At 45.8% G+C, this 280,230-nt stretch overlaps 5 protein-coding genes, 1 non-coding gene and 1 pseudogene across 18 annotated transcripts; 5 read left to right on the top strand and 2 right to left on the bottom strand.

The window, feature by feature from the left end:
* Nucleotides 1–1,328: 1,328 nt before the first annotated feature.
* Sh2b3 (SH2B adaptor protein 3) lies at nucleotides 1,329–24,008 on the top strand. Of its 2 annotated transcripts, none has more exons than XM_038346541.1 (8): nucleotides 1,329–1,615; nucleotides 11,245–11,928; nucleotides 22,149–22,250; nucleotides 22,332–22,423; nucleotides 22,500–22,594; nucleotides 22,674–22,888; nucleotides 22,966–23,137; nucleotides 23,251–24,008. In XM_038346541.1, exons 2-8 carry the CDS (start codon nucleotides 11,272–11,274, stop codon nucleotides 23,571–23,573), a joined length of 1,656 nt encoding a protein of 551 aa, XP_038202469.1. In that variant the 5' UTR covers nucleotides 1,329–1,615; nucleotides 11,245–11,271; the 3' UTR covers nucleotides 23,574–24,008. The 2 variants fall into 2 exon arrangements, with proteins under 2 accessions (XP_038202469.1, XP_038202470.1); XM_038346542.1 differs by lacking the exon at nucleotides 1,329–1,615 and adding an exon at nucleotides 1,644–1,741.
* A 2,333-nt stretch (nucleotides 24,009–26,341) lies between these two features.
* Atxn2 (ataxin 2) lies at nucleotides 26,342–120,194 on the bottom strand. Of its 8 annotated transcripts, XM_042055917.1 has the most exons (26): nucleotides 119,566–119,850; nucleotides 90,253–90,289; nucleotides 87,685–87,744; nucleotides 87,153–87,224; nucleotides 86,500–86,650; nucleotides 71,567–71,691; nucleotides 67,256–67,347; nucleotides 66,444–66,641; nucleotides 65,090–65,268; nucleotides 63,065–63,274; nucleotides 60,519–60,698; nucleotides 58,837–59,034; nucleotides 58,394–58,501; nucleotides 57,973–58,043; nucleotides 54,012–54,316; nucleotides 52,174–52,237; nucleotides 51,076–51,228; nucleotides 50,674–50,734; nucleotides 40,725–40,909; nucleotides 39,410–39,542; nucleotides 35,787–35,840; nucleotides 30,558–30,703; nucleotides 29,634–29,861; nucleotides 28,859–28,930; nucleotides 27,761–27,929; nucleotides 26,342–26,953 (listed from the first exon to the last, which is right to left on the bottom strand). In XM_042055917.1, the coding sequence occupies exons 1-26, from the start codon at nucleotides 119,748–119,750 to the stop codon at nucleotides 26,925–26,927; spliced, it is 3,465 nt and encodes a 1,154-aa protein (XP_041911851.1). In that variant the 5' UTR covers nucleotides 119,751–119,850; the 3' UTR covers nucleotides 26,342–26,924. The 8 variants fall into 8 exon arrangements, with proteins under 8 accessions (XP_041911851.1, XP_038202461.1, XP_038202468.1 ...); XM_038346533.1 differs by lacking the exon at nucleotides 28,859–28,930 and having other exon boundaries at nucleotides 50,668–50,734; nucleotides 119,566–120,194; XM_038346540.1 differs by lacking the exon at nucleotides 28,859–28,930 and having other exon boundaries at nucleotides 119,566–119,977.
* LOC119825829 lies at nucleotides 78,677–78,800 on the top strand. Its single transcript, XR_005287295.1, has one exon. It is a non-coding gene; the product is annotated as a small nucleolar RNA SNORA18 (small nucleolar RNA).
* Nucleotides 120,195–125,779: 5,585 nt separating the features above from the next.
* On the top strand, nucleotides 125,780–126,422 carry LOC119824326 (annotated as a pseudogene).
* Nucleotides 126,423–152,901: 26,479 nt separating this feature from the next.
* LOC119824916 (BRCA1 associated protein) lies at nucleotides 152,902–185,650 on the bottom strand. Of its 2 annotated transcripts, none has more exons than XM_038345501.1 (12): nucleotides 185,361–185,650; nucleotides 183,906–184,067; nucleotides 182,610–182,805; nucleotides 180,576–180,765; nucleotides 173,506–173,619; nucleotides 171,614–171,762; nucleotides 165,670–165,745; nucleotides 164,778–164,916; nucleotides 164,469–164,578; nucleotides 161,751–161,840; nucleotides 157,462–157,565; nucleotides 152,902–154,934 (listed from the first exon to the last, which is right to left on the bottom strand). In XM_038345501.1, exons 1-12 carry the CDS (start codon nucleotides 185,440–185,442, stop codon nucleotides 154,577–154,579), a joined length of 1,770 nt encoding a protein of 589 aa, XP_038201429.1. In that variant the 5' UTR covers nucleotides 185,443–185,650; the 3' UTR covers nucleotides 152,902–154,576. The 2 variants fall into 2 exon arrangements, with proteins under 2 accessions (XP_038201429.1, XP_038201428.1); XM_038345500.1 differs by having other exon boundaries at nucleotides 183,906–184,093; nucleotides 185,361–185,496.
* Nucleotides 185,651–185,697: 47 nt separating this feature from the next.
* Nucleotides 185,698–226,943, top strand: Acad10 (acyl-CoA dehydrogenase family member 10). Of its 4 annotated transcripts, none has more exons than XM_038345496.1 (22): nucleotides 185,698–185,897; nucleotides 190,467–190,652; nucleotides 193,896–194,044; nucleotides 195,010–195,204; nucleotides 201,445–201,603; nucleotides 202,543–202,702; nucleotides 203,997–204,138; nucleotides 207,068–207,136; nucleotides 210,108–210,289; nucleotides 212,035–212,185; nucleotides 214,534–214,679; nucleotides 215,725–215,898; nucleotides 216,727–217,130; nucleotides 218,078–218,218; nucleotides 218,576–218,713; nucleotides 218,810–218,900; nucleotides 221,841–221,999; nucleotides 223,184–223,356; nucleotides 225,323–225,466; nucleotides 225,870–225,947; nucleotides 226,349–226,515; nucleotides 226,758–226,943. In XM_038345496.1, exons 2-22 carry the CDS (start codon nucleotides 190,481–190,483, stop codon nucleotides 226,786–226,788), a joined length of 3,225 nt encoding a protein of 1,074 aa, XP_038201424.1. In that variant the 5' UTR covers nucleotides 185,698–185,897; nucleotides 190,467–190,480; the 3' UTR covers nucleotides 226,789–226,943. The 4 variants fall into 4 exon arrangements, with proteins under 4 accessions (XP_038201424.1, XP_038201425.1, XP_038201427.1 ...); XM_038345497.1 differs by having other exon boundaries at nucleotides 226,717–226,943; XM_038345499.1 differs by having other exon boundaries at nucleotides 226,349–226,541.
* A 7,892-nt stretch (nucleotides 226,944–234,835) lies between these two features.
* Aldh2 (aldehyde dehydrogenase 2 family member) lies at nucleotides 234,836–256,864 on the top strand. Its single transcript, XM_038344812.2, has 13 exons — nucleotides 234,836–235,075; nucleotides 245,270–245,374; nucleotides 246,108–246,248; nucleotides 247,172–247,251; nucleotides 248,586–248,697; nucleotides 249,117–249,245; nucleotides 249,641–249,754; nucleotides 251,713–251,815; nucleotides 252,176–252,360; nucleotides 252,841–253,005; nucleotides 254,430–254,587; nucleotides 255,661–255,775; nucleotides 256,586–256,864. Exons 1-13 carry the CDS (start codon nucleotides 234,956–234,958, stop codon nucleotides 256,616–256,618), a joined length of 1,560 nt encoding a protein of 519 aa, XP_038200740.1. The 5' UTR covers nucleotides 234,836–234,955; the 3' UTR covers nucleotides 256,619–256,864.
* Nucleotides 256,865–280,230: the final 23,366 nt, after the last annotated feature.

Here is a 280,230-nt window from a genome sequence, read left to right as displayed (position 1 = left end):
TCTCCGAGTTCAAAGACAGCCACCCCACATCCACAACAGGGCTGTCACCGGTGCTGTCTCCTAACCAGCATGCCGCCTCCGCGAGGACATCAATTGGTGTCCATAAACACCTTACACAGTGCGTATCACATAGTGGGCATCGCCTTCGCATGTTTTTGTGGCTTTTTCCAAACCATTCTGCCCCCCGCTCCCACCCCCTACTCGCTGCCCTCCGACTGTAGTGGAAATCCCCACCTGTGGGGGAGTCCCTTCCTGGGGCTCCAATGGCAGGCCTGGGGACTGAAGCCCGGTTAAGGTTAAACTGCTCCAAGGCGGTAACTCAGTCCTTCCAGTCCCCCAGTGGGTTGGGGACACGTGTTATTTCCATTTCATAGATGAAGAAACTGAGCTGCAGAGGCCAAGCACTTGGTCCCAGGCAGCAAGGGGGAGGTAGTGGGCTCTAGGGAGCCAGTGGCTCGTGGGAGCCTGTCGTCTGGGAAGGCTTGCAGTGGCCCCTCCAAACTGGGGGCGTGGGCGGTCTGTTTCCTGTTGGGGGAAGGGAAGGGGACAGGCATTCCTCTTGAGCCTCCCTCCCTAGTGTCGCGGGGAAGACTGGCGTGCAGTGACTCCACTTCAGAACAGGGGCACCCCACTGTCAGCCGCACCCCCATGAGGAGATAGAGAAAAGGTAAAGGGCTGAGGGGCGCGCAGACGTGGAAACCCAAAGGGCTCCACTGCCTGGGGTGAGGAGTTCTTAGAGAAAGCTGCATCAAGTTAAAGAGCGGTCGGGCGGCCAGGTGGAAAATAGCCTACTCGGCCCGTTCCGGGACTAGGCCGACCTTAGCCGGGGAGCGGGAGGAACCCGAATCGATGGCGCGGCCGAGGCAGGTCGGTTCCGAGCCGCCGATAGTGGGCCCAGTGCTGGGCTGGGCCCCCTTCCCCGGAGGTGATGAAAGCCGCGGTCGCAGTTCTTAGACGCGGCCGGGCGAACACAGATAAGGCCGGGCTTGAGGAGTCCGCAGGGGCGCGCCCCCACGAGGTCCAGAAGGTCGGGCGGCCACGCCCCACGGTGCACAGGCCCCGCCCACCCCTTCCAGGGCCCCGCCCCGTTGAAGCACGAGGCGATTGGCTGGCGCGAGAGAGGTGGGGTCAAACACACTCCTCCCTTTGGCGATTCCCTTTCCTTTAGGGGGCGCCACGCGACTTGGGGGTTGGGAGCGCGCCTTGGGGGAGGGAACCGGAGGCGGCTGCTCGGGAGGGCGGGGCCGGGATAGGCTCCGCCCCCAGAGTAGTGGCTGGCGGTAGGAGGGGCGTGGCTCCGCCCCCAAGCCGCCCTCCGCAGCCGCGCGCTGCTCGCGGCCGGTTCCTCTTTACATAACGGCGCGGGGCGGCATGGGCTCGGGCCGTCGTCTCCTCCCAGCCGCCCGCCCGCCTAGACTGTCACGGGCCACGGGGTCCACAGGGGCGACAGCAGCAGTGTCCCGGGGGCGTCCCGGGGCCGCGTCTCTCCGCTGCTGTCAGGCGCTGGCGGCGGAAATGAGGCGCTGGCCGTTTTCCGAGCCGGGGTTTCCTGCCTGAGCGCCGAGAGGCCGTGCGACGCCATGGGCCGGCCGGGCCCCGACCCGCAGCTTGCGCGGTAAGCGCGGCACGCCGAGCGCTTTGGAGGAACCGGGCGACTGCCCGCGTCCCGCTTCTGTTTTCTGGCGTTTCCTCATTCTGTTTCTCTTCCTCAATCCCAGACCGCAGTGATGTGGGCGCGGAGGTCAGTTCTTGCAGCTGGGGCCTCCAGAGAGGGGCCTGGCGGGGCGCCGCGGGAGGAACCGAGAGCCGCCCCGGGGACACAGCGTGCTTGGTCCCTGGCGGGGGTGGGGTGGTGTGGACACGTGTGTCACTGACCTGACAGGCGGAGCAAAAACGGCCTTGGTGATCTACAGGGGTGGCATACGGATGCCTCAAGGCGAAAGCAGTCAGAGGTCGTGGCGAGGCAGGCCCATGACATGACAGGGCCCACCGGGGAAGTTGCAAGCGTTTTACATGCTTAGGACACTTTCTGAGCCTTCTCTGGGAGGGGCCTCCGTCTGGGCCGACGGGTGAATACATTCTGGAACTTGTGCAGTCCCTGTGAGCCACGGGGGCGGCCAGCTGGGAAAGGGCTGGCCCGAAGCAGCAGCAGCAGCTGTGGTCTGGGGCCCTCAAGGGCTGGGCAGTGGCAGAGGAAGAAACAGAGGGTCCTAGAAAGCAGAACTTCTTCCTCCTCTGCTTTGTAAGCTACAGCCTGTTTCCCCGTTAAGTGAGTAATAAGAGATTTGCGGTGCAGTTTTAATGAGGACTTGGTGTGTGGAAGGCACCTGCGCCTGGCTTGGCAGGAGATCTCAATTACAGACTGTTTCACACTGCCCTGTTTTATGGACCCCTCTATGGGACCTTCCTTAGCTCTCCTGAGCACTGGCTGCTCTGGTGTTTCCGAAATCTTTGGGCAGGGAACTCTGAAGGACCTGGGCAGAGTCAGATGACAGCCCCTTTCTGGTCAGGTTTCTTCAGTTGAACCTACTTGTGATGACCACCAGAGCACAGAATGGCTGGAGTCATGACAAGGGTGTTATCTGTTTTGTTGAGGTCATTTCTGCTCCTGTTCCTTCCTGACTCTGTGGCACCCAAGTCTGTTACCCAGTGCCTGATCTTTCCTGTTCAAGAGACAACCTTCTTAGACAAGTGAGGTGCATTGAGCAGCTGGACTGTGCAGTCAGCTTGTGTATCTCAGGGTCTCTCATCCAGCTGGGCCATTCCCAGGTTTCTTCCTCCTCTGGGCTGGAGCTGGAGGTACTTTGGTACCCTTTCTGGCTTCCAGGGTGCTGCCTCTCTAGCATGAGTGATTGATAGAGAACTCTGGTGACCTCACAGGGAACTAACTGCCTCCAACCTGGACTTAAAAACTTTACAGGGCAGGCCTTTGGGGTCTAGCCTACCTCTTAGTCTAGTTGGCTTCTGAATCTCCCATTGCTGTGACTCTTTGGGTGGTCACTTAACCTCTCTGAGGCAATGAAGTCATCAGGAGTGGGAAGGGTTTTAACTGCTGTGGAGTCTGGCACACACAGAGATGGAGCAGATGGTATTGTTGGAATGAGAGGCCTTTCTTTGGAGCAGCACACATGAAGAGACTCAGGCCTTAAACAAGGTACCTGACATCCCTTGAGGCCTGCCCACTGTGGACCAAGTCGCTGCCCCCCTAGGGTGATTGTGTGCCATGTAGGAGCCTTTCAAGGGGAAGGCATTTGAACTAGGTTGGCTGTAGTCATGCTGGCTCTGAGGTATTGGGCTTGTGTTTTACCATCTCTGAGCTCTGAAGTGGGGGTGCTGAAGGATAGAGTTGTTCTGAAATCGGCATGAGGTTAGTGCTCAATACGTTCAAGCTACTGCTATTAATCCGGGATAGGGTGGCTGGCACTTAATTGCCAGGCTTCCTGGGAAAATGGTCCCTAGGGCCCCTGGTGTTGAGCATCTCTGGTTGGGCGGGGCAGGGCAGGAAGCAGCTTCCATCTGGAGTGTCTGGAGGGGTTGTTCGCTCCTGCCAGGCCTGTTTCCAGCCACCACCCTCCCCAAGGAAACTGAGGCTGGCAGGCTGCCTAGAGGAAATGACTCAGTGGGGGTCACTGGCTGAGTCATGCCTAATTGGACCCAGGAGTCTGCACCCCAGCTCCCAACTTCCGGGGGCTTGAGGTCCCTCAGGGACTGGGTAGGTCTCAGGCCTGGCTGCATGTCCTTGGCCACTGTTCAGCACCACCTGCTTGAGCCCCACGATTTAGACAACCAGTGTCCCTTGGTCAGTATTTTCGGGTCCCACTGACCACCACTAGGCTGTCTAGCCCAGTGTCCCTCTTCTCACTGGGACAAGAAACAGGTCCCTAAGGGACCTGATGGCCTGCCTGCCCCACCCTGGCCAGCCGGAAACCCAGCAGCTGAGCAGATGGCTGAAAGATTTTTTCCTCCCACACAACCCTGTCAAGGGTCAGCAGGGGGGCCAGTTCTCGGTCTTCCTTGTGAGCCAGTTCTGGAGTCCCTTGGGGCTTGTCCGGATGTGCCCCCCAGCCGCTGTGGGGGTGCAGCTTGGTCCCCAGGGAAGCCTCGAGGAAGGAAGTGTGTGCCCTGCTTGTGGGGCTGACTCACGGCAGCTGATTGGGGGTGGGGCTAGACTTTGGGGTGAGGGCTCAGTGTGGCCTCTTGATGTAGGAGGTAGACCTACCTTTCAGACCCCCCACTGGTGGCATCTCCATAGAGTCCTAAGGACTCATCTGGGTGGGAAGGGGTACACAAGGGCCAGAGGTCAGTGCATTCTCCTTAAAGCCCTAGACAGTTCAGGGGAGGCTCTCTCTGATAGCAGGGTACATCTTTTGCCACCACCTCTGCCACTGCCCGCTCTGAGGTTGGTGAAGGAAACCCTGTCTGGTAAAGAGAGGTACACTTCTTTTGGGGGGGGCTAGTCCCTTGCTCTCCCCACCTCTTGGAGCCTACTTGGGGTAGTGGCTGTCTGGAGTGTCAAGTTGCCAGGGGCGGGGTGCAAATGGGAGTTAGGGTATGTGCACTGGGTCTTTTCAGCTCTGCAGCATAGAGTCAGTTTGGAGGCCTCCTTGGAGGAGGCCACCTTTAGAGGGTGGTATGGGGCTTCCTGTCCCAGCATCTAGGGGTGAGGCAGTCACAACTCTTGGGTACATACACACTGAGCAGCTCTCCCTGGCCTGGCAGGTGGAGTGCTCCAGGTGTCCTCTGCACCCATGAAATGGGAGTGGTAGCCAAGCTGAGAGGCTGCTGAGCCATCTTATCAGTCATGGGCTGGGTGGTCCCAGAGTCTTGTCCAGCAACCTTCCATCTCGCTGACTGGACAGGCCCTCTGTATCCTTGGGGTGTCTGTTCCTGAGTAGGAGCACCAGCCTGGCTGCAGCTCCTAGGGATCAGCACTTCCTGGCTGGGCTGCCTGTGGCTGTCTGGGATCAATGAGGGTGTTGAGATGCCACCTTGCTGACTGCAGGGAGCTAGCTGCCCTCTTGTTCACCATGGAAACTGGGGATGGAGGAACTATCTCCCTAGGACACAGCTCTTCTCGTCACTGTGGCTGAGTCCAGGTATCTTGTCTGTGGAGAAGGGTAGGAGAGGAGAGCCATACTTACAGAGCCCATCATCCTGAGGCTGAGCTCTGCTCCTTCCTTCTCCCAGCTTCTCCATCCTGACCCAGGGTTGTCACAGTTGAGCAGCTGTGTTTCATCTCTTCGCACATGGAAAGTGTTCAGTTAGTCACTGGAGGGGATCATCTTCCTGCTGCCTTGCCCCCCTGCCATCCAGCCTGGAGTCACCTTGGCCTGGGACAGCCTGTGTCCCACAGTCATGCTACCCATGCTGCCTGACCCAGAACTGGGTTCCTCCTGAGGCTTGGGCTTTGCAAGTGGGTGGCCTGACTCACCTCCACTGCTCTTCTCAGTGTCAGGGACAAGCAACAGTTATTTTCTCCACCCTGTGCCCACCTACCACAGTTTTATTTTAAGAGCACCACTGGCAGGTACCTGTTAACACCTGCCTTCCTGTCCTGCTGCCTCTGGGTAGGGTGGGGTGGAGGTAGCCCCAAGGGCTGTGGGAGTAGAGCCCCAGGGGGTGCTCTTTTCCCCCTAGGGGTGTTCTCAGTGTCCCATGTTGTAGCTGGGGTGGATAGGATGTGACCTGAGACTGGAGTACCAGCTTGCCTTGCCCAATTGCAGAGGCACTTGGGGCATTTGAGTGGGCCATGGGCATGGCAGGAACACCTCAGCCTAGTAGAGATGAATGGTACACAGTATTCCTGGCTCCAGCCTGTGCTTGTGAGCAGGCCGGAGGGGTCTATCCCCTCTAGATGATTGTGGGACCTGGAGCAAGCCCACCTCCAGTGCCTTAACCTGGGCCTAAGGACAGGACACCCAGCTAATGAAGATTCAGGGAGCCTAGAGTAGAAGCCATACATTTTAATGCAAGTGGATATACTTTCTTTGTACACTGTGACTATTTCTAAACAGTTGGTAGGTTTGGGTAGTGATATAGATATGAATAATTTGCATTGGTATGGATTTTGCTTTATTAATACAAATTTAAGGTTATTTTTGTTATATGTATATGTATTTCTGATCTTGATTAAGGTATTGTATTGTGTAGTTCATTTAAAAAAAATCTAATGTATAATTAGGAAATATAGGTTGTTAATGGATAATCATGAATAATAGTCAAGCTTGTAGTCATGTTAGATATTCTAGATATATAGAGATATATTTCAGTTAGATAGGCATTCTTCATATCTTTGAAAGACTACAGAATATGGCATTTAAAATATTTTAATAACTTAGGGTTTTTCATGACAATGAGACATGTCTGCTCCTGGTAGCACCAATCTATTTCAAGAGGAAGATGGGCATCGAAGAGGCTCCTTATGGAGTTGGTTAGCTATTTGGGCAAGAAACTGCTCTTGCCTGGACTGTTGCATAAACTGGACACAAAGAACCCACACAGAGAGGACTGCTGAACTTGCCTAAAGGTGAGATGATCCTTCGGGGTTCCTGCTTCATAAAAGAGTCTGCGAGACATTCTATAGGACACAAAAAAAGTGACTAAACTGTTTTTAAAATTTCCTGCTTCATGGAAATGTCTGCTGGATACTATGAGCCTGAAGGCCGAAGATGGATGCCCCAACTGTATAGACAAACTTTGGGTGACTGTCCAGGCAGTGAGATGTCGCTGTCATTTCTAGAGTTTTGGAAATTACTTACTTCTTGTTTACTTAGGTAATATTATATCCTTCTGGAGTCTTTGATGGAGTTGAAGAATAGTTATAGTTTTCCTTTGTTATGATAAAAGATAAAGTAGATATAAATTTTGTAACTGTGATTCTTGCTTGATAACTGTTTTTGTTATATGTAATTTTACTATGGTAAAGTGAAAGCCTGCCTTTTTGTTTAAACAGAAAAGGGGAAATGGTGTAGGAGGTCCTTCTGTATTTGTGTTTCTTTCATTGGTTATTAAAGAAACTGCCTTGGCCTAGTTGATAGGGAAGAACTCAGGTAGGCGGGGAAGACAGAACAGAATGCTGGGAAGAACAGAGTCAGGCAGACGCCATGGTTCTGCCTGAGACAGACGCTGGTTAGACTCATGCGGGTAAGCCACAGTCAAGTGGTGATACACGTTAATGGAGATGGGTTAAACTGTATGTGAGAGTCAGCCAATAAGAGGCTAGAAATAATAGGCCAGGCAGTAATTTAATTAATACAATTTCTGTGTGGTTATTTTGGGGGCTAAGCTAGCCGGGTGGCAGGACACAGCCAGCCTGCTCCTCCTCCTACAGGGTAGTGGCAGGGCTGCTGGTCACTTTCCACTTGAGCAGAGCTGAAATAGTCCTTTACATTTCCACTCCATGGGATGAGGGAAGCACGTTAGTTCTTGAGGCGTATTTGGGCTCTTTGGAGTTTCCTCTGTGAGTGCTGTACTGGTCATCCTGTGGTTTCAATCCTGCACCCTAGGGATTCTGTGATGCCTAGACTTTATCTTTGACCACCAAAGTGGTCAGATCAGTGTTTAAAGGTGTTGGGTGCATAGCCCAGTGTCACCTTTGTGAGGGGGCATTGGAGTGAGCGTACAGCTGGACCTGGCTAGCAAGAAGTGTGGAAGGTTCCGCCAGGGTTTGGCTCTGTAGTTGTCCTTCTAGATCCTAATATACACAGAGTGAATAGGCACAAGTTCCAGATGAAGGGGCAGGTATGGACAGAGTCTTGGGTACCCGGAAGGTAGGTTAGGCAATATAATGGTTAGTGGGTGATGCTGGTCACTAGGCATCTGTGTACCTGTGTTTATCCTTAGACTGGGGTGTAGCTCAGTTGGTAGTGCCACTTTACATAGCATGTGGGAAGCCTGGGTTCCATCCCTAGGACCACAGGAACTTAGTATATTCTTGTAAACCCAGTTCTCAGAAGGTAGAGGCAGGAGAAGGCCAGCCTGAGCTACATGAGGCCATAAAGAAAGAATTCTTTATTCATGGCAGGCCTGCAGGAGGATGATATACACAAATCCAGTTTGGGCTGCATACTAGGATTTAAGTTTTTGTATGTTTCATCAAACTCCTGCTGTGGTAGGAAGTGGAGGAAAGCAGGTGTGCCCTGATCCCAGGGCCATAGTCTGGATGGCCACTGACAAATCCCCATTGCTGAAGACAGATTCAGGACTTGGTACTACTCCTCTTGTGGTGTTATGAAAACAGACAGGCCTAGGGAATTGATGCAAGACTGCAGCCCAGTGGCCCTTGGAGTCTGCGGATGGGGCCAGAGCTATGATGTGTACACTCAGCTTGTGGGTCATCCAGGCTATGAAGGCTGCGACTGCCTCTCCTGTGTCAAGGCCTGGTGTGCGGGGTGGGGGGGGGAGGGAATAGCACTGATCAAGGCTCGGATCCCCCAGGCAACAGGTGCTCCCTATGAGGAGGTAGGCAGAGTGAGATGGGCTTGGTCAGATGTGGTCTATTTCTTTATTCCTCCTGGCCTTTACTGCTTACTATGTGCAAAGCACCTACTGTGTGCTAAGAACCTTATGGCATGGTGTGCAGAGTATACCCCAGTGAGTGCACAGGCCTCTGCACTGGAGCTGAAGTGTTCTGTTAGGTGCTGGAATTGGCTGGCCACCCTTGCTTGTCTGTTCTGGGTCTTGCAGTACACAGGCCACAGCGGTAGGGACAGTAGAAAGAGCCCCATTTCTGGGCCTAGCTGTTCCCTCTAGTCCTGGCAAACATTATTTATTTATCTATTTTGGTTTTTTGAGACTTTTTTTCTGTTTGTTTGTTTTTTCTGTTTTTTTTTTCTTTCTTTCTTTCTTTTTTTTTTTTTTTGAGACAGGGTTTCTCAGTGAAACAGTTCAGTCCTGGCTGTTCTGGAACTCACTCTGTAGACCAGGCTGGCATTGAACGCACAGAGATCCAACTGCCTCTGCCTCCCAAATGCTGAGATTAAAGGCGTGTACCACCACTGCCCAGCTGGCAAACATTTTTAAAAATGATTTACTAATTTTATTTTATACACATTGGTGTTTTGCCTGCATTTATGTCTGTATGTGGGTGTCACATCACTTTGAGCTGATTACAGACAGTTGTGAGCTGCCACGTAGGTGCTGGGAATTGAAGCCAGGTCCTCTGGAAGAGTAGTCAGTGCTCTTTCTGCTAGGCCATCTCTCCAGCTTTCTAACAAACATTTAATGAGCTTGAAATTGGGGTTCAGAGTGATGCAGTCTGGTGTCAGTGGCCACAGCCAGTGCCTGGTCCTCTTTGCATTGAGCTCTGGGGAAACAGGTTGGTTTGTTGTTTGGAGACAGGTCTAATGAAACCCAGGATGGCCTGGAGTTCACTGTTCAGCCAAGGATAATCTTGAACTCTTTTTGTTGTTGTTGTTGTTGTTGTTGTTGTGCTTTTTTTGTTTTGTTTTTTTGAGACAGGGATTCTCTGTAGCTTTGGAGCCTGTTCTTGAACTAGCTTTGTAGACCAGGCTGGTCTCACAGAGATCCGCCTTCCTCTGCCTCCCGAGTGCTGGGATTAAAGACATGTGCCACCACCGCTGGGCTGATCTTGAACTCTTGATCTTCCCTGGCTGGGATTACAGGCACATGCCACCACACCAGCTAAGGTTTAAATATCTTGTCTGTTCCCTGGTGTATTCTGGGGGCTGACTGCAGTGCCAGGTACACAGTAGGCCCTCAGTATAATAATGTGGAATGACTGAGGGGTGATGAATGATGGAGGTGGGTCTTGTAAACAGTTCCTTGCAGCTCGCCTATGACAGACAAGCTGGGTGTTCACTCAGGCTGTGCTTCAGGGATGCGCCTGTGCCTGGCTCCTCCATGCTAATCTTGTTCAGGCACCAAGGACAGTACAGTGGTGATCCACTTGGACATCTTGTCTTGCACCTGTGTCTGTCTGAATCCCGCATCAGGCCTAGAGAAGCCTACATTGCTGAGTCTGGCCAGTACAGGCTGCATTTCATCTTTAGTGTGGCCATCACCACGCTTGCTGCAGCATTTAAATGAGGACAGCAGCCAACCACACTGAACTTTCCAGATTCTAGGCCATTCTTAACTTAGTCTTTGTAATACTCTGAGGATGACTTCCCCTTTGACCGGGGAAGCCGAGGTGGAGAATAACTTGAGGTCACTCAGGATCAGATATAACTAGTAAAAGATGGGACTGGATTTTATTTATTTTTTATTTTTTTTTATTATTATTATTTTTTTTTTTTTTTGGTTTTTTCGAGACAGGGTTTCTCTGCAGCTTTTTAGAGCCTGTCCTGGAACTAGCTCTTGTAGACCAGGCTGGTCTCGAACTCACAGAGATCCGTCTGCCTCTGCCTCCCGAGTGCTGGGATTAAAGGCGTGCGCCACCACCGCCCGGCGGGACTGGATTTTAGATGCAAGATTGAATCCATGTTCATGCTTTCTAGAGATGGGTAGTAATTAGCTAACACGGTTACTTCATCTGGACTCCAAACCTGCCCCCACAGTCTGCTATTTCAGGATAGACCCGCTGGCTAGCCTTTCTTGACCACCATTAAATGTGTTACTGTGCCTGTAAAAACTAGCTGGAGAGAGACATGTGAGCCTTGATTTGTGTACTGCGTAAATAGGGTCATGTGGGGTGGACTGTTAGGTTTGATTTTGGGGTGACCTTGGGGCTATAGGACAGGCCCAGTGCCCTAGCCTACCCCCAGCTTTGCCTGTTTAGTCAGGGTTGCCAGCAACAGCAGGGAGCTGTGGTCAGGGCTTTACTTTGAAAACCTTTAGCTGTGGGAAGGGGTCTGAAATTACTCTTGTCAAATTGCCCCCTAAAAAAGTTGTATTGCTTCACAGAACCCACCAGAGGTAATGAAGTGCCTGGGTTTTAGTTTTTAGCAGCCCTGGGTGTCACTGGTCAGTTTTTACTTTGGGTGTGCTGTAGTAGCTTGTTTTCTGGTGGGCAGTTCCACTCCCCATGATCAACCAAGGCTTAAAAATACTAAATGGAAAATTCCGGAAAACCCCACGCCAAGCTCTGCGTGGTGCTGAGCTCTTGGAGCCCCTCTGGAGGAGGCAGCTCTTCCCTAGTGAATCTCGCCTAACCTACTGTCTCCACTTTGTATGCACCGCCCGCCTGCCCGCCTTCTGGTTTGCCGGTTTCCACGTGCGGGGTTCCCTGGGTGGCCACGGGGGCGGGACGTTCCCTGGCTCACTGCCCTCTGTCCTGTTTTGCAGCTCGGCCGTTCCGCCTCGCTCTCCGCCATGAACGGGCCCACCGTGCAGCCGCCCCGCACGTCCTCGGCACCCGCGTCGCCCGCGTCCCCGCGCGGCTGGAGCGACTTCTGCGAGCGGCACGCAGCGGCGGCGGCGCGGGAGCTGGCCCGCCAGTACTGGCTGTTCGCGCGCGCGCATCCACAGCCGCTGCGCGCCGACCTGGTGTCGCTGCAGTTCGCCGAGATTTTCCAGCGCCACTTCTGCCGCGAGGTACGCGAGGGCCTCGCGGGTCCACCGGGCCGCGACTACCGCGCCACTGCCCCGCATCACCGCGCCGCGCTGCCCAAGGCACGCAGCTCCGAGGATCTGGGCCCGCGACCCTCCTGCGCCCTGCAGCACCTGCGCCGCGGCCTGCGCCAGCTATTCCGCCGTCGCTCTGCTGGGGAGCTGCCAGGGCCTGCCAACGACACCAATGATACCGATAACGACAACTATGCCACCAGCAGGCCAGGACCATCCCGCAAGCTGCTACCCTGGAACCTACGGGAGCCAGCAGCGGAGGCGCTCAAGGAGGCGGCGCTGCGTTACAGCCTGGCGGATGAGGCGGCCATGGACAGCGGTGCACGCTGGCAGCGGGGTCGCCTGGTGCTGCGGGCCCCGGGTCCAGGCCATGGCTGCCTGTTGCAGCTCTTCGACCCGCCCAAGGTGAGCGCCCTGCACTGTATGCCCATAGTTTGGCAGGCCTCTGTGACCCCGACTTATCCAGGGCAGTGAGTCAGCGACCATGGAGAGTTAAAGGCCGCCTTGGGCTCTGTTCACTCTGTCGATGAGTTAGAGCAGACACTGACATAGGAGCTTTTAGGAAGTCCTTTTAGGCTGAACGGTACTCCTGCTGTGTCCACCTGTTGTCTCTTTTCTGAGAAGTTTGTTCTGTCTTGGCTGGTGGCCTCGGCTTTACTCTTACTCTGCCGGCAGGCAGGCAAGGCCCAGGGTAGCCATCTCTTCTGCGTGGGTGAGACCTGGCTGTCTGCCTTGATTTCCTCTCTGTTCTGTGATCCCATTCAGCATGACAGCCTGGCTGTAGGGTGACAGTGATATGAGCCCAACCCCGAGGCATTGATGGTCATGTGGTGCAGACCAGTGGTCACTGGACAGATACTTATTAGCACCTACTGTATGCTAGGCACACATTAGGGACTGGGAAGCTGCCCTTCTAATGGGAGCTGTGGAAGGAGTGAGCAGGTCCCTAGTGAGCATACACTTGGCATTGTGGCACAGGAAAGGCAGTCGAGTCTGCTAGGGTGTTGAAGGACCTTGAAAGACAGTCTTCCCTACCAATGACTGTCTGTGGTGCTGCTCTGAAGCTCTGAGTTCCATGTGTGCCTCCTAGTGACCAGAAGGACCTGCATTTCCCCACCCTCTGCCTTCTCTCTCCAGTGCGGAGTCTGGTTTTGTTTTTGAGATAGGGTCTTATCTGAAATAGCTATGTAGAGGATGATCTTGAAGTATGAGCCTCTTGTCAAATCCTGTCTCCTGGATGCTGGGATTATAGGCATGCCCACCAGGTCTATTCTGTGTGGTGCTAGGGACTGAACCTGGGCGTTGTGCGTGGTCAGCAGCAGGACTCTACTCATTAAGCTACGGTCTCAGCCCCTATGTATTTACTTATTTTTTAAGATTCACTCTTTTGAGTCCATTGGGGTTTGCCTATATGTATGAGGACGTCAGATCCCCTGGAACTGTAGTTACAGACAGTTGTAAACGGCTATGTGGGTGCTGGGAATTGAATCCTGGTCCTTTAGAAGAGCAACCAGAGGTGCTGAGCCACCTCTCCAGTCCCCTATAGTGTTAAACTTTTGTGTTCTTTTCAGTGCAAGCACTAGCCCATAACTGGTTTAGCGATCACCTGTTGTTGAGTGGTTTGGTGGTTTCTACCTCAGTGCCTTCCCCGCCCCCTATCCCGTCCCACCCCCGTGGAGAAAAGGTCTTGCTGAGATCCTCTTGCATCAGCCTCCCAAGTGCTGGGACTACAAATATATGCTCCTATGCTTAACTTTTTTTTTGGATTTTTCTGAATAATGTCGTAGTGACATTTGGATATAAGTTTCTGCAGGGCATGTGTTTTTGTTTCTGTTGGTTGTATTCCTGGAAATATTGCTGCCAACACCATGGCTTTTTCCAAGTGGCTGTGCCAGTTGGTGTCTCTAGTGGTGGTAACTGAGGGACTCCTGCCTTTACAGCCTCACTTACTCTTGAACCTGGTCAGTTCCAATGGATATGTCCTGGTGTCTCAGGACCATTAGTGTCTCATGCTTACTGTGATTTATTCTTTTGTGAAGAGCCTGTTTCTTTCTTTCTTTAAAATTTTGTCCTTTGTGTGTCTGCATCTGTATGTTTGGGTATGCATGTGTGCATGTATGCATGCATGTGGAGGGCAGAGAATGACCTTGGGTGTCTTTGTTCTCCACCTTATTTTTAAAGACAAGATGTTTGGACCTGGAGCTCATCAATTCTGCTAGCCCACCTGGCCAGGGAGCCCCAGGGATCTGTCTGTCTCTTCCCTGTGCTGGGCTGTGCCCAGCTATTTCCAGGATTGTTGGGAGTTCTTGTGTTTGTGGGTCATGCTTTTTCAGCTGAGCCATTCCCTTTCTTAGGACTTCCCAGGCTTCAGTGTGGAATGGCACTCTTCTGCTGCAGATGGCAGTCACAGAGTGAGGACTGCCTCTTTACCAACACACGTTCTCACCTTTCATGTTGATTCAGTCACTGTAATTTAGCCTGTGCAGGGATGGGAGTGTCGAGGTCAGAGAATAACTGGCAGGAGTCAGTTCTCCCCTTCCACCACCTGGGTCTCAGGGAATGGCTTAGTGGCAAGCACCTTCCTTTACTTGCTGAGTCATTTTGACAGATTATTATTACTATTATTATTACTATTATTATTACTATTATTATTATTATTATTATTTTGGTTTTTCGAGACAGGGTTTCCCTGTAGTTTCTAGAGCCTGTCCTGGAACTAGCTCTTGTAGACCAGGCTGGCCTCAAACTCAGAGATCCGCCTGCCTCTGCCTCCCAAGTGTTGGGATTAAGACAGATTATTTTTTTGAGACACCATCTCCCTATGTAGCTGAGGTTGGCTTTCAACTCTTCAATCTCCTGCCAAGCGTCCTAAGTGCTGGAATTACAGGTGTGTAACACCACACTGTTGTTTTTTGTTTTTTTGTTTTTTTGAGACAGGGTTTCTCTGTGGCTTTGGAGCCTGTCCTGGAACTAGCTCTTGTAGACCAGGCTGGCCTCGAACTCACAGAGAACCGCCTACCTCTGCCTCCCGAGTGCTGGGATTAAAGGTGTGCGCCACCACCGCCCGGCTACCACCACACTGTTTAAGAAGCTCCTCATTTCATTGCTTTCTGTATTCTGCTGAAGAAATCTTGACCCACCCCAGGCTTTGTGGGCACTTTGTCTTTATTCCTGGAACTTTGCTGGAGGTCTTCACAATATGGCCATGGGCATCTGGGCTGAGTTTGTATATGGGACTGAGGCGGGCTACCACACTCTGCCAGTGGATATGCGGCTGTGTGCTGGGGAGACTCTTTCCTGTTTGTCCAAGGCCACATGATGCTGAAGCGCCCATCTGTAGGAATGTGTTTCTGGAAGTCTTCTGTCCTGCTGGCTAATATTCTGGCTTATGCCAACACCACTGTTTAATTTGCCAAAGTTTCCTTGCCTTTTCCCCCTCACCCTAGACAGGGCCTCACTCGGTGGCCTGGGTAGATCTGGAAATCATCATATAGCACAGGCTGGCCTTCAAATGAAGGCAGTTTTCCTTCTCTAGCCCCCTAAGTGACTCTTGTGAATCTGGAGGGAAACCTGCTGACTGGCAGCAGGGGACAGCTGGCTAAAGGCCCCAAGGTGGAAGGTGTGGAGCATATTTAAAGGAAGAGTTGGGAAAGCTGCCAGGTTGGGTGCCTGTGCTCCTAACAAGCACATGGTGAGTGAACACTTCTTATTCATAAGGAAGCCTGGAAGGAGAAAAAGCCTAGGTCTACTGTAATCTCTGTCGATGGGAAGTGAAGGTATTAGATCAAGGTCAGTCTTAGTTACATATCAAAATGGGATTAGCCTGGGACTCAACAGCAGACAGAAACCTAAGGCTGGGCGTGATGGACATCCCCTCCCAAATTATCCCAGTACTCTGGAAGCTGGGGCAGGAGGATTGCCTGTCCAAGTTAAGCCTAGGATACAAAGTAAGCCCATCTAAAAAAATAGAATCAGGCCGGGCGGTGGTGTTGCACGCCTTTAATCCCAGCACTCGGGAGGCAGAAGCAGGCGGATCTCTGTGAGTTCGAGACCAGCCTGGTCTACAAGAGCTAGTTCCAGGACAGGCTCCAAAGCCACAGAGAAACCCTGTCTCGAAAAACCAAAAAAAAAAAAATAGAATCAGACATCTTGAGACTGTGACATAGGAGGGTCCCTGTAGCTGGTCTTACCTGTGTGGTCTAGTATAGACCAGAGGACATCACTGGCTGAGTGGCCTCTGTGCAGTCTTAGGGCAGTGGCCGGGGATGATGTGTGGGTGTGGTAGACAGTCATATTTCAACAGTGCCCCAGCTGGAGGTGCCATTGCGGTACCATAGGGAGCCCCAGCCTTTGCACCCCGAAGGGGCTGCTGGTCCCTACCGCTTGCCCAGTTGGTAGGGGTGGTTTCCAGGCCCGGTGACTTCCATGGCACCTGTGTTGTCCCTCTTAGCCCCTTAGAGCAACAGGTTAGACCAGGCTCAGTCTCACTTTGAGACTGAAGGTCTAGTGTCACCACTCCCTGTGGCTTCTGTGGTGTCAGGAACAGGAGTGACTTCAGAGTTTGCCCTGGTCGAGCCTGCATGAGCTGTTGCTTAGAGAGGTTTCACAGCTGGTGGTGGAGTGAGGTTGGAGTACTGTAGGAAGGGAACGGGTGTAAGATATCCAATGCCAGGGGTCTCTTAAGTGTGGCTGTGTGGCCCGAAACAGGTGCTTCAGAAGAAGCTAGAGTGGTGATGAGCAGGAGAGCCATGCACTTGCTGGGCACAAGGACAGGAGGCTAAGAGGCCTGAGGAGCCCAGGGCATACAGGGACCTTGCCTCCCTTCCTCCCTGCTGTGTGGGAAAGAGGAAGCAGAAAGAAAGGGCTGGCCACTGCCGGCCTGGCGGTTTCCTCTGGGCTGGGGAGGAGGTGGCTGGGAGGTGGCAGGAAGCTCTATTCTGTACCCACCAGCTCTGCCGGGTTCCAGGCTCTGTGGTCCCACAGCCCCACCCCCACCTCCGCCCAGCCATGGGAAAGGAAGGCACTTGACCCTCGAAAGACAGGCCTGGCTTTGGACCTTTCCAGCTGCTGTCCCTGCTGCAGTGACTTTCCCTGTGACAAGCACTATAGCTGACTCAGCCATGGAGTCCTCCCAAAATCCCTTTGGGGGGCCCATCATGACGTCAACTCTCATAGAAGAAGATTGGTCCAAGTCTAGAGCTGGAGGAGGCAGAAATGGGGTATTGTGTGTGCATATGGCAGGGGACATTAGGGTTGGGATTGTGTTTGAACCCCTAAATGTGCAGATGGCTTCCACTGCCACCACCTTCATGGAAGTTGGCCCTGTTGCTTTGTGGAAAGCCATCAAGGAGTCAGAGCTATGGGCTCAGTGTTGGGGCCATGGCTAAAGGCAGTGTGATGGGCACTGGGGAAAGGGCGCATCTGAGCGCATATTTTGGCTTATGTCTTTGGGGTATAGCTCTGGGCTGACTTTCTGATTCTCAGTTTTCCTGTATGGTAGACAGAGTGCACCATCTTGAGGTGCAGAAAAGACTCCTTGCATGAAAAATTCCAGGCCCCAGAACTGGGCTTCCCAGGTGCCCTCCCCAGTTAGTAACCTAATGGCCGCTACGCTGGAGAAATCCCCAGCCCACTGCTTTGTGAATGGAAAAGGAAGCAAAAGCTCCAGAAGGGCTCCAGCATGGCCTCGTGGGCAGAGGGACTTCTAGTCCTCCTCCTCTCTAAGGCTGGGATGAGTGGACAGAGACCCTCCTGGAAGAGACAGGACCCCTGACCCTGGCACCAACACAGACACAGCAAAACTCTTGCCTCTAGGCAGTTGTCTGGAAGGGGTCACATGGTCTCAGAATGCTACCACCATTTAGGAACTGACAAGGATTGTCCAAAGAGACCAAATCACAGATGGATTCCCCCGTCCCTGACATCTCAGTAAATGGCTTTAATCTGTGTCTCCACCTGGCTTCTCTCCTACTCTCCAGTGTGCCAGGCCCTGAAGCTGGCAGCTGGAGGCTTCCAGTATAGGGGACTTTAGCCCATGTGGTCCAGTGTCCATCACAAAGTGTCAGTATGGCAGGCATGTTCCAGCCCTGCATCACTTGGCACCCAGTTCAGACACCTGCGATGTCTCCCCAGTGCAGTTGATTCTGCACTGAGCATTGCATTATCTGAGTGTCTCCTTGGATGGAGTTACCAGAGAGGGCAGTCTTGGACCCATCTCCTCACCCCAGGGTTCAGGGTCCATTGGAAAATGATCTGGCTACCAAGACATTCACTAGTTCAGAGTGGTGTGGCCATCACTACCCTCTCCTAGAATATTAGCGAAAGGACTCAAGCTGGAGATAGCCTTTGTATATCTGCATTGTATCCCTTAGGTTTCCAAGTTACATCCATAATCTTGTTCCTTTTAATGGCCAAGTAATAAATATTCCCTTGTATGGTTTCCCCACCCCCAAATCATGAGTAAATGGAAATTAGGCTGTTTCTACTTGGGGAGTTTTGGCAAATAATGCTTTGAACATTTGTTCGATGTGTCTAGTAGATTGTTCACGCCACATTTAGCATTCTGATGAGCTGCAAAATTAAAATATAATGTGGCATCACAGACAGGCATCCTCACTGCCTGGTCACCCCACATCTCTATTTTAGCTGCAGCTGTCGGGGCCTGAACCAGACTGGACTTGCTTCTATAGCTAGCTAAGGGTGTCTCCCCCATGCTCAGTGACCATTCCAGTGTTTGCTGTATCCTTTACCCAGCAGCACCAGCACTATGCGCCACCTTGTCACCTCCTCCCCACTTTACACTATGTATCTCAAGCTAGCCTGGAACTTGTAATCATTTTGTCCCAGCTTATGGCTTTTATTATGTGTCTGTGCACATGTATGCTCTGGTGCCTGTAGGGATCAGAAAAAGGTGTTGGAGCCTTTGGTGCTGGAAGTGGTTGTAGGCCATCAGGTAGGTGCCACAAACTGGACTTGGGTACTATAGACGAGCACAAAGTAGTTATTTATTTATTTATTTTTATTTTATGTGTATTGGTGTTTGACCTGTATATATGTCTTTGTGGAGCTGGAGTTACAGTTGTGAGCTGCCTTGTAGATGTTGGGAATTGAACCCAGGTCCTTTGGGAGAGCAGCCATTGTGCTATCTCTAACTTCAATATAAAGTGCTCTTAACTGCAGAGCTGTCTCTTTAAGTCTCCAGCCTGTTTTTTGGTTATCTATTTTTTTTTTCCAAGACAGGGCTTCTCTGTGTAGACCAGGCTGGCCTCCAACACAGAGCCTGCCTCTGCTTTCTAAGTCCTGGGGTTAAAAAGGTGTGCACCATCGTGTCCAGCTGCCTTTCTCTCTTTGCAGAGTTTTATTCCTATCCCATAAAATTTTCCTGCTTAAAGTGAACAATGCATTGTGGGTTTTTTTTTTTTAGCATATTTACACAATTGTACAACTGTCTAATTGCAGAATATCTCACTTGAGAGGACTGGGCCTCTTTAGCAGTCTATTCCCTATAGGCTGTCTGCTCTGTGGATTCTGTTTTCCCTGTTTTTTTGGTCATTTCATTGGAGCTTGGGCCTGATGATGCATGCTGGGCAAGGATCTGTCACTGAGCTACACCCCAAACCTTCCCAGTGTTTTAGGTAGGTCTCAGCAGGCCATGACTTTGTTCCGATGTCCCTGGTTTTTGTGGTGCTGGGAACTGAACTAGGGCTTTGTGCATGTGCATGTGTAGCCAGCCGAGCTACACGCTAAACCTGTATCATGTCTGTGTTGCTGGTTTATGTGTCCTTTATATGTCATGGCTTTGGTCCTGTCACATGTCAGCTCTCTGGCATGAGGTTCTTTAGGTCTCAGGGTTATTACTTCCTGTCCAGCCTTAATTTTTACCCCACAAAGGTTTCTTCTGAGGACTCCAACATCCACCTTGCCTTGACAGGCAGAGTTCTGGGCCTCCCTTATGCTTATGAAGCATGCCTGTGGATTCCCTATGCTGGAAGCAGTTTCCTGAGGGGCTCTTTTTAATAGGGGGATTCTCCCCACCACATACAAATATAGCCTTACATGATATCAAGGTGTGTGTGTGGGGGGGTCACTCTAGAACTTTCTTGCTCCTTGGTCCCACTGGGTCTTTCCCTTCCACCATGCAATACTCATCCCATGACTTAAAAGTTTTGTTGTATTGCTAGCCTGCAAGCCCATCCCTTGGAAGCACTGTGCTGGGCAGCCTGTGTTCCAGTGCTGAGACTGTCCTCTCTAGCCATAGCTGCTCTGGCTATTGTGTGACCATTGCTTTTTGGCCTCTGGGGCCACTCTGGACCATGCTGCCCACCCAGGGACTGCAGAGCTTTTGCAAAGGGGCCTTGAAACCCTGGGGGGAAAAAGGCTAGCAGGGCCATTCTAGGCCTGACTGGCAGGTGCCCTGAATCTGGAATTTGCAGACTTTCTTACTTGACCCTAAGTAGCCTAGAATGGGAATAAAGTCCAAGAAAGAGGACAGAGTCAAGAAGATGAGTGGGTTCAACAGTCTGCTGCTGGACTTGTCAGAGTCCCTCTTTAGACTGACTTCTTGTCTGCTTGGCTCCCAGATGTCTCTGTAATCCGACTGGAATCTGTTTTGGAACAAAGTGAGGTATTTGTGTTTTTGTTTAGAAAAACAAGGCTTCCTATTATCTGGAGGTTAGCCTGTCTCCCTAGTGCAATACCTGATGCAGGCTGGTGTTTTGATAGGACCGTCCCAACACTGGAGTGGGTGCTTCCCATCACACCAGGCTCTAGGATGGCATTGGGGGTAGAAGGCAGTCACGAATGGCAGGACTCAGTTGGCCCAAAGCCTTCTTAGCTCTCTCCTCCTGTCCTCAGGTCACAGGGTGGTAGGAGCCAGGCTCTAAACTGGGTGGCTGCAGTGAGGCTGTGTCCTGTTATGACATTGGGGAGGTTCATTAGGCACTGTTTTGGAGGAAGGCTATTGTCATGGTCCCCCTGGCTCCCCTTTCCCTCAGGCTTCTACCCGTGTAGAAGTTCATGGCTGTTTTCTGAGGATTTCAAGGCAGCCACAGTCTCCTTTCTTGGGTAGGTGTGGCTTCCCTGGGCTATGTGCCTTCAGGGCCCCAAGGGGAAGCAACAGTCTGCTGAAGATACTGTTGGGCAGAAAGATCCTTGCTGTCCCTTTGACACATGTGGCTTTAAGAGTGGCCAGGAATCAGTTCAAGGACCCAAGAGGAGGCTAGTGAGTCAGCCTCTCATTTCCCAGCAGGCTGAAGGGGCAGTGGCTGGAGGCAGGACTCCTGACCTCTGGCAGCCAGGCAACTGCAGTGTGTCATGGCCCACGCAGAGCTGACTGCCATCCTGGAAACATCTCAGGCCTTTTCTCCCTCCATCAGACCTACATTAGCGGTCAGGAATAGTTTGGAAAGGGCAGCTCCCATTGCTTGGGGATGTAGAGTAAGGGGCAGAGCAAAGTAGAAGGCTAAGATTCACTGTGGAAATGCAATCATCAGATTTGACTGAGTTCTTGGCTTGGAAGTAGACGGTATGGAATGTAATAGTTGGTGCCACTCTACTTCCACTGAGAAATCTCAGTGGGCCTGGCCACTCCAGTCTCACCCACAGCTATTCCGAGAGCTCGGTCTGGGGAGAGCTGCTTATTGGGCAGGCTTGACCAGTGAAGCACATTGGTAAGGAAGACTCAAAGGCCTCCAAATGGCTTTTGGCTAGAGACTCACACCACCACTGTCCCCTTGTAGTCCAACCAGATGGGCCAAAGGCTAGTACTTGTGTACCCTGTCCCTGGCCTAGTACAGGCTCAGACACCCCACCCAGCAGGTAACTCACAACAGGCACTGATCCTATTAAAGCTTGCACCGGGAATTGGGAAGAACCCCAAGTCTGGTCAGCAGACAGCAATTGTGGACAGGAGTAGGACTCATGTCTTCCCCATTTGGCCCATTTCCAGCAGCTCCCCATCACTCCTGTAACAGGCAGGTGACCAAGCTGATGGCACTGGGGTGAACTTTGTTTTAAACTGGGGCAGAGAAAGAAGCAGAGTAAAAACCCAGGCTCTGATATTCTTGACCTGGTACTCTCTCCTGTCCTGGGACAAAAGCCATAAAGGGAGGGGAAGAGGCCTGTCAAGTCCTCTGTCCTTCCTTCTTCTCTGGCTCTCCCAGTAGCTTATCTTAGCTTCTGCTGGAAGCTGGTCCTCAGCCATCTCAACGAGTAAGAACAATCTTATCAACAGAGGAAATAAGAACTAGAGGGCAGGCAAGGGAAGGGCTTCCCTCCTAGAAACAACTAACTGGTCTGGGTCCTAAGGTATCCTGGTTCTGAGCTTTGCCCTGGAAACTGGTGTCTGTGCTGCCAGACAAACACATTAAGGTGGCATCTCCCAGGCATGTCGTGCAGCCAATTGCATTGACTCCTGCAACTGACTGTTCTGGGCTAGGCTGAATCTACTGGGCAGTAGGGTAGGGGAGGACAGGAGCTTCCTGATTGGAGAGAGCTAAGCTGCAGAAGGGTGTTCTGTGCCTCCTCCTTCTAGTAGTGAGAGAGAGACTGCAGACAACAACTTGAGAGGCCTAAGGTAGGGGAAAGCCTCCATGGGTTAACCCTGAGTGACCCCTTTGTTTTCTTAGAGCTCAAAGCCCAAGCTCCAAGAGGCCTGCTCCAGGATCCGGGAGGTCCGGCCATGTACACGCCTAGAGATGCCTGACAACCTCTATACCTTTGTGCTGAAGGTGAGTGCTGGGGCTATGTATGGCTCCCTGGGAGATGCTACTCTCTCCCCAGATGCAGAACTGTATGCTGCCTCTCTGCAGGTGCAGGACCAGACAGACATCATCTTCGAGGTGGGAGATGAACAGCAGCTGAACTCATGGCTAGCAGAGCTCAGAACTAGCACAGGCCAAGGGTGAGGCCTGCCCCTGCCCAGCCTAGCTATGATCCTCCCTGCTGGCTCCCTCCTCACCCAGCCTCTTCCCCTACAGGTCAGAGTGCACGAACACAGAGTTACCCCTTTCCTTCGTGGCAGAGCCTGGTCCAGCCAGCTCTCCAAGGGGAAGCACAGACTCCCTGGACCAAGGTATGTGCCAGACCCTTGGCCTCAGTTGTCTTGGATATGTGGCCTCCCCCACACGTTACCACCACCATCTTTCCGCTAGGTGCTTCACCTGGAGCAGTGTTGGACCCAGCCTGCCAGAAAACAGATCACTTCCTGTCCTGCTACCCCTGGTTCCATGGCCCTATCTCCAGGGTGAAGGCTGCACAGCTGGTTCAGCTGCAGGGCCCTGATGCCCATGGTGTGTTCCTGGTGCGGCAGAGTGAGTCCCGGAGAGGGGAGTATGTGCTCACATTCAACTTACAGGGCAGAGCCAAGGTAGGGTGAGGAACTGGTGGGCTGGGATGGGAGGAATGCAGCCTGGGCCGCAGGCTGACCTCCACCTCTTTTCATAGCACCTCCGCCTGGTGCTCACAGAACGTGGACAGTGCCGTGTGCAGCACCTGCACTTTCCCTCGGTGGTGGACATGCTCCGTCACTTCCAACGGTCCCCCATCCCACTTGAGTGTGGAGCAGCTTGTGATGTCCGGCTCTCCGGCTATGTGGTAGTTGTCTCCCAAGCACCAGGTAGGAACCCCAAAGTTTTTGTCAAGGGGTGGTATCACAGAAGTACACAAAGCTTGTCTGGTGCATTTTCTTCACTCATCTCATTTCGAGACTCACCCATATCACCTCTCCAGGTTCCTCCAACACGGTCCTCTTCCCTTTCTCCCTTCCTCACTGGGACTCGGAGCTGGGTCTTTCCCACCTCAACTCTTCTGGCATCCCCCCAAGCCTTGGCGCAGAGGCTCTACCCGGCCGAGTGACACCCCCAGAGCAAATCTTCCACTTGGTGCCTTCTCCTGAGGAACTGGCCAACAGTCTGCGGCACCTGGAACTGGAGCCTGTGAGCAGTGCCCGGGACTCAGACTATGGGATGGACTCCTCTTCACGGAGCCACCTTCGGGCCATTGACAACCAGTACACCCCTCTCTCACAGCTGTGCAGGGACACAAACTTGTGAATGTAACCATCGTCCTCTTCTCCAGAGAGCTACAGGCTGCCAGCTCAGATGTGTTCTCTGCCAGGCTGCCGCAGGCCTTCTGTCAGCCACAGCTAGCCCCTGGCTTTCTCCCACTGTTTACACATGTAGTTCTTGTGCACAGGTGCCACTAGCTGATACCCTAGGCCCAGAGCTGGCAGTGGAAACTGGTAGTCAGAGCTTATGACAGACTTCCTACCAAGTAGGCTCACTGGGAAGCACAAAACACTAACAAAGTCCTGTCTCTTTCCCCATAGCTTCAGTTCCACAGCTGATGGATGCTTCTTAATCCCGCTTCTACTCTTAGCTTTAGACAGAAGCTCTGCCAGAGGGACAGGCTTAAAAGTCAAAAATGATTTTAAACGTTTTACCTCAGATTACTTTTTTTTTTTTTTTAAAGGATTCAGGTTTCCATATGAAATCACAGCTCACTGCCCTGCCCTGCCCTGCCCTACTAGGACCCGTGCTATTGTGAAGTCAGGGGCAGCTAAGCACACCTGCTCCACCCATCCAAGCTAAGCCAGCATGCTAGTGTCCTTGTCTGCTCCTCCTCAGGACGGTTGCCTGCTACAGGGTAGCCACTGTCCTCCTTAATGTAGAGAATGAAGTGTGTCACCCTTTCAGGGAAATCCAGGCAGCTTGCAGAGAGAGGAGGGTGGCAAGGGACATTCTACCCCAGTGCCTTATGCATAAAAAACAGGACTCTGGTTTACAGCAGCTTTACAGAGGATGGGATGAACAGGTGGGGGAGAGACAAGCACAAATGAAAGCCTCCTATCTAGGCCTGTGTTGTGAACCCAAATTATAGCTTTCCCCCGACCTCCCCAACAAGTATCTAATGGCTTATTGAGTATGGCTCCATCCTGAGTCAAACAGGAAGCTGGCACCATGAAGAAATTCCTATAACCGCTCACAGTAAGTGTCTGTCCCAGGTGGCAGCAGGATCACTGGCAGAAGACTATGCTCCTGCACACACAATCTCTTCATCGAGATTTACAGGGCCTAGAGTGGGCTGTTCCTGAGCACAAAGATGCCAGGGAGTGCAGCCTTTAGGCTCACAGCTGTGGCTTTCGGGGATCACACTTAATTCCTGGACATGTTTGTCAGAGGCAAACATGCTGATACCCTTCTCATCTGGTTACCCTCTGTACTGTGCAAGCTTGTGTGGCTCTTAGTGGATGGGGGAAGCAGCCGACTGTGCTTTACCTTGGAACACGCCCCCACTGTGTTCACAGAACAAGGCACATCCCACGTAGGTGCAGATGTGTGTTTTGTCTTTAAAGAACTAGCTTTCCATTTTCCACAAAAAGTATGAACCAAAGATATAAGCAATATTCAGTCACTGGTCCAGACTCCTCTCTCAACTGTATAGAAGGAGGGGGCAGCTGCCTCTGCCCCTCCAACTTCAACCAGGGGCACCCATTTCTGCTGTTAGACACACAGCTCTCAGTAGAGGAGAGGTCGGCCATACACTGTAAACCAGCACCTCAGCCCCACAGCACTGGGACTCACCCACTGTGGACAGCTTCCTTTCAAAAGATATATGTTATGACAAAGTCGTCTCATGGCCAACACCTTTTGTTTCTGCTAGAGTGGGTCCAGTTGGCTGAAGGGGAACAGGTGGCTTAGTGAGGCCCCAGGCCAGATACCTGTGTCATTACCAGGCACTATTCCCACCCCCAGTAGCCCTGACAGACCACCATGGGCACTGTGAGCTGGCCCCATAGAGATATAAGTGTAGCTCAACAGCCCCTACACCATTACTTCTTCTGATTACGACTCCACACTAACAGCCATCAGCACCAAAGAATTAGGTCAGCTAACCTGCCTTGAATTTAGACCAGCAGTCCATATATGGCTTTAACTCTTCTGCCTTTGATCATTTCTGGATCATAGGAAAAAGGAATAGTGATCATTACAATTTTGGGCCAGACAACACTATTTTTACCTAAGTTTCTTAATCTAAAAGAAGGCTTCATTTTTTCCCTGAGGGCTCTTGTTCAAATGTTACCTTAGTACAAACATCGAGTGATAGACTGTCATCCACTGCCTCCTAATGAAGATGCATTGAACAGCCAATGTGTGGCTGGAATAAGCATTGTGATGACAGGAAGACAGGATTTCATCTTCTATCATAGGCAGAAGGTATTTGGCAAATCTTTGTTTTATGTACTGTATGAGTAACTTATTCTTGAATAATGCAAATTTTGCTACAGTGTACAAATTGCTATATGTGAATTAAAAAGGTTTTCAGAATTACGACCATGATCTCTGCAACACCAATTCCCTCTCCACTTCCCTTTCCCTTTGAGCAGACAGCTTTGTTCTCCTGGCTGTGTGTTCTTTGGACCCCTCCCACCCCAGCTGCACTAGGGAAGGAACCAGGACTCTGTGCTACTAGCAAGAGCACAGCCACAAAGGACACACCTCCAGACCGGTGAAGAAATATCTCCTGCCCCCTGCCGGTAACACAGGTTTGGTTCCGTAGATAGGAAAAAGGAAGCTTACAGATCTGCTGGCAGATAATGGATTTTTTTCTGAAGGTTCCCACCTCTGGCCAGCCTTCCTCCTGCTGAAGCCAACCACTAATCCACCTAAGGGAAATCTCAGTCTTGACTTTTTCTAGATACCTTGAGTCAGAACAAAGGTGAAGAAGAAAAGTTATTGGAGACTCGATCAGCACACCCAGCCAGGTCTACTCCAGGGCTGCCCCCCACCAGAAGTCACCACAAACACACACTAACTGGGTATCAGTTTTTAAAACTTTTTTTATTTTTTATTTTTTTTTAGTTTTTATTTTATATTATCTACAAAGTAAAAGTTTTCCCTTAACTTAAAAGTTGAACCACTGTAGACAGTGATTGCCTCATCAAACTTGATTTATAAATAATAATCCGTCAGTTTGGCGGTAAGAATTTACTGAACTTCGGTCAAGTTTAGTAAAAGGGCGTTCCAAGTCTTGATTTTTTTTTTTTTTAAAGCGGTAATAGCAGCAAGAATCACTCTTGTTACTTCTTTTGCTAGCTGATGTATTCATGACTCTCAAGGGCCATTAAAAAATAAATAACTTCCAGTTTCAGCAAGCAGAGCTGGGTACTTGCAGGACCCTGCAACAGCACATGGAATTATGGAACAGCCACAGTCCCTACATGCCTCTACTCGGTCCAAAACATCCTCCACTGCAAGTGAACTGTTAGCATTCCTATCGGATGTTAAATCAGTGTATCTTTTTAAAAAACAAAATAAATGAAGTTCTAGTTTTCTGTGCTTCCAGTTGGCAGAAGCAGTAGAAGGGAGGAAGGAATTTGGCCTTTCGGTTCCTCCAGGGCAGCCTTACAACTGCTGTTGGTGGTGGGCTTGTACTGTAAAAAAGAAAAGTGGCTATTTAAACAGAACACAGGCACCACTGCCCACCAGCCTAGCAGCATATGACTGCCAACTGTTCTTGTGCTAGCTTGAGTAAGACTGGAGGTTTGATGCTGGCGTCCCCCTCCCCCCAGCTGCAGCCATGGTGGGATTGGGGAGGGAAGGGGGGTGAGGAGAAACAAACCAGTCAGACGTAAAAACCACTTCAGATACAAGTCCTGGACTTGCTGCTTGTGGGGCAGGAGCACGGGCCTTCACACCCCCTCCCACTAATGCTAGCCAAGCACCAATACTTTCCAAGTCACAGGGGCGACAGGTGTTGCTACAGCAGCCATCCAGTACAAGACATCATAGGTGTCCTGTGTCCTGGGCACAGGTTGGCTAAAGCTACACTCAAACCAGTCCGCACACAGCTCATCAGTGTTCTCCAAGCTACAATCAAACTCGGCCATGGGCATAAACCCCCCACGTCAGCCTATAGGGACTCAGGAAGGAACACACTTGCCCTGTCCAGTCTGTCATACATAACCAGGAAGGCCAACTGAGTCCTCGGCATGCATCAGCTACCCAGAATGAGGCTGCTGCTTTTCAAGCCAACCCTGATACCAGCAGAACACACACAGACTCAGCTCCGGAGGCCCTAAGACCTGATGCTCCCTGACCATCACAATCCCTCCTGAGCACACTTGGACGGGCCTTGCTAGTCAGGTTTGGAGCCTGAAGCACTGGTCCTGCCTGCCATTCGACCTGTGCGAGCAGAATGCTCGGGGTGCCCCGGCGGCCCCTGCACACACACGCCTCACCTGAAGGGTGCGTCATATAGGGGAAATGCGCTGTTGTCGAGACTGGAATGGGCTGTAGTGCACTTTGAGCGAGGGCGGCCTGGGGACCGCCGGGTGGCTGTGTCGTCATTAGCATCATTGGCGCATGGGCAGTTGGATGAGAAGGAACCATTCCTGACTGTACATGAGCCTGAAACAGAGAGCTCTTTTACGCATACAGGCAACATCTCCGTCTTAAACAACAAGTCAACTGTTCCTTTCATTGGACTGGGACTCAAAGAAAGGGCAAGATGGAGTCCTTGAGGCAGATCCTGTAGGGTTGGGATAGGGAAATCGGCCACAGCCTCCTAGTCCCCAGTATCAAGGTCTTCACCAAGAGCAAGCCTCTACTGGGGCAGGAGGGGCACTTTCTTAACTTGCTATGGCACAGGGCCAAAGAAAGACATCAATGCCCTTTTCATGTCAGAAAGCAACTGACAAGGAAGGGCCTGTGAGGAGACTGCCTCCCCAGCACCCTTAGCAGCTTCCTGACTCTCTCCTCTTCCGCCCTCCCCCAGTTGTTATGGGTTCCCCAGAAATAGGGTGAAGCAGCACTCAGGCCCCTTACTATAAAAGCTTAACTGATGGAGCAAAGTTAATGGCTCCAATGAGATGACAGTGATCTGAGTTTAGTTAGCCTGGTGCTTTGTACCAAGTGGCAATGACTTTGTTAGAAAAGTGATGTTGGCTGACCGGTTGGTGAGCTCAACCTTGGTTCTGCAGGGAGTGGGCAGAGCAGGAAGAGGCTGCTTCCTGCCTCCCATCCTGTGCATTGCTCTAGACCATCACCCCGGCAAAGCACTGGTTCACACCTTCAAACAGGCCCATGGCTCTCTGCTTTTCCTATGTTAGCCTCTTACTCTTTCTACTCGAACAGACAAGCGAGGTTTGGAGTGAGTCCATCTTACACGTAAATTCACAGCCTCTGCTAGACACTTACAGGACCCTGACTCTCTTAATCTCACTCCACCAAAACACACTGGCCAAACTGACTCCCCTCCCCACTGTCACCAGCCAATCAACAGGAGCATTTCCTACCACACACCCTTAGCTCTAGGGGAAGGACACCTAGTAACAAACTAGCCTTCTGCAAGAGACCCACCAACTGCACAGCATCTCTAGCTCACACCTTGCCAAAGCCTCAGTGGCGCACTGTGACAGGAAATGGAGTCATTCAGTAACCCTAAGTGAGACCTGCCTCAGGGAGCTGCAATCAAAGTAGCAGAGACACCTGATGCAGCCACCTCGCACTAAGAGTCATAGAGGCATCCCCTGGCCCTGGGCTGCCCTGGAGCTTCAGTTATACTACACCACAGACCAAGGCCAAGCGCTCATGAAGCACAACACAGAATTGCAGCAGATAAGAGGGTAACCAGGCAAACAACTGAGACACGTCTCGGAATTCATGTGACTAACATTCAAGCTAACAGGCCCAGTGCAGTCACCTCAGAGAGCTGAGAACCATTAAAGGCTGCCTGCCATCCCTGCCAAGCTCCCGTGTGTGTGTGTGTGTGTGTGTAGAGGTGTCTGTATGTGTACACATATACACATAGTGGTTAAGCTAGAAAGACATAGCAAAGCAGACACAGAAAGGAAAGGACTGGGGTGCATTCCAGACTCAGTTTTAAGGTCTCAGCTGGGAAATGCTAAGTCACAATTTCACTGATCCCATCACAAAACCATAGCAACATTCACTGAGGGCCAGAAGATCACGTACTAAGCAGGAAGGGGAGACAAGCAGATGGCACCACACACAGGGTTTCCTGGCTTGGGGAGCATCTGGCTCCTTGCTGCTTATCTGACAACCACCATACCCTACGTGGCCTTCACAGAAACTTGGCTAGTGCTGGTTTACCTGAGGTACGTGAGCCATGTGGGGAGGGGTGGTATATGCCGGCTGAACATGAGAAGGATGGATGGTGAAGACTGTTTGTTGTGCTGCTGGGAAACTGCTCTGTGGAGACTGTGTATTAGAGGCAGGTGTCATGGAAGGTGGGGTTGGTGCCAGCCCAGCATGGTAAATGGCTGACTGCTGCTGTGGACTGGCCAGATGAAGAGCTTGGGCGGCCTGGTGCTGATGGTGCTGCAAAGCAACAGGAAACTTCTTTATTAAGAACCCATTAGGATTAGAGCTTCATACATTGAAAGCAGATTAGCCCCACCCCCACCCCAGCCATGCCCAGGGAGGTGCAAGAGAAGAGCGAGGGCATCTCCTGTCCAGATGGCCTTTTCTGGGTTCTCAAGCCCAAGTCTCAGCCTGGCAGTTACAGGTCCAAACAGGTAGAGGTGGAGCAACTGACAAGATTATCAGACCATTAACTGTCCCACTAGCAAATGTGACTAAAACCAAAAGGTAGTTGGGCAGAGGCTGAGTTCAAGATCAGCCTGGTCTACAAGAGCTAGTTCCAGGACAGGCTCCAAAAGGTACAGAGTTCTAGCAGAACTGTAACACAGAGAAATTCTATCTCACACCCCCCCCCCCCCCCCCGCCGCCCCCAAAAAGCCAAACAGGAAGGCAGCATTATTGAGTGACTTCAGGAATAAAATTCCAGACAGAATTTTAAGACTTAACAAAGAACTTTAAGCTTTTCCACACTCCTGTTTCTGGTATTTACCCTTAGGGTATGGCTTACTTGACATTTTCAAGGCCTCCCCTGTAACCACAATTGCATGCAGCTACACAAGGATAGTTGCCTTTAACATCCTGATCAGATAAGAGACTTTTAGGTAGCAGGGACAAGGAAGCAGCCGTGCATACACAGGTCACATCTCTCCTTACCTGAACAGGACTGGGTGCAGGATGACTTCCACCATGCTGGCTTTGTTGCTGTCCAGTGGGAGTGGCCGAAGGCTGAGGGTGGGGCGTATGTGGATGCAGGGTGGCACTAGGATGTGCATACTGCTGAGCAAGGGAGCCCGTGGAAACTGAGGCAAAAGGAATGTGTACAATTGATACATACTGATGACCAATGCTAGCCCCCTATGCCTCACTGAATGTTTTCAAGACCACTACAATCTAACCTATGCCACCGGCACTCTGCAGCCATTTATAACAGGCACAGCCTGGAAAATAGGTTTAAGGGCCCTGTTTAACAAGGCTAGCATTTAACTCATATTACAGCTCTGCATATTACATCAACACCGAGTTAATTTGAATTTACTCAAAATAGTACATTTCTCTTGAAGGTAGAAACAATTTCAAAAATCACTCTGGCTAACACAAAGACAGATGCTGCCTCTCAATGCCATCATCTGGCTACCCTCACCATGCTACTGCCCTATGCTCTCAGTGCCCACATCGGTGAAGCTAGGGACAAGGACAAAGTCATTGCCATCTCAGTCCAGCATCCATTACACTCCTGCTTCCTACTGACCAGCTCTTAATAAACCCTGCAGATAAAACTGCCACCCCATTCTGTTTGCTAGAATATTTATTAAAGGAAACATGATGAGCCTATTAAAACGTGATCACAAAGACCAAGACCAAAAGGCAGCTCTTTATCCATCTAGTACAGGCCCACCTTGGTACCAAACAAGATCAAGTACCATGCCTTTCGTAACAGTAGGCTGAGCATGAAAAGCCTGGGAAAGCCTCACTGCTCACTGCTTCTGGACAGCTCCTGGGTTCAAATCTGAACAGTGAGCAGAAGATGGATGGGGTGCTCTGAAGGCATAGGTCTACCAGCATCAGACCTTAGCCCTCCAAACCATGCTGTCAGTCACACCATGTTCATGGTCTTCAGATAATATGTCAGCAAACACGGAGTGTGGCAGAGAAGCAAAAACAGTGTCAGCAAAGCTGCTAACAATGGCCAGCATGGAGTACTCTACTCTGGCTGTGTACCACCTCTGTGATATAGAGGGTTATGGATAATAAACAGTACTGAGATGTGTGACAGTACTACTCTATTCCCAACAATATGGTCTTGAATGACAAATGCATCTTAGAGGGCAAAGCAGAATGCCAGAGCTGGGATGACCGCTACATCAAACCACCAAGGTCACAGCTGTCACCAATGTTCCTTAGTATCCAGGTGAGACTGATAGAGGTGGTTTTGTTTAGACCCCAGTCAAGCTTCCCAGACTGTAAGAGCCAACAGACATGGTAACAAGAAAACCATGGCACCCTAATCTCAAGTGTTTTCAACGTGATGGTTTTCTGTAAAGCAGGAAGTCTTCGTTTTCTAACTCACTAGATTGTTAAAAGCCACCTATAACCAGGACGGTACTTAAAACTACTTTTCTTCTTGTAGCCCAGGCAGCTGGATGATGAGGACTGATCCATATACATTAAAACCCCATCCACTGTATATTGTTTCCTTTGTAGCAATGCTAAATCTAACCAAGGGAAAGAAATCCTCAAATCTATTTATGGGGAGTTTCATAAAGATAGTTGGTATAGAAGCTCAAGAATTCTGAAATTTAATTAGCCATTAGTTCCTAAGTATTCAGAACACAAAAAGGGAAAGGGAAAGGTGTGAAGACACAGCTCAAGGCAGAGCTTTGCCCAGAAGGTCCTGAATTCCAGCTCTAGAACAGAAAGGAAAACAACAAATAACTCTGAAGGAGCAAAATGCTGCACTACCTTCACAGTGATGGTGTCCATCAAGTCTCAAAACTAAATCTGTCAAGTGGAAAAATGTAAAAGTCTTGATACTGCCATTTGGAAAGAGAATTAATTTTTATTTCTTTTTCTTTCATACCTCACAATGGCCTGGAACCCATCATCTCCTGACTGCATCAAACCGTACATCTCAGCCAGGACGAAATAACTTTATTACCAACTCACGTTATGTTGAGGATTGAAGCCAGAGCATCCTGCATACTAAGTGCACAGTCTAACACGGAGTTAACACCCTTAGCCACATTCGTAGAAGTTAGTAATTAATTAGAAAGAGGGTCTAATGAAGCTGGAACTCTCATTATGTAGCTCCGGAAGACCTTGAACTTCTAGGAGACCCTCTCGCTCAGCTTCTCATATGATAGGGTTATGATTTTATTACCACATCCAGTTTTTATTTTTATATACAAGATAGGTCTTGCTACATTGTCTGGATAGTCCCAAACTCTTAGGCTCAACTAAACCTCCTGCTTTAGTTTCTTGAATAGGCTAAACATACACCATGCCCAACTTTAACTATGCACTTATACTATTCTTAAAATTATTACTACTGGTGTGAGGTGAGAGTGAAGGAATGTGGCAGGTTCTCTACCTTTATGTGGATTATGGAGCTTGAACTCCAGTTGCCAGGCTTGCATGCACTTTTTTTTTTTTTAAGCCACGGAGCCATCTTTCTGGCCCTATATATACATCTTTTAAAAAGATTTATTTTTATTGTATGCATGTATTTTGCCTGTATGCAAGTTAGTCTGTGTAACACATGTGTGCAGTGCCCACAGAGACCAGAAGAGAGCATTGGATCTCCTGGAACTATAGTTACAGATTGTTGTGAGGGGCCATGTGGGTGCTGGGAACCAAACCTGGGTCCTTAGTTGTTTTTTTTTTTTTTTTTTTTTTTTTTAAGTGGCTGAAGAGACAGCTGTGGGTACTGGGAACCGAACTCATATTTTTTGTTGTGAGCCTAGCCTTTACCGGCTGAGCCATCTCTCCAGCCAGGGTCCTTAGTTCTTAACACTAAGCTGTATCTCCAGGCCCACAATTATGCATTTTAACAAAGTATCTCTGTAGTGTGAGTTTTCTAATTTGGACAATCTGCATGCATAGCTGCAATGCTGTGAGGAACCCACATGGGCTTTGTTTATAAAAACTCCAAACTGGCTGGGCAGTGGTGGTGCACGCCTTTAATCACAGCACTCGGGAGGCAGAGACAGGCGGATCTCTGAGTTTGAGGCCAGCCTGGTCTACAAGAGCTAGTTCCAGGACAGGCTCCAAAGCCACAGAGAAACCCTGTCTTGAAAGGAAAAAAAAAAGAAACTCCCAAAACAAACAAACAAAAAAACCCAACAAAAACCCTCCAAACTGAAACAGAGCTCCCCTTCCTCCTAAACACCAAGTAACAAATCCTTAGAAGTAAAAGCCAGAGCTGGGAACAAGCAACACCTTTAGAAGGAAAACTAGAAATGTTTTCATCTGCTTATTTTCTGACTCAGTCTAAAACAAGCACCTTCCAAAGTAATTTTTTCCCCTTCTATACAAAGTGAGAAACTGGGGAAACAGGAACCTCATACAGGCACTCCACACTAACAGCAAAGTTAAGAGCAATACAAAGTAAGGAGAGGGGAATTATAAAAATACGGGAAAAATAGTTAAAAGGGCACAGATGGGTGCAAGAAGCAGAATACGGTAAACAAGAGCAGAATTCGAGGAGGGTGAAGAACAGGGGTTTCAGCTAAGGGAAGGATTAAATGGTTTCTGCTATACCAAGTTAATTTAACTACCTGGGAAGTTAAAAAGACTGAATCCTCTTAGAAGTTCTGAAATGGCTATCACCAGCTAGCTCACTACTTACAAGGCTTGAGCAGCCTCATGAGAGCTGGGTGAGATGAGGACGAAGTGTTTCTTGACGTAAGTATTTAAAATTCTAAACATGCCATTAGTCAAAATTTTTTAGCATTAATCACATTCCAAAACCAGTCTCCTAAATTAAGATGTTAAGAGAAGCAAGTTCAGTCCATAGGGCTACATGTTTAACCTGTGAACAGATTCTGTCATTTTGACCTTGGATGCACAAGTCATTGGTGATCACCAGCACTGGAAAACAACACTGAGAACAAGTAGAGCGCGATCCTCCAACTTCAACACTAGTTCCGAAAAGGGGATAAGAGACAACTAACTAAACCAAGGCAAAATGGAAGTGGAATAGGTGTAGAACGCTGTGGCGCCTAAAATCCCCACTAACAGCAGCTGGTTTTAGTGCTGACTCCTTTCAGGAGGAAGTTATGCTCAGGCTGTTAGTGCTAAGGGATGATCATTAAGGCTCTCTCAGCCATTTACAGGAAAACGGCTGCAACAGAGATAGCAGGATGGTGAGGGTAACTGCATGTGAGACCTCAAACTGTGTCCTTAAAGCCCTCCTCACGGTACAGTCAAGACTACTTTCCCAAGAGCATAAAGGACTCCATTTGTTAACTTATCCCAGGCACCAAAAACATGGCAGCTAATTTTGGATACCAAGGCTTGTACAATTAATGAAAATTTAAGGTCAAAATATTTCCAAAACCCAGTACCTGATTAGTAGTCATTCCAAAATAACTCAGAATTTAGTCCTTAGTATAACAAGTTAAATCTCAGCGTTCTCTAGAACTCAGGTTTCATATGAAGTGACACCAGCAGCATACATTTCTCAAGGGCCTCTACTACCAAAGTCCATGATCTGCTTTATTTTAAAACACTGCCCCCAAAATAAGGAAAATCCATTTACCAAGTTTATGTATGAAATAAGGAGGTCTAGACCTCATACTGTTGGCTTTGAGGCCTGAGCTTCCAGAGGCCTTCTCATGCTGAAGGAAGTTCTAGACACCCCTACCATATCTGCTCCAAGCACTCTAAGCCTCTAGGCATGCAAAGAGGGACAAGACAGACCTGTCTCTCCCAAGTACCTCATCCACCCTTTGCTATGGGAACCCCAGTGAGGACACTTCTCGGTCATGCCAGGACACTACAAAATTAGTGCTTAAAGCTTTAAACTAGGCTTGTGGCTTGGTATAAGATAGTATTAGTTGTTCAAAAAGTTTCCCTGAATGAGGTGTTTCCCGCACAGTTACATTCTTACTTTGTAAACCTTATTATGATGGGTCAGTTCATCTGTCAAACTCTAAATTATACAAAAACAGCCACAATTCTTTTGGTTTTTATACTAGGGAATGAATTCAGGGTCTAGCGCATGCTAGGGCAAGTATTCTACCACTGGATCACATCCCCAGCCATGACATGCATACTTTGATTCTGTCTAGCAGAAGGAAAATATTCTCCAACAAGTTAGCTATTTAACATGTATCCCTTAGTGTTTACTGTGTAATTAAAATTAGTATAAAAAACCCAACTCACTGGCAAAGTAGAAAGAAGGGCTTGTCTCCTTGTTGTATGGTAATTTGGGACATGCTGAATTTGGGAAATAGAAAGGTAAATTAGCCTCTTGAGGTGTGCATTCCTGATGTTCTGGAAAGGCCGACATATTCAGTGATCTTTTGTATTCACGCACGGTTCATTTTGACAGGGGGTGACCAGCACTGTAAATAAGCATTGCTGCAGAGATTTACAAGCGAACAGGACTGAACCGGAAGGCTTTCCTTCTGTACTGAGGGAGCAAGTCCACACGCTGACTTGCTTAAATAAAAAGAATAAGATTATTATCTGATATAGAACCATTAACTGATTAAAAAAAAAAGACGAACATGGCATCCATCAAACAGCCTTGATAATGCAATATTTAAGCAAATTCATAATACACAATTTTCTACAGCAACACAAATGTCATCACAGGCCCCTGGTAGTGAATCTCAAGGTTCATGATATAAAAATATAAACACAAGTATTACACCATTTATTATTAAAATGTGCCTGTATAAAAAGGGCATAATTAAAGCACCTGAGAGAATGCACTCCAACATTAACAACTGGTTGTCAGGCAGACAGATTATGAGAAACTTTATTTGTTTAATATACTTAATTTTTTTTTTTTTTTTTTTTTTTTTTTTTTTTTGGTTTTTCGAGACAGGGTTTCTCTGTGGCTTTGGAGCCTGTCCTGGAACTAGCTCTTGTAGACCAGGCTGGTCTCGAACTCACAGAGATCCAACTGCCTCTGCCTCCCGAGTGCTGGGATTAAAGGCGTGCGCCACCGCCGCCCAGCTTTAAAATTTATCTGCATTAAACCACACGTCAAAAGTATTTAGCTTGGTGTAGCTGTGCACACCTCTAATCTCAGCACTTGGAAGGCAGCCTGGTCTACATAGCAAGTTCCAGGCTAGCCAGGGCTACATAAAAGACGGTCTATTTGGTGAAGTGGAGGTGGACAGAGGAAGAGCACATTCAGTGTTTCTGGCTGCCTTTGCACTGTTTCTGAAAATGAACCCATTGCTGAAATACCAACTCAGATGAGCAGGAGCCTGAATGTGAGGAGGTCAGAAATTAAAGTCACTTCTTAAGAGGCAGAGGCAGCAAGGTGAGGTGTTAACACAAGTCCTTTCTTAAAAAGAGTACAACGTTAGCTGGGTGAGGGTGGCACACGCCTTTAATCTCAGCATTCAGGAAGCAGACAGGTGGATGGATCTCTTGAGTTTGAGACCAGCCTGGTCTACAAAGTGAGTATCAGGATAGGCTTCAAAATTACACAGAGAAACTCTGTGTCGAGAAACCAGAGTACAAGGTCACACATGATGTAATCTCCTAATCATACAGGTCCTTGACTTGACTACACCAGTAACCACCAACGAAAAGAAGATGTGAGATTAGCATCAACAACTGGGGCAAAGCACCACAACATCACAATCTTGAGTTAGCCAGAAGTCAACCTAATTCAAGTATTTGATTTCTTGAGTTATATAAAATACATACTTTTCAAAAGAAATAAACATGAAATTAGCATTCCCATACAGCAGTTTTCAAACAGTATTTTGGCATAACTGACCAGAGGAAGCGCCAAACTAACTGAAATTACTGGCAAGGTATTGACAAACTTGTATGAACAGATTAAAAAATGACTTCTTATTGCCCAAAAGAAGAAAAAATAAAAGAGAGAAAAAAAACCCAAACAATTAATTACCTAGTGTGCTTTTTAGGAGCTGCATGATAAAGGCAAATCCAGATGAGCAGTCCCACCCGCCTACAAGCAGGCAGCTTCTGCAGCCCCACACTGGCTGCCACAATGGCTGTTCCCAAAATGGAAACTTCAGCTCAAGAGTTTCCTCTTAATCTAATGGGGGCATGCCAGAAAAAAGGAGGGCCTCTTCTGAATCTGTGGTAACCACAATTGTCCACAATCTAATCAGCTTGTCAATCAAGCCTTTAACAAGCTGGAAAATTGCAGGAAAGCATGCCAGCTGCAGGAATGCCAGCAGGAGGATCACCAGAACCTTTCCATACAAGGGCTGATATAGTCCCAGGGATCACACACTGAACACACACGGAAGGATATATCATGATGAAACAGAAACCAGGCCAGCGTGTCACTTTATAAATCAAATAACCAGGGGGCTTTTAAGACAGGGTATTCTATGCCACCCAGGGACTCTGAACTTCTAATCCCTTTTTTCCTGGTGTCCACAGGACTGAGATTTACATGTTCACCATGCCAGGAAAACAGATGGACTTCTTTCTTGAAAGCACAGCAATTACCCTATCTGTTATTCTACAACACCTAGTGCATGATAGAATAATAATTGAAAACCTGTAATTATTTTGAACAAGCAGACTTTAGACTTTTATAAAGGCAAATGTTTTCCATAGCATATATCTTAACTACTAATGAACCCTGGTGGCAGGAGTGCAATAGCTCCAATGCATGCTTGGGATTACAAATACAGGGACAGCACTCAGGCTGCCCAACCCTAGTCTTAATCAGCCACCATAACGTTACAGCCACCAAGAAAGATAGAACCTATAAACCTAACAGTCCTGTATATGCTTTGTTAAGGCATCAAAACTAAAAAGACTAGAAACACAATGTCTGTATGCTCCACGCATTCATAATTATATTCCTGTAAGGTACACTTCTCAACTGTATAAATAAGCGATACTCATCTAATACTCAAAAACACTGAAATGTCACTATGAAACTAATTATGTGCTAAGTTTGTTATAGTGTCATCTAAAGCTAGAGTATTCAAGGTGTATCGTAAGAAGCATGCAAGCATATTGTAAGGTGGTCTGACGACTATGTGATGATGTGGAAGTAGGAATGACAGCACATCCTTTCCTGCTGGTAGGGTACGTGGAATGACCAGAGTAGAAAGGAAGGCAACTCTCTTCTACAAAGATATTCTCTATTACATTATTACCCCCTCCCCCGCCCCTTTTCTGGAACAGAGTCTCACTATGTAGCCCTGGCTGTTCTGGAACTCACTCTGTGGACCAGGATGGCCTCAAATTCAGAGAATTTGCCTGCCTCTGCCTTGTGTTAGGTGCTGGGATTAAAGGCGTGTGCCACCATACTCTTGGCTCACGTCATTTAAAAAAAAAAAAGATTTATTTACTTATTATATATAGTGTTCTGCCTGCATGTATGCCTGCTGGGCCAGAAGAGGGCACTAAATCTCATTACAGATGGTTTTGAGCCACCACATGGGTGCTGGGAATTGAACACAGGACCTCTGGAAGAGCAGCCAATGTTCTTAATCACTAAGCCATCTCTCTAGCCTGGCTCATGTCATTTTTTAATGAAGGAGAAACATGTCAAGACAGAGAAATTGCAGGTACAAAGTAGAAATAGACTGCTGATACCTATGAGTCATTTGTTTTTAAGACTCTCAATGCCACAGTCAGGTTACTTTTCCTTCTTGTTTCTGAGGTAGGGTCTATGTTGCCCAGGCTTGTCTCCACCCTCCACTCCAGTAGGGAGGATACAGAATCACAGCACCATATCTATCTCGGGGTATTCCTAAACAGAGAATCTTTACAGAGCTTCAAAACAAATACAGTCATACACACACAAAAGACAATAAAATGTTTCCTACCATACATGGCATGCGTCTGCTCATGGGCCCCGAACTGAGTTGCCGAGGAAGATACTAAACCAGGCTGTGCATGTGCTGGTGGTGCCATCATTCTGGCATTACCCTGTATGACAGGGCTGTACACATGAGGATGCTGTGTTTAGACAAAAAAAGGAAGAAAAGAACATTATACCAAAATGAACCATGTGGATTTTTAGTTAATATTCTTTTTCTAAAGATTCATTTTGTGTTGGTGTGTGTGTGTGCGCGCGCACACATTCTTGTCTGTCTTGGTGCTTGAAGAGGCCAGAATAAGGCTTCAGATCCCCTAGACCTGGAGTTCCAGGAGGCTGTGAACTGCCATGTGGGAACAAACCTGGGTCCTCTCAAGAGCAGAAAGCGCTCCTCACAACTGAGCCATAACTCCAGCACAGTTCCAATGCCTATGTTTATGGTTTCCAGAAACACTTCAGAGTTCTAAAGTCTTCTCTGGATGCTTCCTTTTGAAATTCTTCTTTAAAAATTTATGATTTATTTTATGTATGTGCCTATTTATCTGTTTGTGCAGGTGCCCATGGAGACCAAAAGAGGGTGTCAGGGCTCTGAAATATTCACAGGTGATTGTGAGCCAACCAGAAATGGCTGTTGGACACGGAACCCTTTGTCTTCTCCAAGAGCAGCACAAGCCATCTCCCCACCCAGTATCCAGTACACCAGGCATGATGTGGTTCACATATGTGCATGGCATGCAAAACAATCACACATAAAATAAAAAAATAAAATATAAATATAGAAAAAGTTATCATAATTCTTTTTTGTTGTTTGTTTATTTTTTTAAGAGACAGGGTTTCTCTGTAGCTTTTGGAGCCTGTCCTGGAACTAGCTCTTGTAGACCAGGCTGGCCTCAAACTTACAGAGATTCACCTGCTTCTGCCTCCCGAGTGCAGGGATTAAAGGCGTGAGCCACCACTGCCTGGCAAGTTATTATAATTCTTTTTTCCCTTTTTTTTAAAGATTTATTTTATTATATATACAATGTTCTGCCTGCATGTGTCCCTGCAGGCCAGAAGTTGGCACCAGATTTTATTACAGGTGGTTGTGAGCCACCACGTGGTTGCTGGGAATTGAACCTAGGACCTCTGGAAGAACAATCAGTGCTCTTAACCGCTGAACCATCTCTCCAACCCAAGTTATTATAATTCTAACTTGCAGAGATACATATTTAAAAGCCCCCAACTCCTTAACTATCTGATATTATAACCACATAAATACATGTAGAGTTGAAATGAGAAGTTTTTCTAAGAAGTTAAAATGAGAGAGGCCCTTTGGGCCTTACCTGAGACTGATAATGCGGCACATGCTGAACTAGAGGCTGACTGGGAAACTGCTGAGGGCTGTAGGCAACGTACTGAGTGGAGTAAGCGGGCGGGGTGGCTACAATGGGTGGGCCTGCTGCTGAGGCAGGATGCATCATGGTGCTTTGATGATGCTGGTCTTGTCGCTGTTGGGGCATATTTGGTACTGCAGGGAAGAAAAAGAAACACATTACTAGGAAATGAAACCTCCTCAGCACTCAGTATGCACTTGTGTGGTCTACAAGGCTCTGTGTGATTTGACTTTGATCCTGCCTCTTAAAAGCCATCTCACACAGCACCCATCCATCCTCTCGCTACTCTAGACTATTACCCTAGTCTTAGTCTCAGCAATGTGACCCCCCCTTCAGAGTTTAGCTGGTCAAGTGATCTTCCTCTCACCTGGCTTTCATCTCTAACATAAGACAAACTATCAAGATCGGGGAGGGAAGGAACCACAGGGAGTGTCTGATACTCCATATTTTATCGTGGTTTTAAGAGGGGCACAGAAGGTTCATTTCAGAAGAAAAACAATGACAAAACTAGCCAATACAAATCCTAAGCCTACCAGTCATTTCTTTCTTCATTTTCTATCCTGTTTTATTCTGTCAGAGCCACAATGCTTAGGACCTCGGGAATGCTAAACAAGGGCCCCACCATTGAGCTACACCCCAGAGCAGCCCTCCTTGTTTCACCCAACACCATACACCACCAAATATTAGTAGCAGATTTCTAATAATATCTCTTTCCCTCAACGTGTCTTCCATATTCCTACAGTGGTTCCCTTTCCAGATTAATGTCAGATAAGAGATGGGAACACCTTCAATCCAACACCCAGGAAGAGGCAAGAGGATCTCCTTGTAGTGCTCACAAACCCCCACTGCACCACTTGTGCCTTTCTTCCCACAAATGCCTACTGGCTGCACTGTCACATCTGTTTCTGACATCATGAGGAACTGTGTGCCTTATGAGGGGTATGTCACCAAGAACATATAACATGGCATATCTCCAAGTCAACAAAATTGAAGCAACTCTGTCTATGTAGTTCTTATTTTAAATATTTTAAAAGGCTGGCTGAACATTTAACGACTACTGATATTTATTTTCTCTATTTAGAAAGTATACTTGAAAACAGAACAAAGCAATATAACAAAATTTTCCCCAACATAATACTGACAGTACCCATGTTAAAGGTGCTTAAGTACTGCTTAGCTAATGGGATGCTTGTTAGCAGGCACAGTCTATCCTCAGTGCCACACAAACCAGCAGAGGTGGCACACACCCATACGGTGGTACAAGAAAGGTAGAGAGGCAAGAAGAGCATAAATTCAAGGCCCTCAACTTCTGAGGCTGGTTTGGGATACAGAACCCCTGCAAAATAAATACATTTAAAGAAAGACAAAAGGAAGGAAGGAAGGGAGGGAGGGAGGGAGGGAGGGAGGGAGGGAAAGAAAGAGAAAGAAAGAAAGAAAGAAAGAAAGAAAGAAAGAAAGAAAGAAAGAAAGAAAGAAAAACAGGAAAGCAGGCAGGCAGGCAGGCAAAAACCAGAGCTAGTCATGCATACCCGACCCCCACAAAAGATGTTTTATTTACTTGGCTGTGGTGGTTTCTACAAAATTGAATGTATATGTATCTTAGGTTATACTTTACATGAACCACACTTAACATTATTTCATATGTCAGTGGCTCTTAATTAGGAGCAACTTTGTCCAACAGAGACCATGTGGCAGTACCTGGAGACATTTTTAGTTATCACAATCAAGCTAAGGGAAGTGCTACTACTAGGGTCTAGTGATAACCAACAGGCACCCCCAGAACACAAGGGATTTCTCCCCACTGCAGAAAAGAATACCAGTCACAAATGGCAATGGTGCCGAGGGTGAAGAAAGTCTACTTTAAGCCTGACATGGTGGTGCAGGCATGAAGTTCAGAACCTGAGTCCAGGAGACAAGATCAGTAATTCAATGCCACACAGCTACAAAGAGAATGGGAGGCCAGAGACTTGATGACTTTGTCTTATAACAGAGGTATATGAGCCAGGCGGTGGTGGCGCACGGCTTTAACCCTAGCACTCGGGAGGCAGAGGCAGGCGGATCTCTGTGAGTTCGAGGCCAGCCTGGTCTACAAGAGCTAGTTCCAGGACAGGATCCAAAGCTACAGAGAAACCCTGTCTCGAACCCCTCCCTCAAAAAAAAAAAAAAAAAAAAACAAAAAACCCAGAGGTATACGCATACGTCTGTGATCTAATTTATGGTAATTCTGATTGACATGTTTTCAAATACAAATCCACCAGTCTCATAGGATGCATAAAAGGTAAATGCAATTCATGGCAAGGGGAAATTGAGGTGGTTTTATGGAAAGATTCCACTGCCGTGCAAGAAAAAATTATCTTCTGTATGGTCTGTGGAACTTTACAAGCCAGCACTTGACTTTGTATATTTGAAAGACATTAGAAATACCTTTGTCCAGCACCTCAGTTTGTTCAGTAGCAGCACAGCAGTGTATACAGTAACCACACAGGCAGAGCCAGATGCATTTGCAGGACTTTCTAAGTTATGGCTTAGAAGATACAAACTCGGATATTTCCACAATAATTTAGGAGGCAGAAACTGAGGAAATGCATGAGATCCTTCAGTTCTACACAGAACAAGTTTACATTTATTTATCTATTTATCAATTTATTTATTTATTTTTGGTAAGGAGTTTACTTAATGGGTATTGGGAAGGGTATAAAGGTAAGGGATTATGGGGGGCAGAGAAAAAGAGGAAAGAGGACGGGGAAGGGAGAGGCAGAGGCTGCCTCTTCAGAAGAATGGACAGGGAGAGCAGAACAAGTTTGTTCTTAGATTTTCAACTCCACAAAGGGAGACAATCTCCTCTATGTTAATTTCTTTCTTTCCTTCCTTTCTTTCTTGGGAGGTAGGGTTCAAGACAGGGTTTCTCTGTAGGTTTGGAACCTGTCCTGGAACTCACTCTGTAGTCTAGGCTGTCCTCAAACTCACAGAGATCCGCCTGCCTCTGCCTCCCGAGTGCTGGGATCCTCCGGAGTGCTGGGATGCTCCTTTAGGTTAATTTCTAATTTAACTGAGAGTCTAGTAAAAAAATATTAGTTGGAGGGGCTGGAGGGATGGCTCAGTGGTTAAGAGCATTGCCTTAACCTGATTTCAATTCCCAGCAACCACACATGGTGGCTCACAACCATCTATAATGAAGTCTGGTGCCCTCTTCTGGCCTGCAGACATATACACAGACAGTATTGTATACATAATAAATATTTAAAAAAAATATTAGTTGGAGCCGGGCAGTGGTGGCACATGCCTTTAATCCCAGCACTCAGGAGGATCTCTGAGTTCTAGAACAGTTTGGGCTACTGAGTGAGTTCCAGGGCAGGCTCCAAAGCTCCAGAGAAACCCTGTCTTGAAATACATCCCCCCCCCAAAAAAAGTTAGTATAAAATTCCTTAAGTTGATGATGCCCAAAGCATACAACACACTATTATTTTTCTTATCTTTGGAGACAGCTTACAAAGGACACCGTCGAGTGTCTGTACTTTTTCAGTTCATGTAAGCTCTACTTCAGGATAATCCATAAATCTAATCAACTTCAGTTAGAAATTCAAGATGGATGATAGAAGTATCAGTAACTCACAAGCCCTAGTGAATGGCTGGATCTGGGACTACAGTACAGTCATCAAATGGCAGCTACAAAACACAAGGAAGGAGCTATAAGATGCATATGGTATGGAAAAAAAAAAATGAGGGGGGTAGATACAGAGTCTCGCGTAGCTCAAGATGACCTTGAGTTTCTGATCCTTCTGCCTCAGCTTCCCAAGTGTTGGAATTAAAGGTGTGTGCCATAAACAAACAGCTAATGCTCATCACAATGAGAGGTGACATGACGCATTTTCACTGAAAGAACATACTCATTCACAACACAGCACGGACTGGGGGTGGGAGGGCTTAGAGTCTGTGACTACAGCAATTTGAGAGGCTGAGGAAGGGTGACTGTGATAGTTCCATGCTTCCTGGAACTCTAACGGCAGAATTTTAAAAATGCGACTAACAAAAGACAAAAAGAAATAAACATAAGGCAAAAAGGCAAAAGCAGCCAGGTGGGAGGCAGAGGCAGGCAGATCTCTGTGAGTTCAAGGCCAACCTAGTCTACAAGAGCTCGTTTCAGGACAGACTCCAAAAGCTCCAGAGTAACCCTGTCTTGGGAAAAAAAAAAAAAAAAAAAGGCAGAAGCAGTAATAACAGCTATGACCAGGAGCAGGGGAGACGACTCAGATTTAGCAGCATGCTGTTTGTTTCCACACAGTAACAACATGGCAGCTCAGTCACCTAAAACACAGTTCCAGAAGGTCCAACACTCTCTTCAGTCCTTGGTGTACATACATATGAACAGGGAAACAAATACATGAAAATGAATTTTTAAAAAGTAAAATAAATAAATGGGGGTGGGAGAGATGGAAAAGTCTATTGTTAAGAGTGCTTGCTATGAGACTATCTAAAAATCAAAACAGAATTAAAAGTAGTGCACAACTTTAAAATCTCTCCATTCAAGGCCAGTGTAGCTTACAGAGTGAGTTCCAAGATAGCCAAGGCTACATAGAGAAACACTGTCTCTGGAGGAAAAAAGAAAAAATAAAAATAAAAATCCTCCAGCTCCATGGAATCTGACACCCTTTTTTGACCTCTTCAAGCAACTGTGAGCATGCACCCACCCATCCTACAAAATTTTGGGATCTGAAGAAATGGCTTAGAAGTTAAAGAGTTTTACTGCTCTTTTGAAATGACCCAAGTTCAGTCCAGTCCTCAGCACCCATGTTGGGCAGCTTATTATGAATGGGCAAAAAAAACAACCCAAAACCAAAAGCCCCTAAAGCAAAAACATCCGAGTAATCCCCATGCCTCGTATAATTTCATTACAGAGAAAATCTATACTGGGCATAGTGCTGACCAAATATAATTCTAGGACTTGGAAAGTAGAGACAAAAGGAACGTTAAGTTCAAAGTCATCTTAAACTTCAACGTTTGTTCAAAGCCAGTGTGACTTCATGAGACTATCTCAAAAATTAAAAGGAAGTGTGTAGGAAAGTGGCTCAGTCTATAAAATACCTGTTGTACAAACATTAGGACCTGATATCAGATCTACAGCACCATGGAAAAGGCTGTCTATAATCCTAGAAATGGAGCCAGGAGAATCTTTCGGGCTTGCTGGCTAGCCAGTGTAGCCAAATCAAGAGTTCTAGATTAAATTAGAGACTGTCTCAAAAATATGGTAGTCATACACTTTGATTACATAACAAAGAAATCAAGTTCTGATTTAGCAAGATGTTTCCTCCCTTGTAGTTAGTGTGGAAGTTTGATTGAGAATGGTCCCATATGCTCATGTACTTAGATGTTTGGTCCAGTTGGTATTCAGTTTGGGAAGAATTGGGAGGTAAGTCCTTATTGGAGAGATCTCACTGTTGGTGGACTTTGAGGGTTCAAAAGCCCAGTCTCAGAGAGAGTCAGTCAGTCAGTCTTAGTCTCTCTCTCTCTCCCCCTTCCTCCTTCCCTCCCTCCCTCTCTCTGCGGCAGCCTACATAAAGGACCTGGATGAAGGAAGTTTTTGCTTTCTGCCTGCTTGCCATCACTCTTGATAGCAAATTTTATCTGTCCTCTAGTTGAGGCATTCTCTGCCTAGTGTAAGAATCTACTTCTGGATTCCAACAGACTGAAGATCAGCTGCTCCAGGAGTCCTCTGGGGCTGCAAAGCCATCTGGTCTTGGGGATTAAACAACTAGCCTTTTCTTGGGAGACAGCCTTGTTGGACTACCTGGACCGTAGTCTATAAGCCACTCTAATAAATCCCTCTGTGTGTGTGTGTGTGTCCTTTGCACACACAGCAAAGCTAGTCAACAGTTAGTGTCAGTGGTCAAAATAAAATATAAAATAATAAACATGTGGATGTAGGCAGACAAGCACTTATTGTTACACTAGATAAACATTTAATATCTTTTAGCACTCAAAATCTCACTTAAGAAACTAAGAGGGGAGTAATGAGATGGCTCAGAGGGAAAAGCACTTGCTGTACCAAGTATGCAGGGCTTAGTGAACACTTAAGTTCACATAATTGGATGGAAAGCACAGGTATCTGGAATTACATCTAGCACAGCAGAAAAAAAAAAAAAAAGAAGATGCCCTGCCAAACCAGGTTTGACCTTTATTAACGCATGTCGCATGTGCGTGTACACGTATGTACACACACACACACACACACACACACGCCTCAGTAAACATTTTAAAGTGGTGGCTGGAGAGCTGGTTCAGTGGTTATGAGAATGGTTACCCTTCCAGAGGACCTGGGTTAGATTCCCAGCACCCACATGACAGCTCACAACTATCTTAACTCCAGTCCCAAGAGGATCTGATGCCTTCTTCTGGCCTCTGCAGGTACTACATACATATAAGCACATACATATGAGCACTGAGATACACATGTAGACAAACACTCATACACATAAAATAAAAACAAAGAATAAAAATTTAAAAGTACAAGGTTATTCTTAATTGGAAACATCAATATTAATTCCTTTTTGGGGGGGAGGGGTGTATTTTTTTGAGACAGGGCTTCTCTGGGCATCCCTGGTTCTCTAGGAATTCACTCTGTGGACCAGACCTGCCTGTCTCTTCCTCCCAAAGTGCTGGAATTAAAGGTGTGCACCACCACTGCCTAGTTTCAGTATTTCCCAGTTTTATTCACTAAAAAGAGCAACAGGCAGTGACTTACTAGTGAACATACCTAATGACTAGGAATCAGACCTGCTGAGTGATGGTGGCATGCGCCTTAAATCCCAGCTGTCTGGAGGCAGAGGAAGGCGGATCTCTGTGAGTTGGAGGACAGCCTGATCTACAGAGTGAGTTCCAGGAAGGCCAGGGCTAAATCGTGAGACCCTGTCTTAGAAAAAAAGATAAACAAAAAACAAAACCACAACAAAAAGAATCAGGGTTTCCAGGAGAAAGGCACAGGCAGGCTCAGCCAGAGCTCCGTGAATTTCAGCTGCTGGGAGGTGATTTGAGCATTTTAACCCTATAATGGGTTGCACTGGCTGAAGGTTCCCTCAGTCAAAGATGGGACAAGAACAAAAAAGTAACTTGATGGAGGAGGGTCATTTGTCTATGTGTTACTCTCATTGGTAAATTTTAATAAAGAAAACTTCTTGGCCTGATAGGTCAGAACATAGGTAGGTGGGGAAGACAGAAGAGAATGCTGGGAGGAAGAAGGCAAGGACGCAGACGCCATGACTCTCCTCTCCGAGATGGACGCAGGTTAGGATCTTTCCTGGCAAGCCACCACCTCATGGTGCTACACAGATTACTAAATATTGGTTAAAGCAAGATGTGAGAATTAGCCAATAAGAGGCTGAAACTAATGGGCCAGGTGGTGTTTAAATGAACACAGTTTCTGTGTTGTTATTTCTGGGGACAAAAAGCAGGCCCGCCGCTCCTTCTACAGTAACTGATATAAATATCCATGTTTTCACAGATTTTTTTGTTTCTGTTTTTTTGAGACAAGGTTTCTCTGTGTAACAACAGCCTTGACTGTTCTGGAACTCACTCTCTAGTTTAGGCTGACCTTGAACCCATAGAGATCCACCTGCCTCTGCCTCCAGAGTGCTGGGATTAAAGGTGTGCGCCATCACTGCATGGTAGCAGAATATTTTAAAATGAAAAACAAAAACAGAAAAAGAACAGCTAGTTCAATAATAGGACTGACAAAGGTGAATGAGTTACATGCTCCTAGAGAAACAGCAGTGAAGCTGGGGGCACAGTGGGAGCAGAACTGAGTGTCCAATTCTTTTTTTTTTTTTTTTTTTGAGAACCAGGGGGAAAAGTTTTTCTGCATCGCTGTATCAAATATCTGAGGCTAAAGACTTTACTGTCCAGGTTTGCAGAGAATGACTCCATCTAATAAGGAACAAGAATCCATATGCATTCAGAAGCCCCTATTTTGCACAATACCGATGGCTTCCTGGGAACTGGTTCTTACTTTGCAATCCAAGGTCGTGCTGCAAACTACTGTATAGAAACTGCCCGCAGGTCAGAGCACTGGCATTTCTGCTAAGCTGCTCTCTCCTACATGCTTCAGATACACACTGAACCTTGAGAGCTAAGACTAGACTGAGTGATGTAAAGGACCAATCCACAGCTAATTAGAACAAGTGGGAATGCTTACAATGAGATGGGGTAGAGGGGATGGGGGGCTGGGTGTCAGACACTGACATGAAACATCTGGTTCCTCCCTAAGGAAAGCACTGATTTTGCCAGTGACAAGAGAACTGGCACACTAAATTACTAGCAGTTTCAAATAAAAGCAGCAACAAGAAAAGGGCAGGGAACTACAGAGATATAACATGCAGTAACCTGATGATATTATGATCCATTTCCAAAACAAGTTAGCTGTACAAGTGCATGCCTGACTCAACAAGGACCAGCTGAATTACATATGTTAACAGGGAGCTATTATTTACAAATACATAACTTAAGGAAAGACAAGGTGGTGCCCTGGCTGCTTAAGGAAGTTGAATAAGCTTTAGAGTGCACAACACCTGAGTGATGGAGTGTCATGATGATGGCATTTACTTTTAATCTTCAGCAACAACAACAACAAACTACATGTGTTTATGACAAAATCCTGTTACCCACAGGAACTGAACGAAGGATAATACTAGTCCCTAATGACTCCCACCTCCCTCCATGACAACTCCTGTTCACCTCTGTCATCTTAACTTGGCTTCCTGGGCTATTCTGAAATTCAAGATCTTGCCTCAGCCCTGTGAGTGCCACATGTAACATCATGATACCACAAACAAAATAATCCACACACAGTAATAATCCACAAACAAAATAATCTCTTCTAAAACTTCAATTTATACTTCGGGTTGAAATTTTTATAATTCTTTGGGAAAAATACCAAACAGGCTCATCATTTCGGAGCCTCTGATGCTCATACAGAGGATCAGGGTTCAGTTCCTAGTGTGCAAATGGCAGTTCACAACTGTCTGTGACAACAGTTCTAGGAGTTCCATTGCCCTCCCTGGCTTCCTTGCACCCATACAGCACAAGTACAAACACACAGTCAAAACATTCATATCATTTTGATGCGCATGAGTGTTTTGCCTGCATGTTTATCTGTATACTTTGTGTATACCTGGTATGCATGGAAGCCAGAAGAGGGCATTAGATCCCTTGAGATCTAATTACAGATAGTTTGTGAGGCAACATGTCAGTGCTGAGTATCAAACATGAGTTCACTGCAAGAGCAACAAGCAAGCACTCTTAACCAATGATTCAACTCTCCAGGCCTCAAAATACATCTTAAAAAAAAAAAAAAAAAAAAAAAAGGATAGGTATGGTAGTGCATACCTTTAATCCTAACACTTGGGAGGCAGGGGGATTAATATGTGTCCAAGATACTGTGGCCAAACCTGATGACCCAAGTTTGATCCTCAGAACCCATAGGGTGGAATTCCTCCAGGGTTCTTTTGACAGACAGACAGACACAGACACACACACACATATTTTGCACATGATTATTATCAAATTACTGCTCATCAAGACCTGAATGCTCATGTTGGCCACCAAAAGTGAACACACACCCTATGAGTTTCAGGCAGAAACTCAGAGAAGGCAACTATTAGCCAGGCAATGATGGCATAGGCCTTTAATCCCAGCACTTGGGAGGCAAAGGCAGCACATCTCTGTGAGTCTGAGGCCAGGCTGGTCTATATAAAGCTACCAGGACAGGAGAGTAAGGGCAGAGAAAACCTGTCTCAAACCACCCCCCACCCCCGAAAAAAAGAAGCCAACTATTCTTTGCACACTGGTGCTTAATACATGCAGCATGCAGACTACAAGCAAACACAGGCAGGGTTATTCTCACCTTTACCTGCTCTATATGTCTTGGCTTGGTTCACTGGCATAGGTGTCATAGGTATTGGGTATAAAGGCTTGAAGGGATTAAAAACACAGCATTAGATTCATATGATAACAATGTATTTTATCACTGTCTTTTAATGTGATCTTGCCTGTATTTTCCTGATTCCTTATGAGTTATCCAAAATTAAAATAATACAACTAAAAAGAGTAATTCTAGTCTAATAGTAAATGCAAGCCATTTTTCTGTAAATTAATCCTAAGACTCAGATTCACATGCTAATGATACACTAAATTCCTACCCACCCCCTCTGTAGCCCTATCTGTCAACAGGTGTCCACTTAGTGCAGATCTAGGATACTCATGTGAAACACAAACTATGGTGACCTAGCAAATTCTAACCTGTGGGACTTACCTGCACGCCTGGGCTCACTGGGACCGGATACATCATATTTGGTGCAAAACAAACAGGCTGTGTATACACTGGAGCTGGCTGCTGATGACCCACCATTGATGGGCTCGGCTGTGCTTGTGGCCGAGGCGACGTTGGGGTAGTAGAAGGTTTTGGCTACCAAAACAGAAATAAAATTCAACTATTTCACAGTGAAAAGTAACTAGGAATGCAATCTTTAGAACAATTTCCCCAGTCTTTCTATTGATTTGTTTCTAACCAGTACGTTTTATTCAAAAGACAAAACAAAACAACTGGAGTCTAGCATGTAAGAAGTTGATTCAATATCCGGGGGTAAAAAAAGGAAAAACTTAGGCCGCAGACATGGCTCAGTAGTAGAGGACTGGCATAAGCATAGGCGTGGTATATTCCCCAGAAACATCACCATCACTATCAACTATCTGTCTCTCTCCCACCCCCCCCCCAAATCTCTATATAAAGAGTGTGTGTACATGAGACAAATTTTTATTTTCATTCTTTGAGACAGAGTTTCTCTGTATAACTCTGGCTGTTCTGGGATTCATTCTTTAGGCCAGACTGGACTTGAACTCAGATATTCACCCACACCTCTCCTTCCCAAATGCTGGAATTAATGGTGTGCGCTGCTATCATGGCTCGCTACACCACACACACACACACACACACACACACACACACACACGGGGGAGGGTAATTTTACAAGGAACCAGAAAAGGTCTATCCATTTTTTAGTCTTCTTTTCATTTTTGTGCTTTTGGACAGGACCTCACTGCGTGGCCCACACTAGCCACACTCATGATCCTTCAGCTCCAGTCTCCTGACAGCTGGGATTGGCAGGCATGCTTTACCACACCTCCCTAAGAAAACAGTGGAACAAAAGGCATCTTTGAGTCTGGCAGCCTCACTCATCATCAACCTTACATTCTCAGCTGGTCTTTACATTCACCATTCTAATGGCTGTACAACAGAGTGACAACCCACAAGGAAAACAATTTGTCTTTGGTATCCCACAGCTGGATTAAATGGGAGCACAAGAGAAAATCCATGTCTGATCACAATGAAATACAAATGGCCATAACTTACCTGAGAAAAAGAACGCGGGTTGAATTCTTTTGCATTGGGATTCAATGTTGATTTCCTAACTTGCCTAAATGAGGAAAGAGAAAAACAGCCAGTGAAACCTGCATGGAATCCATGTTTTCTTCAACTCTACCACACTGGTCAGGTTTCCCAGGATTGCTGATGTAGTTAAGATAAAGGACTCTGTACAGTGCTGTGGGTCTCCCTCACTGATACTCATCTGCTCTTCAGTCTGACAGACACTAATGGAACAAGAACGAACAATCAACGAAACCACACCCTCAAAGGCAATCAGGAACTTCAACTGCAAAAACAGTAACCCCATAGAAAACATCCTTTAAAAAGGTGTCTAACGGGGCTACTCTTCCACAGGACTGGGGTTCAATCCACCCCTTTGTAACTACAATTCCAGAACATCTGACACCATCTTCTGGCCTCTGAAGACACTGTGTGCATGTAGTGTTCAGATGGACAGACATGCAAGCAAAACACTCACACACAAAAAATAAAAACCCAATGCTTAATACATGAATCCACAGCATTTCTAACTCCTGTTTTTAAAGATAGGGCTTTCAATGAAGCCCAGGTTGGACTCAAACTTGGGACCCACTGCCTCAGCATCCCAACTGCTGTGCTAACAAAGCCTGTGCCACCATGTGCACAACATCAATAACTTTTAATTATGTCGAGATTTTTGTTTGTTTTTGTGAGACAGGTTTCTCTGTAGCTTTGGAGCCTGTTCTGGAATTTCTTCTGTAGATCAAGCTAGCCTCAAACTCACAGAGATCCCTGTCTCTACCTTCTGAGTGCTGGGATTAAAGGTATGCACCACCACTGCCCCGCAAAGGATTTCTTTTTCTTTTTGCTTTTCAAGACAGAGTTTCTCAGGGGCTGGAGAGATGGCTCAGAGGTTAAGAGCACTGGCTGCTCTTCCAGAGGTCCTGAGTTCAATTCCCAGCAACCACATGGTGGCTCACAACCATCTATAGTGAGATCTGGTGCCCTCTCTTCTGGTATGTAGGTAGAATACTGTATGTATACATACATACATACATCTTTTTTTAAAAAAAAAAAAAAAAAAAAAAAAAAAACAGGGTTTCTTTGTGTAACAGTTCCAGGTATCCTGGAACAGCTCTGTAGACCATGGTGGCCTTGAACTCACAGAAATCTGATACCTCTGCCTCCCCACCGCCATGGGACTAAAGGAGTATGCAACCACCGCCCAACTTGTGTCAGTATTTTTTAATTACACACCTTGGGAAAAGCCATTGCTCTAATAATTTATTTTAACTGCATATCAAACATGAACAGTTAATCAACAACCTGGCATTCTAAAAGTTCAAATACAATTAGGCTGTTCGCTATCCAGAACACAAAAGCCCACTAGGTCTATTAAATTGCTTTAATATGCCAGATGCATAAAATTAAGTTTTATTAAGAAATGTATACTAAATAAACATTTGTTTCTGACAGAAAATGCCTTGCAAGCATGCATACCAGTGCTGTACTTCCTTTCTCACCTAGGGCAGCAAACAGTTCTTTGTAGACAGCAGAGTTAGGTACAACTAGAGTCCCAAAATAGAGCTTTCCAACTTTAACTTTGAATTTCCATGTCTCTACAGAAGTAGCTTTTCTCACCCCACACAGCTGGTTGCAAATTAGAATGCTAAGAATGTTAAGAATTCAATGACGAGATTCAGTGAGGATTTACTAAACTAGCTCTTAGTAACAGCTACTCTGAAAGTTCTCTGTCAGTGTGCAGACAACTGTAAGTGGAAGGAGAAATCTCTTAAGTCAAGATTTACTTGGAGAGAGGATGTGCTAAATCCCAGGTTACTTACTCAGTTGCGTCTTTTTTCTCTTCTCGGTCATCTTTCTCTTGTTTGCAGGCTGGACTAGAAGTCTGCACCCCTTGGGATGTGACCTCAGGCCCCCTCTTATGCTCTGTGTTACTAAGTACAGAAGGGGAGATGCTAGGGCTGTTGGTCTTGCTGCTGCCACTGGTACAGTTGCTGCTGCTGTTGTCAATGAAAGCATCCTTAGCACTTGCTTCAATTTTGTCTTTGATCAAATCTCGTGACTTTTCTCCCTCTCTATTTTTGCTTAGAAGTTGATCCATAGATTCAGATGTAGAACTTGGCTGTAACTAAATAAAAGAATTTATTTTCTGTGAGTATAAAAAGCAGTATCTGAAGAGAATGAAATGCTTTGAATAAGGCTTTTTGTTCTTATTTTCAGAAGATGGCCTTTTGGTTTTTGAGACCAGGTCTCTCTACATAGCCCTAGTTGTTCTGGAACTCACTCTGTAGATCAGGCTTGCTCCATAATCAATGAGATCTGCCTTCCTCTGCCTCCTGCGTATTGGAAGTAAAGGCCACCAAGCCTGGTTCAGAATACAGCTTTTTAAAAGCATCAATAACAGAATGATATATAACACAACTTTAGCAGCCAGAACTTAAAACTTAAGAGTTAATTATGAGCTGGGCTGAGCAAAACCTTTTGTTTGATTTTGTTTGTTTTTTGAGACAGAGTTTCTCTGTAGCTTTGGAGCCTGTCCTTGAACTAGCTCTTACAGACCAGACTGGCCTTGAATTCACAGAAATCTGCCTGCCTCTGCCTGCCTAGGGCTGGTATTAAAGGTGTGCACCACCACTGCCCCTCAGTGATATAGCACTCAGGAAGCAGAGGCAGGTTTGGGAATTCTAGGCTTACACAGTGAGTTCTTGGTCTACATAGTAAACTCCAGGACAGCAGGGCTATGTAGAGAGAACATATCCCAACCCTCCACACATATTAGCTGAGTACGGTGGCTCATGCGTATAATTTCACAACTTGGGAGACAGGGGTAGGCAGATCTCTGAATTTGAGGTCCGCCTGGTGTATAGAGCGAGATCCAGGACAGTCAGGGTTATTCTGAGAAAACCATGTCTTTAAAAACAAACAAAAAGATTAATTTACAGCCGGGCGGTGGTGGCGCACGCCTTTAATCCCAGCACTCGGGAGGCAGGGGCAGGCGGATCTCTGTGAGTTCGAGACCAGCCTGGTCTACAAGAGCTAGCTCCAGCACAGGCTCTAAAGCTGCAGAGAAACCCTGTCAAAAAAAGATTAATTTACTTATTTAATGTATGGGGAGTTGTCAGAGGATAACTTCTAGAAGTCAGTTCCCTCCTCCCATCATGTGGCTTCTAGAAATTGAACTGAGATCACCAGCCTTGGTGGAAGGTTCCTTCATTCCCTAAGCCTACTCTAAAGTTTTAAAGTTCGGTCAAGGATACGAACAGCAATGTAAACAAGAAAAACATAACAAAACAAAACAAAAACCAAAAAGGAGGATAGTCAACATCATTAGTCATAAAAGCTCTGCATATCAAAACTACAGTGAGACACTACTCCATATCCATAGATAACATGTACCACAGTCAAAAACATGAACTCCAGCACCTTAAAGAGGAGAAACGGCTGCCCCGCACATGGCCAGGTAACACACACCTGTGATACTGGCACTAGGAAGGCTGAGGCAGGAGATTGAGTATTTGGGGGAGTTGGTTCCTGTCTCAAAACCAAACCCAAAATAAAAATAAAAAGGATTTGCTGGCTGCTGCTAATGGAGTGTACAATAGTGACCATGCAACTGCCATGGTAAAATGACTGGTAGCTCTACTCACTACCACAGGACAGAGTTCTCAATCCTAGACAAATGACAACATATGTTCATAAGAAACCATACTTCCATGTTCACAGTAGCGTTTCTCATCCTTGTAAGAAAGTGCACATATGCACAGCCACTGAGCATATTCATAACAAAACAAAGCAGTGCTGTATATGCCAACATGCATTGTGTGTGTCTCAAACAACCAAATCATTAAATAGACTAATAAAACGGGCTGTTCTCAAAAGATTTAATACAAATGTTCAAGATCACTAGCTATGAAAGAAATCTGAATTAAAACCCCATTGAGGAAGTTAAGAGAGACAGATGAGTGGTTAAAAGTATGAAGTCGTCCTGAAGAGGACCCAGTTTAGTTGCATGCTGCACACAACACCTGTGACTTCAGTACTGAGGGATCTAAAGCCTCTGACCTCCCCAGTTACACACAATTAAATTAAATTTAAAGAAAAAGATTTTTGTTTGTTGAGAGTCTCAATATGCAGTTCTAGTTGTTCTGAATCTCACTTTTAGACCAGGATAGCCTCAAATTCAGAGATCTGCCTCAGAATGCTGAGATTAAGACATGTGCCACTAGGTCCAGCTAAAAACAAAACAAAACAACATGAAAATTTAAATACACACACCCTATGTTAACCCAGTCAGAATGGCAGAAACAAACAGCAAATGCTGGTGAGGTTGTGGGAAAAGAAGAACCCTTACACTATGCTGGTGGGAATATAAACTAGTCCAATCTCCAAGACTGAAATATAGTGGGGCTGGAGGGCTGGCTCAGTGGTTAAGAGCATCTCTGAATTTGAGGCCATCCTAGTCTAAAAGTGAGATTCAGGACACCCAGAGCTGTATGGACCTCAGAACCCATACCAGGCAGCTCTCAACCAGCTCTAGAAGATTATCACACTCATGGACTTTAGGAGCACCTGCATTCGTGAGTTCCAGCACACAGACAGATACACATACACAATTAAAAATAATAAACACCAACTGTATAGAACTGTCAAAGGCTAAAGGTTACGTTTTAAATGTAACTTGGTTTCTATAAGTTTTGTGTGGAAGAATGAAAAATTCACGAAAGGCTCTGGATACACCAGGAAAACTTGACTTAGGGTAAGAAGGAATTACTTTATAGGAAGACTCTCGCCATTGGGGCTGGGTGTGGAGCACAGTGGTTACAGCCCTAGGTTCAATTCTCAGCACCAGCAATATGAATGAACAAGTGAATGAATTTTACACAATTATTATAATTGTTCACAAAGTAGATCTGAACTAGCTCAGACTACTAGTGAGATGGCTCAGTGGTTAACAATGCTTACTGCTCTTTCACAGGATCCACGTTCAACTACCAACACCCACATCAGGCATCTCACCACCACCTTAACCCGAGTTCCAAGTGAGGACAACCTCTTCTGGCCTCATAGGACTCCTGACTTACTCACCCACAGACAGACAGACAGAAAGACAGACACTTGCTCTCTGTCTTTCTCTTAAAATAAATCTGGCGGAGCCGGGCGATGGTGGCACACGCCTTTAATCCCAGCACTCGGGAGGCAGAAGCAAGCCTGTGAGTTCGAGGCCAGCCTGGTCTACAAGAGCTAGTTCCAGGACAGGCTCCAAAGCCACACAGAGAAAAAAAAATCCAGTGGGCTGGAAAAATACATTAGCAGTTGAGAGTTCAGTTCCCAGCACCTAGCAGCTATATGATGGCTTATGGTCACCTGCAACTCTATTTCCAGGCAATCTGTTGCTTATTCTGGTCTCCAAGGACAATAAAAATGTTCATGGCCCACATACATAATGCAAAATTCATATGCATAAAAATTTTTACAAGCCGGGCGGTGGTGGTGCACGCCTTTAATCCCAGCACTCGGGAGGCAGAGGCAGGCAGATCTCTGTGAGTTCGAAACCAGCCTGGTCTACAAGAGCTAGCTCCACGACAGGCTCTAAAGCTGCAGAGAAACCCTGTCTCAAAAAACCAAAAAAAAAAAAAAAAATTTACTAAAAAGTTTGATTTTCTGCACATGTGACTTAATGCTGTGTGTGTGTGTGTGTGTTAAAACTGTATTTTGTGAACTGGTCATATAAAAATTACTATTTTCTTTTTTTAATTCTAACCAATCAGTTGATAGGGAACTTACCCTAAAATCATTCTTAAACTTCTTTAAATCATCAATCTGTTTTCTATGTTCAGAAACAACCGGTGACATACCTGTAAAACCAAAACCTGTTAGATTCCAATTTACTTCTGACCTTAAACTTAAAATTCTGTTAGTATGGGATATCAGAAATGAGTAGAGGCTAGAAGTGGTGATACACTCCTTTAATGCCTTTAATCCCATGTCAGGTAAGGGAGATAAATAAATGAGAACAGCTCTATCAGCTGAAGACTAATGGATATTTCAAATACCCATTCCGCTTGGTATCTATTAGCAATATATTTATATATATTATATATAAACAAATTTTAAAAGAAGGGCACTCAGTATGGAGTATGAAATAAGTTAGATAAACACTATTCTATCTTTGTGATTACGCCTAAAAAATTTAACAAACTCTAACCTTTGTTTTCAACTTTTGAAAAGCTAGGTGATGTTTCATTTGCTTTAATAGTTTCCTTATTCCCTGCAGGAGAGTTCTGCCTCTGATCCTGAAGCCTGGACTCTTTAGCTAGAAAACAAGTTAAAAAAGAAAACATCATCAGACAGACGTTAGGGAAATATCATGAGAAAACACCAAATACTTCCAATTTTCTGGTTTGGGAAAAAATAGTTTCATTTAAACAAAGGGTTTTCCCTGTTAGTCATCACACCAAAACTCGGTAAGCATGTTCATACAATAGGCATGTCACACCAGAGCAAGTCAGAACCTCTGATATCAGACATTAAATAATATACATGGGACAGTAATATCATAGATAGCATCTTGCTTCCAAAAAACACCACTGTATGTTCAGAAGCTCTTGATCATACGGTGTTAGAATAGGAAAGACCTTCGTTTCGTACCCTCAATAGATGGGGTCAGAGCTCTGTTGGATGCAGGGCTGGCAGGAGTAGGAGATGCAGCTGGAACAGGCATGGAAACTGCTTCAGTAGGGATGATACCAGCTTGGGGAGAAGCAAGCACAGGCCCACTGGGAGTGTTTCCAATACTGTTCTGCCTGGGAGACCTGGGTCTGTGAGTTTTTGGAGATAACCTTGGAACTAAAAGCAAAGAGATATTCATTAAATTCTCAGACATCACTAATATCTAAGTACAACTGTGGTTTTTTCCTCCTAATTAAAGTTTCAAGTACTTTGAGCAAAGCTCAACACCAGAGTTCAGTGGCAAGCCAAATTACACCAAGGGAAAAATTCATAGTACTAAGTTACTTGTTAACATCAACACAGGAAGTAAAATCCCTTTGGTAGATACTGCCCAGACTATATACTTTTTCCTGCAACATCAAGATCCAGTGCCAGTGCTGAGGGAAATGAGGACACAAAGCCTAAAAGGGTATCTAACACAGAAAGAACGAACGACTTTAAAGTTCAGACTCAAGGGCTTAATGAAAATGGCTCAGTTTGTATTACTTTAGTGACTTCTTTGTGAAGTCACAAGCATCACAGAAGTGTTCACTACTCTAACATGATTCTTAGTGTATCCCTTGCAGCTCTCACTCCTCTCTTACTTCAAATTAGGTTGATACTCTCAAACTCAATTCCAGACCATCCAATTAATGCCAAAGGAGTAGAGCAGCCCAAGATTTTTCTCTCACCTACTATTTTCTTTTCAGTTAAGGTCAAGGGAAACAGCACAAAAGAATTTATAGGGCAATTACTACGACTGCACACTATACAAGGGTATAGAAAAACAAAAACAAAAACAAAAACAAAACCTACAAAAAACCCACAAAAAAAAAAAAAAAACAAAAAAAAAAATTCAGACACTTAACAGTACTGGGCTTTTGTTTAATCTTAAAACCCTCCTTCTGGCAAAGGTCTATGGGCTAATTAAGAAAAGGACAAAGAAGCCGGGCGGTGGTGGCGCACGCCTTTAATCCCAGCACTCGGGAGGCAGAGGCAGGCGGATCTCTGTGAGTTCGAGGCCAGCCTGGTCTACAAGAGCTAGTTCCAGGACAGGCTCTAAAAAAGCTTCAGAGAAACCCTGTCTCGAAAAACCAAAAAAAAAAAAAAAAAAGAAAAAAAGAAAAAAAGAAAAAAAAGAAAAGGACAAAGAGAAGAGCAGGCACAGGCTCTAGCTCTGCAGTCCTGGGAGAAAACACTATGGACTGATCAACACCAGTAGAAGCAGTCTGGGCCTAACTACATCTGCTGCTCAAATGACCCTGATCATTACAGCTACTGACAGTCAGCCTCTTCTCAGGCTACTCATAAAAGATGAACTTCCTGCTGTGTAGACTAGTCCCTGAAGATCACCAGGTGAGTATCTGCTTATTCCACATGCAGATGCCATGGAAACACGCTGAAAATTGCATACAGGAACAGAGCTGCAGAATGATGGGACAGTTCCTTCAACTAGTGTCATAACATCTGTGATATTTTATAACCAGCAACTCCTACTTATGCCACCATATTTAATGTGACTCTGTACTTCCTTTCCAATCTTCCGCTCAGCTCTACTGTACATAGACTATAATGACAGAACTCATCACTGTCACGTATCATATTGACAGTGTCATACCTACCCCCACTGACAACTGACGACCATGTTCCCCCTGCAGGACTGGTCCTTGCCACTGGAGCAGTTGCTTCACTTGGGGGATTGTGGGATACAAACTCTAGGCCGCTAGACATGGAGCCTCTCCCAGCAGAGACTCTGTGATTCCGAGGGTGCCGCTGTGCCTTTGGAGACATCCTTGGAGGGCCTGAGGAAGACACGATGGACATCGTGTAAGTCCTGCAGTGTTCGCCTTACTGCTTTTTTGCTAAATACAGACATACTCTTACTTCCCTAACAGATTTTCATTGTTTAAAAAAATGAATATATGAAATAAACCACAAAGTTCTGATTTTTGGCCACACTAAAAATTATTTTGTGGGATGTCAATTATCTAAGTACATTTTATTTCCCCCTTTTAAGGGTTATTTTTACTTTTTACTATGTTGAATATGTGTCTATGTGAGGGTATGTGTACACTGAGTTCAGGTGTTGAGCCACCTGACAAGGGTGCTGGGAACTGAACTTAGGGTCTCTGAAAAAGCAGAAGCTCTCTAACAGCTGACCCATCTTTCCAGACTTATTTCCCTTTATTTTTAAAGCAAGGGGGAGATAAAGTTGATTGGTGGGATAAATCAAACAATACACTTTGTATATAAAAATAAGTTATAATAAAGTTTTAATAGAAATTACAGCTGTATGGTAAGATATTCTTACTTTACCTTTCTACATGATTTTACTACATCCAAAATGAGACAAAAAATTGATTTTACAGTGTTAGGGACCCCATCCTTGTTAGGCCAGCATTCTATCTGAGTTCTTTAGGGCCCTGGGGTGGCGGTGGTTTTAAAAACAGAAACCTCAGTTCTCTTATCCCTCTTTTGTCATGATTAAGTTTACAAATCGTGGCTGCCATGTGAGACCTGAAGAAGGACATCTAACAGAAATCTGCACTGTGTGAACTATTGAGAAACTATCACGGATTCTGCCAGTCATCAGGGACGGTTGTATCTACAGCCATCAGCGGTGTAGTACTAAGCCATTGAGTAAAAACACAAGCCCAGGACGACCTTTCTCATAGCCTTAAGTGCAGTTAACACATAGTCAGACACGATCTCTGAGAAAATGCTAATTAATGCCAGGACTTTATTTTTTAAACTTTATTGCTATTTTATATGCATGGTATGGAAGGGGGCTTGTATTGCCATGGTGTGTGTAAAAAGTCAACTTTGTGGAATCAGTTCTCTCTTTCCATCTTTACATGAGTTCCAGAGACCAAATTTAGGTCATCAGGCTTTCATGGCAAGGACTTTAGCCAGAGCCTCCTCACCAGTCTACTGTTAGGGCTTTCAACTGGAGGTACCAGCACCCCAGAACAATGTAGAGCATTCTTTGTGGGCAATCCAGAAGTAGCCCTCCCATCTGACTACAATGTGCTGCTCAAGGTTCACTTGGACTCGTATTCTCATGAAATAAATTGAACACCTTTACCCCAGTGGTCTGCAGTAGAGCTCTATGAAATTTGTCTTTGCAACATTACAATCTTCAGTCATAAAGATCCATTCTGCCTGGGTGAATATAGTTTACTCTAAGCTGTTTCTTCAGGAAACTTTATCAGTCTTAATCAGCTATATTTATCATGACTTTGCCAAGACAATCTGATTAAAACATTAACAGAAATATTTTGAACAAAGGACATTTAGAAGAAAGGATTTTTTTTAACTTATGAACTGCATTAAAACAGAATGCTACCTTTTTGGGGCAGGATAAGGGGGTGGCTGGGACAGGATATCACCATATATATATAGTCCTGACTGGCTCAGAACTAATTAAAAGCCAAACTGGCAAATCTCTTGCCTATGTCCCAGGCACTGGGATTACAGGCATGTGCCACCATTCAAAGTATATGAATTCAGCATCAAATACAAATAATTTTGACAAGAGCAAAGAAGACAAAAAAAAGTCTCAAATTTATACCTGTCTTTTAATTGATAAATTTTAAAGCCCCCCCCCCCCAGATTAAAGTAGCCTTTCACATAGTGATAGTATAAAGACTAATTTAAAAACAAATATTCAATTAAATTTACAGTTCCTCAGGCACCCTAAAAACTACTGTTACCTGAGGGTAGACATGCAAAGAAACTATAAGGGATATCAAGGATCACAAAGGACCCAAAAATAGCTCTCCTGCCTTTGGCCAACAGGAAGGTTCACTGGCACCATGGCCAAGGAACTGGAATGTGGCAGGGTTCTATCCACCCACGCCCAGAAGCAGCAAGTGGATCACAGCCTCTGTTCATCACTGTTACTGTCTGGGGCTGTGATCTTCTGGGCTGCAAAGGGGCATCATTTACAGACAGGTCAGACATCGTCTTTACAGAGCTTTACACACAGCACGTATCAAGGTTTACCCTACTGAACAAAAGGTTAATAGAAATAGTTTTAAAAAACTAAAGTTAAAACACAGAAATTACAGGTTAATAAATAATGAAGAGGAAACTATTTTGTAATCATAAACTCACGAAGGAGTTAAACAAAGACAAACAAAAACATGAACAAATCGTGGTATTGTACCTTCTGAAGACATGCGTTTAGGCACAGTAGAGACAGGAGCTGGAGAACCATGAGCAGAGGGGTGAGACGGGGGTCTGGATGGCCTCGAGGGGGGCCTGGAGGGCGGCCTTGTAGGGGTGGCTGCCCGAGGTGGAAGAGAGTTGGGACCTGACTGGTAGCGAGAAGGTGGGCGAGAGGAAGGAGATGGGCAAGGCGATGGCCAGGGAACACCTGACAGAACAAATGATATGAAGGAAAGTATAAAAACTAAAGAAAAAAATGAGGGAAAAAGTAAACAGAAAAAAAAAGTAAAATGACAAAAATGATTTCTTGTACATTTTAACCCTTTGAGGACAGTCATTTGATTTGTGATAAGTTTTAGCATAACTTAACTGACACAAATTCACATTTTACTTTAACCTCCTTAAAATTAAGTCTGTTTAAATGAATCCACGTTCCCAAAGGGTTAATTAGGATCTACACATACTACTGAAGAAGACAGTTAAGACTCTGCCTAGTAGCCCCACTTCTTCAGCCACTGTCAGCCATCACTTGTGTAGAGAATGTCACACACACAGATAATTTCCCCCAATAAACACAATAACTCCTGCTCAGGAAGGCCACCTGCTTTACTGGTTTTAGCTCTGAACAATAAAAAGAAATAGCAGCTACTGAATCTAATGTAAAAGGCCGTTTTCTTTTGTTGACCTGTGATTTTCTAAGTTCTACATTTGAACCTAAGTGTCAGTTTCAAAGCTTATTAACCAAGTCCCATTTAGGTAGAAATAAAACTTTCTGCTGTTTTCTAGAATGCTGGAGTAACAGCACTGGGTACTTTTGTAAAACAAATCTTATTCCAACACACTAAAAAGGGCTCCATGTATTTACAGCCTGCTATACCAATGCAAAGAACTGCAAACTGCAGGGCACAGGCCAGGCACTGTGTGGTCCTTTCACTGGTGCTTAGCTCCAGGGGGCTCTACACACTTGTGTATCACACATTTTTCAGCCCCCTTCAAATTTTTAACTTGAAAAAAATCTGTTCATAAACAACTGAAAATCTTTACTTGGTAAGCAAAGAAATTTCCACCATTACTAGGTAGAGAAAATACTCAAGAGGATTTACTTGGAGGGGAATTCTGGAGATAAAATTAGAAAGTTATCGTGCCTTGAAAACACACTTCTGAAATTCCTCTCCTCCCTTCCTTTCTTTACGATGAGGTCACACATGACCCAGACTGGCCTCAAACTCCCGCTGTAGCCTAGACTGGCCTGACTGCTCATCCCTCTGCCTCAGGTGTGAGCCTCCTCATCCAGCTTGCACGATTCTAACTTTCAACACCTGAAACCGGCTGTACATTCTTTTCCCCGAGTAACCACACATTACTGCTGTCAATTACCATATTTCCATATAATTCATCTCTGCTACTCAGTCTGCCAGATGTCTATTAACACCTATAATCTTTACTCACCTGACAGAAGACACTACAGAAAGTGCCTTCCTACTAAAGGTCCAAACTGCTGCACTCTAACACCTTCCCTCAGAAACCAAAGGTTCTGTGCTTTATTTTCCCCAATTCTCTCATGATTTTATTCATGTGACTCTTGCTCATGTCTGATATTATAAACTACCCTAAGTTCTCCCTTGAAGTAAACAGAATGGTAATCCATCACAGTTAATAAAAATGAATCTGCATTTACTAGGATATCTTCCACGTGAACTATGCCTACAGTTTTATTAACCACAGTTTTTAAAATTGAGAACCTCCTCAAGAGCTTCTAATTTGTACGTGGAGTGTTTTTAGACCAAATGAGTATGAGAGAGATGCAACAGCTCAGGACCGTGTTGTCCCTCTAAATGTGCCAAAGACACATATGATGTTATACTATCTGATAGCCACAAAACAAAACTAAGTTGTACATTAATACTATTCCACAAAATCTAATTACGGCATGCACACTCCTATCCACTATGTAAACTCTTAAAATATTTAGTTATCTCTATATTTGATCAATAATATTAACAAATCTGGTCAAAATACTTGCCTCCATTAACTACTCTTTGGTCTGAACCAGAGTTCGGGTTGAAATCTGAAGTATGAGAAGCAGCTCTTGATGGCATGGAGCCTGGTCCAGGTTGGCCCATCCGTGGTGAGCTCTGTCTCCCGCTTCCCCAGGATATGACTTCTCTGTTTCTTTGTCCGGGAGGAATATATTTATTTTCCCTGGAAATTAGAGACCCTATAAGTCATTTATGCTAAAAAGTATGGGGTTAACAAAATACACTTAAGTTCCAAAGCTACAGAGAAACCCTGTCTTTAAAAACCAAAAAAGAAACAAAACAAAACAAAAAATACACTTACAGGTACATTAGGGAGAGGAGCTGCCACCACACTGCCTCGTGGCTCTGGGTTGCCTCCCGCCAGCAGCTTAACAAGCTGTGCTAACTTTCACCTCCCTGACACTCCATGATGATTAGAAAAGTCACAAACCTCAGCTGTGAAACCTTGAAGACAGGATGCAGCTTGTGTTTTACCCATAATGTGGCAGATGTTCAACAACATGTTTATGAATAAATGAGAGACACACAAGCCCCGCAAATGCACAAAACCACGGAGTCATCATTTCTCCAAGTTTACTTCATACTGTTTCTAGCTCACGTGCTCTCAGAACGACCATCAGAAAAGCTGAATTTCCAAGTAAGGCTCAAGCCTCCCTAGTTTCCAGCCTTCTCACAGTCAGTCAGTCTAGCAGCTAACCACTTTCTCTTAGCTGTACACTGTCACACAGAAAGGGCTCTCTGACTCAGCGTGTTTTTTCCTCACTGTTACCTACAAGTCACTCTTCAAATATGGCATACAAGTACTTCTGCCACTTGTACCATGGCATCCAAAATACTGTCCCTGGGTTCTTAGCTTCCACCTGAAGAGGCCAGACTCTCTTACAGGCTCATGTTTCTGTAGAGGTGAAAAATAAATTCTCACACTGCAAGTGGCAAACAGACCCCATTATCTTATCAAAAATGTCACCTCCTGTTGAGGCTCTTGAACTACACAGGAATTCTAGTGCATTCCCACTCCAGATGTCCCTAGTACTCTGAAAAGACTTTTACCCTGCAAACCAGAGTGCAGTGCCACCAAGTCATTGGGTCCCTCTGACCCTTGTTTTAAGGAGTTCGAATATAAGAGGCTGGGTCCTCTTATATTTGACACTTGACTCCAGAGAGCTGCATCCCCAAAAATAATATCAAGATGACCATGACCTTTTCTCTAAAAGAATCTTACGCCAAACCCATCAGCATTTTCTACCTAAGCTTCATGAAAGAGGAAACAGTTGGACTACATCTTCTCACAGTCCGTGAATGTGTCTAAAACACTGCATTGAGGTTTTCTTTAAATACCTAGTGCTTGTGCCATGCCCCTCGCGCTCACTGCAGTTTCTCTGGACCGCTGTGTATTTTTCTTCCTCGCTTCTGTCATCATTCTCAAGGGCCACACGAGCTTTGTACTGAGCACTGGATTCGATTTCCTCTGCTAACTGGTTTGCCCTTGCCTCCCGTTTTAGAAACTCTTCTGAGTTATCCCTTTCTAAGGGAACCCTAAACACAAAGAAAAGAAGACAAGAGTGATAGTTTCAATGTCATACTTCTGTTATGGATCACATACAACTATTAAGAAAGTTTAGAGAATGGGGTTACCAGAGACATTGTCAAAGTAAGGGGACTTGTTATCATAAATCAAAATATGCATTTTTAATTACATAGAACATTTACTATTTCAAGAAATAGTTCGTGCAAACCTTATCCCTATAAATTTAACTTTTTTATAAATTAAAAAGACAAAATGTATTTTGACCAGAAAACAAAAAAACTTATCCCTTGTTTTAATGTGAGTTTGTCAGTCTAAATAGTTAACAAAAACAAATGTCACATTATTTACTTATTCATTCATTTGGTTTTCTGGGGACAGGGTTTCTCTGTGTAGCCTTGGTCAAGCTGGAACTCACTCTGTAGACCAGGATGGCCTCGAACTCTGAGATCCGCCTGCCTTTCTCCTGAGTGCTGGGACTAAAGGTGTGTGCCACCAGCAACAGCTTTTTTTTGTTTTTGTTTTGATGTGTAATGTAAAATAAAACAGAAACATTTATTCAATAATCTAATTTAAGCCAATGAAGACAAATTAGCTAGAATAAAAGAGAACTTTGTGAACTTACGTATATGAAGATAAACTGCTATCGTATGTGGACACTACACCGTAATTCTCTTCATTATATCGAAACATATCATTGGGATCCCATCCATTAGACTAGAAGGAAAATGAAGATCATTTTTCAAAATGTAACTTTTTAATTCAGCTACAACCAATTTTTGCAAAAACATATAACGAACTGTACTGGCTGGACCTGGAACCCCACCCCTTTCTTCCACAAACACCAAACTTGCCTTTAGAAATCTTTTAAAGAAAGCTAGACATAGCTCATACCAGCCACATCAGCTCTTAGAAGACTGGACAGGAGGGTGTTGAGTTCAAGAACAGCCTGGGCTACAGTGAAAAAAAAAAAAAAGAAAAAAGGCCCTATTTCAAAAAACAAAAGCAAACAACTCTTTAGAAAAACTCTTCTTACACTGATTGTCCTCATAGATTAGTAGGTGATTACATAGATATCTGAGAGGATATGAGAAAAACTTAGAACATCAGCCACGGCTATGAATCCAGAGCCTCTGAGTCAAAGTTCTCCCCTTCAGTTGTGCTAACAGCCTTTCCTATAACTTCCATCGCTAAACTGGGTCTTAGAAGAACAAGAGGTGCACTGTGATAGCCAAAGCATGTGGGAAAGAAAAAGCAGCCAAAATCTTTCCTACTGGATTTCCATGCCAGAACAATACCGTGCCCTTCCACTGTCCCTTCCCCTAGACAGGTAAGGAAGGGTAGCATAAAGCAATGGGAAGGCAAATGGGATAATGCCATCTGTGAAGGAAACTGCCACTCTCAAAACATGGGCTGCATTCTTCAACCTGGAAGAACTGGGCAAATACAGAAGAATCTCCAGAGACAAGTATCAAAACATGACTTGCCACACACTTTTCCCATGTCCAATTATCCTTTGAAATCCTGATAGGCTAAAGCTGGAGAGGTGGCTCTGTGGTCAAGAACACACATTACATTCCCAGAGGATGTGGTGAAGGACGACAGCTAACTCCCACAAGCTGTCTTTAGGACTCCACATGCACGCCATGGTACACATGTGTATTCTCTCTCTTTCTCTCTCTCTCTCTCTCTCTCTCTCTCTCTCTCTCTCTCTCTCTCTCTCTCTCTCTCTCTCTCTCACTGGAAGACTATGACTTCTATAATCTCAATGATATACCATACTAAATAGAAAAATATCCACCAAAACTAAGTATCTTCAAATTTCAAGGCAACTATTAGAATTTCTCAGGCTTAAGACAAAGGTTTTAAGATTAAGAGCTCTTACTGCTAAGCTAGGTGTGGTGGTAGAAGCCTTTAATCCTAGCACTCAGGAGGTAGAGGTAGATGGATCTGATTACAAGAGCCAAGTTTACAGAGCAAGTCAGTGCTGCAGAGAGAAACTTAGTCTAAAACAAACAAAAAACCCTAAGAACTAAGAAACTTTGTCTAAAGAAAAGTAGTATGTATTGCTGGTGGGAATGCAAGGTGGTACAACCCCTTTGGATGTCAGTGTGGCAATTTCTCAGAAAATTAGGAAACAACCTTCCTCAAGACCCTGTAATACCACTTTTGGTTATATATCCAAAGGATGCTCAATCGTGCCACAAGGACATGTGCTCAACTATGTTCACAGCAGCTTTGTTTGTCATAGCCAGAACCTGGAAACAACCTAAATGCCCCTTGACCAAAGAATGGATAAGGAAAATGGAAAATGTGGTACATTTATACAATGGAGTACTACACAGCAGAAAAAAATGACGACAGCTTGAATTTTGCAGGCAAATGGATGGAGCTAGAAAACATTATTTTGAGTGAGGTAACCCAGACACAGAAAGACAATTATCACATGTACTTACTCATAGGTGGTTTTTAAACATAAAGCAAAGAAAGCCATCCTACCAACCACAATCCCACAGAACTTAGACAACAATGCAGACACTAAGAGAGACTTACATAGATCTAATCTACATGGGAATTAGAAAGTAGAAAAAGACAAGATCTGAGTAAACTGGGAGCAAGGGGACCTTGGGGGAAGGTTGAAGGGGGAAGAGGAGAGGCAGGGAGGGGAGCAGAGAAAAATGTAGAGCTCAATAAACACCTATAAAAATGTATTTAAAAAAAAAAAAGAAAATCATCTTGTCAAGACTGGCAGAAGCCAGTTATCTACTGATAACTATGACATTTAATCAGAATAAATTCTTTGGTTAATCCTTACAGAAAAAAAAATAATAAAATAAACCGTAATAACAAAAGAGATCCAGTACTCATGCAGAGGAATGAGGTTGGATTTGCAGCACCCGCATGGCAGCTCTCAACACCCTACAATTCCAGCTCCAGGGAATCTGATGACCTCTTCTAGTCTTTATGTGTACATGAACTCATTTACACACACAAAATACGTATTTTTAAAATTTCAATACAGTATTGCTACTCTGAAACTTAATTTTTCTGTTAATAAGTATATTAGGTATCTTTCCCATTTGAATACTAATTTTTGGGAGTAATGCATTTCTATTAAGAAATTCATGATTTCATAATGGGTACCTACTAACAGAAATAATAAAAATAGCCTGAAACATAATTATTTGCATGTATTTATAGATATATTAGGATCAAGGCAAATCTTCTATTTTTAATTTATATATTTTCTTTTTCTTAAAAAAACAGGGTCTCACAGTGTAGCCCAAGCAGGCCTTGAACTTACAGAATCCAACTGCCTCTGCCTCCTAAGTGTTGAGACCACCACAATCATCTAAGTGAATTCTTAGTAGTAGTAGTAGTGATAGAATAAACCACAGTTATATTTTAAATTTTGATAAAGTGTTACTCTCTCCACAAAACCTCAAGAAACTTATCCCCTTAACAGAGTAAAAAAGTGTACCAGCTTCCCATCACAAAAGGCAGTGATACACATTTGAGAACCATTATATTAAGTTTAGGTGAATCTTGAAAGTTTGAAGATTAACCATGATAGCCATCTGGGGCAGTTTTGTTCTATTAGCCAGCTGAGCTCTTAGAGGAGAAGATATTATTTACTACATTACGATGCCTTAGATGGTAAATTCAGGTTCTCTGTTCATAATACAAGGTTCTTTGCTCCCTTAACCTTATTCATGGCTCAGATTAACATTAAATGTAGAGATGGCTCAGTGTTTATAAGTATGATGACTGTTCATCCAGAGGACCCAGGTTCAATCCCCAGCATCCACATGGAAACTCACGATTATCTGTAACTCCAATTCTAGGGGATCTGATACCCTCTTCTGGCCTCAAAGGCGTATGTGCACAGATATACATGCAATACACCCATACACCTAAAATAAAATAAAATTGAAAAAGTTCTATGTTCTATCATAACGCCTAGATGACATGTAGATGGCATGTCAGAAGAAAACATAAAACAATACAAGATGAACGCACATTTCAGAAACAAGTTTCTGTAGAGAACGATACTAATTTAAATTAAAAGAATTTAGGCAATGCTTTAATTTTAATGTAACATAATTATTTATCTTTTGTGGTTGCTATTTTTCCACCCTAAGGCAGGACCTCAATGGCTAGCTCTGGCTAGCCTCAAACATGCCATGTAGACAGATAAACTTGTCTGTCTCTACCTCCTCGGATTAAAGAAGGTAACAGTACAACTAGCTGACTTATTTTTTGTTTGTTTGTTTTTGTGAGCTCAGGCTACCGTCAAACTTTCTCTGTAGTGGAAGCTGATCCTAACCCTCCTAACCCTTCTATCTCTACCTCCTGAGTGCTGACACCACAGATGCCACACCCAACCTAAAATTTTATTTTAATAACTTTCTTTTTCTCAGACAAAAAGGCGAACTTGACTTCATCTCTAGAAAAGTCAACACACAGTTAAACACTACCTGCCTTAGGCTTATATTATAGGCATTCAAAAGAAAACAGGCTGTCATCTCTTAACTTCTAGTTTCCAGTAGTAAATTGCTTATCACTATTTTATCAAAAAGAAGTAATTTTATGAGTGCCGAGCTCTCAAGTCAAGAAGAAATGCCTTTCAAAGCTGGGCAGTGGTGATACACGCCTTTAATCCCAGCACTCGGGAGGCAAAGGCAGGCGGATCTCTGTGAGCGTGAGGTCAACCTGGTCCACAGAGTGAGTTCCAGGACAGGCTACAAAGCTATAGCAAAACACTGTCTTGCAAAACAAAAGACAAAACAAACAAACAAAAAAACCCCAAAAAACAAGAAGACAAAAGAAATGCTTTTTTATTCTTATTGTTTGTTCTTCATGTGCTCCCTAGGACACAGACCAGTTGATAGTTGGGGTCTACCAAGCACGCTGGGCCGTCACAGATGGCACTCACCACATCATTCTCCAGAGCTTCCAGCTCCTCACTAGCCGTGAGCTCCCCTGCATCCCAGGGCTCCAGGTCCCTCTCCTTGTGCTCGCCATTCACTTTGGCACTGACAGCAGAGTCGGTAAAAGCATCTGTAAAGATGACAACAGACAGGCAATACTAAGATAAAGACCAGTAATCATGAGAAAATTACTTTCTGCTATTAAATAACTAACAATAATCCAGTCAACAACAGCACAGGTGACTAGTTAAAGCTTTTCCTCTCATCACTTCATGTTGTGAAGCACTGAGTGCATTCCAGCTAGCAGTGGGCTCAAGTTCTCTTTCACGGAATAGATCCGCAATTAAGACACATCTTTGACAGCAAATTGGGAGTGTGGGGGACAGGGTGGAGGGTGGAATGGAAGAAGGGAGGAAGGAAAGGGAGCGGAGGAAAAATATATAGCTTACCAGGCAGTGGCGGGCAGGCCTTTAATCCCAATACTGGGACAGCAGAGGCAGGCAGATCACTGTGAGTTTGAGGCCAGCCTGGTCTACAAGAGCTAGTTCCAGGATAGGCACCAAAGCTACAGAGAAACTTTGTCTCAACCCCCACTCCCCCCTAAAAAAAACCCCATATTCTCAATAAAGACAATTTTAAAAAAGACACGCTTTTGAAGTATTTAAAACCAAATACTATTAGTTCTTTTTCGTTTCTGTGGTTTTTTGTTTTGTTTTAGACAGTGTCTTACTGTGTAGTCCTAGATGGACCAGGCTGTCCTTGAACTTGTAACACTTTTCTGCCTGAACCAATACAGTGCAGGGATGACAAGCAAGTGCCGTCATGTGTGATTAGACATAATGGTTTTAACTTTGTAAGTTTAGGTCTCTGTGCAGGGTCCATAGCAAACTTATCTTCTGATAATACATGTGGTAAGTTAAACCACTCTGAGTGACCCTTCCCTTTCCAATACAGTCCCCTAAATACCACCTTAAGAAGCGCAATTTCTGCAGTACTGCCTGTCTCCAGCAGGCTCACCACTCCTTCTAGTATCCCTGAGCATGGCTTATAAATTTGTGATACCACCATGCTTAGCTAATCTTACTGCTTAGGAAAAGAAATGCTCTACAGGCGGAAGTTAAAAGAGCTAAACAGCATTAGGATTGCTCTGCAGATAAAGGTGCACACTTAAATGTTCACACTCACACATCTAACACAGGAATGTTTCTGACCTGCTCCGCCAGGAGCTTCCAAACTCTTTTGCCCTGACCCTGATGACAAGTTGCTACAAAGAGCAGGACAAGAAAACACCATTAAGGTCTAGAGTAGTTCCACAAAGGAAGACTATTCCAGGGGTTTGATCTGGCACTGCTCTGGTGTAGTATCCCGAAATGTCAAGGAACTGCCAAAGTAAGACACGTGAACAAGAAATTTTAGGGAGAGCATTGCAAGGCTAACTAGCCCTAACCTATTCTCTTCCCAAATGAGGGGTATGAACATGGATGTGCACCACACACACTAGGCAAAAAGCTGCCTACCTCACCAGCAGATATCTCTGCTGCTATTATAAGGGGCAAGAATGCACACAGGGAGCCTTAGAACAGCAGAAGACTGGGGCTGAACTCTGGATAAAGCTTTTAGCAGAGAACAAGAAAGGGATCATCTTCAACACCCATCTTCATCTAGAAGCCATAAATAGCCTCAAATAGCTAGTTTCATTACTTCCTGATAGCTCTATCAGCTGTTGACAAACGTTAGTTTATGAAGCTGAAAAGCTCTGCATTGCAGAGGACCTGGCCTCAGCTACCCACCCCCACAACCACTTGTAACTGCAGCTCCAGAAGATCTGAGACCCTCTTCTGGACTCTGAGGGCACTTGCCCTCAGTTGAATACAGTCACACACCCCAACCAAAATAATCTACTTGGCCAGGCGTAGTGATACAAGTCTTTAGCTCCAGCACTTGGAAGGCAGGGTTAAATGAATCTCTCTAAGTTTGAGGTCATCCTGGTCTACAGAGCAAGTTCCAGGACAGTCTAGAGAAAGTCTGTCTTAAAAAAACAAAACAAAACTATAAAACAGAGAAAAACAATAAAAAATTAATTTACTCATGTATACTTTCAGGAAGAAGAGAGATTCCAACAAAATAGCAAATAGTTAGGATCCTGAGATTCCTTTAACTAAAAGGAACTGAAAATGCAAAAGCAGACTACAGGATACTTAGAACAGGTCATATTCATCTCCAAGCAAAGCTGCAACATTGTTCATAAGCAAAGTCCTGTTAACACGTCAACCACTAATTTTTCAAAAACACATGTTTAAATGTGCTCAGATACAAACTCACAGCTGGGAGCTGTGCCCCAACATTGGGAGACTGGGGTAAGAGGTTCACTGCTGTACAGTACATACATTAAGAACCTGCATGGAGGAGAAAAAAAATGCCACAGGAAAGACACAGAGGGAGAGAAAGAGACAGAGAAAAGGAGAGGGATATGTGATTAAAGTTTAGAAGACTGTCCCAGAGCCAGAATTATACTTTTTTTGGGGGGGGGGGGGGCGCAGAACCTTGCTAAATATACAGCCTATAACTCTAAGATTACCAACCCTCATCCTCAGGGAATATAGACAGATTTGTGCCACAGGTGGCCTAATTGATCTTTCCTTTTATGGGGGAGGTATGTGAAAACTTAAAACTTTAGAAGATTCAGGAATGAGGCCAGGCGGTGGTGGCACTCGCCTTTAATCCCAGTACTTGGGAGGCAGAGGCAGGCAGATATCTGTGAGTTCGAGACCAGCCTGGTCTACAAGAGATAGTTCCAGGGCAGGCTCCAAAAGATACAGACACCCTGTCTCAAAAAACAAAACAAAACAAAAAACAAAACAAAACAAAACAAAAAAAAGACTTAGGAATGAACCAAAAGCTCCACTCCAAGTACCACTGGGGTGGGGGTGGGGGGAAGTCAGTCACAAAACCAACCCATAGACATGTGTGTCCCAATCCTGAGCAGCATCACACAGAAGCCTACTCAGAAACAGCACAGAGTGAGCAGGCCTGTGGAGGTTCCCAGAACCAGACTCCCACTGCTATTCATGGATGCGGGCTGTACTAAAAGGGCATTTTTGCCTGGCCTGTTTCACGTTCACTACTGCATACTATAAAAAGAATGAGTGAGTATTCACACACTGTAACTTAGCAGTATGCTTTTATTTCGAGGCAAAAATGAGAGCAAGAGGGGGCTGGAGAGATGGCTCAGAGGTAAAGAGCACTGGCTGCTCTTCCAGAGGTCCTGAGTTCAATTCCCAGCAACTGCTCACAACCATCTGTAATAACATCTGGTGTTCTCTTCTGGGCTGCAGTATACATGCAGGAAGAACCCTGTATACATAATAAATAAAAGTCTTAAAAAAATGAGAGCAAGAAAAACACAAAAGACCACAAGGAATGGCACTCCATCATAAAGCAAGCAGCTTTCTAAAGCCAGTTTGAAGAAAGGCTTCAGTCCCTAGTACCAGACTTCAGGACAACATACTCTCATGATCTAAAGGGAAGCAAGAACTGAGTGCTCTGTTCCACACTCTGAGCAACAGTCAGCACGGCAGAGTGAACGGTCCCACCTGTACAATCAATGCACAGTGTTTCTTTCATGGCAGTTTCAACTTTAAAAGCATCACTGCTGGTGCCCAGAAATCCCAGTCACATTCTAGTCACAAGGCAGAACAAGTCCCTGCCATGATTGAAAGTCTATCAATTTTCTATTGTGGTTTACAGCAAGACCTAAGTGTTATAAAAGCAAGACGCAGTATCACAGTCAGTGACAGACACATGGTAGCTAGTTCTGAGCAAGTTAAGGAAACAGAAAGTAAAAGGAATGTTATTAGACAAGGAAAAAAGAGTTATTTCTGTGTCCCACCCACTGCCTTATAAACACACAACTCATAAAGGCCTCCATACTAGAGGGAGGGAAGGTCTACATTTAATCCCCATTTTCATGTATTGCCCACAAACAAGTATCTGTGGGTTAGATCACTGATGCCACCTGGTGGTGGTCGGAAGGAAACCTTTTTCTTCTGCCCCATTTATATTCTGGTCCTCAAACTCAAGTGAACTCTATCTTGGAGAAAATGTTCAACTTCACCAGACTTTCTGGCTCATACAAGTAACTTAGTCAGCATGAAATACATTGTGAGTTTCAAGCTGCCTCAAAGAAGGGGAGGAAATAAAACAAAGTTGTCAAACTTGTTCAAGAAGTTTTCTTTTATTGTTTTCTTATTATAAAATTGAGACTTGGCACTAAATGGCTAAAGCAGAGATAGTCCTCTGCACTCATGCTTGTCATGGACATAATAAATGTTTTAAAATTGTGAAACTTAAATGTTTTTACAGACCTGTTCAAACACTTACTGATGCTATTGGGGGCCATACTTATCTCTTGTATTTTAACTTTTATTCATGCAATGTATATGAAAGATAAAATGCATATGTGGCAGTCAGAGGACAAATTGTGTAGACTCTCTCCTATCACAGCATGATTCCTGGGAACTGAGCTCTGGTCCTGCTTGGTGGCAGGCGTCTTTATCCCCTGAGTCAGACCTAAAGAAAATTTTTTTGAAGGCACAGCCAGAATAGTAGTCAAGTAAAATTTTAGTATTATATTACAAGAAAATAAAAATTTAAATTTACAGAAACTACAAAATAGCGTAAGATGCAATTAAATGACAGAATGCTGGCCTTCATCTGCTTCCCAGCACCACAAAAATGAAACTATAGGGCCAATGAGAGGGCTCAGTAGGATGAAGAGTTTTCTGTGCACGGCCGACAGCCTGAGTTCAACCTCCAGAGAACATGTAGCAGTGGGAGGAGAAACCCCAAGAACTTGGCCCCTGACCTTCAACATGTGTGTACCACCCATTCACCTTCCATGAAATTAAAAAAAAATCTAATCCTGAGCCGGGCGGTGGTGGCGCACGCCTTTAATCCCAGCACTCAGGAGGCAGAGGCAGGCGGATCTCTGGAAGTTCGAGACCAGCCTGGTCTACAAGAGCTAGCTCCAGGACAGGCTCTAAAGCTGCAGAGAAACCCTGTCTCGAAAAACCAAAAAAAAAAAAAAAAAAAAAAACTAATCCTGCCCCTTTGCTGACCATCTCCTAGAGGTAGAGGAAGCTGTACTTCAAGCCCATCTTTATAGAATTTACTGCATCAAGTTCTATGTAGAATCAAAATAGGCTATTTTGTTCTCACAACAGGAACTCATTCTGTACAGCCCAGAACAAGTTGGAACTCAGTATGTGACCTAAACTAAGCTATAATGTATGGTAATCCTCCTGCCTCGGCATACCTAATGCTGAAAGTACAAGCATGTGCCACCATGACAGGTCAATTAGAAACAAGCTCTAAGCAGAGGGCTGCACCTGAAGGAGAGACAGCTGAACACAACAGACAGGAACTGGGGCAGAATGCATACCTGTTACGCACAAGATCCAGGTTTCAAACCCCTGCACCACAAATACACAAATGACCCTACTTTCTTGTTTTAAAATACTGAAGCACACTGGGCACAGTGGAACAATGCCTGCAATCCCCAGGATACAGTGGGTGAGGACAGGAGGAACAGAAATTAAAAGTCATGCTCAGATACATAAAAAACCCAAGGCAGCCTGTTAAGACCTTTCCCCCCAAAAAGCGAATACATACAAATAAATAACTCCAGCTGCAGGGGATCCCACATCTGTGGCCTACGTGGGTATCCATGCTCAAGTGCACACACCGGACCCATATATGTAATTAAAAATAAAGCAGGATGATGGTGGTGCATGCCTTTGATCCTAGCATTCTGGAGATAGAGACAGGGGAATCTCTGAGTTTGAGGCCAGCCTGGTCTACAGAGCAAGTTCCAGGACAGCCAAGGTTACACAGAGAAACCCTGTCTCAAATAACCAAAATAATAAATTAATTAAAATGTCTTAAAAATAAAAGACAAAAACAACCAAGAAAAGAAATGTAAGATGGCTGTGATCTGAGCTGATAGCCCTGCATCAACTGCTACGCAAGATGAAGGGTAATGTTCTGAGTAAAGAAAGAATTACATGCGCTGAGCTCACTTTCCAAAACTAAAACTTTGGTGTTTGTTTTTAGTGTATTAAGAGGCAGGAGAGATGGCTTAGCAATTAAAATCACTGGCTGTTCTTGGAGAGATATGGGCTTGATTCCCAGTACTCTCACAACCCTCTCTAACTCTGGTTCTAGGGGATCTAAACACCCTCTTCTGGCCTCTACGGGTACTAGTCACGTACATGGTGAAGATACAGACATACAGGCAATCACATGTCCACATAAAATAAAAAAATAAGTAAGGTCCATTCAAATGATTAGAAATGATCTGCTACCACAAAAAAAAAAACTTAAATGTCATGCTACAGAAAAAAATTCATTTTTAAATTTCTTATACTGTACAGAACCGAATGATAAACAAAATATTTGTCTGCAACAAAACCTTATAAAAATAAATAACCACTTTGGTTTGGTTCTGAGCTTTAAGACATCTCTTAAGAGGAATGAATATTTGTCTCTAAGGCATTAAGGCCCTAAAGAGGGCCACAACTAATCCATTTTTATGTACAAAATTTCTAAACTCCAGAAAACTATTAAGCCACAGGAAAACTGGCTCTGCCCCTAGCAGACCACTGCTTCTCCAACCATCTCTTCAGGTGCCCCAGGAGACGAGAGAAAGAGCTGTTAAGGGCTTCAAGTAACCCCCATTCTCTTCAGCACACAGAAACTACATTCACTGCAATCCAACAGAGATTGATCTCACTGAAGTAGGAGCAAACTGCTCTATCTAATAATAAAATGTCCGCTGAAGAGCTACTAGTGCAAGCATTCAAACAGACCAGTGAGAGCAAGAAAGCTGAGGAGTGTAAATGGAAGATTTGAGTTTGATCTTGAAAGTATGTCTATCATTCTAAGGCATACATGGGCTTTTTGTAGAAAGCAAACCCAAGGAGAAGACAGATCAGATAAACTGAAGGTCCTCAGTGCTGCAGGGTAACAGGAGTGAAGGGCCTCAAAGAACACATTATGGAATCTTTACCAGGCATCGTAGCCACATCTATAATCTAAACTCAAAAAATGGAAGTTCATTTGAGGTCTATCCCGATGGGGCTTCCCCAGTAGCCACACATTGTTGGAAACGCCTCATATAGTAACTTGTGGTTGCTTGACTCACAAGGCTGCTAAAAAGAAAAAAAGAAAAAGAAAAAAAATGGAAGGTCACCTCATGTTTGAGTCTAGTCTAGGCTACAGAGTAAGTTCTTTATTTCTTTTTTTAAAAATTTATTTATTAATTATGTATACAGGGTTCTTCCTGCGTGTATCCCTGCAAGCCAGCAGAGGACCCTAGATCTTATTACAGATGGTTGTGAACCACCATACGGTTGCTGGGAATTGAACTCAGGAAGATCAATTAGTGCTCTTAACCTCTGAGCCATCTCTCCAGCCTCTACAGAGTGAGTTCTAATCATAAAAATGAGCCAATTAACTAAAAATTGTGATGATGTCAGGTGAGCAGTGGTAGTACAAGTCTTTAGTCCCAGCTCTCGGGAAGGCAGAAGCAGGTGGATCTCTGTGAGTTCAAGGCCAGCCTGGTCTACAGTGAGTTCCAGGACAGCCAGGACTATGCAGAGAAACTGTTATCTTGAAAAACCAAAATAAATAATTTGGATTGGTATGTATAATGAAAAAAAAGATTGTTTTCTTTTTTTAAATAAGTCATTAAAAAACAAAAACAAAACAAAACAAACCCAGGTTCAATTCCCAGCACCCACATGGCAGCTTACAACTGTCTGTGACTCCAGTTACAGGAGAATTTAACACAAATGCACATAAAATACAGTTAAAAAAAAAAAAAAAAGATGACCAAGATGGTGGTCCACACATAACAGGCTGAGTTCAATACCTAGAGCCCACAATGAGGAGGAACCAATTCCAAAAAGTTGCCCTCTTAACTCTACGGAGGGGAGAAGTGGGCTTAGTCATTCCAAACATAAAGCCAGAGAGAAGAGAATCAAATTTGTAGGAGGAATAAGTGGTAGCTGTAGTTACTCCAAAGCTAATTGCTCACAGATTCAACGCAATGTCCATCAAACACCCAGCAAAATCTTCAAAGACCTTGAAAGAACTGTACTCAACTTCATATGGAAAAGCAAAAAACCCAGGATAGCCAAAACAACCCTGTACAATAAAGGAACTTCTGGAGGGGGCTGGAGAGATGGCTCAGCGGTTAAGGGCCTTGCCTGCTCTTCCCAGGTTCAGTTCCCAGCAACTACATGGTGTCTCATGGCCATCTGTGATGAGGTCTGGTGCCCTCTTCTGGCCTTCAGGCATACACACAGACAGAATATTGTATACATAATAAATAAATAAATAATTTTTTAAAAGAAAAGGAACTTCTGGAGGCATCACAATCCCTGACTTCAAACTCTACTACAGAAACTGAAAACTCTACAGTACTGAAAACAGCCTGGTACTGGCATAAGAACAGACAGGAGGACCAATGGAATCCAATAGAAGACCCGGATATCAATCCACACATCTTTGAAGACCTAATTTTTGACAAAGAAGCAAAAAATAGCAAATGGAAAAAAGAAAGCATATTTAACAAATGGTGCTGGCACAACTGGATATCAACATGTAGAAGAATGAAAATAGACCCATATCTATCACCATGCACAAAACTCAAGTCCAAATGGATCAAAGACCTCAACATAAAGCCAGCCACACTGAACCTTATAGAAGAGAAAGCAGGAAGTATACTTGAACACATTGGCACAGGGGACCACTTCCTAAATAGAACCCCAGCATCACAGACACCAAGAGAAACAATTAATAAATGGGACCTCCTGAAACGGAAAAGCTTCTGTAAAGCAAAGGACTTGGTCAACAAGACAAAACGACAGCCTACAGAATGGGAAAAGATCTTCACTAACCCACATCAGACAGAGGTCTAATCTCCAAAATATACAAAGAACCCAAGAAATTAGACTCGGGAGGCAGAGGCAGGCGGATCTCTGAGTTCGAGGCCAGCCTGGTCTACAAGAGCTAGCTCCAGGACAGGCTCTAGAAACTACAGGGAAACCCTGTCTCGAAAAACCAAAAAAAAAAAGTTTTATGAGTCAGACAGTGGTGACACACGCCTTAATTCCAGCACTCAGGAAGCAGAGGCAGGTGCATCTCTGTTGAGTTCAAGTTCAGTCAGGTTTACAAAGCAAGTTCCAGGACAGCCAAACTGTTACACAGAGAAACCCTGTCTCAAAAACCCATGTGTGTATGCATGTTTTGCCTGTATGTATGTCTGTGAATGGTTGGTCCTAGCGTGAAGAGAAGAGGGCATCACATCTCCTAGAAGTGACAGGCTGTTGTAAGCCCTCATGTGGAGTGCTCTTAACCACCAAGCTATTCTTAGTCCCGTCTGTTGTTTTGTCTGTTATTTGTTTTGTTGGATTTTTTTTTTTTTTTTGGTTTTTCGAGACAGGGTTTCTCTGCAGCTTTTCTTTTTTTAGAGCCTGTCCTGGAACTAGCTCTTGTAGACCAGGCTGGCCTCGAACTCAGAGATCCGCCTGCCTCTTCCTCCCGAGTGCTGGGACTAAAGGCGTGCGCTGCCACCACCTGGCCTTGTTTTGTTTTTCAAGAAAGGGTTTCTCTGTGTAATAGCCCTAGCTGTCCTGGAACTGATATTGCAAACCAAGCTGGCCTCAAATTCAGAGATCTGTCTGCCTCTGCCTGTGAGTGCTGGGATTAAGAAGTGTGTACCACCATTGCCCAGCTCCTTCTGTTGTTTTTTTGTTGAGACAAGATCTTCCTGATCTTGAACTCTGGGCAATCTCCTGCCTCCACATCCCAAGACCTTGAATAACAAGTGTGTCACCACGCCCACTAACTACCTAGGGGTCTGACAGCTGAGAAGACAATCTCCAAGAAAAAAACTCATCTTCTATCTTCAGGAAGCATTATTACCACCACTTACTGGTCCTTCACTTCTGTTGATCCCTAGACAGCCCTTCACCCATCTATCCTTTCAAGGTCTAGAATATCAGTACATCAGCAAAGACTATGAGATAATGCTAACCCTAAAACAGAAAGAGCACTGTGAGGCAAAGAAAGAAGGCAGGAACCCCGAGACTCTCAGAACTTAGCATTCCTTAGCACTAGAAGCTTGTAGGTCTTTCTGGATAGACTTCACATGCCCAGAACCAGAAGCAGGGTAGGCTTTTGGTTTGTTTGTTTTAGATTTTTATTTTATGTGTATGGGTATTTTGCCTGCATGTTTATACATCATGTGAGTGCGGTGCCCAAGCAGGTCAGATGAAGGCACTGGGTCTCCCAGAAATGGTGTTACAGATGGTTGTGAGCCGCCATTTAGGTGTTAGGTATCAAAACCAGGTCCTCTGGAAGAACAGTCAGTGTTTTTTCTTTCTTTCTTTCTTTCTTTCTTTCTTTCTTTCTTTCTTTCTTTCTTTCTTTCTTTCTTTCTTTCTTTTTTTAATGTGCATTAGTGCTTTGCCTGCATGAGGGTGTCGGGTACTCTGGAACTGGAGTTACAGTCATCTTTTTAAAATTATTATTATTATTAACTTATATATATATTAGTGTTTGGCCTGTATGTGTGTCTGTGTGAGGGTGTTAGATCCCCTGGAACTTGAGTTACAGACAGTTGTGAGCTGCCATTGTGCTGGGATTCGAACCCAGATCCTCTGGAAAAACAGTCAGTGTTCTTAACTGCTGAGCCATCTCTACAGCCCAAGCTGATTATTAGTAAATTAGAATATAAAGGAAGGTGGAAAGAATGCTTGGAAACTTGTCCTTAAGTGTCTAACTACAACTCAGTGTCAACAAGCACTGGTTAAATTCTATCTTCTTTTACTTCAGGAAACTAAAAAGCCAAGTAAATCTCTAACACAAACCATTCGTTATTAATGTAGCACTAATTACCTTAATTTATTTGATTAATGAAACATTAGTAACTGAAATTCCTGCACAGGTACCTCTATCCAAAGCCACAGAGAGACAGCAGCTTCTACCAGTATCTGATATATGTATGTACATACAAGCACACACATAGAACCTGGCTGGAGAGCTCGGGAGAAGGCTCAGTCGGAGTACTTGCCATGCAAGCATACAGATGGAAATTCAATCCCTAGCAGCCACACAAAAGCTGAGCATGGCTGTGTGTTTATAATCCCAGCACTGGGGAGGCAGAGATGGGTAGTTCACTCAAGTTTGCTGGCTGACCGGTCTAGCTTTATCCTGAGTCCTAGCAAAACACCTTGTCTCAAAAACAAAGTGGATGACTCCGGAAAAACAAAGTTAACCTGGCTCCATGTGCCACAAAAACAATCAGGAAATCCTGAAAACAGGCAGAGCCTATCTATAGTACGCAAAGACCCCACACTCATTCCTAGCACTGAAAACCACACTGCATACAAGTATATGATTAACTAAACCAACAGGGACATTTTTTGGTGGGGGGAGGAGAGGAAGAGCGGGGGTTGTCAAGACAGGGTTTCTCTGTAGCTCTGGCAGTCTTGGAATTTGCTCAGTAGACCAGGCTGGCCTCGAACTCAGATCTGCCTGTCCTGGCCTTCTCTCACCATACCTAGCTTTCCAGTGTAGCCTTTTTAAAAAAAAAAAAAAAATGTAAGATTTATTTATTATGTATACAGTGCTCTGTCTACAGACCAAAAGAGGGCACCATATTTCATTATAAATATTTGTGGAGTCACCATGTGGCTGCTGGGTATTGAACTCAGGACGTCTGGAATAGCAGCAAGAACTCTTAACCTCTGAGTCATCTGTCCAGTCCTCCACTGTGTTCTTGAAATTATTTCAGTACTCAATGTCTTCATGCGGAAAATTAAACCATTAATACTAGGTAAAACAGGAACCCTTCCCCTCACACATATACTCAATGTTTGAAAGCTGTTGCTGTAATCTGTATTTTCTTGGTATGTTAGAGAATCTAAACCACCTGAGAAATGAAGACATAATGTAGTAATAAAATAAAACCACTGATCGCAAAAAACTATCTCCAAAGTAATATTTACTTATTTCCATCTATATTTGGGAAATGCCAATTCACTATTTAAACTCTAAACAAACAAACAAACAAACAAACAAACACAATAGCATGTTCCAGGTTGTTGACTCATAATCCCAGACCCACAAAACAAAACAAAAGCAAAGAGCCAGTCACACTCTGCAGTAGTTTGAATAGGAATGATCCCCACAGGCTCACGTATTTGAATGCCTGGCCCATAGGGAGTGGCACTACTAAGAAGTGTGACCTTTAATGCCAGCAAGCACAGGTGGATTTCTGTCAGTTCAAAGCGAGTTCCAGGACAGCCAGGACTGTTACACAAAGAAACCCTGTCAGGAAAAGCCCCCAACCCACCCCCAAAAAAGAAGTGTGACCTTGTTGAAGTAGGTGTGGCCTTGTTGGAGGAAGTGTGTCACAGTACACATGTGAGCACTGAGGTCTCATATGAGAGGCATGTTGACACAGTTTCCATCTGCTGCCTGTGGATCAAGATGTAGAACTCCCAGCTCCTTCTCCAGCACTATGTCTGCCTATATGCCACCATGTATGGCCATGATAATATTGGACTAATAAACCTCTGAACTGTAAGCCACCACAATTAAATGTTTTCCTCTTTAAGAGTTTCCACGGTCATAGTGTTTCTTTTCTTTTCTTTTTCATTTTTCAAGACAGGGCTTCTCTGTAGCTTTGGGGCCTTATCCTGGACCCAGATCTTGTAGATCAGGCTGGTCTCGAACTCACAGAAATTCACCTGCCTTGGCCTCCCACGTGCTGGGATTAAAGGCGTGCATTAACACCGCCCAGCCATTTTGTTTCTTCACAGCAATAGAAACGCTAAGAACACTCCATTTTAAAAGGTTGAGATAAAAGGATCATACCCAGGCCGGGCAGTGGTGCTGCATGCCTTTAATCCCAGCACTTGGGGAGTAGAGGAATGAAACTTTATCAGGGGAAGAGGCAGGTACATCTCTGGGATTTCATGACCAGCCTGGTCTACATAGTGAGTTCCAAGACAGCCAGGGCTACACAGTGAGACCCTGTGGGGATGGGGGTGGGGTGAGGAGACAACAACTAAGCAAACAACAAAACAAACATCAGAACTTCAGAGTTAGGATGGGGCTCAGTAGTAGGGTTTGCCTACCAAATGTAAGGTCATAGGGCCTGGTTGGGTATAGCAACGATTACATGTTCACCTTGCATCCAGTGTCCTTAGTTCACAGCACTTCCCAAATAAACATATTGCAAACACAAAAGAACAACCAGTGACTGCTGTTTCTGTTACAGCCAACGCTCTTCTCAGAGTGCTGTGTTTTGATTTTTCCCCTTTGTCTTTTGACCAAGGTTAGTTTTCAAATTTAAAATCATTAAATTTTTCAAAAGTATAAATACAAATTATTTGGTAATCCAAAGTATAAGTAAAATTGACTCTAAAAGCAGCAACAAAGAAAGCATTTGTCTCCTTCATGGGTAACTGAAGGCGCTTTGAAGATTACAAATCAAAGTCCCTATGGCTGCTGGCCTCTGCAGCAGAAAAGATGATGAGTAAAGGGAGAACTATGTTGAGAAAGGCTGTAACTTCCTGTGTCAAGTATCAGAAACAGCTGTTAGCACCAAGTGAAGCATAAAAATCAAATTATAGTTAGTAACAATCTACCATTCAAGAATTTTTGAATTGGGACTGGAGAGGTGGCTCAGAGGTTAAGAGCACTCTGGCTGCTCTTCCAGAGGTACTGAGTTCAATTCCCAGCAACCACATGGTGGCTCACAACCATCTGTAATGAGATCTGGTGCCCTCTTCTGGCCTGCAGGCATACATGCAGACAGAACATTGTATACATAATAAAAAAATAAATCTTTAAAAAAAAATTTTTTGAATTGCAAAGGTCCTTTCCCAATGCTAGTAAGTGCCTACAAAGAAGAAGGGCCAGCTGGAAGGTGGTAGCGCACACCTTTAATTCCAGCACTCAGGAGGCAGAAGCAGACAGATCTCTGTGAGTTCAAGGCCAGCAAGTTAGCAAGTTACAGGACAGCCAGGACTATTTCACAGAGAAACCCTGTTGAAAAGAAAAGAGAAGAGAAGAGAAGAGAAGAGAAGAGAAGAGAAGAGAAGAGAAGAGAAGAGAAGAGAAGAGAAGAGAAGAGAAGAGAAGAGAAGAGGAGAAAGAAAAGAAAGAAGAAAAGAAAAGAAAAGAAAAGAAAAGAAAAGAAAAGAAAAGAAAAGAGAAGAACAAACAAACAAACAAAACAAAACAAAAACACAAGATGATGGGCCAGTTCCCACGCGCCCCTTTTCAAAAAACACTTGCTACAATCTATCACCTTCTTCTGATCTCTGAGATACCAGGTATGCACATGGTATACATGAATACATTCAGGCAAAACATCCACTAAATAAATCTAAAAGCTAAAAAATGTATACTACAATTACTTATGCTTCTAAAAGCACCATTTTCTTTTTAAGTTTTAAATATTTTCCAACAAAAATGCATTAAAACTCTCATTTTCTGAATTAAAAAAAAAAATCCTAGCACTCAGGAGGAAGAGGCAGACAGATCTCTGAGTTTACCAGTCAGATTTACAGAGCAAATTCCAGGACAGCTAGGGCTACAAAGAGGAAGAGAAAAAAGAAAAAGAAAAAAGAATTCAATTATGTTACCCTATTTTAAAAAGAACATCTCATTCCCTGGCCTGAAGGCAAAGACCTACAACCTCAGCACTGGGAAAGCAAAAGTAGGAGGAGCAAGAGGACAAGGTCAGTCTGAGCCACAAAGCAAGATCCTGTCTCAAGGGAAGGAAAAGCAAGACTGTGTAATTGCTGGAGTGAATCTACTACACCAGGAGGGCTAGGGTGACTTGGAAACCAAAGCCTACCTCTTCGTGCATAATTGGAGTCTGTATCTTTAAATTGTACTACAACGAAGTCTGAGCATTTGAACAATATACTCTCCATTATTTCTTCACGTTTTGGCCCCGAACTGGATTCTGTACTTTTCTCATGTGCAGCATCAAGTACCAAATCACACTAAATAAAAAAAAAAATTAATAAACATTAAAAACATTATTAAATAATATTTACCGGAATATTTAGCTCATCAAAGCAAAAGTAAGCATCATGAGAAAACCTGACCATCATGCCCTGTTTAGAAATGTAATCTGTCATGTACCCAAATTCTAGAAATCCTCAGTACTAAAAGCTGTTCTTGTTATAGTGTATCTGAAGTACACTAGTGTTAACAGAGAGAAGTAACTCAGCACACACCTCTGGTAGCTGACAAAGCTGAAAATGGTTGCACATTATCAACACATACAGTATTTTCAGATATACAAATCAGTTATTAAATAATAAGAATTTGTTACGAGAGAGAAAAATTCAAGTGGTTTTTAAAACTGGATAGATTGGGTGGTGAGCCGGAAAACACCATCTCATGAGCTCAACTGCCAGATAGATCCACAGCAAGCTCAGATCTATTACCCTCTCAGGAAGTAGCATGACCATACAAAGATGACCAAATAGTAAAAATTACCTTAGGACTGTATGTTTTAAAAACTCCTTCATATACACCTCCATTTTTCACTTGTACTTCACATTTCGATCCCTAGAAAACACAATTTTTTTTTAAAAATAGTGTGCTACCTCACTATCAGAGAGAAGTGTTTTCATTTCACTTTATATTAAGACCTCAATCAGTATTGGATATTGACAAGCAATGATAAAGTTTCAACACATTAACATTACACTGAATTCTCTATATGGTACAGAACTAGCAACTCCAAAATATGAACTGAATACTAAAGCTACATATTTTTCTGTTCACACTACCATCAGATAACAAAATATTATACAAAAGAGAATCAGCTATAAACACTATCATACACACAGCAGGGTTAGCAAGAATATTTTTACCGAGTTATAATAATTGAAAATTATTCTAATATATTTTTAAAATCATCTTCATTAAATATGACCTAAAAATATTGAGACTTGCTCTCTACATTTTAACTCTATGAAATATTCCACCCCAAAGGAGCTTATCCCCAATAATATGGTTAACTTACAACCACTGATGTAAGTATATGAACCATCCTCACGTTTGCATAAATTCCATCAAAAGAAATCTGGAAAGTTTGAAAAATAAACACAATTACCAGCTGGTATTTGTACTTGTCTGTATTGTAAAGCTATCACGTTTCTAGCTGTAAGATGTGTGGATTATAATAAATTAAGGAAGAATTGGTTACAATCATATTTTATTTCCTTAGAGAACAGAAATTAAGAGTTTTAAACAATGAAATCAAACAACTATTCTAACTAATAATTAATATGACATAAAACAAAAACAGCAGACATTCACCTGCAAGCATTGAGAAAATAAAAACCTCTGGAGAAGACAAACCAGTAGGGGACAGAATTTGTACAGCTGCCACGGAGGGAAATGTCATGTTGTCTTGAGTGCAGCATTGGCTGCAGAATTATAAAAACTCTAGTCACATCCAGGAATGCTTGCATGCACCTTTAATCCCAGCATTCTGGAGGCAGAGGCAGATGGATCTTTGTGAATTTTAGGCCATCCTGATCTACACAGTGAATTTTAAGGCTAGCCAGGCTCTATATTAAGACCTTGTCTCAAAAATACACACACACACACAAGGGGCTGGAGAGATGGCTCAGAGGTTAAGAGCACTGGCTGCTCTTCCTGAGTTCAATTCCCAGCAACCAAATGGTGGTTCACAACCATCTATAATGGGATCTGGTGCCCTCTTCTGACAGAACACTGTATAACTAGTAAAGAACACTGTATACTAGTAAAATCTTAAAAAAAAAAAAAAAAAAAGAGGGGGGCAACATCATTTAAAAAAATACACAAATAAAAAAACTCAGACAGGGACTGGTGAGATGGTTCAGTAGGTAAAGACACAATGAGTCTGACGTCCTAAATTCAATCCCCACAAAGTGGCCCTCCGACTACCACACCTACATCAAGGTTCACCCACTATCCCCACACTAAAAAAATATACACTACAAAAGAATCAACTGTCAGCTTGACTAGAGAGTAGCTGGATGGAAGAGTGCTTGTCTAGTACATTAAAGAGCCTACGCTCCAATTCCAGCACCAAGGGCAACTGGGTAGTGAGGAAAGACCTCACAATCTATGTCCTAAAAGGGGTACAGTACATCTTAATAAAGTAGGAGTGCTGAGCAGAACACATTGCACCACCAGCTTCTCTCAGCATGTTTGAATCAGGGCAACAGAACTATTCCTGGCAGAAACTACACAATGGTGTGTTCTCCTGACTCTCAGGAAGATAATCTGACCAATAAAGATTATATTTGAAAACTCAGTGGTGCTGGATATGGTGATGCACACCTTTAACTCTAGGAATTGGGAGGCAGAGACAGGTGAATCTCTGTGAGTTCGAGGCCAGCCTGGTCTACAGTGAGTTCCAGGTTAGACAGGACTGTCACACAGAAAAACCCTACCCCCCCCCCCACACACACAAAAAAAAAAACGGTAGTAGTGGCACACACCTTTAATCCCAGCATTTGGGAGGCAGAGGCAGGCACATCTCAGTGAGTTGGAGGCCAGCCTGGTCTACAAAGAGAGTTCCAGAACAGAGAAACCTGTCTTGAAAAAAAAAAGGTGGGGAGGGTAAAGGAAACAAAACCCTTCAGTGGCCACCAGATCGCCGTGCGTTTAAAACTAGCCTGGTTAGCCCGGCGGCGGTTACACATGCTTTTAGTCCCTGCACTCGGGAGGCAGAGGCAGGCAGATCTCTGTGAGTTCAAGGCCAGCCTGGTCTACAGTGAGTTCCAGGTCAGACAGGACTGTTACACAGAAAAACCCTATCTTGTAACCCTAGTTACAAGAGCTAATTCCAGGACAGGCACAAAAGCTACAGAGAAACCTCGTCTCAAAAAACAAAGAAACGGGCTGGAGAGATGGCTCAGTGGTTAAGAGCAGTGCCTGCTCTTCCAAAGGTCCTGAGTTCAATTCCCGGCAACCACATGGTGGCTCAAAACCATCTGCAACGAGGTCTGGTGCCCTCTTCTGGCCTGCAGACATACACACAGACAGAATATTGTATACTAAATAAATAAATATTTAAAAAAAAAAAAACAAAGAAACAAAAACCCAAAAAACTAGCCTGGTCTATATAAGTTCCAGACCAGCCAAGGCTACACAGTAGATCCTGTCTCAAGAAACACCAATCAGTGGCAGTTTGTCATATGGAACTTTATGGTCTTTGTGCTCATTTTAACTTCACTGATAGAAAGTTGGAAAATGTTAGATCAGAAGGTGTTTCCCAAGTGAGAAAAATGAAAGGAGTTTAAACAGACAGCACATTAATTCAAACAAAAAGCCCAAAAAACTTTACAAACTCTGGTCCTAAAACATCAGAACACTTAACTTGGTATCAGTATTATACACATCACAAACACTATTAACAGAAAATTGTACATTTCATAGTGTCCTCACTGAGAAGCAATATAGAATCAATAACTTTGTATTAAACTGGTACATCTGTAGCAAAATTTAAGAGATTTTATTCTTAAGCTTTATTACTGGAGCTATGGTTAGAAATCACACTTTATATATTTTTATAAATAACAGGGAAGTTACTCACCGTAGGCTGAGGCAGTCCTTTGCTACTGTTCCGACCTCTGTAAAGATTAAATATGTTTTTATTAAATTTAAAAGACTACAAATTTTTAAATTTAAACTATAATCTTATAATTTAAACTATAATTCTACTCAAATACAGGCCAAGCTGTCCGTGGAAGGAGCCATCTAACCCTCAGTGACAAGAAATCTAAGTGGCTATGTGTTGTGCTACCTACCAGGCCAGGAACAGATCACCACAGACAGGGAAGAAAGACAAGACTGGTGTTTTATCAAAACAAATGGATGAATTAGAATAGTGGTGCTCAGCTGGAGAGATGGCTCAGTGGTTAAGAGTACTAACTGCTCTCCCAGGGGTCCAGAGTACAATTCCCAGCAGCTACTTGGTGGCTCACAACCATCTGAAATGAGATTTGGTGCCCTCTTCTGGCCTACAGGCACACATGCAGACAGAACACAGTATACATAATAAGTAAATATCTTTAAGAAAAAAGAAGATGGGGCTGGAGAGATGGCTCAGAGGTTAAGAGCACTGGCTGCTCTTCCAGAGGTCCTGAGTTCAATTCCCAGCAACCACATGGTGGCTCACAACCATCTGTACTGAGATCTGGCGCCCTCCTCTGGCGTGCAGGCATACACCGAGGCAGAGTGTTGTATACATAATAAATAAATCTTATTAAAAAAAAAAAAAGAAAAAAGAAGATCCATTTTGTGCTGGGCGGTGGTGGCATACGCTTTTAATCCCAGGACTCAGGAGGCAGAAGCAGGCGAGTCTCTGTGAGATCGAGACCAGCCTGGTCTACAAGACCTAGTTCCAGGACAGGCTCCAAAACCACAGAGAAACCCGGTCTCGAAAAACCAAAGAAAAAAAAAGTGGCGCTCACCTTAATACCAGAAACAGGGAGGCAGAGACAGGCAGATTGAAGGATAGAAGGATAGCCTGGTCTACACTGTGAGTTTCAGGGAAGCCAGGGCTACTAGGTGAGACCATCGCTAAAACAAACAAACGAACAAACAAACAAACAAAACCCAAAATGTATGAAAGAAGAATAAAGAAGCCTAACTGTGTGTGGTGGTGCACGCCTGTATCCTGTATCCCACACTTCAGAGACTGAGGCAATGACATGCTGTGGGGCTTGAGGTCAGCCAGGGCTACAAATTAAGACCTCATCTCCCCACCCCAAACAAGTACACTGAAAGAAAAAATTGACATTAAACACAAAGCAATAGCATTCTTTTTTTAAAAAAATATTTATTTATTTATTTATTTATTTATTTATTTATTTATTTATTATGTATACAATATTCTGTCTCTGTGTATGCCTGCAGGCCAGAAGAGGGCACCAGATCTCATTACAGATGGTTGTGAGCCACCATGTGGTTGCTGGGAATTGAACTCAGGACCTTTGGAAGAGCAGGCAATGCTCTTAACCTCTGAGCCATCTCTCCAGCCCAGCAATAGCATTCTTAAATGCAAGGTATGATGGCACAATTGTAATCAACATATTTGACTTGATACCCCAATTATCTCTCATTTTTCCCTGTCTCTAAAAAGTAATATGCCTATAACTGTAGAAAAGTTATTTAAAAATAAGTTAAAACAGGGCTTTTCAGAAAGCTCAGCAGGTAAAAGCACTTGCTACCAAGCCTAATAACCTGAATTCAATCCCCAGAACCCACACATGACCAGAGAGAACCAACTCCTGTTAACTGTCCTCTGATCACACATGTGTGCTGTGACCAACACACATACAGAGTAAATAAATGTTTAAGCACTAAATAATTATGACAGAATTGGCACCGTGATATGGCAGACTTGAGGCAGTAGGATCTTGATTTTTAGGCTAGCCTGGGCTACACTGTCAAAATCAGGAATTGTCCAACAAGTGCTTTTCTTTGCCAACCCTTGGAAAAGATACAGTACACAAAACTCAGGTACCAGGTTGGGAATAGAGCTCAATGGTAGAAAAGGCTTGCTTAATGTGCCTTGAGCCCTAAATTCAGTTTCCAGCACTGTAGAAACAAACAAAACCTACACAAGCCCTGACTATCAAATGGTGCTTTGTAATATGGACTATTTTCAAGTGAACTGAATCATAATAAACAGTACCATGGTTCCTTTGTACTCTGGGATTGATCCAAGACCCCATAAGAACCAAAATTCAAGAATGTTCAATCCCTTAAACGGTACCTGCATGACTCACATACCTTGTTTATTATTTTAAATATCCAGTCAAATGTAAATGCCATATAAATATGATTATACTATTTAGAGGCTGGCTGTACAGTATAAAGACTAAGTCCTCACAGTAACAAGAAATACTGTATCTCTGTTCCACAAAGTGGAGTCCTATTTTAGCATTGTTGGTGGATGAGTGCCTGCCTATATGTCTGTGCACTCTGTGCATGCCTAGGGTTCATGGGGGCTAGAGGAGGGCATTGGAACTGGAGTTACAAAAAATTATAAGCAGCCATGTGGGTGCTAGGAAACAAACCCAAGTCCTCTGCAAGAGCAATCAGTGCTCTTAACCACTGGGCCTTCTGTTCAGCCTCTGCAATCACATTCTTGTATTATTATCATACATTCCAATTAAGTCAAAATTTGAAATATTCAATAAATAGCCAACTTTAGGTGCTAAAAGCAGAGAATAATACTGCCATATCCTCCACAGCCACACTACCAGGAACTAACTCTGCAGCAGTCCTAATCTACCTATTATCCAAATGTTCTGTTCTTCACCTTCATGTAATTAGAAAAGCATGGCTTAGGCCAGACAACCACTCATTTCTTTCAGGGATTCTGTAACCTTCTGCTTCACAGATTATGAAATGTTCTGGACACTTGGAAGAATAACTCGGTGGGTAAAGGCACTGCCACCAAGTCTGACAACCCAAGCTCCATCCCTGGATCCAACAGTGGAAGGAGAGAACTCCCACAGGCTGTCCTCTGACCTGCATATTCCAGTCAGGAGCCATTTAAAAAGTTTTTTTTCCTTTTTCTTTCTTTTTTTTCCTTCAAGACAGGGTTTCTCTGTAGCTTTGGAACCTGTTCTGGAACTCGCTCTATAGACCAGGATGGACTCAAACTCACAGAGATCCACCTGTCGCTGCCTCCCAAGTGCACCACCACTGCCCGGCTAAGAAAAGAAATTCTTAAAACCTAAAGACCCTGATTAGTAACTTGTCACAGATCTTACTAGAAACCAAGTTCAATGTCAAGCACTGGATTCTAATCAACCACCTGTTTTATAGTTGATGAAAATGAACCTTGGCCCAAACCACCCAAGCCAGTTCATGTACAGTAAAGTCCTGCTGAATCCAGCTGCACCTGATCTACACCCAGGCTTGTTTCTGGTATACTTTCTCTCAGAAGTAACATCCCAAGAACTTCTTGGCACCCTGCAAACTTTACAGTTAAGGCTTAAGGTAGGCTCAGGTAGTAGAGTGTACCCAACCCTGGGTTCCATCCCCAGTACCACACAAAAATCAGGTACAGTGAGACACACTTGCAATCTTAGCACTCAGGGGGTAGAAGCAGGATCAGGAGTTCTAGGTCTGGACCACAAAGATGGCTCAGTTTTTAGGGTATACTTACTGTCCTTCCAGAGGACCAGTTAGGTTCCCAGCACCTACATGAGGTGGCTCACAACTGCCTGTAACTCTAGTGTCAGGGGATCTAACTCCCTCTTCTAGCCTTCACGAGCATTGCATATACACACACAGATAGAAAGATACACACATAGACTGAAATTGAAATTTATGCCCTGGCAATGCTGAAGCACACATGGGCAGCCTGTATATGGTGGTTCTGTTGAACTTGTCCATATTGGGTTTTGGGCGGTGGTGGCTCACACCTTTAATCCCAACAACAACAAAAGCAAAAAACAAACAAACAAAAAAAAACCACACCATATTAGGTTTCATGTTCTGAGTTGATGAGGACGACTGACCAAGACTCTTCCTCGAGAGGGCACCAGATCTCATTACAGATGGTTGTGAGCCACCATGTGGTTGCTGGGAATTCAACTCAGGACCTTTGGAAGAGCAGGCAGTGCTCTTAACCGTTAAGCCATCTCTCAGGCCCACATAGACTTAAACATGAATCTTAAAAACTGAAGCAAGTCAAGACCAGCCTCACACAGGAGCTGGATCCCAGCCTAGACTACATGAGAACCTGTCTTTAAAAGAGCCACTTCCACCGGGCAGTGGTGGCAAATGCCTTTAATCTCAGCATTTGGGAGGCAGAAGCAGGAGGACCTCTGTGAGTTCGAGGCCAGCCTGGTCAACAGAGTGAGTTCCAGGACAGGCTCCATAGCTACTGAGGAACCCTGCCTCAAAAAACAAAAAACAAACAAAACAAAACAAAAAAAAAAGAGCTATCTTCTCCTCAAGGGTCTAGCTTGGTTAATGGTTAATGGATAGAACCAGAAAAGATCTTAATTGAGTAAGGAAACCCAGACCCATAAAGACAAATGTCACATGGCCTCTCTTATCTTAGGTGCCTGTTTCCCAGATATGAATAAATATCCTGGAGTAACTACAGAAACAAGGAAAGTAAAAAGGGACCGCTGAGACTAGTAGAAGGCTGGAGGATCTCTGTGAGTTGAAGGCCAGTCCGATCAGCACAGCGAGTTTGAGTACTTTAGTACAGCCAGGACTACACAGAGACCCTTTATTGGGGGGTGGGGGGGGAGGAGAGGAAAGGAAAAAAAAGTACCACTTAGTACCACTTATGGGTTGGGGAGTAAGAGAGGGGCATAGAAGGCTACAAGTGATCTGATCGGGTCAATAGAAATGGAGGGTGGGGAGTGCCTCTTTAGGGAGGTAAATACAGAAGGAGGCTGTCTGAAAAAGTCTTATGGAATCATACTACTGACAAAAAAACACCCACAAACATGTTACATGTAATTCTGTATATAAATATACATACATAGTTTAAACGAACTTTTCTCAGGCTGCCAATGCTTTCTCCAAGAGCCAAAGGCAACCGAACAAAAACCCCAACACCCAGACATGAGAAGCCTTCTAAGTTGTTGGTCAGGGATGTCCAAAAGACTCCTAAAACATACAGCCTATTGCTATTGTCCTGGGGTGACCCCCATAGGTGCAAGGTAAGTAAGTCTCTATTGCTGAAAACACCATACACTTCAGAAACAGGACCCAGAAAGCTTCTGAGCTCAAACTGACCTAAATGCCTCTTCCCTGAGGACTAACTTTCCTGGTACCAGAAGGTACCATGTAAGCTTACAAAGAAGGCAAACAACTAATAGTCCTATTTAGCTATGAAGCCTAGGAACCACAAAAACACTCTAAGGGTGCAGTAGTGGCATGTATACCTTGGCTGTAACCAAAACGTCTCTAATTGGACTTAAGACCCACTCAGTAAGAAAAAACAAACAAACATGTCTGGTACTGGAAACCTAGCCAACTTACTCAGTGCTAGTGAAGCTGTGACTCAGCATACCTATGGTTCTGTACTAAAACAGGGTAGTCACTAACAACTTTATGTCTTTGTCCTTATGCCAACAGATGAGTGTAGTAGTCCTCATCCCTCACCCAGGAAAACTTCTTTGCAACAGATAGAGACCATTACAGACACACACACAACCAATCAAAATGCAGCATTGTAGAGTCCAGTCCAAATGAATACATCTGTAAAACATTCCTGCACCTAATGCTCAAGGAACTGCTGTAGACAAGGTAGCAAGATTGCAAGAGCCAGAGAATCAGGGAGTTTGCTGTAAGACTGTGTTTCCTAGGACTGTCACAAGCTATACCCATAAAGTTTCACCAACTTGACTGTCTAAACATGAGCTAAACAAAGACAACACTGACAGACACGTCAAAGTGGATGGGAGACAGCCTCAACCTTACACAAAGAACTACAGGCAACTTGGACTGATATGAGTGGGAAAAACAGTTCTTCTTCCAGGAAAGTGCACACCATCTGGTTATTAATACCAAATGGTTCCCTGACAACATACATAGGAGAAGCATACAGACTGATCAGGTTATATTTAGGAATATATTCATAAACAAATATGTACTCAATAACAATGAGAAAAAAAACAGACCATGAATTTGAAAAAAGGAGTAATTGGGATGTTCAGAGGAATGAAACAAAATTATTATATCAAAAACAAAAGAAAAATATCCACTGGGTATGGTGCCTTTAATCCCAGGAAGCAGAAGCAGGAGGATCTTTTTGAGTTCAAGGTAAGGATGTCTTCCTAAGGGAGTTCTCAGCCAGTCAAAGCTATATAGGGAGACTTTGTCTCAAAATCAGCAACAAACATGAAAGAAGTGGGGAGGAGGGGCACCCTCAGGCTCAGTGGTTGGTAGTTGGAGCAAAGTTTCAGGACAGCCAAGAATGCACAGAGAAATCTGGTCTTGAAAAACTTTAAAATAAAAAAAATCCAATTTTATAACTGTCTCACTGATTTCCTCCACCTTTTCAATCATTAACTCAGCTCTAATTTCCATTTACTCATAAGATGTTCCCAAAACTCAAAATGGAAGCCAGGCATAGTGGTGCATGCCTTTAATCTCAGTAAAGCAGAGGCCAGCCTGGTCTACGTTGTGAGTTCCAGGACAATGTGAACTACTGCATAGTGAGACCTTGTCTTGAAAAAGTAGAAACAAAAAAGATCAAAACAGTTGTGTCTTACTATGAGTTTTCTTATCCTGGTTGTTGAGATACCACTAAGTGTCCCTGAACCTGTGTGGCTTCTCCACAAAGCGACAAGAAAAACTAAAGCAAAACAGCCCCTGATAGAAGACACACTTTACTGAGTATATAGTCACACCTTTGAGTATTGTTTAGCAACCCAGTTTACTCAGAACAAAACAAACAACTCGAAAGGGAAAACAACCCCCCCATGATATACAACAACAGTGTCAAACACCAACACCCACCCACTAATCATCATCGACCCACATGAGACCAGGTATCTGAGGACAATTACTGCAGTGCAGCAAAGAAACTCTGAAAACCAAAGATTGTATTCTTTGTCTCACACACCCCTTAGAGCAGTGGTTCTCAACCTTACTAATGCTGCGACGCCAATCATAGAATTATTTTCCTTGCTACTTCATAACTGTAATTTTGCTGCTGTTATGAATTATAATGTAAACTGTGTTTTCCAATGGTCTAAGGCAACCCTGTGAAAGGAACATTCGAAGTTTCAACCCACAGGCTGAGAACCACTGACCTAGATTATGCTTTACCTTTAGGTTCTCTATTTGATTTTTAGAGACTTGAATCTCATGTATCTCATGCTGGCCCTGAACTTGTTGTGTAGCAGAGGACAACCCTGGACTCTGGATCCTCCTGGTTCTACCACCCAAGTGCTGGGATTACAGGAAGTGTGTGCTACCACACCAGCCTAGGCACATCTGGAGATTTGCCTCCAGGTCTTCACACACCTAGGCAAGCATCTACTCACTCAGTTGCATTCCCAGCTCTCAATTTCTTCACTAGCACTTTAGACGAAAGGCTTTGGATTTTTGGATCCCAGATTTCTTTGGACTTTAGACTAAGAAGGTGTTTTGGGATGGGATCCAAGTTTAATGTTTCATATTTATCTTGTGCACATAAGCTGAAGGTGTCTGTATGCAGAACCTTAAGTGGCCATACATTCTGACCACATTGCCATTGGCTAAATACAGAACCTCCCACCAGTGGCAACATGCTGGGACTAAAGATTTTGGAACATGTGGAATTTCTCAATTTCTAACTAGGGAGGCTCAACCTGAAACAAATACTCCCAAACAGTAAAGGACCAGCAAAATGTCTCAGGAGGTAAAAGACACTTGTAGACCTCTGTTCAATCCCCAGAAGCCTACACTGTAGGAGAGAACCAACGTCCTCAAATTCCAAGCCAAGAGGGGCATAGTGGTGGCACACACCTTTAATCCCCGCACTTGGGAAGTAGAGGCAGGCAGATCTCTGTGAGTTCAAGGCCAGCTTGGTCCACAAAGTGAGTTCCATGACAGTTAGGATTATAACACAGAGAAACCCTGTCTCAAAAAATAAAATAAAATAAAAACAAACAAAAAAACACCCAGTTCCAGGCCAACCAGGGTAATTTTTTGACCCTATCTCAAACTAGGAGCTGTAGAAACAGTTCAGCAGTTAAGAGCACTTACTCTTCCTGAGGAAGATAGAGTTCAGTGTCCCGCACCTATGTCATCACAACTATCTGCAACTCCAGCTCCAGGGCATCCATACCTCTGGCTTCCTAAGGCACCTGGAATTATATGCACACACTCACATGCAGATACATACAACACACATAAAACAATAAAAATAAACCTTAAAAATAAAAGTAATTTAAAGCAGTAGTTGCATTAATATAAAGAAACCTGCACACAAAATAATACAGTTTCTATACTGCTTCAGAACAACAGGAAGGAGGAAGCAGATGGGGTATGAAGCAAGACCGGCATGACTTGCTAAGTGCTAAAGGTAAGTGACATTGTACAAGGGTCATCATACCAGTCTGCCTACTTTCCTACACTATCCCTTAAAAACACCAAGTGCTACAACAGAAGCTCAGCCCAAGCACCCACATCTACCAGGATAGGGAAAACAAGCACAAAAGCATGTATCAACTACTGGGAGGTTACACTTGTCAGTTCAATCCAGAATGTGGTCAATTCAACATGAAGATTTCATAGACAGACTGCACAGAAATCAAGAGCATTTGTTCTTGCAGAGGACTCAAGTTCAGCTCCCAGAACCCAGGTGGCAGCTCCCAACCTTTTGAAACTCTGGTCCCAGGGGATCCAACACCTTCTTCTAGCCTCCATGGGTGGGGGCACATGTGCACACACACACTTTAAAAAAGAAAAGGCTGGATGGATATACAATTTAAACCCTAGTACTTGGGAAGCAGAGGAAGCTGAGTTTAAGGACAGCCTGGTCTACAGGGTGAGTCCTGGGCCAGCCACAGCTACACAGTGAGACCTCATTAAAAGAAAAAAAAAAAATCTAAACTCATGAAACTCCTACAAAAAAAAAATCACCATGACCTTAAATTCTTAAATATAACCTCAAAAGCACCATAACTGGAAAGCTAGCCTTGGGGCAGTTCATATGATGTGGTGGTCTCAGCCACTTGGGAGGCTGAAGGAGGAGGAACTCTGGAGCTCAGGAATTTAGCATCAACTTCAACAACATGGCACTATGTCTCTTCAAGTCAACACTCTACTGGAGATGAATTATGTGTGACCCTGTAATTCACTAACAAGAATATAACCAATAACCTACTATAAAATCATCAATACACATTTCTCCCAGAAATTTATACAGATAACAAATAATCAACAACAACAAAAAATGCTCAAGGGTCAACTGAGAACACTTGATGCTCTTCCAAAGAGCCAAATTCAGATCCCAGCACCCATATAAGATAACTCACAACTCCAGTTCCAGGGGATCCTTCGGGCTTCTGCAGATACCCATACATATAACACATAAAGAAATAATGAAATTAATCTAAAAACAAAAAGACTTTCAAGTTGCACATGGTAATATATACATCCCCAGCATTCAGGAATTGAGTGGCAACCCTGCTACACATTGAGGACAGCCTGAGTTGCATGATATCCTGCCTCGAACAAAAATAAAATATTCTCAGTATCACTAGGTTTCAGGAAATTACACTTCACATCCATTATGGCAGCTCAGGGATAGCATATTTACCACTCATGAGGCCATGGATTTCATTTCCAGAACCATTTCTAACAAATACCAGTAATTAACAGTAGGCAAAAACAGTGGAAAAATTGGAAGCCTTGTGCACTGCTTCTGGGAAAGGAAGATGGTGTGCCACATTTGTTAACATGATGCCTCCTTAAATCATTGAGATGGCTCACTGAGTAAAGAAATCCCTGGAATCCATGGAAAAAAAGTGGAAGGAGGCTCCACAAAGGTCCTCTGGCCTACCCACACAAATGAGAAACACACACACGCTTGCACATGCGCGTACACACACACAGTAAACAGTCTTTTTGGTCTGGTTCTTGCCATTGCTCTTGGTTGTCACTAGAACTAGAACTCGATAGTAAAACATTTAATAATGAAGACACCACACACTTTGGATGCAGAACAAAGAAATCAGGCTGTAACAAGGCCAAGAGTTTCCCTGCTGGCTGGCTTTCCTAGTGCCTGAAGGTGCTCATAAGCTGCCTGGAAAAAAGTCATCAACCTGGACAGTCTTAACCCTTAGGTGAACCCTACCAGCCACAACACCAACCTACAAGCTGAGGTGTGCCCACTGATACAGTAAAAGCACTATTTGTGGGGAGGGGATAAGTAACCACTTTCTATTTGGATCTAAGGCCTATTCCACAAGAAAAAATTCATGCCTATCTGAAACCATAAAGCTGGTCAAAAGTCCACGGTTAAGAAAACTGCAGGCCAGAGGGGACAATCTACACTGTTTTTCTAAGTGGACATGGTGTTAAGTTACTTTCTAAATGTTTTCCTTCATCCCTATAGATTAGAGTTGCTCTCGGACTTGTCGGAGAGTAATACCTAGTCAAAGTGAAGAGTGAGTGACTGCTGAGTGCTAGATCTACAATAAGACATCTATCTACATCCACTACCACCCCCTCCAGGGTTCAGAGAATATCAAACAAAGGAGGGCACCAACCAAGAGTTTAAAAGCCAGAGTATGGACATGACTTGCACTCATAAACTTACAGCAATTGAGATAACCTGCACAAGACTGGGCCCACCCATAATCCAGCACAGACAGGATATGTGATCCTAGGGCCCCACTCTTCATTGGCAATAATGGCTGAAGAAGAGGATTTTTCTTTACACTAGTACTGCCCTCATCACTACAGTAAATAACTCCCAACCCATATTTGTGTAAGCAACTCTTAATTAAAATGAACACCAAAAAATTTAAAAAAAAAAAAAAAAGCAATAAAAGGACACAAAAATAGGAGGTTTAGCAGGAATGGAAGCAGGTAAAGGGATTATGGGAGTGGGAAACAACCAAAGGACATTATGTACATCAATAAAATTACTAAAAAACTTGTGAGTACTTGGTAGAAATTTAAATAGAATGACCACAAGATCCAGCAGTTCAACTTCTGGGCATATATCCAAAATAACTGACTGAAGCAGTGAGTCAAAAGATAATGACACACCCATGTTTGTTCACAGCAGTGTCACTCAGCACAGCCACTCAAGTGCACGTTGATGGGCGAGTGAAGGGGTGATGAAATGGAGCCCAGCCTACAATGAAATGGTGTTCAATCATAAACAAATAGTTCTCCAGAGTAGTTAAGATCACTTGCTCTTGTACAGGATCTAAGTTCGGTTCCCAGCTCACAACAGCCTATAACTCCAGATCCAAGGGATACAATGCTCTCTTCTGGCCTCCATGGGCCCTGCACTCACATGCATATACCCATAGACAAATATACATGTATATACTTAACTTTAATACTAATAAAAATTAAGTTTAAAACTATATAAATTTCTGGTATGTTACAACTGAATCTTAAAGACATTTAAACTAAATAAACTAACAGGAAATACAAGCATTACACACCTGCACTCAGACCTTATATTCAAAATCATGGAGACAAAATGGGATTCTTGGATCAAATACAGGGAGAAAAGAGAACAGCTGCTTACTAGGTATATAAAATTTCCTTTTTGAACATGGAAACTTAGTTATTAATTAACAATTAATGCAGGTGGTAGTGATATAATTTAAATGTCACATTCAACTTAAAAATAATTAAAACTGGAGCTGGAGAGATGGCTAAGTGGTCAAGAGCACTGGCTAACAGGCATGCATAAAGCACACACAAAGATATGCATGAAGGCAAAACACCTATAGACATAAAATTTTAAAAACTTTTTTTTTGCAGAGAGAACTGGCTATCATTCCAGAGAATCTGGGTTCAATTTCCAGCACCCACATGTCAGTTCACAACTGTCCTTAACTCCAGTTCCACAGGATCCAATGCCTTCCTGTGACCTCAGAAAGCACCATGTATGTACCTGGTACACAGACATATATTTAGACAAAATCCATACACATAAATTAAATTTAAAAAATTTTAATGATTAAAATGATTATGTTGCTAGGTTGTAGTGGTGAACACCTTTAATTCCATCACTATTGAGGCAGAGGCAGGCAGATCTGAGTCTGAGGCCACCCTGATCTACAGATCAAGTTTCAGGACAGCCAGGACTATATAGAGAAGAGTGTGGAGAACTTAAAAACCAAAATAAATAAATAAAATCTAAACTACTTTAAAAAGTATCGATCCTGCAAAACCCACTGTGGTTCAGACTAAGGACTTAAACGCTACAAACCAGGTATTTAGTGAGTCTGATTTCACTAAAGTCATTCAGCCATCAGTATACATTGATGCACCACACATAGGCCATGTACAGTGGAAGATTATACAGCCTAAGAACTACAGGGCCACCAATATGCTATGTAACTGTAAGACTGTCTAATAGTACAACTTCTTTATTGTATCCTCTTGTAGGACTGCTTGACTGTAACAGTAGAAGCCATCCCCTAGCTACAACCCAAAACCAGATTTGCTACAAGGTATTATCTAAAATATTCACTTTTCAATAAAAAAAAAATTGCAAAGCCCAGGAAACCATGGTCTCACCCATTAAGTAGAAAAAACTGGAAATACAGACTGCTTCTGTGACCCAGAGTCCAGTTTAAAAAATAAAACTAAAAGTAGCAGGGCATGGCAGCCTCCAGCTACAATGCCTGAGCTTGCGAGGCTGAGGCAGGAAGAACCACCAGCCATGTGTGAACTCACACAATGAGAAAGATCCTATCTCTAAAAGCAAAGGTGGTCACTATAAAGAACAACAATCATGAGTAAGGCAGCAGAAATAGTGAGATTGTTATACTTCATGAAAAACTGCACAAAGAGAAACCACTGGACACAGCAGGGATTTAACTCGTGTTACAAAGTTCACCAGGGGAATGTACAGCCTGGGGCAAAGAAAAAAAAAAAATGAAAGCTCCCCTAGCCCAGTGAGATGATTCAGTGGGTAAAATCAACTGTCAGGCAACTTGACCAGAGTGTGAATTCCAGTACTGATGAGGGAAGAACCCAATTCCATACTGTCCTCTTACCTCTCCACACATTCCTTGGCTCTTACCTGCGTTCACTGATAAACACAAAAACACACAATAATAATGAAACAGTATAAGTAACAGGTAGGTGTTCACACCTTTAACTCCAGCACTTGGGAGGCAGGACTAGAGAATCTTTGTTTTTATTTTCTTTCTTTCTCTCTCCCTCTCCCTCCCCCTCTCTTTTGAGATAGGGTTTCTCTGTGTAACAGTCCTAGCAGTCCTGGAACTAGCTCTTGTAGACAAGGCTGTCCTCAAACTCACAGAGATTCACCTGCCTCTGCCTCCCAAGTGCTGGGATTAAATGCATGTGACACTACTGCCTGGCTTTTGTGTTCTAGGTCAGCCCAGTCTACATAGAGAGTACAGGCCAACCAGGGCTCCATAGTGAGACCCTGCTGCAAAATAAATAAATGATGGGGGATGCCCCTCTGTATGCTCTGAATATGTTTTGCTTTGGTCAATAGACAGGCAGAATAGAGCCAGGCAGGAAATCCAAACATAGACATGGGGGGAAAGGGGTGGGGGGAGTCAGGGATACACCAGCAGCCACCAGAGAAGCAAGATGTGAGGTAATGCCACAGCCATGTGGCAAACATAGATTAAAAGACATGGGTTAATTTACTTAAGATGTAAAAGCTAGTTAGTAATAAGCATAAGCCATTAGCCAAACAGTTTGTAATTAATATTAAGCCTCAGGGTGGATATTTGGAAACTGGTAGGAGAGAAACTTCCAGTTATAAACAAATAATAAAGTAATTAGTTGATTGACTGATTGGTTAATAAATGGATTAGTTGATTGACTGCTTGGCTAATAAGTGGGTTAAAGAGTTGGCTAAGCTGTTAAGAGCACTGGCTGCCCTTCCAGAGGACTGGGGTTCAATTCCCCACCCATATGGCATTTCATAACTATGTATAACTCTAATTCCAGGTACCTGAGGGCCTCTTCTGACCTCTATAGATACTACGTGGACCTGGTGCATAGACTAACACACGAGCAAAATACCCATACTCATAATAAATCAAATTTTTAAATTTATATTTAAATAAATAAAGGGGGCTGGAGAAACAGTGCTCTTAAACCTATGTTTGATATTCAGTGCCTGCTTTTAGGAATTCACAACCATCTGTAACTCCAGCTCCAGGGGATTCAACACCATCTTCCGGCCTGAGGGCACCCACTCACACATGACCAAGCTTAGATACACAGTATTTAAAAACAAAAGAAACTATAATCTTCAAGATGTAAAGTATAACAACTGACATTCAGAGGGGCTCAACAAACAAGATAAATACTTGTGGTATGAAAAAGATTAGAAAACCTAAAGAAAGCCCTTTAATCTCAGCACTCACAAGGCAGACAAAAGCAGATGTCTGAGTCTGATGCCAGCCTGTTCCACGTGACAAGTTCCAGGATAGTCAGAGCTATAACCCATAGAGTGTTTGTTAAGGCAACTGCACAAAAAAAGCCAATGCAGACATCTTTTAAATATTCTTCTACTGACTGACTTACATTTAGTTGTGTAAAAGCACATGTAATATTGGCTACAGTAGCTCACACCCTATAGTCCAAGCAAGACCTGCTTGAGCTATAGAGTAAAATTTTATAAAAGAAACAAACTGCTGGGTGGTGGTGGTATACATCTTCAATAACAGCACTCAGGAGGCAGGAGGATCTCTGTGAGTTCAAGGTCAGCCTGGTCTACTTACTAAGGTCCAGGACAGGCTCCAAAACTACCCAGAAAAACTATTTCGAAAAAACAAAAATAAAATTGGGCATGGTGACATGTATCTGTAATGCCAGCAATGAAGAAATGCAAACTGCTGAGAGGCCTACATGGAATGCACAGGAAGAAAGCAACTGGGTACACCTTAAAAAATATAATCAGAAGCCGGGCGGTGGTGGCGCACGCCTTTAATCCCAGCACTTGGGAGGCAGAGGCAGGCGGATCTCTGTGAGTTCGAGACCAGCCTGGTCTACAAGAGCTAGTTCCAGGACAGGCTCCAAAGCCACAGAGAAACCCTGTCTCGAAAAACCAAAAAAAAAAAAAAAATATATAATCAGAGAGCTTACAATTTTCTTGAGTAGGTGAGTCACTTCGCTCTTCCCAACTCAGGTTTATTAAGAGTAACCCCATAACTAAACTTTATTAAATATTTCCTCTCTATGTGACATTTTACCAGTAAGAAGAGTTCAGGGTCTAATTATGAGCTAAGACTTTATAAGGGTTGGATACACCAAAATTCTCCACACCTAGGGTTTAAGAACTCTTGGGGCCTCAGATCCAGTGTTGTCCCAACAGAAATGATAATGAAAATTTTATACACCACACTGCTCAATATGGCAACCACTGGCCATACATGGCAGTGAGTATTTAAGACAGGGCCGGCATGACTTAGGAATTGTCATGTGTACATTTCAGCTAATCTCATGGTTCTTTTTTTATTTTTTAATTTTTTTATTTAATGTGTATTGGTGCTCTGCCTGTGTATGTCTGCACCACATGCATAGTTACAGATGGTTGTGAGCCGCCAGGTGGGTGCTTGGAATTGAATCTGGATCCTCTGGAAGAGCAGTCAGTGCTCATGTATTTAGCCAGACAGTGGTGGCACGTCCTTTAATCTCAGCACTTGGGAGGCAGAGGCAAGCAGATCCCTGAGTTCAAGGCCAGCCTGGCCTACAGATCGAGCGCCTGGACAGCCAGGGCTACACAGAAAAACCCTGTCTTGAAGGGGGGAAAATTACACATATTTGTGTGCATGCATATGGGGTGGGGGTCACATGGAGATGAGAGGGCAGTTTGTAGAGTCTGTTTTCTTCTCCCACCATATGGGTCCTGGGATCAAAAGTCAGGGCTTTATGCAACAAGTACCTCTTAATAACAGCTGAAAGCCATCTATCTTAGCATCCCTCATTATTTTAATCACATTTAATTTATTATGTAGGTATGGCACACATGTGGTAGTCAGAGGACAACTTTTGGAAGTCAGTGGGTATCGGGTACCATATTACACTATACAGAAGCACTTGTTTCTCCTTCAACTTCTCCAGACAGGAAGGCTAGAGAAGGCATTTAAACCTCCAGCCTGTGCACCAAGAATGCTCTCCACAGTAACCTCAAGTTTGTCCTACTATTTTATCCATTGGTAAGTGCTTATGCCTCATGAAACGATTACTGCCCTTCAAAACACTACTGCCAGCAACAGCAGATGGAAATACAGATTTCCATTTAGTGATACTGCTACAGCTGGCTGAAGTGTATAGAAGGTTCTTTTAATTGATCTATTTTTACAAATGAAGGACATTTTCCATCATAAAAACTCAGGAGCAAAGGGTAGTGGTATATGTCTTTAATCCCAGCACGTGGGAGGCAGAGGCAGAAGGATTGCTGAGTTTGAAACAGTCTGGTCAACAGCCAAAACTACAAAGTGAGACCACGCCTTGGGGGTGAGACTTAGTCAGTTTGGGTGTGTTGGCGCATGCTTTAAATTCCAGCATTTGGGAGGCAGAGGCAAGAGGATCTCCAAGTTTGAGCCTAGCCTGGTCTACACGATGTTCCCCAGGACAGCCAGAGCTAACATAGTGAGACCCTATCTAAAGAGAAGTCATTACGATCTACCACAGGGCTAACAGTTCATAATGTATGTGTGCCCACCTCTTTCTTGCGGCACTGGGGAACCTACAAAGGGAGAGAAATGTTTCATTCACCTTTTTTTAAAAAGTCCTGGTCTAGCAGATACAAGCCTTTTACTACATGATAAAGGTACAAAATGAGGACTGGAGAGATGGCTCAGCGGTTAAGAGCACTGACTGCACTTCCAGAGGACCCGGGTTCAATTCCCAGCCCCCACATGGCAGGTCACAACTGTCTGAAAATCCAGTTCCAGAGGATCTGACACCTTCAAACCAATGCACATAAAATAAATCATAAAAAAATTAAAAACATTAAAAAACCTTCCTGAAATAAAACCTGGCTTTGCATTTAAAAAAAAAAGTACAAAATGAACATATGCTTGGTTGTAGCATACAACTGTAATCTAATTGTGAATTCAAGGCCAGCCTGGAGAAAATGGCCAACAAAAAATTATATATATATATGTGTGTGTTATATATGTGTGTGAACATTTAATACATATCAGATATTAACTTAAACACTTAAAGGTATAAATTACAGAGGAAAAGGCACATGGCCGTGCACTGCCACCAGGAAAGAAGCCTGGCATTAAGTACCAATGATCTGGTCTTGATGGAACATAAGTGTATATTCTGACCAGATTTTTTTGAGCAATTTTAAATGGGACTGTTTCCCTGATTCTTCATCATGTTTGTCCCTAGTATAGAGGATACAGATTTTTATGTTAATTTTATATTCTGCCACTTTGCTGAAAATATTCATGAGTGACCAGAGTTTTGCATAGAATCCTTTAGATCTTTTAGAAGTATTTTTTTTTTACATTTTTAAGGAACTTTTTCAAAATACATTTGTTTATTTATGTGTATGGGTGTTTTGTCTGTATGTCTGTGAACAATATATGTATACTGCCCAGAGGCTAGAAGAGGGTATCAGATCCTCTGAAACTGTGAGCTACCATGTGGGTACAGGAAACCAAACCTGAGTCCTCTGAAAGATCAGCCAGTGCTCTTAACTCTCCAGGACAAATATATTTTATTACATTTATTTATTGGGGGGAAATGTACATGCCACAGAATGTGCATGGAGTTCAGAAGTCAACTTGCAGGAACTGGTTCACTCCTACCATCATCTGGCTTATAGACTGAACTCAGATGACCCAAAAGCAAATGCCTACCTTAGCCAACTTGCTAGCCCCTTTTTAGGGGGTTAAGGCAGTGCCCCACTATGTACCCTAAAATGTTCAAGTTAGGCAGTGGTGGCACACACCTTTAATCTCAGCACTCAGGAGGCAAAGGCAGGCGGATCTCTGTGAGCTCAAGGCCAGCCTGGTCTACAGAGTGAGTTCCAGGACAGCCTGGGCTGTTTTACAGGGAAACTCTGACTTGGAAAAAACAAAAAACAAGAACAAAACAAAAGGGCAATAGGACAAAGCACTAGCTCCTCAACTGCCTTAGTTATCATAGGTGAGATGTTTAACTACTTTCTGCTATCTACACTAGCATGGGAGCTCCAAGAAAAGATCTTATCTCACCTGTCCACAACAGTGTCCTCAAGCCTGGCAAACAGAAATTACTGCAAAAGGGGGGCTTCAATACATTATTCCCACAGTGGAACCACTTCCACAGTCAATAACTAACCAACTACAGAGAACATAAACTTAATGGAGCCATTTGTGTTGTGTCCCTCCTCTATATCTAGAAGACAATGCAAGCTGATCCCAACCAGAGATGATACAAGAAAAGCGTAAAAATGGAGCCCAGGTATAGATCACTGAGGTCCTGGGCTGGATGGAGGGAGCTATTGCTCAAAATAAACAAACAGAAATTAAAAAAAAAAAACTTTTTTAAAGTGGACCTCCTTCTACTACCAGCTATGTAGTCAAAGATGAGCGACTTGGCAAATATCATTGGCCTCAGTTTCTTCATCTGTAAATAGAAAATAGAACTGAATACTAAGAATCACCAGAACCAAGCTGGGCATGGTGATGCACGTCTTTAATCCCAGCACTCAGAAAAGAGGCAGGCTGATCTCTGTGAGGTCAAGGCCAGCCAGGTCTACAGAGAGAATTCCAGGTCAGGGTTTTTACACACAGAAACACTGTCTTGAAAAGCCAAGAAACAAAAAACCCACCAGAACCTTCTAGCTTCAAAGCTGTATGGTTTTAAGTGGAGAGCCATGAAGGGAACTGACAAGCATGGAAGGTAGAGAGAATTTAGTGTCTCACTTTTTTACGTGTGGTGCCAGGGTTGGAAGCAGGGCATTCACCACTACACCACAGAGCCACCAGAACCCTACTTGTAGTCCTTACTAAAGCGGGTCTTTACTACACAAAGAAACTGAGCCCTCACTCAAACAGCCAATCACCTTCTCTGAGCCAAGAGATATAATGAAACAAACAGAGCTCCCTAACTCAGACAGCCTGAGTTAGGAGATGAAACAAGCCCCTAGCTACAACTAATACAATCAGAAAACAACTCACACTCTGATGCTGTAAACCTGGTCAAACCCACTGGCTCAGAACACAGCCATACAGAAGCTAATTGTGTTAGTCTGCTAAATGACATGTAGTCCAACTGCCTTCTAAATACTTTAGATAAGTTTATACCCAAAGATTAGGGCTGCTAATTGAGCAGAAGTTTCTTTCTGCAGTGGGCAATAATTAATGCAGACACTCATACTGGTCAGAATGCTGCAAGTGAGAGTTAAGTGCTTAGGCAGGGCACACACCTTGCCCCAGACTCAAGAAATAACATGAAATAAGGAGCAGAAAGATTTTAAGAATAAGGGGTTGAGAGGAGTGCTGTCTTCCTAGCATGTATGGTCGCTGTATGAACTCATGCAGTTATGAACTATAAAAGAGCAAGCCAGTACCAGTCCACATTTCAACAGAAGTAACTGGATTCAGTGGGTCGCAAAAAAAAAAAAGAAAGAAAAAAGAAAAAAAAGAAAAATGAAAAATGTACGGCCAGATTCAATGGTGCATACCTTTAATTCTAGCGCAAGGGAGACAGACAGAGGCAGACATCTTTGCCAGAGGCCGGCCTGGTCTACATAGCAAATCCCAGCCTAAGTAGAGCTAAATAGTGAGGCATATTCTCCAGAGAGGTTAGGGCAACAACTTTTAACCAAAAGTGATTTCATAATCCAATCAAGAGTCATGATCTGCAGTTTGAAAAATACTTGTTTGAAATATATTAAAAAATAATTTAATCTTATGAGTCACCACTGTGAGCATGTTAATTACAGTGTGCTATAAAGGCATAGTAATGGCCCTGGGGCCTAAAGCCCAGGGTCATCAACTTAGTCAAAACACCCAGTGAAGTATGTTTTTTGAGGTCTCATGTCTCTTAACCTCTTATCACACTGTTCTTTCTCATTGTTGTCAGTCACATTTGCCTCTGAAGGTTTTACTTTTTAACACACTCACAATTTAAAAGCGTAAGTAATTTTGGCCAAGCAGTGGCACATACCTTTAATCCCAGCACTCAGGAGGCAGAGGCAGGTGGATCTCTATTGAGTTCAATGCCAGCCTAGTCTACAGAGTTATTTCCAGGATAGCTAAGACTACACAGAAAAATCCTGTCTCGCAAAACAAAACAAAAAAAAAAAGCATATGTAATTTTGTTTTTCATTAAACTAAGTGGAAGGCCAGATAGGAAGTACAGTGCTTGCCTGGTATGCAAAAGGCACTGGGTTCAATGCACAGTACTGAATAAAAACCTTTCCTTGGCTACATACCAAATTTAAGCCCAGCCTGGGCTATGGTTAAAAAAAAAAAAGTAAAAATAAAAATATTGTTTAAACAAATGTCACATTACACTTACACAGGAGAGATGGCTCAGAGGTTAAGAGCATTGCCTGCTCTTCCAAAGGTCCTACGTTCAATTCCCAGCAACCACATAGTGGCTCACAACCATCTGTAATGGGGTCTGGTGCCCTCTTCTGGCCTGCAGGCATACACACAGACAGAATATTGTATACATAATTAATAAATAAATATTAAAAATAAAAACAATTAGGGAACAAGACATATTTAGTGAGCCAAACTCAAGGTGATAAAAGAAATCCTGGGGGTTGGAGAAACAGCTCAAGAGGTAAGAACAGTGTCTATAACTATAACTCCAGTCCCCATCTAATTGCCTCCTGCACTGCCTACTTGTGGTGCACAAGCATGTGTGCAAGCAAAACACCCAAACACAAATAAAATAAAATAAAGCATATGGCAATCACACACAGATATGTACACATTAAAAAAAACCCACTGGGATGCACACCTTTAATCCCAGCACTCAGGAGGAAGAGGCAGAGGAATCTCTCTGAGTTTGAAGCCAGCCTGGACTACAGAGTGAGTTCCAGGACAGGCTCCAAAACTATTACACAGAGAAACCCTGTCTCGAAAAACCAAATAATAAAAATAATAATAATAATAATAGTAATAGTAATAATAATAATAATAATATAATAAAAATCCTGCCAGGCAACCTTTAATCCCAACACTTGGGAGGCAGAGGTAGAGGCAGGTGGATCCCTGAGTTCAAGACCAACCTGGTCTACATAGAGAGTTTCAGGACAGCCAAGGCTACACAAAGAAACGTTGTTGCCTCAGTGGGGTGAGAAGTGAGAGAAATCTATATACCATATCTCTGTTCATATCATATACAAATATGTAAAGGTGGGTATCTTTTAAAAAGGATCATTTTGGTATTTGAGACATTTTGCTGCCCAGTGAGATTTATTTATTTATTCAAAGTCTCATTGTGTACCTCTGGTCTAGAACTCAGGCTGGTCTCAAACTAAGGGAAATGCTTATCTGTCTCTTAAGTGCTAAATTAAAAGCATGCACTAACATGCCTACCAATATTTTACTATTCTGAAAACAACATAAAACTTTTTCCAATTATAAGACAAAAAAAACAAACCCATCTATGAGTAAGTAAATACTCTGATCTCTGCTTACTAATTTCACAAGTAAATTTGTTCTGCACTCCAGGACAGCACAGACCACATCCTGTATATATCCCTATTATATACCATATTTCACATGTCTGTTTTGTCTAACATTGGACAAACATAGCATACATATAAATTACAAGATCCCAACTGTATTAAACAGGAAGGTAGCTTATGGCACAACCACCTATAGAACTGAAATATGTGTTTCAAATGCCTTCATGGAAGTACATCACATTCTACAGAGATGTTCATCTTCAAAGACATAAGGCATTCTTTCTGGATTTAAAAAAAAAAAACTACCTTAAGAACATTTAGGTGTTGATGGCACCTGCCTATAATCCCAGCAGTTGAGAAGCTGAGATAGAAAAATCATAAATTCATGGCAAGCCTAGGAAAAGTAAGGTCCTATCCCTAAATAAACCACATTTTCCATCTTAGGTGACATTAGTTTTAAGGTACAAATTGAAAAATGTCTTAGCAATTCTAGACTTAACCACCAATTCAAAGCTTCCTACCCAGCAACAGGCAGTTTCCTGAGAAGCATGCTTTGTGTCTGCCAACTAAGGAAGCAGACAGGTGAAGTTAGCACTATGCTTGCATTTAAGTGACACATTCCTAACAGGCAACTGCACCCCTTCCAAGGACAGATGAGCCTCACACACTTCAAACACCCCCAAGACTTTTGCTGTTATTCACTCACTCTGCCCCATCTTTGTGAGACATGGTCTAGCTATGTAGCCATAGCCGGCTTGGAATTCACTATGTACACCAGGCTGTCCTCAAACTCACTCATCCATGTATTTTTAATTTTTTTTCAAGGCAACTTCAAATCAATGTTTTTCTTTGACAGAACCTAAGATTCAATCTAGGGTCTCTTGAATACTAAGTAAACCCTCTACTACTGAACTGCATCCCTCCCCCAAACATTTTCAATTCAAAAACCCCAGCAGTAGGTTAGCCTAACAAATTCCATTTACATCTCCACTGAAGCTGTCACCATCACTTCAAATAACTGTAAAAATAGACTTTTGTACCTGCTCTACACTATATAATACTAAAAGCAATTTCTACCTAGCCAAAATAGAACATTATAATTCAAGGAAAGTCTCTAAAGAGAATGTGTTTGTGCGCGCACAGTGCTATAGTAGAATAAAGTTCTAGCACGACTGAAGCTATTTAGGACAAAAAGAATGTGATGGTTCTTTAAGTCTGCATTGTGTGACTATTAAACAGGATGGTGAGTTCCCATCCCTTCTGTAAAACTGCCATGTCTAATTAGAAAAACAAAACACCAAGCCTGAGCCCATAAAGGTCTCCTCTGCCAGACTTCAGCACACAGAACTCTAAGCAGCTCCAGCATTGCTTTTTCTTTCAAACACAGAAAAGCAATCTCCACATATTTGAACCAAACAAATCAGGTAAAATATGTTAAGTACAAAAGAACAGCAAAAAGATGTCTTTCTTTTTTATTAACAGACTTTAGTAGTTTATCTCTAATGACCTAAATATCAATTAACCTTTCTGCTAGTTTAATAATCAAACAGCTATCAATACCCTTTCAAAGATGACAAAATGAGCCAGCCTTAATTTATGAATTGCAACTAACTTCAATTCATAAATTAAGACCAGTTACTGTTAACTATTCAGGGAGGCTCCTCTAATCCACTTAAATTTGCAGCCATCCCCTTCCTCAAACTGTCTATGCCATTAATCTGCTTCCTCTAATCCCAGCCCTGTCTAATGCTATCCACAGATGTGTTGTTTAAGACTGCCTGCCTCTCACAATATATGGTGAGCTAGGTGCAATCCCAAAAAACCAGAGCTGACACAGGACAGCCTGGGCCACACAGGGAGCTAGTTTCAAGGCTCAAAAAAGGAATGTGAGCTGTAGGAGAGCAATTACCTTTGTTTTAATCATAAGTACATCCCAAGAATGTAGCACTGCCTTACAGATGCTCAAGAATTTGTGCTGAATGCAGAGTTCTAGGCATTTGAAGAGATATGAATTTATGGAATGTCTCTGACATTTAAAAAAAAAGCTGGAAAATCAGAGAAAATTTTCAAAAAGTTGAGAGGTCTGGTAACTGGCTCAATAAGTAAATACACTTGTCCCCAGGTCTGGCAGCCTGACTTCTACCTCCCTGGCCCACAGGGTAGGAAGAGACCCAACTCCTCCAAGTTAACCTGACTTCCACCAACACACTGTGAAATATGCCAGACACACACACACACACACACACACACACACACACTTTTTATAAAGGTGGGTGTAGGAGCCTACCATGGTGTCTATCAGTAATCCCAGAACTATCAAAGCAGAAAGAAGTAGGATGCACCCTGCAGATTCATGCTAAGTAGCAAGTTCCAGGCCAACATAACAATGGACCAGGCATTATAGTGCACATCTTTAATCCCAGCACTCAGGAGGCACAGGCAGGCAGAGCTCTGAGAATAGAGGCCAGGTTGGTCTACAAAGCAAGTTCCAGGATAGACAGAGCTACATAATAGAGAACCCATCTGAAAAAAAAAAAAATCAAAGCTAAAAATTGGGCTTGCGAGTTAGCTCCTTAATTAAGAGTGCTTACTGCTTTCCCAGAAGACCAAGGTTCAGTTCACAGTACCCACATAGCAGCTCATGACTGCTTCCCTCTCCAACTCTAGGAGATCTAGTACCCTCTTCTGGCTTCCTCAGGCTCTTGCACATGTGGTACGCAAGTACACAGACTCACATACATACAATAAATTTTTAAAAGTAAATTGAAAAAAGAAAGATGTCTAGGTCAACAAACCAGAGGTGGCACATGCTTTTAAGCCCAAGGCTACTTAGACCTCGTCTCAAACAAACAAACAAACAAACAAACAAAACAAAACCCAACAACAAATATGAAGGGCAGCCTGGTCTACAAAGATACTGACCCACCCAACTCTAACCCCAATGAAGAGGAAAGGAAGGAATATGAATTAACAAATGCTGGTTCCCAGTAGAGTCACTAAATAAGGGCTGAGAATGTAGCTAAATTTGTACAATGTTTGCCTAAAATGCAGATAAACACTGAATTACCATGCCCAGTACTGCATAAACCAGGTACACACCTACAATTCCAACACTTGGGAGAAGGCAGGAGGAGGGCCAAAAGTTCAATATCATCCTCACCAGTAATTCAAGATCAACCTACAAAAGATCTGATCTCAAAGACCCGGGTTCAGTTCCCAGCACCCACATGGTAGCTCACAACCACCCTTAACTACAATTCCAGGGAATCCAACCTCCTCTTCTGATCTTCACAGACACCAGGCAGACTTGTGGCAAACATATACAAATATGCAACAAAACATTCATACACTGTTTTGTTTTTTCAAGACAGGGTTTCTCTGTGTAGCCTTGACTGTCCTGGAACTCACTCTGTAGAACAGGCTGGCCTCGTACACAAATATCCGCCTGCCTCTGCCACCCAAGTGCTGGGATTAAAGGAATGGGCAACCACTTCAAGGCAAATGTGTAGCCCAGGCTAACCTGGAGCTCATGATCCTCCTACCTCTACCTCCTTCAGTAAATCCTATTGGCATTAATCACAATCAGAATTTTTTTTTCAAAAATGATCATAAACAGCTAATAACATAAATAAGAGGATTAATTAAAAAAGAAAAATTCCCAAAGTTTTTAAACAGTTCCTTCAGAAATCATGGATCTACATCTGTAATATATACTACAGGCTCCAAAATATTACATATAGTCCAGTGAAAGCTCGAATAAAACTCAAACACAAGGGCTGAAGTGGTTAAGAGCACTTGCTGCTCTTGTAAGTCTATTTCCTATGTGGACCAGGCTAGCCTCAAACTCAAAAGATCCACTTGTCCCCATCTCACTAGTGCTGGGATTAAGGGCACCAACCCTTGCATTTGTTGCTATAGCTGAGGACCCGAGTTCAGTTCCCAGCACCTACATGGTGGCTAACAACGGTCCCCACCTCTAGCTCCAGTGGATCCAAAGCCCTCTTCTGGCCTCTGGGCATCAGACAAACATGCAGGGTACTTACAAACATACACACAAAATACTCTTACACATAAAAATGTTTTAAAAACTCAAAAAAAAAAAAATAACCAAGAGGAATTGGATGGATGGCTCAGGAATTAACAGCACTGTTTGTTCCTGTGGGGAACCCAAGTTGGTTCCCAGCACCCACAAGATGGCTCACAGCTGTTGCTAACTCCAGTTCCAGAAAATACAGGGCCCTCGTCTGGTCTCTGTGGACACTGGGCATTCATGCAGTATACTTAACATACAAGCAAGCAAAACAGTCATCCATATGAAAATTTTAAAAAGATCTTTAAAATACAGAAACTAGGAAGAATACACAGGAAACCACCTGTTTGTATATGACCCTGACACAGAAGGCTACGTCCCCTAACCCCAAAAGCAGCTGACAACTACAAAGAAACATTTCCACAGTAGAGCTGCCTTCTTGGCTCTAGAGCCCACTAAGCCATCTGAGAAATAACATGGCACAACCTGAGAGCCGTAAAATCTTAAGAGTCCTTGACCTAGTAAAACCACTTCTCGGCACTTTCTCTAGGGAAAAATAAAACTGAAACAAAAAGATTCCAGTATGAAGATTTCACTGTACCACCTCAACAAAAAAAAACAAAAAAAAAACCAAAAAAAAAACAAAACAACAACAAAAAAAAAAACCTAAATTCCCAAAAGTTAGGTAGAAACTTAGCTTAGTAGGTAAGTTACTATTTAAGAATTTTTAAAAAATCCACCAGGTTAAGGGGGAACAAGGTTGATCGCACATAAGCACAGCCTCACAAGGAAAAGGTCAAAGTCTAGAACAAGCAGTGGGTTTAGGTGCAACTGTGTTAAGATTTTTAAAAAGTGATCACACAGTTCTTTTCTAAGGAAAAAGTTCTCAATTCTTTTCACACAAAACCCAAGTCTAGCCGGGTGGCGGTGGCGCACGCCTTTAATCCCAGCACTCGGGAGGCAGAGGCAGGCGGATCTCTGTGAGTTCGAGACCAGCCTGGTCTACAAGAGCTAGTTCCAGGACAGGCTCCAAAAGCTACAGAGAAACCCTGTCTCAAAAAACCAAACAAAAACAAAAAAAAAAAAACTAAGTCTGACTCAGGCTGGCTGAGTAGCTAAGTCCTAGTCCAGCAAAAGCAAGGCCCTGGGTTAGAGTTCCAGGCTGGGGAAGGTCCAGAAATAAAATGGTGCTTCAACATCAGTGAACTTCTAGGCTGGGAAGAATATTTTGCTGCCACAAACATAACATTATCAATGCCACTTTTTCTTGTTAATTCTTCTTTTAAGTTTATTTATTGTGGGGGAGGGAGAAAATGCCCCTGGCAGGTATGTGGAGGTCAGAGGACAACTGGCAGTAGTCAGTTGCTTGCTGCAACCCTGGTGGTGGGGCGGGACTCCTGGTTGACAGGCCTAGCAGCTAGCACCTTTACCCACTGACCCATCTCAGCGGCCCCCAATGCTACATCCTCCCCTTCCTCAGCCACATTGACAGTCTTACTTTTAGTGACACATACAAACCCAAGCAAAATTCTAGAGGTTGTAATGGATTTACAAAGAACCCAGAGAAGACTGAGAACTATTCTACCAGTGTCAACATTAACCAAGGCTCTGTACAGAACAAAATTAAATATTCTGAGTCTGATATTGGACTACAAACTTTGTCAAAAGAATGAGTGCTAACATGTATGCTTCAAGTGACAGAACTCAAAACAAGGAAAACTCTAAATGCCTTTAACTTCTGAGGACCCTCAGGAGCAGAAAGATGACTGGTACTCTTGCCTTGCTCATCGGAGATGCTCACCTCCCTGTAGAATAATTCCACTACAACCTAATCTTTATGCCTAAGGAGATAGTGAAGTTTAGAAACTTTAGTTTTAGTTGGTATTTGAACAAGTTAAATACATCTGCCACTCTCTGGTAACTAAAGGGAAAACATGGAAAAGCAAAGAAAATGGGATGCATCCATAAATTTAAATATTTTTCGTTTTTCACTAAAAGTCAAGGACAAAACAAAAGAAACTCAAATTATAAAACCTTAACTTCAGAGTTGGGGGAAAAATGGTTTAATTTGAACTAAACAGGCTAAGGAGGGTTTGAAATGTCTCATGCTAAGGAAAATTGGAAGTGTGGGGGAATAAAGTAAAAAACAGACTGTTCCCAGTAGGATCACTTAAAAACCTGCTCTGATTCACCCCACGGCTTAACTTCTGCTGTAAAGGAACACTCTCTAGAAATGGACGACTGGAAACTGCGGCTAAAAAGAAAACTCAGTACATGAAAAATCCCCATAGCCCACCTCCTAAGTTCTGGATGTCTATTTAAGGAGGAGGCTGGTCAAGGCTCTGCCAGCCAGGCCTAGGCCAGAGGGAGGCACAGTAGTGCCTGTAACACGGATGGACTCGGGGCACAGGGGAAATGGACTTGCATGCCCTTGGTAAGCTCTGGCGGCACTTCCCAAGTTAAGGACACCGGCCACAATGGAATGGAGTCTATTGGCATTTGCCTCCCGGTTTTAACACTAAGCGTTTTCTTAGTTCGTGAAATACGAACTGACAATCACCTCCACCCCTCCCCACCCCCGCGCGCGCACACCCTCCAGAGTCAAGCCCAGTCACACAGGACAGCACCCGGCTTCCAGCTTCTACCAACAAAACCGGGCCCAGGGGAGAGGAAAGGAGAAGGGGGCGCGGGCGCAAGCCAACACCCGCGATGTTGCCATCAGAACCCGCACCCAAAAACTCCTCTGTTGCGGTTCCTCATCCCTAAAAATTTCAGGAATTGGGACGGGGGCTGCGGGGAAAATGAGCTGCGTGTCCGCTGCCCGCCGCCAACCCACCTCGAGAATCCGGCCCTCGCCCACCTCTATTCAAAGACGCCTTCTGCTCAGCGGACGAGGAACAGCAATGCGGATCGGCCACCACCCGCGCGCAGGAGACCTTGCGGGGAAGGAGGGAGGCCGGCCCGAAGGGAGCCGGGCACTCCCACCCCTTCCCCAGCTGGGGGAGGGCAGCCCGCCGCGGGAACCCCGCCGCCCCAGATCTAAAGGGGGGGGATGGGTGCGGGCGGCCGCTAACCACCACCTCGCCTCGGATGACCACCGTCCTAGGGGCTGCGGGGCGGGAGTTAGATCTGCAGGACAACCGGCTGACCCTACTTGGGGCGGCTGGACCTCACCTTCCCCTCCTCCCTCCAGGCTCCCCCATCTGGCTAAGTGGCTCATTTCAGGACAGGGACCCCTGCGACGTGCACCCAGGCCCAGCCGCCCTTCCATCACGGGTAGGGGACGCTGGAAGGGGGTGGGGCGGGGATGCCAATCGCCTCTCGCACACACGAGGGGCAGAGGGCCGCCCCAGCCGTCCATCTTAACCGTCTGGGGGAGGGGACGGGATGGTGCAGGAGGCTGGACACGGCCTGAGAAGCCCGAAGAATCGACCGGCGCCTCGCGCCCCTCCGCGGGACCCCAGCCCACCGAGATGCGGGCCGGTCACGGGGCGAGGCGGGGGAGGGGACGAGCGGCGCGAGATCGGCCCGGCGGGCGCGGAGGGGGCTGGGGAGCCGACACCCACCTGCCCAGACCGGGGCGGCCGACGCCCGCGGCCGCCGAGGAAGACGCCACCGGCGCAGCCGGGGCCGGCACCGCGGAAGCCGAAGACGACGCGGCCAAGGCCGGCGCGGCGCCGGGCGACGAGAGCAGGCCACTGCCGGGCTTGCGGCCACTGGCGGGCGCGGGCGGCTGCGGCTTCAGCGACATGGTGAGCGGCCCATACACCGGCTCGCACGCCGGGCGGGGACAGCCGGGAGCCGGGCGCGCTGAAGAGACGCCGGAGCGCGGCGGGGACGCGCGGACGCCAAGCGGGCAGGCGCGGGCTGGCGCGGTCGCAGGAGCCAGGGGCAGCAGGACAACGACGAAGGGGCGGGGAGGCCCGCAGACACCGAACAGCCGCCGGGAGCCAGGCCGGGACGCGCCGTTGCCGTTGCTACCAAAACAGTCTGAGGCGCAGGGCGGCGAGCGCGGCCCGCGGGGAGGGGCGCCGGGGCCGCGCGGGGGAGGGCCGGCGGAGGGATACGTCGCCGCGCCGCCCCGCCCGCCGCGCCGCGCCGTCCGCGGGAGCGAGCGCCGCGCGGCCCAGCCCGGCAGGCGGCGCGGCTCCAGGCCCGGCACGGGCCGCTGAGCGGCGGCGGTCGACGGAAGCATGGGAACCCGGCTCGCGGGCGCGCACGGGGCGACGCGGCCGGGAGGGCGCGGAGATGCGAAACGGAGCTGGGGGTGGGGGACTCTTTACCGGAAGTCGGAAGGGTCAAGCGGAAGTCGAACGTGAGACGGCTTGGTGGGCCGGCCGGGACACGTGAGGAGCGGGCGCAGCGCTGGGCCGCGTTCGCTCTCGGGGGGTCGGGCGAGGGCCGCGGGGATCCGCCCTCGCTGAGGCGGGTCTGCCTTTCGGGGAGGGAGTGCTGATCTTCGCCTGCGGGGCGCCCGAGCTGCTCCGGTGCCTACAGCCTAGAGGATGGCCCTCGGGCGCCTTCGGGGCGGAGACCCGCGGTTTCTTCCGCGAACCCCGGGCCTGGCTCACAGTAGACCCCCAGGTGCCACTGCGTGTTTAGTTTCCCTGCCAGCATGGGAAGGTTGCCACCAGTGAAGCCACCGCCAGCTGCTTCACTTTGCCCCATTTTATCCACCCCAGCTAACTGTTGGGTATCTGACCTTCATTTGAACCCGTTTTCCCTCACCCGAACTTTATATTCCTCCTTCGGGAGACTCGAAAGGAAATGGACGTGATTGGAAGAACTGGATAATGGGGTCTTGCCATGGATAATGGGGTCTCCCTCAGTGAAGCCAAAACAGACCTTACAGAAATGTGAACTTTAGACCTTGACCCTTTTAGAAGTTTTACTTTAACTCAGAGAGGCCGCCAAACACTGTAGTGCGTTTTTTAACGTGTTGTAATTATATTGGAAACAAGTAGGTAACTTTTTTTTTTTTTTTGCAATGAGTTTAAGTTTTTTTGTTTTTCTTTTTTAAGTGAAATTGCTTAAGAAAATGATGGGCCGCAGAACAGCAAAGTCCCCCTCATTCTACTAAGATCATCCACATAAAGTCAGGCATGGTGTTCATACCTGTAATATGAGCTCTTGGGAAGTGGAGGAAGGATTAGAACTTCAAGGTCATCTTCACCTTCAGAAGGAAATTCTAGGTGAGACTAAAAATACGAGAGACCCAGTCTTTTTTTGTTTTGTTTTCTTTTATGTTTTGTTGTTGTTTTTGGTATTTGTTTTTTTCGAGACAGGGTTTCTCTGGAGCTTTAGAGCCTGCCCTGGAGCTAGCTCTTGTAGACCAGGCTGGTCTCGAACCCACAGAGATCCTCCAGCCTCTGCCTCCCAAGTGCTGGGATTAAAGGCGTGCACCACCACCGCCCGGCTTGTTGAAGAGACCCAGTCTTAAGTAGTGACCCCTAGTTATCACACACTCCTTTAATCCCAGCACTCAAGGCAAGTGGATCTCTCAATTCAAGACTAGCTTGGTCTACACAGATTAAAATTTGGAACATATTAAATAGTCACTAGTAGTCCAATTGAAAATAATTTAACCTCCTGGCTGATATGTAGTGGCCCAGGACTTTAATCCCAGTCCTTGGGAGGCAGAAGCAGGTGGATCTCTGAGTTCTAAGCCAACCTGGCCTACAAAGTGAATTCCAGGACAGCCGGGGCTACAAAAAGATACCGTGTGTGTGTGTGTGTGTGTGTGTGTGTGTGTGTGTGTGTGTGTGTGTGTGTGCATATAAATAACCGGAAGAAGCCTCGCTTGGGAGGTAGAGGTCAACAGCTACATAGTGTATTCAGCGCATTCTACCATTAATGTGAGACATTGTTTCCAAAAAGAAACCAAAAATAACAAATCTAAGATTTGAAATAGTACTTGATTCCTAAATTGAAAATGAATTAGTAAAATATATACAAATATCAGTAATTTCATGTTAAAGATTTTTTAAATATTTATTTTTATTTTATGTGCATTGGTATTTGGCCTACACATATGCCTGTGTAAGGGAGTCAGACCCACTGGACCTGGAGTTACGGACAGCTATGGTGTGGGTGCTGGAAATTGAACCCCAGTCCTCTGGAGGAGCAACCAGTGCTCTTAAATCATCTCTCCAGCCCTGTTTGTTTGTTTATACTCAGTTTAACTCTGTTGTCTGCATCTGCTTGTGTTAACATATGTATGTATGGCATCTGCAGAGACCAGAAGAGGGCGTCAGATCCCCAGAACTGGAATTGATGTTTGTGAGCCACCATGTGGGTGCTTGGAATTGAACCTGGGTCCTCTAGAAAAACAAACAGTGCTCTAGCTTAGCTGAGTGAGCTAAGATATGCTTTTAATTAACCTAAAGGATATCAAAACTGAAAAAAGCAAATGACTAAAAAAAAAAAGGCCCCATATAAAGAGCATCTTCATTCTCTGATGTAATGATTTAACTGCCAGAACTGGAGCCAAGCTCTCAGAATTCAATGGGAAGGTCAAGTTCCAAGCACACTTTGAAGGAAAGAGAATTTGAACAAGAGTGCCTGAACTTGGTAGCTACATATGACTTCATTTACTTATGCTAAGTAAATGGGTTTGGGTTTTAAATCACATTTATTTACTTATTTTGTGTATATGTAAATGTGAGGGATCAAACAGTTCAGACTCAGTGACAAGCACCTTTACCTCTAATCTATCTGGCTGGCCTGGTTTTAGGTGTTTGTATCTGAGACAGGTTCTCACTCTGTAGCCCTGGTTGTCCTGGAACTTGCAGAGATCCCCCTACCTCTGCTCCCCAGGTTCTGAGGTCAGTGTGCCATTATGCCCAGTATACAGTTGCCTTTGCTTTATAGGAAGACCTGACAAGAACTATGAAATGGGCATTGCTGTGGAGCTGCTCTTGGAGCTGGAGACTTGTGAGCACATCTTTGGCTTCTGAGAGGCTTTATAGCCTGAAACCCTGAGGGTGAGCTCAGGGTGTGGCTTAGTACTATAAAGTATGCTTAGCATCTGAGGCCTGGGGTTTAATCCCTAGCACTGAAAAATAATGAAGAATGTCAGGATAATGCCCTTTCAGACCAGTGATCTGTGAAGCAGTTTCTACAGTGGCTCAGAATGACCTTTGTCCTAGTGTCTGCCCTTATGAAAATCTGTCCACATGACTCCTTCCTAAGTAAAAACTGGGGAAAGAAACTAAGGCATTTCACTTAAAAGATTAGGTCACAATAAGACCTTTATTTCAGCTGAATTGAGCTACTTGAAAGACCTTGCTCAAAAAACAAATACAGTAGGGCATAATCATGTGTGCCTTTAATCCTGGCACTCCAGCAGCAGAGGCAGGTATAGTATACATAGCAGGTTCAAACCACCAACCTTATTTCCAAAAGGAGAAAAGGTAAAATAAATAAATAAATAAATAAATAAATAAATAAATAAATAAATAAATAAAGAGCTAGGGATGTAGTTCAGTTGGCAAAGTGCATGAAGGCCTGTGTTCATTCCTCAGCGCTGCATAAACAAGGAATGGTAGGAATACCTGTAATCCCAGCATTTGGAAGAAGTTCAAGGGCATTTTCAGCTACATTGCAAGTATTTTTTTGGTTGGTGTGGTGATATTTTGTACTCTTACAAATAATGTTTGCCTGGAGATCAGAGGGCAGAGCTAACCACTAGTTAACCATAGAGACCAGGCATTGGTGGCACACACCTTTAATTCCAGCACTTGGGAGGAGGAATCAGGAAGATCAGGAGTTCAAGGTCACCCGTCTAAAAGAGAAACAGAGCCAGACAGAGTTGTTGAGGTAAGAACTATCTAGAAGCTTGCTGCTCTGCTTCTCTGATATTGGCCTGACCACAGGAGAGAGAATCTACTGCAGTCATGTCCACTGTGATTGCAGCTGTAGCTGCTTATGGTTTTGGTTCAGGGTTCAAATCAGACTCCGACAGTGAGGGCAACTGGTGTCTGCTGCTAGCTGCTGACTCTTTCATGCATTCAGCCAAGCCTTCTCTGATAGGGGCGGTGGACTTGGCTCCAGAGGTAGCATTTAAGGAAGATTTGGAAACTGGAATTTTTCTGCTTTCTGGATATGCAGAGCAGCACATATCAATGACTTCATGTTTGACAGCAAACTGGTCAGAAGAAAACTAAGAGAAAAAAGTTCAAAGAAAACGATATATCTAATATTAATGGTTTCTTGGAACTATGGACAGAATATATGTATGAAAAAGATGTCACCAAACCTTCAGAGGAAGAACAAAAGAGTTGAATGAAATCACAGCAAAGAGGAAGAAAAAAAAAGGCAAACAGGAAGAGAAGAGACCGGGAGAGAGAAGACAATCTTACACGTTAAAGAAATGTATGACTATCCAGGCAGGTCCTACCTTCACATACCTCAGGATGTTGATCTACGGTCATCTGTGTTAGGAATATTTCTTAATATTAGCTCCCTTCTGACGCAAAATTTTCAATCAAGCCAAATCAAAACAAGCCAAATTAAGAAATATCCAGGTTTAATGAGAGATCTGCGCTCTCGGGTGGCTCCGGGAGGAAGAAAGAGAGACCACGTGTTTCTCTTTTGGGAGATCACTTAAGTACTCTGGGGAGTGGTCCTGACCCCATCCCCAAGGAGGGTCAGGATCTGGCCTGCTGGGATTTAGGGTCCAGACCAGGCCTGGGGGCTGGGCTAGATGCCAGGGACTGGGGCCTACGCTCCCAACTTGACAATCTGTGCCACCTGAAAAATGTTATCATCCCAAAAAACAAATCCATTTGTGGTCTGGACACACAGAGGGTGTCAGTGTGGTCAGGCTGTTTCCTCTTTCTGGACATTTGTTGCTCTCTTGTTCCGTGGACTGTAAAATTAAACTATAGAAAGTTTATGGAGACTGGTGTTGTCTGAGAACATTTATTGGTCACAGTAAAGCTGTAAGGGACATCAGTTTCAACACTGCAGAAACAGAGTTCCTCAGTGTGGCCTATGACAGGTAGCTGAAACCCTAGGACACAGAGACAGGACAGTGTATATCAAGATTACAAACCGAAAAATTCTGTATTGTGTTGTAGGAAGGCCTCTTGTTAGTTCCTGGCTGCTCAACCCCAAAAGAAGCACACAGAAGCTGTATTAATTAAATCATTGCTTGGCCTATTAGCTCTAGCTTCTTTTTTTTTTTTTTTTTTTTTTTTTTTTTTCGAGACAGGGTTTCTCTGTGGCTTTGGAGCCTGTCCTGGAACTAGCTCTTGTAAACCAGGCTGGTCTCGAACTCACAGAGATCTGCCTGCCTCTGCCTCCCGAGTGCTGGGATTAAAGGCGTGCGCCACCACCGCCCAGCTTAGCTCTAGCTTCTTATTGACTAGCTTTTACATCTTAATTTAACCCATTTCCATTATTTTATATTTTACCATAAGGCTCGTGGCCTACCAGCAAGGTTCCAACATGTCTGTATCCGGCAGCAGCTCCACAGCTTCTCCCTGACTCTACCTCCTTTCTTCCAGCATTCAGTTTAGTTTTCCCCGCCTAGCTCTACTCTACCTTAACACAGGCCTAAGACAGTTTCTTTTATTTATTTATTTATTATGTACGCAGTGTTCTGTCTGTATGCTTGCTGTTCAGAAGAGGGCACCAGATCTCATTACAGATGGCTGTGAGCCACCATGTGGTTGCTGGGAATTGAACTCAGGACCTCTGGAAGAGCAGGTAGTGCTCTTAACCTCTGAGCCATCTCTCCAGCCCGACAGTTTATTAGCCAATGGTATTCACAGCACACAGAGGGGAATCCCACATCACTGTTGTGTCAAGTCCAATCCTGATGAAGACAAGCAAACTCTCCTTGTGTCTGGGATGTCTGACAAAAAGCTCATGCAGCAGGACATTTGCAGTGGAGAGATTGTTCAGGAATGTGATCAGCTTTGGGAGTTGTCAACACAATTGTTTTTCTTGATGAGAATCAAAGATTTATGAGTACGTCTGATGATCAGAGCCTAAGAATTTGGGATGGGATATCCCTGTAGATTCTAAGTACATAGCAGAGCCCACTATGCACTCAATGCCTGCAGTGACTTTGTCTCCAAATGGAAAATGGCTAGCATGCTAGTCAATGGATAACCAAATTTTAATTTTTGCAGCACAGAATAGATTCAGATTAAATAAGAAGAAAAATTTTAAGGACCATATGTTAGCAGGCTGTGCTTGTTAGGTAGACTTCTCATCAGAGATGAGCTATGTGATTTCAGGAAATAGAAATGGCAAATTAAACATTTTGGGACTAGAAGACCACAGAACTCTACAGTCAGTTTAAAGCCCATGATAAAGTGTGCACAGGTGCAGTGTGGCATCCCCATGAAATGACCAAGGTCATCACATGCCTTGGTCATTTCATGGGGATGGCCTCATTAAATTATGGGATTAATAGGATTAAGCCTTTTACAGTCTGAAATTCATCTTTGATCCAGTGTCATATTTAATTGTTAAAATGTGTTGGATGACTGTAAACAGAGACTGTGCTTTTGTTTCCTGGCCACCCAGACCCGAATAATCACACAGAGACTGTATGAATTACAACACTGTTTGGCCAATGGCTCAGGTATATTCCTAGCTAGCTCTTACATTTTAAATTAACCCATTTCTCTTAATTTATGTATTGCCATGAGGCTGTGGCTTACCAGTAATGCTCTGGCATCTTTCTCCTTCGGTGGCTACATGGTGTCTCTTTGACTCTACCCGCTCCCCCCCCTTTCTCTTTCTCTCTCTCTGTTTGGATTTCTCTGATAAGGCCCTGGCCAAAACATCTTTATTCATCAGCCAATAAAGTAACACATATATAGGACATCCGACATCAGATGACAATTTGATTTATAGGTAATATTTTCTATTTTTTAAAAGATTTCTTTATTATGTATACAGTATTCTGCCTGCATGTATGTCTACAGGCCAGAAGAGGGCACCAGATCTCATTACAGATGGTTGTGAGCCACCATGTGGTTGCTGGGAATTGAACTCAAGACTTTGGAAGAGCAGCCAGTACTCTTCACTGAGCCATCTCTCCAACACCCATACAGGTAATCTTTTTATACATAGCCTTATGAAGTTGACTTATGTTTTTTGGCTACTCTGCTTCACTGATCTTTCAGTATTTACCCTGATATCATACTCTGGGTTCTTATTATTAAAATCAATTAGATCAATTAGAATTTGAGCTATAGGTTGGTTGGGGTTTTTGTTGTTTTATGTTTTTTGTTCTTTCCAAGATAGGGTTTCTCTGTGTAGCTGTGGCTATTCTGGAACACACTCTGTAGACCAGGCTGGCCTTGAACGCAACAGAGATATGCCTGCCTCTGCTTCCCAAGTGCTGGGATCAAAGGCTTGCACCACTACACCAGGATAAAAGTGTTGTTTATTCTAGTTTTTTGCTTGTTTGTTTGGGTTTAATAAAGGTTTTTATAAACTAAAAAAAAAAACTTTTAAAGTTATATTTTATGGCCAGGTGGTGGTGCTGCACACCTTTAATCCCAGCACTCTGGAGACAGAGGATCTCTGTTTACAGAGCAAGTTCCAGGACACCAGGATGACACAAAGAAATTCTGTCTCCAAAAACAACAACAAAAATATTATGGGTGTTTTGTTTTGTGTTTTATTTACTTGATTTTATGTTTGTTTGCTTACATGCACCTCTGTGCACCAGGCATGTAACCTGTTGCTCTCAGAGGTCAAAAGAGGACATTGAAATTGGAGTTATAGACAGCTGAAAACTCTTATTGGGTACAGGCACTAGAACCTGGATCTTCTACAAGAACATTAAGTGCTCTTGACAGCTGAGCCATCTCTCCAGCCCTGTCTATATGTCTTTTATACAACTTGCTGCTTGGTTCCCACAGAAGCCAGAAGAGGGCATTGGATCTCCTGGGGCCAGAGTTACAGATGGTTGTGAGTTTCCATATGTGCTGGAAGTCAAACCTCGGGTCTCTAAGCCATCTCTCTAACCCCAAATAATAGAGATACTTTAACGTAGGCTTAAGCACTAGGGTTAAGAGAAAGAGGTATGCTCAGATGAAAATAAGACTTACATAAGACCATGGGTCCGGCCTTCTCAAATAGCCAGGAAATGTAAGACATACCCAAGTGTGAAAACAGGCTTTTCAAAGGGAGTCACCTGCATAGCAAGTCTGAGGCTAGCCTGAACTACATCAGACCATCTCCTAAATAAGACATAAAAAGGCTATGTCTTCTATTTTTAGACTACCATATCTCACCAGCTTTAAAACAAAAAAAAAAAACTAGCTTATAGTTGGTAAGATGGCTCAGCAGGTAAAGAAGGCATTAGGCACCAAGCCTGAGAACCTGAATTCAATCTCCATGACCCATATGGTAGGAGAGAACCAACTCTCACTAGTTTTTCCCCCAGTCCCATATGGTTGCCATATATGCACACCCACACACACATGCAACACACAAAATAAATACATAATGTAAAATTAAAAGTGTAGGATCTTTTTGGTTGTTTTGGCTTGGTTTGGTTTTCGAGACAGGGTTTCTCTGTGCCTTTGGAGCCTGTCCTGGAACTAGCTCTTGTAGACCAGGGTGGCCTTGAACTCACAGAGATCCGCCTGCCTCTGCCTCCCGAGTGCTGGGATTAAAGGTGTGTGCCACCACCACCCAGCTATGTAGAATGTTTTAAAAAGAGAAGAAAATCTAGCAGTCAAGTTGTAAATTAAATTTTGCAGGTACTTGGCAAGGATCTGAGGCCTCAACCAACAGCAGGGACTGGATGGCTACCCCAGGCATGTGGGTGAGCTTGGTATCAGGTCATACCTTGGTCAGGCCTCCACATCACTGCTAGATACCTGGAGCTCAGGTCACCAGCTAAACTGTACCTGGACTCTTCATTTTTTTCAGTATATTCGTTTCTCTCTCTCTCTCTCTCTCTCTCTCTCTCTCTCTCTCTCTCTCTCTCTCTCTGTGTGTGTGTGTGTGTGTGTGTGTGTGTGTGTGTGTGTGTGCAGGAGTGTGTATATATGTGTAGATGTGTAGGGTGCGGGGAATGGGTGTGTAGGGGGGTGGGGGGGTCTGTAGAGGCCAGAGGTGAACATTAGGTATCTTCCTGAACCCTTCTCCACCTTATAGTCCCAGCTGGCCTGGAGCTCACAGAGATCTGCTCACCTCTGCCTTCTGAGTGCTGGGATTAAGAGTATATGCCATCACACCTGGCGTATCTATCATTTTTTAGTTGGTCTGAGGATCAAACTAAAAGTCCTCACATTTCCTTATTTTACTAGTTAAGTCATCTCTCTAGGACTGGACTGCACCTTGACTCTTAATCTTCTGTTGCTTATGTTGCTAAACCCAGGGTTATTTGCACATGTGAAATTTACTGGTGTTGCAAACCATTCTCTGGGCTTTCAGGGTTATACCATCATCAGTAGGTAATGTGACATCATCATTATTCACAATGTAATCTGTTCTTCATCAATGGGCCACTGACGTACATGGCCCAAATGTGCTTCCTGCAAGTTTCTTGTGTCTTCAGACAAATTAAAATCTGAGCTAATATCATCCTATATTATTAGCACCTTTTTACTTTGACTTGTGTATGGGGAGGTGGAAGCAAACCAAGATTCATGTGTGGAAGCCAGAGGACAACTTGCCGGAATCAATTTTCTCCTCTGCTGTGTGGAACCTGGAAAGAGCTTAGGTCCTCAAGATTAGCAGCAAGCATCTTAAATGCTGAGCCATCTTGCTGGCCTCTCAGTTAATGTAATCCCAGAATGTGAGAGGTGGGGCAGGAAGAACTGGGAGGGGTTCCGGATCATCCTCTGTTAGTTGGTGATTCAGCCTGGGCTACGTGAGACCAGGCCTCAAAACACACACACAAAAAGGACATCATAAAAATGAAGAGGGGTTTGAGCAACCACGTTGGGCAGTTCACAATCTGTAATTCCACCTGCAGGAGATCCAGTGACTCTTCTGACCTCCAGGGTACTGCTCTCATGTGCAAACACACACACGAGTTTTAAGTGCTTTTTATTTCTGTTTTATTTTTTAAATAAAATCTCACTATGTAGACCAGGATGGCCTTGAACTCATAGATATTTGCCCTCCTCTGCCACCTGAGTACTAGAAGTAAAGGCATGTGCCAACATGACTATTCTTTTTTAAAAAAGGACAATGGCCCATTAAAATCCCAGCAAAATTCTTCAAAGACCTTGAAAGAACAGTACTCAACTTCATATGGAAAAACAAAAAACCCAGGATAGCCAAAACAATCCTGTACAATAAAAACTTCTGGAGGCATCACAATCCCTGACTTCAAACTCTACTACAGAGATACAGTACTGAAAACAGCCTGGTACTGGCATAAGAACAGACAGGAGGACCAATGGAACCAAATAGAAGACCCGGATATCAATCCACACATCTTTGAACACCTGATCTTTGATAAAGAAGCAAAAAATATCAAATGGAAAAAAAAGCATATATAACAAGTGGTGCTGGCATGACTGGATATCAACATATAGAAAAATGAAAATAGACTCATGTCTATCACCATGCACAAAACTCAAGTCCAAATGGATCAAAGACCTCAACATAAAGCCAGCCACACTGAACCTTATAGAAGAGAGAGCAGGAAGTACACTTGAACACATTAGCACAGGGGACCACTTCCTAAATAGAACCCCAGCAGCGCAGACACCGAGAGAAACAATAAATAAATGGGACCTCCTGAAACTGAAAAGCTTCCGTAAAGCAAAGGACACAGTCAACAAGACAAAACGACAGCCTAGAGAATGGGAAAAGATCTTCACTAACCCCACATCAGACAGAGGTCTGATCTCCAAAATATACAAAGAACCCAAGAAATTGGACACCCAAAGATCACATAGTCCAATAAAAAAAATGGAGTACAGACCTAAACAGAGAACTTTCAACAGAGGAATCTAAAATGGCTGAAAGACACTTAAGGAAATGTTCAACGTCCTTAGTCATCAGAGAAATGCAAATCAAAACAACTCTGAGATTCCATCTTACACCTGTAAGAATGGCCAAGATCAAAAACACTGATGACAACTTATGCTGGAGAGGTTGTGGGGGAAAGGGAACACTTCTGCATTGCTGGTGGGAATGCAAACTGGTACAACCCCTTTGGATGTCAGTGTGGCAATTTCTCAGAAAATTAGGAAACAACCTTCCTCAAGACCCTGTAATACCACTTTTGGGTATATAGCCAAAGGATGCTCAATCGTGCCACAAGGACATGTGCTCAACTATGTTCACAGCAGCTTTGTTTGTCATAGCCAGAACCTGGAAACAACCTAAATGCCCCTTGACCGAAGAATGGATAAGGAAAATGTGGTACATTTACACAATGGAGCACTACACAGCAGAAAAAAATAACGACAGCTTGAATTTTGCAGGCAAATGGATGGAGCTAGAAAACATTATTTTGAGTGAGGTAACCCAGACACAGAAAGACAATTATCACATGTACTCACTCATAAGTGGTTTTTAAACATAAAGTGAAGAAAGCCATCCTACAAACCACAATCCCAGAGAACTTAGACAACAATGCGGACACCAAGAGAGACTTACATAGATCTAATCTACATGGGAAGCAGAAAGTAGAAAAAGACAAGATCTCCTGAGTAAATAAGGAGCAAGGGGACCTTGGGGGATGGTTGAAGCGGGAGAGGAGAGGCAGGGAGGGGAGCAGAGAAAAATGTAGAGCTCAATAAATATCAATAAAAATGTATAAAAAAGGACAATGAAAAGGCCTGGAGTGGTGGTATACACCTTTAATCTCAGCACTGGAAATGCAGAGGCAGGTGGATGGATCTCTGTGATTTCAAGGCTAGCCTGGTCTATATAGCAAATTCCAGGATAGCCAGACCCTAACTCTCAAAAACAAAACCAAAGAAGACATTGAAGAATATCATTCTGAAACATGTTGCTGGGGCTGCAGAGACGCTTGGCGGTAGGAAGAGTTCAGTTCCCAGCACCATATGAGGCAGCTTACAACTGTCCCAGGGGATCCAGTGACCTCTGACCTTGGTGGATACCTGCATGCACATGCTACACATAACCTCATGCAGGCACAACACATACATAAGTATCTTTATTATTATTATCTTTATTATTAAGTAATTTTGTTTTGTGGGGGGAAGGTAGTTTATTTTTTCATTTTTTTTGAAACAGGGTTTCTCTGTGTAGTCCTGGCTGAAGAAAATTCTTGCCCTCTTCTGGCCTATACGCATACATTCCTTGCTGGGCAGTGGTGGCGCACACCTTTAATCCCAGCACTAGGGAGGCAGAAGCAGGAAGATCTCTGTGAGTCTGAGGCCAACCTGGTTTACAAGAACTAGTTCCAGGACAGGCACCAAAGTTGCAGAGAAACCTCGAGGGAAAAAACAAAGCATACATTCAGGAGGCAGGTAGAACATTGTAAACATAATAAGTAAAATCTTTAAAAAAAATAGATATGATCAAGCCAGCAAGCCATCAGGCAAAGGTTTCGGCTCCCAAGCTTGAGGACCTGAATTAGACCCTGGGAACAACCAACTGAAAGGAAACAGCCAACTCTCGTCTCGCTCTCTCTCTCTCACCATACATGTAATCTTTAAAATTGTATAAATAGAACTATTTTTTTAAACTGGCAACATAATACAGACCTATAATTCCAGCACTTGGGAGGTGGAGGCAGGAGGATCAGGACTTCAAAGTTAGCCAAGCATGGTGGCCCATCCCTTTAATTTCAACACTTGGCAGGCAGATGCAAGTGGATATCTGTGAGGTCCTAGACAGCCAGGGGGTACATAGTGAGACCTTGTCTCAAAACAAACAGAAAAGCTAAAAGTAAAAAAAAAAAATAAGTGTATTTCAACAATAAGCGAACACCTTTTAGATTTGGTGACTGGGTGTTGAGAGATGGTTTAGCAGTTAAGATCACTGGCTGCTCTTCCAGAGGTCCTGGGTTCAACTCCCAGCAACCACATGGTGCCTCACAGCTGTCTATAACTGTGGCCCTATGGGATCTGTTGACTTCTTCAGGTGTGTTGATGTATATGTAGACAAAACCCCATGTAAAATCAATAAATTAGCCAGACAGTGGTGGAACACCCCTTTTAATTCCAGCACTCAGGAGACAGAGGCAGGCAAATCTCTGTGAGTTCAAGGCCAGCCTGGTCTACAAGAGCTAATTCTAAAAACAAAACAAAACAAACAAACAAAAAAGAGCTAGGTCGTGCCCCAAAACTACAGAGAAACCCTGTCTCAAACAATCAATCAATAATACTTAAAAAAACAAAGACTTGATGACTGAGGGACTGAAGAGATCGCTCAGTAGTTAAAAGCACCTGACACCTCACAACTGTCTTTAGCTCCCGCTACAGGGGATTCAACACCCTCTTACATACATATATGCAGGCAAAACACAAATGCACATAAAATGAAAATAAATAATAAATCATTTTTAAAAAGAAGAAAAATTTGGTGAATGAGTCCTGTGGACTCTACACTTGCTGTGTGACTTCAGCGACCCCTCACACAGCCCTTATATTACTCTGTTGGTTTTGATCCCCTCATGATTAATTAGGTCTCAGGCTCTGGAGGTGGCAAACTGAGCCTGCAAGGCAGGGATGCTGAGTGATTTGCTGTTGCCAACCACAACAGTGCTTGTCACATGACCCATATGCCCAGTGATTCATTTTCTTGCAATCATTTCTCTTCAGTGCCCGTCGTCTGAGTGTGTTTAATGTGTGATGACACATTATTCCCTCAATGCTCTTGATTTCCCTTTCAGAAGCATGAGAATTCCAATCAGTGCCAATCTGCCTCCCCCCGATCCATCCTCTTCAAGGTTCTGCAGATGTAATTTTAAAAATAGGACCATGGCTAATTACAACAAGCATTTTTTCCCTAACCACCATTATTCAAAATTCTTAGAGGCTAATGTATTTGTGGACACTCCAGGAATCCCAAAAGACTAAAAGTTAGGGGGGAAAAAGACACTGAACAGGGCAGAGACTTGCAGGAAGGTGGTAATCAAACACTGAGTCCAGAGTAACAACTTGCCTGTCATTCTGAGCATCTGAGGGCCTTGCACCAACATAGCCAGGAACATAGTGACCTTACAGCAAAGCATTTCAGAGTGCAGACCCCAAGAAAGCCCTCTTTTAGTATGAGGCTGCTCTTTTTTTAACCTTGTCGGATACAATAATAAAACTGTGACATTGTTCCCAGAGAAGAAGCTGGGTACCTGCTGACATAGACAAAGAAAAGAACTTTTTGGTTTTCAGTAGAAATGTTTAATGAAAATTTTGGTGCCCCTCACCACAGCCTAGAACTCTGGTTGTAGACCAGACTGGCCTTGAATTTACAGAGATCCATCTGCCTTTGCCTTTCTCCCCATTGCTGGGATAGAAGGTGTGTGCCACCATGTTGGGCCCTTTTTGGTTTTATTTGCCCCTCTTCTCCCTGGGGAATTTTGTGGGCAGCCTGTGGTTTCAGAGCCATAAATTAATGGGAAGCCAGAGGTTTGAGTGTATTCTCCGTTGGGCGGATGCAGGAGGGGATTTGAGATTGGATGTGTCAGCATCAGTGACAGTTGGCCTAGCCACTTGCAGTGGAACCACACAAGGGTCAGACTAGATACTGACATGGCTGACCTGTGGGGACGTGGAGTCTTGTCTAAGTAGACCTTTGTACTGCCCAGAAGGTAGGTAGGCCACAGCTAGAGAATAGCAACTTTTTTTGTATATGTGATTCTGCAGGAGATTGACTCCAGGATCTTATACATGCTAATCAAGCAATCTACCACTGAGCTACATCCATGACATGAATTACAATAAGTTGTTGACCTATATAGTCTTCATTCCATGCCAGCTATATCATCATCATTATTTATTATTTATTTTGGTTTTTTGTTTGTTTGTTTGTTTGTTTGTTTGAGACAGGATCTCTCTACACAGTCCTAGTTCTCCTGGAACTCACAGAGATCCTCCTTCTGCCTTCTGAGTGCTGGGAATTAAAGGCGTGTGCCACCACACCCTGCCAACTCTATCTTTTTCTGAAGTGACTGGACACTAGCTGGGCTTGGTGGGCCCATCACCCAGCGGCTTTGGCAGCCTCGAAGCCTGCACAGTGAGTTCAATTTCAACCAAAGCTACTAGCTAAGAGAAGGTGTGGGCTGTGTGTGTGTGTGTTTCTACAACAACCTGGGGCTGGAGAGACAGCTCAGCAGTTCAGAGCACTAATTCTAGCAAAGGACACACCTGAGTTCAATTCCTAGCAACTCCAAGCTGGCTCACAACCTCTGTAACTCCAGTTCCAAAGGATCCAATGCCCTCTGGAGTGGAAACTGCAGCTCCATGATCTTGGGATAGTTCTGATCCTCTACCACTGATGGAGAGATGGGTGGATGTTCTCAAAGGGTATCAAAACAGGCAAAGACCATGAGACCTGGGGTGGGCATCCCATCCTGCCTGGAGAGATGAGGTGGAGAAAAGCTAACTGGGATGTCTCAAGAACAGAGCACATATGTAGCATAAGCTACTCCCTGAATTTGATCTCCACCATCACACACAATAAAAGGATGATAGGAAGACGGAAACCAAGCGCTGCAGTGATGGCCCCAAACCATCCTGTGGATCTTGGCCTGGCCTGACGGCTTGTGCTTTTCATCTTTTCTTCTCACATGCCTGTTCATGCCCTTTGACCTCCTCTTACTGAGCAGCATTCCTTGCACTTTCCAAACACACCATGTTGTCCAGGTCGGCCTTACAAGTCTTTCCTTTCTCTCACTTTCTTGAAGGGCATTCGCTCTTGGAAAGGGGTCACATGAGGGAAGTCCAGAAGAGTGAAGCGAGAGGGTGGAGCTGTGTGAGTAACAAACCTGCCAACAGCAGCTAAGCATGTCTGCCTCAGCTTTTTGGTTTTTGGTTTTGGTTTTGGTAGTGCTGGGAACTGACCTCCTGAGAATACAGGTTAAGCACATGCTCTACTGCTAAACTACACATATATTGTTGATGTTCTTTTTTTATAAGAATTTATTTATAATGTATATAGGTGCCACATGCTTACTTATTATGTAAAGGTGCCCACAGAGGCCAGAAGAGAGTGTCAGAGCCCCTGGAGCTGAAGTTACAAGGGGTTATGAAGTTACAAGCACCATGTGGGTGCTGGGAATAGAACTTAGATTCTCTGCAAGAGCACTAAATGCTCTTAACACTGAGCCGTCTCTCCAGCTCCATTCTTTTCTTTTTTGAAATGGGTCTCATGTAGTCCAGGCTTGCTTCAAACCCACTCTGTAGCAGAGGCTGCCCTTGAACTCCTGATTCTCCTGCTTTTAGTTCCCAAGCACTGGGATTACAGACCTGTGCCATCATGCCTGGCTTCATGTTGTTTTGCTTTGCTTTGTTTGTGATACGGTCCGGTCCATTATGTTGCCCGAGCTGACCATGGACTGGAGATCCTACTGCCTCAGCCTAATCAAGTGTTGGAATTACAAGCATGCACCATAATGCCTAGTAGCTACCAATGTTTTTGTTTTAAACAACTGTGTTGAAATAATATTCACACTATGCAGAAAGACTCTGTTTCAAAAACAACAAACAACAACAGCAAAAAGAAAAGTAACATTCTAGACTTCATTTTATAATACACAGCTCATGGGCCAGTGAGATGGTCCAGTTAGAAAAGGTGCTTGTCTCCAAGTCTGATATGAGTCCAATCCCTGGGCCCCATGTGGTGGACAAAGGGCTAGCTCCAAAAGACTGTCCTCTGACCTCCACACGTGTAGATAAATAAATGCTACCTTCAGAGGATTTTTTTCATCTTGTTCAGAGATATGTATCTGTTGCCAGAGAATAATTTTCCTCATTCCAAGAAGAATCCTATATGCCATCTACTCCCTGCTGTGTGGACATTTCCCAGAACACAGACTGACCAAGTGTACAGACACTGTTATCTTGTGCAACACCCTCGTCTACACCAAAACTTACCCTCATTACCCTCATCTTCCCAAGCCAAAGCTTTCATTCCACAACCCCTTCCCCCAGGCCAGGTAGCCATGATTTACTTCCTGCTTTTTCTTTTCTTTCTTCTTTCTTCCTTCCTTCCTTTCTTTCTTTCTTTCTTTCTTTCTTTCCTTTCCTTTCTTTCTTCTTTCTTTCTTCTTTCTTTCTTCTTTCTTTCTTTTTTTTTTTGGTTGTTGCTGTTGTTTCAGATTTTTTGTTTTGTTTTTCAAGACAGAGTTTCTTTGTGTAGTCCTGACTGCCCTGGAACCCGCTCTGTAGACCAGGTTGGCCTCCAACTCACAGAGAACCACCTTCCTCTGCCTCCCTAGTGCTGGGATTAAAGGTGTGCACCACCACTGCCCAATGATTTTTCTTTTTTTTATTACGTTTTATGTTTAGCTTTGTATGTCGGGTAGGGAGATGTGTGTGCCACAGAGAGAGAGAGTACAGGTCAAAGGAGGACAGCTTGTGCAAGTCCCTTTGACTCTCTGCCACGTGGGTCCTGGGGATCCAACTTGTCATGTTTGGCAGTGAGCACCTTTACCTGCTGAGTCACCTGGCAGGCCCTTGTTTTCTTTCTTTCAAGACAGGGTCTTGCTAATTGGTCCTGACTAGCCTAATGGTTGCTATATAGTTGGGGATGGCTACAAATTAATGGGATCGCAGCATGAATCCCTATCTCTAGGAGCTGTTTGGTCTGTCTCTGACCTTAACTCAACATAGAGATTCAGCAGAGAGCTGAATGTGGGCTAGAGCAATGGCACAACTCTTAACAACACTAGGCTTCTAGTGGAGCATCCAAGTGAGGTTCCTAGCACCTACATGGGTGGCTCACAACCGTCTGTGTCCCTAGTTCAAGGGGTCCAGTGCCTCTGACCTTCATAGGCCCACAGACTTATGCATACATACATACATAAATACATATGCATAATTAAAAATAAATATAAAAAAATTGAGTGTGTACCTATAATGCCAGCACTTGGGAGGCAGAGGCAGGTTGATCTCCATGAATTCAAGGCCAGCCTGGCCTACAGAGCAAGTTTCAGGACAGCCAAATAAATAAAAATACTTATTATTAAGTATAAATAAAAATTAAGCCGGGCAGTGGTGGCGCACGCCTTTAATCCCAGCACTCGGGAGGCAGAGGCAGGCAGATCTCTGTGAGTTCGAGGCCAGCCTGGTCTACAAGAGCTAGTTCCAGGACAGGCTCTAAAAAAGCTGCAGAGAAACCCTGTCTCGAAAAAGCCAAAAAAAATAAAAATAAAAAAAAATAAAAAAAATAAAAATTAAAAATACTATACAAAATAATAAATAAACAAAAATAGAAGATGCTCATGAATGTGAAGCTCATCGCTCTGAGTCCTATTCTACTCTAGTCAAATCATAACTGTCTTTTCCCCTGGATTTTTGAGGAGAACTTAAGGTTACAGAAGCGGGGGGGGGGCAATAGAGGACAGGGGAAGGTGAGGCATAGGGGGCTGGGGGAGATGAGGCATGGTTTTTCCACCCGGGTCAGCCTACTGGATCTGGAGGTGTTCAGTTTCAGATCTGGAACCTTCTCAAACCCATACATGTAGAGGCAGTCTCACCAAGTCCATCCCTGCAGTGTCAGAAAAGGCAGAGTCGTGACCCCACCCCAGTGTGGGGACAGTGTGCAGGAGGTGCCAAGAGGCAGCTGTGTAAGGTCAGCGAAGGTGGTGGCACCAAGCAGTGATTAGGGTGTGACGAGAAGTTATTTGTCCCTATTTTTTATTTTGGTTGTTGTTTTTCTTTTATTTTGTTTTTGATTTTTTTTTTTCGAGACAGGGTTTCTCTGCAGCTTTTAGAGCCTGTCCTGGAGCTAGCTCTTGTAGACCAGGCTAGTCTCGAACTCACAGAGATCCGCCTGCCTCTGCCTCCCGAGTGCTGGGATTAAAGGCGTGCGCCACCACCGCCCAGCTTGTTTTTGATTTTTGAGACAGGATTTCTCTGTGTAACAGTCCTGGCCATCTTGGAACTTGCTTTGTAGACCAGGCTGACCTCAAACTTAGAGGTCCACCCACCTCTGCCTCCTGAGTGCTGGGATAAAGACTGCACGGCCACACCCAGTGTTGAATTTGTTTTTTGCCATGGTAATTCTAAATTTAACTCCTAGACACTATCATCCCTGTCCCAAGCTGACAGTGGACGTGCAGCGTAACCCACGTGTGCTTGTTCACAGGGCTCTCAAATGCCTGTCAGCAGGTGAGGCAGAAACCAACTGGGACTGGCAACGCTATAGAATAACATATAAAGAAAGTCAAGCCATGCGGTGGTGGCACACGACTTTAATCCCAGTACTCAAAGGCAGAGGCAGGCAGATCACTGTGAGTTTGAGGCCAGCCTGGTCTACAGAGAGAATTCCAAACAGCCAGGGATAAAAAGAGAAATACTGTCTCAAAAAAGAAACCAACTGCCCAACCAACCAAACAAAACACACAAAGAAACATTAACATATACCTGTCCTGAGTGGGGTTCAGAATGGGGTAGACACCACAAGTCACATGTTCCGGAAGTTCATTTAAATGCCATGCCCAGAAGGAGAGGCTCACAGGGACTCCGAGGCTGTGTTTGATCCTGGGTTTGGAGAGAATGGGAAGTGCTGGCTTCCACTTAGGAGACATTCTGAAAGTAGAGGGCAGTGGTTACACGATGAAGTATTCTAAATGCCACAAAATAGTCACTCTAATGTGGTTAGGATGTGGCTGAGGGTGTGGCTCATTTGGTAAAGCCCTGGGGTCTACCTAAAGTACCACATCAATCAGGCATGGTAGTGAATGTTCAAAGTCATCCTGGGCTACATACAGAGTTTGAGGCCAGCCTGAGCTACAAGAGACCCTCAGCTCAAGAGGTTAAAATGCAACCAACATGGTGGTGAATGCCTGTGATCCCAACACTCAGAGACTGAGGCAGGAGGATGCCTAGAATTTAAAGCCATTTGGCTACACAGCAAGACTCTATCTGTAAAATAAAATAAAATGATTATTTATATACTCTGTGCATTTGACTTTTTTTGTTTTGTTTTGTTTTTTGTTTTTTGTTTTTCGAGACGGTTTCTCTGCGGCTTTGAAGCCTATCCTGGAACTAGCTCTTGTAGACCAGGCTGGTCTCGAACTCACAGAGATCCGCCTGCCTCTGCCTCCCGAGTGCTGGGATTAAAGGCGTGCGCCACCATCGCCCGGCTTGTGCATTTGACTTTAATTTTGAAAACAAGACCCTTCCGTTTAATGCTTGACTTTCATTATGAAATAGTCAACCTTTCTGCTAAGACTGGGTGACAAAAAGAGGCACAATGTTACAAAATTTCCAGGGCAGAGAGAGCACAACAGGGCTCTGAGTCAGAAATGAATCCCCATTCATCTTCTCCCTCGACTTCTGGTAAACATACACTCGGAATGAAGCCGGGGTTTAACCGAGAGTTAAATTTAGCAGGCCTTCCTCGGAAGCTGTTTCCCTGCCTGTCGCAGCTCCTCGCCCCCAGCTCCTGGAGCCTCCATGCCTCGCCAGTCTCCCTCCGCTTTTCCTGCCTCCTTCATTCAGGCATTCCCCTGCTCCCACGCGGAAGTTACTTGCACTCAGCCCCAGCCAGCCCTAGCAGTGACTAAGCCTGGAATGAGCCTTTCTCTCTGCCAGAGCTCCATGTGGGTCCCGAACGTGAGGGAGGGTGACTGGGAGGCTCACGAAAATGGCTGTAGTAGCCCCAGGTGTTCAGACTGACCAGCAATCATGAGGACTCCTGTGGCGAGCACACAGCTAACATGCCTGTGGTCTCAGCATCCTTGCCAGGACAATCACATGGACCCAGGATTTGGAGACCAGTTCTGGGCAAGAGAAACAGAGCCTAGCAGTGGTGGTGCACACCTTTAATCCCAAGACTCCAGAGGGAGAGGCATGTGGATCTTTGCGAGTTCAAGGCCAGCCTGGTCTGTGGCCTGAGTTTCAGGACAGCCAGAGCTACATAGTGAGGACCCTGTCTCAAATACAACAAAACAACCACAAACAGCACTAGCAGGCAGAGGGTTCAGATAAAGGTAAAGATGCCTGTCAGCAAGTCCAATATGTGCCTTTGATCCCCAGAACCATAGTGGGAGAACTAAAAAGTCGTTCTCTGACTTCTGCAGCACACAGTGGGATTTGCATACACACTGAATAAATTGGGTTTTTTTTTTTTTTGGTTTTTTTTTTTTTTTTTTTTTGGTTTTTCAAGACAGGGTTTCTCTGCAGCTTTAGAGCCTGTCCTGGAGCTAGCTCTTGTAGACCAGGCTGGTCTCGAACTCACAGAGATCCGCCTGCCTCTGCCTCCCGAGTGCTGGGATTAAAGGCATGCGCCACCACCGCCCGGCTACACACTGAATAAATGCAACTAAAAACAAACACCGGGTTGGGGTGGCAAAGGTCCCCAGCATTTGCAGGTGGAGACAGCAGGTTCAGGAGTTCAAGGTCATCCTCAGCTATTTATAAGATCCTCTCTGGCTCCAACATAGGGACCGTGGAGGTGGCTCTGGGGTTACGAGCACACTTACTGCTCCTAGCAGCAAAGTGACCTGAGTTCTACCGTAGCATCCACAGCAGGCAGCACCCACCCAGTCAGTCTGGCTCCAGGGATCTGCTGGCCCCTTCTGCACTCACAGTTGAACGGACCCCGACATGGACTCATGAATAAAGATAAAATACCTCTTGTAAAGAGCCACACCAAAGCAAATAAACAGACCCCACTCTGGTGCTCCTGTTAACCCAAAGGATTCAGCCAGCAGGTCACACGTACTCAGCAGACTCACTGGCACCTTGGTCACAACAGCTACCAGAGGAATGGGTCAAAGAGAAACGTGATACATACACACAATGAAATTTGCCGTAGAGAACAAAACTGTCCCAGAAAGACAAATACTGCACTTTCCTAGACTCTTATATAGATACATAAAATACTGCGTGCTTATATGACCTGGAAATCGAGGTGACAGTGTATAGGGGACAAAGTGTGATAGTGATGGTGGAGAATTTGGGAAGAGGGTTAGAGGAGAACACACTCAAAGTGCATTATGTAGTAATTAGTGTGGAGATTTCTTTATATAACCCGGTTCCAGATATACTAGTGGAAATGGAAGGGGTGCGTGTATGTGTGTGTGTACTTGTGGACTGCTCCCCTTAAGCAATGACAAAAATAGCTCTAGGCTTCCATTCTGACCAATGTGGCAGTCACTGGGCAGGACTTTGTCTTTCCTGGAACTTTGTGTCCAGGGATTAGAACATGCTGATTGCTCTCGACAGATATGATTTACCAGCTGCATATAATCCCTTTGTTATAGTGATATTTTATTGATGTTTTAATAAATAAAGCTTGCCTGGGCCAGGCAGTGGTGGCACACACTTTAATCCCAAGATTTGGGAGACAGAGGCAGAAGGATCTCTGTGGGTTCAAGACTACCCTGGCTACACAAGATCAACGCAGAAACAGATCCAAGTGGTGGTGGCTCACACCTTTAATTCTAGTCCTAGGGAATCACACACCTTTAATCCCAGGACTAAAGGGGAATATAAGATGGAGGAGACAGAAGCTCAAGGCTCAGTCTGCGGGTGACCCACTGGGCAAGTGGCTTCACCTTTCTGTGCCTCAGTTTCCTCGTCTATGGATATGACAGTAGTACCTGCTGAGTAGAGTTGGCCAGGATGATATCTGGCACTGGACATGATGTATCCATAGAGCTTAGGGTCAAGCAGAAAGGTGGAACCAAGTGACAATTGGAATGTCGCTCCTGTACTGGGAAACTGGTATTGCCACATCAGTAAAGTTCAAACAAACAAAAAAGGGGCATTAAATAAAAAGCACCTTGTCTTAGGACTTCTATGGCTGCAACAAAACACCATGACCAAAGAGCAAGTTGGGGAGGAAAGGGTTTACTAGGCTTATACTTATGCTGTTCATCCCTGAAGGAAGTCAGGACAGGAACTCAAACAGGGCAGGAACCAGGAGGCAGGAGCTGATGCAGAGGACATGGAGGGCTGCTGTTGTTTCTGCAGCTATGAGAAGCAAACCACAGAGCTTCACAAACCCATGTAGGAGTTTATTAGGGAGAGGCAGGGAAAAGGGGAAGGTCGACCAGCAGTCACTGAGGCTCCTTACTCCTGCCCTGGGGCCAGGAGTTGACCAGGGCCACCTCCTGAGAGCTCAGGCAGTCCTCTTCAGTGGGCACAGATCTGTAGAGGTGGGACAGTTCACCGACTGATCTGCTCCGGGACTGTGCGCTGAGTCTCCCTGGGGAGCAGCGATGGAGGACCTGGGTGTGCATCTCTCCACTGTGCCGTTGGTGTGTGTCTGGCTACTGTGCCGCTACTATACCGCCGCTGGTGTGCATCTCACTTCTGTGCCACTGGTGGCCTTGGAAATATGACGGTGACTCTGAGCGACTCTGAGCACAGGGTGTCCCAAAACACAGCTTCAACTGTCCAGGAGGTGGTTTGGGTGGAGGCAACAGGGGAGGAGAGGAGACAGGCAGCAGGAACATGCAAGCTGTGGCAGAGGCTGTGGCCCCAGAGGGGCAGGGCTATTAGAATGCGGGAATCCTAACAGGTACTGTTTACTGCTTGCTTCACATGGCTTGCTCAGCCTAGTTTCTTATAATTAGTACCCAGGATCACCAGCCCGGGGATGGCCCCACCCACAATGGGCTGGGTCCTCTCCCATTGATCACTAAATGAGAAAATACAACTGGATCTCAGGAGGCATTTCCTCAGCTGAGGCTTCTTCCTCAACTCTAGATTGTGTCAAATTGGCACACACAAAACCACACAGTACACACCTATAATCCCAGCACTCAGAGATAGGAGTTTTTGAGTTACAGGCCAACCTGGGCTACATGTATACCATACTAAGTAGAGTGAGTTCAATGCTAACTTGGGCCAAGTATCAAGATCCTGCCTTGCCAACAATGGGGTGGGGGTGGGCTGCACACACTGGCAGCTTTCAGGTATCTCCTCCCTCAGAGCCCCAGCTCCAGCTCCTTAATGGACCCACCAGCCTTGGCCTCAGGAACTTGGGAACAATGTAGCTATTTGTCTCTACCTCCTCTTCCAGACATGGAGCCACAGTCTATCTGGTTTTGTGGGGGGAGAATGAAAGGTGGGGTGTGTGTAGCCCATGTCAATAGAGATGTCCAGTAAGACAGTCCTGTGCCATGGAAGGCCTAGGCTAGAGGGAGGAGAAAGGAGCCGACAGCATCGAACTGGTGTTCAATCACAGTGGGAGCAGGCATGGTAGTATACAACTATAATCCTAGCACTTGGGAAGCCAACAGGACAATCAGGAGTTTAAAGGCAGCCTGGGCTATGATGCAAGACCCTATCTGGAAGCAGAGGGGGAAAAAAGTCACAGTGGGGAGTGGAGGGCACGACCCAGTACAACCAGAGTGATGGCAGCAGGCCTGTCTTTCAGCAGTCTGCAAGAGGCTGGTGACAGCCTGGGAGACAATGGATTGCAGGATTCATGAGGAGGTTGGCATCTTTGTCCATGAATGATGGTAAAGGGTCAGCAAGATGGCTTAGTGGGTTAAAGGTTCTTGCTGCCAAGCCTGATGACACGAGTTCGATCCCCAGGACTCATATGGTTGGAAAAAGAATCAATTCTGCAAGTTGTCTTCTGGCCTCTACACGTCATCCATGGCATGTATGTGCTTGTGCATGCGTGCACACACAAACAAATGAAATGACAGCAAAGGACAAGACCTTAGTGTCTCTTTCTTTCCTCTTTTTCCCTTCTTTTCTTCCTTCTTTCCTTTCTCCTCCTTCTTTTTTCTGGAGACAGAGTTTCTGTGTAATAGCCCTGGCTGTTCTGGAACTCACTCTGTAGACCAGGCTGGCCTTGATCTCACAGAGATCCACCTGCCTCTGCCTCCTGAATGCTGGGATTAAAGGTGTGTGCCACCACCGCCCAGCTAAAATTTTTAAGATTAAAAAATAGGTATTTGTTGCCAGATAGTGGTGGCGCACACCTTAGCCCCAGTGCCATTTTTGGCCATGCCATAGGAGCAGCAAGGTGCAGTTGAAGTTCCAGGTGTCAGCCCCCCAGAAAGGACTCCTCTGACGGGCCAATCTTGTTTAGGCAAGGGAACAGGACTGCAGACCCTGGAACGTCTTTTGTTTCTGCTGTGCCTTTACATGTCTGCTGCAGCTCTCTTTCTCTGGTGTCTAGCATGGTGTGAGTGGACAAGGGGAGATCTCCACTGCCTGTAATATAGTGTGTTTATCTCTTGGAAACATCCCATTCTACTGGGCATTTTTACCTGTGGATTGTCAAGATGACCCCTCCCTAAGCTGTACTGTCTAATTTGACAATAATAATAATTGCCTATACAGAGTTTTGATGACTAAAAATAAATACAAGGATATGTTTTGCAGACAGGGCCTGTGAGTCTTGCCTAAAGAAATGCATGGATTGTAGCTCAAGTTAATATCTAAATATTGAGCCCCAGGTCAGGCTGTGGTGGCACATGCCTTTTATCTCAGCACTTGGAAGGCAGAGGCAAGCAGATCTCTGTGAGTTCGAGGCCGGCCTGGCCTGCAGAGCTAGTTCCAGAGTAGTCAGGGCCACACAGAGAAACCCTGTCTTGAAAACAAACAAACAGGAATTTGTGTTTGGGTATGTTCACACGCGGGCAGGTGCCCATAGAGGCCGGAAGGGAATGTTGGCTCCCCAGGAACTGGAGGTAAGGGCAGTTGTAAGCCACTGGATATAAGTGCTGGGAACCAAACCCAGTTCTCTGCACACGCAGCAAATATTCCTAACCCCTGAGCCTTGTCTCCAGCCACACAGAAACATGATAAAAAGATGGAAATGGCTCCCTGACGTCCATCGCTGGGAGCAGGTGGGGAGGTGAAAAGGAAGGCAGTCTGTCTAGAAGTGCTGCCAAGATCCCAAGAGCTTCTCCATTTCCTACCTGGACTCTCAAAGTCCAAAGAGCAAAGGACACCAGAGTCTGATTCCTGGGATCAAACACAGTAGGAGAGAACCCACTGTGATGAGTTGCCTCTGACCACTATACACGGGCCCTGGCATGAACATATATTGGCCCCACACAATAAATACAAATATAGACATACACACACATATAGATATACACATATGAGCATATATTTACTCTTTTGAGACACGATTTCTCTGTGTAACAGCCCTGGCTGTCCTAGAACTCGCTCTGTAGACCAGGCTGGCCTCAAACTAAACGACATCTGCCTGCCTCTGCCTCCTGAGTCCTGAAATTAAAAGCATGTGCCACCACAGCCCAGCATTGTTGTTGAGACAGCGTCTCTCTAAGTAGCCTTGGCTGGAATGTTGGGGGCTGCACACTCCTGGCCCCTTGACTTTCTCTGCCTGCCTCAGACCCTTTGCCTGCTGGAGTGAACTGAGCAAAACAACTTGTTTACCTGTGCCTGCAGCTGCTCTGAGCAAGAGGCCCTCATGAATTCCTGTTGGCAGGGGAGTGAATTCTGGTGGGTTTTACAGCTGGAAATCCCAAGAGCTGGGACATGGTTCTCAGTTAAGGGTCCCTATATAAGCTTCCCTGGAGCACAATAAAGTTGGCATTCTTGTATCAAGGATGACCCGTGTCCCCGTCTCTCTCTCTCTCTCTCTCTCTCTCTCTCTCTCTCTCTCTCTCTCTCTCTCTCTCTCTCTCTCCCTCTCCCTCTCCCTCTCCCTCGCCCTCTCCCTCTCCCTTCCCTCCCTCTCTCTCTCTCTCTCTCTCTCTCTCTCTCTCTCTCTCTCTCTCTCTCTCTCTGTGTGTGTGTGTGTGTGTGTGTGTGTGTTTAAATCTCCAGCCTAGTTCTCGGCTCGCAGACCAAACCGTTGAGCACAGAGCAGACTTGGCATTTTACACTGGAGCTCACTATGTAGACCATGCTGGCTTCAAACTCACAAAGATCCACCTTCCTCTGCCTCTGCCATTCTGGGATTAAAGCCATGTCCCACCACGCCAGGCCCCTAAACTATTAAAAGTCCATAGAAGAGAAAGAAGGCATTCCTGAGGGGTGCTGTCAAACTGTAGGTGATTGACAGGCACATTTGGATTAACTCATGAGGGAGGTGTGGTGTATCTCTTTGTTCTTTACCAGCTGGTAATCTTGCAGACAGTTGGGAACAGCCTACCTCCACCCAGGCCAGAGCTGTTCCTCAGCTGCTTTTCTGACCAGTACTCAGTCCTTGTTTTCACTGGCTGCTGAGGAGCAGGAAGGTGCCCAGCCCCAACAGCCTAGAAGCCTTCGAGCATCTGCACAGCCACCCAATGGCTTGAGTCCAGATTTAGGATTCCTGTGAGGCTGATCATTGATTGCCTGGTCATTTCCCAGCCTAGTGACAGGAGCCCAGGCTGGCCAAGTCCCTTCCTGTTTCCCAGTGTTTGTAATGGGGTGGTGGTGCTGACCTGATGGGGCTGTCCAGGGACAGTTCAGCACCCAAAGAGGTCAGGAGTAGCTTCCAATTGAGACTTCGGGCAAACACAAGGTTGGAAGGCAGGATTGATTTGGTCTGTCTGCTGGACTGTCTAACAAGGTGACCAGTGCTGGAAGACGGGCTGGCCTAGGGATGTTCTAGACTTTTCTGTGTCACACACACTAACGGGAACCCATTGTAGGTCCCTTAGCATCAACCATGTCCCTTCCTTGAACATTATCAGTGAGGAAATTGAGGAAATGGTTTTCTTGAAGTCACACAAAGGTGATGGGAAGGGGGAACTTGGTGTCTGTTCTTTCTTTTTTAATTGATTTTTATTGAGCAATACATTTTTCCCTGCTCCCCTTCCTGCTTTTCCCCTCCCCTTCAACCTTCTCCCATGGTCCCCAATTTACTCAGGAGATCTTATCTTTTTCTGCTTCCCATCTAGATCCATGTATGTCTCTCTTAGGGTCCTCATTGTTGTCTAGGTCTCTGTCTGTTCTTTAATAGTAGTAATAAGCCGGGCGGTGGTGGCGCACGCCTTTAATCCCAGCACTCGGGAGGCAGAGGCAGGCGGATCTCTGTGAGTTCGAGGCCAGCCTGGTCTACAAGAGCTAGCTCCAGGACAGGCTCCAAAGCCACAGAGAAACTCTGTCTCGAAAAACTAAAAAAAAAAAAAATAGTAATAATAAAACAATAGGGAAGTGAGACGGCTCACTGGTAAAGGGCTTGCTGCCAAGTCTGACCACCTGAGTTGGATGCCTGGGTCCCACATGATGAAAGGAGAGAACCAACTCAAGGTTGCTCTCTGACCTTCACATAGGAGCCATGGCACCACATGGACACATACATGCACACACACACACGTATGCACACATTCATGGCAAACTTATGGAGGTTAGACAACAATCTGCAGGAATCACTTCTCTCAGGTTGTTGGCTTGGCAGCAAGCACCCTATCTGCTAAGCCGTCTTACTTGCCCTAGGTTTCTTTTCTCATCTTTTGTTGTTTTTTTGTTTGTTTTTGTTTGTTTGTTTTTTGATACAGGATTTCTCTGTGTTTATCCTGGAGCGCACTCTATAGACCAGACTGACCATGAACTCAGATTCACCTGCCTCTGCCTCCCAAATTCTGGGATTAAAGCAGATTTTTGCTTTATGTGTGTTTGGTGTTCTGCCTGCATGTATGTCTGTGTGAGGGTGTTAGATTCCTTGCAAATGGAGTTATAGATGGTTGTGAGCTGCCATGTAGGTGCTGGGAATTGAACTCGGTCCTCCGGAAGAGCAGCCAGTGTTCTTAACCAGTGAGCCGTCTCTCCAGTCTCTTTTTTTCTTTTTCTTTTTCCTTTCTCTCTCTTTCTCCCTTTCTTTTTTTTTTAAATGTTAATTTATTTATTATGTATACAATATTCTGTCTGTGTGTATGTCTGCAGGCCGGAAGAGGGCACCAGACCTCATTACAGATGGTTGTGAGCCACCATGTGGTTGCCGGGAATTGAACTCAGAACCTTTGGAAGAGCAGGCAATGCTCTTAACTACTGAGCCATCTCTCCAGCCCCTCCCTTTCTTTCTTTAACCTTTTGAAATGTTTTTGAAAGCCACAGAACTGGGACTTACATAAAAAGCCAGATGCAGTGGTTACATCTGTAGCCCAGCCTCCTATAGGAAGGGAGGCACAGACAGTAAACCCACCTAGATATGTTCTGCAGGCTAGCTAGCCTTGAGCACACAGCTCAGCAGCAGAAAGACACACTACCTCAGAACTGACTCTTGCAAGTTGTCCTCTGAACGTCACATGACACTGTGGCTTGCGTCTACTTGTTCTCTCTCATATACACACACATCAATGTTTGAAACATTTTTTAAAATCCTAGAATATTCTACTTTATAACTCTAAGAGGCAGATATCAACAGAGGGGGTGGGTAGGTGGAGGGAAGCAGCCAGCTTTCAGAGGAAGAAAAAGAACAAACTTTAGTATTTCTGCAGCCACATAGGACCAGGAGTCCTGCCAAAGAGAAAGTGCATGGTTGGGAGCAGGCATGATCTGACGTGGATACTCTGGAGAGGTTCTAGGCTTCAGTGTGGAGCCTCCACTTCTGCAGCAGCTCCAGTCCTGGCAGCCCCCAGTCCAGGCAGGTTCCTACTTAATTGGAGATCAATGTGTTGGATGAGGGGAAGACCGAGGCCTTTGGGCCTTCCTGTGGAGTCCTGTGTCCTGCACTTGGCCCTGGGATCCAAGCCAGTTAGTGTTGATTCTTAGCGGCCTGGGAAAGAAACTGTTTTCTGGAGGCCTGGGCTTAGAAGAGGATCTTAGATTTTTTTTTCTTTTTTCTCCCCCACCAAGAACAGGTGCGTGGGGGAGGTGGGGGAGTGTGGCATAGTGTTGCAGGAGGCTGGGAGACTGTTTCAGGCAGGGTACTTCTGCCTGAGTGGAAAGGAATCAGAAAATGAGTGGGCCGAGCTTGTGTGTCTCGCCACAGCTGACTCTAAGGGACACTTCCGATGGCTCCAGCTGAGAGGCTGAACCTTTGCCCAAAGGAGGTAAGTCAGTTTCGTTGCTCTCTGTTGAAGCATTTCCCAATGGCCTCCTGAGAGTTTCGGCTGACTCTCCACTTTCAGATTTTTCTCTGGGATCTGCTCTGCCCCAGAAGGGAGCCCATGGCCCTTCTCACCCCATTCAGGGGTCTCTGGATAATAAGCATTCTTCTTCTTTTTTTCTTTTTTCTTTTTTCTTTTTTTTTTTTTTTGCTTTTTGAGACAGGGTTTCTCTGTAGCTTTGGAGCCTGCCCTGGAACTAGCTCTTGTAGACCAGGCTGGCCTCGAACTCACAAAGATCCACCTGCCTCTGCCTCCCTAGTGCTGGGATTAAAGGTGTGCACCACCACCACCGCCCGGCTCTTCTTTTTTTAAGATTAATTTATTTATTATGTATAAAGTGTTCTGCCTGCATGTATGCCTCTATGCCAGAAGAGCACACCAGGTCTCAGTACAGATGGTTGTGAGCCACCATGTGGTTGCTGGGAATTGAACTCATGACCTCTGGAAGAGCAGCCAGTGCCTTAACCTCTGAGTCATCATTAACAGAGGTAACACAGGCCAGTTTTCAGGTGATGAGGAAGCCTTGTTCTATAGATCTAACCAGTATTATCTGATGGGCCGGGGGTGGTGCACACCTTTAATCCCAGCACTCAGGAGGCAGGGGCCGGCAGATCTCTGAGTTTGAGGCCAGCCTGCTCTACAGAGCAAGTTCCAGGACAGCCAGGGCTACATACACCTGGGTGGTACAGGGAGACTGATAGACCAAGGCACTAGTGCTTCAGTACGGTATCCCTGCTGCTGGAGGGTCCTGTAGGCTCCTATCATACGGTGGGGCTGGGAATTAGACATACTTGACCTTGACTTTTTTGGTTTTCTGAGACAGGGTTTCTCTGTGCAACTTGTAGATTAGGCTGGCCTTGAACTCAGAGATCCACTTGTCTCTGCCTCCTAAGGGCTGGGATTAAAGGTATGCACTACCACTGCCTGGCCCGACTTTTTATATTTTAAAAAAGATTTCGTGCACGGTGGTGGCATATTCTGGGTTTCCATAGTCTTCGTATGGAGGATTTAGAAGGTGAACTCACTCTTTTCCAGGCAGCATTGAGTCGGATCTGAAGGAGTCTCAGGTCGGGGCTCTAGAACAATACCTGGACAGAAGCAAAGCTGCTTAGTTTGTGCAATGAGCTTGGTAGCTGGCCTGGAGTAACAAATGCTATCTGCAGCAGAGCAGCTCTGCGCCAAGGACCAAGGTCACATTTTCCTAGGTAATTCCAGTGAGGAATTTTTGACCTTGGCCGTTCAGCATTAGGCCCCAAAGACTGTAGTCATCTTGTGTGAAATGAGATTGTCCAACTCTTTAATGCAGGAGGAATGTACAAGCCTGAGAAGCCACTGCAGAACTCCACTGATCCACCCCAGCCCAAGCTGGCGATTCTCAGAGTTGGGCCAGCAATGTAGCTCTCAGGAATAAAGCCTGAGGTCTGTTAGAGTCATGTCCTGAGACTAGAGGGAGTATCATTACAAAATGAAGGCCAGGTATTTAATCCCAGCACAGGGGGGCATAGTGGAGCAGAGGCAGGTGGATCTCATAGTGAATTCCAGGAAAGCAAGAGCTATGTAGAGAGACCCTGTCTCGAAAAACTAAATCAAACTAACAAGACATTCATATCTGTAACTGCAGCTCTCGGGAGGCTGAGGCAGGACTGCCATGAGCTCAAGGCCAGCCTCTTCTATAGTAAAACTCAGTATCAAAAAGGGGTAGCAGCAGTTGGGGTCATGACTCAGTGGGTATCTGCTTTGTGTACAAGCATGATGACCCAAGTTTGAATCCCCAGTGGTTTTGGGGACAGAGACAGGAGGATCACTGGGGCTTGCTGCTTGCTAGCCTAACTCCAGGTTCAGCGAGAGATGCTATTTCAAGAGGACATGGAAGTGACAGAGCAGGACACCCGGCAGCCTTCTCTGGTTTCTGCAAACACAAACACACAGAGGATCTAGCCTGACTACGACAGTGACTTGTCAGTATACAGGGACCACAACCTTTCTTCAGGAGTGAAAACTGTCCTTGTTGTAAATGCCTTAAGGGGAAAGGTCAAGTTCACAGCACAGAAGGGAAAGAAGACGGGGCTCTGACACTGGGGAAACTCAGGGTTCCTGAAGGGGAAGTTTTTTTTCCTTATTATTGGTTTTTTGAGATGGGGTTTCTCTATGTAGCCATAGCTGTCCTGAAACTTGCTTTGTAGACCAGGCTGGCCTCCAACTCAGAGAGATCCTCCTGCATCTCTGCCTCCCAAGTGCTGGGATTAAAGGCACGCATCACCACGTCTGGCTCTCATTATTTAAAAATGTTTTGATGGGGCTGGAGAGATGGCTCAGAGATTAAGAGCACTGGCTGCCCTTCCCTGGGGTCCAATTCCCAGTACTCACATACAGTTCACAACTGTCTGTAACGTCAGTTCCAGGGTACCTGACACCCTCAAGCAGACATGCATGCACACTAAACACCAATGCACATAAAATAAAAATAATTCTAAAAAAAGTTTTCATTTACTGGGCACAGTGGTGTATGCCTTTAATCCTAGCACTTGGAGGCAGCGGCAAGCCGGCGAATCTTTGAGTTGGAGGCCAGCCTGTTTTTTTCTAAAGAGTGAGTTCCAGGGTAGCCAGGGCTATACAGAGAAACCCTGTCTTGAAAAACGAACAAAAAAAGCAGGCCATTGACACTCTTAGATATGTGCTCCCAAGCAATATCAGAGATGCAAATTTCACACAGGGAAGAATAATCTCTGGTTATTTTAGTAAGAGTTCATCGGTCAATGCAGCGTGGGAAAGCAAAGTACTTCACCTTTGTTATGAAGAACATACCAACAGCTTCCATCCCGTACAATGTCACACTGAAGCACAACTCTTTGACCTTTTAAAATAACATTTTATTTACACATCTTGATTTTTGTTTTCCTGGAACATTTTTAAAAGACCTTCAAGTAGTTTGGAAGCCTTTCTGCTGCTTCCGCTGGCCACAGCCTTCCTGGGCATTTTCCCAGACCTGTGCTGCGAAGTGTGGCAGGGCTGCCTGGTGGGCTGTAATGGAATGAGGAGCCAGCTTTGGAACTACTTCCAGTTCTCTTCATTAGCATGCTGCCACCCACCCCAGTTTCTGCAAGGTCAGATGTGCAAGACAAGTGGGGCTGAGACCAGGGCTGTAACAGTGTAAAATGTGCTCTAGATCAAGTGGAAGCCCGTGAGAGGCTGATCTGCTCCTGCCCTGGCTCCAGGAGCCTGTGTGGCTCAGGCCTGAGAATCTGAGTGCTGGTCTGCCCTCAGGAAGAGCCATGCAGGTCTGAGTACACTCATTCTGCAGTTACAGGTGGGGTTTTGGGAAATGCCGCAGCACGTTCCACAGAACTGGACAGTGATCAACAACACAAGCAATGTTGTGACAACACACCAGACATCAGGTAAAAGGACAAGGTCCAATTAGAAAAAAAAGGAAACAGTCCTAAAGTGTGACATTTCAAACCTTTGGCTGATGAAGTAGAAGATAAAACTGCTGTCCTAACTGCTCAAGCTCTTCTAGAAGTCAGGTCAATCCCACAAGGTGTCCCTTCAATTCTGCTCAATTACTGTGCTACTAGTTATCTGATGTTCTGGCTCTAGAGAGAGGCACACAATCCCTCTCTCAGTAAGTATCATACAGCCATTTGAAAGGGACTCTGCCGCAGGCAGGTTCTGGAGTGAGAAGCAGCCTTTGCTTAAATCCTAAAAGCGAAACTGAGAATCTGCCCATGCTCTGTCTAGCTGCAACCTGAACATGAGCCCGGCCTGTAAACAGTCAGTGTACACTGACCCCAGCAATGCACACAGCTTGTCAGGACCTCTCTCCAGGCTTGCCCCTGGCTGACTCTTGCTAGATGGAGCCAGTAAGGCTTTTCCTATTTGACAGACGCATTTTGTATGGAGTCATCAAAAACAGAACTGTCACCATCTTCCCTACACTGGGTCTACTCCATCTGCCCCAGTTCCTTGTTTTTCCGGCCTTCAAGCCAGGCATGATGGCTGCTGAGGACAAGCCTGTGCCTGCTTTACATCCTAGCCCCTTCTCTGTGACACTCAAGCAGCTCTTTAACTCCACAGGGGAAGAGAGGGATGGCAGGAGAGATGACTGCTCTGCAGTGGGCAGCAGGCTCCTCTTCTGAAGGCAGATGGAACCTCTGGGAGGCGCTGTGCTTTAGTGCTAGGTAATGCGGCTGGCTCTAAGGTCACATCATGTAATAAACCTACCCCAGAATTCAACTGCAAGTGCTCCAACTGAATAAATACAAGGGAAGAACATGTAAGACTGGGGTCCCCACAGCTGGAAGGCAGAGTGGCCATGAGGTGTCTGAGGTCTAGACTCACCACCTTGCAAAGCACTTGCAAAGCAATGCCACCCTCTTTCAGTCTCCTCAGATCACACGCCATAAATGAAGGAGCCACACTGCAGTTCATCCTCAGGCATACTTATTAGGCCCACCCTCCCGCTCAGCAAAGGTCCCAGCACACCCTGTGGTGCCCAGGAAGTCTCAGGAATAAGTCTCTGAAGGTCACTTGCCCCTCTTGCCACGGCCCTTCCTGGACGGCAGCTTTCCACCAGCCCCAGAAGAGGGTGGGTTGGGGGCCGAGGGGATGTTGATCTGCCCTTCTTGGATCTCCTGCCGTGTCTCTGCAGGCAGGTGGCTGATCTGCTGCTGTGTCTCCAGGTAGAACATGACATCACGCAGCTGCTCCTGGATCTCGGTGATCTGCAGGTCCTTCTGGTCACAGGTCTCCTTCAGCCGCCTCTCCTCTTCCTTTAGCCGGTTCTGCAGCAGCAGCTGGTTGGCACGCAGACACTTGTTTAGCTCCTGCTCCTCCTGCAGCTCTGTGCTGAGCTTGGCCACTCTGGTGTTCAGCTGAGTGCACCTCGAGCAAAACAGAGACAGAGCTAGTTTCACCTGCTCTAAGTCCCTTTCTACTCTGGGAGCTTAGAAGCCATTAGGGCAGGCCCTTCCCTGCTAAGCTCGGCAGCAGCAGCAGCAGCAGCAACTCTGTCAGACATGACCATGATGAGGAACCCACCAAAGTGGCATCTTCTGAGATAAGTGCTATAACATCATGAACTGTTAAAGGAGGGAAAGGAAAGGGGTCAAGAGTAGGGGTGCTCCATTCTCAAGGCTCACTCCTAAGTGAAGAATTACAAATCAAGACACGAGGGCTGGAGAGATGGCTCAGGTTAAAAGCACTGGCTGCTCTTCCAGAGTTCCTGAGTTTAATTCCCAGCAACCACATGGTGGCTCACAACCATCTGTAATGAGATCTAGTGCCCTCTCCTGGCAAGTGTATGTACAATAAATAAATTAATTTAAAAAATATCCCATTCAAGACACTATAGCAGGTATATGTATCAAAATGACAAAGTAGTCAGGTAGTGTGGCTCCAGCCTGTAATCCTAGAACTCAGGAAGCTGAGATAGGAGCAATGTTTGAATTCAGGGCTATACTGACTGAATGGTTTAAGAGCACTGGCTGCTCTTCCAGAGGACCTGGGTTCAATTCTCAGCACCCACATAGGAGCTCACAACTGTCTGTAACCCCAACTCCAGGGGATCTGACACTCTTGCACAGAATACATGCAGGCAAACACCAATAAATATAAAATAAAAATAAATAAAAAAAAATAATTCAGGGCTACAGCACAAGAGTCTATCCCAAAAGACCAAACCAAAGTTTGGGGTTGTGGCACAATCCTTAAAACAGCACACAGGAGACAGTGGCAGGTAGATCTCTGTGATTCCAGGCCAGCCTGGTCTACATAGTAAGCTTCAGGGCAGTCTACATAGTGAGACCCTGTCTTAAAACAAAACAAAACAAAACAACCAAGATAAGGAACGATAAAGGAAGATGTCCAACGCTGACCTCTGGCCTCCACAGGCTCACCCTGGAACACATGTACACATGGACATACATAGACACAGACACACACACACACCTGCTCACAAATGGCAAGTTTTGTATTAAACAATTGTGCACAATTAAAAATAAACATTAGGTCAGTACTCGGGGGATCTTTGTGAGTTGGAGATCAGCCTGGTCTACAGAGTGAGACCCTATCTTGAAAACAAACATAAATATACTGGAAACTCACGTGATGTGGGAAAACTGGATGGAGAAAATGGAAGAAGATCTTTAAAACTATCTTTGAAACGTTCCTATAAATCTGAATCTATTTCAAAGAAAAGGTTATTTTTTTTTTTTTTTTTTTTTTTTTTTTTTTTTTTTTTTTTTGGTTTTTCGAGACAGGGTTTCTCTGTAGCTTTGGAGCCTGTCCTGGAACTAGCTCTTGTAGACCAGGCTGGTCTCGAACTCACAGAGATCCGCCTGCCTCTGCCTCCCGAGTGCTGGGATTAAAGGCGTGCGCCACCACTGCCCGGCCAGGTTATTTTAAGAGAAGCAACACTAAGGAGCAAACATCCCTCGTAAAAGTACCTTGATGTACTATACTGTACGGTCACAGCAACAGTTCAGCCACTTCTACAGTGTAATTAAAATCTACCCTGTTCAGTGCTTGGGATCAAACACAGGTCCTTGTGAATGCTGGGAATATACTCGCCCACTGACTTACGGGCTAGGCTAGCCACTGCCACCAGTAACAATCATCTCCCGTCCCCCACTGTAGTCTTGTCATGCTGGTCATGGTTTTTTACTCAATGCTTGGCATCATTTGCCCTTAGTCCTGTCCAAGGGATAATCTGTGACATGGATTTAGATAAAACTTCTTCCTAACTCCAGCTTCCAGTCAAGACGGCTCTTAGAAACTGTAGGCAGGGGCTGGAGAGATGGCTCAGTGGTTAAGAGCATTGCCTGCTATACCAAAGGTCCTGAGTTCAATTCCCAGCAACCACATGGTGGCTCACAACCATCTGTAATGGGGTCTGGCGCCCTCTGCTGGCCTTCAGGCATATACACAGACAGAATATTGTATACATAATAATAAATAAGTATAAAAAAAAGAAACTGTAGGCAGAAATGGACGCCATCTGCACACACGGCAAGCACTCGGACGCAGGAGACTTCAGTGCTCCACCTGGCACTCACCTCAGGGGGAACACAAATTGCATCTTTTTTTGTTTTTACGTTTATTTCCTGAATGTATGTGTACACGTGACAAGGTGCACGTGTGGCCGTCTGAGGACTATGTGTATGGGAATCAGTTCTTTCCTTTAACCACATGAGCCCTGGCATCAAATATAGTTTGTCAGGGTTGGCAGTTGAGCCATCTTACTAGCCCCTAATTGCACAATGAGAAGTCACTGTAACTCTGCTCCAAGTTACAGAGAGCCAGAAAACCTACATGATGTACATGTTGAATATGGGGTGTTGCCAAGGAAGCAAAGGTCCTTCTTGTGAGAGCTTGCTGGTATGCATGGGGCCAACAACTGAGGGATACCTACTTTCTTTCCACAGACTGCTTCTCCTTCAGAAGGTCACTGAGCCTGAGCTCCAGGCTGTCACATTTCTCAATGGTCTCTTTAAATTTGGTCTTCATGTTGTTAATCTAAAAGTGCAAATGGAGGTCAGGCAGAATCATGTGGATCTTGAGATACCCCCACCCCGCCCGCCACTATAACCAGGACAACCCAAACTTAGAAAGTCAAAGTGAGCCACTTGGAAGGAATTGTGACAAAAAAAAAATTGTGGAAAACTTTCTTCTAGGATAAACAAGGACCAGGAGCTATCGGATGCACAGGAAAGCTACTGAAAGAATCAAACAGGGTAATCCAGGCTTTGGAAGAAAGAGAAGGTTTGCCCAAGGTCAGAGCAGAGCCTCATTATTAACTCCTCCCAGAGCACATTCCTGAAGTTATCTCCAACAACTAGTGAAGAACTGGGGACCTACCTCCCACTTGCAATTGAAGCACTTAGGCTAAGACAGGAGGATTGCCAAGAGTACGCTGGGGTACACAGTGAGTCTCAGGTCATCCTCACCTATAGAGATTCTGTCTTAATAAACCAAAAAACTCAAAAACAAAAGAAAACCATGAGACTGGATTCTACTAGCTTGGTTTTGTTTTGTCCTCCAACTCACTGCTTTTCTGATGTGCCATGAAGCCATACGAATTGAATGTTTGTCTTGGGTCAGTCTATAAGGCAATATACCTGCAGAACTAATTCATACTTCAGAGAATTAGAAAGAACCAAGTTATGTAGGTCAGGCGAAAGTAGCGCTACTAAGAGTCCATCGGAGTCTAGCTAGAGGAACATGTGAAGAGCTGCAGAGCTGGGAGCTGCCTCAACTCCATCCAAGTCTTAGAAACTTAGAGAAGATGAGGGGAGCACAGTCACTGAGGAGGCTGGGCTGCTAAGCACCAGCATCCAGGAGCCTTTATTCCCACACCTCTCAATAAGTGATGCTGCAAGTCAACAAGCTAAGGAAATAGGCTCAGCGAAAGACAAGGCAATGGCCCAAGGTCACCCAGCTGCAGGGTAGGGGATCCTGCCTAAGACAAAGCCTGGCCAAAGTCAAGCCCTCTAAAACTGAAGGCCAAAGTTTTATGTCCTATTCTTGAGGCACAGGTGATAGCCACCACACTAGGGTCACACTTTAGCCTTTCTTTTTTGCCTTGTCTGATTTATCTATCTACCTATTTATTTCTTTTGGTTTTTCAAGACAGAGTTTCTCTGTATCGTATTGGCTGTCTTGGAACTAGCTCTGGAGACCTGGCTGGCTTCCAACTCAAGAGATCTGCCTGCTTCTGCCTCCCAAGTGTTGGGATTCAAGGCACATGCTACGAGTGACCCTTGTTTTATTTTTTTGAGACAAAGTTTTACTCTGTAGCCTAGGGTGGCTTTTAACTTAGCAAGCTTCCTGCCAAAGCTGGCCAAATGCTGGATTTCAGGTGTGAGCCACCAGGCCCAGCTACTTCAACACTGTTTAGGGGTAAGAGATCACTAAACTCTCCTGCTGCTTCTGTTCTTCCCTGCCTTCCTCTGCAGAGCAGTAGGTAAGATAGAAATTAATATCAAAAGGATTCAAATACATTTTGGTTCATGAAAATATTAAGCCAACCATCTTAAAATCAAGATAAAAACTTTTTTTGAGAGGTCTTATGTAGCCCAGGCTATCTTCAAACTCATGATGAAGCCCAGGATGGCCCTGATCTTCTGATTCTCCTGCTTCTTCTCCCCAGATGCTGGGATTATAGGTGTGCACTATGGCCATCTCTGGAAAAGGTCTTGGTGCTGCCACAGACAGATGCTATACTAAGGTTAATGTTTAAGAAACACTCCAAAGATGAGCAGTAGTGGCGCACTCCTTTAATCCCAGCACTCAGGAGGCAGAGGCAGATGGATCTCTGTGAGTTCGAGGCCAGCCTGGTCTACAGAGAGAGTTCTGGGACAGCTAGGATGGTTACACAGAGAAACCCTGTCTTGAAAAACAAAACAAAACAACAACAACAAAAAACACCCCAAAGGACTAATGAGATGGCTCAGTGGGTATAGGTGACTGCTGCACAAAGCTGATAGTCTGAGTCAACATTCAGAATCCACTTAAAGGTGGAAAGAGAAAACTGAGTCCACAAGTTGTCATCTGACCTCTGCACTAGCATACTTGTGTGCACACACACAAGAGATACACATGCACACACAACAGAAACAAGCTTCACAAAACAGTAGATACAGTATAATTTACTCCCACATCTACCATATTCTATGTAATAAAAACACCAGTTGTGATCTATCAAACTGATTTTTACAGTTTATAACTGAGAGAAGTATGGATTTCAATTTCAATGGAGCTAGAGGTCTGAAAAGGTGTATCTTCAGAGGTCCTACTTATGTCCACTGCCTAACTGTGTGTTGGGCATAGGTCTTTATAATCAGCCCCATGAAAACCAAGAGCTGGAGAGATGGCTCAGTGGTTAAGACCACTGACTGCTCTTCCAGGGGACTTGGGTTCAATTCCCAGCACCCACATAGCAGCTCACAACTGTCTGTAACTCCAAGAGATTAGATGCCTTCTTCTGACTTCTCTGGACACTAGATAGTACACAGTGCACATATATACATGCAGTTAAAACATTCATACACAAAAAAATGAATAATTTTTATTTATTTATTTATTTATTTATTATGTATACAATATTCTGTCTGTGTGTGTGTCTACAGGCCAGAAGAGGGCACCAGACCCCATTACGGATGGTTGTGAGCCACCATGTGGTCGCTGGGAATTGAACCCAGGACCTTTGGAAGAGCAGGCAGTGCTCCCAACCGCTGAGCCATCTCTCCAGCCCCAAAATGAATAATTTTTTTCCTTTTCTTTTTGTTTTTTTGAGACAGGGTTTCTCTGCGTAGCACAGGTTGTCCCTGAACTTACTCTGTAGACCAGGCTGGCCTTGAATTCAGAGATTCACCTGGCTCTGCCTCCTGAGTCCTGGGATTAAAGGTGTTGGTCACTACTGCCTGGGTAAAATAAATTTTAAAAAAGAGAAAGAAAACCAAGAGCTTTCACTGGTTCTGAGTGGCTGCTCCTATATCCTTGACAGGCTGGAATAAATCACACTCCCCCAAGTCTACAAGTCTCCTGCAAGTTTCAAGCTTGGCTTATTGCCCCCTCCCCAAGTCCCACCACCTCCAAGAATGTTATGAGGCCCATGACTAAGAATCTGTCACTATCCCCATTCATGCTCTATTGCTTGGGGTGCAAATGGACAGAATACCAGTCACAAAAGGACACGGCAGGACAAAAGGCTTGCATCTGCCCTGAACTTATGGACAAATGGCAAAGTCTACAAGTCTCCTGCAAGTTTCAAGCTTGGCTTATTGCCCCCTCCCCAAGTCCCACCACCTCCAAGAATGTTATGAGGCCCATGACTAAGAATCTGTCACTATCCCCATTCATGCTCTATTGCTTGGGGTGCAAATGGACAGAATACCAGTCACAAAAGGACACGGCAGGACAAAAGGCTTGCATCTGCCCTGAACTTATGGACAAATGGCATCTGTCATTAGAAAACAAAGGCATCATTTTCAAATGCTGTAAGCTTTCATCGGATGCTGCCCTGGCTCCAGCTCACTCCAAAATGAAAGCAGATTCCTTGGGGCTTCTCTTCCCGGTCCTGACTTGCTTTTGCTGGCATGTCTTAGAGAACATGGCTAATCCCGAGGAATCATACAAGGCAGAGAGGGTTCTGCACTCAGCTCGCTAGGGTCTGTGTGAAACAATTTGGGTGGTCATGCTGGTAGAGCCACAAGAAAGCCATTAGTGAAGCTGCAACAGCACACCCACCCGAGGAGTCCATAATGTAAGTGGCAGCGAGCCTGCCACTCCTGCAATTCCTGTATGGCAATCACACCCTATTCAGGATGGAAAGGTCGTGTCCTCTAGGGCCTTTGCACTGGCACTTCTATTGTCTGGAAGGCTACTGCAAGAATCTCATTGATTGCTTTTAACTAAAGATTATTTCAAAGCCCGAGTCAAACACTGGCTGTTTGAAAAGCCAATTTCTATTGTTGTTAGGTCTCAGGGAGTTGGGAACTAAGTCACCAGTTGGGCCATTTAGAAAATGAAAAAACAGCCCTTAATTCCAGCACTTGGGAGGCAGAGGCAGGCGGATCTCTGTGAGTTTGAGGCCAGCCTGGTCTACAAAGTAAACACTACAAAGTGTTCCAGGACAGCCAGAGCTGCTACACAGAGAAACTTTTCAGTTAAAAGCGATCAGTCACCAGGTCAGACACTTACCTCCTCTGCTGTGTCCTTCTCTATGCGAACAATCTTGTTTTCCCAGTATATCCGCTGTGATTCCAGCTGGCTTGTTAGTAAGTACGAATACTAGAAATGAAATAAACAGCCAGATGTGAGCCATCACCAGTACTGAAACCCAGTGAACACTGACCCCATGATAACCAGTAGAACTGCATCCAGAATCAAGGTCTCCACAGGCATAGTGGTGCTCCTATACTCACAGCAAAACCAAATGAAATTAGATAATTAATAAAACAAACAAAACAAAACAAAACCAGCTGCTAGGCCATGGTGGTTCACACCTTTAAAACCAACACTCCAGGCTAGCCAGGGCTACACAGACAGTCATTATTCCAAGAACCAGAGAAAGAGAGAGAAAGAGAAAGAGAGAGAGAGCGGGAGAGAGCGTGGGAGAGAGAGAATGGAGACATGGTTTTGCTTATTGCCTCACCCTTGAGGCGCTGGCCACTTTCCAACCTTATCAACTGGGGACCTGAGGCTTATACTCCTTTATCAGGCTCATCAGAATCTATGTTACACTTGGGTTCAACCCAGGTCAACAGGCACTGGGCCACAGGTACAGAATGGAGCTTGCAATCTAGCTGGGAAAAATCCAAGAATCCAAATTTACACACACACACACACACACACACACACACACACACACACACACACAGAGTTATTTTTTGTTTTACTTTGTTTTTTGAGACACGATTTCTCTGCATAACAGCCCTGGCTGTCCTGGAACTCGTGTTGTAGACCAGGCTGGCTTTGAACTCAGAGATTCGCTTGCCTCTACCTCCTGAGCACTGGGATTAAAGGCATGCGCCACCATGCCCAGCTTCCTTTTATGTTTTCATAACACTGGATATGTGTTCTATTCATGTGTATGTATGAGGAAGGCAGAATTAGCATCGGCTATCAATCCTCAGGCACTGTCTAGTTTTGAGACAGGGTCTCTCATGGGCCTAAATTTACCAAGTAGGCTAAGCTGGCTGGTCAGTGTGTCCTAGGGATCTATCTTTATCCATCCTCAGTACTGGGGTCACAAACTTGTACCACCAATTCCATTTTTTTTTAAACTTCAGGTTCTGGGGACTCAACTCAGGTCCTCATGCTTGCAAGGCAAGCACTTGGCTGACTGAGCTATCTTTCTAGCTTTTTGTGTTTTGTTCTAATTTTTATTTTATGTGTATTGGTGTTTTGCCTGCATTCCTTCCTGTGTGAGGGTGTTGATCTCCTGGAACTGAAGTTACAGATGGTTGTGAGCTGCCATGTAGGTGATGGAAATTGAATCTGGGTCCTCTGGGAGAAGAGCCAGTGCTCTAACAGCTGCGCCATCTCTCCAGCCTACCTGTCCTAGTTAGGGTTGCTATTGCTGTGAAGAAACACTATGACCACAGCAAATCTTTTCTTAATAATTTATTTATTATGTATATAGTATTCTGGGCACCAGATCTCATTATAGATGGGTGTGAGCCACCATGTGGTTGCTGGGAATTGAACTTAGGACCTCCGGAACAGCAGTCAGTTCTCTTAACCTCTGAGCCATTTCTCCAGCCCCATAGCAACTCTTCTAAGGAAAACATTTAATTGAGGCCTATAGTTCAGAGGTTTAGTTCATTATCATCACAGCAGAGAACATGGCAGTGTACAGGCAGACATGGTACTGGCTACATCTCAATCAGAGGGCAATAGGAAGTATACTGTCACCGAGCATGGCTTGAGCATATAGGAGACCTCAAAGCCTGCCTCCACAGTGACACACTTCCTCCAACAAGGCCATACCTCCTAATGTGCCACTCCCTTTGGGGGGTCATTTTCTTTTAAACCACCACACTGCCTTTTTGTCCTTTTGATATATAGGGCCTCATAATACCCCAGACAGGCCTCAAATGTCCAGGATGACCTTGAGTTCTTGATCTTCCTACCTCTACCTCTTCAGTGTGTAAGCAGGTACACCATTTTAGCTGACCAAGTTGGAATCATTTTGAGCAGCTGGTACCCAAAACCAATCTTAAAGTAGTGCTATCAGCATCACGACATCATAGCAGCCAGGTGGAATCATTGTTATGGGGCCCATTTTCTTCCTGGAAACTTCAAAGATTACTGAAGGAAAATTTACTGTTTACTTGTGGAAAGCTTAAACATTATTCATATAGACATATATCCAATGAAAGTAATGTGTTTCCAGCTTCTGTGGAACCACTGACAGGAACATCCTATCTTCTGACTTTATTGCTGCTATGGAAGATGACCTAAATTGCCTTAATTAATGAACTGGAACTCAAGACAACCAGAAACATCACACTGAAAACAATAAGGCATGGGGAAGCTTAGACTTTCAAAAAAGAAACATTTTACAAATTCTCACAGCGGGACTAGAGAGATGGTTCAAAGATTAAGAGCACTGGTTACTCTTCCCAGGGTCTTGTGTTCAATTCCCAGTTTCCACATGGTGTCTCACAACCATCTGTAATGAGATCTGGTGACCTCTTCTAGAATGGAGGCAGACATGCAGACAGGATGCTGTACACATAATAAATGAATATATCTTTAAAAAAAAGAAAAGAAATTTTTCCCAGCAGTGACAGAACTTAAAGAAAAGTTTCCACACAGGGCAGATGACTACATTAAAAGGTTAAAGCACCTTTCTCTGGAGAACGGAAAAAGGCAGCAATAGCAGTTGCTAAGCAACAGCTCACAGTATCTCACCTCTAACTGTAAGGCATCTATCTTCTCTTCCTGGCAGGTGTCACCCTCACACTCGTACTGAACGATCTTTCCATCTGTCTTGCTTGCAACCAGTCGATGGACATAATTATCTAAGGAAAGAGGAGTTGGCCAGAAGTAGTTTCTTAGGAATGAAAAGTTCTCCCCTCTTAACTCTGAAACATTTTTGTTTTTAGAAATATAAACTAAATGATGTATGATTTTTATTTAAAAATCGGTCAAATTATTTCGACTTTAGAGAGTGAGAGAGGGTGGTTTCCACAGCAAAGAATCCGAATCAGATTCCCTTACCTCCAGCATAATCCCAGACCCGATGGTTGGTAAGCTGCATGGCGTATGTGTGCTGAGTTTCCTCAAAGTGCTTGTAAGCATGCCGACTTACATACCGTCCACATCCTATGTGGCCACATATTAAGCAAATCCAGAGGTTCTGCCAAGAGAGATCTGAATTAATGATGGGAAGCAGCGGCATGTGACCTGGCTCTCATGGCTTGGAAAGAAGATGACTTGTGAACTGTTTCCACAGACTTCTGAATAAACCCAGCCTTCCAGGGTCCTTATTGGTCTACTACTTCCCCTCTTTAGCATCTGCAGAATCCTAAGTACAGATTCACAAGTGATTGATGGCTATCTCAGTCTTTTAAAAGAATAATAGCAGGGCTGGAAAGATGGAGGTTAAGAGCACTGGTTGCTCTTCTAGACATCCTGAGTTCAATTCCCCAGCAACCACGTGGAGGCTCACAACCATCTACAATGAGATCTTGTGCCTTCTTCTGGTGTGAAGGACATTGTACACATAGTAAACAAGTAAATCTTTTTTTTAAATTTTATTTTAAAGAATAATAGCAAATCAAAGCATGAAGAATTTGTGTATTGGACTGGAGAGATGGATCAGCACTGGCTGTTTTTCTAGAGGACCTGGCTTCAATTCTTAGCACCCACAAGGCAGCTCACAACTGTCTGCAACTCCAGTTCCAGGGGCGACAACACCCTCACACAACATGCAGGCAAAATAGCAATGCACATAAAATAAAAATGAATAAATTATTTTTTAAAAAAGAATCTATGTGTTCACACATTTGATTACAGAATTACTCTCATGAAGAATTTAAGTTGCACTGGGCAGAAAAAATCCCCAAACCAATAAAGCTGCTCATTATCACTCCTCACCAGCAATACTTACCTCCTGGACACCACACTCAAAACACTTGTTTTCTTCCACTGGCTCTGGTGTTTGACAGTATCGGCAAACAGGACACCTGACCAGGACATGGAAGATAAGGGTGAGATTATATACAGATATTGAAATCTGGACTATACACCCTGCCCTCTATGTCTTTTCTCTCATTTTCTTTCTTAAAATTTATTTACTTAACTGAGACAGGATTGTTGTGTGATATTTTGATCATGTTCTGACAATAAAGTTTGCTTTGAAGAAGAGGGCAGACCAAATTAACAATAGAGGTTTTGGAGGACTGAAGACAGAGAGACAGAAAATAGTAAGGCAGAGCCAAGAGAGGCTCTCAGTTTTTCTGAATGGGTGAATAGAAGAAATAGGTCACTGGCTGGTTCTCTGCCAATTCTCTGACCAGTCAGGTACTTAGCCCAGTATCAGACTCCTGAATTTTTATTCATAAATAATTAGATAAATGTATCATAGGATCTCACTACATAGTCCTGGCTGGCCTGGACTTGCTATATAGACCAGGTTAATGTTGAACTCATAGAAAGAACAGTTTGCCTCTGATCCCAGGTGCTGAGACTCAATATGTGAGCTACCACACCCAGCCAATTTTTTTTTTTTTTTTTTTGAGACAGGGTCTCACGAGCCCTGGCTGACCTTGAACTTGCTATGCAGACCAAGTGGCCTGGAATTTAGAGATCTGCCTGACTCTGCCTCTTGACTGCTGGGGTTAGATGCATTTGCAACCATACCCTGATCCCAGCCAATTTTTAAAAAGGTTTATTTTTATTTGTATGTGTATGCCCATTGAGGCCAAGAGAGGGCATCAGACCCCTGGAGCTGGTGTTATAAGTGGCTATGAATAGCTCAGTGTGGGTACTGGGAACCTAACCTGAGTCTCCTGCAAGAGCAACCAGTGTACTTAACTGCTGAGCCACTCTTCAGACAAACATGGCACTCCTTACCCCAGATAGTCCAGTCTAAAGATGACCTTTAACTCCTGATCTTCCTGCCTCCACCTCCCAAGTGTTAGTATTACAGGTTTGTGCCATCATGTTCAACTGGGGTAAACCTTTTCTATTGTACTCAAAATGAAGTAATATTCAATACTGGCCATCAATATATTTTGTTCGATGGGTCAATGTGACAATAATGGGATACAGTTGTAGCTGACTGAATTGCCACCAAGAAAGCAAGCTCAAGGCGTAGCAAGTATCCATTCATTCTTTGGCCAGGTCATGAAGAGCAAGGAAAAGGCACAAGCAGGCAGAAGGCCAAGTTCCTACACTAGCATGGAGGACACTGAAGGGCCATCTGACTTCCTTTAGTATTGAAGATGGGCAGGTACAGTGCTACACACGCCTGTAGGGCCAGGACTCTGGAGAGAGGCAGGAGAATTGCATAAGCTCAAGGCTAGCCTTAGCTACAAGTGACAAGCTGGACTTACATGGCAAGGGGTTGTTTTTGCTTTTAAAGATTTAATTTATATGCATGTGTGTGCATTCACGCTTGAGCATATTATATGCATTATGAGCATATTATATGCACCACGTGAAACAGTGCTGGAGGAGAGGAGAAGATATTGAATTCCCCGGAACTGAATTTACAGCCAGTTGTGAGCTGTTCAACATGGATGCTGGGAACCAAACCTGGGTCCCTGCAAGAGCAGCAAGTGCTCTTAATTGTTCAGCATCTCTCTAGTTTCTTTGTTTGCTTTTCAAATAGGTCTCATATAGCCTAGGCTAGCCTCAAACTTTCTATGTGGCCAAGGATGACTTGAACTTAGGTCCTCCAGCCTTCAGTTCTCTAGTATTGGGATGCACCATACATCTGGCTTAGGCAGTGCTAGGAATGGAGCCCAGGGTTTCCTGGTTAGGGCTTGCCCAGCTTCTATGCTAGTCAAGGATTCACCAACTGAACTTTATCTCTAGTCCTGAGACCGTGTTTCAGTTAAAACAGGTAGACAGGGACTGAGAGCTTAGTGCCAGAACTGTACTTAGCAAGGAGGAAGGGAGAAGGAAAGAGATGGGAGAAAGTAAAAGAGACAGAGGGAAGTTGGGGAAAGAGGGAGAAAAAGAGAAAGGGAAAAGGGGAGAGAGGGAGAGAAAGAGAAAGAAAATGGGAATTAGGGATAGAAAATGCTCCTGGAGGGCCGCAGAGATGGCTTAAGAACACTGGGTACTCTTCTAGAGGTCTTGAATTCAATTTCCAGCAATCACACAACCATCTACAGTGGGATCTGAAGCCCTCTTCTGAGTGGTAGAGCACTCATATCCGTAAGACAAATAAACAATCTTAAAAAAAGAAAGAAGGAGGCTGGAGGGATGGCTTAGAGGTTAAGAGCATTGCCTGCTATTCCAAAGGTCCTGAGTTCAATTCCCAGCAACCACATGGTGGCTCACAACCATCTGTACTGAGATCTGGTGCCCTCCTCTGGCGTGCGGGCATACATCAAGGCAGAATGTTGTGTACATAATAAATAAATAAATCTTAAAAAAAAAAAAGAAAAAAAAAAAACAGAAATGGCTCCTGGGTTAGATGGAGCAGCCACCACAGGTAGACAGGAGCTTCCTGTGGTCCTTCTGCCCGAGTAGTGGTTGTAGCAGACACTGGACAGGAAAACAAATACCAAGCTCTAATTCTGACTAGGCCATGTAGAAGAATCCAGGGGAAATATTAAAAACCAAACTCTTGTAGCACACAATGCATACATTTTGGCATTCCACACCATCTATGAAAACATCAAGAGTATTGAATAACTGAAGCTTCTGTCAAAATCCAGCTGCTCCTGCCTTCCTGGAATTAAAGGTGTGGCCACCGTGCATGGCTTCCACTTCATTGTGTGGGTGGGATCACTCTGTAGCCCAGCTGCCCTGAACTCTTTATCTTCCAATCTACAACCCAAATTATGGAATTACATGTGTGGTCACTTGACCTGGCTTTTGAATCAACCTATTTATTTGTGTGTGGAGGTCAAAGGACAGTTCTATGGAACTGGTGTTCTCTCTCCCTCCACCATGTGACTCCTGGGAATTAGGCATCAGGTCTTTACCCAGTGAGTCATTTGTCCAATTTCTTAGTTTTACACCCCCCCTCTCTCTTCTTTCTTCCTTCCTTCCCTCTTTCTTTCTTTCTTTCTTTCTTTCTTTCTTTCTTTCTTTCTTTCTTTCTTTCTTTCTTTCCTTTTTCAAGACACTGTGTAACACTGGCTGTCCTAGAACTCTGTCTGCACACCAGCCTGTCCTAGAACTCAGAGATCCATCTGCCTCTGCCTCCCAAGTGCTGATGTACAACCAGTACCCAGTTCATTTTTATTTGTGTGTGCAACATGTATACACACACATGTATACAGGTGCCTACAGAGGCCAGAAAAGGGGTCCGTTCCCCTAAAGCTGGAGTTGCAAGTGTTTGTATGCTACTCAGTGCACTGAGACCCAATAATGGATCCTTTGCAACAGCAAGCACTCCTTGCTAAGCCATCCTTCTCTCTAGCCCTCAAACCTTTAACTGTATCCTCCTGTCTCTACTACCCAACTTGCTGTGATTACAGTCATGTAGGACTACATTTAATTCAGTATCCTTCATCTCAATTATGCAATTGTGTCTGTGTTTGTCTATATATATATCTATATGCACATGGAGGTCAGAGGACAACTTATAAAAGACTGTTTTCTCTTTTCACAATGTGGCTCTCCATGACAAAGTCAGGCTGTCAAGTGTAGAAGCAAGAGCTTTTTCCTGCTGGGCCATCTTATTCAGCCCAGGACATCACTTCTTAAATGGCCCTGCTGGGCCAGGTCCTACGATGTCCAGTCACAAGACTGCACACTGTTCCTTCATACCTGTTGAGGCTGTGATCTCAGGTATAATCACACGTCCTGGGTGAATTATCACCTTATATACTCTCTTCCAGAAGATACACTGAATTCCACATTATAGTTTTTGAGTGCATGCACGTGCATGCGTGCATGTGTGCATGTGCGCATGCATATGAAGACTTTGAATGTCTTTTATCATTCTCCTCCAGACTTCTTTGAGGTAGGGTCTCTTGATGAACCTGGAAGTTTAGCTAAAATGTTTAGCAATCTCGTCTCTGCCTCCACTCAGTGCTGAAGTTACATGTGTGTGCAAAACCACGTTCAACGCACCCTATGGGTGCTGGGATCTGAACTCTAGTTCTCATGCCTGCACAGCAAGTCTTCTTAATTGCCCGGTCATCTCTGTTCCCCCTCATTTACTTTTTTTTTTTTTTTTTTTTTGGTTTTTTTCGAGACAGGGTTTCTCTGCAGCGTTTTTTAAGAGCCTGTCCTGGAACTAGCTCTTGTAGACCAGGCTGGCCTCGAACTCACAGAGATCCGCCTGCCTCTGCCTCCCGAGTGCTGGGATTAAAGGCGTGCACCACCACTGCCCGGCTCATTTACTTTTTAAAAATGATTTGTCTGTCTACTCATTAATTTATTGTAGTTCTGGAAATCAAGTCATGGGTCTTGGGCATCCCAAGCAAATGTTCTAACTTTTCCTGAGACAAAGTTTCTCTGTGTAGCTCTGGATGTCCTGGAACTTACTTTGTAGACCAGGCTGGCCTTGAACTTACAGAGATACACCTGTCTCTCTGCTTCTGCCTCCTGAGTGCTGGGATTAGAGTGTGCTACCACTGTCCAGCAACAAATGTTCTAACTTCAAGCTACACCTCACTACCACAGTGTAGTTTAAAAGAAAGAAAATATCTCTCATTTAGGAAGAAAAAGAAAGGTCCAGGCACCAATTCGCTAATTTTGCTGTCTGAAGCAAGTACATTATAACAGAGCCGTGGTGAACTTTACGAAGGACACATGTGTTACTGCACACCTGTGACTGCTGTGACTACTGGCTGCTTGGCCATCAGCAGCCCAGTGAAGTAACATGTTGGAGTGGGGAATGCAGCTCATTTGGTAGAGTGCTTGCAGACATAAAGCGCAGGTCTAACTTTTAACTTCACATAATCCAGGGTCACAGCACACAACTGTATCCTGGCACGTGGATGGTAATGACATACACGTGTACCCCAGCACCTGGGTGGTAGTGGCACATAACCTGTATCGAGGCATGTGGGTGGCAGTTGCTGAAGGATCAGAAGTTCTAAACCATCGTTGGCAACGTGGTGAGTCTAGGCCTGGATACTCCTTCTGACCCTCCTGCTGCCACCATACTGTAACAGGATTGGGTATGAGTTTTCATTTGTGGCTCTTGGGAGGAAAGGACCCATGTTGTTTTGGGAAAATACACAGTGATTTTGGACCAGCACTAAGAAGGACACAGTGATGGGTGTAGTGGCGAAACCTTTAGTACCAGAACTTAAAGACAGAAAAGATGGATCTCTGTCAGTTGGAAAAGATGGCTCAAAGGTTAAGAATACCAGCTGCTCTTCCAGAGGACCTGGAATTGATTCCAAGCACTCACAACTGTCTGTAACTCAGTTCCACTTCTCTGCTCAATAGGATCCTGCATGCAATGTGAAGCACATAAAGGCACACGAGTAGATGTGTGCACACACAAATAAAGAGAAACAAAAGTTTTTAAAAAGGTCTTGGTATTTAAAGAACAACTTTGAACTGGAGAGATGGCCTGGTGGTTGAGTCCTTTCTGTTTTATAGAGGACCTTGGTTCCATTTCCAGCATCCACATGGCAGCTCACAACCACCCACTAACTCCTGTTCCAGGGGATCTGATGCCCTTGGCATCCTTAGGTACCTGCATGTATATACTATATACACACACAAATAAAATAAATAAATAAACAAATGACAGTTTCCACAAGAACTACGAGAGGGCAAGGAGAAACATCAAGGTCTTGTCCCTAACGCAATCCCGGCTTTGCAGAGACGAGGAGTGTCTGCTGATGGCTATTTTGGACTCTGGGAAGGGATCATAAGGCCCCACAAGTGGGGACAGGCCCTGCACTCACGTGGTATCATCCCACCGTTGCAGACACTGGCTGTGGAAGCTGTGGTTGCATAGGGTGGTGAGGATGCCATTCACAGACTCATCCATTCGCTCCAGACAGACAGTGCACTTGGGGAGCTCCGTCAGGTCCATCACAGGGAGGCTGGCGCCCTACAGGAAACATCCGGTTAAGTCCCACCCCTCATCCCATCCCTCATCCTATGCCATCTTCTTTAAACAAGAGACTTCCTGTTGGTTTTATTGTTCATTTTTGAAGACAGAGTCCCACTCTAGACCAGGCTTACCTAGAACTCTTTTTTTTAAAAAAGACATATGGCTTGGCATGATGGCACACACCTTTAATCCCAGCACTTGGGAGGGAGGGGCAGGAGAATTTCTGTGAGTTCGAGGTTAGCCTGGTCTACAAAATGAATTCTAGCCAAAGATACACAGAGAAACCTGTCTCAAAAACAAAAACAAACAAAAAAAGATTTATTTATTATGAATACAGCCTGTGCAGGCCAGAAGAGGACACTAGATCTTATTACAGATGGCTGTGAGCCACCATGTGGTTGCTGGGAACTGAACCTGGGTTCTCTGAAAGAACAGCCGTGCTCTCAACCACTGAGCCATCTCTCCAGTCCCTCACCTGGAACTCTTAGCAACCCTCCTGTCTCAGCTTTGCAAGGACTAAGATTACAGGTATGAACCATATCTGGCATCTGCTTTTTCTTTTCTTTACTTTTTTTTTTTTTTTTTTTTTGACTTTTAGAGACAGAGTTTTTCTGTGTAACAGTCCTGGTTGTCCTGGAACTCACTGAGATCCACCTGCCTCTGCCTCCCAAGTGCTGAAATTAAAGGCATGTAGCACAATCAAGTCTTGTTTCTTTTCTTTTTAAAAGATTTTTTTTTAAAAAAAATGGATAGTGATGATGCATGCCCTCAATCCCAGCATGCAGGATGCAAAGGCAGAGGATCTCTATGAGTTCAAGGACACCCTGGTCAACATACTGAGTTCTAGGAGAGCCAGGGCTAGCTAGCTACACAGTGAGACCCTGCCTCAAAAAACAAAACAAAGGGTGCACATGGTGGAACATGCCTTAAATCCCAGTACTTAGGAGGCAGAGGCAGGTGAATTTCTTCGAGTTCAAGGCTAGCATGATCTACACAGCGAGTTTCAGGACAGGCAGGAATGAATACACACACACACACACACACACACACAAAAAAAAAAAAAAAAAAAAAAAAAAAAAAAAAAAACCCAAACCCAAACAAACAACCCAAGCCCAAAAAATTAGGAAGATCAGGGTTAATATTTTGAACGAAAATGCTTCTTTCTGCTCCAAACAGTATCCCACTATTCTGGGATAATCTCAACAGTGCAGATTCTTCTACTAAACTTTGAGTTGGGGACAGGTTTTGTTACATATCCTAGGCTGGCTTCCAATTCGCCAGTCCCTTGCCTGTTTCCTGAGTGCTGAGGCAACGTGCACATGCCATCATACCTTTTTCCTACATTGTAAAAATGAGCTATAACTCTTCATTTTGGTTTTTGAAGCAGGGCCTTGCAATACAGCAAGTTAGCTTTGAACTTGCCATACTACCTGTGAACTCATGCACCCCTGCCCCCACCTCAGTCTGAGTGCTAAGATTCTCCATTTTAAACCCAGCAGCTTTTAGAAACGCCACACCAAATGTTTTAGCATGTACCAAGCACTATCATCTAAGTTATCAACATTCCCTCAGCCCAAAAAGACCCACCACAGCTGTTATCTGGTCCCTCCACATACTGCTTTTCTCCCCAACCCATCTCTCCTCTCAATCTCCACAGAAAGGCCTTTCTGGATGTTTCTTCGAACATCTTATACCAACTGGCAACATTTCTCTTCAGACCCAAGAAGTCTTCATACTTACATCCTCAGATTTCAGCACTTCAGCCCTTTCCACATAGACCAGCTGACAAACATCATCTTCAATGGAGTTGAACTGGCGGCCATTGCATGCCATGTAAAAGCTATCTGCGTCAGCCTGTGCACACCGATGGGGAGAGGCAAAAATAAAAGCTGGTTACAGCCGGGTGGTAGTGATGCACACCTTTAATCCTACACTTGGGGTAGGGAGAGGCAGGTGGATCTCTGTGAGATCAAGGCCAGCCTGGTCTACAAGAGCAAGTTCCTGGACAGGCTCCAAGCTACAGAAAAACCCTGTCTTGAAAAACAATAAGCAAATAATAAATAAATAGTTAGGGCCAGTTACAGAAGATACTCTCTCCATTCACACATGCTCATATGTTTACAGTCAGAAAAGAAGGCAAAGCTAGAAGAGGCATGCCCTGGAGCCATTGAGCCTACAGAGCTCTGCATCTCTGCCTGTGCATTGCTAATAGTTTAAACTGGCCAAAGACAACACATTTCTGGGCACTTCTTTCCCTATGAGTCAATATTTTTGTGGCAGTTGAGAAAAGAGACTTCTTAAAATTGGAACTAAATCATAACTGATGACAGTCACAGGAGAATTCTATTAAAAAAAAAAAAAACCTAGGTGGTGGTGGGACACACCTTTGATCCCAGCACATGAGGCAGGGGCAAGTGGATCTCTGTGAGTTCGAGGCCAGCCTGGTCTACAGAGTGGGTTACTGGATGGCCATGGCTATATAGAGAAACCCTGTCTCAAAAAACTAAAAAGAGGTCCAAGACTAACCAGCCTTTAACATACTGAGCTGTGTTCTCTTGTGATGGAGTAAGGTAAAGGCAAACCAAACCCAACTCAGGTGTAGTAGTAAGCAACAAGACAACTTCACTGATTTTTGGTTTTCTTTTGTTTGTTTTCTCAAGACTGGCTTTTTCTTTCCTCCAGCTCCACATTTTGGATTTTTGGTTATTTATCCTTTCTTCATATAAGTCAGTGAGCTGAGCCCTGAAAAAGGATGGTCAATTATGACGTATTTTTTCCGAGCAGGCAGTGCATTTTAAGTTCAGTTGTGTAGTGCTGGGTGTGGGACAACTCTCTCTCACACTAGACCTCACCTGGAGACGTTTCCTGAAGACACTTGGATGAGGAGGTGGATCTCATAGGCTGAGGAACTTCCTAAAGGGGCAGCCTGGCTAGGAGGAGGCTTAGCTCAACTTCTATAGTACAAGGCGCTAACTAGCTGTGGATCATGAGCTCTGTAAGTCTCACCAAATGACAGGACTTCTCACAGAAGGGATGAGCATAAGACTAAAGCCAATGCACACTATATACATTATTGTATTTTTGAGGGCATTATTCATCTATATCAAAGAAATATACTTCGAGGCCAGCAAGATAACTCAGCAGGTAAAAGTGGCCAGCATCAAGCCTGACAATATGAGTTCAATCCCTGCAACCCATATGGTAGAGCAACTCCTGCAAGCTATAATCTTACCTGCACATGCATACTGTAGCATGATTTCAAGCATGTGTACACGCTTGCACACACACCAATGTAATTAAAACTATAAGGAAATATACAGAAGCTAAAGAGATGGCTCTGCAGTTAAGAGCACATATTGCTCTGCTGGAGGACCTGGGGTCATTCTCCAGCACTATTTCCAGATGGCCCACAACCAGCTGCAACTCTGCCTCCAGGAAACTCAACACCCTCTTCTGGTCTTTGTAGGAACTTTATATACATGGCAAACAAAAAAATTAAACATAGTCTACAAAGTAAACTCCAGGACATCTAGGGATATTACACAGAGAAAACCTGTCTTGAAAAACCAAAATAATAATAATAAATGTACTTTTGGTTTGTTGCTATATGAAAGACATCACTACTGTACCACTGGTCTTGAACTCAAGACCATGTAACCTTAACCTCTTGAGTTCGGAGATGGCAAGTGTGCACTACCATACCAAGAAAAACAGGCTTTTACAATGTAGGTACTAAAAATGCAGGCTGGAGACCCTTTATTAAACTAAACAGAATAAAAAACTCTACACTGTTAAAATGCTGCGTGGGACTAGGTAAAATGCTAGCGCATGGGAAGCTGAGGAAGTTGGACAGACTCTGAAAGCAGCTGGACAATGGCAGTGCACCCCCTTAACCCCAGCACTCAGGAGGCAAAGGCAGGCAGATCTCTGATTTTGATGCCAGCCTAGTCTAACAGAGTGAATACCAGGACAGCCAAGGCTATACAGAGAAACCCTGTCTTGAAAAACCAAAAAAATAAAAAAAATAAAAAAGAAACCGAGAAGCCCAGCGGTGGTGGCGCATGCTTTTAATCCTGGCACTCTGGGACTTGGAGGCAGGCGGATCTCTGTGAGTTTGAGGTCAGTCTGGTCTACAGAGTGAGTTCCAGGACAATCAGAAATACACAGAAAAATGCTGTCTCAAAACAAACAAACAAACAAAGGATCTGAGGGCAGCTTGGAGTGGTGGCACGTACAACTGGTAGATTTCTGCTAGTTCAAAGGCAGACTGGAGTCCCAGGAGAGTTAAGACAGAGTTTTGAAACCCTGTTTCAAAAAGACAAACAATAGAAAAAAAGATTCTGAGGACAGAAACTAGAGACATGGATCAGTGGTGAAGAGCACTTGCTCTTTCAGACGAGATCAGGCAGGTTCAGGGTGGTATGGCCGCACACCACTTGCTCTTTCAGAGGATCCAAATTTGATTCCCTAGCACCCATGTGGTGGTTCAACCATCCTTACTCCAGTTCCAGGGAGCTGATGCCCTCTTCTGAGCTCTAAGGACACACATGGTGCACGTCATACATGAAGGCAAAACATTCATACACAGATAATTAAATAAATCTGAATTATTTTTTTCCAAGTTTGAGGAAGTTTTCCAAGTTTCATGATACTGAGAGGCTTTATCTCAGAACAAGACAAAAGGTTAGAATTATATACAACCAAACACAAGAATTACAATTTCTACTTTTTAGCTGTCTTTTTTTTTTTTTTTTTTTTACTATGAAATGAACTCAGGAAAGGTTAATCCATTATGATCAGGGCTTCCTTGCTAACACAGTCATCAGCTGAAGGGCAGAGAGTGTTTTTTTTTTTTAAAAAATGATTTATTTATTTATTTATTATGTATACAACATTCTGCCTCAATGTATGCCCCCACGCCAGAGGAGGGCGCCAGATCTCAGTACAGATGGTTGTGAGCCACTAATGTGTTGCTGGGAATTGAACTCAGGACCTCTGGAAGAGCAGCCAGTGCTCTTAACCTCTGAGCCATCTCTCCAGCCCCCAAAGAGTGTTTTTTGACTTTTTAAAAGGACCAGAGTGCTAGGCAGTTCTGATTGAGCATACCAGGGAGAAAGCGTTGCCACACTGTGGAACCTGTCCCACCCATTTCTGCTTCCATGCCCCGATGATTTACAAATTCCTTCATGAAAGACTGAATTTCCTAAAGGTCACACTACTGACTTCTAAATTTTCACGAACCTCCAATGAGAGCTAAGACAACAAGGGCCAGTGAGATGACGCAGAGGATAAAAGCACTTGCTACCAAGTCTCGGTCTGACCCCTGAGACCCACAAAGTAGGAGAGAACTGACTGCCAACACACGCACACAGAGTAAATAGTTAGGGACAGCAGAAATTACAAACTATTCAGAAGATTTTTCATTCTCATGAAAAAAGAGGGGAGCAAGAACACAGACAGCTGCCTGCGTATGTACTCAAGCTGCAATCTTCACATGATACTTCTGAACTAACTTTGGGAAGTGACTAGTTGGATCTGATTTGCACCTGTTCTGTGGGCCCCTTCAGTACAGAGTTCTAAGTATATGAACACACAGTTGTCAATTTGACTTTACAAATACCCCACCACCAGGGCTATTAAAAATGTGTTTGGAAGGCTGGAGAGATGGCTCAGTCAGTGGTTAACAGCACTGGCTGCTCTTCAGAGGAAGCAGGTTTGGTTCAACAACACATTGTTCACAACCATTTTTAACTCATTTCAGGGGAATGTGATGCCCTCTTCTGGCCTCCATAGATACTTCACACAAGTGGGGCACAGACACATATATGAGCAAAATACCCATACTTTGAGGCACTCTGGAGACAGTGGGTCAGTGGCTCTCTAAGCTGTTAGACTTGGTAGCATGTGTAGTACTAAGAACAGAGATAACATCACGGGTCCCTATACTGACGCTTTGTTCCCACGGTTCTGCATTCTAGGCAGGCAGTGTCTTGGGTGGTATCCCCTAGAGACATGAAAATCCTGTATTTTGTTTAAAAGGTGAGGAAATTGGCTGCAGAGAGGCTGGTAATTAGAGTTACACCACGAGCTATCAATAACCAAGATGGATGAGGCCACTCTCAATCCCTGGGGCGAGGGGACAGTTACTGCTTGCAAGTCAGTAATAGCAGCAATACTTTACAGTGTCTACAGCTATGATTACCAGATACTACAAAGGAAAATGCACAAACTAAATTAGAAAATGTCCTAAGCCCAAATTTGACATTGAAGTTCATGCTTATAAAACCCAGGTCAGGAGGCTGAGGCCAGGTGTGTGGATGAAAGTTCAAGGCTAGCCTAGGCTAAATAGTGATTTTCAGGAGACCTTGTCTAAAAATAAAAGAGTATTTTTTTTAAAAAAAAAAAAATCATATATGGGGCCCAGTGTGGTAGTATACATCTTTAAGCCCAACACTTTGGGGGCAGAGGCAGGTAGATCTCTGTGAATTTGAGGTCATTCCAATTCAGTCTGGACAACTCTGCCTTTAAAAAATACAAAAACAAGTCGGGTGGTGGTGGCACCTTTAATCCCAGTACTTGGGAGACAGAGGCCGGCAGATCTCTGTGAGTTTGAGGCCAGCCTGGTCTACAAGATCTAGTTCCAGGACAGGCAACAAAGCTACAGAGAAGGGGGGAGGAGGAGGGGAGGAGATGGAAATTTTTAAATATAAAAAAATAAACCACGAGAAAAAAAAAAAAGCTACAGAGAAACCCTGTCTCAAAAAAACAAAACAAAACAAAACAAAACAAAACAAAATTAGCCCAGTAGTGGTGACAAACACCTTTAATCCCAGGACTCAGGAAACAGAGGCAAGCAGATCTCTGTGAGTTTAAGGACAGTATGGTCTACAGAGTGAGCTCCGGATAGCCAAAGCTACAGAGTGAAACTCTTGTCTTGAAAAACCAAAACCAAACCAAACCAAACCAAAACAAAAAACAGAACCATATATATATATATGGTTCCTCACAATCCCTGGAATCCACATGGTAGAGGAAAACCAACTCACACAAGTTGCCCTCTGATCTCCACATGTGTCCAAACATACAAATACATACTCATAAAAAATAAATAAAATGTAATTTGTGAAGGTTGTTTATAGGGGCCAGTGAGATGGCACAGTGGGTAAAGGTGCTTGCCTCCAAGCCTAACAACCTGAATTCTATTCCTGTAATCTCACTCTGGATTCTCAACAAGGAAGCAGCCTGTGTCATGAGTTCCCTTTTACTCACAAACCTCAATGACCCATCAGAGTGGCAGGCTCACATTTGTAAACTTGCAGGATGGGATAGTTTATCTGGAGGAAACCTTTGACCATGGAGGGAAGAGAAGTTAATTTTCCACAGACAGACTTGGTCAAACTTCAGTGGACAATATCACAGGATATAAAACACAACAAAGCTGCGACAGTTCCTTAGGAGCTCACCCACAGACACACACACTCTTACGAACCAGCATGCTTATGGCAGCCCATGAAGGGAAGATGTTCAAACTGCACAGGCGCTCAGATCTGGGACAGCACTGTTCTTTCACGGTTTGCCTCTCTGTACTGCCGACCACTCAACTACAACTGGGAAGTAGGGAGATGGCTTAGTAGTAGAAAGATGTATACTGCTTTGGCAGAGGACCAGGGTTTAGTTTCCAGCACCCATGTGGGGCAGTCTGTAACTCCAGCTCCAGGGGATATGACACACTCTTCTGGCTTCATGGGCACTGCACTCACACTCACAGGCACATAATAAAAAATTTAAAAGAAGCTGGGTGGTGGCAGCGCACGTCTTTAATCCCAGCACTCAGGAGGCAGAGGCAGGCGGATCTCTGTGAGTTCGAGGCCAGCCTGGTCTACAAGAGCTAGTTCCAGAACAGGCTCCAAAGCTACAGAGAAGCCCTGTCTTGAAAAAAAAAAAAAAAAACCTAATTAAAAAAATTTTTTTAAAAATCTTAAAAAAATGATTTTATTTTCTAAAACGTTTAAAGAGCATCTTGCGAACAGAATGAAAATGGGACAATGACAAATAGCACAATGACACCGACTACAGACATGTGTGGGTTTCCATGTCACCAAGGACTAATAACCACAGGATAAGCAAGCACAATGCTGATGTGTAGAAATCATGAGTCAGGTGTGGGGCAAATCTATCATCAAGTGACACGGAAGACTGAGGCACGAGATCGCAAGCCTATCTGAGCTACAGAGTGAGTACAAGGGCAGCCCGGGCAACTTAGTAAGATCCTGTCTCAAAACAGAAAAGGAAAAAAGAGCTGGAGATATATTCAGGGGCAGAGCATCTACCTAGCGTGTATGAGGTGATGGGACAAATCAAAGGGCCATAAAAGTTAACAATAAATAATTTTTTTATTTTTAAAAATAATGGCACTGCAGACTAGAGGAACAATGGATAATGCCTCTAACTACTATCAGAAGATCCTAGCTTCAACGCATGGCTGGTTGGTCATCTTAGGTTTTGTTGTTGGGTATGGTGGTGCACACGTTTAGCCCCAACACTGGGAAGCAAAGGTAAACAGATCTCTGTGAGTTCCAGGCCAGCCTGGTCTTCAAAGCAAGTACCAGCCAGTCAGGGCTAGACAGTAAGACCCTGTAAAATTAAAGAACCACTGTAACTGCATTTCTAATAGCTATGGGGCTACAACCAGTTGCCCACTCCCTAAAGGAAACATAACCATATTCGAGGCATAAAACACACACAGCTGGCACCACACAGCAACAACAGTATGTCTGCAACAGAGCGACATCCAGCATCTTAACTTTTACCTGTGCACTGAACTTGATCAGCACCATATACTGATTCGGAGTAGAATCTCTGATGATTTTCATCTGTTCAATCACATCATTGAATGGGGCGACAAACTTCATAAGGTCGTGACTGGTCATGGTGGCAGGGACAGTGAGAACACACAGCATGGCGCTGCGCCGCACATCTTCCTTTAAGGAGGTCATCTTACTAAGAGGATAATAATGAGATTGTTTTGAAGAATTTGGAGAACACTAACCAAACAACTCTTTGTCCAAGAAAATATGAAAAAATAAAACAGCTAATATTTCATCATCAACCTAAACAACTTGTGAGTTTCCTGAATCTTTCCATGTCTGCAGTGTACTTTAAGGCAAGCTCTAAGTTCCATATTACCTTCCATCAGAGTTTTTCAATCTTTTTAAAAAATATTTTATTAAATCCTTGAGAATTTCACACAATGTTTTTTGAGTATATTTACCCCACCAAGCTCTTCTCCAGAATTTTCCTCTTTTCCTTCTGGTTTTTAAAGACAGGGTTTCTCTGTGTACAGCTCTGGCTGTTCTGGAACTTATTTTGTAGACCAGGTGAGCTCTGAACTCACAGAGATCTGCCTGCTTCTACCACACCTAGCCCTCTCCAGAATTTTCAATTGTGACTTAAAGGGTCCTTATTCTATACTAGCCAGACTCAGTGTTTTATTCGCTTTTCAAAAAAGGTTTACTTTTACACATATGAGTGTTTGCCTATAGATATGTCTGCGCACTTCATATAGGCCTGGTGCCCAGAAAAGGCATGGGATTCCCTGGTACTAATGTTAAAGATGGCTGTGAGTTACCTTATGGGTGCTGGGAACTGAACCCAGGTCTCTGCAAAAGCAGCAAGTGTTCTTAACCTCTGAGCCATCTCTCCAGCACCATGTTTTATTCTTTTAACACATTAATTTTTGAATAGTAATATACTGTTGAATAACTGTGAGGCACAGTGTTACTGTGAATTTCTCTTAAGAGAGTTCTAGAGGAAGAAAGACCTGTAAAGCTACATGAAAATTCTAAATGCAAGGATGTGACTGAAGATTACAAAAAGTGCTGCCGAGCTAAACTTTTGGGAGGGAGGAAAGGGAACCTTCAACAATGCAATTGAAAACTGCTGGGTTCCAAACTGGCCACCTGATGCCTGGCTGTTTTCCCAGGAGGGATCTGGGAAACAAGTTCAGGCAAGGACAGTCATTGAGACATAACCAATTATCCTAGCCAGGCAGCCTAAGGCCCAAGTATTTATCTATTCAAGTGCTTATTCCTTGGGCTTCCAGAAGTAAGCTTAAAAAAACAAAAACAAAAACAAAACAAAAAGAAACCAAACCAAAAAAAAAAAAAAGAGGAAAAGGTGTAAGGTGTAAAAAGTCAAGTCTAGTAGCACACACATTTACAGGCTGATCTCTATGAAGCTCTAAGTCAGTCATGGCTACACAGTGAGAACAGTGATACCTTGTCTCACAAACAAAATAAAGATAAAAACAACAACAAAACCCCTCAAAAACAAAATAAAAACCAAAGTCATACAAGAGGTATTCCAATGAAAACAAGTTAGCTGGCTTCTTAGCTAAGGTGCAGTTGCGTAAGGACAAGGACATGTGGTGCTTTACCTCATTTGATTTTCAATTCCCCAATCAATACCCATGCCTAACAGCTAATAGAATATTTCCAAACATTTCTTGTTGTTTTTGTTTTTTTCAAGACAGGATTCGTTGTATAACAGCCCTGACTTTCCTGGAACTCAACTTTAGACCAGGTTGGCCTCAAACTCACAGAGATCCGCCTGCCTCTGCCTGAGTGCTGGGATTAAAGGTGTGCGCCACGAGGCACAGCTCCACAGCATTCTTTAAGTGTACCTACATTATTTACTTTTAAGTATGGAAAGTTTTGGCCCAATCTACACTGTCGAACAAGCTTTCAGAACTTTAATACACAGTCCTAAAGGTGGGCTGTCGCACAGACTGCTTTCCCTACTCAAAGCATAATCAGAGCAGTCTGAAGGAAAAGAGTTTGTCTTACTTCGTCTTGTACAGGTGCATGATGCCATGGACTATCTCAACGGAAGGGTTGCCGCTGAAGAAGGAAATCTGGTCTGGGAGCTGCTTGGACGGGGAGTCTGGGGCTGTGTTTACCGACTCGTTTTGTTTTCTGCTTCTCTGTGCAGACAGGGAGGCTGCTGAAGACTTCTTTTCTTCCATTGTGTCTCTCAACTCATCTTACAAAAGCAAAGTTAGCACATAACAAACAGCTGAAAATAAGCTTAAGAAGCCTAATAAACTTAGAATTTCAAGCTGGAAAATGAACTGGGATGGAGACACTATACTGTGTTGCATTAACACACTGGAGGCTGAAGCAGGAGGACTGTAGACATGGGCTATCATAGAAATCTTGTCATAAACACAAACAAACCACACTGACAGAAATGCTGAGCTCGGGAACGTCTCAACTTTAAAGCTTTCCCTGCCTAAAAACATTTCCTCACATCCTTGTAAAAATATGGTAGCACCCTAAAAAAAACCAGGAAGGGCCCATCCCACATCCAGCAGTAACCCAACATAGTAGTAGGGCACCTCACAATCCAGCAAAACCCGAACAAAACAGGCAACATTTACCACCTGTTCCTCATTGAGACTGAAATCAGAGCACTCTGAAAACTGAACCTTCCGGTTCTAACCACACCTATGCTGGAGATGCAGAAAGCATCCACTCCCTCAGCTGAGGACTGCGGGGAAGTGAGGGCTTGGCAAGCTTACCCAGATGTACTGCTCCCCAGGAGCACTCCCCACCACAGTTAAGAATCCACTTCATTACACTCTATCAATTTGTTTTCTTTACTATTCCTTTGAAACAGGCTCTTCTTATGTTATCTGTCTGTAAGCTCCAGGGTTTAAATAACCATTTTGCCTCTGCCCTGAGTGGTTGAGTAAAGGCATGCAACTCTGCACCCAATCTTAGTACTATTTAGGGAGGAAAATTTAAAAAGAAAATGAAACGTGGCTTCACAAAATCACAGAGCACAGAAGTGATAAAAAAATAAAAGCATGCTGGAGGAAGTTGGTAGAGCGCGTGCCTACATGCGCAAAGCCTTGGGTCTGAGCCACAGCACCAGATAAACTGGATATAGTGGTATGTAAACACAATCCCCCAACATTCAAAGGATGAAGAATTAGAAGTTCAAGGTCATCCTTAGCTTCACACACTGTAGAAGGTCAGTGTGGCCTAAATAAGATCTTCTGTTGAAAATAAAATATGATGCCAGCAGTGAGCCTCATGGGCTCACAATACAAAAGCAAGGCCAGGTTCCCGAGGGCATACCTGGGCTGGCCTTCATGGTCTCGATAATCACATCAGTCATTTCCCGCCGGCCAAGGTGCTGATGGATGATTGCTGCCTTCTCCCCTGGTGACTTCCCTTCTAGACAGGCAGCAGCTGAAGCCAGTGTCTTCTTTTTAATCTCCTCATCGGACATCTCCCCAGCTGAAGAGCACATGAATGATTAATACCTGATGACAGAACAAATTCCCCTCACTTCTCGGCACTCCAATCAATAGGGTTCCTCCTTGTCTGCTGCGCTTCACCAAATGGGTGAGTGAGACTGAGTTTGCAGTATGTGCCTCTGCCCCTTCAGGACCCCTACAGCACACCCTCACCCCACCCCTGGTAACCATCAGTGGTGTCTCTCACAATACTCTCAGAAATATGGCGCTGTTCTACTGAAATCACCTCCTTAAACCCACATGAATAAGGGCCTTCCAGAACGATCCTCGATGATTATACCCAGATGAACTACCATGAGTAGCACCCAGTAAAGTGAGAGCCTATCTTGTGGCCAAAATGCAAGTCTCACGAATAAACAGCATTTCAGAGACCCTGAGACATGACTGAAATACCCTTACCATCAGCTCTGAGGCGAGATGGACCCCAGACTTGTCCAGACCAGCTCATCCCACACAACCCAGCATGTGGTAGAAGTGCTCACTGTCTTTGTTGCATAAATGACTCCATGATTGGCCCATGAGGATACCTGTGACTAGTTGACTTCCAGAACTAGGGGTCACTTTGAGCCCTTGAAAAATGTTTGTAATCTCGAAATAAATCATACTCGTTTGAGTAAAAAAAAAAATGCACAACACGATAAGACCACAATCTTCCACTGCAGTTCCAAATGCTGGACTCACGGAGTGTCCAGAGATGCCACTTCCCTTGAAAAAGCGTCATCCCTGCTCTCCAAGCTAAAGAAGTGTTGTTCCCCCTTTCCATCAATTTATCACATTTATTCCGTACGCCACAGATTAGAGACCACATCTGATTCTCCGAACGACGAAGCTCTGACACATACCAAGCAATCACCCTCCCACACAACACCTTTTTTTCTGTCTGTTTGTTGGGACAGGCTTTCCTGGAACCCAGACTGGCTTGTGTTTCACCGGTCCTCCTGCCTCCACCTCAGGAGCCTCTAATCTCCTGGACCAATGTCACCAGGTAATGTTTTGACGACAAAGCTGCATGGCCCACTAAGGAAGTCTGCGGCGACTGGGGAAGACGTCAGATTTTCGGGCCCAGCTGGGTTCGAATCCCTGTTTCCAGCCACTCACACCAAAGTTTGGGCAGATCATTTCCCCACCGGTCTGTTTGCCAGTTTGGAAAAGGCACGGAGCATCCCGAGGCCGCGCGTCCCGTAGCGAAAGCGTCGAGGGAGACGCCGATTAGAGGCACCTGGCAGACCCCGGGCGGCCGACCCGCCGGCCCTGCGCGAGGCCGCGGACTCACCGGCGGCGCTAAAGCCGAAGTCGGCTGGGACCGGCGAGTGACCCGCGAGCTCCAGTCGGATGACCACCAGTGACACACTCATAGGGCAGGCGCTGGTCGGCGTGGGCCCCGGCGGGATGAAGGGAGGCTGCGGGCCGAGCCCAGAGGCCGAGCGGCCCGCTGTCTGCAGCGCCGCCACCGCCTCAGAGCCGCGGCCGCCGCCTCGGCAGCGGTAGCCTTCTCGCGCAGCCGGCCGAGCCACAACAACCTCCACTTCCGCCTCCCGGCCGCCGTCTCTGACCCACGGGGTCGCGCACGCGCCTGCGCCAGCAGGAAGGAGGCGCGGTCCTCCGGCGCGCGTGCGCCCTCTGTCGCACTGGCTCAACCTTGGCTGAGCGTCTCCGAGGTTGTCCCGAGAGAGTGCTTGGACTGTGCAGAGCGTTGCGGCCTCTTTTGCGTTCGACCCCTCGCTCCTGTCGTTCCGCCCACTCTCCGGCCAGGTTCTTCCAGGCTTTTTGGTTTCCTGGGTCTTCGACCTCAGGTTTTAACTTTATGCAGGTATGGCGATGGGCTGGTTAGGAGCGCAGGGGCTTCACAGATGACCCCTGAGGTCCTGACACTATGGGCTATGTGGGATACTTTTCCAGATGTGGAAAACAGTCCCTACCGGGACTACTTTCAACACTTGTGCCATCTGAGTTAGTCGATGCATAACACCACACGGTCGTGTGAAATGAAACGCGGTGTGGAGACAGGGATAAGCCTGTAGGTTATGGTTAAATTTGAGTTTGTTGTTTGATTGTTTTGAGATGGGGTCTTGTGTAGCGCAGGCTGATCGAAGTCTTTAAGTTGCAGAGGATGTCCTTGAACTTCTGCTTCTCCTGCCTCTTCCACCTCCCCAGTGGTTAGGGAACTCTGCTGAAGGCTTTGTGTTTGACATGGTGGCAGGATAAAACTAACGCAAGAATTGTCTGCCATGCATTTGCCATAGTGAACACATACACTGGAATGTACTTCAGTGGTAGAATGTTTGGGGTACCGGCTCTGAGTTCAATGTCCAGTACACACACACTCACACTGGGTTCAATGTCCAACACACACACACACACACACACAAAGGAAAAGAAAAAGAAAAGCCAGCTAAAATCAATGCATATGTGGAAGAAAATATGACAGGTTACTTTTCTGTGTATATGCTATAATATATGAAATGTGTGAGAAAGGACTTGTCCCCAAACTATCCGTTACAGGAAAACACGATACATAGACGAGCTTATGCTATATCCTATGTACTATGTCTCACACCCTGTTAGTGCCAGGGTTTCCCAACTTATGTCTTGCTCACATTTAGGGTCCTGATAACCCTTTTGGGGTGCATGTCTATCTGTGGACCACAGATGTCAGTAGTACTCTCTCCTGGTGATCAACAAAAACGTGCCAGATACTGCGAAATGTCCCCTCTGGGGCCCAGATTACCCTCTAGGGAAAGCTCCTGGCTTATATGAAAGTACACTAGCCATCCACACAGAGTACATCATGTGACCATGTGTCAGTAGTAGGCATACCTTTTTTTGTTTTGTTTTGAGACAAGGTTTTTCTGTGTATCTCTGACTGCCCTGGAACTCACTTCTGTAGAATAGGCTGGCCTCGAACTCACAGAGATCCTCCTGAGTGCTGGGATTAAAGGTGTGTGCCACCACTGCCCAGTCAGTAGTAGACATACTTTTGTGGTGCTGAGGATTGACCTACCTTTAATATGCTAAACACATGCCATGGTGCTGAGGCACACCCCTAGCTCAAGTGGTAGGTAAGCAGTGTGCTAGGTACTTACTTGATAGTTTTATATTCTTTACCTCAGGTAATGGTGACCCTGAAGATGAAGACTTTTCTCCATCTAGCCAGGTCCCACTGGACCGGTTTCTCTTGGCCCACTGAGTCCCCTCAACTGCTTATTAAATAACCACTCTGAGGGTTAATATCAGTTATAGTTGTTTGGCCAATGGCTTAAGCTTCTTACTAACTAGCCCTAACTATAAAGTAACCCATTTCTGCTAGTTTATATTTTACCATGAGGCCTTCTTCCCCAGCGGCAACATGGCGTCTCCTTGACTCTGCCTACTCTTTCTCTCTATATTCTTTTGGATTTCCTGCCTGTCTTTACTCTGCTAAGTCAGTGGCCAAAACAGTTCTATTCATCAGCCAATAAAAGCAACACATATTTGTAGCATACAGAGGACATCCCACATACTAAGATGCTGGGGCACACCCCCAGCTCAAGTGGCAGATAAGGTGTGTCAGGTACTAACTCGATAGCTTTACATTCTTTACTGCAGGTAATGGTGACACCTTTTGGCAATAGGTACTGTTACTGCCCCCATTTTACGTAGGAGAAACCTAAGGCACAGATAGAGTATTGTCCCCAAGATTTTACTTCTAGTAGGTAGCAGAGCCATTCAGGCAGTGAGTCTACATTATTCTAACCTCATCCTTCCGATTGACAGGGAGACAATAAGTCTTCTTTTTGGTATAAAAGATTACAGTTTCAGAGAACTAGTATCGTTAATCAGGAATGGACAAGCTGTCAGAGCTCTTTGTGGCTGTCAGTCCTGTGGTGTGTCCCTACTCTTCCCTCCCCGTATCCTCCAGCGTGCTTCCTCTTCTTGCTGTGTAGCCTTGACTAAGGTGGCCTTCAAGGCTGTCCTGCCTCTGCCTCCCTTGTGCTAGAACCACAGCTGTGCATCACCATTCCCTGCTGTGCTCTGGTCTATCCAGCTGATTCATCCTTCAGCTCACTTCGCTTGAGGAACTGCTCTGACTCTAGAAACAGCACCAGGCCCCCGGGGATGGATGTCTAAAAGATAATTAAGACAGTCCTTGCCTTATGGAGCTTGCTACAGGAGCAGATAGAACAGTTACCATGTGATGGGGTAAATATTGCACTAAGGTACGGAACAATGAAGGTGAAGGTGGGGGAAACCCCACCCCAAAACTGCTACAGCCAGCATGGGAAAAGAAATAAAATCTCCAGGGAAGAAGGTAAGGTTGGGGTGTAAAAAGAGTGGAAATTCCCCAGGCAGATGAAGCAGGGGAAAGGGCTCTGGTCTACAACAGGTGCCAAGGCCTGGAGACATGAGCGTGCTTGCCTAGTGTGTACAAAGGCCAGAGTCGAGCCAGGTGGTAGCAGAAGCCTGTGGTCTCGGCCTGCACAGCAGCCTATGTCCTTTCCTGGCTTCGGCCCTGGCATGGAGAGAAGTGGCACCGAGAGGAAGCTCACCAGCCTTCAAGTTTGGTTTTCACAACAGAGATTCTCTGTGTGATAGCCTTGACTCTCTTGGAACTATGCAGAACAGGTTGACCTGGTCAAATATCCACCTGCCTTTGCCTCCCAAGTGCTGGGATCAAAGGTGTGCAGCACCATGCCAAGCACGCTTGGTTTTGTTCTTTGTTTTTTTATTTAGTTTTGTTTTTCACTACCAAATGCAGCTGTTTTTTGTTTGTTTGTTTAGTTTTGTTTTGTTTTTTGAAACAGGATTCCGATGTGTAGCCTTGGCTGTCCTAGAACTCACATTATAGACTAGACTCTCCTCGAACTTGCTGAGATATCTCTGCCTCTGCCTCTCAAATGCTGGGATTAAAGGTTAGTTCTACCATGCCCAGCTGAGTAAATTAATTTTAAAAAAGATTATTTTTGACTCTGTGTGTGTGTTGTGTGTTTTGTGTTTTCACCACAGTACAGATGCCCGGCAGATCCAATTTTTGATGAAAAAGTACATCATGTCAGTATTTGCCACTTTAGAATCTTACGTTAGTTGAGTAGAGAGGTTCATACCAGATTCTTGGGGAGGCTGAGGCATGAGGATTGCTTAATTTCAGGAGTTGGAAACCATCTTGGGTAGCAGATAATAAAAGAGAATAAATAAGTAAATAAAGCAAAAATAAAAGAGAAAAAAGAAGAAAAATTGCTTTTCTATGTTTTGGGTTTTTTTTTGGTGAGTTCTTTTATTTTTACCTGGGGTGTGTTTATTTGTTTGTTTAGATAGGATCTCATTAAGTAGCCCTGGCTGACCTGGAACTCACAGAGATCCTTTGCCACTGTCTCCTCATTGCTAGGATAAAAGGTGTGCACCAGCAAACTCCAATAAGTGCCTAATGTCTTATGCTTGATTAAGAAAACTTGCAAAGTTAGGGAAGCAGGCCTCTTGGCATTCTGGTGAAGGAAGGGGTCCAGAGACAGTTTGCTTCTGAGGACTCCGGACCCAATCAGTGGATCGATCCCATGATGGATTGATAACATGATGTCTTTGTTGGAAGCAGAGAGGTGGGGCCCAGCCTGAGGAAACAAGTTGCTGGGGTCTATCCTGACTATTTCCTATATTCCCTCTCTCTGCTTCTTGCTTGGCTGTGAAGTACATATCTCTTCCTGACACCATGATGTCATGGAGCCGCGCAGCCATGGACTGAGCTCTCTGAAACCGTGTGCCAGAACAAATCCTTGTGCTGCTTCTGTCAGGGAGTGGGTCACCACAACGGAAAAGGTTATTAATGCACAGGTTGCCTAGGCTAGCGTGAACTCACCAGTCCTGCCTCAGCAGCTCCAATGAAGGTTTTAAAATGGGTTAAACCAGGCATGGTGATGCCAGCTTTTAATCCCAGCACTCCAGAGCAGAGACAGGCAGAGGTCAGCCTGGTATACAGAGCTAGTTCCAGGACAGCCTGGGCTACACAGAGAAACCCTGTCTCTAAAAAACAAGAAAAAATGAGGTTACAAGGTGATCACATCTGCAGTTCTGATGGGTTACTCTGCTGATGAAGGAGGAAGGTTGGAAGGAGTATTGAGAAAAGGTAGAGGGTCTTTCGAGTTCCCTGAAGAGAAGGTGGGAGACGGAGGTGCTCTGGAGGAAGAGGCAGCTGAGTTGGGATTGAGGAGAGTCAGGGCTCAATATCCCTTTCTGTGGATGTAGACGTTGAGGGGTGAAGGTCCCCTTGGTGGAGTCATCGAGTCCAGCTGTGGGTGGGGTTCGAGTGTTTGTTGGACATCAGCAGAGGCATGTGGGTGACACCTCTAGCTTGGGGACACCGCCAAGATGGGAACTGGATCAAGCTGCTCTATACCTTCTTCCCACACAGCCTGTGCCCCCGCCATGAGCGTAAGGTGGCTTTTCCAGCCATCTGCTCTCTACTGGGCATGGAAAAGTACCCTGGGAAGGCAGCAGGGAGTTCTGCGCTGGACACATTCTGGAGGCCACAGCTACAGAGCAGTCATTTTTGACATGGGCGGAGTTCTCATTCCTTCTCCTGGAACCGTGGCTGCTGGTGAGCTCAGTACTCTCACTTTGGGGGTTGGTGTGGGGAAAGGGGAGGGTAGGGGGACAGACAGGCCCTGGATTCCAATTCTAAGCTCCAGTTAATGGCAGTGTTTGATGTGTTTGAGTCGGGGTTGTCTTGTCATTAAATTAGGGTTACTCCCTTGGGGGCCATTTTATTTCAAATTGCTACACCCACAGAACCATCTAGAGGCATTTTCGTAATGGAGGTTCATGCTTCCCTGATGACCCTGGCTTGTGTTAATGTGACAATAAGCTAACCCAGCACAAAGTCTGTAGTTTATCATTTCTAATCCTTAGAGATTAACTAATTTAAGATGTACTGAATGAAGGAAGAAGCAAATCCAGCCATGCGGTGGTGGTTCACTCCTTTAATCCCAGCATTTGGGAGACAGAGGCAGGCGGATCTCTGAGTTCAAGTCCAGCCTGGTCTACAGAGTGAGTTCTAGGACAGTCAGGACTCTCACCCAGGGCATATACCTAGTACTGCTAAGGGAGTGGCATATGCCACCATGTTTGTCACTCTGTTTTTCTAATATCCCATATTCTCCAATTGCCTGTTTTTAATATGTTACTAGGTCACAGAGTTCTTTTTCTGTAAGTTCCTAGTGTTTATATGTATATACATATATATGTGTGTGTGTGTGTATATATGTATATGTATATATATATACGATTTATTTTATTTTATGTACATTGGTGTTTTTTGCCTACATGTATGCCTTTATAAGGGTGTCAAATCCCATGGAACAGGAGTTACAGACAGTTGTAAGCATCCATGTGGGTGCTGGGAATTGAACCCAGGTCCAGTGGAAGAGCAGTCAGTGCTCTTAACAGCTGAGCCCTCGCTCCAGCCCAAGTTCCTGATATTTCTCTCTGAACCTTAGTAAGAGCCTTTTGTTATATTGAGGAGCAGCTTTTAATGTTTTTGAAGAATTATTCATCAATTTTATTTTATATGCATTTGTGTGTGCCTGCCTAAGTTTATATATGTACAGGTGTGTATGGAAGCTGAGTCCTCTACAAGAGCAGTAAATACTCTTAACTACTGAATCATCTCTCTGCCCCCCATCTTTTGATTTATTTATAATATTTTTGAGATTTTTTCTCTCTTTTGAGAAAGGATCCATACTAAAATTTCATTAAAAATACCATTAAAACCATCTGTGTTTTGTTTCCTTTATAGTTGTAGGCTTTCAAGTCTTAGGAAAATCTTTTCTACTCAGGAGGCAGAGGCAAGTAGATCTCTGTGAGTTTGAGGCCAGCCTGGTCTGCAGAACAAGTTGCAGGTCAGCCAGGGCTACAAAGAGAAACCCTGTCTCGAATAACAAAAACAACACCAGCAAAAGGAAATTCTTTTCTAACCAGGTAGAGTGGTTCACATCTGTAATTCTAACACTTGGTAGAGTGAGACAGGAGGATCACTGAGCGTTCAAAGCTAGCCTGGGCTACACAGAGAGTTGGATGTCAGCCTGGGCTATAGACTCATCTGTACCAACATCATTTATGGACTACTCAGGCTAAAAGAATATAAGAACGGCTGGGGAGAGAGATCAGTAGATGCTTCCTTCAGAAGCATGAGGCTCTGGGCTGTGTCCTTGGGATCCGTGTGAAAATGCTGAGTGTGGGGGGCCTGTGCTGCTGATCAGTGCTGGGTAGCTAGAGGCCACAGGATCCCAGATGGCCAGCCAGGTTAGCCTGATTAGTGAGCTTCAGTCAGGACAAGCTCTGTCTTGAAGGAGATGGATGTCATTCCTGAGGCTGACATCAGGGCTGTCATCCTGTCTTCACACGTGTGTAGACACATGCACACACATATAAATAAGGAAAGCAAAGGACACTTGCTGCTGTGTCCTCCATTTTCAATAGGTTTCAGAATTCTGTGAGTAGACACCATAGAGAAAAGCTCCTTGTTTTCCCAGCAAACACTTCTATCTGTGAACATATCCATGGGTGCCTGAGGGTGCAGTGGAAAATATGTACATGCATACATGCAGTAGAGCACCTTGTAGAGACAGACTGCTCTCTACTGTTTTTCTTACTTGGTAGACTATTTTGCCAACTTTTTCATGGTGGTAGGGTCTAGGCAGGTCTTGTACATGCTAAGCACACACTCTACATGGCAACCTCCCTCCAACCCCCTGCCTTTCTGTATGCTTTCATGTCAGTAGCCCTAGGTTTGCTCCAAGGGTTAGCAAGCTTTTCCTTTGAGGACTGTGTCAGTTTATTTTATGAGCTGTACCATCTCTGCCACAGGTAAGTTTCTGAGCTAGTCACCTGTGCAATGTTGTGAGCACAGGTATGACTGCATTCCAGGAAGACTCAGCAGGTAGGAGGCTAGGGTGCACCCCTCGTAGGATGCTCGCCTTGTGTTCAAGTCAAGTAAAGAAACAAAACCTGAGAATTCAGAGACGGATGTAGCCCCTGAGCCATGATCATAACTGACTTGCCAAGCCTTTATCCATATACATTAACCTTGCAAACTCTTTTCTCTACCTGCGATTCCATATGCTTGTACATAACCATCATTTGCTTTGTAAATATATCTGGAAGAAATTCCTGAAGTGAAATTATAGCATCAAACATACATTGAGGAATTTTGACAGAAACTGCCAAATTGCTTTCCACAGAGACTGTACTTGTTTACATCCAAGAACAGTACATGAGGGTGCCAGATTCCTGACATGCTTGCCAACTCCGGGACAACAGAAAGGCTGTGCCCTTCAGAGTGCTTGGAGGCTAAGGGAGCCTTGCCGTAAAGCTTTGCTGTTCCCTGCATGTGTGTGCTGCCATGACAGCAGTCGTTCTGAAGAATGTCGTTCCTTCTCTCCTTATACCTTTCTGTACTGCCACTCTCGAGGCCCAGGTTCCACTTTTTTAGAATAGGTGCTTCCAAACAGAAGCTATGAGCTGGAGAGATGGCTGGATGGTAGAGCGTGCCTACTGCTCCTGCAGAGGACTTGAGTTGGTTCCCAACCCCATGGCTCACAACTACCTGTCACTCCAGCTACAGAGGATCTGATGTCCTTTGCTGGCCTCTGCAGGAAACTCAAGTGAGAGTGGGAATGGCCCTGAGAAGCACTGTGAGTCTCTCCTCTTGATGTCAGAGTGACAGTGCAGCCTTCCCAGGGGCACCTGCAGCCGCCAGTGATGCCTCAGATCTGGGCAGTCACTCCCGAGATCCTCAGCCATTTGTTGTTGTTCCTTATTTGGTGTGTGTTGTGTCCTACAGAGTGGGAGGTGCAGAACCATATTCCTTCCGGAACTATACTGAAGGCCTTGATCAGAGACGGCGACAGTGGACCCTGGATGAGGTTTATGAGAGGAGAGATGACGACAGAGGCCTTCTTGGAAGAATTCGGGAGATTATGCTCTGAAATCGTGAGTGACACACATTTCTTTCCATTCTCATGTTTCAGGGGAGGGTTGCTGAGACAAGGTATGTAGCCCACAGCAGCCTTTACCTCAATCCGCAGCCCAAGGTGACTTTGAACTCCTGATCCTCCTGCATCTACTTTCTAGGTACTTGGGTCACAGGCATGAGTTTCCATGTCTAACTTTTTATATTGTTCTTTTTGCCTTGAAGGTACTAGCATTCAGCCATAAATTGATTAAATGAACTAAAATGAACTAAAATGAAAACCTAGTAGCCAGTTTTTCTATTTTTAAGCTATTGCTTCCATGGTGAGGCATTTCAGCTTTGAGTTTGTGTATGAAAAAATAGCTGTGCTCTTTACTGTAAGATACAACAGATACTGAAACACCAGCCCTCAGCACAATGACTTTGAGCCAAAAGCTTATTAAATCAATAAACATTGACCATTTTCCCTGCATTGTACATTCTTTTAAGCTTTTCATTTACAGTAACTTCTATAACCTTCATAGTTCCACTGAAATACAATTTAAAATAGAGTGGTAAGTTCCATGGAAGGACAGTGTGCTGGTGAACACCTGTGAAAGTGTGTCTAATGCTGCTGAGTTATATGCTTAAAAATATTTATAGTGGGCTAGCAAGAAGGCTCAGCCTGTGAAAGTGCTTGCCACCAAGCCTGATGACCTGAGGTCACTTGCCAGAATCAAATGATGGAGGGAGGGACCTGACTCTTGAAAGTTGTGTTCTAACATCCACAAGCGTGAGATGTCACTTGCGTACTCACATATAAATAAATGTACTTAAAAAAAAGATTTGTTTATTTAGTATGTGTATGTATATGTGTGTATGGGCACATACAGTCATGGGCAGCAAGCCTATGCAGTAAGATGCCAGGAATGAATTCTTGCCGGTGGTCCATGAGGGACCACATTCTAATGCCTACCAATTCTCCTGTCTTTTCTCCTGTTCACAGGCAAAGACATCTGTGCCCGTGAACTCATTTTTCTCTCTGCTGACCAGTGAGCGAGTGACAGAGCAGTTCCCAGTGATGACACAGGCCATCTCTCAGATCAGAGCAGGAGGCCTTCAGACTGCAGTCTTGACCAATAATTTTTATCTCTCCAATGGGAAAAGCTTTTTGCCCCTAGACCGGAAACAGTTTGATGTGGTAAGTACAAGGTGACGGATGTGATGGAGACAGTCTGAGTATAGTTTTAAATATTGCCTGCTAGCAGTCTCCTGTAAGTGGGTTTCTACTCACACAGCTGCCCAAGTTAGGTTTACACATAATACGTTTAAAATGATCATTATTTTTATTTTTTGCCTCTTTTTTGTTTGATTGTTTTGGGGGTTTTTGTTTGTTTGTTTTGTTTTTGTTTCTTGAGACAGGATTTCTCTGTATAGCCTTGCTTGTCCTGGAACTCACTCACAGAGATTGGCCTGCTTTGTGTGTGTGATAACGAGAGAGAAAGAGAGAGAGAGATGTAACACCCAATTCTGTGTTACCCCCTCGGTACAGTTCGCGCGCCACTGTACCTTACGCGAGTCGGACAAGGGCCTGGAGATTGAAAGAACACACAAAGAGACCTGGGTCATTCGAAAGGAGATCAGCCGAATGCCGTTTATTTAGCCTTGGGGAAAATCTTATATACCCCACTCCTGCCCAAGGAATTCCACCCAGGCAGGTGGGAAATTACCATATCTAACTGCTGCACAAGGACTTCCACCTAGGCAGGTGGGAAATTACCATACCAACAATAGAGTCAACAATGCCCTACAACAAATCACCAGGCAGGGCAGAGGGAGCACAGGAACAAACAGGATGCTTAGTCATCTGACCAGAAACCTTCCTCAAGGTGAGCCCCAGGAACAAGGGCAGACCCGGGCCCTACAGGTCCCCCTTTTATATAAATTATGACTAGGCCTGTCTTGGGTGGCATTGGACGTCAGGCAATACCCCTTACCCGTCATGGGAAAGCATTCAGGTCAAAACACATTTCCTGTCTTAGGTTGGGGTAGCCCCCCAAAAACCTTTCCCGTCATTGGCTCACTAGTCACCCATCACTTAGTTCAGCCAGATTTGTGCTGAAAGAATCTCTGGGGCAATTGCTAAGAGGACTTGCCACGTGGCAACATTGACCTGAGTTTGCCTTTGGCTCTGGCACCATGAAACCATGAAGATGATGCTCCAGCACATAGGAGACTGTGCCTGCTAAATAAGTCTGCCCAAATTGGAGTCCTTTAAGTAAGGTCTCAGCACTGGTGAAAGGAACCCTGGTATAGTAAACTAGAATAATCTCAAGAGCCAATTAGTAAATTGTATACTCCAGGGTCCATGAAAAACAGCAATAAGCCTTTACTGTAACCTAGCAGTGGACTTTAACCACAACCAATAGCAAAATTAATTCCAATATTCATTTGTAAATTTAGCTCAATTTGAATGGCCAAGGCATTTGCAACCTGCCCTGAGAGGGTATCCATTGTGCAAGCAGAAGCAACTGACTGACTAATGGAAAATCCAGCAGCTCTAGCTGCTCTGGCAGCCTCAGCAATGGCTGCATTATCATGGGATGGGTAGATAGGTCCTTAGCACTCGGACCACAACAGCTAGCTCCTCAGGATCCCAGCAACTCTTCAGTTGACAAGCCAGTATTTACTTGATCTCTTGGCTCTGTCCTGTCTTCAGGCTTCTAGACGGGAAAATCCACAGCACGCACCAGACGCTCAGGTACCCATATTGGATTGTCAGCATCCTGTGGGAAAACACAAACAGCCCCTCTTCCCCACACCAGTACAGGATCTGGACCATACCAGGTGCCATCTGCTAGATTCTTTCATTTAACATGAGGCATCCCGGAAGAATCTGGCCGCCAGTGCCGGTCAGCAGCGGTATGACATTGAGCATCAACAGTCAAAAAATTTAAAATGTATAAAATAAAAGACAAATGGTCTCTGGGGGTGGAACCATATTCCCCCTTTCTTGTTTTATGCAGATAGGCTTTGAGCGTACGATGCGCTCGTTCCACTATAGCTTGTCCTTGAGGATTATAAGGTATTCCCGTTTTATGGGAAATGAAAAAGTCAGAACAAAATTTAGTAAAGCCAGAGCTGGTGTAGGCTGGCCCATTATCAGTTTTTACAGTTTTTGGAACTCCCATGTAGGCAAAGGCCTGGAGACAGTGACTTTTAACATCACGTAATTTTTCTCCTGTATGAGCTGAGGCAAAAATAAGATGAGAATATGTATCCACGGTTACGTGAACATATTGCAAACGCCCAAAAGAAGGAACATGGGTAACATCCATTTGCCATAAATGATTAGGAGCAAGCCCACGAGGATTAACTCCCAAATGGGGAACAGTTAAAAGTTCTGTACACAGAGAACATTTTTTAACAATGTCAGTGGCTTGCTCTCGAGATATCGTAAAATGAAATCTTAACGACCCAGCATTGAGATGAAAACGATTATGAGCTTTTTCCGCGGCTTCATAAGATTCTAGACTAACCGCACAAATTTGGCGGGTAAGCTGATCAGCCAATGCATTCCCCTCGCTCAAGGGACCAGGGAGGTCAGTATGAGCCCGTAAATGCCCTACGTAAATGGGAACAGACAGGGCCCAAAGCAAAGTTTGAATAGCCAATAACTGCGTCTGGACTCGAGATACAGAGGCAATATAAGCTGCAGTTTCCAAAGGTGCAAGAATTTTGCTTATATACTGACTATCAGTAAAAAGGTTAAAGGGAATATCAGCATATTTCTCTAATGCCATTTGTACAGCGATCAATTCAGCCACCTGAGCAGATTTAGTATCAACAGGCTGAATATCAAAATCAGGAGGGGAGGCTACCACAGCTCTCCCTGTGGAAGATCCATCAGTAAACACATTCCGAGCCCCTGCCAGAGGCTGCAAAGAAATAACTTTAGGGAAACATACCGGATGATTTTTGAAAAAGGTGACCAACTTATCAGAGGATAATGATTATCAAACTTGCAGGGATTAGTGCATAAAAACAAGGTCCAATCTTCAGCAAAATTTTGTAACCAAGTTATTTCTGCCTGGGTATAAGGCGTAATAACCTTATCAGGTAACATTCCAAAGGTTTGCAAACTAAGTTTATACCCTTTCTGAATAACACAAAGCACAGCTGATGGGTAAGAGATAACAATTTTTACAGGTGACACGTGTTCATGTACCCATAGGATGGGTCCTCGCTGCCAAAAAACTCCATTAGGACTATGCTGAGAGGGAAAAATTATCAATAGCAATGGCTGACTATAGTCAATATAATGAGTATGAGCAAAGGCAAGCTTTTTCTCAATTAAAGTAATACATTTCCTTGCCTGAGGTGTCAATTCACGAAAGGAGGTTGGGTCTGGTGCTCTAAGATCTTACAGCAACCTCCATTTACTAGACTTTTTCTTAATAACAAAGATAAGAGTATTTCAGGGAGAAGTGGATGTCACTATGCATCCTGCCGCTAGCTGTTCTAGGAACTCACTCTGTAGACCAGGCTGGTCTTAAACTCATAGAGTTCCACCAGTCTCTGTCTCTAGTAGCTGGGTCTAGTTGCTGGGATTAAAGGTGCATGCCACTACACCTGGCTTTTTTCCTGGGCTGATTAACCATCCCTTTACCTGCAGGGCAGTTCCTTTTGTTGTGTCCTGACCTTCCATATTGAAAACAATTCCTTAACCTGGCTCCACCTTGACCTTCCTTAAGGGCAGAAACAATTAATTACCCTACCCATCACTTGAGTGCCACAAATGTCCCTGCATAACCAGGTAAAGACATTTAAATTTCCATTTCTATGGGGGTGTAAAACCTCTTGACAAAAATCATAAGACAAGGACCATATGCAATCTGTGCTGTTAAACCAGCATACTGTCCTTCACCAGTTAACTTGTCAAGGTTATGCTGGGGGAAACCCGCCTCGGCATTTTTCCATGCTGTCTTTTTGCAATTATCCTGCATTTCACCTCTCCATAACAAATAATCTCCCCCTGAAAGACAAGCCCTGCAAAGCTGCATCCAGTCATTGGGTATAAGGTTGAGTTCTGCAAAGGATTCCAAAAAAGCTATAGTGAAAGGAGCATGAGGTCCATAGTCCATAACTGCTTCTTTTAACTGCTTAATATCCTTAAAGGCCAAGGGGTTATGCTGCCTGACCTTCTGTCCTTGCGGATCAATAATTTCCACAACAGGATAAATCTGCCTCTCTCTACTTAGATTATTTAATCTGTTTTGGATCTCTCGAATTTCTGCCTCTAAGTCTATAGGGGCGGAAGCACTGGTATAAGGATTTGAAGTGTCAAGAAATGTATTTTGCGGTGGCGGTCTCATGGAAACATCTCTATTTGCTTCCTTCCTTTCCTCTTTTTCTAACTTCTTTTTATCAGTGCGATCTCCTTTTCTAAAATTTCTTCTTCCTGTTCTATATCCCTTCTAATACTCTTAACTTCCTGTTCCTCAAAACTCTTAATAGAACTCACAGATTCTCTACTTCCTGAATCTCCTCAAGGGTTTTGTTCAAATTCTCTAATTGCTTTTACTTTAACATCATCACTGAGAAGAGCATCTCTGACTAAGCGCCATAGCGAAAATATTGCTATGGGGAATTCTTCTGGCCCTCGATCTTTTAGAGCATTTTGAAGGTCAGCCTTTACCTGCTCCCAATCAGTAATATTAAAACCCCCTGCATGTAGAAACCAGGGACTAAACTCTAAAACCGTCTTAACGATCTCTTGTGCTGTCTCAACTTTAATACCGGTGCCTTGTTTCTCCAAAAGACTTAACAACTGGCCTGTTAACCGGCCCCTTAACACTGGAACAGAATTACTAGCACCCATAACCAATACACCCTCACCACTCAATTTCTTACCTGCTGGCCAGACTTCCGAGGGAATCCCTACTTCCCGATCTCGCAGATGGGTCTCCGACTGTAGTTGATGATCCCGGCGGTGCCTCCAATAGTAACACCCAATTCTGTGTTACCCCCTCGGTACAGTTCGTGCGCCACTGTACCTTACGCGAGTCGGACAAGGGCCTGGAGATTGAAAGAACACACAAAGAGACCTGGGTCATTCGAAAGGAGATCAGCCGAATGCCGTTTATTTAGCCTTGGGGAAAATCTTATATACCCCACTCCTGCCCAAGGAATTCCACCCAGGCAGGTGGGAAATTACCATATCTAACTGCTGCACAAGGACTTCCACCTAGGCAGGTGGGAAATTACCATACCAACAATAGAGTCAACAATGCCCTACAACAAATCACCAGGCTGGGCAAAGGGAGCACAGGAACAAACAGGATGCTTAGTCATCTGACCAGAAACCTTCCTCAAGGTGAGCCCCAGGAACAAGGGCAGACCCGGGCCCTACAGAGAGAGAGAGAGAGAGAGAGAGAGAGAGAGAGAGAGAGAGAGAGGAGAGGGAGAGGGAGGAGAGGGGAGAGGGAGAGGAAGTAGTAATGGAGGTAGGAGAGTGGATAGGAGAGTACGTGACTCTGATTTCTTCTTAGGACTTTTCGACGATGGTCCTGGCTTATGTTCTCGTTCTCTTTCTTTCTCTTTTTCGCTTTCTCTTTTTTGTCCCCAAACAAAAAAGAAACAGGGGGGCTGGAGAGATGGCTCAGAGGTTAAGAGCATTGCCTGCTCTTCCAAAGGTCCTGAGTTCAATTCCCAGCAACCACATGGTGGCTCACAACCATCTGTAATGGGGTCTGGTGCCCTCTTCTGGCCTGCAGGCATATACACAGACAGAATATTGTATACATAATAAATAAATTTAAAAAAAAAAAAAAGAAAAGAAACAGGGTCCTGAAGCCTGACATAGAAACCAGGCAGCCTGGGCCTGAATCTCACACAGATCTTCCTGCCTCTGCCTTCCAAATGCTGAGACTAAAGGCATTTGTGACCATATCTAGCAAAACAGGGCTCTTGCAATGCTCACAACCAAGTACTGATGAGGTGGAGACATCCCACATCAAAACCCTTACCTGCGCTTACACGCCATCATCCCTCACATGTCATGTGGATTCTGACTCTCTCTCCGCCTCCTGTCTGCTGACTTCCAGACTGGAACCATACCATAATACCTCACTGCTGTCCGTGAGATGGCTCTGTGGGTAAAGGTGCTTGCCATAGAGCCTGAGGACCTGAGTCCTACCTGCCTTTCTTACAGCATGATAGGTGTTTATGAAGTTCATAGCTCCTTTCCTTGGGGTTGGCACTGAGTGTGGCCCCTAGGTTGTGTCCCCAGGTTTTCCAATCCCTCACTTTAAGAAGGCAACATCATTATGTAACAACCCTTCCTGCTATAGTAAATAATCCTGCACCATCTTCTTTCCTTCAAACCTGTGCCAGTGAGCTTGTGGAAGCTGCACCTCTAGGCTGCTCCTCTCTCCCTCAGGTGGTGGAGTCCTGCCTGGAAGGCATCTGTAAGCCAGACCCCAGGATATACCAGCTGTGCCTGCAGCGGCTAGGCCTGCAGCCCCCAGAGGCCATCTTTCTTGACGACCTGGGACGAAATCTAAAAGCAGCTGCCAGCCTGGGCATTCACACCATTAAGGTAATCCTGATGTGTCTGGATTAGTCAGCACAAGCATGGCCCTGTGATCTCTTCCTGTTTGTGCCCGCATCCTTCCTTGGTGACTCCCTTCGAACAGTCTTCAAGCTTTGACTATGAAGTCTGTAACTAGCTGCTCATGACCTCAGTGTGGGAAGTAGCCAGTGTGAGGAAAGTGCCCTTTGACTGACAGACTGGCTGAGCAGTGCTCCTCTAGATGGAGGGGCCAGGAGCCACAGCCACAAGGGTCACTTTAGGTCACGGCTGTGAGGTATGGAAGCCATGTGTGTGGGGGCTCCCAGCCAAACTGAGTTATCACTGTTGAACTCACAGGCCAGAGACAGCTTCCGCTCCAGCCCAGCCTTCGGCCCTCTCTACAAGTATGATACGGGCTTTTTTGTTTGTCCTTTTGATTTAGATAGTCTTTTTGTATCCCAGGCCAGCCTTGAACTCCAGATCCTGCTAGTGTAACTTCCCAGATTGTAGGGTGTGTCACTATCCTGACCTCTTGAGAACCTATGGATGGTACTCTCCTGTGAAGGCAAGGCTTGGGATTAGATGGAAGAGGAAACTCATTGTGTTTCCGCTGAGCTGAGCAAAGGCTCCAGAGGCCATTGTCTGAGAACTGACTTCTGGGCATTTCCCTCTAAGACAGTGGTTCTCAACCTATGGGTCACAACCCCTTTGGGGGGCTCGAATGACCATTCCTGAAGGGTTGTGTATTAGATATTTACGTTATGATTCATAACAGTAGCAGAATTACAGTTATGAAGCAGCAATGAAAATTTTATGGTTGGGGTCAGCACAACATGAGGTATTAAAGGGCCACAGCATTAGGGAGGTTGAGAACCACTGCTCTCCAAGGGGTGGTCCTCTTGGAGACAGGCAGGCTGAGGGCCAGACTGATTGATGGGCACAAGTTGTGATTTTTCCTGAAACCAGGTTGGCCAACCCGAGGCAGCAGTGAAGGAGTTGGAAGCTCTTGTAGGTCTCCCGTTGTGTGTGGGTATTCCCAACACTCGTCCTGTGAGGAAGACCATGGAGATTCCAGAGGATGCCTTGGAGAAGTACCTGAAGGGCTCGCTGGGGACCCATGGCACTGGTAGGGCAGCTTTCCTGTTAGGGGACTCTCTCCACACAGTGTGGTTGTCGCTGCCCCACCCTGATGGACTATGCAGTGCTCTTCTAGGTGTCCCCTCACCACAGGCCTCCATTTCAGAGTCTGGTGGGGCTGGCTTTGCCTCAGACTAGCCACTGAGGAGGACGGAGCTTGGAGATGCGTTGTGTTCAGTGAGCGAGTCTGACTTTTTAGACAATAGTCTGTTTTGAGATGGTGACTTATGTTATATGATTTTAGAGACTGGAAATCTAGTCAGGCAGTGGTGGCGCATGCCTTTAATTCTAGCACTCAGGAGGCAGAGGCAGGTGGCTGTCTGTGAGTTCGAGGCCAGCCTGGTCTACAAGAGACTGGGAATCTAGCTCAGTGGTAGAACACTCGCCTAGCGTGGGTGAGGTCCTGATTTTGTTCCCAGTACCACCAAAAAAAGAAAAGGCTGCATTATTTAAAATGCGGCAAGGCGACTCCTCTTCCCAGCTCCTCTCGCTCTCTATTTTACCCTCTGAAAGAAGGCATCCCAGAACTTTTGAAACACTCCTGGTGAGTCCTTCCCCCAACTTGGTCCTGTCAAAAGCTCTTATTTATAACTTCACAGCATGCTATTTTCTAGCCTTGTTCCTGGCAGCACACCCCCAGAACTGAAGACCTCTCTAGACCATGCCAGCCAGTGGCCAACTCCCGTGTCTGCTCACTCTCCTGCCAAGCAGAACAAATCTTACTATGAAGTGGAGAGTTTTTGAGATCTGCCTCTTCCAGGAGCCTGCAAAAGAGCTGCAGAACTTAGCCTCAAGACTGGGAAAGTGTGTGTCCTGTAGGCAGCTTTGGTGCCACATGACTCCTGTCAGCTGTCATGTCAGTGTCAGACATGGTTTGGAAGAGCATGCATGAGGGACATACAAGAGCACTTCTTAACTCAGGCATAGAACATTCTATGGGGTCAGATGTGTGGCCATGACAGCTAGGATTGAGATACAGAACCCAAGGGCATGTTTTCACCAGCCAGGAGTTGGCAACAAGCTATACACCCATACGAGAGAAGAGGTGACCATTGTGTTAAGGAAGTGGCCTTTGCTGTCCTGTAACAGTATGTGGCTCTGAGTGTTTAAGCCTGGGGCTCATTCATTGTTTCTGGGAGGGGGAGAGTGGCGTCTCTTGCTGGGAACCATACAGGAGGAAATCATACCTCCCAGAGGCACACTGCACTGGGAGAAGGGATTCCCACCGGTTAGGATCTGGGTTCTGGCTCCCTTTTGAGTGTTCTGTATTGTCAAACCTGTAGGCCCCATGGAGCTCCTGCAGTTTGATCATGGACAGTCAAATCCAACTTATTACATCAGGCTGGCTGATCGTCAGCTGGTTCTGAGGAAGAAACCCCCAGGGACCCTCCTTCCCTCTGCCCATGCCATAGAGAGGGAGTTCAAGTAAGTTTCTGGGTGAGGGGAGCAGAAGGTGACTGGCCAGCTGGTGTCCCCAGCACACAAGCTCAGTCCTAAACTGTCAAGTCAGTTTCTGTGCGACTGCTCTGAAGTCTCTCTCCTTTAAACATTCCATATTTGTGTGTGTGTGTGTGTGTGTGTGTGTGTGTGTGTACATGAGTGTGGGTTCCCATGGAGACAAGAGGAGGGTGTTGGGTCTCTTGGAGCTGGAGTTACAGGTAGTTGTAAGCTGTTGTGTGGGTATTGGGAGCTGACTTGATCCTCTGGAAGAACATAGCAGTGCATGCTCTTTATTTTATGTGTATGTCCGTTTACCACATGCCCATGGAAGTCAGAAGGTGTGGCTCCCCTGGAACTGGAGTTGTAGGTGCTTGTGAACTGCTGTGTAGGTGCTGTAAATTGAGTTCAGGTCCTCTGGGAAAGTAACTAGTGCTCTTAATACCATGCCACCTTTCTAGCCTCACCCACCCCCTGAGACAGGGTCTCACTGTGTATCCCTGACTCACTGGCTTTATAGACCAGGTTGGCCTTAAACTTATAGCGATCCACCTGCCTTTGCCTCTTACGTACCCACTGCCCTGAAGCTTTTAAAACTATAATTATCAATTTCCACCAGACGAGAACATGTTGTCTCCTTTTGTTCTGCCTCTGGTTTAATAAGGAGGTCTCACTGTTGCCCGGACTCGTCTCTAACTCCTGCATCCAAATGATCCTCATGCCTAAACCTCCCAAATACCCAATTTTTCTTTTTTTCTTTCTTTCTTTCTTCCCTTTGTAAGACAGTCTCATATAGCCTGTGCTGGCATCAGACTTACCCAAAGATGACCCTGAACTCCTGATTCTCTTGCCTGTGCCTCACCAGTGGGATTGAAGGGGTGCTCCATCACTCCCACTCTTTTTACTTTAAATTATTCTTTTTTTTTGCTTTGATTTTTTGAGACAGGGTTTTTCTGTAGCTTTGGATTCTGTCCTGGAACTTGCTCTGTAGACGACCAGACTGGACTCGAACTCACAGAGATCCTCACCTGTCTCTGCCTCCCGAGTGCTGGGATTAAAGGAGTGTGCCACCACCGCCCAGCTAATTTTAATTTATTTCAATTAATTATTTGTATGCGGGGTGTGCATAAGTGTGTACATGTTTATATGTGTACACGTGGAAGGGAGAGGCCAACCTTGGGTGTGGATCCTCACTATCCATTTAATTTTTGACATGATCTCTCACTGGGATCTAGGCTCAGTGACTAGGATTGGCTGACTGGCTGATAAACCCCCTGGACCACCCATCTCCCCCTCCCCATTCTGGGATTACCAGCATGCACCTTTATGCTGGACTTTATGTGTGGGTGCCAGGATTTGAACTCAGGTGCTTACAGTTATGCAGCAGCCATATATCTGACTGAGCTGACTTCCCAGCCCTTTTAAACAGAAGTTTGTTTGTTTGTTTGTTTGTTTGTTTGTTTTTTCCTGGGCAGGATTTCTCTGCTGCACAAGTCTAGTGAACTGTGTTCACTCCCTGGAACCCACATAAAGGTGGAAGAAGAGAGCCACCCCCCACAGAGCTGTCCCCTCAGAGCTGTCCCCACAGAGCTGTCCTCTGACTTCCGCATTCATGCTGTGGCACATGCGTCCCCACATCGTGTATACATACATACACAATAATGGAGAAATGGTCTTAAATGTTCTTACCATGCGCTCTTGCAGCCATGGTCTCTAGGTTGCTCAGGTCAGCTTCCCTAGTAGCCAGGATTACAGGCCTGTGCCACCAGGACAGTTTAAACACGTAATACAGAATTCTAGCTCCAGATCTCTGAAAGAGGAGGGGCAAACCCACTAGAAGCCTAGACTGGAGTCTCTCAAGAAAGACTTCCTCCTCTTTCCCCTGCAGTGCAGAGTGCATGAGAAAGGGCAAGTTTGGGGCCCAAGGAGAATGTGATGTCCTGGCCTCTTTTTTTTTTTTCTGGTTCCTGATTTTTGATGCTGGGTCATGGGCGCATACCTGTGCTTGATGTGGTCTTCCTTCCTTTCTCCTTCCCTCCCTCTTTCCTTCCCTCTCTTCCTTCTGCCACAGTGGGGATGAATCCCTGGGCCTTTGTATGCCTGGTGAGCCTCCTACCACTGAGATACAGCACCACCTCCACCATACTATTTTAAATTTATTTTTATTGCATATGTTATGCATTTTGCATATGTATGATATGTGCACACATGCGTTTGGTGTGCCTGTACATGTTCTTATATATGGAGGCCCAAGGTCAAAGTCAGGTGTCTTGTCTCGGTCACTCCCCACCTTTAAGTGTATGGGTGTTCTGCCAGCACACATGTCTGTGCACTCCTTGCATGTAGTGCCTACAAAGAAGGTGTTGGATCCTCTGGAACTAGAGTTCCAGAAGGTTGTGAGCTGTCATGTGGGTGCTGGGAACCACACTTGAGCTGTCTGCAAGAACAGACAGTGCTCTTAACTACAGAGCTATCTGGGTTTTTTTTTTGTTGTTGTTGTTTTGTTTTGTTTTGTTTTTTGAGACAAGGGTCTTACTATATAGCCCTGGATGGCTTGGAACTCACTATGTAGACCAGGTTGGCCTCAAACTCAGAGATCGGCCTGTCTCTGCCTTCCCCTTCCAAGTGCTGGGACTACAGGTGTGCACTGCCCTGTGGCTTATCCACCTTTGACATAAAGGTCTCCCAGTAAACCTGAAGTCATGCCTGTCCGTGAGGTCAGCAATCTGCCTGTCTTCACCCCAGGCACACTCCCAGACTGGGGTTATAGACACATGCTGCCATGCTCAGGTTTTCACGTGGGTGCTGGGGGTTTGTGTGGCAGGCACTTTACCAACTGAACTCACCCAACAATGAATTATTTCTTAAATAAGAAAAGCAATTGCCCACGATGATGTGTTTTCATTTGTTCTGGCAGGATAATGAAAGCCCTCGGGAATGCTGGTGTCCCTGTCCCCACTGTCCTTGACCTCTGTGAAGACTCAAGGTAAAGACCTGTGTATTTTGCCGTGTGTCCTCAGACTACAGGAGAGAAAATCCCATTTACTAACTCAAGAGTCTGTTCCTTAGAGCTGAGAAAATCAACTGCAGCACCTCCCCCAGAAGTTCTAACATCCTGTCACACAGAAAGCACAGCCACATCCAAAACAGCTTTCTTAAGATTCCAAAAAACATACCCACTTAGCTGGCTGTGGTACAGTGTAATCCCGGCACTAGGGGCCCAGAGGCAAGAGTCTACATCGAGAGATCCCTCTCTTAGTAAACAGTATATACACCATACACACACACACACACACACACACACACACACACACACACACACAGTCCAATGAGTTTTATGTTGCTTGCTTTTGTTCTTTTTTTGTTGTGGTTTAAGATTGTTTCTTTGTTTTTTTGTTGAGACAAGATCTCTATGTAGCTTTGGCTGTCCTGGAACTATGTAGACTAGGCTGGCCTTTGCTTCTTGAGTGCTGGGATTAAAGGGGTGTCTGTCTGTCTTTGAGACAGTTATATCCAAGGATGATTTTGAATGGCTGATCTCTGCTTGAACCTCCTGAGTGCTAGGGTTACAGCATGCAGCACACAGCCTGTTTACGTGGTACTGGGACAGACCAAGGCTTTGTATATGCTAAGCAAGCATGTTCATTCCTACTAAGCTGATCCCCCAGTTGAGTCTCTCTTTCTTCTTAATTTTTGATTAGGAAGATTTTCAAGCGTGTAGAACAATTGAAAGAAAACACAGCACTGGAAACATCTATTTATACTTTGGATTACTATGTTGTTAATATTTGCCACATGTTCTTTTCATATATACGGAGTAATTTACATGCCTGTTTATTTAGTTTTTGAGACAGGCTTTTACCATGTAGCCCAGGCACACTTCTAATTCATAATTCTTCTGCCTCAGCCTCTACAGTGTTAGGATTACCACAACTGACTCCCAAGAATGTGTATGCAGGTTCGTGAACATGAATGCATATGTATGTGTGTGCATGTAGAAGCTATGCTTGGGTGTGGTTCCTAAAGAGCCATCTTGTTTGACAAAGGTTCTGTCACTGGGATCTAAAGCTCTCTAGGCTGGCTGGAAAGCCCAGTGATCTGCCTTGTCTGCCTCTCCAGAGCTGCAGTTGCTAGTGCATACCACCACCCCTGTCTGGGGTTTTTGTTTTGTTTTGTTTTGTTTTCTGTGAGCTCTGGGGATCAGATTCAGATCCCCATGCTGTGTGCAGCAAGTATTTTACTGACTGAGCCATCTCCCTAGCTCTTCCGGGATGCGTTTGATAGAACTGTAGAGGGGGCTCAGCGGTTAAGGGCATTTGCCAGTCTCACAGAATACTTGGGTTCTATTCCTAGTATCCACACAGCAGCTCACAGCTCTAACCCCAGTTCCAGGCGATCCAATGTCCTCTTCTGGCCTCCACGACACACATGTGCTGCACAGACATACATACAGGCAAGACACCCACACACATCAAAAAACAAAAAAGAAGAATATGTTTCAAGTCAGGGTAAACACAGAATAATTTTTAGAACCACTTTTTAGAGCAGTAAAATATTTTCTAATCATGACTAAAAGATGGCTAATAAAGTGGCAGCAAGGGAGCTGGAGAGATGACTCATTGGTTAAGAGCACTGGCTACTCTTCCAGAGGACCCAGGTTCAATTCCCAGCAACCACATAGCAGCTCATAACTGCCTGTAACTCCATTTTCAGAGGATCTGACACCTTCACACAGATATACATACAGACAAAACATGAATGCACATGCAATAAAAATAAATTTTAAAAAATAACATGATAGCAAATTACCTGAACACCATTGTAGCACAAATAAGAAAAACTCAGAGACAGATATTGGGGTTCATTCTGAGGATCAGAAAAATAAAGCAGCCAAGTCACTAGAGAGCTCTTAGCTTTATGAAATCTTCAGACTAAAAAAGAGTGAGTTCCTGTCTCATTCTGCCTTACATTCCTCTCTAATGCTGGGATTAAAGGCGTGCACCACCACCGCCTGGCCTCTATGGCTAACTAGTGTGGCTGTTTTGCTTTCTAATCTCAGGCAAACTCTATTATGAAAATACAAATGAAATATCACTACACACCACAAGGTGGTACATGTGCCTTCAGTGCCTTTAAGTAAGGGTGCAGATAGCGTCAGGAACAAGGAGGAATGTCGAATAGCTGCCCTTGTATGAGTAGATCTAGACCAGGACCTCTGTGTATTTGTTCTCTTTGTTTTAAAACTGAATAATTTTAACAGATGAAAAAGAGAATAGGAACCACGTGTAACTCCAGACCCAGGGAGTCCAACCATCTCTTCTGACAGGAGGATCTGGAGTTCAAAGACATCCAATGCTATGCAGTGAGACCCTGTCTCAAAAGATCCAAATGAAAAATGAAAACATTTGTATAGGAAGTCTCCTTGGGATACACAGCTGAGTCAAGGACAGAAGTGGTACTTAAAGCTGGTTCTGAATGACTCCAGAACTCCTCCTCTTTCAACAATTTGGTCTTATACTTATCACATTAAAACCTCTTCAGTGGTGCTGGAGAGATATCTCAGTGGTTAAGAGTACTGGCTGTTCTTCCAGAGGACCCGGCCGGGTTCAATTCCAGGCACCCACATGGCAGCTTACAAATGTCTGTAACCTTCACACAGACATAGATGCAAGCAAAACACCAAAGCACATAAAATATAAATAAATTAAAAATAAATTTGAAAACTGAATTTAAAAAACCTCTTCAGTGGTTTCTCCACATGGACCAAAGAGAAGCGAGAGGATACTGACTGTCTGCACACCTGGGTGGGCATGGTGGGGAGAGGTGATGAGCACTCTCAGTTCTCTGCACTTAGAGGCAAAGGAGCTCTGCCCCCTCCCAAATTCTCCTCACAGAAACTGAGGGGCTCCACTGCTGACAGTCACTGAAATGCCCACCTCCATCTGTGTCCCTGCCAGCATCATCGGAACCCCCTTCTACTTGATGGAGTACTGCCCGGGCATCATCTACAAAGACCCCTCCCTGCCAGGCTTGGAGCCCAGCCAGCGGCAAGCCATATATGCTGCCATGAATCAAGTCCTGTGCAGAATTCACAGTGTGGACCTGCAGGCCACGGGCCTGGACAGCTTTGGGAAGCAAGGTGTGTAGGGGCAGCCCATCCTCCACCGACAGTTCCTCTCACAAAGCGAAGCTCTGCTGTTGGGGGCTCAGTGGTTGGGGTGCTGACACACAGCCCTGCCCCTCTTCTAAACCCAGGCTAATCATAACTGGTTCTGTTTACCACTCATTTCATCCTTGGATAAGCCACATCATAGGCTTATTTAAGGGCTTAATTAAGGATTCTGTTCTCCTTGCCACTTTTTTTGTTACTAAACTGTTTAATCCTTTCTTTCTCTCCAATGCCGAACATAGTATTTAAGATATACTTCCTCCTTCCATCTCTTCCTTCTTTTATTACTTTTTTGTTTTGTTTTGTTTTTTGAGACAGGGTTTCACTGTAGTTTTGGAGTCTGTCCTGAAACTAGTTCTTGTAGACCAGGTTGGCCTCGAACTCTCAGAGATCCACCTGCCTCTACCTCCCGAGTGCTGGGATTAAAGGGGTGTACCACCACCGCCTGGCCTTTTCTTACTTAAAAAAAATTTTTTTATTTTATTTGAGCCAGGTAGTGGTGTTACAATTCTTTAATTCTAGCAGTTGGGAGGCAGAGGCAGGCTGATCTCTGGATAGCCTAGTCTACAGAGCAAGTTCCCGGACAACCAGGGCTATAGATAAACTCTATCTTGAAAACCAAACAAATAAACAAATAAAATTTTATTTGAGAAGAGTCTAATATTACCCCCTCGTTGGCCTTGAACTAGAAATGTAGTTAAGGATGACTTTGAACTCCTGATTTTCCTGCTTATACTTCCCAAGTGCTGGTATCACAGGGTATACCACCATACTTGGCCTCTTTTGAGGCATGTAAGGTTATTGGTTTTTTGTTTGTTTGTTTGTTTTGTTTTGTTTTTGTTTTTCTGGCTTTTCAAGACAGGGTTTCACTGTGTAGCCCTGGCTGTCCTGGAACTCACTCTGTAGACCAGGGTGGCCACAAACTCAACAGTGATCCTCCTGCCTCAGCCTTCTGAGTGCTGGGATTAAAAGCATTGCCACCACTGCCCAGCCTTTAAAAAAGGAAGAAAGAGGGGGAGAGAGAGAGAGAGAGAGAGAGAGAGAGAGAGAGAGAGAGAGAGAGAGAGAGAGTTCTGTTGCTGTGTCAGGAGCCTTACTAAGCTGCCAAGCTGAACTTATCTTCCCACCTCAATTTTATGTGCTTTAATATTATTTTATTTATTTATTTGACTTTTTGAGACAGGTTTCTCTGCATAACTCTGGATAACCTAGAACTCATTCTGGAGACCAGGTTAGCCTCAAACTCAGAGATCCGCCTGCCTCTGCTTCCTGAGTGCTGGGATTAAAGGTGTGCGCTACCGTGCCAGGCTCAACTTTATGTGTTGTATCCTTCCCTCAGCTCTGGGAAGACCCGATCACTGTGAGGAAAGTAAGGCCCAGCAGGGTTAGGTAGGGTTGGATGGTGGCAGAATTAGAGTCCAGATCCATGCTCTTAGCCTACCACTGTTAAACTTAACCTTGCCTGTTTGAAAGCTCACAAACCTTCAAAGAGGGTTAGGGGTTAGGCTTGAAGATTTGTTGTGGAGGGATAGTGCCTTGACCGTGGCTTCCAGGATGACAGGAGTTTCACATAGGACTTTCCCGTCACAGGAACAAGTTCAGACACAGGGCACTGGCACAGAGCTGCTGACGTTTTCACGGCTCTGCTGAACTTAGGTATTGAGCACTGAAGGCTGTTGGAACAGCATGCCATATCCTAACCCTCTTGCCCTCAGGGGACTATATTCTTCGCCAGGTGCAAACCTGGACCAAGCAGTACCGAGCAGTGGAAACCAGCAGCATCCCAGCAATGGAGAGGCTTATCCAGTGGCTGCCACTGCACATTCCCAAGCAACAGAGAACCACAGTGGTGCATGGCGACTTCAGGTAGACACAGCTCCAGGGGGCTGGGTAACCCAAGCGGAAACTTATGGGCAAGGCCCATGCAGGGGAAGATTAAGCCTGTGGTCTTGGTTCATATTACAGATGGGAATCATCCCTTCAGAGTGTTTCCTTTATGTCAGGGCTTCTTAGTGTCAACACTGTGACAGTCCTATGCCGTGGGTGGCCTCACCTCTTAGGAGGTCAAGTGTCATCCCTGGGTTTTGCTTTCTAATGTCAATAGCAGCCTGTCACCCAAGCTGTGGCCACCAGAGCTGCTTGCAGACACTGTCTCGTGTGCCTTTGGGGAGAAGGAGCCATGCTGGGTGGGGAAATATTGTGAAGTCAGCCTCGGGTGTTGACCTTGAGCCCAGACAGAATGAGGTGAGGGAGTGGACGTGGTTTCCTGGGTTGTGTCTAGAGCTGTACCTTCACTAGAACTCAGCACACCTGCCATCCTGCCGGGTGTCCCGCTGACCTTCCATGGCTGCCCTGGACTTTGCTCTTGAGGCACATCTTATTCATCCCCTATCCACTTGATGATTTTCTTGCCAATTCTTCATGCATTTGTTTAATTATCCTCTACCTAGGACTCTAGAGCACTCCTCCCCATGCGAACCTCTTTGGTAGGAAGAGTAGTAACAGGTAACTACTAGCCATACTTGTTTTACGGCCTTGGCCTTTGCCACTCCTAAAGTGTCCACATATGTGACTAAGTATGAGAGCAGGCAGGAGACCAGCAGCGGTCTAAAGGCCTCTCAGCAGGGGCCAAGCCTGAAGAAATCACCAGAAAAGCTCCTCTGGTCTTAGCGTGTGCTCCCCTTAGAGCTAACACTTACCATCAAAGAGTTCCGCCTGCCGCTGTATGGAAGAGGGCACCTTGCAGGAGGCAGGAACAGAAACTGCTGGTTTTGAAAGCTTAAAGCCAGTAAAGCAGACAAAGCGAGACTGCCACAGCCATCAGTCCACCTTAGCACAGCCTGGTACCTCAAGAGAGTCTTGGCAAAGATGCCAGCCTGCTGTTGCTTGTAGCACATGGTAAATCATGTGGTTCCGTGGTGTATTGGGATTCTGCTTAGCAGATAAAATAAACTGATTGACTCTACATGAGTCAACCTAAATAAGTCTGAAGGGATCATACTGAGGAGAAAAGATAAATACGTGTGATATTTATACAAATTTACCAAGGATAGAGAGAATGCCACCTGTAGATTTTAAGTGTGCATAGCTAAGAGAGACAGAAAAGTGTGAGACAAATGTGGACCACGTTCAAGGAAGGTGGGGGTGAGGGTGGAGGCCATTAGATGAGCCTGAAGTGTGTGTGTGTCAGACATTCAAGAAAAAGCAGCCAGGCAGCAGGTGTGGCTTCTGTGAGGAAGCTGGCACATGGGGTTGTGTGCCATTCCCTGTACTGTTGAATGCTTGGTTTTTTTTTTAAGATTTAGTTACTTTTAATGAAGTGTCTATGTGCGCAGGTGAAGAACAGGTACCCATGGAGTCCAGAAGGGATTAGATCCTGAAACTGGTGGTTGTGAACCAAAGTTCACCAGGTGCTGGGACCCAGTACATGCTCATAAGCACTGAGCCCCCTCTCCAGCCCCTTCCATTTATTTTAATCAAGCCTGCATCAGTGTCCAGTCAGGAATCAGAAGGACTCAGAGGCTCCTGGATGGTTTAAAAGGAGTGCAGTGTGGTTCGGAGCCCACTGGACAGACTGGAGCCACAGTGCCATTCCTAACCAGCTGACTTACCTGGGCCAGCATGCGCTACTGTACCTACTGCATGGCAGACTTCACCAAGGCCTCTTCGCTGACAGCCAGGACAGGACAGCACACTTCCACCAGGGTGGCTCTCTGGCTGTGGCTGGACTCCTCAGGCCATTCTCTGTGGCTTTGTGTTTCCTTAGTATGGTGGCCCTTGGGTAACGAGATGTCCCTGGTAGCTCGAGTGTGCTAAAGAAGCTATGACCTTCACTGACCTCCACCACCCTGGAAACCCTCAGCATCACTTCCTCCACTTGACATTTATTAGAGGCCAGCTGTTTCCTAGAGTGAAGAATTGGTGGCAAGTGTGTCAAAGAATCTGCAGGCTTGCTTTAGTGCCATCACAGGAAGGGTGTGAATCTAGAAGGGGTAACTTCAGAGAGGGCTCCTGGCGAGAGCAGTGGCCTTGGTAGTGGAGAACAATTAAATAAACATCCCCGCTGGTGCTGCTGACTGGCTGAAGCCAGCTGGTAGTGAGGACCCAGGAGCCTTAGAGACTGGCCAAGGCTTAGCATACAGGCTGGTGGAGGGTGGGCCTGGGGGGCGGATGGAGTCTTCTCAGCTATCTCCATTCCTTCTGTGGCTCCTCAGGCTGGATAACCTAATATTCCATCCTGAAAAGGCAGAGGTGCTCGCTGTCCTGGACTGGGAACTTTCTACCTTAGGGGATCCCTTTGCCGATGTGGCCTACAGCTGCCTGCTTCACTACCTGCCGTCCAGCTTTCCCATTCTGAGAGGTAGGAGCCAGTTAAGTGGCCAGCACTGTGGCACGCACTGGCTGGAGTGGCGGTGACTGGGCTGGGCAAAAGTGAGGTGCAAGTAGTTTGAATACCGTATCACTGGCATGTGGGGTGGGAATGGGATATATCTCCCTTCACCCATAGTGCATTTTTTCTTTCTTTCCTTTCCATTTCTTCTTTTTTAAGAAATGTTATTCTTTTTTTAATATTTATTTATTTATTATGTATACAATATTCTGTCTGTGTGTCTGCCTGCAGGCCAGAAGAGGGCATCAGATCTCATTTCAGATGGTTGTAAGCCACCAGCTGGGAATTGAACTCAGGACCTTTGGAAGAGCAGGCAATGCTCTTAACCGCTGAGCCATCTCTCCAGTCCCCCCCATTTCTTTTGTACTGGGGGTTGAGTCTTGGTCCTTGTGCATGCTAGCTGACACTCTAGCACTGAGCTGTATCGCCAGCTTGTATTTGATGTTGTATCTGGACAGGTTCTTGCTGATATGCCCAGGCTCAACATACATCTTCCATTCTGTGTGTGTATCTATCTTTGTCTTTTATTTCTGAGTTATCTTCTCTGAGACTGGCTCTCGTGGCTGACTGTCCTTAAACTCTGTGACACTGAGGCTGGCTTCAAACTCCTGCCAGTCCTACCTCCACTTCCCCGTGCTGGGATTACAGGCATGTGTCATCACACCCAGTCTGTTACTGAAACAATGCTTTGATTCAGTGACTAAGTGACCAAAACCAATGACCACCTCCTCTAGGACTGTTTGTCATCAAATGTCTGGTTTAGGATGGCATCTCTCTGAGAGCTGTGGGCCGGGAGTAATCAGAAGCTACATTCCTTTGTTTACTGTTAATTTGGTTCGAAACCTTGAGAGAAAAATGTGTAAAATAGGAGCTTCATGCTCCTCTCAGGTCATCGGCTAGCACAAGGAGCCACACAGCTGTAAAGCGGTTCAGGAGCATAGTGGCTTTCAGAATACATGTTTGCTAGGGGAGTGTAGGTGCCAACCACTTAAGGACAGTCTGTCTCTTATCTCAGGGTTCAGGGACATGGATGTGACACAGCTGGGCATTCCAACAATGGAGGAGTACTTCAGGATGTACTGTCTTCAAATGGGCATCCCACCCATCAAGAACTGTAACTTCTACATGGCTTTCTCATTTTTCCGTGTGGCTGCAATACTACAGGGAGTCTATAAGCGGTCACTCACAGGTAAGTGTTGGCCAGCCTGAGGGTCACAGAGGCTTTAAGGAGTCAGGTTTAGCCAGAATGATGTAAGGTTTAATTTTCTAAACCATCATAAAAATGTGTATGTATATAGGCAGATGTGGGGGCACACACTTGTAAGGTGGAGGTAGGAGGACAGAGACCTCAAGATCATCCGTAGCTACATGTTGAGGGCTCCAAGAGGCCCTGTCTGAAAGTTTAAAAAATAAAAAAGCAGAGGAAAATGCTAGTGTGCTCTGTGATCACTGAGAGAATGGTGCCTAGACTGGCCATGGCCTTTTCTCAGAAGGGCTACTCTAGGATCCTGTAGGACTTCTTACTGGTCTCAAGTGCTGCACACGTGACTTAAGGGTGTCACTAAAATTGCTTCTTGTTCTTTTTGTTTTTTTTATTTTTGTTTGTTTTGGGGACAGGGTTTCTCTGTGTAGCCCTGACTGTCCTGGCTCTTGTTGTGTTCCAGCCTGATCTTGAACTCAGAGATTCACCTGCCTCTAACTCCTAAGTGCTGGGATAAAGGTCTGTGCCACCAAAGTTTAGTTTCTTTGGGAAAAGGAATGGCAAGCAGCAGGGGACATCTGACCTCTGATTTCTAGTTCTCTGGGAGCTTGCCTTCCTCTCCAGACTCGGTTTCCTTGTCCTCCAAGTTCAGATTCTGACAGTGCTGCTTGGGAGTGCAGGGCCCAGGCCCCAGTATGGACGGAACAGGTGCTCAGCCAGTGATAGTGGCTGTCCTCAGAATATTGTCTATGTCACTGGCTCACATCACCAGGAAGGCTGGTTAGGAATAACCAGTTCTCCTTCCATTTTGCATAGGACAGGCAAGCTCGGCAATAGCCGAACAAAGCGGGAAGTTCCCTGAGTTCATGGCTGAGCTGGCATGGGACTTTGCCATCAAAGAAGGCTTCCGGGTTTTCAAGGAGATGCCAGCCTCCAAACCACTAGTGAGATCCCACCACGCATGGGCTGGGTCGCGGCCCCAGATAGCTCCAGCAGGTGTGAGGAGTTCCAGCACTGTAGCAGCTGCTGCAGCCCCTTCTCAGGAGACAAAGGGAGGCCTGATCATCTCTCCAGAGGGCCTCTCTCCTCGGGTCAGAAAGTTGTATGATCGGCTGTTGCAGTTTATGAAACAGAATCTGTACCCCCTGGAGCTGGAGCTGCAGAGACACCAGGCCTCAGCCGATAGGTGGAGCCCTTCCCCACTGATAGAAGACCTCAAGGTAAGCAAGCTTGTCAACATGGCTGACCCTCTCCAGTGAGGAAAGAAGCAGGGGGACTGAGTGGCATCGCCTTGCTTTCCCATCCCTAAAAGAGACAGCTGCTGATTAATCATGTTTTATTCTGTCAAGGCCAAGTATCTGTGGGGAGAAGGGAGAATGGCAAGCCAAGCAAAGTGCTTCTCCTTTGATCCCAGCACTAGGGAAGTGGAGTCAGGAGGATGCAAAGTTCAGGCCAACTTCAACTAGTTGAGACCCTGTCACAAAATCGAGTAATATAGTCTGTGGTGTAGAGAGACTAATCAGGTCAGGTGGCATCTGTCACACAGATTTGAGAAGTAAGGCACAAGGTCACAAAGTTTATTGTTAGAGACCGTATCAGAATCCGGGAGCTGAGCGATTGTGCCGTGCCAGTGCTAACCTCGCTTTAGCTGCTGCAGTGTCTCTGGCTTGTCATGCTTTGGACGTATGCGTATCTCTGACTGTGCCTTCTTCTCCCCTTTCTGTTCCACTGGAGAAGATAAGATGTGGTCACAGCTGGAGAGATGGCTCAGATGTTAAGAGAGCATACTGCTACTGCGGAGGACCCACATCAGGTGGCTCACAACCACCTGTAACTCCAGCTCCAGTGGTTCCAAAACCACACCTCTAGCCTCCATGGGCCTCTGCATTCATATGCATGCACACATACATCCTTACATTGTTTTGTTTTGCTTGCTATGTGTTGTTGAGATAGGGTCTCTCTCTATGCATCTGTGACTGGCCTGGAATTCAACACCTGCACCAGTTTGAGACCATCTCGAACTCAAGAGATCCACATGCCTCTGCCTCCCAAGTGCTGGGGTTAAGGATGGGTGCTACCACTCCCTGCTCAACTTTTTTTAAAATAAATATTGTTTTGTTTTAAAGATAAGATCCAGTGATTATGGCTCTCCTTTTTCCCCTGCCAGGAGAAAGCCAAGGCTGAGGGGCTTTGGAACCTTTTCCTACCCTTGGAGACAGATCCTGAGAAAAAATATGGAGCAGGACTGACTAACATGGAGTATGCACATCTTTGTGAAGTCATGGGCATGTCCCTGTATGCTCCTGAGGTACAGTCTCCAGTTCCCTCAGTGTGTGAGAACATGTCCCCACATGGCCTGTGTGGAAAGTCAGATCTAGGGGTACCATATGACTTGAACATCACATGGGAAAGGAAGGCAAGTAACAATCGGCCCAGCAGGGAAACCCACCCAGGGATGTGGACTGTGGGGGCTTCCAGCCTCTGGCTCCAGTCTCCTCTACTTCAAACAACTGATCCAAGGGGGTTCCAGGGCATTTGCGATTGACTTCAGGTGTGTGTGAGCCTTCTCGGGGGGAGAGGAAGGGCCTTCATGAGTTGTGAGGGGTCAATGGAAGGAGTCCAGTCCAGTGTGGGGGGCACTGGCTGACAAGTTTCTTCTCTTCAGATATTCAATTGCTCTGCCCCGGATACGGGGAACATGGAGCTCCTGGTGCGGTATGGCACTGAGGAACAGAAGGCCCGCTGGCTGGTGCCCCTGCTGGAGGGCAGGATCCGCTCCTGCTTCGCCATGACGGAGCCCCAGGTACTGTCTTCATATGTCCCCTTTGGCGGGGCCCGGTCTCTGCTCCTGAGGAATGTATGTCCATAAGGACTCTGACCAGAATGTGCTCCTGTGCAGGTGGCCTCCTCAGATGCCTCCAATATTGAGGCTTCCATCAGAGAGGAAGATGGCTCCTATGTCATAAATGGTCACAAGTGGTGGATCACAGGTACGTGACTGAACATCGTTTTCAGCTTTTCAGTCTGTGCAGATGAGCAGGGTGAGATGTGTTGTGAGCCCTCTAGGTGGCACCAGATGCGCACACCTGTGGCTATGTGCCCCTGCAGGCAGCTCTGCCGCCCCTGCCAGCCTCTTTCACCTGGGAGTCTTCCTGGTGGCTTCCCTTTGCTGTGAGGTCACAGGTGTTGTTTCTCAGAGGCTTCCAAGTGCCTCTCTGTCCCTCAGCTCACAGAGCTGATGACCCATCCATCCCATTTCACAGGAGGAAACTAGGACTCAGGGAGACCAGTCATTTACCTAAGGCTGCAGCAGCTGGCGGGTAGCAAACAGGCTTCAGCATTTGCTGGATTCCAAGACCTGTGTCTAGTATTAATGGGGACAACAGGGCAGGCTGTGGGGAGGAAGCAGCAGTTTGTAGATTTTTTTGTCTGTCAATGAGAAATTTACATGTGAGAGAGACAGAGACAGACAGAACAGGGGTGCGGGGTGTGGGGGAGAAAAGGTATCATGTAGCTTGTGCTGACCTCAGACTTGCTATGTAGCTGAACCTGGCCATGAACTCCCCATCCTCAGGCCTCTACCTTCCAAGTGTTTGGTTACAGGTTTGCGCCACCACACCTGAATCAAATTTATGTATTTTTCAAAAATCCATATATTTTTATATATATTATAAAATATATAATGTTAGATGTGGGGTTGCACAAACTGTAATTTGATGTAGAGGCAGAGGATAATACAAATGTGGGGATGTCATGCTTGGTCATGTATGAGTCCAAGGCCAGCCTGGGCTACATGAGATACTGTCTTAAGAAACAAAATTAAGGGGGCTGGAGAGATGGCTCAGAGGTTAAGAGCACTGGCTGCTCTTTCAGAGGTTCTGAGTTCAATTCCCAGCAACCACATGGTGGCTCACAACCATCTATGATAAAATCTGGTGCTCTCTCCTGGTATGCAGGCATACATGCAGGCAGAATGCTGTATACATGATAAATAAATCTAAAAAAAATTAAACTACAACAAATCCAAATGCTGCATGGTCCAGAAAATTTCAACAGGTTTCTATGTAATTCTTTTGCTCGTTTACTTGAGATAGGGACTCTGTGTAGATCTGGCTGACCTGGAATTCCTTACACAGATCAGGCTGGCCTCGAACTCACAGAGATCCACCTGCCTCTGTCTCCCAAGTGCTGGAGTTACAGGTGTGGGCCCCTGCACCAACTTCATTGTGATTTGTAGGAAGTGACCCACAGAGATGGCTTGGGGATTAAGAGCACTTATTATTACAGAGAGCGTGGGTTAGTTCCCAGCACCCGCATTGTGGCTCACAGTGGTTTGTAACTCCAATTCCAAGTGGTCTGACTTCCTCTGGGATAGGCATGCATGTGATGCACATTCATACATTTAGGCAAAACGCACATGTAAAATAACTGTTTTGAATTTTATTATAATTGTTATGAAGTGAACTCTTGACACTTGTTACCTGTGATATTCAACTTTCTCTACATCTGCACATTTGTAACATTTATAACTCATGGAGGCTCTGATGGCACCCATCCTGTCCTCTGCTTGCTCAGCCAGACTCTTAGCACCGCACCTTTTGACCATGTGCTAAGATCTAATATTCAGAGAAGGGATGGGAGGAGAGGGGACAGAGAAGAAGAAGGGGAGCAGTGGGAATGATGAAGTGTTTCCTGCACAGTAGATTCTGTTTTATTTCCTGCTCTGGTCAAGTGTTCCATCCTGAGCCTCCTCTCTAGTCCCTCCCTCCATCATGTGGGTTCTGAGGCACTCACTCAGTTCATGCAGTGTGCTAGCTGGGTGTCTTTGGCGTGTTTGGCACACTTTGACATGGAGAGTACACAGCAGGTATTCTCAATGAGGACAGCCTCCCAGAAAGCACAACAGCAGCCCACTGGAAGCACAGATCTGTCTTGGAGTCTTAAGTCTCCGAGTCCTGCGGCAGGCACCAGCGTGGAAGCTTGACAACCGGCAGTTCAGTTGTCTTCTGGGTGTTTCCAGGAGTACTATTGTCCTGGGCCTAACAACCACCAGGGTCCACTAGAGGGTGGGAGCGTAGACCCCAGCCCCCCAGGCCTGAGAGTTGTATTGGGGTCAGGACCACTCCCACAGAGTATTTAAATGAACTCCCAAAAGAGGAACACTGGTCTCTTTTCCTTCCTCCCAGTTCCCCCTCGGGGCCACCCAAGAGTGCAGGAATCCTATTAAACCTGGATATTTCTTAATTTGGCTTGTTTTGATCTGGCTTGATTGGGAATTTTGTGTCGGCAGAGAGCTCGCGTTAGGAAAAATTCCTAACAGTGTCCTCTCTTCAAAGTCTTTTGCAGCCAGTTCTATCTTTGCTGCTTCGCTATGGTTAAACTTGTGAGCTGTCTGTTTTGTACCATCCATAGTAGACATCTCATCACATAACCCATTTCCTCAGCTAGACCTCAGCAAGCTAGAGAAGATGCTTATAGCAGCCAACTTGGGTTTTGTTTCTATTTCTTCAAGTCTAACATGATGGTTTTTAATTTTTTTTTATGGGACTGAAGAGAGGCACTGAAGAGAGGACTGAAGTAGTTACCCACACTAGCTACTCTTGCAAGAGAACCAGGACTTGATTACCAGCACCCACATGGTGACTCACAACAGTCTATGACTCTAGTTCTAAGTCTGACTCCCTCTTCTGGCGTCTTTGGGCACTGCACTCACAACATGCAGACGAAACCTACATACAGTTAAAACATTGTTCCTACAGTGCTGGGTCTCATTCTCAGTGCAATAAGTTCTCTCTGGCCTGGAGCCTGCACGTGATTCTCCGATCCTGTGTATCTATCAGTGTCCTAGCTTTGCTTTAGGGCTTCCTGTGGTTAGATGCTCACTGGCCTTGGCATGCACCAACAGAATGCTCTCTCTTCTCTCCTGGCAGGCATCCTGGATCCACGCTGCAAACTCTGTGTGTTTATGGGAAAAACAGACCCACAGGCCCCGAGGCACCAGCAGCAGTCTATAATCTTGGTTCCCATGGATACTCCAGGAATCAATATCATCCGGCCTTTGTCAGTGTATGGGTTGGAGGATCCCCCAGGTTAGACCTCCCAGGGTCAGTCACCCTGAGTGTGGCTCTAGTATATGGGCAGCAGTTTGGGGGAGTGCTTGTTCTGTTCAGAATTTTCCACTTGCCAAGGATCTGATAGCATCAGTAAGACTGGGCCTAGCCCTTTATTTTCTAAGGAGCTTGAACTGCTCGGCAGACTGCCTGTGGGTGTTTATGCTTGCCTTTCCTCTTCTAATCTCAGAAGATGAGGTCCGGCAGAGGGCCAGGGCAGCAGGTGCAGGTCACAGCCCCAGTTGAGTCCCTCACCTGTGTGAGGAGAGAGCCTTCCCTGCTGACAGCATTCACACCCTCACTTCTGGCATCACACAGATGTTCTGGCCTGCATCATATTTTAACCACACGGCCTGAAAGGTACTTCTACCAAGCCTGATGACCTGAGTTCAGCCCTTGTCACCCACGTGGGAAAAGGTGACATCTGATTCTGCTGTTTTTCCTAAATGTGTCAATAACTGTGGCCAGTGAGTGGCTCAGGAGGGAAAGAGTCTTACTGCCAAGCCTGATAGGATCTACATGGTAGAAGAGACCTGACTCCTGAACGCTGTTTTCTGACCTCCAAATTCACTGTGCCTATGTGCAGACATAGACACACACTCAGCAGTAAATTTGATATACAAAACTTTTTATGAAAATGGCAGAAGCTGGGCAGTGGTTTAGTCCCAGCTCTCTGGAGTCAGAGGCAGGCAAATATCTGTTTAAGGCCAGCCTGGTCTACATAGTGAGTTCTAGGACAGCTATGGCTATGCAGAGAAACTCTGTCTTGAAAAGCATAAGGAGCTGGGCCGTGTTGGTGCACACCTTTAATCCCAGTACTCGGGAGACAGAGCAGAGGCAAGCAGATCTCTGAGTTCGAGGCCAACCCAGTCTACAGAGCGAGTTCCAGGACAGGCTCCAAAGTTACACAGAGAAACCCTATCTCAAAAAAGCACCCCCCCCAAAAAAAAAAAAAAGAAAAGAAAAGAAAGAAAAAGAAGAAAACCCATAAGGAATGGCAGAATAACTTTTTTTTTTCTGAAAACAATTCTCTTCCCTTGTTTCTGGGTTGCCTGTCCCCTTCTTAGCTGTGACACAGTTAGAAGGCTAAGGTCTAGGAACACGTAGCCCTAACTGAAGAGAAGAATAAACACATCCAAGAAAAATGTATTTTCATCTTTCAGGGGGCCATGGCGAAGTGCGGTTCAAGGATGTGCGTGTGCCAAAAGAGAACATAGTCCTAGGCCCTGGTCGAGGCTTTGAGATCGCACAGGGCAGGCTCGGGCCTGGCCGGATTCATCACTGCATGAGGCTGATCGGGTATTCAGAGAGGGCCCTGTCACTCATGAAGACACGCGTGAGTTCCCTAGTGCCCACAGTGACCAACAGCCACTATTGCTGTCTGGGAGCTTCAAAAACACTGGTGCCCATCTGAAAACAGACCTTACAGAATGATGTTCACATCCAGGATCTGTGGTCCCTACTTTGCATCTGCTCTACTTTGGCCACAGCTGACTTCCAGAGTGGAGTGGCCACCTCTTTGTCCAAGTGGCCAGAAGGAAAGGCCAGGCAGGCTTTATGGTAGCTGAAGGTGAGGTTCCAATGCCCACAGGATATGAGTAGCCAAGAGCTATCCATGCTTCCAGCACATTGTTAAAACTCAGACCCCAGGGAGATCCTGAGTTGTCTGTCTCTGTGCCCTGGGGTCACAGCACCTGGCCCAGTACATATTACCCTCCTTGTCCAGTGTGGTCAGAATATACAATCTGAAGCCAGCATGGTATCTTATTCCAGCACTCAGAAAACTAAGGCAGAAAGATTGTTGTAACTTCCAGAGTCACCTAGATTCCATAACAGAGCACTGTCTCAAACAATGAAAGTCATTTGCCATGGGCCCCTTAACAGCTGGAGACCTATATAGTATAGGGGTCTCTGTGACTATCAGGACAGCAGAGTGAAGATCTGCAGGAGTCAAGAAAGCAGTTCAGTTCAGCCCGACTTCAGGAGGCTGACCCCCAAATGGTTTATTTTAGGTATCTTGAAGCACAGCATAATTTGGTGAAAACTTATTCTGGTGATGATAAATGCAATCCTGTGTACACAGAAAAGCATGCATAATCTCCGAGGAACAAAGTAAGCTAAATAGAGATGGGGAGAGACTACACTGAAACTCTGTAAAGTCCCCATGACAAGCTTATATCAGGGTCTGGGGTAGATTCTGTCAGGATGAGGTTCTGGTGTGGTCTCCAGCCACAAAGATGGCACAAAGGTCACCAGACTTTTTGCCACATCCCCTCTCATAGCCCAGGTCCACATACAGCCCATGCTGGCCTGGATCTCTCCATGTACACAAGGATGACCTTGTTGGGACTCAATTGCACCATACCATGCCTGGGTGGAAAGTAGCTTCTTGGGATAGAAGCTATTTTTTAAACATATAATCTAGAGCCGGGTGGTGTTGGGCACGCCTTTAGTCCCAGGACTTGGGAGGCAGAGGCAGACGGATCTCTATGAGTTCGAGGCCGGCCTGGTCTACAAGAGCTAGTTCCAGGACAGGCTCCAAAAGGTACAGAGAAACTCTGTCTCGAAAAAACAAAAAAACAAAAAACAAAAACATATAATTTAGGGACACTCACAATGCCCCTAAGTTATATGTTTTAAAAGCAGACTGGAAGGGAAAAGTGTCATGGCATATACCTTGAATCCCAGCTCTCTGTAGAGAGAGACAGACAGATCTCTATGAGTTCAAGGCCAGTATAGTCTACTTAGCAAGTTCCAGGACACCTGGAACTACTGGAGAGACCTGTCTCAAATGAACCAATGGAAAGAGGCTACACAACACTGTGTGGACTATGACTGTTTTTTTTTTTTTTTTAAAATGGGGGGAGGACAGTGAGTTGGCCCAGCAGGTAAAGGTATCTGCTGTCAATAATGTTGATAACCTAAGTTTGATCCTTGTGGTCTCTGGTACCATCTGATGACATTCTTAGCTTTTGGGTTCGTGGGAGGGAGAGTGCTTCACATTCCAAAAGGATTAGTCACAGATGTTAATTAACACTGCAGTGGGCAATAAATGGCTATTGAGGCCCCAAGACAGCCCAAGATCCTGGCTCTGGACCTGCAGCACTGCAAGCTCTCCGGGGTTACTGTAGCTGTAGTCAGTCCATCAGCCTTTGAGGATGCTCTGTATAGGTGCGGCATCTGTGGTGAGCATTATTGCCTATTTACAGACGCTGCCGCCAGCCAGCTCCTGCTTCTGCTCTCCCCTCCTTTGCAGGTCCCCTATGCCCAGCTCCTCAGCCTAATCTCTCTGGTATCTGTAGGTGATGTCCCGCACTGCCTTCGGGAAGCCCCTTGTGGAGCATGGCACCATCCTGGCAGACATTGCCCGGTCACGTGTGGACATCGAGCAGGCACGGCTGCTGGTGCTGAAAGCTGCGCACCTCATGGATGTGGCAGGAAACAAGGTGGGAGGCGTCCCCGGTCACAGAGGTCACCCTGGGGTGACACCGCAGTGGGCCCTTCTCTTCTTGCTTAGTTCTCAGACACTGATGACTGCTATTGTTCTCTTGAACTCTGGCCATCTATCCACTCCAGAAAAGGCCAGGGACAGGGAACTTTCGTTTACCAACTGGGAACCTTCCTGATTTGAGAAAGGGAGGTCTGGTGGCCCCTGTACTCCTACAGCGTGTTGGTGGGGGATGTGGGTGACGGAGGAGAGAGCTGGGGACAAGGGACCTCACAGGCCTAGTCCAAATACGGCATTAGCCAACACAGGGGGTTGTTCCCAGAACGACATGACCCATTGCCAGTAGCGGCTGGGCATGGTACATGTTGACTCCGTTCTTCTAACTCTACCTTCTCCTGTAGGCTGCAGCTTTGGAGATTGCCATGATCAAAATGGTAGCCCCATCCATGGCCTATCAAGTCATTGACCGCGCTATCCAGGTGAGCCACCCTGGACTGTCCTCCCTCTGTACCTGTGCTTTACTCTTCAAACGAAGTGTACAGGGGCCTCCCTCCTTCCCTAGTCCGAGACAGTGAGTGTTAGCTTGTAAGTAGCTGGCCTTGGGCTCCGCTGCTGCTGCTCACACCCAGTGTCCCGACTCTGCAGGGTTCCTCCTTCCACATCCTGACACCTGGTCTCACACAGAACTTTCTTGGTAGCAGAAGCAACCTTCTTGGTGACTCAGGCATCCAGAGGGTGGCTGTGTCCCCATGAGAAGTCTGAACTCACAGGTGTCACAGGACATCCCCTGGTGAGATACTTGTCACCAGGTGTTCTGAGCAGGATGTCACTTTTAGAACTCACCCAGGCCTTCTTCTCCTCCCTGCCATGTGTCTGGCAGGCCTTCGGAGCAGCGGGCCTGAGCAGCGACTACCCTCTGGCTCCTTTCTTGGCCTGGGCCCGAGCCCTGCGCTTTGCTGATGGCCCAGATGAGGTCCACCGGCTGACCGTGGCGAAGATGGAACTGAGGAATCACAGCAGGCTGCAGGAGCCAGCAGCGCCCAGAGTGTAGGTTCTGTCCTTGGGACAGCCAGGTATGTGTGCTTCTTCTATGGTGTCCAGCACCTCAGTGTGGGGCGGTCATGCTGACTACCGTTTCTGGATAGCCTGTGGGTTTGTGTTTTAAGCATGGAGGAAGAACATTTGGGTCCAGGCCTGGGGGGCTGGTCTTGTGTTCCTCAGAGTTGACGTCATGGTCCCCTTTTCCAGGCTGTAGGAATCTGGACACCTGTGTGCTCTGTTCTCTCCAGAGGTGATGGGGTTCCTTCTCGGGGCGTCTAGGAAGGCAGACGGCATGAACCACAGCAGATGCTCCCTGCAACTGGAATGAAACCATTCTGTGACAACTAGAGTGCCCACGTCAGGGACACAAAGAGTTTGTGTACTTCCTGTGTCACATGACAGACATGGGAATAAAAGCTCCCACAGCCCTGTGACTCAGGTGTCAGTGGCTTCCTCACAACTATGCTGCTTCCCCTACACTGGCCCCGTATGCTGGGGCCCCGTGGGACACGGGTGCCATGGCTCCCGATTCTCCCCACGTCTTCTTCACACCCCTCACCACCAGTTATCCTGCTCCAGAAAACTTCACCAGAGGAACCATGGCACCTGAGTGAGAGCCCCATTGACTGCCACTCTGCTGCCTGTCAGCAGTCATGTGTGGCACGGGGGAGACAGACAGGAACAGAGGCCCCATGAGACCAGAAAAGAAGAAGCTGTTTTAGGAAGACTTGGCATTAAGATGCAGCACAGCCCATCTTCGGGCAACAAGTTTGGCTGGCACCATCACATGCTGTACTGTAAACCTGACCTCAGGGTACCTGCTTCCCCTGATGGGCCTGATGCACAGCCTGGACATGCACTGCCAAGTGCACAGTCACAACAGGCTCCTGAATGGCTTTCACAGGTGTGCTGGGTCCGCACATGAGCTAGGGACACATCTGAGGAACAGTTACTGAAGGAAGATGGATGAAGTGCCCACTGTTCAGTGTTAGCATAGTGCCAGCACACTGGTAGATTCCGCAACCTGAGCCCCACCTCTGTTTCATGCCAGAAATAGAGGGGTTTGTAAAAAGGAAGTGTCATGACATGGCATATCATGGGCCCTAAGAATGTCTCTCAATGATGTAGGAGGGTCTTCTGTCTATCTGTTGCTTTCATTGGTTAATTAATAAAGAAAACTGCTTGGCCTGATAGGTCAGAACATAGGTAGGCAGGGAAGACAGAACAGAATTGTGGGAGGAAGAAAGCAGAGACAGGCAGACGTGGCTCTCCGACCCAAGATGGTTATAATCTTCCAGGTAAGCCACAACTTTGTGGTAAACACAGATTAATAGAAATGGGTTAATCAAGATGTAAGAGGCTAGAATTAATGGGCCAGGCAGTGTTTAAATGAATACAGTTTCTGTGTTATTATTTCTAGGGCTAAGCTAGCCTTGCGGGAGCCGGGCGGGATGAAAAGCAGGCCTGCTCGCCTCATCACTATATCGTGACTTCCTTGAGAATAACCTTGCTCTACTGCCATGCTAAGGCATGACCTGACCCCACATCTCTCTCAGATTCGCTGCTTCAAGGCCTGGATGCACCCACATGTGCAAGCATATAGTCTTTAAAAAAAATTTTTTAGAATATTTATTATGTATACAGTGTTCAGCCTGCATGTATTCTTGGAGGACAGAAGAGGACACCAGATCTCATTATAGATGGTTGTGAGCCCCCATGTGGTTATTGGGAATTGAACTCAGGGCATATGGTCTTAACTACTGAACTATCTACACAAATCCCAATGTGGGTTTGTAAAAGACCCTGCCAGGGCTGGGAAGAAAGCAGGGCTGGGAAAGAGCTGGCTGCACAAGAATAAGCTCCTGACTTTGTGCTCCAAAGCCCACATGGAAAGCTGAGTGTGATCTCTGGGAGGGTAGTGACAGGAGGGTCTCTGTGACTCACCAACCAACCACTTCTGCCTGCTTGGTCAGTTCTAGGCCCTGTCTCAAAAATCTAGATGGTCAGGTTCTGAAGAATTACACTAGACATTGTCCGGCCTCCACACACATGTGGACACATGCATCTGCACATATGAAACACACACACACTCAGAGTAAATGACTCTTTTTTTTTTTAAGATTTATTTATATGTACACAGAGTTCTGCCTGCAGGCCAGAAGAGGGCACTGGATCTCATTACAGCTGGTTGTGAGCTGATGTGGGAGAGTTCTTCTGTTTTAATAAAGAAACTGCCTTGGCCAGCCCTTAGGTGGGTGGGCTAGACAGAATAGGGAAAAGGAAGTGAGGTAGATGGCTCAGACAACTGCCCTGCCTCTACAACCAGATGCGATGGAGCCAGCTGGTCTTATCTGGTCACGTGAATGGGGGAGGGGTCAATGTGAGGTGAAAATGCTAACTTCTGCAGAAATGGGGTTTAAGCAAATGTAGGACGTGTAGTTGGCCATCTGGGCTTCCAGGCTGTCCTAATGACATTAAGACACAGGAGAAGGGGACTCTGCCTGTCTTCAGTGTTGTTTGCAACAAGCAGGAGCTTCCCTGGCCGCAGAACATGTCCAGGCAGAAAGCACTTTAAGGGACCTGTGTTCATCCTGATGATGAGGCCTCGAGCTGCTAGGAGCTGTCAGTGTTGACTGCAGTCTCTTTGTGTGGCATGTGCAAATACAGTGTTTCTAGGCCAAGCTGGAGAAGTGGGCCCAGAGAGCCTGCCTGGCCAGAGTTGGGTCAGGGAAAGCATCTTAGTTCTGAGTTCCAGTGTCCCAAATTCAACTGGGTTTGGGAAGGAATTTTCCTTCTCGTGGCCCTGGGTTTTCTTCATTTGAAAAGTGGAGAGGACAGAGCTCCTGGGGTTGAGGATCAAGTGGAACAATGCATAGTTATGAGCTTGCTCTGTGTGGGGTCAACTCCTGCATGGCTATAGTCAGGAAGAGGCCAGAGAGGAAGGGGCTTGGCTGCAGGGTGGATTTCAGTAGCACGGTGTTTGTCTAGTGTGTCCATGAGTTCAATCCCAAGCAGTGGCAGGAAAGAGAAGTCGCTGTGCTCTAGTGGGATACCAGACCTGAGGAATTTTATCAGCCCCGAGCTGCCTGGACCACAATACTTCTCAAGCTTAACCACGAAGCATCATCCTGGGGTCCAGCTGGATTCTGAAGCATGAGTTGGTATGAGGCCTTCCAGTCATGCTCGCTCCCCTCGTGCCCTTTGGAGAAGCCTGAGCAAGGCAGACGCTGGATCTCCCAGGCCAGGGGCCCCAGCTGGTGGACTGTGAGTGCTGCTGGTTCCTGGAGCACAGGAGGCGGCTGGTACACGCTCTTCTCAGCTCTGAGGACAACCGGATACTCCCCCTGCCCACGCCACCGCCACCGATAAGGAGACTGAGACTTAGACTTAGGTCAGATAGCTTCCCAAGGCCATACAGCCAGCAGCTCAGTTGAGAAGTTTCTGGACTGCTTCCTCCTTCATTTAAGGGCTTCCTGTGAGCATCTGGCCACTCACACGAAGGAAGATGAAGCTGGTGACCTGCCTTATAGCCAAGGAGTTTGCTCTCCTGATGCTTCTGTCTCAGAGATCAATAGCCTAGGGTTGGGGCTCTGTCTACCTGAGGGGTTCAGAGCTCTGGGCACAGGCAGTGGCCGTGTGGGCTGCTTGCATGCAAGAGTCAGCAGTGCATCACAAGTTTGTGTGCAGACCAAGAGAGCGACAGGGCTGCAGAGCAAGTTTTTCCTTCTAGTGACCTTGTGTTTTGGTTTGAATGTTGCTGAATCCTCAACCTAACTTCACTAGATGTGGGGAAAATCTGTCCTTACTCTCCAGGGGGAGACTGAATAATCAATATTTTGTCTCCCTGTTCAGTGACTCTGAGGAAACCCTCAGTGGCTGCCAGTTTGTTTTTGTGTGTGTGTGTGTGTGTGTGTGTGTGTGTGTGTATGTTTGGTTCCCCCTCCCACCCCCGTAGGGTTTCTCTGTGTAGACCAGGCTGCCCTATTCACAGAGATCCCTCTGCCTCTGCCTCCTGGATTAAAGGCATGAGCCACCACCACCTAGCTGTTTGGTTTTGAGACAGTAGAGCAGGTGTGCATTGTCTTAGAGGAAGTATCCCCGGTGCCTGTACCAAAGTCTCAGCATGGTGGATGAGCTTGTGCCAGGGCCTTTACTAATAATTGGTCCAGAGCCTACACAGAAGAAAGGATCAGAGAGGAGCAGGTTTGTTTTATTTTAAAAATCAGATTAAAGATTGAGGAATGAGAAAGCAAAGGGAAAGACTCAAGGAAGATCTGATGTGGAGCACACATACTCTGTTCCAGTTCCTGGGAGGCAGGGGCCTCCGAGGAGCCTAGCAAGTTCAAGGCCAGTTTGGGCTGTATAGTGAGACAATTTTCCCAATGCCAGGGGCTGGGGATGTGGCACTAACATAAGGTCCTGGGTTTGATATACAGCACCAGGAAATGAAGAGGGGAAAAGAAACACCAGTACAGTCAGATAGAAATATAGTATTGGAAGCCGGGCGGTGGTGGCGCATGCCTTTAATCCCAGCACTCGGGAGGCAGAGGCAGGCGGATCTCTGTGAGTTCGAGGCCAGCCTGGTCTACAAGAGCTAGTTCCAGGCCAGGCTCTAAAAAAGCTGCAGAGAAACCCTGTCTCGAAAAACCAAAAAAAAAAAAAAAAAAAAAAAAAAAGAAAGAAATATAGTATTGGGGGCTGGAGAGATGGTTTAGCGGTTAAGAGCATCAGCTGCTCTTCCAGAGGTCCTGAGTTCAGTTTCCAGCAACCACATGGTGGCTCACAACCATCTATAGTTGGATCCTGATTGATCTGGCATGCAGGTGTACATGCACATAGAGCACTCATATACATAAAATAAATAAATCTTTAAAAAAAAAGAAATATAGTGTGGGTGTTACATCAGACATTATCTAGTATTACATTAGAACTGTCAACATTAGATGACTGAGCCACAAAAAACCTTGTTCATTTTTGTTGCTGTGATAAACACCCTCTCCCCTCCCCATAAAAAAACCTTATGGAAGAAAAGGCTTAATTTGGGTTACAATTCCAGGTTAGAGTCCTTCATAACAGAAATGTCACAGTGGCAGGAGCTTGAGGCAGCTGAACCACATCATGTCCACAGTCAAGAGCAGAGAGAGGAAAATGAATGTAGCCTGCTGGCTAAATTTTGACGATTTGTAGGGTATCCAGCATGCTAGGTAAGTGCTCTACTTCTGAGTTACATCCCTTAACCCAGAATGAGAGCCTTTCTGTTTTGTTTGGTTCCAAAGTTTGCCTTTTTGAAACAGAATCTCTCTCTATAGCCCAGGCTAGCCTTTAAGCCACAGTCCTGCCTCTCTGTGCTGGGTTAAAGGAGGGACTTCTGCACAGTGGTGGTACCTGTGTCCCACCAGTCACCAGCCTGCGCTGTTTGTCCATGCCCAGGAATTACATGCCTTCAAGGTGCCTGGCCAGGAGCCCTTTACCCAGATCAAAGTCTGTGTGGTCTCACTGGAGGACATTGCCCCAGAACATCGTTTTTCTTCTGCCTGGCATGCCACCTAGGCCAGTGTTGGGTCGAGGCCCTGACCATGCTGGAAGTAACTGATTACATTCTAAAAGTAAGTCCATGGTTCCCTGGCACAAGCTTGAAGAGGCAGAAGTGACTAAACAGGCAAAAGAGGCTCCAAGCCAATTGGGTGCAGTGTGACCAAGCTAAGGCAATGATGTGCCCTCCTTCGGCAAGGAGAAAGGCTAAATGCTTGCTCCAAAATCCTATGTAATCCTGGATTTCTCTAATAAAGCCACTTTGTCCATGTAAAAAAAATAAAATAGGGTTGGGGGTGTGGCTCAGAGGATAGAGTGCTTCCCTAACATCCATGAAAGTCCTGAGCTTTACCCTTAGTACAGAAACCAGTGTAGTGTGGTAGCCATAATTATAGTCCCAGCTCTCCAGAGAAGGGGCAGGAGAACCCGGGCTCAAAATAAATAAACAAGGAAACAAACAAAAAGGTCAAACTACTGGCAATCAACAAAAATGGTGTTACACTGGTATGTAAACAGATAAACAGGAGGTCTACTTAAGGGCATTTGCCAGTAAGAAATGATAAGTGATAGAAAAGACGCCACACTGACGGGCAGTGTTTACAAGTATGTGTGAACACACACACACAAATGCATGGCTGCAAACAAAGACATTCAATCTCACTCCTTAGAAATGCATATTAAACCAGGTATGGTGGAGCAGGCCTTTAATCCCAGCACTTGGAAGGCAGAAAAACCAAAAACCATGCATATTAAAGCGATAGAGGCTGGCTATCAGAACATCTACTCACAGTATCTGATAATAAACAGTAGCGGAAGAGCGTAAGGGTGTGGTGGCACCTGGGCCACCAGAGATCCGCCTGCCTCGCCTCTGCTCTTGAGTGTTGGGATCAAAGGTGTGTGCTTACCACTGCTGCCCAGGCTATAGACTTTTTGAACATGAATTTTTTCCCTGGCTAACTATAATCCTCCCTCAAGATGCTCAGCAAACTGGGCTCCCAATCAACCCAGTCATGATGGCTGGACATAGACAGCACATAGCACAGTCTAATAGCTAAACTGTGATGTGTTGCAGGCTAGGTGTTTTGAACTCATTTGTTTGTTTGAGATAGCATCTCTGTAGCCCAGGATAATCTGGAACTCTTTATGTAGCCCAGGTTGACCTTGAACTCCTGATCCTCCTGACCCCACTTCCTCAATGCTGAGATTATGGGGTATCCACCACAAGAAAGTAAACTTTCAATGCATTCTTGATTTGTGATACTTCCAAGCTAAGAGAGGGTTATTGACCATGCTCCCATAAGACAAGGAGCTTATATTATATATAGAAATATCTATATTTAATTAAAAAATATCCTGTGTTTAGTGGCTCTACCTCTGTGAATTTCTCAGTAAATCAAAGATACAAAGTGTGGCATTGTTTGTAATCTCACAAGATTGGAAGCTACCTAAACATCACTCACAAAATATTCTTTAAATGAAAGTGTACATGTGGTCAGTGGAACACAGAGTAGCTCCCCCCACCTCCTCCCTCCCAGACAAGGTTTCTCTGTGCACCTCTGGCTGTCCTGAAGCTCGATCTATAGGCCAGATTGGCCTGGAACTCACAGAGATACACCTGCCTCTGCCTCCCGAGTAAAGGCCAGCGCCACCATCACGAGGCTAGTGAGTGGAGACACCTTCCTGTAGACTCAAGATCTCCCACAAAATTCAAAACATTTTTTGCAAGGCAAAATTGTTTACTTCTGCAGAAGCAGGTTGCCTCACCCATGCTGAACAAGCGACCACATCCTGAGAGAGGCCCGGCTGGTTTTTTTGAGGGTCTCACTCTAATCATGGCTGGCTGGAACTGTTATCTAGACCACCAGGTTCTAGAGTTCTGCTTGCTTTGGCTTCCAAAGGCTGGGATTAAAGGCCTGATGGGTATTTATTCCGGAAAAACAAAGGGTTCTGCGTCTCCCTCTGATTGGTCAGAACTGGCCTCACATTCAGACCTGATTGGCTAATACAGAACTACACAGTTTGCAGAGAGACATGAAATTTGAGCACATCTTTGCTTTCTGGAAGTGCGCAGCACCCCACGCCCGAAGAATCTCAATTTCTGCTAAGAAGCTCCTTTACAATTTCTCCTAACCGTGCTCTCAGTTTCCCAGATACCTTTGCACCGAAGGTTGGTCATGTGACCGACTGTATGGTCCTTAAATACTTTTCCCTCCAGTTTTGCGCTAACCATGCTGAGCCCCAGAAAAATATTAGCTGTCCTAAACATTAGCAATGCTAAAATCAGAGGCACACAAGGAAACGCGCCCAGACCCCTTGTCTAGCTCCTGGGATTTCTCTCTTACAGCGCCAGTGACAATATACTGCGAGTCAGCAGAATAGAGCGAAGCTCACGTGCTGCAGTCTCCTGCCTGGTGCTTCAGAAATGGTCGGGGCCTCAGCTTTCAAGGGCTCCGCCCATTTCTTGGGCTCCCGTTTCAAAACACTTCTCATTGCACAGCCCTCATCCTCTCTTTAGCCTACTGCTGCCTCCATTTGGTTGAAGGACACACAAGTGGTCAAGCGTCCGCGTCCCTTTCTGGCCAGTGCCCAGTCCCAAGTTGTCCACAGAATATCCGCATTCGTGAAATCCGGGGACGACTTTAGGAGCTGGCTCAGGCCGCTCCCGGGTTCTGCACGACTCCATTTCTGACTTGGCTTGCAGAGCCTGGGTCGCACCCCGCAGGTCATTGGGGGTGCTGAGGCTCTCCCGCCCCGCCCCCGTGTTGCCACCGCCTATTGGCGGGCTCCGGGGGCGAGGCGAGGAAGTCGGTCTACAGCACTGCACTCTCCCAGGCTGGTCTAGGCTCCTCTCGGCTCGGCTCGGCATAGCTCGGCTCAGTTCAACTCCACTCATTTCAGCTCTGCTTAGTACAGCATGCTGCGCGCCGCACTCACCACTGCCCGCCGCGGGCCGCGCCTGAGCCGCCTGTTGTCCGCCGCCGCCACCAGCGCCGTGCCGGCCCCCAACCAGCAGCCTGAGGTCTTCTGCAACCAGGTGAGACTCGCTGTCGCTCTGCAAACCCCTGGACTGGACCGAGCGGGCGACGCGGCCTCAGTTTCCCCTCTCAGCGATCTTTGCGCATGCTTTTCCCTGCCTATATGGCCGCACCGTGTATCCTCCCGGCCCGGGACAGTCGTGGGCCTCTATCCGCCATCGGTGCAGCCGCGGTGGGTGTTGTGGAGTCTGCTCCCGGCCCGCCTGGTCCTGTGTTCACCCAGAAGGCCCAGGCGTCCCAGCTCCTCTCTAAGATACCTCCCATTCTCCCCTACCCGTCTTCCACAGACCTAGGCCAGGGTTTTAGAAGGAAAAGCTGTGTCAGGACGCACTGTGGCCGTTCTTAACCCAATCAGGACTTTGGAGTGTTGTCTTAGTTTTTTGGAATCATATAAAAAGAAACTGGTTGTGAAGTATTCCTTTTGTTTGTGCAACAAGTGGGACTTGGCTGCCCTCTTCTGTAGAATGGGAAGGCATTCAGGGCAGTTCTGATGGGTTATTTTGAGGCAGGATCTCATTGATCTCATTTTGTAGCCCAGGCTGGTCTGGAATTCTCCATCTTCTTGCCTCAGCCACTCCCACCCCACTTTGTATTCGCACAAGCCATGCAAACCCTACCACCCAGCTACACCCTCCGCTCTTCAGTCCCCTCTACTTTGAGATAGGGTCTTACCAAACGGCCCAGGCCCAGGCTGTCCTTAAACTTGAAGGATCGCAACATCAAAAAGAATCGAAATGACCACAAGAGGAGGCACCTGATCGATAGCTTTGTTCCTCATGTTCACCTGAAGCCACGGCAGAATCTCAGGTCCTCATAAGTGCTCAGACTTGGATCGGTTTGGAGTGTGGGTTGCAGGAGTGGAGTGAATTCTCCCCGGTGGCTGGCTTTTCTTTACCACCATTTTGAAATCACAGGAATCACACGTTCGCTGTAGGAATGCGTGCCATTGACCAGTTTACAACTGAGCAACTTACTGCGCACCCCTCAAGAGCATTGTTAAGGCTTGTGGCCTTGCTTGGTTCTTTGCTTTTATGAGCTTGTGTGGGAGACAGTGTGCTGGCTACCTGCCACTTTTGTCCCTAAACTCTGTCTCCTTGAACACTGTGCTTGGTTTATCTTTCTGGGCCTGTACACTCAGCTGCTTTTCAGTCTTTTTGAGAACACGAACTCTCTGCCCTGGGGCAGTACCTGGAGGGAACGCTAGAAACTGCTGAACATTGATGTGATATTATTGCAAACTCTGTTGCCAGGGACACCAGGGCTTGGAAGCAGTAGCTCTGGGTTCTATCTGTATTGTGCTCCTGGATATCTCTATGGCAGTTACTAGGGCCACTTGCCCCAAGGAGCTGCCAGTGTGGCCTCAAGGTTGCTTCTGCAGACACTGGGCTTGCTTCCAAGGGCACCTGCAGGGCCTGGGCATCCCAGGGGGATGCTCTTCTTCAAGCTTCTTGGGTCCCATCTGGATGGGGTCATGACCTCACCATCTTGCCTAAGCAACACTAGTTGAGTGATTGTGGTTGGGCCCATCTTCCTGGAGCTCCCTTGCCTCTTGTCCTGGGAAGGACCATAGGGTAAATTTGTTGGGTAAGTGATGAAGACTTTAGGTGGCTTGCTTCACCTTGCCCAGAACAGATGCATGGGCGTGGCTTTCAAACAAGCACATTTTACCCACATGTTAATTTCAGATTTCAGGGACTGAAATTGACACCTTTGTCAGTGAAACTAGTTTTCACATTTTATTGTTTCCTTGTGGACTTGGAGAACAGTTAAGGTCTAGAAATGCAACTTCAACACCAAGGGTATATGTATGGCTTCATGCATCATCCTCACCAGTTCTATGTGCCAGTAACAGTAATGAATGTGAAAACCAGGTAGGATGCTGGCACCTTTAATCCCAACACTTGAGATGTAGAGGCAGGGGGACCAGGGGTTCAAGGGGGGACAGAAAAGTCTGCCTACACCCTGCCTTAGAAATAGGGAAAGAGTCTAAGACTTGGGTGGGCTCAGTTGTTAGAGGGTGAGACTAGGGGTGAGCTCGGAAGAGTGTGAGACTCGGGTGGGATCAGTTGGTAGAGTTTTTGCCAACCATGCAGGAAGCCCTGGCTCTGAGCCCCAGCAATACATAACCCAGATGTCGTGGTGTGAGCTTTTTCAATCCCAGCATTCGGGAGGTGGAGGAGGAGGCTCAGAAAGTCAAGGTGACTATCAGCTGCATAGTGAAGTCAGCCTGGGTTACAGAACCCATCACAAAAGGAAAAACAATAACGAAGGGATGTGTGAATCCACGTCACATTTAACTGCTAGCCTTGCCTCTGTTAGTGGGATTCTTTATTTATCCAACAGATGCTTCCTGAAGTCTCCAGGCCCAGCTAACAACATTCTAGATCCCCTGCCTTAGGATGTGCATGAGTAGGAAGAAGAGACAAAGACCTAAGGCAAAAGTGCAACATGGAACAAAGCCGGGACGTATGTGCAGGGTCAAGTCACACCCACATCATAGGGTTGTTGTGAGGACAAAGTGGGGTGCTCCTCAGCCCTTACAGCTGTGTATGAGCTCGGACCACAGCCCTATCGTTGAGCCTACAGTGCTGATAATTTCCTTATAGACTAGGGCCATGGCTCAGTGGTAGAACACTGGCATCAGCCTTTTGTTGTGTAAGTGCTGAAAACTTGGGGTTTGTGTTTAAGAGAGTGAACTAGCCCTGGCGGTGGCTCACACCTTTAATCCCAGCACTCGGGAGGCAGAGACAGGTGGATCTCTGTGAGTTCAAGGCCAGCCTGGTCTACAGAGTGAGTTCCAGGAGGGCCAAGACTACACAGAGAAACCCTGTCTCAAAAAAAATTATAGTTATGAAGTAGCAATGAAATGATTTTATGGTGTGGGGGGGGGCTGGGGTGTCACCACAACATGAGGAACCGTTAAAGGGTCAGTCAGCGCTAGGAAGGATGAGACTCGTTGTAGGGTGAGGCCTGGTGCTTTCCTGGGTGGTTAGGGAAGGGCAGGAAACACCTGTGTGGGTAAGGGTACAAAGAGACTTTGGCTGTATTTTATTTGTTTAAAAATGCATTTGCTCTAAGCAGGTAGTAAAAGACAAAGAAGTGGGAGCAGTCTCAGTACACGGGCTGTAGAAGCAGGAGATTCAAGACTTCAAGACCAGCCTGCTCTGCTGAACTCAGCCAGCCTGGGCTGGTGAGAGTAGCTCAGAAGGGGGGGGGGGACTGGGGAGAAGAAGATGATGGTGCTAGTGATGATGATAGACCTCTGATTAGATAGATACTCTGCCCAAAAAGATCATCACTGTCCACAGAATGAGAGCTGGGCTAACCTGGGATACAGAGTGAGACCCTGCCAAAACAAAACAAAACACCATGGACTATATGAACTGTCTCGCCACTGATTACCTTGGTTTATTCCTGAGTCTCCAGAACCTCATAGAAAGGTCAGGGTGACCCACAGAGCCTGGAGATGTCTTTAGCAACCAGTGTTTTTAAAAACTATGGACCAGGGGGGATGGAGAGATGGCTCAGTGGCTAAGAGCATTGCCTGCTCTTCCAAAGGTCCTGAGTTCAATTCCCGGCAACCACAGACCTTTGAAATCAGCAGGGAGGAGCCACATTTGTACTTCTGGCACTGGTGCCACGCTTGGCAAGTAACTGCCCTTGAGTAAATATTGAACTTACAAATGGTTGTTGTTTATGAAAGTAGCCATGGTTTTGTACCAAAGAAGCCAGGGATAGGATTACTTCCCAGGGACTTGATGTATCTGGGACTTGACATGATGGCTCACAACCATCTGTAATGAGATCTGGTGCCGTCTTCTGGCCTGCAGGCATACACACAGACAGAATATTGTATGCAGAATAATAATAAATAAATAAATATTTTTTTAAAAAACACCTATGGACTAGAAATAGTTGCATGTAACCTGTCTGCTTGAATCCATTGAGCACGCTTGAGCTGCAAGGTGGCTGGGCTGCCGTCATGTTTGTGGTGGGCAAACTGAGTCCATACTGTGTGGGTGTGCGTCTGCTGCAGTGCCTGCTCTAGTAACAACCCCGATTGCCGACCCTTACTACCTCTCTGGTCCTGGACTGAGAGCTCTTTCCCGAACCTTCCCATCTGCTGGTTTGTTTTTTTCTGAGACAGGGTTTCTCTGTGTAGCCCTGGCTGTCCTGGAACTCGCTCTATAGACCAGGCTGGCCTCCAACTCACAGAGATCCACCTGCCCCTGCCTCCTGGGTACTGGAACTAAAGGCCGTGTGCCACCACCACCCAGTGCCTCTACTGTTCTTTTTTTTTTTTTTTTTTTTTTTTTTGGTGACAAACCTCTACTGTTCTTTAAGGCAGTCAGTCACTGTTGCTATCCCTACACCAAAGGTGAGAACTGGGGCTCAGGAGGGCCTTAGGCTATAGGTTTGAAACCAGGCTTTGGTCTCCGCTCTGCCTATCTTGAATTCATGTGTGTTACCTCATGATTAGACCCTCTGGGTCAAAAAAGAAGTAAATATTCAAGGAAACATTTGATCAGACCTTTGAAATCAGCAGGGAGGAGCCGCATTTGTACTTCTGGCACTGGCACCACGCTTGGCAAGGAACTGCCCTTGAGTAAATATTGAACTTACAAATGGTTGTTGTTTATGAAAGTAGCCATGGTTTTGTACCAAAGAAGCCGGGGATAGGATTACTTCCCGGGGACCTGATGTATCTGGGACTTGACATGAGCAGAATGTGAGAACAGTCAGATGGTGGTGGCGTACGCCTCTAATCCCAGCACTCAGGAGGCAGAGGCAGGCGGATCTCTGTGAGTTCGAGGCTAGCCTGGTCCAGAGTGATTTCCAGGGCAGACTCCAAAGCTATACAGAGAAACCCTGTCTCAAAATAAAACAAAACAAAAAAAGTGTGAGAACAGATGGGGAGGTGGTGGTGGAATGGGCCAGGGTCAGGGGTCATGGTGAGAGAATTGCTGGCTGTTGAGCACAGGGACAAATTAAAACGTCAATATCCTCATGAAAGCTCCAAAATAGAACTAACTCCCTCTCCCCCAAGTGGTGACAATAAATACAGCAGTATCAAAAGCACTGGTCCTGGGGCAGGCAGAATAGGGGAGGACAGGGGTCAAGTGCCAGAACAGCTCAGGGAAGTCTGTGGCTTGGGGGTGGGGTTGGCTCCCCTTAGCCTTGACCACAATGTAGCGGCGGTCGGCGGAGTTTGGAAATAACCAAAAATAGTCCTTTTAGAATGAAACAGTTTTAATAAAAGGAGAATAAGGGAACTTACAGAGCCAAGGGTCCAGCGAAGCAGAGGGTAATGGGGGGGGGTCGGGGGGGGGGGGGGGAGAACAGGGCCAACCTTCCAGGACCCGGTCCTTTTTAAAGGTACCTTTCTCCCCTGGGGCAGCCACGCCCCTGAACGAAGGGATTGGGCCAGCTGCCCCAACACCACAAGCTAACCCTAGGAAGTTCTGGATGTTAAGAATGTGGATATGTGTGGCATTCTGTGTTTATCTGGAACTTGACTCCTTGGGATTTTGCAATATCAAAAGGTAACATGAGGTGCCCACTGGACTGGTTCCATAACTGCTATTTAAGAAGCAGATGAATGCTTGTCCAAGGTTCTGGGCCTTGGGTTTGATTATAGCTCAGGGGGTGAGGGAGGGGGCAGAGTAAGGAAATGTGGGTGAGATTGGGCATGGCTGATATGTGCTGGGCACGGTGATACCCAAGAGGCTGAGACAAGAGGATTGTTAGTTTTGGGCCCTCCAGAATCATGGGCTTTCTAGGAGGCCTTCTTTGAAAGGGATTCCCAGGATGGCAGCTGTGTGCCATGGGAAACCAGGCCGCCTTCCACCTACAGAACTACATACCCAGGTTTCCTTGGAACTGTGTGCCTCACCCGAGTCTCCATGTGTGAGGCAGATACGTTGCTGTGGTAAGAAACACAAAGACTGCCATTGGAAGTTGATGGAAGCTAACACCCCTTCAACCCTTCTGTCCGTCCTGCAGGGACTGTGATCCACCTCCTGGGTCCTCCTTGCTGGGACACTCGTGCTTCCATTGGGAAGTCAGTCATGGGCCCTCTCCCTCTTGGGATGGTACTGATAGTGCCTGCTTCTGGAATGAAACCACCCTTGGGTGACCCATATGCCGATGAGGCCTCCTGCTTGTCCCAGCGTGGTGTTCACTGGCAGCTATGGGCGAGGGGCTCTTGAGAAGGGGGTGGGACTAGAAAGCACCAGTGTCATTTGTATTGTGGAATGTGAAAATGAAATTGTTGGCTCTTTTAGTTTAAAAACAAAGCAAATTTGGAGCCAGCAAGATGGCTCAGTGGGTAAATTGCGGCTGAGCCTGATGCCCTGAATTCAGTCCACAGAACTGACTCCCGAGAGTTGGTCCTCTAACCGTGACTCACACACAGTTAATAAAAACAACTGACAAAACAACCCAGAAAGGTGGGTAAGACCCAGCACTCGGGAGGCAGAGGCAGGCAGATCTCTGAGTTCAAAGCCAGCCTGGTCTACAGGTTGAGTTCCAGGACAGCCAAGGCTACACAGAGAAATCCTGTCTCACAAAACAAAACAAAAAGCACCAACTTGGAATTCTTTCTAAAAGTTTCCTGCTTCCACAGGTCACAGCTACTGAGAAATATAATTAGTCTTTTATTGGCCCCAGGGTATATGATAGCTGCTTGTATATATGGCTGGAATAATCTGTCCTCTGTCAGGCCTGCGATTCCAGAGTCCACTCATCTTGCTCAAAGCCCTGGCAAACCTAGCCACAGCTCCTGTGTCTTCCGCCCCAGGCCACTACCATGGCTCTCTGGCCTCCATTTGCCAGGTGGAGAAGGCCATGCTGTCTGTCAGCTGGCTTCTCAGGAACCCACCCTAACCATCCTGCCTTGGAGATGATGGGCAATGGCTATGGCGACATTGCAGTCAGGACCATGGCCTGGCCCATCTGTACCGGGGAAATGCTTAAGGTGCCTCAGCTCCCTGCCTGTGGAATGAGGCCTAGGACAGAGCAGTTACCAAATAGAAAGGCTGCTGTCCCCAGGCCTATGCTGTGTGGTAGCGGCTCTGGCTTACTCCAGGCCCCTTGCTCCCCAGTAAGTAACTCCCAGCGATTGGAGCTTTGAACCCGCTGCCCCCACCCCTGTCCTTTGCCCCTTTAGCAGTTCTGCTGCCACACCTCAGGTCTCCCCTTCCCTCCCCACCTTTTCCAGACAACCTCAAATCTCTCTCTCTCTCTCTCTCTCTCTCTCTCTCTCTCTCTCTCTCTCTCTCTCTCTCTCTCTCTCTCTCTCTCTCTATTTTTGAGGTAGGGTATCACTATGTAGAACAGGTTGGCCTCGAACTCACAGAGATCCTCCTGCCTCTGCCTCTCAAGTGCTGGGATTAAAGGTGTGCACCATCACATATAGCCTAGTTTTCTTTAAGATTTACTCTTTGCGTTTGCGCCAGGATTAAGGGCATGTACTACCAACACCTAACCCTCTGGGTCCCCTTTAACTGTGCCCCTGATTTCCCCTTAGTTTCACCACAGCCTGTGCTTGCTCACTGGGCTCCTCCTCCTCAGGATTTCAGCTCTGAGAGGCCAAGGCTTTGCTGTTTTGCCCCGTGTCTGCACGGGTGGTGGCTCTGGCTCTCACTAGAGCTTACAGGATGCCGGGAGAGTGTCTGTGAAACCCCAGTGGTTTTGCTTCAGATTCAGACTGTTACCTCCCAATCTGTGTGTTCTAGAAGAGGAAATGGGAGCTAGGAGAACCTCCTTTCTGCCATGATGACTGGATTCAGCATTTTATGTAAGGCAGGCCTTGGTTTGGGGCCAGGAGGGCTAGGAGCCTGGACTCTGACCTTTTGTGGTTCTGAGGCATTCTTCTGGAAGCAGGACTGTGTGAGAGCACTCTCCCCTCTTGGCTCCTAGTGTTTGCAGTGGGATGATGAGAGGGGGTTGGCAAGGAAGAAATGGGGGCCCTGAGCTCAGGAGTCTCTGATTTCATCAGCCAAGAAGAAAGGACAGGTTGGTGACAGTCATTGTAACAGACCGGAAGAATGACACAGCATATTCCAGACTTAGCCTCAGCTCAGGGACAATGTAGGGAGTGGCGTGGCGGGGCATGTATTTGGGTGTCCACTTAGTCTGACCAGCCCACCGCCCTCTCCCTGTCTCTCCCCTTCTCCGCCCCCACCCCTCGATTTCCTGATGTTTACAAACTACTCATGAGAATCTTTTCAGGGTAAATTCATGGAGTATCTGTCATGCCGGGAGAGCTGAGAAGCTGGGAGATTCTTGGTCTGTGATCTTTAGTTGTAGATAGCTGCCCCATCTAGGGTGGCAGCAAGAGACAGCCTGTGGCCAGCTCCTGGCAAGGAACTGCACATCTGTTGTCTCCGTGACTCCTCATACATTCCCCAGAGGTATTGGGTCAGACTTCTGAGACTCATTTCCCCGTTTCCCAGTGCGAGGCAGGTATACTCCAGTCCACATCTGTCTGAGACTCACTTGCCCGTTTCCCAGTGTGAGGCGGGTAGACTCCAGTCCATGTCTGTCTGAGACTCACTTGCCCGTTTCCCAGTGTGAGATGGGTAGACTCCAGTCCACAGGTGCTGGGGCTATGCACATGAGCCTCCATGCTTAGTTTTTAAAGGCGATCCTTTGGGAACAAGTGCTCTCACCTTGCAGACAGACCTGGACTATGACTGGACACTGTAGTTGGAAGTGGGCCAGTAATGAGGCGTTGGCATCCTAAAAGCTTGGGTTTAAGTCCCTGGCTCTGTGTGAATGTGAGCCCAGAGCCAAGCTTCCCCGTGCCCTGGTGGCCTCCTGTGTCTGTTGGAACAGATGGAATTCTGGTGCTGATACTGACAACTGTTCTGGGAATGTAGGCTGTGGAGTGTAGACAAGGAGCAGGGGACAGTGGGAAATCAAGCGGCTTCTCCTTGCCCTCTAGCCTGGCTCTCTGGTGCCCTCCCTCCCTAACTCCTCCCTGTACCACCGTGCCATGTAGGGATCCCTGAGTCTGTGCCACCCATACCCATCCCTGAGTCCTCTTCTGCATTACCTCAGATCCTCACTTCCCCTCACTTCATATTGAACCAAGAGGAAGAGGAGAGGTCGCACCATGCCCAGGGGCCCAACCTGGCATGGCACAGGTGACCTGGAACCCAGCTCTGAGGTTTTAAGTCTGAGTCTCACACCCAAGTCCCTTACTGGGAACTATACAGGTCTAGGATTAAAGTAACAAATTACTTAAGATGAGTATCAGTGGATACGAAATGACACACGCATAGCTTGACAGTCTAGATCATGTTTACACATGCCTGGCCAGATTCCAGCAGTGACTAGCTCTGCCTTGCAGTGAGAACAAGTGAATGGTGCAGAAAGCTTGGCCTCCCGGGATTCCTAATCACCCACTGCAGTTAGCATGGGCACCTGCCCCATGCCAGGCTGCTGCCAGGGCACCTTAGGGAGGGGAATTGCAATGGGCTCTGCCCTGTAGGTGAGGAAGAAGGCTGGAATTACAGAAGTCCCTGACCCTGGGGACAAAGCCAGGAACAAATGTTTGAGTCTTCAGTCCAAATTCTGCCTCCAGCCCACATCTTTGATCACTGACGTGGGCCATTATCCCTCTCTGGGACAGTGCCTGGCCTGGAAATTATTCATAGTGCGTGCTGCAGAGCTGAGTGGATACGCTAAGAGTCCTTCGCTTGTGCAGTCTAGAGTGAGGATGGCTAGCTGGGCCTGGTGGCGCACGCCTTTAATCCCAGCGCTCAGGAGCAGAGGCAGGCGGATCTCTGTGAGTTCGAGGCCAGCCTGGTCTACAAAGTGAGTTTTAGGACATCCAGGGCTACACAGAGAGACTCTGTCTCAAAACAACAACAGAAATAATAAAGAAGATGGCCACAAGTGTTTTCTTGTTCTTCTAAGGGAAAGTGGATGTCTCCGACCCTGGACCGGGTATGTGACACATTCTCAACTATAGACTTCAGTGTCCACTGCAGTTTCTGAAGCTAGGCTCGGGGAACTCTCCCAGCCTTCTTCTGGGTTTGAGGTTTTGAATTGGAATCCGCAGCCCTTTGCTGCTGATCTTTGTCTCCTCGTCTCCTCCATGTTTGCATGAGTTTTTTCCTTTTTCTCTTGAGGTGGTCAGTGGAGTTGAGAGCTGGCCTGAGAACGTTTTCTCACTCTCATTGCAGATCTTCATTAACAATGAGTGGCATGACGCCATCAGCAAGAAAACGTTCCCCACCGTCAACCCTTCCACGGGAGAGGTCATCTGCCAGGTTGCAGAAGGGAGCAAGGTGAGACCCGGTGACTTTCTAGCGGTGCTTCTTGGGTAGGATCTCATTCTGTAGCCCTGGCTGGCCTGGAACTGTGTCTGTCCTTCCAGCTGTGCCTCAAGTGTGGAGATTACAGGTTATGTGCTACCACACGGCACACAGTTGTTCTATGTGTTTGTATGACTGAAATATGACCACATACGTGTTTAACATCCCTAACTTAAAAACCACCAAGCAGACATTTGAAATATGAGTCTGTGGCAGTCTCCATTACATTAGCGTGCTGGATGGTGGCTGCCTGTCTTTTTTTTTTCTTCTCCCCTTGAGATAGGGTTTCTCTGTGTAGCTTTGGAACCTGTCCTGAAAATAGCTCTGTAGATCAGGCTGGCCTTGAGCTCACAGAGATCCTCCTGCCTCTGCCTCCCAAGTGCTGTGATTAAAGGTGTGCGCCACCACTGCCCCCTGCTGAAGGTAGTGCTCTTAACTGCTGAGCCATCTCTCCAGCCCACTAGGTCCTGTCTAAGAATTGACTCATAAGGTCTCTCACTCCCAATGGCCAGGAATCTCCTTCCCAGAACACCCCCTGATGAGGCCTATGTTTGCTGCTGAGATTTAGGGCTCTGGAGGACCATTTGGGGGTGGTTTCCTGCAGTGGCCCATAATGACCAGCCTGTGGTATGCTTGGGAGTGAGGTGCACAGTACTGGGGAGTGTTTACTGCTGAGGTCTGAGCTTCCAGGGTGGCTGTTTCACAGGAGGACGTAGACAAGGCAGTAAAGGCTGCGAGAGCAGCCTTCCAGCTGGGCTCACCATGGCGCCGTATGGATGCATCCGACAGGGGACGGTTGTTGAACCGACTGGCCGATCTCATTGAGCGGGACCGAACCTACCTGGCGGTGAGTCCTGGGCCCTCTTTCCCTCACTTCCCACGACTGAAGAGGTCCATAGTATCCCCTGATCGTTCAGAGGCCTTGCTGCTCCTAGGTCATAATGGTGTCTGATGGATGGACACTCTTGGAGTTTTCCTATTACCAACCAGAGGAATCTCAGTGTCTGTCCTGATTCAGTGGGTGTGGCCCAGATCTCAGATTTCCGAGGAGGGAGGGAAAGAAGAATGTTTCTCTCACACAGGCCTTCCCTAGTGATCTGCAGGGCCGGTCACCTCCCCTAGGCCCCTCACCCTGGCCACCTGTTGGGAGAACCCAGAGGCAGCCCCTTTCTCTGTGGTGGTAGCCAGAGTGAACTCTCCAGGTGCACCGTGGCATCAGCTCTTTGAACCTTTGGATAAAGTCCTCAACATGGCTGGGCTCCACTGCCCAAGCCAAGCCCGGCTGTGCCCCTTCACTTTTTGACAGCCAAACTTCTTGGAGCCCTGGGACCTTTGCACACACTGCTCCCTGCTGCTGAGGCTTATCACTTCATCCCTGTGTGTCGCCTGCCCCTCCCCAGCCTTCAAAGTTAGTCCTGGTTGGCATTTCCGAGATGAAGCAATAGAGATGTGTTTTCTTCCTAGCATGAGTAGTGGGTATGACTGACAGCTCCGTGTCACCATGCTCTTTCTCTGAAGGCTCTCTCTGCTCGTTTCTACATTCCCTCCAGCTGGATCTGGTAGAGGCCAGAGCTTAGTAATGCCTGGGAAGTGAGTGAAGCTGGCTTTTCTCCTCTCCCTGCCTCACGAGAAGCTGGGGCAGTGGTCCGGAAATGTCCATGACATTCAGTGGTCCAGAGGAGACTCTCACCCTGAGCCCCTTGTCACTGGCCACCTGTTTCTCTTCATTCCTGAGCTAACACGTCTCTGCTGACCTTGCTTTCTTGTCAGGCCCTGGAGACCCTGGACAATGGCAAGCCTTATGTCATCTCCTACCTCGTGGATTTGGACATGGTCCTGAAATGCCTCCGGTATGGGCTCCTGTTCTCAGTTCTGGCCATTGAGAGAAGGGAGGGGGTGATGTTGATGTTGGGAGGTAGACATAGAACCAGAAGGACGCAGAAGACTCTCAGGGACCGGAACCTGTCAACTGTGTCAACTGACCACCAGAACTGGTCCTCTTTGTGTTCTCGTCTGTCTTGAGTATGTTTGATAATTTCTGTGTCCTTGGAACTGGCTGTTATCTGAGGGTCTGATGTGTTGGTCTTTGGTTTTTGGTTGTCCCTGGCTTCCAATGGTCTTTTCTGTCCTCCACTTCACTTTCTGCTTTTAGTCTCTTGAACTGGCCAAAGGGCTCGCCAGTCATTCTCCTTTGTCCTGTTTCTCTCCTGCTGCTACTTTGAGTTTAGTCTGATCATAGACATCTTACTCATCAAAAAGTCAGGGATAATTTGTCTTGGGGTTTGCCCATTGTAGTCAGTAGCGAGAGACAGGTCCCTTTTTTCCTCTTATCTTGCTACACGTGGCTTCTTCAGGGCCAGCCTTCATGTTGCCATCCCTTAGGTAGAATGGCAATGTTCTGGGGGAGGTTCTGCAACCTGCAGAACCTGCACAGGTGGTGTGGACAGACTGGTGCCAACAGTGGCTGGCAGGTGGACACAGTGCCCGAATGGCAGTTGCCCTCCACAGGGGGAGTGGGTCTGGTCATGACTGCCAGGGACAGTGCTGCTGGCATCTGGTGCAGAGTGAGACCCGCAGAGCCAAAGCATCAGACGTGCTGAGGCTGAGAATCCTGGGCTCCACCTGATCAGCTTTGGCAGACCCTATGCACTTCCGGAATCTTCCTTCTACAAACCGCCTCACCTCATCCTGAATCCTCCCTCTTCCTTCTTTCCCCAAGGCATGGCCATTACGTGCCATGAATGCACACTGGCTGTTCCCCAGCCATGATGCTTTTCTGTCACCCGTGTTCCTGTGATTGCGATAATTAACTTCATGAGGTGAGGCCAGTCGGGGAGGTCTGCTGGCCTCCACCAGGTCATACCCATGATCCTCCAGTGCTGGACCGGCACAGCAGACACATGTAAATAAGTCTATATGTTTAGTTAAAAGACTGCATCCCCAGAGAGGTGGTTGAATGAGTGGGAAGTAGGCTCTGGCCATGGACCTACTAGCATTGCAAGTGATTCTGTGGCTCCAAAGTTTAATTATGGCGAGAGGGGTTACCAGTCCTGGTGGTCATCCACTTCTCTCTGGGAATAAGCCAAATGCCAGGGAGGTTATCAGTGCCATCTAGGGCATCTCTCTTTCTGCCAGGCATTGTAAGCTAGACACCAACTAACGCTTGGATTTTTTCTTTTTTTAGCTATTACGCTGGCTGGGCTGATAAGTACCATGGGAAAACCATTCCTATCGATGGCGACTTCTTCAGCTATACCCGCCACGAGCCTGTGGGCGTGTGTGGGCAGATCATTCCGGTGTGTACCAGCCCCTCTGGAAGTCAAAGTTGGAGGGGGGTGAGGCTGGGGGCCAGCCATGCTCATTGCAAAGTAGAGTTCTGCAGGTGGCATTGAAAGGTGACTGGGTGTTGGCTGAGAAAACGAGCTTTGGCAAGTCACCTGGGATGGGGTTAAGTTTGATCCAGCAAAATCATTAATCCCTTTTAAGGCACCGTTCTCCATCTGAACAGTGGCAGGCTATTGAATGTGAGGAAATAATGATTAGGAACTCACAAGGTACCAATAAGTAAGAGCCACCGTCACTTGCTATCAGCCACCTACCTCATCCGTCATCCAAACTCATGATTAAATAGTAGGGGTCTCAAGAGTGGCCCTTCCTACCACCTGCTGTGTCTCTCTGAGGAGGACCTGTGGTCAGTGACTCTTGTTTTGTACAGTGGAACTTCCCACTCCTGATGCAAGCGTGGAAACTGGGCCCAGCCTTGGCAACTGGAAACGTGGTCGTGATGAAGGTCGCTGAGCAGACTCCTCTCACTGCGCTCTATGTGGCCAACTTGATCAAGGAGGTGTGTGGCTTGTTTCTGTTGTGACCTCTAAATATCCTAGCATGGCTTGCTCCTTAACCAGAGGGGAGCTATGCCCTCAGTACCTTAACCAGAGGACTCAGTCCTCAGTACCTTAACCAGAGGAGAACTCAGTCCTCAGTACCTTAACCAGAGAGGTCCCTGCTCCTGTCCCCCACACTGGGGCCTGTGGTACAACCCTCTTTAGGGTGAAAGCTACTCCTCTGGAGCTGTCATCTCCACAGGGAACTCCACAGACAACTTCCTTGTCCCGACTCTAAGGTGGCTCATGCCGTACAGGGTGGCTTTCATTTGCTTGTGTTTCAGGTCCCTGTTGGGGAATAGGGTGTTTCCTGGGAGCAGCAGGCTGACTTCAGGTCTCCTGACTTCCTCTACAGGCAGGCTTCCCTCCTGGTGTAGTCAATATTGTTCCTGGATTTGGCCCTACTGCCGGGGCTGCCATCGCTTCCCACGAGGATGTGGACAAAGTGGCATTCACAGGCTCCACTGAGGTGAGGTGTCTCAGGTCTGCAGCATGGCGGCTCAGGCTCTCCCCACTCAGTGGCTGCTCCCTTCAGAAGAGTCGGGTTCTGTCCCATAACACACCTCCCAGTCGAGGGCAGAACAGGACTGTGACCTCTGTGGTCTGCTGGCATCCCTGGGTGCTGTTAGGAAGGATCAGCATTCTGTGGAATAAGGAGGCCAGGACTAGCTGGCTTCAGAAAGCCCAGGTGCTGGTCCAGGCCTTACCAGCATATCCCTGGGACCCACAAGGTATCCAGAGGCCCTGCTCGTTTCCTTTGAGACCAGGATGGTGGCTTTAACCTTAGCACTCAGGAGGTGGGAGCAGGAAGATCCATAGCTGAAGAAAACTTTAGCTACATAGTGAGTTTGAGGCTAGCCTCAGCTACGTGAGACCCTGCCTCAAAAAAAATCAAAGCAGGGCACACGCCTTTAGTCCCAACACTCAGAAAGCAGAAACAGACAGAGCTCTGTGAGTTCAAGGACTCAGGACTGTCAGAGCTACACAGTGAGATCCTATAAGAAAAAGGAAAAAAGGGAGGAAGGAAGGAAGAAAGGAAGGAAGGAAGGAAGGAAGGAAGGAAGGAAGGAAGGAAGGAAGGAAATCAAAACAGCAATAGTAACCAAAACCAGGATGACAGCGTATGTGTGTACAGTGGAGACAGCTCGGGCAGGGCCTGGGTTCTGGAGTAGTGCCTCAGGGCAACGCAGACTTGCTGTGCAGCCCTGGTGTATTAGGCTTCTCCCCATCATTTGTTTATTTATTTATTTGTTTGCTTGCTTTGAGATAGGATCTCTGCATAGCTCTGGCTTCAAACTCACAGAGATCCATCTGCCTGACTCCCGAATGTAGGGACTAAAGGCACCACCACGGCTTGTGTTAGTTTTCTTTTTGTTGTGACCAAGAACTGACAAGAAACAGGTTAAAGGAGGGTTGGATCATGGCTCAGTTGGTGCCTTTTATGGGGAGGGACATGGCAGCAGCCTGAGGGTGCTTGCTCACATCTGTGCAGAGTAGGGAAACAAGCCAGGAAAATGCCACTCAGGTATAACCGCCCCCCAATGACCCACACTTCCTCCATCTGGACCCAGGTTTCTAAAGGTCCCATAGCACTGCCACCAGCTAGGGACATTTGACAGTCACTGACACTTGGTGAGCCTACCTCCTTGAGCCTCTACGTCCCGTGTGTGAGGTGGTGAGAACCAAGCTGCTCACAGGCTTCCAACCAGGGCGTCCAGCATGACTGCTTAGGGCCGAGTAAGAGTGAATGAATGAGGACCAGGGCTGTCACTGAGCTACTGCATGTTGGAGGGACGGAGACAAGGACCCAGAGAGTCCTTGCACACACTTGCTTAGAAGCAGGAACACATTTCTTTCCAAAAGTGAGCAGGTCCAACCCGGAAATCGCAGACGTCCAAAAGGGGACACTAGTAGTGTAACACAAGGGCGATTTTCAAGCCGCTGTCCTTACCGGGTCCTTCTACACACTGCTCGCCCTCAGTCTCAAGGGTCTCCCTGCAGAGGTGAGTGTGGACCAGCTTTGTGCCAGGCTCTGGGTATGTGGAGGTGAGAAGCTCCCTGTCCTGGCCGTCATAGAGGACACAGCACACTGGGGACAGCACTCAGCTGGGAAAGAGGCCACATCATAGTTTGACTGGGTCCTGCCTCCTCGTTGACTGCCAGGTGACTGGTTGTGGGGCTTGGCCACTCTGAGTCTCTGCTCCCTCATCTCTAGGCCATTCCAGCCTCTGAGAGCATCGGAAGGGCTGACTCCAAGTGCCAGTAGCTGGCATAGGCCAGTTAGTTACTGTCACCGTTGTCTAGAGCCCAGTGGCATCACTGGGAGGTGAACTCTTTGGGTCTCTTGGGATTTGGTGACTCCCTGTGTGGAGGAACAGTTAGCTTTCTTGCCTGCTAATGGCAGATAATGTGTCTGTGTCCCCACAGGTTGGTCACCTAATCCAAGTTGCCGCAGGAAACAGCAATCTCAAAAGAGTGACCCTGGAGCTTGGGGGGAAGAGCCCCAACATCATTATGTCAGATGCTGACAGTAGGTTATGGGGCTACAGGGAAGGGCCCAGACTCCAGCATGACTGATTTGAGGGTCACTGTGGTCTGGTATTGACCTCTCCCTACTCATTCCCTCAGCAGAGCCAGCCTGAGCCCCGTAATGATCGCCCACAGGCCACTAGGCCACCGCACCTCAGCACACCCTCTCCTGCCCTCTCCAGCACTTCCATCCTTCTGTATCTTTCCCCACAAAGGGAAGAAGGTTCCATTTTATTCTGACCAGGCCCTGGCCCCTAGCAGGCACTAAGCCTGACAGTGTGCTCGTGTTGTGTGGGTGAGCAGTGCTGGGGTTAGCGGCCTCTTCTCATGTCACCGGTCTATCTGCTGTCCCCTCTCACAGTGGACTGGGCTGTAGAGCAGGCCCACTTCGCCCTTTTCTTCAACCAAGGCCAGTGCTGCTGCGCTGGCTCCCGGACCTTCGTGCAAGAGGATGTGTATGAGGAATTCGTGGAGCGCAGCGTTGCGCGGGCCAAGTCTCGGGTGGTCGGAAACCCCTTTGACAGCCGGACTGAGCAGGGGCCTCAGGTAAGCCTTCCAGCCACGGCTGGGCCTGCAGCCCAAAGCCAGCAAGGTGAAGCCAAAGGGGCATGGCCCAGAGTTGATGGGGCTGGGTTCGTGTCTCCTCTGCTGGGTACCAGCTCTGTGTCCTGTTGGGGTAAGCATGAGCCTTCATCTGCTTTCTGAGCCCCACATTTATGCAGGGTTCATAAACCTTGGAAGGAGTGCAGATGCCAAATCTGCACAGGACACCTGCTACTGAGCCAGTTGCTAAGCCGTTATTCCCTAAGCCCCTGTGCTTTTGTGTTTCCATTTTGTTAATGTCAGAGTTTAAAGAGAGAAACATTGGCGTGCCTTTCTCTGGCAGTAAAAGGTGCAGGGTCTCTCTTGGGTATTATATTTGCTTCTTCAAGACCTTGGTCCCCTTCCCAGCTACCTCTGGCTTCATGTTCTCTGCCAGAGAGAGGCCTGGCTCTAGCTTCTCCATCACTTTGGTCTCTCTCACAGGTAGATGAAACTCAGTTTAAGAAGATCCTCGGCTATATCAAGTCAGGACAACAAGAAGGGGCGAAGCTGCTGTGTGGTGGAGGTGCTGCCGCCGACCGTGGCTACTTCATCCAGCCCACCGTGTTCGGAGATGTGAAAGATGGCATGACCATTGCCAAGGAGGAGGTCAGTACCTCAGCCATGTCCTAGAAGCTGCCCTTAGCAAGAAGAAGTGGGTGATTTGGTCTAGTGTCTTGACTTTGCCCCAAACTATGGTTTTGAGTCACCTCCTTGCCTAGAGTAAGTTATTTGCAGTGTGATTCTGATACATCACTCTCCACTTCAGCTTGGGGCTTTCCACCACAGGAAGACCATTATATCTTCATAGCCTAGCCCACAGGAAGACTGTTGTTATATCCCATAGCCTTCATAGCCTAGTCCACAGGCATTTGTATTCTGGCCCCTGGAATCATGAATCTAGGAATGGACTCATATGGTCCTTTCCATCATCTTGACCCATGAAAGACTTTGGATGAGGTCCATCGGTGACTCCCCACTATAACTCTGATACCCTTCTCCCCACTTGTCCCAGCTGGGTTAAACCCCCAAGCCGCATGCAAGACAGCATAGTACCACCCTTTTATGTGCTAGTAAGAATGTTCTGGAGGGTCAAGAATGCCTGTGCTTGTTCTCCAGCAGACTGTGACATGGTTTAGTCCCCATGACAACTGAGGCTCATGGGCATCCTCATTACCCTTCTGTCCCCTGTCCCCTCGGAATCAGCCTTTTTTTTTTTTTTTTTTTTTTTTTTTTTTTTTTGTGGAAACCTAGTTCTTCTCAGTGGAGATTAGGACTCCATTTCCCTCCTCCCCACTCACCGTGAACTGTCCTCCCTGGCTCTCAGGCCCCTCTGTTCTGGCTCCATGTATGTGCTGGTTACATGATAGATGGTCACAATAGTCAGTTCCAGCTGGCTCTCAGTAGTCTCTGGGGCAGCGAGCTTTCCACGGAGGTCTTGGTTTCCGAATTTCATTCTCTATCAAATAGCTGGAGTATCTGAAGAAGTGGCCTGTTCTGGAAACTGCGGGAAGAGCAGGAGAAACCACAGGCCATTTTACAGTCACAGCCCAGAGGCCAATCTCTGCCTGTGCCTGGGTTCAATTCTCTGTGCTAAGTTCATATCCTAACATAGCCCCTGCGCTGTGGGACTATTTAGAAATCAGACAACTGTGCACAAAGCACGGGCTGCCTAAAAGGTCCTTAATCACTTCCCTCCCTCTGTGTTTCATTTGTTTGTTTCTTAAAGATTCATTATGTGTACAGTGTTCTGTCTGCATGTCTGCCTGCAGGCCAGAAGAGGACGCCAGACCCCATTACAGAGGGTTGGTTGTGAGCCACCCTGTGGTTGATGGGAATTGAAGGACCTTTGGAAGAGCAGGCAATGCTCTTAACCTCTGAGCCATCTCTCCAGCCCCCTTTGTCTTTCTTGAGCTTGGACTGGAGTGTAGTTCTGTAGTTCTGTAGTTCTGGTCAGGTCTCAGGTTCAACAGTATCCACTGTTCACCATCCGCGAACACCTGACAGCTTCTCTTCCCCCCTCCCTCTCCCAGATCTTTGGACCAGTGATGCAGATTCTCAAATTCAAGACCATAGAGGAGGTCGTGGGGAGAGCCAATGATTCCAAGTATGGGCTGGCAGCAGCTGTCTTCACAAGGGACCTGGATAAGGCCAATTACCTGTCACAAGCCCTCCAGGCTGGCACTGTGTGGTAAGAGCCGCCCAGTAGCTACTCCTCAGCCTAATAAAATATCCCCCAAAGCAGCGTCTTCTGGATTCCCTAGAGCTGGGGCACTAGACCAGGAGCTGTCCAGCCACATCCTCTCCCAGAGCAGGTCCCCCGAAGCCAGAGACGGGCCACCTTTCCTAGCTGTGGGCTGAGAGCACACACAGTTGCTCAGCAGCTGCTTCGCCATCGGTAGGATTAGAGAAAGAACAGATGTGGACTGGGCTGTGTAGAGATCAGCACCCTCAACCTACCTAATGGAGTGTGGGTAACCTTGGCAATGTGATGTTAAATGAAAGAAGCCAAGTGCTACAGGCCATAGACTGACTCTACAGTCCCACAAGGGTGCTCTGTTAGTGGATACTGGGCCTGGAGGGAGGAGGTGAAAAGAGATCATTAATTGGGTGCAGTGTTTCTTTTCAGCATATTACAAATAATTGGGTGTTTTAGTGGGGAAGATTCACCAGGATTCTGAATGTCACACAAACCACCAAGCTGGGCCCTTCTTCAAAAACCACTTTTTAAGCATGTGTGCACATGCCTGTGTGTGCATATGTGCATGTGTGTTTGTGTACAGGGATACACATGACACAGTGTGTGGGGGAGGGCTTTCTGTCATGTGGGTCCCAGGAACTGAACTTGGTTGCCAGGCTCGGTAGCAGACCCTGCACCCACATGACAAGCCATGTCACCACCCTGAGCCACATGGTTTTAAATGCTGAATTTTCATTTAAATTTTAATAATTTTTTTACATTTTTGGTTGTGAGCCTAGCTGAGCCATCTATCCAGCCCTAAATTTTAATAATTTTTAACTTAGGAGAAGGGGAAAGCCCTAGCTCCTATTAGCCAAGATGACCCATTCAGATTGGAAGCTGGTACGTGTGTGTTAGTGCCCCTCTGTGACCATACGTGCATGGACGAGGCTGACACAAGTGTCTCACGTGGCCTGCCCTAGCCCCTCCATGTCCCATTCTCCACATGAGATTGTGGAGCATGGAAGGGCCTGGAATGGCACACAGCCCCTCACAGCAACCTGTGTTCTCATCTCCAATAACAGGATCAACTGCTATGACGTGTTTGGAGCCCAGTCCCCATTTGGGGGCTATAAGATGTCGGGGAGCGGCAGGGAGCTGGGCGAGTACGGCCTGCAGGCCTACACTGAAGTGAAGACGGTAAGCGTGTGAGGGCACCTGCAGCCTGGCCTCTCCTGTCATGCTCACGTTTCTCACTGAAGCCAGAGCCATCACAGAAGAGGTTAGACACAGTCTCTAGGGTCTTACCCCACCAGGCCCACACGGTAATTTGCCAAGGAGTTGATTAGCCTGAGAGAAGGCAGGACCCCGGTTGGAGGAGTCAACAAGATGGCTTCCAGCAAGAGGCGTGAACAGGCACAGCTGCCAAGCCACCCTTGTCCAGTTCTCCTCAGGGTCGTAGGTCAGAGGGTAACAGAAGGAAAGCCCATGTGAACTCAGTGCCCTGTGTGTTAGTGTCTCCCGCCACAGAGTGCAGATTCTTTTTAAAGTGGCCTGTCACACACATATGGGAAACGGACAAAAACTAAAATAAATGGAGGAAGAGCCAAATTTGAGAACACTTTGTACCTACAAACTGAGATACAGTTGTGTGCTCTTCAGGCCTTTCTCTGCTGTGACTGCTGTGGCTGCAGCCTTGGCCTCTTCCTCAGTGTTACCCTGTGGGAGGCCCCTTGTGTGGGGTGGGGAAGGGGAAGGCTTTACGGTGCTGGATGTTACAGATTCCTGTCCTCAGCATACCAGAGTCTACTAAACTGTGGTTGTTCCCAAAGTCCAAGAAAGGGCCTCCAGACACTGCCAGATGGTGGGAAACTAGAAAAGGGACAGGGTGTGATCTCCCACAGAGGACAGCCTGCTGCCAAGGAGAAAGAAGACGGGCTGTTGTCACCAAGGGGACCTGCTAGCACTTGCCAAATGTGAAGAATAACTGCTTCTCTGAACCCTTCACAGGTCACGGTCAAAGTGCCACAGAAGAACTCATAAGGAGCAAGCCAGCTTCCTCACCCAGCACCAAGCATACTCGCCTCCAGAGAGAAACCCTTCACCAAAATGTCGGCCAAGAAAGTCAGAGCTTGATAAACAGGGCAGGCCAGTGGGGCAGTTTGTCTGGAAAACCCCCTATAAACTGGGTCAGAGGATGGAGCTCACGCAGAACGCTTGCCCAGCACATGCAAGACCCTAGGTTCCAACCCCATGCTGCAAATGAGCAATAAAAACCCACTGATCAAGGCTGCAGGGTTGTTCTCTAAGAAATAGATTCTGTGTCGTGACTCCATTGCTGTCTAATTTGCCCCCTTCAGCGGAGAAAAGACCACTGTAAGAACTGCAATAGCTCCTATGGGATATTAGCACCTCACCTCATGTCCTAGACAAAAAGTCAAAGCAGGACCGCTCTCAATTCCCGGATGCCTCTTCCTCCTGTCACTAACCCAGGGACATGCCCAGCACGAGGCCGGAGTGTCTCCACTGTTTGCTGGGGCATCCTTACTCCCCTTAACATTCAGGAAGTTCACACTGGCCTGTTTCACGGGAGACGGAGTGGGTAGCTGACTCCTGTTTACTCCTTTCCAGGGTGGCCCAGTCAGCCTTCTGCCAAGCACCTTGTGGCTCAACATTGCTCCTAGTGACTGCTGACCTGGGGTAGAGTCAGCAAAAAGGCAGCTTCCAGAAGTTGCTTTGATTTCCCAGGCTGCTCTGCAGCCTCCTCAGGGCAGAGTGAAGGACGGTGTGTGTAAGTGCAAGAGCTGCCACACACACACACACACACACACACACACACACACACACACGGAAGCAGGAGGATGTGGCTGTGAACAGCTGGAGATGGCTGCTGGTGGCCAGGGATGGCAGTTTTTCAGACAGTGAGAAGAGAAATGGTGGTGAATATGAGCTGGGGGCCACAATGCAGACACCATAGCTTCTAGAAGCTCTAATTCTGTTTCTGGGAGGGGAGGATACAGTTACTGCTGATGCCAGGGGGTGTGGTAGATACAATGACATCGCTGAAGGGTAGAGGGACCCACTTAGAGTAGAAGGCCAAGAAAGCTCACCCCTCCCCAAAGGCTCCATCCTCTTAGATGCCTGTGACCCCTGCCCTATGTATAAATGGGGGTGCTGTGACCATAACTCAACCTCACCCCATCACCTCATATAAGGTATGAGTTGTAAGCCTTCAAGGGGCAATATCCCCAGCCGGTAGATTATTTCCTATATATAAATACTCATGATGATTAGCATAAAAAGTTAGTAAGCAATTAGCAGTGGCAATTGTGAGAAATGACACAACTTTTGGCATGGCTACGCTTGTGTTTCAGGGTGTTGAGGAAGTTGTATATAAGTGCTGCAATACTCCAGCAAGTCTGGAAGTCAAGTTGGTTGCTAGTATATATGCCAGGCACACTGGCTGCAGGCATGATGCTCATCCATGTGGAATGCGGCGGGCCGGCATGGGATTTATTCATGCAGTTCACACCAGTGTGTGTACTTCCAGATGGTCCTTTTTTTTTTTTCTTTGGTTTTTCAAGACAGGGTTTCTCTGTGGCTTTGGAGCCTGTCCTGGAGCTAGCTCTTGTAGACCAGGCTGGTCTCGAACTCACAGAGATCCGCCTGCCTCTGCCTCCCGAGTGCTGGGATTAAAGGCGTGCGCCACCGCCGCCCGGCCCATTTTTTTTTTTTTACTTAGGCTGTGCGTGACTATTAGGTGCTTGCCACCTGCCCTGAGTAGTGAAAAGCATGACAAAGTCCGGGATCCGCCTGGGAGCCAGACCGGAAGCTCTGGGGCGAAGATCAAAGATCTTGTTCAACTTCTGAATGAACAGGTGTCAGGTGTCAGGACATGGAAAACATGTGGAAGAGTCGAGTGAAGAGCGCTGTCGTTAAGGGTGAGATTTGGCCCAGAACTAGACAGTGAACTGCCGAGAGAGAGAGAGAGAGAGAGAGAGAGAGAGAGAGAGAGAGAGAGAGAGAGAGAGCTCCTGGAGTTGTCCTTTGACCTCCATATGTGTGCACATGCATGCTCACGTACACACATAAGTAAATATAATTTTAAAAAATTGGGTGCCTGGTGTGGGTGTGCACGCCTTTAATCCCAGCACTTGGGAGGCAGAAGCAGGTGGATCTCTGTGAGTTCGAGGCCAGCCTGGGCTATACAGAAACCCTATCTCAAAAAACAAAAAACAAAAACAAAAAAAAGAAAAAAAATGTTGTAATTTAGGAAAAGTGGCCCGAGAGAAAAAGATGCCATGTGACAGAGCTCAGGTGGAGGGTTTTTTTTTTTTGTTGTTGTTGTTTTTTGTTTTTTAAATTGGGGGAAAGAAAATGGGAAAAGGGAAGGGGATAGAGGAGAGGGGAGGGGCTCTGGGGACTGGAGTAGCCGAAGAGAACCTAGTGAATGTGCACAGGAAGTGCTCGTAGTGGCTACAGCTGAGGATGTAGCCTGTCAGAACCCCAATGTCAGGCCAGTACAGAAGCCTGCATACTAACAGAGGTGGGAGAGAGGCCACCAGGCAGCCTCAGCCCTGTGTGAGCCTGCTTGGGGCTTACATCATGACCCTGAGGTAAACACAAAAACCTTCCCCTGGGGCTGAGGATGTGGCATGGCTCCTTGGTGAAGCACTTGCCTACCACACGGAAGGCTCTGGGCTTAGTGCCAGGAAGGAAGATGGTAACAGACTCCCAACTCAGGCTGGAGGGATGATTCAGTTGGCAGTGTGCTTGGCTTGCAACTTATGTGGATCCGGGTTCAGTCCCCAGAACCCACATGAAAATCCTGGTTGGTGCACATTTGTAACCCCAGCACTGGGGACCCCAGCACTGGGTGACCCCTGGAGCTTAGTGGCCACCAACCTAGTCTAAACGGTGTGCTCCAGGCCAAGGAGAGACCCTGCTTCAAAGGAAGTGGGCAGTGCTCCCATGCCCATCACATACTCCTTCCTGCTCTTTGGACTCCTCCCTAAGAGCTAGCTGCCTGACTACACTTTCAAGTCTCTCTCATGAGGTTCTAGGTTCTGACTTGTTTATTCTTTGTGTTTATTCTTAGTCTACAAGTATGATCCAAATAGGAATTAAGATAGGGTAAAAGATTTCTCTGAGATAAAAGAACTGGAATGTAGGTAGCTGTTGATAAAATCCTTCAGGGTTCAGACTTCTACCATTACGGCATTCCATATCCACAGGGTTCAAGAAGGGGCTCCAGCCATCCATCACAGCGACATCACAGGAAACTGCTGGGAAGGTGGGGACAGCGCACCAAAGTCTGCTACACCAGAAGCAAACTTTATTCCAGGAAAAAAATAAATAAATAAATCTCCATGGGCACAACAAACTTATCAGCTAGCTGAGACCAAAGCCAGAGATGAACTTGTAAGACTGTAGCTAAGGTCGGTCTTTTTATAGCAAAAAGCATGAGGCATGAACAAAGGAATTTTTACAATCTCAAGGTAAAACTCAGATTAAACTAGTGTTTGTATTTAGTCCATTGTTTCTCTCTGGCATTCCTGCTGGTGTTTACCAAAGTTCTACTCCCCTGACACTGCCAGTTTCGCATAGCAGGGAAGGGTATGGGAAAATGCACAACCAAAAAGTCAGGTACATCCTTCATTTAAAAGTTAACTCACATCAACTGCTGGTCATGAGTGACTGGCAGGGGGAGGAGGGGGAGAGGATATCTAAAAGCTGACCCTCAGTTTGCAGAGGGCTGATTCAGTCTTGCATTCAGAGCCATAGGTTGTAAAGCAAAGAAATAGTTAAGTTAATAGTAATAGTTAATAACTGTTAATAGTAATAGGTAAACCTTAAGCTATTGACAAAGCTGCTGCCAGCCTGCTCTCATCCTCCTAGGCTTACAACTTTTTTTTTTAATTTCTACATTCTTATTTCTGGAATCTACATTTCTATATTCTTATTCTTGGACTCTTCAGAAACCAAATGGTATAAAGTATAAAACAATGGGAACTTGCTGGACAGTGGTGGCACATGTCTTTAGTCCCAGCACTGGAGAGGCAGAGATAGGCAGATCTCTGTGAGTTTGAGGCCAGCCTGATCTGCAGAGAGAGCTCAGGACAGGCTCCAAAGCTACAGAGAAAGCCTGTCTAAAAAAAAAAAAGAAAAGAACAGAAAAAAAAAGACGGAAACTCTTAGCGCTGTTAGCATCCAGGCCCACCAGCCCCTTTCCCTTGGGGACACAGCTCACCCCTGCTTCACCCTGTGTGTATGGCAGGCAGCACCCTGTCCCTTTAAAAGGCAAAACTCCACCTACCTCTTCCTCTTTTTCCTCTCTCTCTCTCTCTCTCTCTCTCTCTCTCTCTCTGTTGTTCTCTTGCTTTCTCCCTCTTTCCCTTTCTCTTCCCACGAAGCTATTCTGTACTCCCTTTCTCTCTCCCCTCTCCCACTCCTTTTCCCACTTCTTTCCCTTCCCCCAGAAAAACTCCCGGCTGCAAGCTCTGTCTGCATGGGGTGTCTGTCCCTCACCCGCCATGGGACTCCTTGGACCCACCAAGGTCCCTCTCCCTCATCATCACACAGAAGCTGCAGCACATTAATTCACATAGCTACTTGAGCCTCACTGTGACCAAGTACCCGACTAAAACAGTGGCTGTGGTAACTTGCACCCTCTGAGGTGGCAGTTTGTCAGTCTGCAGTAGACAGGAAGTAGAGGAAGCAGCTGGACCCCGAGGTGGCTCTTACCTTCAAAGGATCCACAGCTACCAAAATGGTGCCACAGGGTGGGGACCAAGCCCTGAAAGTGTAAGACTATGGAGGGCTTTCAGACTCTGACTACAGTGCATTCTATAAGACACAGGGGAAAGACATCAGGAAGTGTTGCTGCTGGAAGGAAAGGGATCCTGGCAAGTGGGAGCCAAAGAATACCACAAAGTCACCCTGAGTGTTCCAGCTCTGCTCAGGGGGAAGTTTCCCGGTGCAAGTGTAACAACAACTAGGGAGAGTTTCCCCAGCAGAGTTGTGGCAGCAAGACTCTGTTCCCTCAAGTATCACAGCTGGGCTCTCCACTCTGCACAACAAACCTCACTCAAGAGATCTTTTGAGGAGGAAGAAGCCAGGGGGGTGGCTGCCTCTGGGGTGAGAACAGAATACAGAACTCATATAGGGTTTGGGGGTGGGAGGTGGCTTTCCAGGGTGATGGGATTGATGGGGTTTTGTGACTTGATACTGGGGCAAGATCAGGGATTGGGGGGATTTCAAGTCTTTGGCCCTGGCTTTGGGTCAAGTCAGAATCAGGGTGTTTTTCCCTAGCCCTTTTACCCTTTACCAAGGTCACCCAGCTGTAAAGGGGGATACTAAGATATGACACCAGTGTCCTGGCCAAGCACAGAAAGTATGGGCTCTACCACTGCCCTAGTCTGCCCCTTCCAGCAGGTTCTCACTGACTCATCCGACCACAGTTGACATTGTAGCAAATGCTCCCTCTTCAGAGGCAAAGTTGCCATGGAGGAACAGCTTTCAAATGTAGATGCCTGTCAAAATGTCTTGCTACACATTCTGGATGCATGATATTTGTCAACTGTGTCTTGGAAATGCTGCAGGGGGGTTATCTTATAGTGTCGAAAACCAGGAGCTAAGACCAAGATATTGCAAGGTAAAATTTCTTTACAGATGGGCCAAACTTACAGTCCCTTCCTCGTGAATAGGAGAATGTAAGTGGCTCTCAGCTGCCATGGGGGTGTCCCTGATGGCCTTTGCAAGCAAACAAAACTCAATACAAAAAGGCAGAACTTTGGTAAGCATTTAGTACAAACACACTGTCAGAGTTTTTGATGGCATTGTGACTGGCCAGTTTCAGAAAGCCCGTTTCTCAAGTCACACCCACCTAGTTCCCAGAAGGGCTTTGTGCTTTGTTGATTTGAAAATGTCTGAACTATCCGGGCAGTGGTGGCGCATGCCCTTAATCCCAGCACTCAGGAGGCAGAGGCAGGTGGATCTCTGTGAGTCTGAGACGAGAAAGAGAGAGAGAGAGAGAGAGAGAGAGAGAGAGAGAGAGAGAGAGAGAGGGTTTGAACAATAGAATAGGAACGAAATTTCATTTTATCTCAAATATACAAATACAAATATCAAGATTCTGGGAAAAAAGAACAAAAAAAAGGAAGAATGGAGGCCCGGTTATCTTTAGCAGATGAAGTGAGTTATTCAACCCATATTAAATAAAGCAGTTGTGAAGGCAGAGTCAGCATCTATCATTATTACTGTACTGTCAAGAAACCAAATCCCACTCCTGTGACAACAGGAGAGAGTGAAGGGGTCCCCTGCCAGAGAATCCTGGGCTGGCTGACTGTAAGGTCCTTCGGTTTCAGAGCGGCTTCCATCTCTTGGCTCCACCTCCATCTCAGCTTCATTTCCAGCTGTGCACATTCTGGTCTCTGGTCTGTCTGGATCTTAGAAAAGCTGCCCAGCTTGTGGCCACCTAGCTGAGGCCCACCCCTCTCCACTTTCTGTCCCCCCACCACCCACCATCCTTTCATTCCTCCCCACCCACCTGCAGAGAGAAAGCTCTGGCATCTAACCTATCAGTACAGAAGCTGTGAAATCTCCTCCACCAAGCGAGTGCTACTGAGACGGGGCGAAGCTTAGTCAGGGTCATGTGGCCCACCCCATGATCAGGAGGAGAGTCCCAAGAGTAAGAGTGGTGGATCTGCAAAGACTAGAACTTTCTCCATGGGAACAGGTCCCCTGGCTGGAGGAGACCAATATCCATGCATTTGTCTACAACTAGCTAGCGCTGCAGACAGTGGAAGGGGCAATCGGGGAAGGAGAGAAATGTAATTCTGGGCTCTGGGCGTGTGAATCTGGCTCAGTATGAGATAAGCAGTTAATCCAAAGATTGACAAAGGCAGGCAGTTCTCAAAAGCTGCCTGAAGCACAGGCCTCCACGCAAGGTTCTCGGATTTCGAGGATCCTGATCCCTCTGGGTACCTGGATGTGGGGTGGTCACAGGAGTATTGGGTGCAAAGCTGTTGTTTGTGGGTTTAGCCTTGTCTGATTCTCAAGAGGAAATGCTGGGGGAAGTGCGCAACAAAAGCACGTGGGTACTGGAGTTGCGACCTAAAGGTCAGCGCCACCTTGCGGCCACTGGCGGAACCACAGCGATGTCCTCGGCGGTGTGGAGGGTGATCACAAAGAGAGGAACTGAAAACAGGGCCTTTTACGTGGCTCTGCTGTAAAGGGAGTTTGTCACCAAACGGGATGACCTGAGTTCGATTTCCAGAATCCACTTGCTGGAAGAAAGAGATAATTGCAAGAAAAGAGGGATCCCCAACAAAAACCTGTACATGGTTCCTCACAGCAGCCAAAAGTGGAAATACTGAATTTCAATATCCATCAACCAACAGATGAACCAAAATGTGGCCGCAAGATGGAACTGTCTATCCCCAAGAGGGAAGGAGGCTGCGGTCGGGGAAAACTGAGCAGAGCTCTGGAGCCTCCTCACTAGTGTGCAGATTTGCTTTGGGTTTTTTTTAAAAAAATGTATTATATATTTAGTGTGTGGGGTGTGTGTGTGTGTGTGTGTGTGTGTGGTGTTCACGCATGTGTGCACGCGTACATGCCATAGTACATGTGTAGAGGTCAGACCAGGGATTCTCTCATCACGTAGAACCTAGGGATTGAACTCAGGTCATCAGGCTTGGCAGCAAGCAGCTTTACCCACTAAGTTATCTGTTGGCCGTCTTCTTCTCCTTATTCTTATTCTTTTGGTTTTTGAGACAGGATTGATCTATGTAGCCTTGCTGTCCTGGAACTCACTCTGTAGACCAGAGTGAGTCTGGCCTCGAACTCACAGAGATCTGCCTGTCTGTGCCTCTCGAGTGCTGGGATTAAAGGTGTGCGCCACCACTGCCTGGCTTCATTTTGCCCCATCTGGGCTGCCACTCCCCGCCCTCCCTGGTTTTCTTGCTGCCTTTCTCTACTTTTCCTCTTCCCTTTTAGTTTATCCTGGTGGGGTGCAAGCATCATACCCACTCTCCCCAGTACTGTGTTTGAGTTTTGACCTAGTTTGGTCTCTTCCATGACCACAGTGCACACGTCAAATGTGGGCAGTCCGATTCCCAGGGACAGGATACTAGTGGGTGCCGGCAGCAACACTGGAGACGTCTGTTGGAGCAGTCTTATCCTGCTCCCCCTCTGTCTCCTCACAGCCTGTGAGTTTGAGGGGCCCACCTAGCCACTCCCCAATTTGGAACTATCTTCCCCACTCTTGGGGCTCAGCTCCCTGCCCTGACCTAGCCTACTGCACTAGGGCAGCATGGACACTTGATCAGGCTGGACCCACAGAAGCTCCTGACACTGCGGACATTGACCAGGGTGAGGCCTGGAAGAACAAGGTCACCTGGCAAACAGAAATCACAGACTAGCCTAGAGCCATCATGCAATGAGCTGGAACAGAAGAAAGCTATGGGGTTGTGTCCATGGGACAACCCAGCAGTCTTTGGGGGCCACATTTCCCCTTTCCCAACTGTCCCTAGCTCACCACCTCTCCATTCCTTTCCTCAGCTCTTGTCAGAGCAGTGGTGACACCAGAGCAGGTGGGTTTGGAGAGGAGGGGCCTGCTATGTGCAGCATCAGTGCTGGAGCGGGAGGTGGGCTGGGGGCTAGGGCAGGCCAGCTGTGCTTGCCAAGGGGATGTTAGAGTTAGGACACCCCAACTCCCCAGACAGCAGGAGACAGTCCTGTCATAGCTATGAGCTATGCTAGAATCTGGTCTCAGGGTCTCTGTCTCTCCCTCTGTCTGTCTGTCTCTCTGTCTCCCTCACCCCTACCTCCCTCTCAGAATATAAAATAATGTCTTCGCTATTATACTTTCATGCAAACACTGTTGCACAGCCCCTCACTGCCTTGTCAAGTCTGTGTGAATCCCCAAGTGCCTCCGAGGTTCAGATCGGTGGCCTCTGACCTCCATTGAACCTCCTTGAGCAGATCCTCTGGCTGTTCACATCCTGTAAGGGGAGACACACAGTGTTTGACTCTCTAATTGGTTGATTTCACCAAGAGTTATTTTATCTCTTTCCTCCACCCACAACTGCAGTGAGCTCTTGCTTTCTATTTTATCTTCGTATCCTTTGGGAGTTTTGGGAACCCGTTGGTGGGCAGGGAGCATCAGCACTTGGGCCGGCGAGATGGCTCAGAAGGGAAAGGCACTTGTGGCCAAGCCTGACGACTTCAGTCTTTGGGACCCACATGGATGAAAGCAAAAACAGACTTGTGCAAATGTTGTCCATGTTCTTCATCCTCCAGTCTGTTCTAGAAGGAGGTTTCTGTGAGGAGGTGTATGCTAGTTTCACGTCAGCTTGAGACAAGCCAGAGTCATCTGAGAGTTGGGGTTTCTTCACTGAGAAAACGCCTCCAATAAGACCAGGTATAAGGCATTTTCTTAATCAGTGACTGACATGGAAGGGCCCAGCCCATTGTGGGTGGTGCCATCCCTGGGCTGGTGGTTCTGGCTTCTGTAAGAAAGCAGGCTGAGCATGGAAAGCAAGCCAGGTGGCAGTTGGAAGAGCTGGTGTGGCTAAAGGACTCTGTTCTGGGGGTCAGAGTGGCAGTTCCTGGAGACAGGGACTGCAGGAGGGAGCAGATTTTCAACATTTCCACATTTGTAAGACCCATGCCCCACCCCTATAAAGGGTTGCAGCCATCTCCTTCCTCTGGTAGACTTATCCCATGGGAGAGAGTCTGCCTTTCTCTGTGTACACCAATAAACACAGTCCCATCTACGGAAGGTCAATCTCTTGTCTCTTCCACTTCCTGTCCCTTTGAGCTGCATCATAAATCTTACAGTGCTGAGGCCCAGAAACAGAATCAGGGATCCATTAGTGACCAGAGCCCTCCCATGGAAGTACTTCCCTTGTTGCTATCTGGTCCAGTGGGGAAGTCAGTCCACCACTGCAGGACAAAGGGGAGCAGCCAGGGCTGTAGTCATGGGGGCACCAGAGCCTAGGTCTGTCTTTCCAGAGCTCTGTAGCACAGCCCAACAGCAAAAAGGAGCTAGTGTCTGCAAGGACCCTGAGCCTTCACATACCTCCCTTCCTCTCATCTGCTCGCCCAAGCTATGTATGAAGTTGGCCTGTCAGGGCCACCCTGTCTTTCTGAGAGTCATTTCTTTTGTTATGTTTCTTTTTTCTTTTTTCTTTTTGATATTTATTGAACTCTACATTTTTCTCTGCTCCCCTCCTTGCCTCCCCCTCCCCCAAGGTCCACATGCTCCCAATTTACTCAGGAGATCTTGTCTTTTTCTACTTTCTACTTCCCATGTAGATTAGATCTATGTAAGTCTCTCTTAGTGTCCGCATTGTTGTCTAAGTTCTCTGGGATTGTGGTTTGTAGGCTGGCTTTCTTTGCTTTATGTTTAAAAGCCACCTATGAGTGAGTGCATGTGATAACTGTCTTTCTGTGTCTGGGTTACCTCACTCAAAATAATGTTTTCTAGCTCCATCCATTTTCCTGCACAATTCAAGCTATCGTTATTTTTTTTCTACTTGCTGCAGCAGCACGGCAACTGTCGTTCTTCCGAGTGAGGGACGTCAGGATTAACACACAGCACAGCTTCAGGTTCTGCAGACAAGCCTTTATTCCACTTTCTCACACAGTATATATAGCCCTCAGCAGGGGAGGCTGGGCCAGAAAAGCAAGAAGCTCATCACTGTAGGGGTAAACATCTTTAGAAACATTGCTGAAAACAACAGATTGTTTTGTTCTTGTTTTTGCTCTTGTTTTTTTGGAACAACCAACCACAAGAGTGTAAAACAGATCAAGTAGGGGTGCGAAGGCCTGTCCTCAAGGGACCAGACAATTCCCCCCTTTTTATTTTATTTATTTATTTATTTATTTTTTTGGTTTTTCGAGACAGGGTTTCCCTGTAGTTTCTAGAGCCTGTCCTGGAACTAGCTCTTGTAGACCAGGCTGGCCTCGAACTCAGAGATCCGCCTGCCTCTGCCTCCTGAGTGCTGGGATTAAAGGCGTGTGCCACCACCGCCCAGCCTCCCCCCTTTTTATTTTAAAAGCATGAGAGCCCCTGTCTTAGGGCTCTCCCGGATAGAGACTCTTACTTGTCTACAGGAGGCCTTAATCCCTGTCTTAGGTAAGCTCTCTATACCAGGACAGTTGCCCGTCGTAGGGATCCCTCATGACTTCTGCAGCATCTGCAGCCAGACTTGGGATGCTTCCTGATTACCGGAAGACAGCCAGAGCAACACTTGTGGAGTGACAATATGCTGTACATGAGGTTGCCGCATAAAGCGGCAGAGAATACAAAAACAGAAGACCCCAATAGCCATATCAGCCCAAGTAAGAGCATTCCAGACAATCGCTAGACCCAGCCCTCAAGCTGGGCCATGGCATTCCACTGACTGGATCCAGACAAAGCAGGGACCATGTGCTATTAATACTAACAATATGATGAGCTGTTTGCAGGGTCAAATTCAAAAAGGAGGAATTCCAAGGGCCATCCAAACATGCATTCAACTAACTGTTCGACTACATCAGAAGCACCCACAGCATCAGCAGGTGCAATGCAAGCTGCACTACAAGAATGAGAACAAGACACCCGCCCTAGGAGCCAAAGGGAATCCACCCGTTCCTGCAAAAGCACAGTCCATCGATCCAAATTCAAAAGTCCAAATCCAATATTAGAGTCCAGAGCACTCTGCGTCCACAGGACCCCGCCAACCTCCCCAGACAGCACAGTCTCTGCAGTCACAGCTGTTTGTGAAATGGCAACTCCAGCAACTGTAGCTGCGGTGGCAGCAACAGCAATAGCAGCAACAATTGCAGCTGTTATCCCAAAGTCTCGCCGCTGTCGGTAAAGGATGATCTCCTGACATTCTGTTAGACCCCAACTCTGGGATGCTAACTCCTCAGGAGAGTTGCCCCAACCTGTCTGGTTGATGCAAAAGCAAGAGGAAGTTTATTCTCATTTGCGCAAATGGGCTCTTCAGCCATGACAGGGAGAGAAGCCCCGACTAGCTATTACAGGCTACTTTTAAAGGCAAAAACCACATATTCAGGGAGGGGGGGTATAGTGGGTTGTTTGTCAAATGCAGGGATTGGCTCATTTTAAGGACATTTACTATGATTGATTATGTCAAAGGTGGGACGGGCTGTTACTGGATCAGGTGAAAGACAGGGAAGCTCCTGCAGGCTGTTGGAAAACACCTAACTTCTAGTTAACAGGCAGGATGGGGTCACGACTAGTTCACAAAAACATGTTTTCTCTAGTTCGCAAAAACATGTTTTCTTCAGCTTGAGACACCAGCATGGGCAGAGGAATCACAGCAGGCACTCAAACGATCAAAGCTCCATCAGAACTGTCCCAGCAATTACTCAGCTTGCAGATCCTGGAAGAACAATCAAGAGTATTGCCCTCCAAAGTGCCATTCCACAATACAAAGAAAAACGGGGCAAGAACGCAAGCTGAGGATCAAATAGTCATATTGCATCCAGCAGTATAACAAGTCAGGTTCTTGAGTGATAAAGCCTGCAATAGAAATATCCATGATGAAAGGAGGACTCCTTCATCAATGACAGGTTACTAAGTGTAATTTCCCTGTTCTGGATCAACTCGGGCCGATGTCGTCCCCACTGTTATGTTGCTAGCAAAAAGTGAGGGAAAGAGAGGGCTATTTTTATTAACTGGCATTAAAAGTGGGTGGTTTCCTCACCAGACTCCCCATCACCCATGATTCTGTTGTTGTTACCAGAGTCATCACCTGAAGCAGAAGGAGCGTCGCGGTCTTCATTCTGGGTCACCTGGGTCACCCAAATTGGTTTATCGACTCCTGGAGGAAAAACACATACAGCCCCCCTTACTTTTGCCAACAAGGGGGTTGGTTCCATCCATCTTCCTGTTTGCAGATCTTTCCAACAAACCCATCCTAGACTCTGAGCCCTAACTTGTGTATGGTGCTCCATAGGCGAGCACCCTTCAGCATTCACAGCCAAAAAATTTAAAATAAAGAGAATGGTGAATAATTGAGTTGCTGGGGAGAATATGAACTCCCCCCTTTTTATTTTTTGAAAATATCACTTAAGGGTCTGATTGGCTATTTCCACAATTGCTTGACCCATTGGGTTATACGGGATGCCTGTTTTATGGGAAATTTCATAGAATGAACAAAGGGATAAAATTTTTTTGCTGATATATGCTGGGCCATTATCTGTCTTAATAACCTTGGGTTTGCCCATATATATATATATATATATATATATATATATATATATATATATATATATAGCATCTTTTGCTCGTTTTCCCAAATGCAAGGATGTGAAAATTACTCCTGAAAAGATGTCTACTGATACATGGACAAACTTAAGTTTCCCTGCAGTGGGCAGGTGTGTAACATCCATTTGCCCAATGGCCCCCCCCCTTTTACATCGTGGGCACTTTCCTGGTCTGGAGGTAGCTCCATGAGGGAGCTGTGGACAATCCTTCAATCATTTTTTTTAATGTCCAGGGGCACCACAGTTAAAGCAGGTTTTATCCCCAGTTGTCCAGGGTCCTCGCCCAGGCCTGATGGCAGCAGCAATCACCTGGCCCTGAATGAAGTGCCCATCAATATCTTGGCAGATCTGGATGTATTCATTTAAGCTTTTTGCTGTATGTGGCCGCAAGGCTTCCTTACAGTATTTATTTGCATTCTCAAAAGCCAGCTGCTTAATTATGGGCATAGCTGTTGTTACATCACCAAACAATTTCCCTGCCAACTGCAATAGCCTATCCACATAGTCCTGAAATAGTTCTGAAGGCCCTTGTAAAACGTTTGACAGCTGATCACCTGTGCCCTTGTTTGGCAGGGCTTTCCAAGCTTTGGTAGCTGCAGTGGTGGCCATTTGGAGATATACGGCAGGATCAAGCACAATTTGATTGGCCAAGTCAGCATAAGCTCCTGCTCCAGTTAGCATGTCTAGATTGTGCTGTGCCTGTCCCGCTTGCACATTTAAACAATTTTCTTGATATTCTCTCCTCCACAAAAAATAATCTCCCAAGCCGGGCGGTGGTGGCGCACGCCTTTAATCCCAGCACTCGGGAGGCAGAGGCAGGCGGATCTCTGTGAGTTCGAGGCCAGCCTGCTCTACAAGAGCTAGGTCCAGGACAGGCTCTAAAAATGCTACAGAGAAACCATGTCTCAAAAAAACCAAAAAAAAGAAAAAAGAAAAAAAATAATCTCCCAATAGTACCGCACGGCATAGCTGCTGCCAATCGCTAGGTGTAAGATTCAATGCCGCAAAAGGTTCTACTATGGCAAGAGTAAAGGGGGGCTGAGAGCCATATGCCACTATAGCCTCTTTCAATTGCATCATCTCCTTAAAGCTCAAGGCCATGTGTTGTCTCAGCATCTGTCCTGGATTGTTCGGATCAGGTACCTCTATGACTAGAGCAACTGTGTGCTGGGGCTGAAAACAGACACCTCCTCTTCTTCCTGATCCCTCTTTGGTCTCCCACTCATCTCTCAGTCCCCAATGGGCCTCCCTTCTTCCCCAATCCTTTTTATAAGCAGGTGGGGCTGATGGCACACATAAGGAATCCTTTGCCTTACAGCGCTTCAGCCTTTTCTGAAGTACCTTAATTTCCTGCTTTAGCTATTCTTTCTCATCAGATAAACTATCCTCTGCACTAGAGCTGAGGCTGTCTTCCCCATTTTCTGACTCAGAGGTTATTGCTATCTGGGTTTGCATAGGATTGTTTTGGCTATCAAGTTGAGTGCTGTTCTTTTGAGGTCTTTGAAGAATTTTGCTGGGATTTTGATGGGCATTGCATTGAATCTGTAGATTGCTTTTGGTAAGATTGCCATTTTTACTATGTTAATTCTGCCTACCCAAGAGCATGGGAGATCTTTCCACTTTCTGGTGTCTTCTTCAATTTTTTTTCTTCAAAGATTTAAAGTTCTTTTCATACAAGTCTTTCACTTGTTTGGTTAGAGTTACTTCGAGATATTTTATGCTATTCCCTTTGATGTCCCAGACCAATGCCCAGACCCACAGAGGTCCTGGCTCAGGCCTACTCCCTCTGAGGACCCAGACTCAACCTTGGCCCTGCCCAGATGTCTGGTTCCGGCCTATTCCCTTGGAGGTCCCAGGTTCACTCACACCCAGACTGGCAGAGGTCCTGGCTCAGGCCTAGCTCCTGGGAGGTCCTAGACTCACGCCCAGACCCACCAGCATCCTGGCTTAGGTCTACTCCCTTGAAGGTCCCAGGTTCATGTCTGGACCCTCAGCAGTATCTGGCTCTGGCTCACTCACTCAGCGGTTACTCCCCTGGACCTGTTACTCCCCTGGACCTGTTCCAGTGGAGATCACTGACTCCACAACTGTATTTTTTTAATATTTATTTATTTATTATGTATACAATATTCTATCTGTGCATATGTCTGTAGGCCAGAAGAGGGCAGCAGACCTCATCACAGATGGTTGTGAGCCACCATGTGGTTGTTGGGAATTGAACTCAGGACCTTTGGAAGAGCAGGCAATGCTCTTAACCACTGAGCCAACTCTCCAGCCCCACAACTGTATTTTTAAATGTGCTTAAAGCACTGGCTCTTCTTTTACAGCAAGTGGGCAGCTCATGAAAGTCAACTTAGATAGCAGAGGCATAGTGATCCCCTCTGCTGGAACATTTAGCCAAGCTATTCTTCATTTCTGTGTCAACCAAGAACTGTGGAAATGCGTGTGCCACCCAGGCTCCTCTGTTTATTTTGCCCTTCTCTTCTCTCAATTTTCCGTCTTGTTCTGACACAGTTTGAACCCCAGATGGGAGGGCAGCTCTCCATTCAACCAGACCATATATCCAACACAGTGAACACATCAGGCTAAGGGAACCCTGTGGGACCTACTGCAGAGACAGCCTGGTTAGCCCTTCCATCATCGTGAGACTCAAAGGTTCCAGGGCTTTCCATGGCTGTGAGAATCACTTGGTCAAGTTCTTGAGAACTCTCTACTGGCCTCCATGACTTGTTTGGCTGAAATCTCTAGAAACTTCCATGTCCTGTGGTCTCTTGACTCCTGGAAATGTGTGAGATGAGTGATACCCACTCACATTTCCAAGCACCTTTGGTGTTGTGAGCAAGAATGTAGACACGTGTAGTAGTTGGTATAACCAAAGTTGTATTATCACACAAGGTTCACATTCTAAATTCCTAACTATGGTCCTAAGCCTGTCTCTGTAAGGTTGCTCACTTGTGCAATGGATCTTAGCCAAAGGTTAGGTCCAGTCTCTGACATAAGTCCCTGATTTGAGGGTCAGGATCCTGGGGGAAACTCTCCAGCCACAGGATAGATCAAGGTCTTGGGCTCTGCTTATATGCTGTCCAGTGGGTGTTATGGTGTCATAGGACTGTGTCTGGTTTTCTTGGGTGACTGACATTACTGAGTTCTGGTTACCAGGTGCAGTCTTGGGTGTAGTGGAATTTCTAAGCTATTTTTGCATGTTTAAAAAGATACTTTTTGGCAATCTTAGTGAAAGCAATCTACAGATTCTACACAATGCCCATCAAAATCCCAGAAAAATTCTTCAAAGACCTCAAAAGAACGGCACTCAACTTCATTTGGAAAAGAAAAAAACCCAGGATAGCCAAAACAATCCTATGCAATAAAAGAACTTCTGGAGGCATCACAATCCCTGACTTCAAAATCTACTACAGAGCTATAGTACTGAAAACTGCCTGGTATTGGCATAAGAACAGACAGGAGGACCAATGGAACTGAATAGAACACCTGGATATCAATCCACACATCTTCGAACACCTGATCTTTGATAAAGAAGCAAAAAATATCAAATGAAAAAAAGAAAGCATATTTAACAAGTGGTGCTTTATGCTTTATGCTTTAGTGGTGCTGGCATAACTGGATATCAACATGTAGAAAAATGAAAACAGACCCATATCTATCACTGTAAAACTTTAAGACAATTCTGAGGACAATTCTGAGCCCTCTCAGTCTCAGCTGCAGTGCTCCCCTTCCCCCCTGGGAACCAAGGACATAACAGCTACACATGCACGTACTGTTTCTGTGTAATTGTGTATTGAAATCAGTAATTTGAAAATTGTACCTGTGCATGGTCTGTATTGAAACGGGACCAGAGGGGAGAGGCAGACGTGCCCTGCGACCCCTGTTCCTAGCCCTGGGAAGACATTCTGAGCAATTTGAAGAGGGGGTGACCAGGTCGCCCTAGTCTCTGGGAAACGTGAATTGTTTCCATCTGGATTTTCAGTTCTGCACCAGAGTGGTGGTGAGAGCGCCAGCTTCTGGTTTTGAGTTTGTGTCTGTCTCTTTGTATTTTTATTTTGTATATCAGTTTGTCTTTGATAAAATGGGACAACAATTAACTACCCCTTTAACTCTGACTGTAGATCATTGGAAGGAGGTTAAAGATTGAGCTCGTAATCAATCTGTGGAAATCTGAAAGAAACGCTGGCAGATGTTCTGTTCTTCAGAATGGCCCACTTTTGAGGTGGGCTGGCCGCGGGACAGGACACTTAACTTGAATACTGTCTTACAGGTCAAGAAAAGTCTTCCAAACGGGCCCTCATGGCCACCCAGACCAGGTTCTCTACGTTACCTGGGAGAGCTTATCCAGAGACCCCCCACTGTAGTGTGAAGCGGCGGGCTGTGTCCCGCCAACCGGCTATCTTTACCCAAAATAATTACACGGAAACTGTATTCATTTAAACACTGCCTGGCCCATAGTTTCAGCCTCTTATTGGTTAATTCTCACATCTTCCTTTAACCCATATTTAGTAATCTGGGTAGCACCACGAGGTGTGGCTTACCAGGAGAGATCTTAACCTGCGTCCATCTCGGAGAGGAGCAGCATGGAGACTCCTATGGAGACTGCCTGAAGCGTCTCCCCAACTCTACTTCCTTGTTCCCACAATTCTGTTCTGTCTACTCCACCTACCTAACTCTCTGTCTCTTAAAGGGCCAAGGCAGTTTTCTTTATTAATTAACCAATGAAAGAAACATAGACAGATAACTCTCCTCCATCATTTCCCCTTTTTCTGTTTAAACAAAAAAGAAAGGCTTCAACTTTAACATAGCAAAATTACATATAACAAAACAGTTATCAAGCAAGTATTACAGTTACAATATTTAAATCTATTTTATCTTTTATCATAACTAAGGAAAGCTATAACTATCTATTTATTCTTCAACTCCATCAAAGACTCCAGAAGGATATAATGCTACCTAAGTAAACAAGAAATAAGTAACTTATAAAACTCTAGAAATGACAGAGACAACTCGCTGCCTGGACAGTCACCCAAAGTTCCTCTGTACCGTTGGGGCATCCATCTTCGGGCTTCAGGCCCACAGTATCCAGCAGACATTTCCATGAAGCAGAAAAATTCCAAAGACAGTTCAGTCACTTTCTGCTGTGTCCTGCAGAACGTCTCGCAGACTCTTTCATGAATCTGAACCCCGAAAGACCATCTCACCTTTAGGCAAGTTCAGCAGTCCTCTCTCTGCGGGTTCTTTGTGTCCAGTTTATGGAACAGTCCAGCCAAGAGCAGTTTCTTGCCCAAATGGCTAACAAACTCCATAAGTAGCCTCTTCGATGCCCATCTTCCTCTCAAAGTAGATTGGTGCTGCCACGAGCAGACGTGTCTCATTGTCATGAAAAACCCTAAGTTATTAAAACATTAAATGCCATATTCTGCAGTCTTTGAAAGATATGAAGAATGTCTATCTAACTGAAATATATCTCTACATATCTAGAAAATCTAATAACATGACTACAAGCTTAACTATTATCAATGATTATCCATTAACAACCTATATTTCCTAATTATACATTACAGTTTTTAAAATGAACTACAATCACAATAGCTTAATCAAGATCAGAAATACATATACATATAACAAAATTGACCTTAAAATCTATACCAATGCAAATTCATATCTATATCATCTCCCCCTTTAAATGTAAAAGAACAATTATAAGCAATATTTGGGAAAATGGGCGCAGTTTTTTTCTCTCCAAACTGCTTCCTGCTGAATGGGGGCGCTGTTATTTAGGTCTTTCATGGTATAACCTGTCTGCTAGGTTCATCCCAGTCGGCAGTTGAGCGAAGTAATTTTTTGAGGGTGTTCACAGCAACCTTTCAGGAGGGCGTGGTCTATCATACCATATTGGGATAGAAGCAATCCACAGAGTCTCGTCCTCTGTGAAAACAAAAGAAGAAACTCTTTTCCAAAGCATCATGTTCTTAGATCCAAATCCTGAAGTCATACCGTTAAGATGTCCATTCTGGTCTAGCCTGGCAGCCCATATAATGAAATGTCTCGCTGTACTTAGCTCCTTTACAGTCAAAAAAATCAAAGAAAACACAACAAAATACATAATCCAGACTCTCTGTGAATTTTTCATTTTTATGTGGCTTATTTTCACTCTTTCACTTTACTTTATTCTGTCTCTTTAAAGACTTTACCCTTTTTTTAGGCATTAACTTTATTTTTTATATTTTTTTTCTCTCTCAAGCCTACATACATTTATCCAACATTGTGACTCATTTAAAAGTCTTTTATGTCTGAATCTGTCCTATTGTGAATCTGTAATTTTTTTACTGTCCAGAAACATGTTTGATTTGCGCCTTTACTTTGTTAAGCGCTTAAGACTCTAAGCTGTGACATTCCTGGATCAAAAACAGGTACTGCGGGCTTGCCCCGCCCAGTCCAACATGGCGGAGCCACTTGTGACTCTGAATCGGTTGCACCTCTGAGCTGCAGAGCCTCCGGGCTGTTCTGGATGTTGGCTCCACCTCTCTCCAACTTCAAAATGGAGGATGTACCATTTTCTGCTAGCTCTGGGGCCTCCAGGTAGGAGCCACACTCAGCACTTTAATTCTGAGACTGAGTGTGCGGCACAGAAACTCTTTTCATCCAAGTTACAGCCAAATCTGACGTGCAGAGCACCGGGCAGCCTGGAAACATCGGCAGAAATCCGCCATGCTCTCCCGCTTGCCTAAGCCTGATTCCTCCATCTGCCCAGGTGCAGGTGGGGAGCAGTGAGCCGTTGGCATGGTCTCAGAGCACTTTCTTTCCGATCCCAAGCAGGCACACAAACATCCAGTCCATAAAAGCCATTGAAATGCTTTAAAGCCAGAGTCTGCACTGGCGGCACAGTGCAGGAAGCCGCGTTTTAAAATGACTCAGCTTTTTCTCTGCCGCTTTTGCTGAAACAGGAAATCTCTCTAAGGCAAGTCCAGGCAAACAGCAAAAAGCTGTGTTAAACTCTCTCTCTCCTTTATTTAAAGCCCTCTCAGGTTTTTAAGTGGATTTAGCCCCACGTTGGGCGCCAATCTGTAGTGTGAAGCGGCGGGCTGTGTCCCGCCAACCGGCTATCTTTACCCAAAATAATTACACGGAAACTGTATTCATTTAAACACTGCCTGGCCCATAGTTTCAGCCTCTTATTGGTTAATTCTCACATCTTCCTTTAACCCATATTTAGTAATCTGGGTAGCACCACGAGGTGTGGCTTACCAGGAGAGATCTTAACCTGCGTCCATCTCGGAGAGGAGCAGCATGGAGACTCCTATGGAGACTGCCTGAAGCGTCTCCCCAACTCTACTTCCTTGTTCCCACAATTCTGTTCTGTCTACTCCACCTACCTAACTCTCTGTCTCTTAAAGGGCCAAGGCAGTTTTCTTTATTAATTAACCAATGAAAGAAACATAGACAGATAACTCTCCTCCATCACCCCACCATGGGTCAAACCATTTGTTCCACCTGCAGGAGAGAACAAGGCCTAGAATCCAGGCACCTCTGGTTCTTCCTGATACCCAGTTCCGCCTGCATGGCAGACTTCTCCCTCCTCCTCCTCTTCCCCTGGAGGAAGCACTTCCCACACCTGTTCCCCAGAAGGCCACTGCTCCCCTAGCCCTGAAAACTTCAGCACTCAGCGCCCTCTAAGTGGGGACAGGGGAGAGACCTCCCTAGCATCTCCCCTTTCGCTCAGACCCTCAAGCTCTGACTGGACTCACAGAATCTGTTCTGACTACCCACCAGCCCACTTGGAATCTCAATGCCGCAGCAGGTAGGAGGTGGCTGACAGTCAAACGCTGCTAGGCTCTCTCAGGGGGGTGGTTGCAAGGCACCCCACTAATTTGGCCAAGGTAAGAGAGGTTCTTCAGGGGCCAGTTAAACCACCAGCTGTGTTTCTTAAGGTTTACAGGCGTTTTACTCCTTTGATCCAACCTCTGAAGGTCAGCGGGCAGCGGTAGCCATGGCCTTCATAGAACAGTCAGCATCAGAGATAAGGAGAAAGTTACAGTGGTTAGATTTAAATAGAGGGACTGAGTAAGTGTTTCAGAAGCGAGAGGCAGAGAACGTGAAAAGAAAGAGAGGGAGGTGGGAAGCAAAAGAAAGAAATTTGCAAGGAATTTTGGCCACAATGGTAGGGGAGCAAGAACAGACAGAATCAGACAGATAGGGAGGCAACCTGAGCAACAGCTATGGAGACTGCTTGCCTCAGACAGAGCAGCACCTGACCTGGCCAAATGCAGACTGGCACTGAGCAGAAGCGAGGGGCACTCTACCCACCAGAGAGGCCTATGCAGCGGCCACCGTGACCATACTGGAGCCCCACACCCTGCTCCCGATCCCAAGCCAGCCCCAGTCCTCTGATCGCTCACTGCCACCGCCTGGCACCCAGGAGAGCTCCTCAGGAGAGCTCCTCGGTGTTTCTAACAAGGCCGCAGTCCCAGTGGGTGTTGCACGGGGCAGAGGCGATGCTGATGTGCCAGGTGGGAGCCCCCCCCCCCCCCGTCGCGTACTGAGAAAAGAATAGGATGGCCTTGGACAAAGGTGGGACAGCAGCCACCTCGCACCGGAGCCCGGCAGCGATGCTGCGCCCAGGTTGGGCGGTTGCCCCATTCCAGGGTGTAGGGGAGGGGGGGAGGGGGGAGGGGGAGGGGAGATGGGTTCCCCCTCGCTGTGGCTAGAACATTTGACTGTGGACACAGGGCTGAGAAAAAGGACCAGTGACTCTCAGTGTCCCACGCCTTCATTAGAAAGAGACTTGCTGACAAAGTCAAAGGCCCAGATTAAACCCTGTCTCGAAAAACCAAAAACAAAAAACAAAAACAAAAAAAACAAAGGCCCAGATTAGGTTTACTTTCCATCTCCCTGAATGGGCAAGAGAACCTTTAGGTTCTCAGTTACTGATGTTTTGACTCACGCCCTGAGAAAGGGGCAAAGTGACCCTCAGATGTTTCTTCTTACCTTATCTGATCTGGTAACCTCTCTCCAGCCAATTATTGGTAATAGCCCTTTTGAATAAGCCAATCATAATCGTTAAAGAACAACTCCCAGACACCCCCTTCCTTTTGTGGTTTATTGCTCTAAAAGTAGCCTGTACCAGCTATTTGGGGGTCTTTCTGGCCTCTAATGCTGAAAGACCCTGTCATGACAGAATTAATAAAACCCTCATGCTTTTACATCAGCTGTGGTGTGAGAGACGGTCTCTGGGGGCAAACCTCCTTGGTGATTGGACTCTAGGGTCCAACATCACCATGCACAAAACTCAAGTCCAAATGGATCAAAGACCTCAACATAAAGCCAGCCACACTGAAACTCATAGAAGAGAAAGTGAGAAGTACACTTGAACACATTGGCACAGGGAACCACTTCCTAAATAGAACCCCAGCAGCACAGACACTGAGAGAAACAATTAATCAATGGGACCTCCTGAAACTGAAAAGCTTCTATAAAGCAAAGGACACGGTCAACAAGACAAAATGACAGCCTACAGAATGGGAAAAGATCTTCACTAACCCAACATCAGACAGAGGTCTGATCTCCAAAATATACAAAGAACTCAAGAAATTGGACACCAAAAGATCACATAGTCCAATAAAAAATGGAATATAGACCTAAACAGAGAACTCTCAACAGAGGAATCTAAAATGGCTGAAAGACACTTAAGGGAATGTTCATCATCCTTAGTCAACAGAGAAATGCAAATCAAAACAACTCTGAGACTCCATTTTATACCTGTAAGAATGGCCAAGATCAAAAACACTGATGACAATTTATGCTGGAGAGGTTGTGGGGAAAATGGAACACTTCTGCATTGCTGGTGGGAATGCAAACTGGTACAACCCCTTTGGATGTCAGGGTGGCAATTTCTCAGAAAATTAGGAAACAACCTTCCTCAAGACCCAGTAATACCAATTTTGGGTATATATCCAAAGGATGCTCAATCGTGCCACAAGGATATGTGCTCAACTATGTTCATAGCAGCTTTGTCTGTCATAGCCAGAACCTGGAAATAACCTAAATGTCCCTCTATCGAAGAATGGATAAGATAGTGTGGTACATTTACACAATGGAGTACTACACAGCAGAAAAAAATAAATAACAACATCTTGAACTTTGCAGGTAAATGTGTGGACCTAGAGAACATTGTTTTGAGTGAGGTAACCCAGACATAGAAAGACAATTACCATACTAGTTTTTAAACACAAAGCAAAGAAAGCCAGCCTACAAATCACAATCCCAGAGAATTTAGACAACAATGCGGACACTAAGAGAGACTTACATAGATCTAATCTACATGGGAAGTAGAAAGTAGAAAAAGACAAGATCTCCTGAGTAAATTG

Source organism: Arvicola amphibius, chromosome 10 (genome assembly GCF_903992535.2).
Source record: "Arvicola amphibius chromosome 10, mArvAmp1.2, whole genome shotgun sequence".
In the NCBI taxonomy this organism is placed as follows: domain Eukaryota; kingdom Metazoa; phylum Chordata; class Mammalia; order Rodentia; family Cricetidae; genus Arvicola; species Arvicola amphibius.
This window is presented reverse-complemented; position numbering and strand designations above follow the sequence as displayed.

What these genes read in the sequence shown, in the direction of transcription:
- Sh2b3 (XM_038346541.1), top strand. Translation starts at nt 11,272, where the DNA reads ATGAACGGGCCCACCGTGCAGCCGCCCCGCACGTCCTCGGCACCCGCG. An exon ending in AGAACTAGCACAGGCCAAGG is followed by an intron (nt 22,424 to 22,499) that starts GTGAGGCCTGCC and finishes CTTCCCCTACAG; the next exon opens with GTCAGAGTGCACGAACACAG. An exon ending in AGTTGTCTCCCAAGCACCAG is followed by an intron (nt 23,138 to 23,250) that starts GTAGGAACCCCA and finishes TCACCTCTCCAG; the next exon opens with GTTCCTCCAACACGGTCCTC.
- Atxn2 (XM_038346533.1), bottom strand. Translation starts at nt 120,194, where the DNA reads ATGCTTCCGTCGACCGCCGCCGCTCAGCGGCCCGTGCCGGGCCTGGAG. An exon ending in TTCAAAAGTTGAAAACAAAG is followed by an intron (nt 58,044 to 58,393) that starts GTTAGAGTTTGT and finishes TTGGTTTTACAG; the next exon opens with GTATGTCACCGGTTGTTTCT. An exon ending in CAGTGAGCCCAGGCGTGCAG is followed by an intron (nt 50,735 to 51,075) that starts GTAAGTCCCACA and finishes AATCCCTTCAAG; the next exon opens with CCTTTATACCCAATACCTAT.
- LOC119824916 (XM_038345501.1), bottom strand. Translation starts at nt 185,442, where the DNA reads ATGAGTGTGTCACTGGTGGTCATCCGACTGGAGCTCGCGGGTCACTCG. An exon ending in TTGAGTGTGGTGTCCAGGAG is followed by an intron (nt 164,917 to 165,669) that starts GTAAGTATTGCT and finishes CTCTCTTGGCAG; the next exon opens with AACCTCTGGATTTGCTTAAT. An exon ending in AGAAGGACACAGCAGAGGAG is followed by an intron (nt 157,566 to 161,750) that starts GTAAGTGTCTGA and finishes TTGCACTTTTAG; the next exon opens with ATTAACAACATGAAGACCAA.
- Acad10 (XM_038345496.1), top strand. Translation starts at nt 190,481, where the DNA reads ATGAGCGTAAGGTGGCTTTTCCAGCCATCTGCTCTCTACTGGGCATGG. An exon ending in CAGCTTTCCCATTCTGAGAG is followed by an intron (nt 214,680 to 215,724) that starts GTAGGAGCCAGT and finishes CTCTTATCTCAG; the next exon opens with GGTTCAGGGACATGGATGTG. An exon ending in TGTCCCTGTATGCTCCTGAG is followed by an intron (nt 218,219 to 218,575) that starts GTACAGTCTCCA and finishes TCTTCTCTTCAG; the next exon opens with ATATTCAATTGCTCTGCCCC.
- Aldh2 (XM_038344812.2), top strand. Translation starts at nt 234,956, where the DNA reads ATGCTGCGCGCCGCACTCACCACTGCCCGCCGCGGGCCGCGCCTGAGC. An exon ending in ATGGTCCTGAAATGCCTCCG is followed by an intron (nt 247,252 to 248,585) that starts GTATGGGCTCCT and finishes TTCTTTTTTTAG; the next exon opens with CTATTACGCTGGCTGGGCTG. An exon ending in TGGCCAACTTGATCAAGGAG is followed by an intron (nt 249,246 to 249,640) that starts GTGTGTGGCTTG and finishes CTTCCTCTACAG; the next exon opens with GCAGGCTTCCCTCCTGGTGT.